This window comes from Xenopus laevis, chromosome 3L, assembly GCF_017654675.1.
Source record: "Xenopus laevis strain J_2021 chromosome 3L, Xenopus_laevis_v10.1, whole genome shotgun sequence".
Taxonomy (NCBI): domain Eukaryota; kingdom Metazoa; phylum Chordata; class Amphibia; order Anura; family Pipidae; genus Xenopus; species Xenopus laevis.
The window spans coordinates 132,287,186-132,540,456 of record NC_054375.1 but is presented as its reverse complement, the minus strand read 5'-3'; the positions used below and the strand labels follow the sequence as shown (position 1 = coordinate 132,540,456).

The following is a 253,271-nucleotide window of genomic DNA, read 5'->3' as shown; positions in this document are numbered from 1 at the left end:
AGAGAGAGAGAGATATACAGTCAGAAGCAGAGCGAGATAAAGGAAAATATAGTCAGAAGCAGAGAGAGAGAGACAGGTACAGTATATACACAGGGTGAGACTGGGGGTCCCAAGGCCCACTGGGGCTGCTGTCTCAGGGCCCCCCAAGCCCCGATCTCACTGCAAATCCTCCTTCTCCTGCAGCCACCTTCAGCATCCTCACCCTCCCGGAGCGCGTACCTGTGTTTGAAGCGATCGGAGACGGAGATTTGGGCAGTAAGGGTAGGGAGCGGGTCTGGGCCAGCAGGGGCCATGCAAACTGGGGCCCAGTCTGACCCTGTGTATAGAGTCAGAATCAGAGATAAAGAAAAATACAGTCAGAAGCAGACAGGGATATACAGTCAGAGGTATAGAGAGCGAGAGAGACAGAGACAGAGATATGTATGGGAAATACAAGGGAAAAGAAAGTACAGTGACCAATTACATCTTTGGTTCAGGAATCTCTAATTCTCAATAACAAAGACAAAGACTGAGCAAAGGCTCACATTTTAACAACAGTTGGAAGGCTGTAACTCGGAACACCCTGGTAACTTTAGAGAGGTGCATCACTTATCTGCGCCAGATTCTTCTGGGAAAAGCAGGTTGTTTGTAAATTACTGCGTTAACGGTTTAAACCCAGCGGAGAATGACATTCAATGCTACCTCTGCATAGTGGCAGCTGTGAAAGAGAGAAGGGAACGTCTGCATTTGTATTGCTTGTTCTGTGCTTCCTATTTTGCCAGGGACCTGCTTGTCCTTAGCAGTATCTAGACTCCATCTGTCCCTGAAGGCAACCTTTTTTTAGGAGCTGGAGAGACAAATTTAGCATCATATCTCTACCTGTATATTATGAGCACAACTGCAAAGTGACTGGTGCCAAAAAAAGCAGATGTCTTCTGCTTGCAACACATATACATTATATTATTTTACAGGTGCCCATTTTAAATCAGTCTTTTAGTAGTCTTCTATAGGAACTGGTTAGAGCCCAAGGGCAATGTGAGGATGGGAGCAAAGGGCAGAGGCAGGAGGATAGGTTTGATAAGGTGGGCCAAGGGTTTAGAGGCTTTTAGGACTTACTCACAAGCATGTGTCATAACTGGTGTTACTAGTCAGTGGGGCACGGGAATGTAAGGCTAGTACACTTTGGCCTGGTGGGGCTCATAAGGACCAGAATTTTTCTCTGTAACTCAGTGGACCATTCTAACCCTGCACATTACCGAGACATTTGGTCTATTGCTTGGGTTGTACAAGCAATTTGGGTTGTATAAATTATCTACCCGTGTCAAAAAAATGTGTCAAAAGCCCAACATTTTGGTGACATTTTCTTTTAGTGATTTTATGCTCATTATGTAACCTGTTGCTCATTTAGAAACCTCTTGCTGTAGGGTTGGTAGCTCTAGAACCAAACTGACGATTTAATTGAACTCCTGTTCCTGGCTGTCAGTAGCGCCATATCAGCTCCTTGCTACTTCCAAATCCAATACCCAGCCCCAGATTTGCTCCATGCTGATCCAGTTATTAAAAAGCCAAACCTTATGCCTGTGATAATGTCCATTTTAGTTAATTGCAGTATTATACAAGTTATTGATTCAATTGTATTAATTGCATTTCAACAGGACGAGTGTTTTTTAAATAAAAATGAAGAAGAGCAGTTTCATAATCCCAGCTCCATTTTAGATGCCCTGCTCCATTCTGCTTTCAGCTCCATTCCAGTGTCACTATACCAGATTCAATCAGGAGGATAGTCACTGAAATAAAGTTCCCTGGTCTGGCTTCAGGCCTTGCATCTTGTACCTAGCTTATGCAGCATTTGGGCAGAGCAATGCAACTTCAATAGGGTAGGCTGCAAATTAGGAAATCTGAACAAGGCTGTAAAAGGAATGGTGCTGTGAACAGCCAGTCGGTGACTGCCATGTCATAACCTCACCACTGATGACATGGACACACCCCGGACCAGCACCTGCTCTGCCCTCTGATGTCATATGGCTGTTCCCTACATCACCAAGATCACCCCAGATGTCATCAGGCCTGTCCCCCCCACCCACCCAGTCTTCCACTTGGACGAAAGTGGAAATCCTAGTGTGGATAGTGCATAGCAGTGACACCTTTCTTGCTATATGTATTACATTTATACATGCCTTATTACTACAAAATAGTATATAGAAAATACAAAACCAAAAACACACTTAAAAGTGTTTAATATTTTATTATAAATTATAATTATAATTATATGTCAGTATAAAAATATAAAATTCATATAAAAATACAATATTCGTTGAGCACATTCAAGGCAGTTCTCCACATGTTCTCCACTGGTGACGTACAACTGTTACATAATACAATCTTCACAGGCAATACTCAGTCTCCCTGCAATTCTGTTTATGTCTATAATTCCTGAACATTCTTTTCAGCGCAGAATTGAGGCCTTGGTCTGCGTTATGGATTGATGGCTATTTTCTCCTCTGCCATTTCCTGTTTCTTTTTTATGTAATGTGCCGTAATAAAGAAAAATGCTCCTCAAATCACTGCCACTACTGGTAAAAATGCCAGAGCAAACTGCATCCTGCTCAGGTGAGTTGCATCAGGACTGATCTCCAGTATTTCTTCAGAGACCTGTCAGACATAGAAAAAGAGGCAGAAATAAGATTTCACTGCAGGTTATGTGGGAACATTATTTAAGCAAAGAAACTGCTGCTAATTCCATTTAAAAGGCATACTACCATATGTATTAAAAGTCACTAAGTTGCCCAGGAGAAGTAACCCATAGCAATCAATAAGATATTTGCTTTTAAACAGGTGAGCAGTAAATGCTACCTGCTGATTGGTTGCTATGGGTTACTGCTCCTGGGCAAACTTAGTGTCTTTTATTACATAACCACCTAAGACTAAACCTAATAACAGAATTTAAAAATGCCCTATTCACTAGACCTTACAATAGAAGGGATAAAAGATACTACTTACCAATCGAACAAAGAATACATGCACAACACTTCCTAACAGCTTAGAGAAGAACTGATGGATAATGTTGGCTGTCCCACGTAATTTTGGGCTCACTATGTTCTGGAGAGAGAGAAGACAAAGCGTTAGGATCATATTCCACTGATTATTTTCAAAGGTACTTAATGCCAAAAAGACATAGGAGCTACAGAGTCCTTAATTAATTTCTATAGGAAGTAAGGAACAAAGAAAAATGACTGTAGGGGGTAAAATAGTTTGGGGGTAAAATATAGAACAGTAAAGTTTACATTACCAGTTTAATGTTAAGCATCGGCACTTGGCATATAGCTTGAAATACTCCAGAGATGGCAATGAAAACCTCAAAAAATGAAAAATGGAAGAGTAAGAAAAATTTACAATTAATATATAAATATATATATATATATATATATATATATATATATATATATATATATATATATATATATAAAATCAATTTTTTATAAATGGCAGGTTGTACATAAGAGAAATCCATGTGCATTATTATATATAAATGCCACTAAATCTACAGCCATAAAGAGCAGATTGATAATACTCACATAGGCAATGGGAATGTTGATCTCCGGGAATAATATAAACAGCATAAGCATGGGGGCACAGACGATGAGCCCTATTCCACACAATACTGCATCTATATCATAATTCCACTTCTTGTAACGCTTGCTGAATTCCATGCCAATAAGAAGTCCAATTAGATCCGTTACACATTTGATGATTCCATAGAAGAGGCTAGAAAAATAAATTACATATAAGCAAGGGACCAGAAAGAAAAGAGAACAGAAAACAGAGCAAATTTTTGGCAAATCAGCAAGAACCAAATGCAAAAAACTGGAAGGTTTGTCTTTGTTTAACTATCATTTCAACATCAGTTACCAGTTTTTAATGTGTATAAAATATGTTACTAAAGCTTTGTATCTACTTTGACCTAACGCACTGGTCTTCACTAAGTTATTTTGCCTGTTTAGACAATCTGCATTGTACTACTGATAAAGGTATCATACGGAGTGGAGGATTTTTACAAATTATTGGTCAGTAATCTAGTACAAATCTCCTGGTTTTCTAAGGTAAAGGTAAGAATTGAACCAGAGGCAGACATATTTACACAAGGCCCCTTTAACTTTACTATACGCCTGATAGGTGACTTCCCCGGGACAGTGAGGGGCCCCTGTGTTGCCGCATAGGCTGCAAATGCTATGTCTGTACTAGAGTTGGACATAATTCTCTGTATGTGATGGAATACACATTAAGACATCCATCTCTACTTAATAAATCTAGAACTTACTTGTCATCATAGCTGCAGCCTGTGGTCAAACATGGCGTATCGAAAAGGTGGCTCTTGCCGGGTTTGTTTAACTAATTTGCGGACCCAGCTATTCTTTGCACCATACACAAAAGCATAGCATAATGCGCCAGCTGTGGAGGTGAGAAAGCTACAACTGAAAGACAAGAGTTAAAGTTAGTGACCAACATTTTTTTAACATTTCTCTGGTTATTTATCTCACATTAAAGGACCAATAAGAATAAAAACAAAGTTCGTTCTATCAAGTTTTTATTCTTATTTAACATGAAGAGACACTCACTTTGTCAGCAATTGCTTTAGGTCCAAAAAACAGGAACATATTAATTCAGGATCTTCACTGTTATCCTCCTCTTCATCCATTCCTTCTGGTTGAGGATCCTCCATTATAATTATTGCCAGCAGCAGACCCAACAGGCCAAGCCCTGGGGTTGTCTGTATTAAAATGAATATGCTAGTTATTAGTGATAATACTAGGATAACATAATTATTATCCTTGGTCATGTTATATACATGACTGCACAGAGAGTTACTCTCTCAGCTTATATTTAACAATTTATTGCCATCAAATGTGACAGTCCTAAAGAGGTGGAATGTGCTGGTTTGTTAAACTTTAATTCTTAGGTTGAGAAACAATTTTCCACTTAGTTGTGCTATAAACTTTGATTTTTATATCATATATTTCAATAAACTACAGAGCTGAAACCCATTATATAATATTTATGCTATAAAATATTAATACACCTTAGTTTGAATATTTGAATCTATGGGACCCAATAAAAACAGCTTATTGTTCATAAAGAGGTGTTTTACTTACCCATAGTGCATAATGCCAGTGTAAAGATGCCAATTCAACTACTGGTGTTCCAAACAGGCAAGCAAGTATACTGTAATAAACAGATTAAAAAAAAGACATAAGTATGAGTACATATTACATTTATTTGTATTAAAGGAGAAGGAAAGCTACGGAGGCATTTTATTGCCAATAGATTAGCTGCAATAGTGCAAGCTAGAATGCTATATTTATTCTGTAGAATGCTTTACCATACCTGAGTAAAAAGCTCTAGAAACTCTCTGTTTGTTTGGGATAGGAGCTGCAGTATTTACATGGTGTGACATCACTTCCTGCCTGAGTCTCTCCCTGCTCTGGGCTCAGATTACAGTAGAGAAGGGAGGTGGGTGGAAGAGGAGCAAACTGAGCATGCTCTTGCCCAGGGCAATGAGGTTTAAGCTGAAGGCAGGAAGTCTGATACAGAAGCCCATGTGTACACAATAGAAGGTAAGAAATGCAGTGTTTATTTTGACAGAGCAGCATTACTTTGGGGGTTTACTGGTATATTTAGATGGACCTTTCTGTTAAGGCTTATTTAGTTTTAACCTTTCCTTCTCCTTTAATGGGCTGAGTTATGGCCTAAACATGCATGAGCAATGCAACATTCATGAGAGGAGTCTCTGGGAATTCAGTGTTAAATTGAGTTTACAAGATAAAAACACCCATGAACAGGCATGATCTAGAACTTACCAGCAAACTGATTTAGTACAGGTGTAAAAACCTAGCACACGTGTTCTCTGGTCTGGACAAAATAGATCGGCAATCATCGAAGGAACCGTACTTAAGCAGCTTTCCGCCATTGAAGCCACAAATAGTCGTGCGAACATGAAGAGCCAAAACCCCTAGAGTTAGGAAAGGCACAAACAAATGCAACACTTTATTAAGATTGAGACTGAATGCCAAAAAGGAATCTTTATCTTAAGTCAAGTAGAGTTAACAGACCCATAAAGGGGAGCTTCTGGCCCTCCTCATGCTTAAGGCAGAAGACCTTGTGTTTTTCCTCCCAAAACTGATTGCGAAGAAAGTGCGATTGCACTCCCTGAACTAAATAAGCGGAATCCAGTGGTAAGGGGAAGGGGAGGATTTGTCAAAATAATATTACAAGGGGAGAAAACAATTGTAAAGTTTTCAGAAGGTAAAATAGGTTGAAGGAATAATAAATAAGCACACGGTTACCTGCTGGGGAATAAATGTGCATCCGAAGGATAAAAAGGAATAGAAGAATAGTCCGATGCATGTCACCATCTTACGATCATAGCGAGATGTGGCAAAGCTTATAAATGGTGAAAGGATCATTCTAATACACAGATGCACTGTTGGGAAAAAAAACATTATGAGAGAAGAGACTAACACAGATATTGTCAAAACCCACATGTAACAGCTGGCTGAGTTAACAGATCCATAAATATAGGTTAAATAACAGCTGCCCCCCCAAAGAGTTTTGCATTAGTATATTATAGGGGTTATGTAATATAAGTGCAAAGTTTGCACTTAAAAGGAAAAAACCTGGTGGGCCCCACAGACTATAAGGTACTCACGGGGGAGGTGGGGGTTGCGGCTGGGGCAGGGGGTCCAGGGGTTGGGGGGGGACATGTGGCTCCCTGAGATTGCAGCCCCAGTAGGCCATGGACCTCCCCCCAGTTTGACGCTGGCTGCAGTTATAATGGCCTATAGCAACCAATCAGCAAGTAGTATTTACTGGTCACATGGGGAAAAAAATGTATTTAATTACATATGGTGGTGTGTGTTAAAAGAGAAAAAAAAATACAGAGAGAGTGGCCTTATATACAGACATACAGAATAAAATGAAAAATTTCGTCATACCTAAAGCTATAAATTGCGATGTATATCCGACGACTTGATAGTCTTGTTTTATAACTGGTAGAATTGCTATAAAATGAGAAAAAAATACAGATTTTAATTTTACACATTTTTATACAGATTTGACATTTACAGATGCTCGGGACCACCTTGTGTCATTATGTAGCCTCTCCATTACCTACACTTCCACTCAACCTTCAGAAGGGAGATTTCTCTAGTGTAGATAGTCTTATTGTGCTCTAATAAATTTAATATTAGTGTAAAGAAAATGAGAAGTTCATCTATAAAATGACTTGACCTCCATGGGAGCAAAGCTAACTCTTCCTGCAGGCAGCCTTTTGCTACCCTTGGGAAATGTCACCCTTATGGCCTTGTCTTATGGGAGAAATACCCCTAAATATGCTTTGTTAATTAAAACCTTTGTCTTACAAACTAAAGCTATTGTAGTCATTGATGACAGATAAATGTAGCCTATAAATGATAACCTTACACACTCAGTGATTATGGAGCTATTTCATGGCTTATGATATCCTTAGATATTACAGTGGGGGCAACACAATACTGCTAGTATACATACACTAACTGGATAATGAGGAAGAAACCTAATTGAGACAAAACATGTCCTAATACAGTTACACAGCACACACTGAGCACAAATTTGGTTGAATCGCTTACCCACAAATATATACTGGTCCATGTATGTACTGGGTTAACAACTTGATATAGTCGAGTTGTCTGCAGGAAAAACTAGAATCACTCAAATTGATCAAGATTTCAAGCAAAACCCACAGAAAACCCCCCAAACATTAGATGGTGTATTTCCAGATTTGAATTATTTCCAGGGCTGGGGTATAAAGGCAGGGAGGGGGGGCAATGGGGACTTAACATTGAAGGGGGTTTAGTTCTCCTTTAAAGCAAAGTCAGGCAGTTGCTTATTAAATCCCAACTACAGGCCAGTTTTACCCAACTGGAGAGTTGGAGAGCAGGGTTAGAAGTGGGGACTTAACGTCATAGGGGGTTTAGTTCTTCTTTAAATCCAAGCGGGTGACCTTTAGACTCCAGGGCAGTGATCCCTGACCAGTGTCCTGTGAGCACAATGTTGCTCATCACCCCTTTCAGTGTTGCTGTTCCTGACTTAGGGGAACTTTTGTCACGGCAATGAGGCTCTTCAGCACTATTAAGCTTTAAATGTGGGTAAAAAAGATTGGGGACAACTGCACTAAGGTATCCCATGAAAATGGAAATGTTGGCGCAGAACCCATTTTCTTTCCCAGGATTCCTTCTGTGTTGCATAAAGATGAAGAGATTGTCTCCATTCACTGAAGCATAAAAGCATACACCAGACGTTGAGTTCAGTGCATTTTTGTTCTTTATTAATAAAATATACAGTGACTGACCATCAAGTGCTGAAACCCAGACACATCTGTAGCAGTGAGGTGTGTGCATATTGGAGAAATGTGTCTCCTTACAACATGCATCCATTCCTATACATACTCCTCAATGGGGTCTAGTGCAAATTTCCAGCTGCTCCAGTGTATGGAACTTACACTGGAGCTTGTAATGGAAAAATCCCTCCAATATGAGATGCAGGAGGTGAGGACTTCTTGCTGTTGGTAGAACCAATGAAATAATGGGAAATAATTTAGATTTATACATAGGAGCAACTGCACCAGAGCTAGAAACATCCATGGAAAAAGTAATTTATTCGGGAAGAGAAACTGGCGGAGAGAAATGCAAGAACATGACGTTTGATTGAACAGATTATAAAATTATTTTTTATTATTTATCAGAATGGAACGTGGAAAGGAATGGATCAATAGAAATTGGTAGCTGAGAGCCACAAACAGCGCATGCTTTCCTTAGCAGTGCATGATCAGTCAGTCAATAGATGGATAATTCTGATTGAACCTTCTGCATGGACACCTAGAATGCATGCACTGTTGGTGGGTCGCAGGTTTGGTGGACAGTAACGGGGTTATAGTGAGAATCTAGGAGGGGCTTGTAGACAAAAGGCTAAACAGTCAAAATAACCGTGTATCATACCACTAAGAAACTCAGGGGGGAGGCAATGAGACACCAGCAAAAGAGATTTCTTGTACATTAAATGCCATTAAATGAATATAAAAATAGATTCCCTGCCATGTAATTGCATATAAGGAATAATAGAAGAAGCGAATAAGAAATAGAGCAACTGCTTATTTTGTTCAGAGAGGAAATGAGCAATTGTTAATGTTCCTGTTGTTGTGTGGAGTCTGGCACAATGTACTAAATGAAGTGATTTCCCAGATTGTCACTACAGTGAGCAGCAAGGCCTGTGTCCCCGGTATTGAGCTAGGAAGGCAGATGCAACAAACGTGATGATGATGTGGAACACGGATTAAACAGAAATTGGTGATTCTTTTCCTAGAGAATTCACAATCAGTGATTATTCATGCTGTGCTTGTTGGGTGGGATGCGCAAGAACTTCCCTCAAGTACACGGCTTGACTGAATATACAGGTATGGGATCTGTTATGCAGAATGTTTGGGACATGGGTCTTTCTAGATAACAGATCTTTCTGTAATTTGGATATCCATACCTTAAGAATACTAGAAAATCCTTTAAACATTCAATAAACCCAATAGGCTGTTTTTGCCTTCAATAAAGATTAATTATGTCTTAGCTTGGATCAAGTACAAGCTACTATGGGAGTTGGCCTTCCCCTAATTTGGACAACAAGTTTCCAGCTAAAGGATCCCATACTTATACATACATATACTGTATATGTTCATGATATATTTTACAACATTCTTTACATTGTGGTTAAATTCTAGGATTACACTCACACAGTTTATTGTGGTTTCAGATTGTATAAGAGCACTAACAAAAATATATGAACATGGCACTATCCATTAGACACAGCTAATCTTGCCGATCACTATTATGGTTAATATTAAGTATAGCCCTGCATTTTCTACTGGTTGGAACCTGATTAAACATACGTTAAAAGGGCAAAGCTCCCGTTTCCTCCTGTATCTGAGAATACTTACATATTATCTACAGATATTTATTTAAGGGACTTGTGGCTGATATGGCAAGCTGTACTTAAAATAATTCATTTTTTTTGTCCAATATTGGCCTTTTTAATGAGAGGAAGGGCTCTGGACATTCATAGTTCTTAGACGTATAACACATTGGAAAACAGTATTAAAGAGCTTTGCATGTCCCTTGCATGTCTCTGTTTAATTTCTACGAATACTGTGTTATATATATGGGTATGGAATCCATTATCCAGAAAACTTGGAATCTCCCATAGACTCCATTATAAGTAAATAATTCAAATATTTAAAACAAATTTCCTTTTTTTTCTGTAATAATAAAACAGTAGCTTTGTACTCGATCCCAACTAAAATATAATTAATCCTCATTGGAAGCAAAACAATACTATTGGGTTTAATTAGGGGCAGATGTATCAAGGGTCGAATATCGAGGGTTAATTAACCCTCGATATTCGACTGGGGAATTAAAATCCTTCGACTTCGAAGATCGAACGATCGAAGGAATAATCGTTCAATCGAACGATTAAATCCTTCGAAACGAACGATTCGAAGGATTTTAATCCATCGATTGAAGGATTATTCCTTCGATCGTTACATCGAACTGGTGCCAGTTCCAACTTTAGTGTTCACTACAGGTGAACACTAAAGATGGAGCTGGCATCAGTTCAGTTATCATGCATGGAGAGTAGACAATGTACCTCAAGAAGCAGAATATCCCATAGTTTTTGTGAGTCATCCATATTTTACCCTTTGGTTGTGGCAAGGGGTGTAGTTGTGATATAATGGGGCCTATCCAAAAAATAAATCATGGCCAGGACCAAATTTTTTTGAATCTACCTTTTAAGGGCAAGAATATTTTTGGAAAAATGTTCTATAGCAAATAAAGTCTAACAAAATATAATGGAAAGCGTTTTCAGTCATGGGTGTCCTGTGCAGGACACCCATGACTGAACTAAATATGTCGTAAGACACGCCCCCTCTTTTTTTTCTTTTGTATTCTGATTCTAGTCTCCATAGATAGTCAAATATCTCATATTTGTACCCAAGGACACATTCCTAATCCTTTATACCCCTGTATTAGACACAGTAAAGTTATGGTGACTAATGATAACAATGCAAAATTCCTCTCTGATCATAAGATGACGTCTATCCCCAAAACATTAACATATACCAAAATATCCAGATCCACTGTTTCCATGCATCCAACCTGGGGACTCCATATTTGTTTCTGGTCCAGAAAATGCAAATCTCATAAAACTTTGCCATAGAGTCACTAATGGAATAAAACCAAATATTAGGAGACTTCATAACTCAAAATGATCCCATCAGTGATGTCATGACTCATGATGACCTAGCAACTTTCTGTTGGTCATGGATACTAGAAATTGAAGCTCTCTGAACTAGATATTCTTGGATTGCTAAGATTAAGACTGATAGCGCATAGAGAATTGTGTGGAGAAAATATGACAGTAAATTCAAAGTATGGCCGCCATGGTATCCGGTAATAATTGGCTAAAAACAAACAACACTATAGCTGAGAAATTAAAGTCAGTTCTTCACCATTTCTTAACCATTCTCCTAAAGGTGCATTTTATTATTTATGTACAAATTTTGGGGAAATTTGGCAGGTTTTCAGGAAAAACAGACCATAAACTCCCTCTCTCTACGTTTTACCCTTTGATGCAGCTACTGGGGTGGACCAGAGTCCCCTCCCAACTTTGTAAGGGTAAAGGTGCTCAGGCAAGAGAAGCTTCGTGTAAAAATCCCTGATTGAGAATCCTGGCTCTTGCAAAGACAAATGTGCTTTTTTTTATTTTAGTTAATCTATATATTTTTTGTTAAAAAAAAACAGTCTTTATAAAGGTGAGTTTGTTGTTGTGAAGAGTAGGGATCAGTGCAAACAGGCAGGCAGTAAGTATGATCCTCTGTTCCCTGGGAGAACAATAACACCATCAATCAACTGCTTGTGACAGAAGGAAAGAGTGTTGGCTGTGATTCACGTGGGGACACGGGTTTGAATGGGTCCCGTCTAGTGCTGGCATGGACAAAAAGTCACGTCCTCTGCTATATGACATTCTCAAAAAGCTGCATGGACCTCATGATGTTTTCATCCTATAATTAAAAGAAGCACACATTCTTAATGGCAACGTAAACCCTAGAAACATATTACTGTAACATTGTTCAGAATGCTACTCAGAGCACTTTTGCCATTTATTATGCATTTCTCGTTCTCAATATATTGGCAGTTTTTTTTGCAGCTGACTCGATACAGTCGGTATAAAATACAGTTAGTGAGAAAAGGAACGTCTTGTGATGTTGCTCTGTTTAGAAAAGTTAGTGAGCAGAGAAGAGTCATCCAATGTTTCTTTGGCCAGTTTCAAGCAGAGCAACATCACAAGACTTTCCTTTATTTTCCAGAAAGCTTTATTTTCCAGAAAGCTCCAAATTACAGAAAGGCTGTGTCCCATAGACTCTATTTTATCCAAATAATCCACATTTTTAAAAATTATTTCCTTGTACTTGATCCTAACTAATCCAAACTAAGATATAATTAATGCTTGGAAGCAAAACCAACCTATTGGGTTAAATTAATGTTTATATGATTTTCAACCAGACTTAAAGTATGAAGATCTGTTATCTTGGAAATCCCGGGCCCTGAGCATTCTGCATAACAGGTCCCATACCTGTACTAACTTAATTTTCTACCAACTGTAGCCAGTCAGCAAAAACAAACAGCAGGGGCACTGTTGTTTGCAGTTGATTAAAAATGAATACAAAATTGAAAATAACGGTATATAATATTTAGGTCTGGTGCTGCTCTATGCACCGAATCTCAGCCTGCCCCCTTCCTTTCATGCTCAGATGGTGCTGCTGTACTGTGCACACTCTGATCACAGAAGAACCAGATTCCCACCTTCCCATCAGCTTTGCTACTGAATTTCATAATTGGCAACAAGCTGGGGGATTGTTTTGCCTTATTTTGGTTCATTTACCATGTAGGCTTCCTCTTATAGCTGCCTCCCTAGTCATTGACCCTCAGATGCCATTGTTGTGTTGTAAAACAACTACAGCTAGTGAAGTGAGTGCAAGTTATAGGAGATCTATTTTTTATAAAATCGGACCAGAGGCCACCCCTTTAGACTATAGTATAACTTTTATTTGAAGCAACATAAGTGGTTTTCACAGTGAGGACAGTGACGTTGTGTAATGAACTGCCGGATGATGTTGCGATGGCTCATCCAATTAATGAGTTTAAGAGGGGCTTGGATGTTTTTTTTGCACAAGAATAATAGCCAAGGCTATAGTGATATTAAAATCTACAATTAATATAGATATTGGTATATACAGTATAGTTTCAGTGGGTGTGTGTTAGCATCTGCGCTGGGTTTCATTTGGAGGGATTGAACTTGATGGACTTTTATCATCCCAAGTTAACTATGTAACTATGTACGTTGCAGCCCTGCCTTTCCACCTCAAATTAAGCCTTGGATTTACTTGATGGTAATTCCATGGCTCCCTTGATTTAATGCATTTACTTGTGTGCAGTTAATCAGGATGAAAAGGTACATTGTCATGTGGCTTTAGTAGCAAGACAGCTTATACTTCGGCCAGAAAACTGCTCAAACTTGCAGTTGTGCTCTTTAATGACATCTATATTATCTATGAGTATAGATAATATAGAGGAGAAGGAACTCATTATAGAAATCAAATAGTTGAGGAGAAGACAAGAACATGTTGATTGGCTTTATTTACCTTTTGACACGTTTCTAAAAATTCATCGATGGTCACAACACCATCATGATTCCGATCCATCTTCTGCAAGAGAGAGCACTTTGCAGTGAGAACGCAAATAAGCAAATCAGGTGGTTGACATGTGCAAGGCCTTCACTGAAACTCACCTGAAAGAATCTCTCCACATGCTCTACGGGGGAGTCATCTCTGAGCAAAGGATAGGTGTAACGACCCATCATGTCATAGATGGACTTCATTATGGCCAGCATCTCCTGGAACATATTGGGAAAGATCCGAATACGGCTGACATGTTTCTTATTCCGTATTGTGAGAACCAACATTGACTTATATCTAAATATATGACTTCTCCCAACCATGAGACTGAACTTAATCAATACCTTTCTATTTATAGCAGTAGCTGACTCAAACTACTATTATTGTGCGTCATGGATGATCTTTCTTTAGTTACAGCATGTGATTGTTTGGCCAATATAACTTAAAGGTAGAGTAGTTAAACAAAAAGATATATAAGTAGATACATATTTCTATAAATTCTTTGAAGGGGAAATAAAGAAAGTCCAGGGATTCTAGGGGGTTAATTTCACAATAAAATTTACTTTTTTTGATATAGACCATGGTATTCTGAGATATTTTCAAGCTGATTTTTATGTGTAATTCCGAATGTTTAAAACTCATTTGATTTCCTCTCTAGTTAGAAGTTTAAGCTGCAATCTCTTTGCTTGGTTCCCATTTACCTTAGGAACTGAGAACTATTATGTGTCTAATATAAATATTTCCAACATTAGACTCAAGGAACTTTTTTTTTTACAATAGAATTCCTTCCAACTCTTGACTAAAGTAAGGGTCAAACATGATGTTCATGTGTCCCAATCATCCTTAATAACCATGAACTAAGGGAAAGCTAAGAGATGGGATTTCCCTGTCCTGCTAATGCACAAATACATGTACAAAAAAGGAGGGCACATAGACTTTTTTTCATGGCTATTCACCCTACAATATTGTAACATACCCTGGTGGTCTAGGGGGCTGGCGGGGACACCCGCCGCATGCTTCCTCCTCTGTTGGTCCCAGAGGTTACTAGGGTGCGCATTTCAAGGTTTTGCGCGCCGTGTGTGTGATGTGGTCACGTTCATGGCACAAAATTCAAACTATTTAAAGGGGCTTTGGGCTTGTGATCATTGCCAGTTGTTAGGTCTAATCTGATTAGTTTCCTGGATGTGATTTTGTCTGTGAAATATCCCGGTTTTGACCCTTGCCTGTCTGACTATCCTGAACTCTGCCAATTCTGACCCTTGCCTGCTTGAACACTGCCTGTACCGACCCCGGCCTGTCTGACCACGCTTTTTTCTACCCCTTGAACTGTTGCCTTCCGTCCAACCTAGTTAACATACGTGCCCCTTTGCCAGTTCAGAACATCTACTTGGCTCTTCTCAAGTTTAAGACCTGGCGGTATCTGAGTAGCTTCGGCTCCTCCCGAGGCCAAGGTGGCTGCTACAGGCAGAAGATTAAGCCCTGACCTGGGAGCCTAGCACTTGTTCTGAATTTAGGGAGCCGTACATGACAAATATCTATTGATTTTAGAAACTGATGGATTTTAGTGCAGCCCCCTTCATCAGGTGTCATTAATTTCTACTATATATAAATGGTTTAGGATGATAGACAACAAAGAAAAGTCCATGTCATGTGCCCTTCCCATTTTGGTATACTGTACTATGATTTGGATAGAACATCTAAGTAAGCCTTGTGTCACAGGGAGAATCAGCCCTTCGGGTGGCATCAGCCTTCTCCTGTCACTGCACTCAGAGTCACGGCATCAGCCTGGGTCATTCAGATGACCACTAAATTCCTACCAATGTTAACTTTCTCTAAATGGGCCTTTTCCCATACCTCCTTGGTGATGTATCCGTCCTTGTTTATGTCGTACAGGTTGAAAGCCCATTTCAACTTTTCATGGACAGTCCCTCGCAGGAGGATAGACAATCCGATAACAAAGTCCTGAGATGGAAATGAGGACAGAAGAAGAGACCATGAAGCTTACTCTACCGCAGTTTTTCAGGAACCCCCAGGTGACCACTATGTATTAGATGGGCCGAATGGTCTCTTGCAGAAGGTGTTCATATTATATTATACATTTTTCTTACATGGGATCAGAGGAGAGCTCCATTTTCCCTGTGACTCTAGTTCCATGAATGGCAAGTAGTGGACTGGCAAGCACCCTATATTTAAAGTCCTGTATAGACACTAACAATCCACCATTCTACATCTGTATTGTATTGTTACACTACACCCTGCCTCCACACCATTTGCGAGGGCTTACTCCCTAAGAATTAAGGTCTCATCCGGAGCACAATATTGGGAGTTGAACTTGCAGATAGAGAATGGTGCACTCAATTTACTATAGCGTTACATAAATATTAATACATTTAAAAAACATTTAAAGGTGTTTTTCACCTTTGAGTTAAGTTTTAGTATGATGTAGAGAGTGATATTCTTGAGAAAATTTGCAATAGCTTTTCATTTTTCTGTGGTTTTTTAGTTATTTTGCTTTTTATTCAGCAGCTCTCCAGTTTCTCAATGAACCAAGCAACCATGAATCGATTTGATTAAAAGACTGGAATATGAATAGGAGAAGCCTGAATAGAAATAAGAGTAATAAAAGGTAGCAATAACAATACATTTGTAACCACAGAGAGCATTTGTCTATTAGTTGGGGTCTGTGCCCCCCATTTGACAGCTGGAAAGAGTCAGAAGAATACAAGTAGTGAAAATAGAAGACAAATAATGAAAAAATAGATAATGCAGATAATGAAGACCAATGGAAAAGAATTGGCCATTCTTTTTTTGAGCCAGTCCACCGCTCACCTTCTGTAATGTTTGAGCCAAAGCAAAAAGGAGCAATTTTATGGAAAAATACAATAAAATCCATTTAGAATAACCTCAAATTTGATTGCTCCAGTCCTGTCCATGTCAAAGGCGTTAAACAGAAAGTGTGCATACGTTGTGGCATCTGAAAGTATAAAGAAATATTTAAAAAAAATCTATGAATGAATGCAAGCTTCATTCATTTAATAATCAGTGTCCTTCCGTTAAATACGGATGGTAAAATACAGCACAACATGGGTACGGTGTATTTAATTAGGACAAGAGACAATCAATGTTCAAGATAATGTTAATTACCCAACAACTCAGCCTATAGAAGGTTTAATCCTCTGTGTGCTGGGTCACTTTGATCTTACCTGCCATGTTGTGTATTGTCTGGTTTGGATCAAAGAGAAACAATCTCTGATCTAGTGAAGTGCTGTCATTCTGGTGTCAGCGTCATAGACCATATGCAGAGACTAATAAAGAATCAAGGTGGACTAGGTTTTCCCCAAATAGCCCAACTGCTTTATATTCATCTGTTGTGATAGGTTCTCCCTCTGTTCTGCTGTAGACTCTAGGTTCCCTGGCACATAAGGGTTAAAAAAATAGTGCCCTGGGTCATAGGCAGCAGTACCTGATTTCACAGTTAATGGTGGTTCAGTGTTGCAAGCTATGAGTGTGTGAAAATGTTAGTGCATTTGATGCTTGGAATAACAGTGCCCATTGATACATGGAGTCATTGTACCATTTGGTGGCATAGGTCACTGTGACCCAATTAATTATTTGGGTCACTGTGCCAACTGATGCTGGGAGTCACTGTGTCATTTAATGCTGGGAGTCACTGTGTCATTTAATGCTGGGAGTCACTGTGTCATTTAATGCTGGGAGTCACTGTGTCATTTAATGCTGGGAATCACTGTGCCATTTAATGTTGGGAATCACACTGTGCCATTTAATGCTGGGAGTCACTGTGCCATTGAATGCCGGCGGTCACTGTGCAATTTAATGCTGGGAATCACTGTGCCATTTAATGTTGGGAATCACACTGTGCCATTTAATGCTGGGAGTCAATGTGCCATTGAATGCTGGCGGTCACTGTGCAATTTAATGCTGGGAGCCACTGTGCCATTTAATGCTGGGAGCCACTGTTTCATTTAATGCTGGGAGTCACTGTGCAATTTGCTGGGAATCACAGTTTTATTTTATGGTGCAGACTGTACAGAGAAAAGTAAGTCAAGTGTAGCTACAAATGTGGGAATGACATATGCAAATAAAATGGATGGACTGTTTAGATACTGTATGGGCATAGCCAAAAAATATTCTCACCTCTCAGAACTTAGTAACCCCCTCTGCACCATAGTAAAAGTTAATTTGGTTAACTGTGAAATCTTGCAGGGAGCTAGACTTTCCAAAACCCAAAATGTTTTATGGCCAAACTAACACCCTATGATAAATAATAGTGTTTGGGTGTCTGCAACCCATCTATGCATCTAGAGAAACATTTCTGCTGATAAATAGTACATCTAGCACCTTGCGGTGGTCTAAAACAGCTTTCCCCAACCACCAGGCCCCAGACCAGTTGCAGGTAGGGTTGCCACCTTTTCTGGAAAAAAATACCAGCCTTCCTATATATTTATCTTTTACCTATTAATAACATTGGGATCAGCCATCGTTTTTACTGGCCAGGCCGGTAAAATACTGGCCAGGTGGCAACCCTAGTTGCAGGCAGTGGGCTGTGCCAAACTGGGCCACTTTTGGTCCCAGGTGCAGTCTATAATAGCAGCAAAAACAATGAAAAAGGCCCTAATTACCTGCAATCCCAGCTCCCAGATGTGCAATTACCATGACAACAGCTGTGCAAAGTCCAGGAAGCTTTCTACTGATCACTATAAGGTCCAAAATACAGTTTGGACCATTTTTTGGTAAGCCTGAAATGTACCCATTCATCTACATGACACACTCGGCCCTCGTAAAAATTGTCTTGCATGAAACTTGTCCATAAAGGTTGGGGACCGCTAGTCTAAAGTCATGGCACAAGACTTATGTATTCACAAGCTGACCACATTCTAATTTGTAAATCGCCTCCCAGTGACAGTGGTTAAAATATTTGGTAGGGTATGGTTTTCATAGGCAACTTCAACTTGCATAAATTTGTTTTCATACACAAATGAAACGTATATCTGAAAAACTAATAAAAGTCTATTTGTTAAACAGATTTAATAGACATCAACTATAGTTTATTACGCAATGAACTTTTCCTTTTAAGATGAAGCATTGTGTCATTACCCATTGTTAAGTACATCACTGTAACTTTTACTGAGCAGAATTAAACTTGACAGGACAGAAAGAGTCTACTGACCTCCTTGAGGGAAAAACTGTGAGTAGATCAACTTGAACGTTTCCTCGTCCACCAAACCACTAGGACATTCCTAGAAAGCAAATTGCAAGGTTACAGCAATTCTGCAAATGATGAGCGGAATGGATTCTTGTTTCACTTCATGAAAAAGATGTGCCATTATCTCAATGAAAGAATCTAGTTTATAGCAAATAGCTGGTGGTGTTTCATAGATCTAGAACCATGTAATCGTATGGCTCCTCAATACATATTTGACCGACCAGACAGATATATGACCCTTCAGACGAGACATCACATAGGATGGCAACATAGGAAATCAAGTATGGAGGTTTCATTTGAGCTGGGGATAACAATGCAAAATAGGGTAGGCTGTAATGCCATTGCACAAACATCAGTAGCCCTAGTAAAAGATGGTGAAACTGGGCATACATGGCAAGATTTGATTGTTTGGTGAGACATTAGTCAAGTGGAGCTTTGCCAGGTTTGGCCACCTACCAAATTAGGCGGATCTGACCATATGACATCTTGCCCAATAGGATTTCATATTACATTTATATAAAAAAAAATTAATTACAATATACAGTATTTGGCTGATTTTCAGCTAGATATTGGTCAGTCAGAGAGGCTTTTGGACAGGTCCCATACATGGACTGATTAGCTGCCTATTTGGTCTTGGGAAGCTGAGTCAGCAGCTTATATTGTGCAAAATATGGCTAGCTTGGGTGATACTCCCAACAGACAGTGGGGCATTGGTCACAGCATTGACAAACATGGCATGACAAATAGGAGAAGAATGTACCTGTAGACATCACAGAAATAATAACAGTAGAAATATACAGTATTTCAGAAAACATTCTTTAGGAACATTAGCAAATATAAGAAAGAAAACATGGTTTAATAGTAAAGGTGGGGTTTAGAAAATACACTGTAGGAAGAAACACTGTACAACTATAGGCAAAAAGACATGCAAAAACTAGATTAAAAGCAAACACATCTATGGGTCTACATAAGCTAAAAAATAAAGGTGTACCACCAATGAATGACCTTTGTAACTGGTCAGTGATGGAAAGAGAGATTAGTAATGAGTGGAGAAATGCTAACTTAGTAAAACATCCCTAGATACAGGGGCATAACTATAGATGAAGCAGACCCTGCGGTTGCATGGGGAGCTCAGGAGTGTAGTGGGCCCAGTAATTGATGATATATTTCAATATACATTGGAAGAATAGATCAGCTCACCAATGTTCCCAGGCCCTAAATTCAATCTGTTGTTGGACCCAGTAACATCAACTTACAACATTGCCTGGATGAGCAGCTGATAGGATCACATTAGTTATAGAAATTACTGTATAATGTAAATCAATTACAGCAAATAAAGCAGCTGATATTGCATATTTAGGCTTTAGCAAAAAATTTGATGTTGTCCCACAAAATGATTGTCTCACAACACGTTCTGCACAGAAATTCAAAATACAAGACGGGTAATTGAAATGATTATAAGAAATTCAAGGAACAGACATGAGTCTGGGGTCTCAGGTTTAACTAAACAAAATGGAAGGGAAATCCTGTTACAGACAAAGTGAACATTTAGGGGCAAATTCAGTAAAGGACGAAGCGCCTAATGCTAGCGTAGCGCATTTTCGTTAATTCGCCGATTCACTAACGGACACTGGCGTAAATTCGCTAGTGTTACTTCGCACCCTTACGCCTGGCGAATTTGCGCAACGGATGTAACTACGAAAATTCACTGACGCGCGCATTTTTGTGAACGCTTCCTTTTACTCCAGACTTCCTTCGCCACCTCAGACCAGGCGAAGTGCAATAGAGTAGATAGGGATTGCTGGCGTTTTTTCTTTTTTTTTGGTGATAGGCTGAAGAAGATCGAAAATTTTTTTGGGGCTACCCTCCTTCCCCCCTACATTTTCTAACTCATGGCACCTTATCTATACAGTGGGCACATGTGTAGGGCAAAATAAAAATGTTATTTGCTGTTTTGAAGGTTTCCCAGGCTTGTGTAGTGATGCTACATATACCTCCATTGTAACTTCAATTTGGCGCCGTATGCAAATTAAGCCTCGCTAGCGTAACTTTGCTTTGCTTGGCGAATTAACTCTAGTGCAACTTCGCAACCTTACGCTTCCCCTGAGCGCAACTTCGGATTTTAGTGAATTTGCGTAGCGCTGGCGGGAAGCTGACGCTGGCGCAACTACGAATCTTAGTGAATTTGCCCCTTAGTGTCAGCAACAAATGAAGAGGGGGATCTAGGAATTATTCATTTCATGTGGCCTAAAAGTAAGAAAGTAATACAGTGAAGCAGGTGGGAAAGCAAATTGAATACTAGGCTTTAGGAGAGACAATCGCAAAACTAGAGTTACTGAGTCCCAAAGGAAAACTAATTTTGGGACCCCCCTTATATATGGGAATAAGATATTTTCCTTATTGAATCATGCAAAAAGTGCTAAGCAACTTCTGGGTGGCAAAAAGTGGGAGGTTGCACTGCACCATATGTTAGTAGTGAGAATTTGCCTTGAATATTGCATTCAATTTTGGAGACCCTATCTAAATAAATAGAATAGGAACTGTGCAGAAAAAAAAGAATTTTTTAAATAACAAAGAATATAAGGAAAGTGTATTGGGCCATTAAGAACTGCAGTTTATAAGGGAGAACCTGCACTGTGTAAGATACAATTAGGCCCTAGCATTTCAAGTACACAAATTCTTTAACAAGCCCAGTATATTAAGCAAATACACACACACATTTATCCACAAGATACCAGTGAGGCCTTGCTAATAGAGTATGTGGCTGAGGATGGTAGTTTTGTTCGCAGGATGGTCTGTTCTTGAGAATAGCAGAGAAATCGGATGGCCTACGGCAGAGGAGGTTGTGTCACTGTGTTTTTGGGAATGTAATTTACATAACAACTGCCTTGACATGTAATTATTTTGCTGCACATTCAATATAAGGGCAGTGCCATTTATTGGAAATAGACCCTGAGAGCAAAACAGAGAAACCTTTGAAACAACATCACCTGTCAATTAGTGATGGGCGAATTTGCACCGTTTCGCTTCGCCTGAAAATTTGTGAATTTCCCGCTTTTGACGCTGGTGCCCGTTTCTGACGCCGGCGAATTTTTGCGGGCGTTTTTTTATTGGCTAGCGGCAAATCGCGCAAATTCGCCGCAAATTCGCGCCTGGCGAATAAATTCACCCATTACTACTGTCAATCCTAAAACAGGAGCAGACATCAATCAGCATTACTCTATACAAGTAAACCCTGTCCAGTGCATGTAAATCTGTGTCGTGGATAGACTGTCATAGCATCTGGCACAACATCTACGGGTTTTCTTGGGATAGGCAAATTTCACCTTTTTGTAAGGAGTAAGAACATGTAAAGAATATGTAACACTAATCTGACTAGGCAGACCAAAAAGGGGTTAATGTCCAACTAGTTGTTAGAGCATGCGACTCAAAACACTTCAGGCTTCGCTACATGGAAGATTCCCCAGGTGGAGTAGATTAACTACAACTCTCACGCTACTTTGCTACACCAACTAGAAGTAATGGGCGCCAGGAGATTCTTGTGAAAAACCAAACGAATAACAGTTTATTTGTACAAAACAAATGAGCCCAGGGTTTACTTACAGAGGTACAAGGCATACACAATGCCACACAGCAGGCTGAAACTGGTTACATGAACACAGCAGAGACAGTGACTCCCATCAGGCAAGGTAGTCAGGTAGTACATCCATTTTCTTCTGCAATTTAACTCAGAGTGGTCTGGCTCCCCCCCCAGTGGAGTGGTCAGGGAGAACACCTTTCTAATTCCGACACCCTGTCCACTGTGGCCCCTTCACTCTAGGCAATTCAAAAGCATTGGGAAGCTACTCCCTGCTACAATCCTCGGTGGAGCTCCAGCTGCTCTTACTATCTGTCCTCTCTACCGTACGCTCCTAGTTAACTCTATTTTCCCTACAAATACATCATGTAATGCATGTGGCAGCCATTTTGTGCTATAGGGCAGTTTCAGAGGGGTTGGAAATTTTATGCAGTCTATCGATAGCCAGTGCCACCGGGGATGGAAATAGAGTGTATTCTACAGTAAGGCACAAAGGCTGAAACTCTAGTGTGTTCTGCAGTAAGACTTTGATACAGAGGCAAAAATGCTATATAATGTGGAGCAAGAAAGCACCACAAAGGGTCTAAACCAATGGCTTTCTCAAAGAGGGTGGATATTTAGTGTAATCTAAAGCAAGGCTGTACCACAGTGACATAATACCACTAAGATGGCAGTGGATGTGATCCTTTTAGTGCTAAAGCATTTGATACAGTGCCACACAGAAGGTTACTGTTTAAATTAAGAAAAAATTGTCCTGGACCATAATATTTGTACTTGGATAGAGAACTGGCTGAAGGATTGATTACTTATTAATTGCCTGGAGGTGGGCAGGATGCTGCCACTTTGCAGAACAATTTGACTAAATTGAAGAACTGTCCAGCAAATTGGCAGATGAGGTTCAAATGCAAGGTTTTGCACTTTGGTACAATTAATATAAGTGCAAGTTACAATGAGTGTTGGGGTATCCTTTAGAAGTATTTGGGGATTTGTGTGGATAACAAACTATAGGCATTCACTTTGAATGCCCATAGTTTGTTATCCACACAAATCCCCAAATATAATAATTATGTTTTCATCACTTAAGTCTTAAGGGATGAAGACATAATTATGCACCTTTATAGGTCCCTGGTGAGGCCTCATCTGGAGTATGCAGTGCAGTTTTGGACTCCAGTCCTTAAGAGGGATATAAATGAGCTGGAGGGAGTGCAGAGACTAAGTGCAACTAAACTGGTTAGAGGGACGGAAGACTTAAATTATGAGGGTAGACTGTCAAGGTTGGGGTTGTTTTCTCTGGAAAAAAGGCGCTTGCGAGGGGACATGATTACACTTTACAAGTACATTAGAGGACATTATAGACAAATAGCAGGGGACCTTTTTACCCATAAAGTGGATCACCGTACCAGAGGCCTCCCCTTTAGACTAGAAGAAAAGAACTTTCATCTGAAGCAACGTAGGTGGTTCTTCACAGTCAGGACAGTGAGGTTGTGGAATGCACTGCCGGGTGATGTGATGCTGATTCTGTTAATGCCTTTAAGAAAGGCTTGAGTGTTTATTTTGTACAAGTATGATATACAAGGTTATTGTGATCTCAAGATCTAGAGTTAGTTTAGTATAGGTATGTGCATATATATATATATATATTAGCGTGTATCAATAGGTCTGTATATGTACTGTATGTGTGTGTATATATCTATATATTTATATCTATATCTATCTATATATATATATATATATATATATATATATATTATATATATGCTGGAGTTCAATTGAAATTGCTGAGTTACTGGTAGGAACAGGACAAATAACACATTGCTGGGAGCCCCCATTTCCCAACAAATGTTTGGCAGCACTACCATTACAATACTTAACACACATACACTGCGAATAAAAACTCTGATTAAATGGAATTTCCTAATTTCCTTTCATAAACAATACTATTTTTAGCTCCATTTCTTTTTTATTACTATTCAAATTTCCTCCCCAGATCCCCAACTCCCAAGGGCCCTTCCTATGTAGGTATATTTTGATCTATATAGCGCTATTTGTGTACAATACAGTAATACAAGGGGCCAATGCAATAACAGACTATATGTAAGTAGAAAAATAAATTTACCGTCAAGATTAAGTTCTAAGTGTTACAAGACAAGATGGAGGAGGTCCCTACCCTGTAGCGCTTACAATGTAATAATAATATTGATCTATCCATATAATATCATCTGTGCATTTGGCAGGACTGAGAAAATATTAACTCTATTTGACTCTCAGACACTTGATGCTCAGGGGGGAATAAGACAGGAGTTCAGTTCAGTCAAAGCATCCTGCTTACAGTTTGTGCTACATGGCTTGTAGGGGTATACTGTGTTATGAACACAATTGTGCACTCCATTTTCATGCAATATGCAGGGCTGATGTTGTCCTGATTGACCCTGGAAATTTGCCATTATAATGTCCACTTATTAAAGCAGGTGAGGTCTTGGGTGGAAATCAACTGTAATTCTAGAGCAAAGTGGGAAGAAGAAAGTTAAAGTTAGAAAGTTAAAGGGGCACACTCACATTTTTGAAGCCTCTATACAAGGACTGCAGTTCTTTCTTAGTGAACTTGGTGACAGCCTGAAGTTGTTCCAGCCCCTCCGGCTGGTGTCGTACTGTCGATAGTTCCATGTCGGTTTCACTGCTATCTGCTTCGAAGGAAAAGAGAGTGACACTCAGCCTAGAATACCTAAAACACCAAGTCTCCAATCTTTGTTTGTAAGGTCTACAACTGTCCATTGTTAATGGTCTAACCACTCCCATGTCCTTACATGACTCCGGCTTCTCACAGCTCCTCTGACTGCTTCATATAGCCTGTGCTATATAAAGATGGCTTTGGGTCAATAACTATTTCCATCCACATTGTCGGGAGGGAAGGACATGGCCACAAACTTCATGCAGGTATTGCTGAATGTACATTTAAAGAAAGTGTGTGGATGCTGAGAATCATAGTACCAACAAGGTTACCTTGTATTCTCTTAAATTAGCAATTATTACTTTTGGAGCATTAAAACCTTTCTAAACGTCTTATAAACCTGCAACCAGAGGAAACATGCATTCAAGATTTTGTGGAACTATCCCCAGCATTTCAACAAACAAATAGTTCATATGTGAATACTCCTGGCAGAAATGTGCAATATTATGGCTTAATCCCCTTCCCTGACTCTTAAACCCCCTTGTTCTTAGTTTCTTTCCTCGATGTTTTGATATGTGAGACCTGATTTATGGCTGTCACGTGGATATTAGATAGGGGGATATATACCTAATGGGCAGTTTGAATGACACTCTATAATGTATAAATTATTTAACTTTTCAGCATATCGTCTACATGGGCTTTTGCACTGATACATTAGTATCAGTATTAGTTTGCTTATATTGCACATGATTACTGCAGCCATAAACATCATTCTTGCTGCCATTTTAATAACCAGCAAGGATGCCATGGGATTCTTGGTTATGTCATACTTAGGTATACCCTACTCAAAACACTGTCTTTTCTCCAACTGTTCTTCAGTAGCAGGGAAATTATAATACTGGACAAGATTGCTTTCACCTCACTATAGGGCAATGTCCTGCACTATAAATATATTAACATGGTAAATTCTAATGAGAGAGTTCAAAGTAAACTGGTGGAAGTAAGGGGGACTATGCTGAAAAAAATCCAATGAAGAGCCCAATATTCACATTTTTAGTCCTAGTAGGGCAGTAAAGATCGTAAGCTAGCAAAAGTTGCCCCTATCAGCTTGGGAACCTACTTCAAGACAGAGGAAAGCTGCAAAAAATCAATGAGTGTTTTAGCTGGACTTGTGCTTTAATCCCTTAGTGTGTCTTCATATTTTCCCCAATACGTATTTTCACTATAGTAAGTCCCTGCTTTTTTTGTTTAAGGTTTATACAGCTTTTGCTGTACAGGAATGTGTGTGTGTGTGTGTATATATATATATATATATATATATATATATATATATATATATATATATAAAACAAACGTTTCGGCTGTGACCCCAGCCTTTCTCTAAGTTATATGTTTTATGAAATTGCAATATAGTGAGCACCCAGGTAACAGTGAACCGATAAACGTTGGTTACACGAGTGATGACTCAATAAACACATTTGTTTGAAGATTATTGGAGTGCTGGTCCATTTTTTGAATTATATATAATACACAAAAGCCATGAATATCCTGTAAATTATATCCTTATAAACGGTGAGTTCTGATGTCATCAGTTATAAACGCTGAGTTCTGATGTCATTTCTGTCACATGGTTCATTGAAATTTGTGTATTATAATAAATTAAGTAACCCCAGTTGTAAAATATGAGGATATTAGAAGTTACCTCGGAATTCCATGAACTGTATAAAAACACTCGGCCTTCGGCCTCCTGTTTTTATATGCTCATTAAACTCCTCGGTAACTTATAATATCCTTATATTTTACAAAAGGGGGTACTTTATTCACTATATATAGTCCATAGGGTGGCACCCCGCTTGTCTATTTACTACCCAAGTGCACGGTAAAAAAACATGTAGCATTCAAAAAGACCAGCAACACTGGGATTTTAGTGAAACAAATAAAATATTGTATTCATGAGTGCAAATACAGCCAACGTGACGTTTCGGTCCTCTCCGGGACCTTTCTCAAGGCAACCACACCCTATACTTCATCAAGTTTACATAGCCAATGATACTAAATCTTTAGGATATTTGAATGTATTTGGTTACAACATACAATGCACAAGTCACTTTATTTAGGTGATGTTACTTCCCTAATTGATTTAGTATCATTAGATATGTAAACTTGATGGTGGTTGCCTGGAGAAAGGTCCCGGAGAGGACCGAAACGTCACGTTGGCTGTATTTGCACTCATGAATACAATATTTTATTTGTTTCACTAAAATATCGGTGTTGCAGGTCTTTTTGAATGCTATATATAAATATATACTGTATAGATATATAATCATTTTACTGCTGTTTGTCTAATTATAGATGCAACGTAGAATGTAAACAAAGGTAGTTAAGGAATATAATTCAATTCTTAGTTGCACTAAAGGGACTCAGAAAACATAGGGAATGGATGCCTCAGATACAGAAAATATTTTATAGTATTTGTTGTATCGATGACTTGTAAACTTTCCATTGTCTCACCTTATACTCTTAGGCTCCCAACATTTGGTAGGGAACATTGGCAGGGTTTTCAACATTATTTCCCCATGGCCAAACCTGGTCCTCCAAATTAACGCCCAGGCCTCACCCATCATAAAATACCATTTCCAAAAATACAATTTACATTACTGGTGTCTGTAAGCATGTATACACATCAGTACATAATGCAGTACAATATAAAATCTCCGGAACGCTTATTTCAGCCGAGAAGAACGGGCGAATAGCATTTCTATAAAGACAAGTAACTCTTTATAAATTGATAAGGCAAATTGAGAGCAAGAAATCTCCTCGTAATTTTTAATCACACTTGTGAAATCGAATTGTTCATTGTTTGCTATGATTTGAAGGAATGTGTTCTTGGTGTCCATTAACTTAGCTGGTGACTTGTTCCACTCAAAAAAAGTTCTAGGTTGCTGATGGATTATTGAATGCTGAAAACATGGCATGATGTGTAAACATTACTGAACCCTGATAAAACGTGGCAAACTGTGTGAAAATTCAGTGTGAATTTTGTTTAAAAGGGACTCAAACAAATGTCCACCCATGTGTTTTGTTGGGTTGTGGTTCTTTAGCTTTCCATGGTCTTCCTACCTATAACTGCTGCTGAGTGTTCCTAGTTATGTGTAGGACCAGAAGTAGCAAGCCATGCTTGGATACCCATAAATATGAAGTGCTCAGAGCAGAAGAACCTGAATTTTAGGTTACTATAGGGACTTTAGCACAACACATTCTTCAAATTTAGGCCCATGGATCTACATGTAATGATAAAGAACATATGCGCTTAAGTTAATGTATGTGCCAAACAAGGCAGAGTGCATCAATTCGGAGGCATCAAGAAGTCCATGGACATGTTTTTATCCCGTAAACAGCCAGGATAGCCCCTATGCCCCATCTTCTCCCAAAATTTGGAATCTCTCCTGATATTCCAGCGTTCACTGCAGCGTATCATCTTTCAGCCTGCGCTCCCCCACTCCCCAGGATCTCCACCTTACTGCGAAAATGCAACCCCTTTCCTAAAAATAAACTCTCCTACAGACACGGAATAAGAATATGCATCACACACACAGGTCCCAGATAGAGTTTCCTGAGAGAAGTGATGCATCGTCAAGGGAGGCAACATTAGAATGGGAAACCCTTTGGGTTTTAACTCCTTCCTCACTGAATATCATTTTGCCTGACTCGGGTCCAATAAGGAAAAGCATCCCATTCATCAATTCCCTTTGGTATATACGCTGTTATTCTGTATAGTCTGCACCAAGCTGGGACAGAATAAATCATAGTCATCTCTCTGAGCTCTGAGTTTGCAGCACTAGGATCAAATGTACAGTAACATCATCCTTAAATGTACAGTAATGTCATCAGCTTATTATGTATCAGTGCCGAGATATGAAATTAGAATTTGCCTTCTCTTTATTTTGAATGCCCTGTTAGCGTTTCTTAAACTCTAAGTGACAGAGCGGAAACTTGCGGGGTTAGGAGGTCACCATATAAATGTGGAGGTTGGCAGCTTCTGAAGAATCTTGAGGGAATATCGATTTTCAGAAGGCGTTATAGTAAATTCATTGAACTGCATTTCGGCAGAGGAAGAATTTATTGGTCCAGAAATTTCTACTGTACTGGAAACAACTGATATGGAAAACCTGCAGGGTAAGCCACGTAGATGGTGTAGAATATGAGAGTTTAGCCTTGGTCATGGTTAATAGCCATACACTATACCCACATTGGTTCCTTTTATCCTATTCCATTATACTGATATAAATATGAGGAATTATCCCTTGGTCAGGCCTATGTCGAGTTACATAGGCCTCTCTCAAGCCTTTCTAGAAGTAAATTGTCTGATAAATATTATAAACCCTATTAAGTAACTATGCTTTTTGGATTATAGCACATTAATTTGACTAACTGAAATATAAACCCCTAAGATTGTTTATGTCTACAGCTATAAATATGCATTGGAAAATTATATGATTGTTTGTTTAGCAGCTGGTGCAGCAAACCCTTGGCACAAAGTGGGTTAAAACCAAAGGGGGGATGGTTTATCAGTTCAGCATCAGGCAGCAAACGTTCAATGTTACATAGAGATAAATGGTCAGTAGGTGTATGTGCCAGAGCAAGTCTAGAGGTCATACTTACCGAAGTGCTAGCTACTTTTTATTTGCTGTATAGTCAGTTTGGATGCAAACTGTGCCTGGCGCAATAAGTATAGCATTTCTATGTCACAAAAGCTTGCAATCTATTGTGGGGAAGCCAGGCAATGATTTCAAACACAACATTAATCTGAACTTTTGGGGTGAGTTTTACAGCAGAATTACTTAAGCACCACCTCTGCATTGTCATTGTTAGAGGTGACACTGGATTGTGCAAGTCAACAAAGACTATGTCAAAAGTTTTGTGAGCACCCCAAGCTTGTTGTCTCAAAGAACATTGAAAGGTACAGTGTTGGACTGGCCCACCAGGATACCAGGAAAACTCCCGGTAGGTCCAGGTGTCAGTGGGCCCTCTTGCTTCTAACCATTTAGCATATTTCATGTTCCTTACCTATTCCTCTATGTGGAAAAACGATGATTAATAATGGAAAAATATAATAAATAAAAAGGTTGAGAGGAGAGGAGGAATAATAGTTTGGAAAGTGGGCCCACAGTCTAAGGTTTTCTGGTGGCCCCTGGCATCCCAGTCCGACACTGGAAACGTTTGGCTCCTGCACTATTTGTTCAGAATCAGCTGTAGTATAATGGGAAGTATGTGTCACCTTGCTAAAGAATGCTTCTACCTGATTTAACTGTACCGCTTCTGATATACTAATTCTCATTGATTGTCTACAGAGTAGTTATCGTCTTTATTTTGGAATCCCTAAAACCCTTCAACCTGTGGTGGTGAATGAACTGTGTAGGTGCTTTCATTCGGGGGGGTCTCTCCCTGGGGAGTGAAGTTAAAGAGCAATATATAGTCAAGACTATAGGTTGACCCTGATGGAGTATCAGGCTCCAGTTCATATACAGCATGCAGAGAGCAAATATTGACTAGTTAATCAGTAGCACTGATAAAGTTACAACCTTCACCTTCACAACTGCCCCCCCCCCCCCGCGTTAAGTAAACAAACGGCTAAAACAGATTATAGGGGTCATCTGAAGAATAAAGCAGGGATTACCTTCCATGGACATGGGTTCCAAAATTCCAAACTGCTTGAGCACAGCTACAAAGAGTGCAATAACCACTGCAATTGCACATAGTTCCATGCCGTGGATTCCCATGGCAGGCCAGCTTTCCCCAGCAAGGGGTCCTGAGGTCTGGGCATAAAAATCACCCTGGACGCCAGCTCTTCTTTTCCCAAGCCAAAGTCTTCAGAAAACTCAATGCCCCATCCCTACCAAAGACACCCACAAAATCCTTGGAGAAGAAAGGTTTAGGATGGACTCAGAGACCCCCCCCCAGTTCCCATGCCTCGTAGAAGACGCTTCCAGGCGTAATTCAAGAGCTTGGCAAACTTCAAAGATGTTTTTTGATTAATGTCATTGTGAAAGGAGACACTTTGGTAAATTGCGGCCAGCTCCTGAAGTGACCACAAATGGTCACTTCTGCTGGGTCACAGAGAGGCAATGAGGCATATCTAGCTACGGTGTTGTGCAGTCCTTGTATTCCCGCCCAACATCCTCCCATTGGATGCTGAAAAACTATCTAGCTGTATGCAACTTCACCCCCTTCAGCATCCCTCCCTCCCTCTCTTTTCCTGTGTGGGACAGGGAGGAGCGTCGGAGAAGTACCACTCTCTCCTTACATCAATTGATTGAGATAAAGGTTTCTATAGAGACAGTGGCGGAGCGATGATCTTAAGGAAGAAAAAGTCTTACCTCAGCAAGCCCCGTGGTTTTGAAAAGTGAGCTGGAGGGATTTTGAACTGTACACGTGAAAGTATTGTATTGTGCTTGGGTGACACAGGAGAAATAGAAGGAAACAAGGGAGGGAGTGATAAAGGAAAGAAAAGGATAGCAGCTTCATATTCTACAGTAAGGTCAAGGGAATGCTGCAAGAGCACATTATTAACTATTGTTAAATCTACACTTAAGCTGTGTTTTCCTTACATTTTAGAGTTGAAGTGCAATTCCTTCATGAGATTCCAAAAGAAACCCCTATCTGCCCACGCCAACCACTTGGAGATTCCCTTTCATTATGTTATGTGCACTATACGGATAAATGATAAGTCATGACAGGTTGCTGTCACTACATTGGGGCAAAGTCCATGAACCATTTTTAACCATCTGAGGGAAGAGTTTTTCCATTGTTCTCTCCAGTTGGCACTCATAAGACAAGCAGCTATCTCTCAAAGGAATTATAGCCTGACTTGCAACTGGAATTTGACAAAGCATTTGATGTATCTGCCACTCACGCATTATATAGTCTCCCCTTAAACTTAGTTCCAACAAGCAATTGCCACTTTCTCCATAAACCACCATTCCCCATTCCATATTGGCATTTAGCAGTCTCTTTGAGGAGCACCTAATCAGCCTCTCATGCAGACTCTCATGTAAGAACAATGATGAACTACTGAATTTTTAAGTCTAATAAATAATATTCCTGAAGTGCCATGGAGATAAAAAAAAAAGTCATAATTTGGCCATGTAGATACAGAACTCATAATTTGGCAAGATACAGTATCTGGCATGTGTTGCTGTGGTTGAGTGCAGACTGAATCAGTATTACTTACTCTAAAGGGGGTTATTTACTAAACTCAGAATGCAAAAATCATGAAAAATGTGTGATTTTTTTTTCTTCACAATTTATTAAACCCGAGGGTGGAAAAGTCAGAATCTGAAAATCTGGCATCACAGACCTGTTGAGGTTGCATATAAGTCAATGGGAGAAGTCCCATTGATTTTTTGATGTGCACTGGGTTTTGTGCAACACCCCGAAGTTTTCTAGGCAAAAAGCTTAAGAAATCTTACGTTTCAGGTGAAAAAGTTGTGAAAATCGGATGAAAAATCCAAAAAAACCCAATAAAAAACAGATTTTTCCCGCAAAGCAAATTTGCGTGAAAATGTAATAATAAATAACTGTAAAAAACCTGACCTGAGATACATTCGGACTTTGATAAATAACCCCCTAAGTCTCACTTAAATATTTCTCACTCTTGCAGTCTATGCAGTCTTCCAATTTCTAGGGCAATTTTAAGGCAGAATATGGATGGCATGGGACTCGAGTTTGAGCCACACTCAGTTGGGCATCAATGTTCAGATATCTACAATTAACATCATCCCACCAATAACATTCAATAAGGGGGTAGAGCTCCCCAGAAAGAAGGAGATGATGAGCTAGGTGACTGTTAGTGGATAATGAGACAGGGTCAAATAATTGTGGTGCTAATAGGGCAGAGTTGAGTGGAATGGAGCCAACCAGCAGTCTCCTTACCACAAGGGTTATTTATATGCCCCTGGAGACATGGTATTTGCTCAGCCCATTTCTTGACTTCTAGGCAAACATTAGCGGAACTTTAGATGTTTCAGTTTGTTTGTACACCAAGTTAAAAAGGTTTACATGTGATTTGAGATGTGCCTGTCAATCATTTATTGCAGCCCAGTCCTAATTCTAAAGCAGCCCTGGGCACCCGCTCTCCATCGATCTGCTAGTTTGGTTTAAAAAGACCATACTGGGCAACTTGATTGCCTTGAGTGTGGTGGTGGTGAGTGTTAGCTTTGATTAGTAATGTGTACTTTAGACTGCTCTCATTTTAATAGAAGTCTCTCCCTCTCACCATATATCTTCTCCATGTAATCTCAGGGCAACCTTTGGCACTGCAGATGCTAATGAGCACCTTCCTGAAGAAAGGGTTCTTGAGTGTTGTAGCTTGAAAAACACAGAGTTCTGTAATGGATCATTTTAGTTCCAACTTGTTCTGTATTGCAGAAAGTCCACACCATTTGCAGTGAGTATATGTAACCAGTTCCATCAGTCCACAATATTGTCACTGTGCAATGGTAGGAGATCATGCAGTCTTTTCTATATTCCAGAGACTCAGCAAAATACGTCTGCAGTTTTTTTTTTAGTATTCACCAACTGCATTTGAACAACAACTTCTGAAGGCTGTCAGGGAGTGCTGGGAGTTAGGGTTTAAAAAGTTAAACAGCTTCTAGAATGAGCTAGAGATTGCCACCGCTGTGCTTCTCCCTGGGCATTCTATACTAATACTGTATCTAATTGTCTTCCCTTCTGGCTCCAAGTCACTCTTACCCTGGATTTTTTCTTCCCCCACCCTCAGTCCGATTACATAGTTTGCTTACTCGGATTCTCTCTCTCAGCATTTTTGCCAGAGCTGTTATTTGAGCCCCAGAATGAGAGCACAGATAAAGCAGAGATTGATTCCCCTTTCTTTCACTGTAAAATATTAAAGATGTTTAAATGGATAAAAGCTCTAGACTGTGGAATCTATTCTGCATTATCCAAATAGGATCCCCGCTCCATTAAAAGCAGGACCTGAAGACGTAATGCTGAGACAGGAAAATAGTTTGTGGGGGAAACACACCTTCTTACACATTACACAGCATGAAAACTTTCCGATTAATTATGTGGCAAAAGAGCTAACAGGCTGGAGCGAGACAGACGGAAAAATGAGACTGACAGTAAGGGAGGTGAATGGAAGAAGAGAGATTTAAAAGCAAATATTATATTGCAAACATTGAATGCAAGAAGGGTTGTAGAATTCAGGGGGATGTAAAGAGGTGGGGATAAATAAAGGGGAAGAATACTTTTAGGGGAGACTTTGGGAGAGAGGTAGATGTGAGGATATTAAAGAGGGTGTTAATATGCTTTCTTGATGTTTATACACTTCTCCTTAGTGCAGTTATGTGCCATCAATATCCAGTTTTCATTAAAAATAATATCTATATTACTTTTGCCTGAAGATGATCCGACTGGCGCTCATACGCCATGCACTGGAGTCTTGTGCGTGTCCATTTTTTGGAACCCGTAACTGACCCGTACCCGCAACCTGGACCTGCAATCTGCATTCTTACCCGCTTGGACCCGCTAACCTGACCTGAAATTACTTTATCCGCAACCAGGACCCGCAACCCACTGACCATCAAGAATCAGGAAGTGCTGTCATTGTAACCCGTAAGTGACATCATGTGAAGTAGACGTGAATATCGCTATTGAGAAGACCAGCGGGCCGGCCCACGACCCGCAGAACAATGACCTGCGTCTATACCCGCTCCCAGAACTTCTACCCGCAACCCACAGGATACCGCAGGGTTTTGCGGGTAACCCGCGGGTACCCGACTCGCGCAGGACTCTAGCATGCACCTCTTTTATGGCCATAGAAGTTGAGCATCTAAAGGATTTGCCCTGATTGACTCTAACTGCTGCCACCTTGCCCTAACCCCAACTCTTCCTACCTAAAACCGCTTCTCTGCTAGACCCCACTCATTGCAGACTGTACGGCATTTATCCCCACTTTTCATCCCCAAGAGTCAGTTTTGGATATACAGTAAAAGGGAAACGACACCAGAAAGCTAATGCTTCATTGGATCTAAGATGGGGTTCTAGAATGAAACAAGTAGCATTTCCCACCATATACTCATATATTCCTAGTACAGGTTTGGGGGAAAAGTTGGCTAGAGGGTTGGAGGAGATTTTAAACTAGGCTTGGGGGGGGGGGTGCATGTAAAGTCTTCCGTAGAAGACAGGTTAGATGAGGTAGTGGACCAAAGGAAGGTAAAATGGACGTTTATATGCTAATATATACATCAGGGCTGTCCAACTGACCCCCCCCCTTCTGTGGCCCCCCACATCCTGTGTCTGCGTACAATATGTAATCTTTAAAAGGTATCACTACAGAGATTAACTGGACCCTGCATTGTTTAAACCTCAAATTCAGACTAATCCCCTGTATTGTTCACACCTGTGATCCCCCTGCATTGTTCACCCTTGTGACACCTCTATTGTTCACACCCCTACAGCCCTGTACTGTTCACACCTGAGACCCAGACTGAAACTGCCCACATTGTTCACCTATTCACACCTTATTCAAAATGCTAATTCTCTGCTTGCCCAGTGCTGCTTGTGTGTGCCATTCTCTGCTTGTCCAGTGCTGCTTGTGTGTGCCATTCTCTGCTTGTCCAGTGCTGCTTGTGTGTGCCATTCTCTGCTTGTCCAGTGCTGCTTGTGTGTGCCATTCTCTGCTTACTCAGTGCTGCTTGTGTGTGCCATTCTCTGCTTGCCCAGTGCTGCTTGTGTGTGCCATTCTTTGCTTGCCCAGTGCTGTTTGTGTGTGCCATTCTTTGCTTGCCCAGTGCTGCTTGTGTGTGCCATTCTTTGCTTGCCCAGTGCTGCTTGTGTGTGCCATTCTTTGCTTGCCCAGTGCTGCTTGTGTGTGCCATTCTTTGCTTGCCCAGTGCTGCTTGTGTGTGCCATTCTTTGCTTGCCCAGTGCTGCCTGTGTGTGCCATTCTCTGCTTGCCCTACGCTACCTGTGGAATGTTCCTGGGGTTTGTTAGCATTTGGAAATTGTTGTTAAGGGCCCCTAAGGTGTTTAAACATGTGTTGGGGGGTTGTTGTATTATCCACAGGGGAGGATGAGGCATATGGATTTAAGGGTATGTTTAACATGACTTAAAATTTTCACATATGAGTGGTGAGGGATTTCCCTGCAGTGAGCACCAACCATTTGGTTTTTTGGTGTGCTACTACCGTTAATGTGGATATGATCTTAAAAGTTCTTTTGGTAACATGGGTGTGGTTTACAGTGGGTGTGGTTTAAAAGGGGGAGTGGCCAACACTGACTTCTATTATTGGCCCTCCACCACACCAAAATTTTTGCCCTCAGTACCACAGAAGTTGGACAGCACTGATATACATAATCGAAGGCACTGGGTTCGAAGGCAGTAGGTTGAGATCATAAAAGAAAAACCCCTTTTGATTATTATATTCTGCTAAGTGGTGAACTTCCCTTTAGAATATATTGCAGATTCAGTGGGAAGATACCGTGGCCTTAGATTAGCCAGCAGAATGTACCACAGATCAATGAGAATGGATGGAGAAAAGTGTTGGTGAATGAGTTACAGGCTAACGCCTATTAATAAGGTTATAGACTCTGGTGTGAGGGTCTGTCATGGATGGGATATCCTGGAAGAGAGAAAGAGAGGATGAATGAGGAGAGGAGAGAATCCCAAATATTAAAGGAAATCTTAGTACAGGAGTAGGTTCCGTTATCTGGAACCTGTTATCCAGAAATCTCCAAATTATGGGAAGTTGATGTTTTCATTTTTCTCTGTAATAATAAAACAGAGCCTTGTACTTGTTCACAACTAAAATAGAATTTATCCTTATTGGAGGCAAAACAATCCTATTGGGTTTAAATAACGTTTAAATAATTCTTTAGTAGACTTAAGGTATGGAGATCCAAATTACGGAAAGATTCCTTATCCGAGAAACACCCGGCCCGAGAATTCTGGATAACAGGTCAGATACTTGTACAGGTATAGCATCTATTATCCGAAATGCTTGGGACCTGGGGTCCAAGGGTCTACAGGATTTGCAGTTGTGTATACTAGGGGTTCTCACTGCTGTCACTATAAACAATGATACGTTTATGAGCCTGACACCTATGAATAATACTCAAATTAAAGAGGTTGTTCATCCCATTTTATTTTATTATTTGTGGGGCAGGAATATAAATAGGAGGGGCCTAAATAGAAAGATGAATAAAACTGGAAAAAAATCGGAAAAAAATGCAACTAATACAAAAACTATAAAAAAAATCAACAATGAAGACCAATTGAAACGAACTTGAACGCTTAGAATTGGCCATTCTGTAACATTCTAAAAGTTAACTCATGAAGGACCTAAGTGCAAAAAGCTAAAAACTCACACCCTCCCGATGCAATGAACTACGACTCCCAGCATACTTAGCCAACTGCTACTAATAACAGTAGCAGCAGGAAAATCTGCTGTTAATCTTAATAATGTAGGCTTCTCGCTTTCAGGAATTTGACACAGAACATGATTTGCTCCGCGGCATGGCTTTACAAGATTCGTTTTACACCTAATGCTTATTTTAAACAGCAGGATGTCGACTCGGGGCAGAAGGGGAAGGAGAGAGGAGCGGATATGAAGCCGGAGGGGTGGGAAGGACAAACTGCCAGCTTTGCCATTTCAAACTCAGTATTTTAAGACAATTATCGCCGTGAATTATTAAAGACAAAAGAGGACTGCCTGTTATAAAGTATGAGTAAGCAAGTGCCTTATCGCTGTGGTAAGCAGGAACCCAATCAATACATCCACCTGATTTAGGCCCCATTTTAATGGCTGTAAATATTTTCATTTTATTGTTGTGTATTTTTCTTTATCACTGGGCTCAGGCCAGCCATGTACTTAGCTATGGGATCGATAATCATGGCAGCACAGGAATGGAGGCTCCTGAACAGCTTCATGTAAACACAGACCCTTGCCGGTCACAGAGCTAGCCATCAACTGTACGCATATATTAGCATGATCCCTCCAACTGACTTATCTAATCAGGGACACTAATTTGGATGTATTATAAGGTATAACTATTGATGTGTCTGGTTGGTGAGGCATATGCATTGGCCATAGGAGGTATGTGTACCGGCCTGTACGATGTATTTGTATATACATAGGGCTATAGGAGGTATATACATTGGGCCATAGGAGGTATATATTCTGAGCAGTAGGAGGTATATGTATATACACAGGGCCATAAGGGGCAACAGGAGTTACTGTATATAAACCAGGCCATAAGAAGTATATACACAAGGTCATAGGAGTTATATACACCAGGCCATAAGAGGTATATACACAAGGCCATAGGAGTTATATACACCGGGTCATAGGAGTGATATACAACAGGTCATAGAGTTATATACACCGGGTCATAGGAGTTATATACACCAGGTCATATGAGTTATATACACCGGGTCATAGGAGTTATATACACCGGGTCATAGGAGTTATATACACCGGGTCATAGGAGTTATATACACCGGGTCATAGGAGTTATATACACCAGGTCATAGGAGTTATATACACCAGGTCATAGGAGTTATATACAACGGGTCATAGAAGTTATATACACCGGGTCATATGAGTTATATACACCAGGTCATATGAGTTATATACACCGGGTCATAGGAGTTATATACACCAGGTCATAGGAGTTATATACACCAGGTCATAGGAGTTATATACACCAGGTCATAGGAGTTATATACACCGGGTCATAGGAGTTATATACACCGGGTCATAGGAGTGATATACAACAGGTCATAGAGTTATATACACCGGGTCATAGGAGTTATATACACCAGGTCATATGAGTTATATACACCGGGTCATAGGAGTTATATACACCGGGTCATAGGAGTTATATACACCGGGTCATAGGAGTTATATACACCGGGTCATAGGAGTTATATACACCGGGTCATAGGAGTTATATACACCAGGTCATAGGAGTTATATACACCGGGTCATAGGAGTTATATACACCAGGTCATAGGAGTTATATACACCAGGTCATAGGAGTTATATACAACGGGTCATAGGAGTTATATACACCAGGTCATAAGAGTTATATACACCAGGTCATAGGCGTTATATACACCGGGTCATAGGATTTATATACACCAGGTCATTACAGTTATATACACCGGGTCATAGGAGTTATATACACCAGGTCATAGGAGTTATATACACCCGTCATAGGAGTTATATACACCAGGTCATAGGAGTTATATACACCAGGTCATTAGAGTTATATACACCAGGTCATAGGAGTTATATACAACAGGTCATTAGAGTTATATACACCAGGTCATAGGCGTTATATACACCAGGTCATATGAGTTATATACAACGGGTCATAGAAGTTATATACACCTGGTCATAGGAGTTATATACACCAGGTCATAGGAGTTATATACACCAGGTCATATGAGTTATATACACCAGGTCATAGGCGTTATATACACCGGGTCATAGGATTTATATACACCAGGTCATTACAGTTATATACACCGGGTCATAGGAGTTATATACACCAGGTCATAGGAGTTATATACACCAGGTCATATGAGTTATATACACCAGGTCATAGGCGTTATATACACCGGGTCATAGGATTTATATACACCAGGTCATTACAGTTATATACACCGGGTCATAGGAGTTATATACACCGGCTCATAGGAGTTATATACACCAGGTCATAGGAGTTATATACACCCGTCATAGGAGTTATATACACCAGGTCATAGGAGTTATATACACCAGGTCATTAGAGTTATATACACCAGGTCATAGGAGTTATATACAACAGGTCATTACAGTTATATACACCGGGTCATAGGAGTTATATACACCTGCTCATAGGAGTTATATACACCAGGTCATAGGAGTTATATACACCCGTCATAGGAGTTATATACACCAGGTCATAGGAGTTATATACACCAGGTCATTAGAGTTATATACACCAGGTCATAGGAGTTATATACAACAGGTCATTAGAGTTATATACACCAGGTCATAGGCGTTATATACACCAGGTCATATGAGTTATATACAACGGGTCATAGAAGTTATATACACCTGGTCATAGGAGTTATATACACCAGGTCATAGGAGTTATATACACCAGGTCATATGAGTTATATACACCAGGTCATAGGCGTTATATACACCGGGTCATAGGATTTATATACACCAGGTCATAGGAGTTATATACACCAGGTCATATGAGTTATATACACCAGGTCATAGGCGTTATATACACCGGGTCATAGGATTTATATACACCAGGTCATTACAGTTATATACACCGGGTCATAGGAGTTATATACACCGGCTCATAGGAGTTATATACACCAGGTCATAGGAGTTATATACACCCGTCATAGGAGTTATATACACCAGGTCATAGGAGTTATATACACCAGGTCATTAGAGTTATATACACCAGGTCATAGGAGTTATATACAACAGGTCATTAGAGTTATATACACCAGGTCATAGGCGTTATATACACCAGGTCATAGGAGTTATATACACCAGGTCATATGAGTTATATACAACGGGTCATAGAAGTTATATACACCTGGTCATAGGAGTTATATACACCAGGTCATAGGTGGTATATACACAAGGCCATGGGGGTTATATACACCGGGTCATAGGAGGTATATACACAAGGCCATAGGAGTTATATACACAAGGCCATAGGAGTTATATACACCAGGCCACAGGAGGTATATACAAAGGGGGCATATGATATATGTACGCAGGAGGTATATATACCAGGCAATAGGAGGTATATATCTACAGGGCTGTAGGAGGTATATGTATATACACAGGGTCATAATATATACCTGGCCCTAAGAGATGTATATACACCATATACACTTTCTCATTCACCTTTTGTGACAACTTTCTTGTACCTAAATAAGAAGAAATGATTCAGTAAAGTGGTTCCATTTCCTTTTTCAAGTTAAACAGATGTTTACTTAGGGATAGTACGGTAATAAACTCTGTGAGCACTTATCACTTTCTAATAAGCTGCTGAAATGAGTCGTCCTGACCTAATGTTGGAAGGCGATTGTAAACTGCTGCAAGTAGGCAGCTCACTGGCTACTGGTGCCTTGCAATGCTGGGGTCTTTGGCTTGTTTCCTGGCAAGGAATAATCTGTCTGTGTATATTTCCCCCACAATCCAAAAATATATTGGTCCAGTAATTGCCTCATGATGTAACTGAGTCTGAGAGTAGTTTGTGTGTATGTGGTGGGGAACTTAGATTGTGAGCTCTACTGGGGCAGGGAATGATGATGATAAACAATCTCTATATGCTAAAACTTGTTTGAGGTGCCTTCTTTTCGGGGCTGGTCTACTGGGAGAAAAAAAAGTGTGGCAAATCAGGGTTTGACATCTTATATGCTGCCTCGATATTTATACTATTTAAACTAAATCGTTGACATTGATAGTTGACGCCATGCTTATACTGTATATAATAATGTCACAACCACATTTTCATATTTTGTTTGTCTTGTTCTAAGAGAAGTATGGCTTGATCAAATGCTGAAGTGCTTCAACCCATGTAATTCTCAGTTTGATGTGTATGTTTGGGCGCCTCAATTTTGACAAGAGTCAGCATAGAGAGAATGTTCATCATATCATTCCCTGCTGCAGATATCAGGAGAACTATATGTGAGACAGAGTCACGTGCATTGCATAAAGCATTGTGTGCAGATTGTATAGATCTGTTTTGCCATTGTAAAACTGTTTATATACGGCTTAATATAGGCAGTAATATTGCTCCCTCCAGACCAAGTCAGCAGCTCATTGGTCTGTGTATGGGGCCTGTCCAGTCCACGTCTAGCTAAAATCAGCAAGATATTCATCAGACAGGTTTGAAAATACCATCAAATGATGGGATGATGGACTACATCAGTACATTGACAGAGTCTTCTCCCAAAAGCTCTGAGGCCAACGATTAGATCAGGACATGGGTTGTCAAATTGGACGGAGATCCCCTTGTTTGATGACATCACCAAATGAGTGGCTTTCAATGTCTAAGGTCAGTTTTAGTGTCTTGCCTGGGTTATGCTTTGATCATACATAGGGTTTGCTTGGCACAGGCACAGGAACTCTTTATCTATGAAGAAAGAATATTGGTAACTCATTGGAGTTGATGGTATATTGTGTTGGGCTTATTCAGGATCATCTGTACAGGTGCTACACCTGTGGGAACATTCCCAAAGCTTTAGGCTGGAACTACACGTTGCGACGAAGCGGATGCGATGATATGGATGCATGAAAATAAGGTAAGTAATAGAAATGTTGGACCTGGTCACTTCATGCATCCGACACTACATGACTGTCGGATGCGATGCGAATGCTGCACATTGCGTCTTCATCCGACAGTCGTGTCGGACGCATGCAGTGACAAGGTTCAACATTTCTATTACATACCTTTTTACCGTTTCCTCTCATCGCGATGGATCTGATGATGACGCAACGTGTTATTCCAGCCTTATCGGGCAAATTTAATAAAATAAAAGTTTGCTACTTAATCAAACATCTTATTGGTCGCTATGGGTTACTGCTCCTGGGCAAACTTAGTGCATTTTATAACATATGGTGACATGTATTTTGTGAGCTGGGCAGTGTTTCCAGCAATCCCTGTGCCTACTGTGTGTTACATACAGATACACAGCACAAACTTTCCAGGATTCTCATCAACTTTTGGCAATGGGCTGTAGCTAAATCCCTGTTCAGTCATTACAACCGTGGGATTATCAGTTCTTCGATAATTTCCTCAAAAATGAATGTCCTGCAGTCTTTAATGGGCTCAATTAAGCGAATGTTATTTTCAGTTGAGGCTGCACTACCATCTCGACAGTGGTTAGATCAGCTTTTGGCACCGGCCCCAGGAGGGACATTGTGGCTAAGCATGTCCTTGTCAGGCAGTACAGGTCATGGGAAGGCTCTGCTTGCTCTTAGATTTCGCAGATATATGTGCCCCCGTGCAATATGATTTAACAGGTGCTGCCTTCAAATAGAATTTGTTGCTTGCCGTGCGGGCGGCCATATTTCCCTGCTGCAACCAACCAATATTGCTTTATTTGTTTGAAATCAGTAGTACTGTAAATCATCCTACTTAGGTCCTTCAGATGGAAGCTCAATGTTCAAATTAAGCATTTATGCAGTTGTATATCCCTGCTCCATTGAACTCGTGAAATATGTAATTCATACAAGTTCCACCATTTACGATCCTGGGGCTCATTTATAAATAGGGAGAGGTGTGAAAGGCTAAAAAGGGTGCAATGTGCCATGTTTATGCCCACTATGTCCCTTGCTTCTACTCTGTGGTGCCTTCTACTGGGAAGTGCACCTGACTATAAATTGCATAAAGGCAGACACAGCTTTTGGCCTCCATATATGAGTCTGAGCATGAGCATGGGCTTGGACATCCCTTACTTGCATGTCATTCACTAGACTATCTTTTGGACTGCCTCTGAATGCAAGGTGCATCTGGAGCACAGTATTTATTGTCTACCTTAAGAACAGGGGTTTCTAGCACACAGAGCAATGTGTCCTTTGTCTGGGACCAAAAATACTGTCATAGTTGCAACTGGCACAAGGACATACAACAGAATGGTGAGCACTTAATCCTTGTAGAAATTGGTTTGATTCCAAGATGTGTACTGTATAAGAAGTCTGGGTGTGTTTTCCCCGTATATTCCTATCTCCTCCGGCAGGAATACTTGAGAAACAAACAGGTTAATTGGCTCCCGATGACATTGACCTTGGTGTGTTACGGTACAAGCGTTTGGCACCTTAGAATATAAACTCCACTAGAGAAATGAATGATAAATAATCTCTGTAAAAGAGTCGTTGCTATATATGATAAAATAATAATGACACATGCATGGGATAGTAATATAACAGCGCTTCGAAATATGCTGGCGCTATATGAATAAATGTTAATAATAATAATGCTCCCTGTACACAAACTACCTGCTGCCCTGGCTTCTTGTTATACGCATTGTAGATTAATCACTTGCAAATACAAGTTCTTGTTTAATGTCTACTCTATCCATGCAATTGACAAGGGAAGGATAAAAACATCTTCTAAAAAAAAAAAAAGAAACACGGAAATGTTTTGGACATGAAAAGACAATGCAGCTGAGGCTACTTTCACTCTATACATGCAGCGATATTGCACATATGTACTAATCTTTGCCTTTATAGGGATAAATAAAAGCAACCTAGACAAAACTGATTAGGTATGCTTTCCCTTTGAAAGGATATGAAATAGTACATGTATCATTATCACATACCATCTACATGCGCCAACATGATAGAAGCAAATGTAAAGAATGTTACTGCCTAATGGAGGATTATCACCTGTTGCACGATGGCCGCCCCTTCTCCTGGTCTGGGACCCATTCTGCCCTCTTTGGCTGATCCTCTTCTGTATCTTAATATAGCTCATGACTGAACCCATTGCAATGGGTATCCCAATGCTGCAGCGTAAGGGTGGATAAACTGGCTGCTGTCACTGGGCTGTTACATGAGACGGGGGTGGCTGCATTTATAGGTCCCTTCAACACATTCATTCTCCTCCTTTAAATACAGAGATCTGACATCACTTTGTGTCTCGGTTCATCCTCTTAGAACTTCAAAGCGAGGTAAACTTCAAACACAGCCGGCACAACATCACATGGACTGACTGCCGTACAGTGCCTTTTATAATTACAAAGGAGGTGGGGGGGGGCATAGGTTTTGGTTTTGTGAAACTTATTGCCAGGTTTAGTCTTCATTAAAAAGAAAACATAACCCTGTTAAAGGGGTTGTTCACCTTTGAGGGGTAGATTCCTAAAGGACGAAGTTGTTAATGCTAGCGACAATTCACCAGAGTAACCATCCGTAGGGACATCGCCTATTCACTAACAGGCGCCAATTCACTAGTGAAAGAGACCGTCGCTAGCGTTAGTTTGCACTCTATCGCCAGGTGACTTTTCGCTCTGGCGAAAGGTCATTACTCCGCAAATTCAGTAAAGTGCGGATTTTACTGAATGTGACCTCTTTCGCCAGAGTTGACTTCGCTACCTCAGACCAGACGAAGTGCTAAAAAGAAACTGGATCTTCCTCAATCTTCTGTCACTTACATCATATCCTGTGTCCCGAAAATGCATTGAAGTTCAAAAAACGCTGGCGACTTTTCCTTTTTTACGTGGGATTGCCAGCAAAAGTCCTAATAAACTTTTTTTGGGTAACTGGTTTTCTCCAGACATTTTATAACATATGGAACATTCATTTTACAGTGGGCTCATGTGTAGGGCATTAGATTAACGCTCGTGTCTTTATTTGGGTTGCCTGGACATGTGTAATAAAAAGTGGTAACTTCAAGCATTTGCACCAACATTTATAATAAAGACCTCCATACGCGTTCGGCGCCCAGGACGAAACTCCGTATATTAGTGTACTGTCGTAGTCGTATCGCATTTGCACCTGGCTAACTGGTGTGTGTGTGAAGTTGATGCTGGCGAGTCTACCCCTTAGTATGATGTAGAGATGGATATTCTGAGACGCTTTGCAATTGGTTTTTGTTTTTTTTATTTTTTGTAGTTTTAGCTTTTTATTCAGCGGCTTGCCAGTTTGCAATTTCAGCCATCTGGTTGCTAGGTCTCAAATGACCTTAGCAACCATGCATTGATTTGAATAAGAGACTGGAATATGAATAGGAGAGGACCTGACTAGAAATATGAGTAATAAAAAGCAGCAATAACAATACATTTGTAGCCTTATGGAGCATTTGTTTTTAGATGGGGTCAGTGACCCCCATTTGAAGAATCAGAAGTAAAAGGCAAATAATTTAAAAACAATAATATATATATAATGTAGAATAATTGAAAAGTTGCTTATAATTGGCCGTTCTATAACTTAAAGGTGAACCACCCCTTTAAGTTTAGTAAAACCTGTTGGCATAGCCTTTTGTGCACAGGGGGCTCTATTTATCTGCATATCATTGGTTATTCATACCCAGAACTAAAATTTAGGCATTCAACACTTTGGGTGGGGTCCCTCTGCTGAATAGAGCCCTGATCATTCACTGTCCAGTAATTTCATTTCAGCACCATGGGCAGCACCCCCTCTGCTGTAGTATAGAGTCCTGCTCATCCAGTATGCAGAATCCTTGCAGCAGGATCTTGACAAACTGGCAGTTTGGGCGGCTACATGGCAGACAAGATTCAATGTTGATAAATGTACCTGGTATGTAAAAATATGCAAGCCACTTATACCCTAAATAGGACTTCACTATGGCACTAATCCATAATGGAAAATGACCTTGGAGTCCTTGTAGATAATTAACTGTAGCAAACAATGCCAGTAAGAAGCTTCAAGGGCAAATAAGGTCTTGAGCTGTATTAAACAGGGCATAGATTTGCAGGAGGAGGGGGTTATTCTTCTACTTTACAGAGTTCTAATAAGTCCCCATTTAGAATATGCCGTGCAGTTTTGGTCCTGCAGTGCTCAAATGGGATATTATTGAATTAATGAGGGTCCAAAGAAGGGCAACTAAGCTGGTAAAAGTGTCATCTATGTGGAAAGACTGGCCAAGTTGGGGTTGTTCACACTGGAGAAGAGGCGCTTAAGGGGAGATATGATAACTATGTATAAATATATAAGGGGATAATATAATAATCTCTCTAATGCTTTATTTACTAGTAGACCCTTTCAGCTGACACAAGGTCAACCATTCACATTAGAAGAAAGGAGGTTCTGGCTAAATATTTGGAAGGGGTTTTTACAGTGAGAGCTGTGAAGATGTGGAATTCTCTCTCTGAATCAGTTGTACTGGCTGATACATTAGATAGCTTTAAGAAAGGGTAGGATGGCTTTTTTTTATTGAAAATAGCTCTTAGTAAAAAAGTCGATTCAATTGCCATCTTGGAGTCAGGAAGGAGTATTTACCCCCTCTGAGGCAAAATGTAGAGGTTTCAGAGTTTTTTTTTTTACCTTCCTTTGGATCACTGCCGTTGTGGAGGAGATCAAGAGGCCACTAACTAACTAGGATAGATCCCTCCCCTGTTGTAGGTGCCAGACTGTTTTACTCCCCTTTTCTAGAGAATTGATGGCAACCCTAAAGAAGTAAGTGGTAATCAAAGCATCATGTTCTATACCCTGGCCTAAAATATAATCAGGTAGAATTCTCACCTCAGACACAAACAATTAGCATGGCCTTGGGTTTTCCAACAGTGCTGACACCAGGAAAAGCAATATAACACAGCTTGATGGATCTCTCTAGCCATCCATGCTCAAAACTGCTTATTAAAAGCAGCACTCAATAAACTGCTTTATATCCATAGGCAGATAAAGGAACAGGCAGTGTCATACCAGGTAAACAATATCTCGCACACACTGTTGTGCCTTATATAGTGAATAAAGTACCCCCTCTTGTGAAATATAAGGATATTATAAGTTACTGAGGAGTTTTATGACCATATAAAAACACAAGGCCGAGTATTTTTATACAGGTCATGGAACTCCAAAGTAACTTCTAATATCCTCATATTTTGCAACTGGGGGTACTTTATTTATTATAATACACAAGTTTCAGTGAGTCATGTGACACAAATTACATCAGAACTCACCGTTTATAACTGATGACATCAGAACTCACCGTTTATAAGGATATAATTTACAAGATATTCATGGCTTTTGTGTATTATATATATCTATTTTTACCTATTCTTTAAATACATTTAAATCCCCATAGAAAGATTTTCAGATCTTAGGTTTAAGCTCCCCATTTATGGTCCAACATTAAGCCAGGGCTCCCTTAAGTTCACACAAAAAAAAAAAAAAAATATTATTGCTAAATTACAAATTTTCACCATCAACAAAAATACAGATACATATTAACAAAAATCAGGTGTTAGTACCAGGGCCGGATTTACATAGTGGAAGCCCCTAGGCCCACTGCAGTTTGTCGCCCCTGTCCCCTCCCCTTTTATTATCTGGACCGGAGCAATGGGGATTGGTGCACGGGAAATTTAAAAAAATTATTGTATCTCCAGCGCATCCCCCACTGTTTTTGAACCAATGTGGGTGTGGTTAGGCAGCATGCCGTCCCCCTAAAATCCTGCCGCCCTAGGCCCGGGCCTAGGTGGCCTTTCCACAAATCCGGGCCTGGTTAGTACCAAACCTGGCAAATATAAAATTATAAGACAGGTCCTGCCACATCAAGACCCATTCTTGTCTGCACTAAGTGTCTGACTGGCCAAACAGGGTACCCGAAAAACTCCTGATGGGCCCAGTTGTCATTGGATCCTCCTGCAAAGCCAACCATGTGACCTTTATGCCTATACTATGGCCATTGCCTGTTTCTGTATGAGAGAAAGGGAAGGAGAAATGGAGGGAATGATATAGACAAGTCGTTTGTAAAATGACTGAAGAAGCCTTCCAAATAAAAAGGTAGGCATCGAGGGGACTATAATGTATAGTGATACATTCACATTGAGCAAAATCTGATCTATTCCTAGTACTAGGGTTGCAGCGAGTGGTGGCAGTTTTTCTACAGGTTTTATTGAGTTTTCACGAGAAATCCCACAGGATAAGCCTTTGCAGATGAGTTGAATCAGGCCCATTGTGTTTATGGGGGTTTATATATATATATATATGCTGTTATAATGATCTATTTTCCTATAATGCACAATTCATGTTTCTGCAGAATGATGTGGGCAAGGTGCCCCTGTCCTGTCGAGCTTACAATGTATTTTTCTGTCCGGACAAATGGAAATCACTTGCTCAAGGTCACTAGGCTGACAAAAAGGAAATCAAGCCAGATATCCCTGCCTCGGAGTTCACTGTCTCAGCAGAGTTTTTAGCACTTGTCATTCCATCACTCTATATATCTCTCCATCTCTCCGGCTCACATGTGAGAGAAAGGAAAGAACTGACCCATAGAACTGCACCTCCCCATCCCACAATCCGATCACTCAGTGAACAAACTTTAAAACATAACTTTTACTAAGTAGGTTTACAAAAAGGGATCCAGGAACAACATAACAATTAGGGAAAGAAACAGGGAGACGGAAAGACTAAAGGTAAGAGGTTGGTGGTCTATATCTATGATCGTCAGAATGGGTCTTACTGGCTTACACCAGTGCAAACAGCATGTGAACTGGCTGTTGAAGTCATGACAGTTGTCTTCATGCTTATTTATAGATGTGAGCTTCTGGCGGTTTCGTGCCTTTGACAAAGCTCGACTACTGCGGGCGAAACATGCGTCATGCGCATTTTAGGAACGGTTAGGCAGGGTGGCGAGATGAGACCTTCATAATAGGTTATGCTTTACCCATGAAACCGGAAGGGGTGCTATGTGGGTGAAGGGGTTGTCAATCAGCGGAGAATTAATGGGTAGACCTCAACAACGTAATCTTAACTGATTGATTGTGCCTTTGATGTGGAAGCGCATTTCAGCCAGGCAGGCTAAATACTTGTTCTTATCTATATTGCCCCTAGTAACCTAGTCTTATCCACGTATCTGGGAGGGGTGCAATTCAAGGGGTATCCTTAGGTGATTTCAGGAGCCGGTTTATGCACTGGTGTAAGCCGACTAGACTGGTCTGATACCCATTCTGACGATCATAGTTATAGACCACCAACCTCTCTTTAGTCTTTCCATCTCCCTGTTTCTTTCCCTTATTTTAATGTTTTTCCTAGATTCCTTTTTTTAAAACTACTTAGTAAAAGAAGTGACTAAAAGTGTGACTAATATATCAGACCCTGCACACCACTGTCTCTCCAATTGATGGATGGTGCTCCCTACTCTAAACTTTTTACACTGCGCTATATTAGTAGGCGCTTAAAGCTCTACAGTGCCACCAAGTGGTTATTTCATTTACTGTATAAGCATTTCAGTTTGTTTGTACATGCTTCTGCCACCTAACCAATTACCAGTTACAGGTATGGTATGGGATCTATTATCAGGAAACCCATTATCCAGAAAACTCCTGATTATGGGAAGGCCATCTCGCATAGACTCCATTATAAGCAAATAGTTTTATTTATTTTTTTAAATTATTTCCTTTTTCGCTGTAATAATAAAACAGTAACTTGTACTGGATCCAAAGTAAGATATAATGAACCCTTATTGAGTTATTTAATGTTTGCTGTAAGGTGCTATGTACAGTCATTATTTATTAGGCCTGTGGGAGCTGTTTGGGCCTCTGTGTACTTGAAATACCAGGGCCTATCTTGAACCCCTGTCCAAACTTGGTTCTTCTGTTATTTTGAATGCAGCAGTGTTTCCCTTTAGCCTACACCTTGAGTAATGAGCCTGAACCACTGTGTAAATGGTCTGTACAGTATTGAGAGCCTTGTGCAGATATGGCTAATAAGGAAAGCAGTAGGGTAAGGTTTAGAAGACAATTTCTGTTCAGGCACCTGTTTCCATTCCAGACTTCATCTGCCTCCCCCTTTAGCCTATTACACGGATACCTGTCTATGACAAAATGCTCAGAACAGTCATAGAGTTATAGTTCTGGAAATATCCAAGACAGTAAAATAATGGACCACCTTAGAAGGGCAATAACAAGAGAGAATATCAGTCTTAAAGGGGTGGTTCTGTTTTAAAGTTAACTTTTACTATGTTTTAGAATGGTCAAGTCTAAGCAACTTTTCGATTGGTCTTCATTATGTCTTTTCTATTGTTTTTGAATTATTTGCCTTCATCCTCTGACCCTTCCCAGCTTTCAAATGGGGGTCACTGACACCATCTAAAAACAAATGCTCTGTAAGGCTACAAATGTGTTGTTATTGTTACTTTTTATTACTCATCTTTCTATTCATGCCCTTTCCTATTCATATTCCAGTCTCTTATTCAAAGTGTCCTGCTAGTTGCTCACACATAGCTAGGACCTAACAGGGAACTGACATAACTACACTCAAACTGCAGTGGATTCAGCCAAATTGTAGTGAATGGAAATGTAAACCCTTTAAAACAGATTCATGTGAAATTTGTTTTTCGGGGGTTCCCTTTGGTATTTGAAAGAAATATTGGACAACTAATGTTTTATTTGATGTTCCTGCAGCAGATTAAAGGAAAAGGATAAAAGGGATGTAAAATCGCTCGGCGTGCTCTTCTAAGCCCTTCTGCAATTCATATCACTTACATATTTTTTTTTTTTTTACTTTTCAAGATAGTGACAGTTTTTACACGGCTAATATATTTGATTTGTAACAAAAGCACCATCTGCTGTTCATTTTGACCCACTTGCTCACAAAATGAATTTTCAGCTGTAGACTGTAGCAAGTTGGACGCAATGATCAGCAGGTGGCACTGCTATTTCAGTTCATTATATCGGCAGTGTGAAACGGACACTATCTTGAAAACTAGAAAAGAAAAACAATGCAAATTGCAAAAGGGATCAAAACAATGCACTGAGCAATATCTATGACCCTAAATGATTTCACTTGCTCATCACAGGTGGATGCTGCATCTACAGTAACAAGGTGGGAATAAATTCAGAATCCTGGCAGAAAAAAATTAAAGGGGAGAATAATAAAAACAAGTCCAAAGTTTCCTTTGCTAGCGGTACTACTTACTGATCTACTGCTCCTGATTTAGACAGAAGAATAACACATTTTGGACTGACCTGTACCAGAGGATCTCCTGGTCCCCATCCAATCAGCCCGTACTTATCTATGGTACCACCTATAGGGCATAAGTCTATATGACACTAACTGCCAGCTTTGGGAATGGGCCCTCAATGTTAGATTCTCTGGCCCTAGGAGGCCTGTCAAACGTTTGTTCTCAATCATTGGTTTGGACCCGTTAGTTAATAACACAAATACTGATACAGTTATGGGATCCGTTATCCAGAAACCTGTTATCCAGAAACCCCTGAATTACAGAAAGTCGTGTCTCATAAACTCCATTTTATTCAAATAATCCAAATTTTAAAAAACGATTTCCTTTTTCTCTGTAATAATAAAACAGTGCCTTGTACTTGATCCCAACTAAAATATAATTAATCCCTATTGGAAGCAAAACCAGCCTATTGGGTTTATCTAATGTTTACATGATTTTCTGGTTGACTTAAAGGATAAGTAAACCTTTCAAAAAAGTGAGTGTAAAATTGATGAGGGTGCTATTCGAAGCACTTTTGCAGTGTACGTCCATTATTTATTTATTTTTAGAGGCTGTTCTGATGTTCTTCTGCTTAGGATAAAAAGATTAGAAACCTTTATCAAATCTTTCCTTTCTTGGAGTAAAAACAAAATAAATAATGAATGATTCTTGGAATAACACTCTTATTAATTTTACATTCACTTGTTTGAAAGGTTTACTTATCCTTTAAGGTATGAAAACCCCAGGTCCCAAGCATTCTGGATAACAGGTCCCATGTATAGAAATAAGATGATTATAATAAACCTGACATGGATGTAGGGGTACTCAGAACAGTGCAGCTCTTCAGGCTAGACTCCATCCAATACTTTGCACCCTTCTATTGGTCCAGACCCACAGTTTAGGAACTTCAGCCTTGTCTCCATCGATTTCACGTTTGAAAACCATTACACATATTAACACATTTGTTTCACTAGTAGAAGAAGCACTGTCTTTAAAAAATACATTTATAGAGAAGCAAATGAAGCGGCTTCTGTCCCGGCATCTTCCGTTTATGTGCCTGACAGCCTGTGTAAATTGATTTTGCTTCTTGCGATTTAAACACGGACGCACGTCCCTCTAGAATTGTTAATGGATGCATAAACGCTGCTGTACCTGCCTGAGGCATCACATTGCTGTGCCTTTTATACAAAGAACCCCCCACAGTGGGAAACAATGGAGATAGCAAAGCATGATGGGACACTGGGGTCACCTCTCCGCTCCCACGAGGCTTTAATGGATCCTCATGCAAATGTACACAGTTAGCTTGTCTGTAACCGTTAATGAGATATAAGAGGGGAGAAAGTTGAGAAAGCAGCTCCGGCACACTGAGTCAAGTACAGTCATCTATCTAATCTATCATCTCTCTGTAATATATCTGTCTGTCTATATCTGTCTATCTAATCTATCCATCATCTCTCCATCTCTGTAATATATCTGTCTGTCTATATCTGTCTATCTATCTGTCTATCATCTCTCTCTCTACTTATCCATGTTACCTATATGTCTGTCTGTCTATCTATCTACAGTATCTATCTAATCTATCATCTTTCTCTCTACTCATCTATATCTATATTACCTTTCTGTCATTCTGTCTGTCTATCTAATCTAATCTATCATCTCTCTAATCTGTCTATCTATCTATCTATCTATCTATCTATCTATCTATCTATCTATCTATCTATCTATCTATCTATCTATCTATCTATCTATCTATCATCTCTCTAATCTGTCTATCTATCTATCTATCTATCTATCTATCTATCTATCTATCTATCTATCTATCTATCTATCGCTATCATCTCTCTAATCTGGCCGTCTGTCTATATCTATCTCTATCTAATCTATCATCACTATATAAATAAATGATGATGATCTCTATCTAATCTATCATCTCTCTAATCTATCTATCTATCTATCTATCTATCTATCTATCTATCTATCTATCTATCTATCTCTATCTATCTATCTATCCATATGATATGGAGCAGTTTTCTATGGAGCTATAGGAAGGGGCTGTTTGAGACAGCTAATCTAATCAATCATCTCTCTAATCTGTCCATCTGTCTATATCTCTATCTATCTCTCTCTCTAATCTGGCTGTCTGTCTATATCTATCTCTATCTAATCTATCATCTCTCTATTCTGTCCGTCTATCTATCTATCTATCTATCTATCTATCTATCTATCTATCTATCTATCATCTTTCTCTCTCTGTCTAATCTATCATCTCTTTCTCTCTACTTATCTATGTCTATGTTACCTTTCTGTCTGTCTATCTATCTAATCTATCATCTCTCTAATCTGTCCATCTCTATCTATCTATCTATCTATCTATCTATCTATCTATCTATCGCTATCATCTCTCTAATCTGTCCATTTGTCTATATCTATCTATCTATCTATCTATCTATCTATCAATCATCATCTATCATACCATATGATATGTAGCAGTTTTCTATGGAGCCATAGGAAGGGGCTGTTTGAGAAGAACTCTCACTTGCCAAATGATTACATCCTTGTGCCAACATGCACATCTGGACTTGGCACTGTTAGTATCAATTTAAAGTCAGATATAATACTTAACAATGCAGAGAAGAAGCTTACACACACTCCCTTTCCTTGGCTCTAGAGCTGCTGGCAGTTATTTAACTGGAAAATACACTTTTATTTCTAACCCACTGTTACTTTGCAATCAGCCAGATGCACAAGTGCATTTGCCCTTTCTGGTCTTCAGGTTGATCAGCTCCACTGGCAAGTAATCATGTCCCAGGGAGAATGCTAAATAATAGATGGAGACTGCAGAATATTCTGCACGCTGTGCCTTGCTGTAGCACTGCTCACTGACCCAGGGGCATTCGACCTGCAGCCAATTCACAGTTCACGGGAAAATCTGCCCTTTTAGCATAGACTTGTTACAGATGCATATTATATGAATGCTTTGCATGAGGAACAAATGTCTTTCTCGGAAACAGAAGAGCTGGGAAGTGGGCACTTGTTCCATTTCCTCAAGTGCAGTGAAGTATGTGACTTATTTATACTTGAGATCAGAGTTCAAGCTTCCCTGATTAACACCTTCAGCTTTCAATAGTGAGCAATTGTGTCTCCTTGTGTGCTAAGCAGCAAAAGAGATGACGATCATATTCAAGGCTTCCCAACTCAGGGGCCAAAGGCCAGGTACATTGGTGCTAGCAATGCCTAATTTACACTGGCAGCTCCTATTTTTCATTCTGCGTTTATGATAACATTGTATTTCATTATTTGCTGTGGCCACTAGAGGGAGCCTTTGCTCAATCAAATGGTATTGCATGGAGTTCCTTTCTTCATAGAAAGCAAAGCAGTGGGAAATCCAACATTTTCTGTTTACCTGCCCCCACCCCATAATTGATTGAGGGATTGATGGATAGATAGATGATAGATATAGAGAGACAGACAGATAGATAGATAGATAGATAGATAGATAGATAGATAGATAGATAGATAGATAGATGAGGGAGAGAGAGAGATGATAGATATAGAGAGACAGACATATAGATAGATAGATGATAGAGAGAGAGAGAGAGAGAGAGAGAGAGAGAGAGAGAGAGAGAGAGAGAGAGAGAGAGAGATAGTGAGATAGATAGATAGATAGATAGATAGATAGATAGATAGATAGATAGATAGATAGATAGATAGATAGAGAGTGAGAGAGATATAGATGATAGAGTGACAGATAGATAGATGGATTGATAGAGAGTGAGAGGAGATAGATAGATGAAGATAGATAGATGAATATATAGAAAAGAATAACATTAAAGGAGTGGGTCATCTTTAAGTTAACGTTTGGTATGTTATAGAACGGCTTATTCTAAGCAACCTTTCAATTGCACTTGATTTTTTATTTTTTATAGTTTTTAAATTATTCGCCACCTTCTTCTGTCTCTTTCCAACTTTCACATGGGGTCATTGTGCAAATTGTCTCAGAATATTGACTCTCTACATCATACTAAGAGTTTATTTCAAGGTGAACAACCCCTTTAATAAAGAATGGAAGATTTCCATTAACTGCTGTACACAGGCAAGAGTAGCGCAGCCCCATGCATTGATATAAGTTGCTAAAGGTTCTTATTTGGCAGGAAGACACCTGATTGGCTCTTGCAAGTACACTGAAAAAAATCAATGTGCAATGAGTACACCAAAATATAAATGGCAATACCTGGGCCTTGTGGGGAAGTGCTGGACAGTATCCATTTCACCAGGCAGCATTTCATCAGTGTCCTACGGGACAGACGAGGCTTCTGCCATTTCACACCATCTTTTTTTTCAGGGGAAGTCTGACCGGGGTCTCCCAACAAACTGCCATCATTCTCCTTAATGTCATCCTGAAAGAGATAAACAGTTCCATAAACCCATAAATCACACATATTTGATATGTACATGGATATAGAGTGTTTGGCTGTGTGTGTATGGGGGTGTCTACGAGGCCTGATGCTGCTTTTTTTAAATAGTTCCCCTTTGAACAACTGCTGCTCTGTCAAAGGGCAGGGCCCATTTAACTTTTAGTATGCAATTGGTTTTGATTTTTTTATTATTTGTATTTTTTGATTTATTTTGCTTTTTGTTTAGCAGCTCTCCAGTTTGCAATTTCAGCAATCTGGTCGCTAGGGTCCAAATTCCCCTAGCAACCATGCATTGATTTGAACAAGAGACTGGAATATGAATAGGAGGAGGCCTGAATAGAAAGATGAGTAATCAAGAACAATAAATGTGTACTCTTACAGAGTCAAAATAAGAAGGCAAATAATTCAAAAGCGATAAAAAAAGAAAAAATGATGGCCAATTGAAATGTTGCTTAGAATTAGCCATTCTATAACATACTAAAAGGTGAACCACCTCTTTAAAACAAGGCCCAGAGTAAGAAAACAGGTAAGAGAGATGAGAAGAACAAGGGAAATTGCAAGAGAAGAGCAGGTACAACCCAAAGACACTTATGGAATGTAGAACAGCAGCCCACCATATAAACAGATCATTATCCCATTGTTCCTGTTGAAATTAACACTGACATATGATATGCAACAATGTACAGTTAATGGTGTGAAGCTCCATTCGAATATTCATGGCATGGAATATGGGAAAATGAAACAGGGCCACATCCATGGGCGTAACTATAGAGGAAGCAGACCTTGCAGTTGCCCAGGAGGTATAGGGGCCCCATGAGTCCCAAATAATGAGCAAATTCAATATCTACTGGTAGAACAGGACAACCTCTGGATATGTTTGGGGCCCTAAAATTAATTTGCTGTGGTGCCCAGTAACATCTAGTTACGCCACTGGCCACATCCTTTGGTTTTTGGGACGTAAGAGCTGATGGGCCGTACATTGTTGAACAAAGATTTAAAACAGTAACTGTTGCAAGGTGGTCCTCAGTTCTAGTAACCCATAGCAACCAATCATCACCACTCCTCCACCCTGGATGCACAGGGTTGGAGATAGAGAAGGCAGCAGAAATATGTGCTTTGGGTCCTAGCATTCCTCCTCCACCGTTGCACCCTACCCTTATGCTGCCCACCCCTTGTTCTGGCCCTCAGCAAGGGTTTGCATTTGGAAACCATTAGTTTGGTTGCTATAGGTTACTAGACTTCTCTTTTAAAAAGATGATCCCAGATGTGTTGGTGTCTCCGCCTAGCCCTACTGTGACGAACATCCTATAATCTTCCTTATCAGCAACTGCTCTAGAGGGCTATAAATAATAGCACTAACTGAACAGGAGTCAGCCCTGAGCCATTGCACCTTCTTGCCCCTCATTCATTGCCAGTTTTAAATCTGAAATAGTGGGGAGAAAAGTGCATTGTGTGAGCTTTACATCTGATTTATGCCCCCCATTGGTAAATGAGCCTTGTGCCATTTTTAATCATGTGCTCCATATATCATCTGCATATATCATCTGCCATAGACATCAGGCCACAAACAGTCTGTGCTGAGTGCAAGCAGTAATTACACGCTATATGTGACACCAGGGAACATATGTACCAACATATTTCAGGGCAATGCTGCATTTATATAGATCTCTCTCATGTACACACACACACACACAAGCCTCTTCTCATGCAGTATGTCAGTATATCATGTGATGGACTGATGCACATTTTTCTATAGTTTCCCTGATTTATCACGTTTAATGTTATTGATTGCTAAGTTTTTCTACAGTACTGATTTTATTGATTATTACTAATTACTGAATAGCAATAGGTTCATTTAGAGTCAGTATAATGCGGCTTATATATACCCCTCCATTATCCCTCCGTTACACTCCTCTGTTATAGCCCCCATTATACCCCCTCTTTTAAACCACCTCTGTTATACCTCCTTTTTCATACCCCTTTATCATATCTCATGCGTTGTACTCCTTTGCCATACCTCATCTGTATTACCCTCTCTGTTATAGCTCCTTTGTCATACCTCCTCTGTTATACTTGCAACACTCTCTTGGTGACCCCTCTGGAGCCAAGGTTGTACCGTCTTACCAATTCAGGTCCCGAGTCCCCTTTGCAAGGTGAGAGGGTACTGGGAAGTTCCTCTATAATAACGATTTAAAGGCAAAGTAAACATTCAGTTTAATCATATGCATTCACATTGCATGACCCAATACCCCGAGGAGCCTGTGACAGTCTCATCCTGCCACCTCCCTGTCAGGCAAAGTCCTGCACTACTCCTTTGTATATCCCTGCTTGTACCAGCCTTCTAGTGCCAGTGAAATCCTTTCTTCTACGTAATATTGGGAGGGTGCTGATCCCTCCTTCACCGTGCACCAGGTGTCTAGGTTTGAAGGCCAGGGTGTGCGAGCGGTGCCTCCTTTCCTGCTCTTCTTTACCCCATATCTGGACAGTTGGATGCAGTGTCGGAGTGGAGACCCAACCAGAAGACCCCCCACAGGACCTTCCCACTGCCTGGGTCTCAGTGGGCCAGTCTGACAGAGGTTATACCCTGTATTTAATTTTCCCCAAATTCTTTTCCTTGCTCCATGTGTTTCCCCCACCAGCAATGCATTATGTTTCTGCCAGTATCAAGTACATACATCAGAAGTTGAATTATACTCTCAAATGCTCTTTTCAGCCAATTGGGTTTGGTACTAGGGAATATCTATTCTGGCATGGACTTGTGGTAGAGCTCTTTACGGACCATGAGAATACTAGGGATAATATAATACATTTGCATAGCTTCCAATCAACAGGTAGCATTTCCTGGTCAGTAGTGATCGGCAAATCTCTCCCGTTTCGCTTTACCAAAAGATTTGCGAAGCTCCGAAAAATTTGCAAAACTCAGAAAAAATTAGCGAAACTGTGAAAAATTTGCAAAATGCATTGAAGTCAATGGGGACGTCAAAATTTTTACATTAGCAGCAGTTTTGCGAAACAATTCGCAGGTGTCGAAATGCAGAAATTTGCCGCGAATACATGCCTGGCGAATAAACTCACCCATCACTACTGGTCAGCTTTTTGAAAACAAACACCTGATTGGTTGCAATGGCTTACTAGAACTGGGTAAACCTTGCCCCTTTTATTATATAACCCTGCAAGACAGCTGTTTCTCCAATGGACTTGCCAATTTGCAGCTTTGCTATTTCGTAATCTAAATGACGTCCTCTACCAAATAAGAGGATAAAATAATTTATCAATGAACGGCTGGAGCAGCAGGCTGGACATCTCGGAGCTGCACTGAACAGCTTATTGTGGCTGCTCTTTGCTCTGTTTAAGGGAGGAACTCCACGATGCGTCTGGTGCCGACACGCAATGCAACGTGACGGATGTTCTAAAGAAACAAGACGTAAAGGAGAATCGCATGTAAGAACTACATTTATCCGACTGTCGGATGAAAACACATCGCTGTGTTTTCATCCGACAGTCGGATAAATGTAGTTCTTACATGCGATTCTCCTTCACTTCCTGTTTCTTCACAACATCCGACACGTCCCATGCGTTTCGTCACATGGAGATGTGTCGGCACCAGAGGCATTATGGAGTTCCTCCCTAATACATAGGGCTTATCTTCAGGTTGGCCCCAGGCAAGGGATTTTGGTGGGTTCCAAGCTAAACTTAAAGGAGCCCCCCCTGTTGGTGATGCCCCGGCTCACCTCCAGGGACATCCCCAAGTCAACCCCTTTCCCATTTGTGATATCCCTGAAAGGGTTCAGAAGGACTTCAGGAGTGAAATGGGCATGAGACGGCAAACAGAGGGTTAGGGTTGGGTGTGGGATGGGAATTTTCAAGAATATAACCTGATCACAAGAAGTACTCCTTTGTCTAGAGAAAAAGCCCCTGCAGTTGCAAGCAGTATGGAAGCCCCCACTCCTATATATATATTAAAGCCAATATCCAGAGAATGAATGTTCCATGCACATAGTAACAGATGAGCTGATAAGAAAAGATAAAGAGAAGACAAGCCACAGGCAGCCTCAGGGAATCCATGTAACAGCTGATCGATAGGTCTGTAACTGACCCTTTGCATCTGTCTATTAGCCACTGGTGCCACGTGACTGACACAGGCAGACATTTGACTCGTCCCCATAGAGCTCAGTGAACATTATCAGACCTGACACTATTGCCCTAAATGTGAGGAAGCACAAGCTGAGGCAGCACTCTGCTGTAGTCACAGCCTTTCCGGACCCCTCCTTGAACCATCTGGGTGGGTCATTATGACTGTCTCTTGCAGTTCTTCACTATTAACACTGCCTTTTTCCCCCCGAAAAGCAGATGTCTAATAAGGAGGGCAGGGGGGGATAAGAGTTTCTTTCCATTGCCACATTATATAATTGTTCTGAAATTGCATAAAAAAAAAAAAGAAACATAAAAATACAATTACAAGCACCAGCGAGAAATTACCCGAGCGGAAATGGTAAATTTTTCATTAAGCTCATGGAATGAATATTTTAGGTAGTGCTGCTATAGACAAGCTCGACAGAGTCCCAAAGCTACAGAGGCAACATATTAACATGGGAAGAAAATGCTCAGAATGCCCTGGACGGCTCTTTTGTGAGAGTTGGGCAAAGAACATGGATACAAGTCCTGTAGCAACACAAAGGGCACGCATTTATTCTGTTTTTGTTTTAAACGGTCATTTTCAAGGTGCTGCCAACTTATATCAAGATAAGCAAGGATGCAGGGAGTTACAGAGTGACAGCAGCAAAAAGCCACAGACACTTTTCCTACATTATCACAGCTCTTTAGTGACAAAAAGCTCAAAACTCAACTTAAACTGACAGTGACAGACCAAGTGCTTATCAGGTACCATTGACTTGAATGGAGAGCACCTGAAAGCACCAGCAGTGGTACAAGACTTTCAGGATTGGAAAGTCCCAGTAATGATTGACTCATTGCTTCATTTAAAGTTGTATAAATCCTCCCTTCCCAGTCACTCTCTTACCTGAGAGCTGGCGGGGAGGGGGAGATGTGAATAGGCAGTAAGGCAGCTGGGGGGATTGGTTTATGGTTGTGCATGCTAGGCCCCCTCCAAAGATTTTTTGGAAGAGGGCCAACGCCATGAAGTTACACCATTGGTTGCCATGATTTGATGCCCATGTGTCTTACTGTTTATGGACCCAGAAATATTAGAGGAATGATTGGCATGTAGTAATTTTTATTGGTATGAGCCTTCTAATTACGTAGCAACCCAACAATTGACACAGTTCTCACCAGGCACAATGTCTTTTGTCTATGATTATAATAGAGGGTGCTCCTCCATTTATCTGTAACACCTCATGATTTAATTAACAATACCCAATACCCACAGTCACCATAGTACTGCAAAGGGCACAAGTTATTTTTGCCTGGAGGTATCACCTACCATGTTGTTTAGCCATCAGTTACCCTAAGGTAACTCTTACAAAGAGAAGGGCAGTCTTTGTGGAGTAGATGAGAAGAAAGGTTATTCTTGCTCAGCCAAGACAGTGCCCTGCAATACTAGCAAATGGAAAGAATACAAATTGCCTCAATATGATCCTCCTTACTATAATTTTGTTTAGGATTTGGCTCTTGAGATTAGCTGTGAGATTAGTGGTTCAAAAAAAAAAAAAATTCTAAAACATGCCGAGAATTCTGTTCTTTTATCGTTAGTGACGTGTGGCTGGTTTTCATATAATAACAGGAAAAATGAAGCTTCATGCATGACTGTAGTTACAATAAATTAGTCAAAGGGGTGGTTCACCTTTCAATTAACTTTTAGTGTGATGTCGCAAGTGATATTCTGAGATAATTTGTAATTGGTTTGTATTTCTTATTATTTGTATTTCGCTTTTTATTCAGTAGCTCTACGGTTTGCAAGTTCAGCAATCTGGTTGCTAGGCTCCACATTCCCTATGGACCCGAAGGATTAATTTCCTCTTCGGTCTGAGACCTCATGTTCTGGAAATCCCCTGTATGGCTGAGAGTGGGGTTTCCTAGAGTTTCCAGGGGCACAGCTCTTGGATTGGTGCAGCATGGCTGATCCCAAAGGAACCACAAGGTGTCGCTGTGCACCAATATAAAAGGAGATTGCCATGTGCTCACACATCCATCTTGATTTGGATCTTGATTTGGATGCAGGATGGAGTGATCATCCGCTGGGGTGCTTCAGTGGCTGACCTCAGACTTTGGAGACACACCATATGGCTCCTATGCCCTGAGTGGGCTCAGAGATAACTAGACCCTGATGTTCCAGAAGATTGATGCCAGACATTGGACTTTAAAGGCTCGTGCTATAGAGAGTACTGGGAGCTAAAGTTCAGCAAATGGATCAAGCAAGTGATGTGCTCGACTGGGAGAGTCTAGAGCCTATAAAGTGTGTGTCTCCTTTGGGGTGAGTGTTACCTGAGGGAAGGGGTAGGAAAGTATGAGGATCCAGCGATCTCCTGTTTGGAGAAACAGGCTGTTTGTGTGCCTGCCATGTGGGATCAAGTACTTTCCAGCAGGAAAGGTATTTGGGCAGGTAGCGCTACCCAGGACTGGTACTCTTTTGGGGACAAGGGATTGAGACTCTTGGGCTGCCAAAATGGAGTAGTGCGGGACTTTTCCTGGCAGGGAATTACCAGGACTGGACTGCTACAGGTTCCTAGGGTAGTGGGCAATTTTATTAATGACGATGTAAAGTTTTACTTCCCCTTTAAATTTGCATAAAAGTTATATTTGTTATATAATAAAGTGTGTGATTGATTTGATGTCCTAATGGGGCCACCGCAGGTGTATTCCCATTAGGTGGAGGCACTGCCAGAGAAGCATTCCCAGTACCTTTCACCTTTCAGGACCCGAGTTGGTAGGCAGGTACGACCTTGGCACCAGGGGGGTGCATTACCTTGAACAAGAGACTGGAATATGAGTACGAGAGACCATACTAGAAAGTTAAGTAATAAAAAGAAGCAATAAATACATGTGTAGCCTTACAAGGCGACTGTTTTTAGATGGGGTCAGAAGACTGAAATAAATCAAAAGTTATAAAAAAAAGAGAAAATGAAGGCCAGTAGAAACATTTTTTTAGAATTAGCCATTCTGTAAAATGCTAAATGTTAACTTAAAAGTGAACAACCCCTTAAACACTAGAAGGTGTCTTGTAACTGAACCATGGCCATGCCCTGAAGCAATAAATGCTAAACTGCTAGGCTAAATAAAGAGGTGCCTAGGAAGCAATTAATTACATATAAACCCTTTTGTGTCCCATTAGTCCTTAGTGTGTCCAGGATGACTGCTCTAGATGTTGCTGGGAGAAACCAGAGGTGTAGCAACATGACATCATCTTCTCCTGAGTCTGGTCCAGGACCATAGATGCAAATGTTCTATAACATCTAAGTGGTGCACAAACAAGCCAGCTAATGATGGGGCATCTTTTTTTTTTATTATTCTTGTCATTCTCTTATGCAGATAAACAATCCCTCAGCCCATGGACCTAGATATCACTTGAAAGTCCATGAGTGACCAGCATCATTCACTGCTTATTGTCAATGACTGGTATCCAATAGTCATTAAGTTTTATGCATGCCAAAAAAAAAAATCAATATACTTTGGATTTATGAAAGCAGCATGTCAATAAACCATGGCAGCTATAAGGGTTTCCCTGAATACTGGGAAATAAATATAATCTAAATAAAATGGATTTATCTCTTTCTGATCATGTCTCTCTTTATATTGTGTACTCACTCATACTGTATATTTCAAGTGTAAAGCAAGATATAATGACATGCCTCTTAATTAGAGTTGTTTTACTCCATTGGAGTAAAAGAAGGAATCATTCCCCTGTACATTATACTGTATTCTATTAGCCCATCTCAGTTCTGACTGCCGCTTCCCACCACCTTCCTCTGCCCCTATGAATAATAGAGATGAGCTTTTGTTTTCTTTTTTTTATGCAATCATTCATTATTTAGAGTGGAAGGCTAATTAAAACAGACAAGTGCACCTCGTTTTTCCCTTATCCATCATGATTACCAAGCTGGTTAATCTCAAATCAGGGAGAAGGAGGAGTGCGGAGCTCATTATACAGCAGGAGCCGTTAATGAAGCAGTAAAAGACCAATGGCATGGGGGTGTTTATAGGCATGCCCAAACTGCAGTCCTCCCAGAAAGCAATGGTTCAGTGACAGCTAGATCTCTGCAGGCTCCATATCAATGAGTTATACCGTTTAGAGATTGCAGCAAGGACATTAGAGAAGATGCTTAATAACAGTAATGCACAAGGAATATAGGCCCAGATTCAATTCAGTGAGAAAAAGGTTTATCACGTGAAAAATCATGGATAAGATTTAATTTGACATACAATTCAATTTGGAAAATGTATCTCATAATTCATCCCATGAACGACCAGATTCAATTAAATTACTAAAGAGTTTATCATGTGAAAAGTTATGGATGAGATTCAATTTGAGATGCAGTTCAATTCAGAAAAACTTATCTCACAGCCCTTCGGGCCAGATTCATTTCAGAGAGAAAAGGTTATCTCATGGTTTATCCCGCACAAAGTCATAGACGAGATTCAATTCGAAGAGAAAAAAAACTTTTTCTTCTAATTCAGTTCCAGCTTTTTGGAGATAAACAGTGAGATACGTTTTTCTGAAATGAATTGCAACTCAGATTAAGTCTCGTCCTTGGGTTTTCACATGATAAACCCTTTTCTCTTTTCTTTCTGAACTGAATCTGACCCAAAACCTCTGTTGAAGTCTATGGGGAAAGAACTGGAACTGAATTAGGAGAAAAGTTTTTTTCTCCTCCAATTGAATCTCGGCCATGAGTTTTCACGTGATAAACCATGAGATAATTTTTTCTTGTTAATTGTGACTCATGAAAGAGTTGAATTGCACACAACGGGGCAGATTTACATATGGTCGAATACTGAGGGTTAATTAACCCTCTATATTCGACAGCCGAAGGTAAATCCCTCGAATTCGATATTCGAAATTGAAGGATTTACCGCAATTCGTTCAATTCGTTTGGATATTCGACCAAAAAAAGCTTGCAAAGCCTATGGGGACCTTCCTAACATTAGGCTAACATTGACTTCGGTAGGTTTTAGATGGCGAACTAGGGGGTCGAAGTTTTTTTTAAAGAGACAGTACTTCGACTATAGAATGGTCGAATAGTGGAACGATTTTTAGTTCGAATCGTTCGATTCGAAGTTGAAGGTCAAGGTAGCCAATTCGATAGTCGAAGTAGCCAAAAAAAACATTTGAAATTCAAGTTTTTTTTATTCTATTCCTATGCCCCAACATGTTTCCTATCAATGTTTTCTGCAGCCCAATTCTCTCTGAGTTCTAGACTCTATCTTGGTAACATGTTCCAAGGCTGAAAGGGGGACTCTAGACACCAGTTCTTCATAATTATCCCTATCACTATAAAGGAAAATAAATTGCAGCTCAGAAACAGACGCAAAGCCCTGGTTTATATAGATTATAGCAACAATTAAGTTTGCTCTTTTATTCATTATATACATTATTTCTATTAGGTGTGTAACATTATTGTCCATGAAACACATAGTACACAGACACAGCTTTTCCCATAGGACATTCCTTCTCCTTTTATTTGCATACATTACTGGTTATTTAAAGCATTGTGCCAGAGGGATACATCACGGACAGCCCTGGAATAACAAGACTGGGGCAGGGGAAATGTAGAAAGAGAGAATGAAGAAACATACAAAGGAGTGGGACCTGTTATCCAGAATGCTCAGGACCTGGAGTTTTCTGGATAATGTATCTTTCTGTAACTTCATACCTTAAGTCTACTAGAAAATCATGTAAACATTAAATGAAACCAATAGGCTGGTTTTGCTTTCGATAAGGATTAATTATATCTTAGTTTGGATCGAGTAAAAGGTACTGTTTCATTATTACAGAGAAAAAGGAAATCATTTTGAAAAAGTTTAATTATTTGAATAAAATAAAGTCTATGGGAGACGGCCTTCCTGTAATTCTGAGCTTTCTGGATAACTGGTTTCCGGATAACGGATCCTATACCTGTATTAACATCTTGTATAGTATGTGCTTGGGACCCTGAAGGAATAACTGAATTGCATAGAAATTTTTTATTTAAAAGATCAATTTACATTAATCAATTCAATTCAATCAATTCATAAACAGTTCACAAAAAAACCCAAAAATAACCAAAAATCCCACAAACCCAACCATACACCCTCCAGCCCGCAGAGTCCATCCCTCTGTCCACTGGCAACTTTTCCATCAAACACACCAAGTCAAAGGCCAGTTTGAAAAGTCTTGGATTGTCCATATGGCCTTCCTTCCCCCCCCCCACCAAACCAAATGAGCATTCCAGAAAAGTCTTTAACTGAATTGCATAGAGAGTGGAACAGGAAGCAGGAAGAATAAAACACTATGGGGGGGAGTGTAATTAAAGTTGCAAAGAGAAAAACAATTCGCACCAATAAGAATAAAAATCCACATTGCGCAATGTAATATTGTTCTTTAAACTGTTATTGCATTGCAAATTTTAATCGCACTTTGCGAATTTTAATTGCACTCTCTTCAGAAGTGCTTGAAGGTGTTGTAATCTTTTGGAGCAAACAGAACGTTTTTTTGAGTAAGAAATTTTATTACATTTACTGCGCATTGCCGCAAACTATAAAATTCTCAAACAGTCTTCCACTGTCGGAAGTGGTCGCTAAACAGTTTCTGGGTATGCAAAAGCTAAATTAAATTTGCGCAAAGCAAAATTTGTTCGCGCAAAGCAAAATTTGTTCGCGCAAAGCAAAATTTGTTAGCACAAAAGCATAACTTCTCACTTTGTGAATAGTTTTTCCGTTACCGACTTTTATTACATTCCCCAGGTTTATAAAAGGCACTAAGTTTGCGCAGGAGCACTAGCCCATAGCAACCTATCAGCAGGCAGCATTTACTGGTCACCAGTTTAAAAGCAAACATCTTATTGGTTGCTATGGCTTACTGATCCTGGGCAAACATAGTGCCTTTTGTTACATTTGGGGGAACGTAATGGAACATGAAACCCAAATATGAAACTAACTGGGAAAATGAGAAGCCCCGGAGTTAGGGTTGCCACCTTTTCTTGAAAAGAATACCGGCCTTTCTATATTTTTATGCATTTTCCCTATTAATAACATTGGGATCAAGCTTAATTTTTACTGGCCAGGCCGGTAAAATACAAGACAACCCTACCCAGAGTCCGAAAAAAGGAACATAGAGGTGGAGAGACATGGCTCCCACCCCCCTGCCTCTGCCACAACCCCCCTACAGACTCCCAGCCTCACTCGCAAGCCCCCTCTGGGCCCCGCGCATACCTGTCCTGTAGTTGTGACACAATCAGGGCCGGAGTGTGTGTGTGTGGGGGAAGATATCAGGAGGCAGTGTGTGGGTCTGGGCTGGTGGGGCCCATGAGGGTCAGGTAGGGTTGCTAATCTGACTAGGCCGACCAAAAAGGGGTTAATGTCCAGCTAGTTGTTAGAGCATGGGTCACATGCGACTCAAAACACTTCAGGCTAGGGCCTTCGTTACATGGAAGATTTCCCAGGTGTAGTAGTTTAACTACAACTCTCACGTTACCAAATAGAAATAAGAGATTCTTGTGATGAACCAAATGAATAACAGTTTATTTGTATAAGACAAATGAGCCCAGGGTTTACTTACAGAGGTACAAGGCATACACAATGCCACACAGCAGGCTGAAACTGGTTACATGAACACAGCAGAGACAGTGACTCCCATCAGGCGAGGTAGTCAGGTAGTACATCCATTTTCTTCTGCAATTTAACTCACAGTGGTCCGGCTTCCCCCCAGTGGAGTGGTCAGGGAGAACACCTTTCTAATCCCGACACCCTATCCACTGCGCCACTTCACTCTAGGCAATTCAATAGCCTTGGGAAGCTACTCACTACTACAATCCTCGGTGGAGCTCCAGCTGCTCTTACTATCTGTCCTCTCTACCTTACTCTCCTAGAGAGTCTTTGACAGAACTAACCCTGTTTAGCTAACCTCATTCACGCGGTTCCCTGCTCCCCGACTTATACACTGGAGGACCCAGTCCCTCTAGGCACATGGCTTTTCTGGGCCTTGCTGTACTGAGACTCCCCTGGGCACACCCAGCCGGATCAGCATCCAGCAGCCAAGAAGGAAGATCCAACCCTTCTCTCTCACTATACCAGAGTGTGACAGGATGTGGTCACAGCTCCTCCTGGCCCATAGCATTGGATATGCAAATACTTAAACTAGAAATTAGATACATGAGCTTTTCCCCAGTAACTAGGGAAAAGGAATAGGGAACTAAAGCCCTAGGGCAGGCCTGTCCAAAGTCAATTGCAGCCTGCCTCCATCGTGAAATGAATAATAACGTGGACCCTCAGCACAGTGCGATCAGGAACCGCGCAGCCGTAGCAGTAATATTTGGGCACATGATTAGTGAAATGATCTGCCACTTGGTCTATACTGCTGCCTGTGAGCTGAAGGTGTTAGTAATAGATACGTACTGGCACGTAGTGACAGCTATGTGATTTCTTGTTTAAATGAGGCGCGGAGAATAAGTGTTGTGTTTAGTGTTTTCAGTGGGGGTGATTTGCGGTATTCTGATGCCGTGTGTAGAACAGGGCCAGCAGGGCACCGGGAAAAAACCCGGTGGGCCCCGGATCTTGTGGGCCCCGCCAGCCAAGACCCACTCCCTACTTGAAGCAAGGCAGCTCTCCCTACCTCCCTCCCTGAGGGGCCAGAGGGGTTTTGCAGCTGGGGGGGGGGTCATAGAGTGCTTTGTGGTTGGGGGGCCCTGGTGTAATATGGGGCCCCTAAGACACCAGGCCCTGTGGACCCTGGGCCCCCAGTCCGACACTGGCCCCTACAAACAATATGCAGTATTTACTTAGATCCAGAACTGGTCATTTCATGTCACATTTTCGATAAAATCATTTAAAACACAGACACTTCTTTGTAGCATTTTGTGTTGCTCCCTTTCCCTATTTATATGGATGCGCACACAGTGGCTGCGTCAGCTAATCAATGTTCTCAATTTTTAGTTTAATTGATCCGCTTAATTTAGTTTAATGCTCCTGTAACTGTACCATTAAGCATGTAATATTAATCCTTCTTTTAACCCCCCCCCTTCCCATGCTAACCCCCCTATATATATATATATATATATATATATATATATATATATATATATATATATATATATATATATATATATATATATATATATATATATATATATATATATATATAGAGCAACGGATGAAGCTTGCACTCACAGGTCTTAAAAGAAATTACCAAGTGTTTATTGGATCAAAAAACAACTAACATTTCAGCTAGCACTCTAGCCTTTCTCAAGTGCAAGATTTGTCCGTTGCTATATCTCTACTTATTGGGCTTTTTGCACCCAGGCAAAATTGACCATGTAACAAGCTGTGCTGGCTTCCAGAACCTTATATATATATATATATATATATATATATATATATATATATATATATATATATATATATATATATATATATATATATATATATATATATATATATATATATATATATATATATAGACAAATACAAGATTCCTCTGCACTCAACCCATTATCAATATATTTAAGACAGCGACAATTTGTGCATACTGCTACTGAAAAATGCCTTACCCTTTAAACAAAACAGGGATTGTTTGTCCATATATTGCAATATATTTAAGCTGGCCAACTACGTCAAAGTCATCCCATATCTGGCCAGTCCTATGCTCAATCCCCATCTGATTCATTAAGAATTCTATGGTTTAATTATACATTTTATAAAAGGGACGAATACGTTTTACCTGCAACTTACTAGCTGCTTTCAAAGTAAAACTCCCAAACTTGGCTGCCCTTTTATTAGACACCAGTGGGATCACCTGACTATAGTTGGAGGGGGTGGGAGCTACAACATGGAGCTGGTCACTGCTTCTGTATAACTATAACAAACAAGGGAAAGTTGTGCTCACCACTAGTTTTTAAAATCATTAGGCGGGGGTGCAATGAGGGTGTGACCACAAAAAACATATAGATAAATACAAGATTCCTCTGCACTCAACCCATTATCAATATATTTAAGACAGAGACATTTTGTGCATACTGCTACTGAAAAATGCCTTACCCTTTAAACAAAACAGGGATTGTTTGTCCATATATTGCAATATATTTAAGCTGGCCAACTACGTCAAAGTCATCCCATATCTGGCCAGTCCTACGCTCAATCCCCATCTGATTCATTAAGAATTCTATGGTTTAATTATACATTTTATAAAAAATGTATAATGAAGCAATAGAATTCTTAATGAATCAGATAAAATTGAGCATAGGACTGGCCAGATGTGGGATGACTTTGACGTAGTTGGCCAGCTTAAATATATTGCAATATATGGACAAACAATCCCTGTTTTGTTTAAAGGGTAAGGCATTTTTCAGTAGCAGTATGCACAAAATGTCTCTGTCTTAAATATATTGATAATGGGTTGAGTGCAGAGGAATCTTGTATTTGTCTATATGTTTTTTGTGGTCACACCCTCATTGCACCCCCGCCTAATGATTTTAAAAACTAGTGGTGAGCACAACTTTCCCTTGTTTGTTATAGTTATACAGAAGCAGTGACCAGCTCCATGTTGTAGCTCCCACCCCCTCCAACTATAGTCAGGTGATCCCACTGGTGTCTAATAAAAGGGCAGCCAAGTTTGGGAGCTTTACTTTGAAAGCAGCTAGTAAGTTGCAGGTAAAACGTATTCGTCCCTTTTATAAAATGTATAATTAAACCATAGAATTCTTAATGAATCAGATGAAAATTGAGCATAGGACTGGCCAGATATGGGATGACTTTGACGTAGTTGGCCAGCTTAAATATATTGCAATATATGGACAAACAATCCCTGTTTTGTTTAAAGGGTAAGGCATTTTTCAGTAGCAGTATGCACAAAATGTCTCTGTCTTAAATATATTGATAATGGGTTGAGTGCAGAGGAATCTTGTATTTGTCTATATGTATTTTGTGGTCACACCCTCATTGCACCCCCGCCTAATGTTTTTAAAAACTAGTGGTGAGCACAACTTTCCCTTGTTTGTTATATATATATATATATATATATATATATTTATATATATATATATATTTATACTTTCATATTTTTTGGCAAATTCACATTATTTTAAAAGAAATGGGAACTTGCTGGAGGGACTGTCTGTTCTATGCACTTTTTCTGTATTGGACTTGTTTTTCCAGCAGAGGGATAGAGGGGAGTATTACTGCACTGAGCTACTGAGCTTCTGAACTGAAGAATAAAATCAGGGACGTCAAACTTGACCCTCTGCCTGTTGTTGGTCTATTCTTTGTTTTGCATTGTGTGGGCTAGTGTAACTACAACTCCCACAGGCTACTGTGCAATAAAACAGGAAAAGAATGGGCGCCGTGAGGTTCTTGCAGTCAAACAGAATAAAACTTGTCAGAGACAAACGATCCACAGGGTTGTACTTACAAAGCCACAGAGGCCCAGCAGACAATCATGACGTGGTTACAACATGTCCCTCAGAGACATCACATTGGAACTCCCTGAGGCGATGGCGTCACACCAGGATAGATACACCCTCAGGATCTCAGCACCATGACCTGGATTCCACACGTTGGATCAGGGAACTCACTAGCCCTAATTGCTTATTAGACTGTGTCTCTATACTACAGGTCAGTCTTGCCTGAAGGGAGAGCTATCTCCCTGCTATCCCTCCTAGTTGGAGCCAAGCTGCTCTTGCTACTTAACCTGCCTATCTTACTCTCCTAGAGAGTACTATTACAGGTAGCATCCTATCTCTAGCTGGCCTCATTCACGGGGTCCCTGCTCCCCAACTTATCTCTCTAGAGGTACTGGTCCCTCTAGAGCACGTGGCTTTACTGGGTCTTGTTGCACCCAGGCTCACCGTAACATCCAGCTGGGTCAGCAACCAGAAGCCAAAAAGAAAGATCCACCCCTTCTCTCTCACTATACCAAAGTGTTACAGGATGTGGTCACAGCGCCTCCTGGCCAATAACTTGGGTATGCAAATTACAACTAGCTACATGGGCCTCTGCCCAGCAACTAGGGAGATCAGGAAGTGTATGGAATTAAAGCCATATGGGCATATTAACCCTATGGGTCCCTATAAACTTTTTTTGATTACAGGGATTATAGTTCTGATATTTAGGTATAGGATTTATTATTCAGAAACCCTATATCCAGAAAGTTCTGAATTTACATAGCATCCTGATTTACTTTTTCTCTGTAATAATAAAACGTTCTACTTAAAGGGGTTCACCTTTGAGATGACTTTTGGTATGCTGTAGAGAGTGATATTCTGAGACAATTTGCAATTGGTTTTCATTTTTTATTATGTGTTTTTTGAGTTATTTAGCTTTTTATTAAGCAATCTGGTTGCTAGGATCCAAATTACCCTAGCAACCATGCACTGATTTGAATAAGAGACTGAAATATTAATAGGGGAGGGTCTGAATAGAAAGATGAGTAATACAAAGTAGCAATAACAATACATTTGTAGCCTTACAGAACATTTGTTTTTTGGAGGGGGTCAGCGACGCCCATTTGAAAGCTGGAAAGAGTCAGATGAAAAAGGCAAATAATGATAAAACTATTAAAAATAAATAATAAAGACCAATTGAAAAGTTGCTTAGAATTGGCTTTTCTATATTATATTAAAAGTTACCTTAAAGGTGAACCACCCCTTTAAAGGAGAACTAAAGCTTAACTAATGAAGTAGGCTAGAAATGTTGTACATTATGTTTTGGGCGTCTGTACCAGTCCAAGGCAACCACAGCCTTTTAACAGTAAAGATCTGTGTGTCCAAAGATGCCCCAGTAGCTCCCCATGTTCTTTTCTGCTGATTCACTGCACATGCTCTGTGCTGCTGTCACTTACTGAGCTTAGGGACCCACTCACAATATACAGTACACATACAATAGAAATCTCGCAATATAAGGCTGATTAGTAATTAATACAGATAATTACTACATGGCAGCACAGACACCAGTGCAACTAGCATTAGAATTTAATAATCAACCTTGTAGCATCAGCTTATATTACAGACCAACCTTATTTTCTGCTTGGTAATTTGTGACGACCCCTAAGCTTAGCTTCTCAACAGCAAGAGTGTCGCAGACACTTTCCAAGATGGTGACCCCCTGTGACAAGTTTGAAGTCCTGGATCATTGCTGCTATTGACAAGCTGAAACTTTAGGCTGGTGCAATAAGTTCAGTATTAAAAACATGGAATTTTTAGTCATATTCATTAGTAGGGTTTAGTTCTCCTTTAATGGTAATTAAACTGCATAAATGCATATTGGTGGCAAAACCATCTTGATGGGTTTATTTAATGTTTATAGCATGGTTGTGCCTATAACAGAATTACTATAATCTGTAAAAAAAATCAGGTCCTAAGCATTCTGGATCATGGATCCTGTACAACATAAACACACCTACCCTGCCCAGCCTTTTACAGTTCTTACAGTAATGAAAGCCAAGACCCAGTCTGACCAGACATCTTCTAGGAACTTCTCCAGACTATAAAACCTCAGTCTGACCAAACGGCGTCCAAGAACCTGTCCTGTTCAACTCTTATGGCGGAATGTAATAAAGTTGTTAATCTTTGTACATATGTCAATACAAGTATGGAACCCCAGGGACCGTGGGACCTGCTGTTTTCCAGATAAGGGGTCTTCTTGACCTATCTGCTTTAACTACTCTACATAGTCAAATGAACCATACACATGCAGGCTGATACTGGCTCACACCTTGTACAATCTTGAACAAATTCACAGTTTTCTAACCCCATCTTTCTGATTGGTAGCTGATCCAGGATAGATACAAGGCTACAAAATCCCATTGGATGGGATGCGTTCTACTCCCCCAAGCTCTCATGGGGCAGGAATGCCCATATGATCTGATCATTAACCTATAACCCGCCATTTGTTTGAAAATAGCACTTTGTTAGACAAATATGTCTATATTTGTTGAGCTTAGCTGCTAATAACAGCAACAGGCAGCGGCATAACTAGAAGGTATAGGGGAAGGTATTCATTGAAACTATAGGAATAAGACATTTTCATAAACATATATTTAAACTGTTTTTAGTTAGATCCCCTGGCCCCCCCACAGCAGTTGGAGAATCTGCTTCCTCTACCCCTGGCAACAGGAGAAACCTTTTTTTTTTTTTACTATGAAAGTACCATTCAACATCAGAATATTCTGAGAAGTTCAAAAATATTAATTTTCAAACAAATCTTTGGGATTCATGGAGGGAAGGAGCAATATTTCTGTTGCATTTGTAAATAAACACATTAATAAGGATGTCAAATTCCTTAAATACTGAACTGCGCAAAAGTCTGCCATGAGAACCTGTCCCTGAAAGCTCAGCTCTGACAGCATTTGCCTGTGTTTTCAAAGTTTTTCATAAATTATCAAAACTCACTATATACAGTTCAGTAAAAGAGGACTGGCTCAATATGGTGCCAAGTGGAATGTTTCAAAATCCTAAATAGTGATGCATGGTAGGGAATTTCATTTTAAACCGTAATTTACCGGAATGGTCGTTATTGTGTCTCCGATAGGGCGAGTTTGCCTGGGAAGGTTGAGTGTGCATTGCTCATTAGTAGGACAGTAGGGACAGAGGAGTGGGACGGCTGAGTGCAGCAGCTGCTTCTGAAGACAATCTGCATTCCTGTGATCTTCATTTAATGGAGTCAGTGGGATACATGAAAATATATTCAGCTCAGAGAATAGGATGAGAGGAGTGAGCCAGGGAAACAAGGAGCAGAAAGTGAAATGGATCCTCAGATACAAATATGCAAGATAAAAGTCTAGATAGGAGGAAAGAACAGGTGCAAGCAACTGTCAGAAGGAAAAAAGTAGCAAACAAAGTAAAGGAAAGAATGGATCTAAAAAGGACAGAAGGTTAAAGGAATATGGCTTAGAAGAAGAGGATGGGAGGCAAATATCAGGACAGAGGGAAATGACTGGAGGACAGGTGAGCATTAAATAGGAAGCAGAGGGAAAAGGAGAGATAGGGACGTGAGTAGTGGGTGGAAGGAAATGAAACATAAAAAGGAAGGCAAGAGAACAAACAGAATGACAGGAAAGGAAAAGGGGTTGATGCTGTGGGTAGAGTCTTTTTGGGACGGAGGTGCAGGTAGTGACTCCCGCCAGCCCTAGGGTATCCCCCTTACCTGCATGGTGACTGGCTGTACAGCTGAGCAGGGGGTGCTGCTGACTTGCTGAGACTGGAAATGTGTGTGACAATGGGAACTCACAGCAGCATCTCTTCTCCTCCCAACCTCTTATCTCAGTCTCCAGAAGGAAAAAAAATCCTCTTGTTCATTAACTGTTTCCTGCCTGTCTCTTTCATCATGGCCAACCCTTCATCTCCTTGCTCTCACTTGCAGCTACACAGGTCAATATTTGCTAATGGACTAATTTTAACAGCTTGCTTTGGCAATATGCTAAGCCCCATTAACCCCCTCTTGAGCTTCACCAGGGAATGGGGTGCTATAAACCCCCATAGAAGCACTAGCCTTTTCCATTTACACTGCACAAATGTATGGGGCATTTGGCACCTACTAAAGCAGCGGGTGCCCAATTCCATTAAAAAATTCCATTGATCTGTTTGATTATAAAATTAGAATTTTAAAATGAAAAAAAAAAATGCTTTAATTAATATTAACTAAAAAATAAACCGTGACCTTGTTGGTGCAAATAATCCACCATCATGGTAAAGTGCTCTGTACTGTGATATAACATTTTATTTTGGAAAAAAAATTAATAAATTAAAAAAATAATAAATCCCTGTACCAGTTGATACAGGGGAACTCTTCCCCCCCCCCCCAAAAAAGGGGAATTTATTTTAGGCAGCCAACAGACTATCACAATAGAAAATTAACAGATAATCTGCAGCATCCTACACCCACCCCCACATCTCCATGGTAACAGAACCCATGTATCGAGGCCCACACATATAGAGAGGGGGCCATAATGTGCAAAATACTTTATTAACCCAAACCCAACCATGTACGCACAGGGAGCACCCGGCGCAGGCAGTGCTTCATAGCGAGCTATTTTTATTGCTGTAAAAGAGGCAAAAATAGATAAAGTTCTGAAAGCAGAGTAACACAATTCACACTAACACATACACATAGAGAGTGGAGGAGTGCTTTACTCTCCATAGTCCCTACAGAGCATAGAGGAGAAAGTAGATGGGATGATAGGAACTTTGCACATTAAGCACATGAATACCGGAGGAAAAGCTGATGCAGACAGAAAGGCGTGACCCTAAATCCCCAGGGGGCAGACATTGTGGAGGAGGATTGAGAAAAACTGGTATAGATTCATGGAAAAGCAACACAGCAGAGATGGCTGGGAGAAGAAGAAAGCATGTTGAGCTGCGTAGGTTTGATACAATGCTTTGCTGAGTATAGTGTTGGGTATAGTTTATTATGTGCAGAGCTTTTCATTCTTTATTAGAGCTATTATGGCATTTTATGGGGGACTATTCCTACAAGGGACCTATTCCTGTCTAGGTGTCTAAGCAATATGATAAAGTTCTCCATCTGACTGACTGAGGGATATGGATTTCATAACTAACTAAATGAATAACTATGTATATCAGCATCAACTTGAAATATAAAATAGAATGACACACAAAGGGTCATTTACAACAACGGGTTTGCCGTTGCTTCTGACCAGTCTGCCCTGATGAATCATGTGCAAGTGCGTCTACTGATGCTGGGGAACCCTGGAACTGCTGCCACCCTAAATCTGATGGTCGTTTTAGGGTTCGCAGAGCATTTTGCATCAATAGGTGCACCAGACTTGTGCCAAAAGAATCACACACTAATGGTGTTTTAGAACTTCACAGCGGAAATGACATAATCCCCTCCATTGAGAACGCTTGGATCACAAGAATTTACAATTTATTACAGGAATTTCTACTGCAGAAGGATGTTTGGAGGTTGAGTGCATTGGCTTCTTGATATTGAGTTTGCAAATGAGCCAATATAGCTGTGATTTCTAGGATTTCTAGTAGGGTTCCTGCAGCCTGTACCAAATCAGGCATATGATTGCTGCATGAGCCAAAGAACTCCAGCATGGAGTAATTTCCAAGGCAGAAGATAAGCAATCAAACATAATCTACCCTTAACTCAAAGATTTAGGTGCAAGCTCTCATGTTGGTCCTTAACTTGCTGCAAAGATATCAATGGTATCCTAACTGTGCAACAGTGCAATCTTCCAGACTCTTTGAGACCAAAGATCTGGCATTATTAGTAGGTTTGTTAAAGGATACCTCACACCTAGGAATGTCAGATGGAGGTGTATTAGTAATAGGGCCTTTGCAACACACTTTTCCACCCAGATTTTGCACTTTGCATGTTACCTGTAACTTCTTAAACGAGGCTTATTATCATCACAAGCTCTATGCACTGAATGAATATACTATGAAATAATATTAATTATAATAGTTTACAAAGACAGTGCAGTTTCTAAACACAGAGGTGCAGTAATCAAACTGCAAATTTGCAGCAGACCTAGTAACCCATGGAAATTAATAGGTAACATTTACTGGTTGAAAGCAAATAATGGGGTTTATATATGTACAACACCCTGAGGGTTAGGCATTTCCAGATTGTCTGCCTTGTTCAATAAAGAAGTGATTTGTTTTTGAGAAACATAAATCAAGCCAGGATCCACTTGAGAGTAAGGTGCTTAAAGGGATACTGTCATGGGAAAAACATTTTTTTACAAAATGAATCAGTTAATAGTGCTGCTCCAGCAGAATTCTGCACTGGAACCCATTTCTCAAAAGAGCAAACAGATTTTTTTATATTCAATTTTGAAATCTGACATGGGGCTAGACATATTGTCAGTTTCCCAGCTGCCCCAAGTCATGTGACTTGTGCTCTGATAAACTTCAATCACTCTTTACTGCTGTACTGCAAGTTGGACTGATATCACCCCCCTCCCTTTTCCCCCCCAGCAGCCAAACAAAAGAACAATGGGAAGGTAACCAGATAAACAGCTCCCTAACACAAGATAACAGCTGCCTGGTAGATCTAAGAACAACACTCAATAGTAAAATCCCATGTCTCACTGAGACACATTCCGTTACATTGAGAAGGAAAAACAGCAGCCTGCCAGAAAGCATTTCTCACCTAAAGTGCAGGCACAAGTCACATGACCAGGGCAGCTGGGAAATTGACAAAATGTCTAGCCCCATGTCAGATTTCAAAATTGAATATAAAATAATCTGTTTGCTCTTTTGAGAAATGGATTTCATTGCAGAATTCTGCTGGAGCAGCACTATTAACTGATGCGTTTTGAAAAAAACATGTTTTTCGATGACAGGATCCCTTTAAAGGGCCATTGCACACTGCTGGGAGTTGCAGGGAGTTGCACACAGACTAAGAGTATCTGGGGTACACTGGCAGCAAGTCACACTACTTAAATATATACCTTATTTCAGGTCCACCTACGGGTGTGCTATTTGTCTACTAACCCACATCAACCAATGAGCAGGTAGTATTTGAGCATTACCGGTTTGATAAATGAAATCTGATGGGTTGCTATGGTTTACCAGATGTTGGCAAACTTAAGACCTTTTATTACATCACCCCAAATATGTTTTGCGTATTCATATTTAGGTTGTCTAATAACTTTCCTGTGTAAAACCTCACCCTCCCATGGCACACAATTCATTGTTACATGGCTCCCCTAAATGGCACTCACTAGAAGCTGCTCTTTCTAGTTTGCTGTTTAAACGGCCTGTTAAATAATTGGAGTTAAAAACCCCAGGATTTTGAAACAGCAGGGGCTTAGACAGCTCTGCAATTATGTTAGCATATTGTTATATATTTAAAGGTTTTCTTCTAAAACTGGCATAATGAATGATAAGAGGATTCATGGTCTCACTTAGTGCATATGGTGCCATCTGTCTGCTCATTTGGAACAGGAGTCCAGAAGGCATACCCCTGTGGCACATGTGAGCAAACGGGTCACCTGGAAGCTCAAATTCAAAATCCAGAATTGCAGAGATTTGCAACCCAGGCAGGCGGACAATCACAAGAGCAGCTTGCTGTTAAACTGGTAAAGCTTAGATATGCTGGGGAGGTCGCCAATTGAGTGGCCCATCTATGGGCAGGACCAAATCAAGATGATCTGGTCAGCGGCCTGGAAGTCAAGGATTGGATCAAAATGGCTTGTGCAGGGGACAGCATCAACAGGATTTTTAAAACTGCTCAATGGATATCTGGATAACCTCCAGTCACATATTGTTGGACAGGCCATTGGAAGGGTCCCATATACTACATGTAACAATGGATAGAAATCTTGCCCATAGCAACTAATCAGACCTTTGCTTTTATTTTCTAACTTGTAGGTGTTTATATCTAATTGTTATGGGCAACATCTCCAGATATTTATCTCCAGTGTTAGCAAATATGCCCCTTGGTCTAAAGGGGCCAGTCCTTGTTTGGCCAGCTCTAGACAGGGTTGGTAGAACTGAGTATTGTGATGCATTGCAGTATAATTAAGGAGCTGGCTGGTTTTAGCTAGATTGACTACTGTGGGGCGATTTGCCAGATGGAGGGAAGATGTTGAAAGTACAATACCAAGAAGACTTGTGGTTCTAAATGGGACAATTGGTAGAACATCCCAACTGCTGGTGGCTGGAGTAAAACCAGAGCAGGCTTAGGCAGAGACCTCTATTAGGAAGAGGGAATATGAAAACTAAGAATGTTTGTAGGACTGAATAATTTGTGTCTTCCTGAATGCAGGATTTTGTATGTGAAGTATAGAGTAAAAAAATATGTTAGATGGGGCTGGGTCATGGCCGATAGAAGACTTGTTCCTGGTTACTCATACAATATTAGGCAGGCATTGAGAAACAAGCAAGCATAACGTGTGGCTAATACCTTTTATGAAGACTAAAGAATTCACATAGCACCGAGCTATGTGAATTTAATTTAATTTACAGAACAATCTCTATGGTCGCAGTGGATTGCACCTCAAGGGTATGGTGCACCCATGCAGGGCTGACAGCACTATTCCTTTTTCCAAACAGAGCACTTCATTATTTTCTTTTAGTTTTTGGAAGGCAATTGAATGTTAAACAGCTTTGAAGAATACTTATAACATCAACTCTGCCTTTGTGGTAGGTGAAAGCCCAGTGAAGAGTCCAGAGTGGCACTTAATGTGGGGTTGGCAAGTTCACAGATTGAGAAGTGACTATGGGTACATGTGTATGAAGGTGGTTGGAGAGAAAATAGGCAGCAAAGTGTCGTTTCTATGACTATAACAATGCTTAATAAGCTCAAACTGAGCTATTCATTGTTCATACCCTTTCTTTGAAAGTTGCAATTAAAAGAAGCATTATACACTTTTTAGAAGTCAAAGAGTTTGTCAGGCAAAATGGGGGACTGGAATTGTGATTTGGGAAAGTGAACTAGTGCTACTTGTCTCCGATCCCTTTACATCAATTGAAATGGAAAATATTTTGAGTTGCCAAACACAGGGGTTCATGAATGCATGTTAGGACATTTCAAGCACTTGCAGTGGGTGCGGTGTACAACCTGAGGCACTGGGAAGTCAACTGAATGGGTAACAATGTAGATCAAACAGTGGTACTTCTGAATTAAACAAGTTACTTAAGTTAGACTGGTAAGTTAGGGAGCACTGGCAGGCCACAACTGATTCCTATAAAGACAAGAATGTCTTGTATTTACCAGTAATGTACCCTCCCTATACCTAGTGCTGGATGCTCAATCTGGTGCCAGCCAAAACCAGGGGGCAAGTGCTATTTAAGTCAGAACTAATGCTTTTGCACCCATGAGTGCTCCAGGGTACAAGTAAATAATCCCTGAAGGCTTCCAGACTCACCACAAAAGCACTTCTAGGAGGGTGGTAGAAGCATACAAACAGTACAGAACTTTAACAAGAACAACAAATGAACAAAAAGAAAATAAGCGCTCCTCCAGATCACAGCAGTAACATTTTTAATTTAATTTAAATTATTTTAAATCTTCTTTAAAAAGATGGATCAGATACCTTATGGGAAAACATTACCATGATGTATACGATCAGCTGACGCGTTTCATGTCTCTCTTTGGCACTTCATCAGAGGTCAGAGGTTATCAAGCAGAACAAGGTAATTAGTTCAAACAGCATTAAAAGCTTTCCCAAAACCGACCTTCTCCTAATACATAATCAATAAGGGGCTATGGCTCAGGGAAACTGAGAGCCTCATCCTGTTAACCATTTAAAGCTCAAAGGTGCCAAACAGTGTCAAACTGGGGCAATGGTGACCTACCAGGCTGCGACTTGAAGGGCCTTCTCCTCACAATCCCCAGGCCCCCGCCTCCAGATATAAGCACCCCACGCCGTTAAAGTTTCGGCTCCGTACTTTAATGTTTGATGCAACAGTTCAGGCAGGGCAGTGGGTCTGGGTCAGGGAGGCCCATGAGGTCCAGCGCCCACTGGGTTTTCTCCCAGTATCCCACTGGCCCAGTCCAACCCTGGTGCCAAATTATTTAAACACAGTACTGGTTCTGTCCTGGGCCAATTGTTAAAAAAATTTGTGCAGCAATGCAAAACAAGTTGCAAGGTTTATGCTAATGTATACATTTATTGTTAGTAGTGCCATCAAAACACTATGTATGCCTTGGCCCCTTTGCCGTAGAGAGGTAAGCATGTAGAAACTTACATAGTACCATATTAAGTTAGGTTGAAAAAAGACACACATCCATCAGGTTCAACCTTAAGTCTGTATATTACCTACCTAACTGCTAGATGATCCAGAGGAAGGCAAGAAATCCAATTTAAAGTCTTTCCAATTTGCCTCAGAGGGGGAAAAAAATCCCTTCCTGACTCCAAGATGGCCCTGGATCAACTTATACTATGAGCTATCTTCCATAACCCTGTATTCCCTCACTTGCTAAAAAGCCACCCAACCCCTTCTTAAAGCTATCTAATGTATCAGCCTGTACCACTGATTCAGGGAGAGAATTCCACAGCTCTCCCTGTAACAAACCCCTTCCCAATATTTAGACGGAACCTCTTTTCTTCTAATCGCAATGGGTGCCCTCTTGTCACAGAATCTTTGTAGAAGTTAAGCCAATAGAAAATAAATGTCCATTAAGGAAAACCCTATTAGAATAAAGGTATACTGGTCCTTTAACTGACATTTTTGTCTTGGCTAGTTTATGCACCGACTAGGGAAAAAAATATTTTCCAGCTCATGTAATCATGCATAATGCAAAACTCGCCACTCATGTGGATGAGCATATGGCAGTAGCTATGAAAAAGGGCCTCCTTTGGGGTTTATGGCATAAAATCAAATTTATATGAGAGACAAAAAATTCTGTAATGTGCAAAGTAGAGCAAGATTTCCGTTTGGGCTCTCCCCCCTCAAAGAACTGCATAAGCAACAAAGTCCTCACCGTTAGGGATACACTGGTCAAACATTTTACTCCTTCAGTACAGGTATTGCCATACCTCCCAACTGTCCCTTTTCGGAGGGACAGTCCCTCTTTTGACAGCTCAACCCGCAGTCCCTCATTTGTACTGAAAAGTCCCTCTTTTCTCTGCACCGAACAGCCAGAAAAAGAAAGTTTCTCACTTAATTGGCTTTTAGCAGAGAGCCCAGAACAGCTAACAGGTACAAATAAGATACTTTGTAACAATTTTGAGACACAAAAACACAGATTAGATTAGGAGAAATATTTTCAAACTTTCATAACCTGCCAAATTTTGTAAAACAAAGATGGTAATTAGGGGGTGTGGCCACATAAAGGGGTGTGCGGGAAAAAATTTTTTGTCCCTCTTTTTACTTCCAAAATGTTGGGAGGTATGGTATTGCATCAGAAATGCGTTATCCAGAAACCTCCAAATTGTTGGAAGGCCATCTCCCACAGATGAAATAATTGAGATTTTACATGTCTCTGTAATAAAGAAACAGCACCTTGTACAGGTATCGGACCTGTTATCCAGAATGCTCGGGACCTGGGTTATACCGAATAATGATCTTCATACCTTAAGTCTACTAGAAAATCATGTAGACATGAAATAAACCCAATAGGCTGATTTTGCTTCCAATAAGGATTAATTATATCTTAGTTGGGATCAAGTGCAAGGTTCTATTTATTTTTAAAGAGAAAAAGAAAATTATTTTTTAAAAAGTTGGATTATTTGATTAGAAATGGAGTCAATTATTAGCTTTCTGGTTAACAGGTTCCCGGAAAACGGATACCTGTACAATAAAATTAAGAAAAAGGCAAATAAAGCAAAAGCTATAAAAAATGAAGGCCAATTGAAAAGTTGCTTAAAATTAACCATTGTGTAACATACTAAAAGTTAGCTTGAAGGTGAACCCCCCCTTTAATGACCATAAATTATTTTTACTGTCCATTACACCAACGCAAGAGCAGAGCACATGAGCAAATTTTTTCGCCAGCCATGGATTTTGCAGTGAAATTCCACATTTCGCCATCTGACAATTTTTTCACAAAACTGCGGGAAAAATTTGCCGCAACAAAAAACTTGCCAAGACAAATATTTTGCAGAAAAAAAGCCGCCATAAGAAAAAAACTCCCATTGACTTAAATGCATTTGGGCAAAAAAGTAATTGAGACAAAAAAAAGTCACCAAAAGAAAAAACGCCCATTAAAGGAAAACTATACCTCAAAAAAACTTAGATTTTTCAAATTCCACCAATTGTCTCCAAACATGTTTTAGGAGGTCCCCCATAGGCTAAAACATCAATTTGGCAGGTTTTAAATGGCGAATAGTCGAAGTCGAATTTTTAAAGAGACACTACATGATAAATTTCGATATTTGAATTTTGATTTTTTTTCAAATTCGAATCCAATTTGGACTATTCCCTAGTTGAAGTACACAAAAAAAAGCTTGAAACTCAAACTTTTTTCATTCGAAAATTCACCTCGACCTTTGATAAATCTGCCCCTAACTGTAACAGGAAGAATTGTGGAAGCAAAAGACAGAACTCTGTCTGTTAATTGGCTCATGTGACCTATCAAGTATAGTTTGTTTGGTATGTATGTTTGCACAGTGAATCATACAATCCCAGGGGGCGGCCCTTGTTTTTTAAAATGGCAATTTTCTATTTATGATTACCCAATGGCACAAACTACTAAAAAAGTATATTATTATGAAAATGGTTTATTTACATGAAGCAGGGTTTTACATATGAGCTGTTTAAAGCCATATATCTTTATAGAGATCTACATTGTTTGAGGGGTATAGTTTTCCTTTAACTTTAATGCATTTGGAGCGAGAAAAATTCTTGCGTGCGTAACTTTGGACGCCTATTGTGTTTCACGAATTTTTCGCCGTTTCACTAACTGTTTTGCAGTTTCGAGAATTTTTGGACGAAATGGGACAGATTTGCTCATCACTAGTTGGCACATTAAGGCAGCACTTAAGGGGGTGGCCTAGGGACCGAGCACCAAGCATAAACAGGCTCGGTCTTATTGTTATGGAGAAAAGCAAGGCAGTTAAACATGAAGACTTGGATGATTAAATAGGACACAATGGGAAATAACTGGATTCTGAATCATAGATCCCACACCTCATTAACAATGGAAATATTTCATAATGGAAACATTAGTATATACATATGGCTGTGCTAGACTATTGCAAAACAATCAAAGAATTCATCTAAATTGCAGCAGCAGGTCATTTATTTTGGTACAGTATTCAAATACATTTTTTGGGGGGTAAAGAAAAAGTCTTATTGTTGAACTCCTCCCTTAATTGTTTGGAGCAATGCTAATCAGCCATTGGAATTTAATGTGGAATTAATAACAGGAGACGCCAAGAGAGTAATTAGCAAAGTCTTTAATAGTGTGTCTGAAAGCTCAGATTTATCATCAGACCATTGTGTGCAGTTTTACACAACTGTATTAACTTCAGACCCTTTCTGTATTTTAGTTCCATTAATATTATGATTTGCCATCGGGGTGTACAATGGTTATGGCATCCTAAGGGTTTCTTTGTATTCTGTATGTATTCTGTATGTATTTAGCGAATAAATGTGCGAAACTCACGTGAAAATTTACCGGTGTAGTCGCTTGCGTCAAAGTCGCTGTGTGTTAACAGTATTCGGAAGCCCATTGACTTTAATGCTGGCGTCAAAATTGACCCTGGCATCAATTTTTGTGTTTTACTTTATTTTTGCTATTTTTTGTCGTTTCGTGAATTTAGTGGCAAATTCGCAATTTTCTGCGAATCAGGAGAAATTCGCCCATCACTACATGTATTCTATATGTATTCTGTACAATCTGTACATGGATTTTAGCAAACTTTCCCTTTCCTGCTGAATATCTATAATATATTTTTGTGGTGTTGTGAAGTATCTGGAACCTGGTTGCAGAGGGATTTTTGTTCTTTCTCTTCTTGGCTTGGTTTTTATGCATAACGGTGGATTTGGGCTTTCTGTAGAACCTACTACTGGCCTTCTAGAACTTAAGGTAGCCATAAACAATTTCAATCTTTCTTGGAAAAGATCTTTCTAAGAAAGATCCTTCATTTCAATACACACGAGTAGAGCTGAATCGTCAGATATTCAGGTAGAAACAATAGAGTTCTACCTGTATCTGATGATTCAGCACTTACAGTGGGCGATGTTTGGGTGCCCTCAAAGATGCCCGATAAAAATTTTCCGCCTGGGCCACCGAGGAGCCAAACGATATCCGTTACCGGTCGGCTTGTCTCCCGCCATACACTCAACGAATATCGTACAAAAGTTTCCTGCGATGATATCTGTGCGTCTATAGCCACAGGGTTGTCTTGGCAGTTCCCCCAAACCTGAAGGCTCAGCTGGAATAAACAGAGACCAGAATTTGTGTAGTTTTAGAGGTTTATGAATGCCATATAAATGATAAAAAGATCCGAATAAAAAAAACAAGAACTAAAAAAAAAACGCTGAATAATCTACAAAAGATACAAATAAAAACCCTAAAAATGTTAGTTTTTTGAGCAATAACTAGCAAAAAAAATATCCAAATACCTCTAAAAGTCTGAATTGATTTAAAATGGTACAATTGGATCAGCCATTGACTATACTCAACTGCTTTGACTTGACAAAGTTTTGTATTAGAGTTCTTTTTTTAATGGATTTTACACTTTATAAATCTCAAACTCATTAGAGAAATGAAAAAGAAGCATTAATTAACAATGAAAAACTTGTATGTTAATAAATAGTCTCCTTAGTGAACTTCTGGCCAGTTTGACTTAAAATGTGGTAACTGGTGGAGAACGAAGGTTTAGAGAGGCTTCTAATATCCTTATAATTAACAATAAGGGGTTATATTTGGAGGGAGAACATTAATAAAATGAATCCATAGAAATGCAAATACAGGTATGGGATCCGTTATCTGAAAACTCGCTATCCCGAAAGGTCCGAATTACAGAATACCCGACTCCCATAGACTGCGTCATCCAAATATTCAAAATTTTTAAAAATGATTTCCTTTTTGTAATAATAAAACAGTACCTTGCACTTGATCCAAACTGAGATATAATGAATCCTTATTGGATACAAAACCAGCCTATTGGGTTTATTTAATGTTTACATGATTTTCTAGTAGACTTAAGGTACAGAATGATCCATTATCTGGAATATCCCAGGTCCTGAGCATTCTGGATAACAGGTCTCATACCTATATAAACAAATATATACAGTAATTATAAATGTACTTTTGCTTAAGATATTCCCTATTGGGTCCCTTTGCAATGGATGCAGGACACACAAATGACATTTCATAAAACCGGGGTAAATTTGACGGGTGTAGCAACCAATCAGAATTTCGGTCATTGCAGTTGGCTCACTAAAACCCACCATGTTGGTATGGGTTATAACTCTGGACTAAAATTACTTTTCCCCATGATAGAAAAGAATGATTGGTTTGAGCTCAATAAAATGCGGATTTCATTCACTAGTTAGTACAGTTATGGGACCTGTTATCCAGAATGCTCGGGACCTGGGGTTTTCCAGATAATGGATCCCATACTTGTACTTCTTATAGGCTCACAGCCAACCCAGGTTTTTATTTCTGTGCTGGGATAGAGATACACCACATTTATACAACAAGGCAACACTTAGCTTCCCTTGCACATTATTTGTATCTCGCACAATGCACCAGCAATAAATAAGTTAACGATGAAACAGAGAGCTTTCTGGAACCTCATAGTTTTACCATAGTAACGCCAATTAAATGGAAATCTAAAGACAGTTGACCATGTAGGTCAGTGACAAGCCATAGCAGAGGAATGATTTTTTTTTTTTAGTTACGTATGTGTCACTGGGAAGCTAAATTGGGAAGATGTCAATGATTTAATTATGAGGCAAGGAAATATATTACTGTATATACATATATATTTCATAAATGTGTAACAAAATCTAACGGAATGTATTTAAAACCAGTGCCTTGTGCGTGTGATGTTTGATCATAGAGTTAGAACACCAGGGGGTTTATTTAAAGAGAGACTCTACCTGAAATTTTAATTTTGTTCATTTGTGTCAGACAGTAATAGGATAGAAAATGATGGGGGCAGGATTGATTATTTCATGGCTTTGTCACTACAAGAGAAGGGCTAGTGCCTATATCTGCTGAGATGTGTTCCATGGACCTCAAAGCAGGACAGCCCCTACTGAACATAAATAGACAAATGTATTGGCGTTGTCACCTGTGTTCAGACAAGCAGGCATTGGCCAAGAGTAAAATATAGAGAAAAAGAATGTTCTTTGTCATGTAAATTTTTTGTTTTATTTAATCAGTGCTGCCAACTTCTGTGGTCTTGAGGGCTGGAATTTTTTTCTGTGGTGGAGGGCCAATAATGGAAGTCAGTGTTAGCCACTCCCCATTTTAAACCACACCCACTTTAAACCACACCCACATTATCACAAGAACATTTAAGACCATGTCCACTTTAATGATGGTAGCACACACAAAAAAACAAATGGTTGGTGCTCACTGCAGGGATATCACTCATCATTGATATGGGAAAACAGTTTATTGAGTCATATTAAAACATAAGCTTAAAGGAACAATAACACCAAAAAATGAAAGTGTTTTAAAGTAAAGAAAATATAATGTACTGTTGCACTGCACTGGTATAGCGGGTGTATTTTCTTCAGAAACATGTCTATAGTTCATATAAACAAGCTGCTGTGTAGCCATGGCAGTAACCAGGTCCGACTGGCAATCTGTGGGTTCTAGCAAATGCCAGAGGGGCTGCTGTAAGTTGCCATAGACACTCACTATTTAGTGGGCTGGTGGGGGGCTGTTTGGGCCTTTGTGAACTGAAAATGCCAGGGCCTACTTTGAATTCCGGTCCAGAACTGGGGCAACCATTCAAGCTGTAAAAAAGGACAGGATACACTGCAGATAACAGATAAGCTTTATAGTATACAATGGGATTCCTCAGAACTTATCTGTTATCTCATGTGCTTAAATGTCTGTCCCCATGGCTACACAGCAGCTTGTTTATATAAACTATAGTTGTGTTTCTGAAGCAAACAGATCAGTTTTACCAGTGCAGGGGATCATACTATCATTCCTTTAAGACACTTTCATTTTTTGGTGTTACTGTTCCTTTAAAGCCATATGGATCCTCTTCCCCTGTGGGTAACACAGCAAAGGAGTAATTTCCTAGTCAGGCATCTAAGTGTTATCTTGGGTCGGATCCCTTGAAGCATTGAATGTTGTGGTGAAACAGCACCTGGTGCTATTCATAAAAAAGCTTGAAGAATTCGTATTTGTGTGAATTGAGCAGTTATTAGTTGAACCAAATACAATTTACAGGCACATTTACAATATTCTATCAACCTGACCAATATTCTACCATCTCAGACAGTACAAATGAGACTCCTGTCCATGTTGTTACTAATAAGGAAGAAAAGAATAACAGAAAGATGTATGTGATAATTTGGCTGCTCTTGCCCATGTGCAGAAGAATGTCTGCCCAGAAGGTTGTTTGTTTGGGACACAAGATGTGTCTCTTCTTGTGCCATGTTTTTCAAAAAATTCTGCAGAAGAACAGAGACCATATGGATGGGCATGTAAAGAAGCATATAAATTCTTCATCCTGTTTTGTTATCACAGGATACGCTAATTTATATACACGGTTCATACTGTTCCTCCTTGATTAGACATGTTTAGATTAATTATAGGAAGGAGGAAACTAGCTGCAATTTTCTTTCAATTGTTTCCTTACCATAAAAACACACACACAAAGGTATTTAGCAAGTTCTGTCTTTCCAGCTACTCCTCTGTATTTGTCATTTGGGCCTGGGGAGCTCCCATCATATTAAGTCACGGGTGGTATGATTGCCCATGGGTACATCAGTGACATTCACATGCCAATTGCACAATTCCTCCTGGCGTGTCAAATGTCATTTTCCTCCAACACAGGACCCAATACATAATATTGCACTGACACGCGATGACAGGGAAATTTCCTAATATGCAACATGATTCCTGTGATTTGTTCTTCTGCACACAGTAATGTCTGAGCATGCGTTTGAGAATGAAATTTAATTACGTAAGGCTCTAGCAAAACGAGCAGCACCATTACTCGAACTATGAGCTTTACCCCAATAATTGCTCCGGATGAGACCTATACTTCTCAGTGAGTGAGGCAGGGTATAATACACTGTAAGAAAATAAGCACCAGTGGTTCTTTGAACAATAACCAGAATTGATTTATTTAGAACAAACCTACAATGGAGAATATACCAATGGTACAGAACACAGACATTGATTAGTCAGTACAACTTACAATAAAGATTGTCATCAGAATAATCCCGCTATAAAGCTTGAGAGAGGGGTAACATGCAGTTCTCCCAGAGTGTCTCCTGTTTCCTCGAGGGACAAATTCTATGTGGACCCCAGGTGGGAGTCTATCTAATCTCTATAACCTGTCTCTGGTTCTCTGACTAGGCAACAATGCCCTTGGGAATCAAATTCCTTCTATACTGTTATGAGCTTCTCATATAGGTAGCCCTATCTAGCTCTCCTAGAGACACCTGTAACAGGAGCTGACTAATACTCACTGCAACCTATGCTCAGCTGGGGTTCCACTTCTCTCCCTTCCCTTGGGGAAGCTGCCGGCAAAAAGCCCCAAGACAGCATGGCTCATTCAATATATATTATTGCACAGTGCCAGTGGCCAAACTCAGGATGGCTAGTTGTCATGCTTTGACCCAGATATGGAAGACTTACTCCCTACCTCCCTGTAGTGGCCAAACCTTAGGCATATGCACAGTAAACAAGGACATATTTATCAGTCCCTACATTTAAATAATGTAAATATATGTCTCTGCTGACCAGTCAAGCTCCCCCACTTCCAACTCAGCAAAATGATTTGGTATGGACCATACATTGACCATGGGGGCACTGTCGGGTGGAAAAAGGAAAAATTCTTCCCAAAACTCTTCCCACAATCTCGGAATTGTCAGGAATATCATTGTACGGTCACGTGGCACCTATGCTGCCAATGATGGATGATGCCTTAAAGAGATACTGACACCAGAAATTAAACCTTTTTTACATCTCTCATAATATTGCCATAAAAGAATTTACAGATGCTTTTACATTACCCATCTGATCCCCATGTTCCTCTATGAGGGGGGCTGCCATATTTGAGCTTCAGTAGTCTGTTTAGGAACTTCAAGTTACTTACAAACACAGCCTGTATGAGTCAAAAACTATCAACATGAGCTATAGGTAACTTTTGATGTACATTAATATTTTGATTAAAAAATTTTTGTGTCATTATCACTTTAAATAGGCAATTCTAATAATAATAAGGGGTGTCCAAAGTTATGCACTTTGGCAAAAATAATATAAATGCAAGTTATACACTAAATGGCAATGTGTTGGGAGTTTCCTTAAATGAAAAGGATCTAGGGGTCTTTGTAGATAACACGTTGTCTAATTCTGGGCAGTGTCATTCTGTTACTACTAAAGCAAATAAAGTTCTGTCTTGCATAAAAAAGGGCATTAACTCAAGGGATGAAAATCATAATTATGCCTCTTTATAGGTCCCTGGTAAGGCCTCATCTGGAGTATGCAGTGCAGTTTTGGACTCCAGACCTTAAGAGGGATATAAATGAGCTGGAGAGAGTGCAGAGACATGCAACTAAATTGGTTAGAGGGACGGAAGACTTAAATTATGAGGGTAGACTGTCAAGGTTGGGGTTGTTTTCTCTGGAAAAAAGGCGCTTGCGAGGGGACATGATTACACTTTACAAGTACATTAGAGGACATTATAGACAAATAGCAGGGGACCTTTTTACCCATAAAGTGGATCACCGTACCAGAGACCACCCCTTTAGACTAGAAGAAAAGAACTTTCATTTGAAGCAACGTAGGGGGTTCTTCACAGTCAGGACAGTGAGGTTGTGGAATGCACTGCCGGGTGATGTTGTGATGCTGATTCAGTTAATGCCTTTAAGAATGGCTTGGATGACTTTTTGGACAGACATAATATCAAAGGCTATTCTGATACTAAACTCTATAGTTAGTATAGGTATGGGTATATAGAATTTTAATTAAAAGTAGGGAGGGGTGTGTGTATGGATGCTGGGTTTTCATTTGGAGGGGTTGAACTTGATGGACTTTGTCTTTTTTCAACCCAATTTAACTATGTAACTATGTAACTTATGGCCATATAATATAAATGTTTATATTGCTCGGCCCAGTGAAACAAATACTGTAAAAAATATATTTTTTTCCTTTTATAATCACAACACACAGGGATTCAAGTATCCTCAGGGTCCAGCAGGCATGTCATTTTTATATGCCATCAATTGTGCTTTATACACACACATCTGTCAGGGAGATCCAGGGATGTTCTGTATGAGTCACACATAGGCCTTAAGGTTCTTACATGCTGGAGAGTTTTCAGATAGTTTGTAAAAAACCCTTTCATGGGCCTAGATACTATTAAAGCTATAGTCCTACAGTAGGACATTTGTAAACTAGAATAGCTTATTTGTTAACACGATTGCTAATGTACTGAGCCACTAACAAATCAAAAGAGTGAAATACAAAATTCTATTATGGTGGAAATGATGTACATTATGATAAGCCCCTGGGCATAGTTTCAGTTTTAGGATTAAAGGGTCAGGAATAGAAAAAACTGATAATGCCCTGTATGCATTTACACATAGCATGTTTACTTTGTGTGCAGTTCCAAGAATTCTGAAACATTTAATAATTCAGTATGAGACAGAACTAAACAGGGATTTAGTACATAACTATTTCTGTAAAGTATCCAATAATGGTCTGAAATAATGGTCCTATACAAACAATACCAATAGTTGTTTCAGTGTGTTTTTATTACAAATTTTCCAGAACATTACAGAACAAAAACATCTTATACTAAATTATATCTATATAAAAGTGTGGAAATTTTGGGTCAGAGAATAGTTAGGCAGAAAAATAAATAATTAATGGATAGACAAGAATGTACAAAGTAAAGTATTGGGTTCACTGTGGATCACTGCTTGGGGCCCTTACTCAGTGGGTCCCAATTCCCCAAAAGAGCAACAGTGTTTGTAAGAAAATTTGCTGGAAAACTCAATAATGAACTACAGGTATGGGACTTGTAATCCAGAATGCTCTGGACCTGGGGTTTTCCAGATAAAGGATCTTTACGTAATCTGGATCTTCATCTTCATACCTCAAGTCTACTAGAAAATCATGTAAACATTAAGAGGGTTATTTATCAAGTTGATTTTTACCTGAAAAATTTGAGTTTTTTAGGAGTTTATATTATACCCCAAAGCTGGAAATAGCTCAAATTCAAAAATACTCCAGCTAGTCAATAACAGAGGCCCTTCAACCATGTGAAGATGTTTGTAGCCTTCACGATGTTTGTTTTTTTTTTTGGTGGGTTTCACTTGAAAACTCTATTAATTTGAGCGATTCGAGTTTTTTTATTGTCGAAAACTTGTTTCATTTGAGTTTTCGGGTTCTACATAAATAAGAGGTTAGTCTGGGATGCACTAATACAACCCAATGGTAATAGTATAACCATTTCAATGCTACCGTTTTTTTTAAAAAGTCTTCCTTTACAGATTTTTAGAGTCTTTCTAGCTTTTGTCTGGTTCATAAAAAACTTTTATCTTTGCCATTATTTCCAATGAGTCTTGGGATTTTGGGTCCAGTTAGAGAAGAAATCATCTTTAAAAGGTATTAAAATAATGGGATTTTCATAATACTTTGACTAAATTTCCATTCCATCCGCTATACAGAAACCTGTTATCCAAAAAGCTCTGAATTACAGGAAGGCAATCTCCCATAGACTCCACTTTAAGCAAATGATTCTGATTTGTAACATATATTTTATTTTCCTTTGTAATAATAAAACAGCACCTTGGTCTTGATCTCAACTAAGATATAATTAATCCTTATTGGAAGCAAAACAGCCCTATTGGGGTTATCGAATGTTTAAATTAATTTTAAGTACATAATATATAGAGATCCAAATTATGGAAAGATCCCTTATCCAGAAAACTTCAGGTCCTCAGCATTCTGGATAATAGGTCGCATACCTGTACAGCAGTAACACTTTCAAATAATTTTATCTCCAATGAAAAAAATGTGGCAATTCCAACATTGTTCAATGTTTATAAGTAGGATCCAAAAAAATTGTTGTTGTTTTTAATGTCAATCAAGAAAGTCACCCCCTAACAAAGCATCATGTATTTTTGAAGTCATTAAAACATACCCCTGAATTAGAGACAAATCATAAACAAGAACATTTATATTTGCAGTGGATGTCCCTTCACAGAGACATTAAACTCCCGTAGGTCCTTACCAGGTAGTTATTTTTGCAATGACCATCAAAATCCCTTACCACATCCCATTACTCTCTTGCCTTGTTATACCACATCCTATTATGCCCTTACCATGCCCCCAGTCCAGTATATAAATCTGAGAGTCTCCTGAAAAATATGGGTTGACAGCTCCCAGTACAAACAGAACACCCCTATGACATTCCATTGACGTTAGTCTTAACGAGGTCCGTTGTCTTCGGAATGTTAGAGAAGGTCCGACTGCAGCAGTAAAAATCCATTTGGTTGTACAAGTCTTTACAGTATTTCACTGGTCCTGATATTTTGAATAGCAATAGGATGGCTCTTTCCTGGCAATGGGAATGGGTTCTCTTCTTCCAGACAAGAGTTACTGCAGGCAGATGTGAGAAATGGAGAAACAAAAGAGGGTAAGAGCGATGAAGCTAGGGAGACATGCTGTGCAGGAAAGGCAGAAAATCAGTGAAAAGAAGAGAGGGGAAAAAAAGGCAAATAACATGGCAGAATATTAAACAGAAGGGAAAGTGACGAAAATATTTCAGTTGCATTTACCCTGAACCCAGACGATAAATATAACTCTTAATTCCTGAATAGTAAAAAGCACATTACCAATAAGTAATGGGTGAATTTATCAGTCATGCATGGATTCGCGGCAAATTTTTGGATTTCGACTATTGACTTTAATGCATTTGGACAAAAGAGTCGCGCGTGCAAAAATTGTTGCACGCATAAAAATAGTTGTGCGTCAAAATAATTTGGGCGCCCATTGACTTTAATGCATTTTGGCAAAAGAGTCGCGCATATAAAAATTGATGCTCATTTTAAAATTGTTGCGCGTCAAAATAATATTGACGCCTAGTGACTTCAATGCTTTTCGTGAATTTTTGCAAAGCGAAATGGGACAGATCCGCCCATCACTATTGACATTGCATACTTTATAGTCATATACATATTACCCTGTAAAACGAAAGGCCAAATGTATTAATATTACCAACATATATTTATTAAGCATTAACATATTCTGCAGTGAGGGGCAATATTTAAATCACAGGCATGGGACATGTTATCCAGAATGCCAGGGAGCTGGGGTTTACCAGATAAGGGATCTTGGATCTCCATAACTTAAGGCTACTAAAAATACTTTAAACATTAAATAAACCCAATAGGCTGGTCTTGCTTCCAATAAGGGTTCATTAAATACAAGTACAAGGTACTGTTTTATTATTGCAGAGAAAAAGGAAATCTATTTAAAAATGTGAATTATTAGGAGATTTGCCATAATTTAGAGCTTTCTTAATAAAGGGTTTCTGGATAATGCATGCCATACATGTAATATACTGTAAAACTATTTGATAATTCCTAATATCCTTTTTTTTTACAGAAGCAAATATATTATTTATTACTTTGTTCCAGGACATTCATTTCTGTCCTTCCTCCAACTTTGTATCTTCTACTTTACCCATCTTCTACTACAACAAAGCACTGTCAACCTGAATTCTATTAGCCCAATGGAAAGATTTGAATAATATATCCATACATGTTTGTAGAAATAACTGTGCTCACCTTGATGTGGGTTTGAGTTTAGTGATATGCTCCACAGATTTTATACTCAAAAGTATATTGGGGATCAGGAAGAATGTGCACCAGGCAAGACAGAACCAGAAACCATTCTAAAGAAACAAAAAATTAGCCAAAAGATAATAATCAGCTCTACCTTTCAAGGGCAACAAGGATAAGAATGATCTATGGAAAAGATAGAGTATATGATGTAATGACCAAGAGGGCATTTGTCTTTCTTTTTTGTCATTTACAACATGGAGGAGATTTATGGAACAATTCATTGATTGGGGATAAAAAAAGCAAAATGGATCAATGGAAGGTAATAGTGCAGGGATTACCCATCCGTTATCCTTCTACTGCTAATGAACTGCAATTTCCAAGTTGTGTTTACTACAATGAACAGAAGATATGAAACATGTAAAATATTCTATAGGCTTTTGGGCATTAATGCAGGTTTAGGACTGTTTGATAAGGAGCAATAGGAGTGGTTATAGGATGAACAATGATTATAGGTATTTTAGGGAAAGTCAAATTGATGAAGGGAGAATGTGGAGAAACGGATCTTTAGGTGTTGCTGGTTGGCAGCATCTCCTAGATCAGCTAAAATGGGGAGCCCCGACTTTTTATAACTCTGAGCCAATGCAAATGTAAAAAAAAAGTGTTGTGATTGACTATTTGGTGGCCCCTAATGGACAGGCAGCCTACAGGAGACTCTGTTGGACAGTACACCTTGTTTTTATGCAACCAAAACTTGCCTCCAAGCCAGGAATTAAATAAAAAGCACCTGCTTTGAGGCCACTGGGAGCAACATCGAAGGGGTTGGGGAGCATCATGTTGCTTTGATATAGGTATAAGCTTCCCACAAAGGTAGCACGTTGAGCAAGTTAGTAGAAACCAAAGAATCCAGGAATACAACCATAGTAAAAAAGTGCAGGGTGAAAGGTAAACCCTTTGTCAAACAAATCCTGAGATTTGTGTTGATCCTTAGGAGGTGAAACAATCCCTATCAGAATCTCCATAATGCCACTGGTATGAAAAAAAAAAAATCTAACTGTCAGGCCATTCATTGGTTGAGCATTATAATATGTTTATTAAAACCAGCCTCCTTGTGCTAAACCTTTTCTTAAAACTATTCTTAATGCCAGGAGATAATTTATAATTTTTACTAGCTCTCAATGTACAGGATCATTTTGGCATCTTAAGATGAAACCTCTTCTAATTTTCAACAGCTGCCATTGTGTCCTCTAGAGATGTCTACTGGTAAGTAAGCCACCACATAGTTCATTGTATGGACCCTTTGTATATTTAAACATTATGATCATATCTCCCATACTTAAATCCCTCTTCACACATATAAACCATTCCAACTTATAACTGAGATGTTCCATTTCCAATGCATTCATAAAGTAATGCAATTGATATGCTCTACTGCTCTCTGACAGGAGCTACTCGGCACCATGGCAGTTTGCATTGCAATGTAAGGATGAAACTGATAAGCTGGAGTCATAGGGGAATTGATAGGGAGTGGTCATGTGGATAACTTGTAAAAGTGAGGGAGATTTATATGGAAGTAATGATAGATGAGTGAGAAAAATCAGCTCTGTTATTGATTAACTGAGGCAAAATTGCTGTATGGAATAAATGGAAGGGCTACAGGGACATGGGAGGGCTGGGCTTACTATTAAAACATATAGGAATGGGATGGAAATATAAATTATACACAAATGGGATTTTCAGTGTCTGTTCTCACCCAGGGATTAGTTATATTGTCACACACTACGGTGCGTATGTTATCGAGAGTCCGAGGCACCGACTGGCAGGAGGAGATATCTTCTGTTATCTGAAACAACAAGAACTATCAGCTTTGCAAGAAGTGATGATCTCTGCATAGAAATATAAGGGACAGCTGATAGACTGGTATGTTCAATACAGCCTGACAGTTCCCTACCTTCCTTGATACCAAAGATCCTGTCTTATCTCGCACATTATTCTCTTGACATTTTATACTCAACTAGCCCTGGAGATCATGCTAACAAGCAGAAAATCACTGAGCATGAAAAATATCATGGGCAGAATTCATACTTTCTAGCAGGGATGCCTAGATAACAAAGGCCTTTAGTAGCCTTCAACATGAGCTCAACATGAGTCATTCAATCTAGATTGAGGGTCGCAGCTTTTTAAGGACTCAATTAATACATGGGGAGGCCCAGTTATCAAAGTCTGAATTTATGTCAATACAATATTATCTGAAAAAAACTCCGACCAAACCAATACAGGTTTTTCTGGCTTATTTATTAATATATAAATTTTGTTTGCGGGAAAAAAAAAACCTCCTGTTTTTTTTGAATTCCGATTTTATACTAAAAAACCCCACAAATTTTCCAGATTTTCAGCATTCGGAGTTAAATAAGTAAATAACCCCCATAATGTGATAGGCAAATCTGGTACCTAGGTTCAAGTTTAACCACCTGTATTGTATAGAGCTGTAGGGGAACATTTATAGGTGCTTCTGCCCATGTAACAGTGGAACAACTCTGGGTTGTTAAACACAACCTGACTTTATTGATCAGTTTTCCAAAAAATAGCACAATTGCACTCCTGAACTTGCTTACACTCCATGGTGGCCGGACCTTGGAGTTTGGCCTCACTCGGCCAAAAACCTCTCCTTGAACCACTGCCATAATGGCCTGAACTTCTCATCTTGCCTACCCTTATATAACAATAATAACATTTTAAGTGCACAGAAATAGTATCAGTGGCATATTAAAGTTTTTAATAATTCAAGGTGACCATTTATAACATACCAATTTTGTTACCCATTCCAGGTACTGAGTGAAGTATTCTTTGGCTTTATTGAGAAGGCAGAGACTTTCCTGGAAATAGATACACAACACACAATATATTAAATGTCTTAAACTCCTGCCCTCCTTAAATTGTCCCCTCTTAACTTCATTAGGTTTCTTGGCACATGAGAGTGATTATTGACTTCCATTGGGGAGAGATCTCTAGGAGCATTCCTCACTATAAAAATCATTAGTCCACTTTAGGAGACAGATTTTTTTTTCTATCATGCCAATGTATGATGTGTGTTCCTACAGCGTGAATTCTATCAAAATTCTAAAGACTTAAAAGCCTAATGGAAGGCAATTGGAGCACGTTTTTCCATTTAGTCCATGTTTGCTTGTAAACCCTGTTCATATAACTTTAATCCACATATTCATAGATCTTCTGGATTCTGGACATTTGTGCTCCCATTAAACACTTGTAATGTCTCAGATATTCTTCATCAAAACTGTGGTTTTAATTTACGATTTAAAATCTCCTCTCCCCAAGAGAGAGAAATAATCTTTATTTAACTAAGATCAGTTTCAAAATTTCATTTTTCTGATAATGACATTTCTTAGGCCTTTTGGTACTAGAACTTGTGAAATACACAAATGGTATATGTTTTCTCTGTTTAGAAGGGTCTGCCTTAAACAAGTTCCCCATGGTTCCTACTAAATCTGATGATCTGATATTGCTGCCAATGTTGTTTATAGATGAGATTATTTCTTTTTTGTGCTATCGTAACCAGATTGTCCGAATATTGGAGAAAATGAACCCCTCTGCTAAAAACTTCACCAAATTTTTCCAAAATTTTTGGAAATATTGTGGTAGACTTGGGAAAACCAAAAAGGAGAACTATAATTTAGAAATGGAGATGCAAAATAAGACATATCAAGAACCACTCTGATCTTGAACTACTTTGATACTATGATAGTAGGCATTATTCACTTCTGTTGGCAGCACCCAGACTCATCCTATATTCTTTCAAATTGAAATTAGAATCTTATTAAAATGAAATTCTGTAATAGAAACCTGCATCATAACTTGCCTATTCTTGCTGGGAACTGTCTGAGAACAAATACAGGTATGAGACCTATTATCCAAAAAGCTTGGGTCCTGGGGTTTTCCAGATAAGGGATCTTTCCGTAATTTGGATCTCCATACCTTAAATCTACTATAATAACATTTAAACATGAATTAAACCCTCCAATAAGGAATATTTTTTCTTACTTAGATGGCCTTCCCGTAATTCAGAATTTTCTGGATAACCGGTTTCCAGATAATGGATCCCATACCTGTACGAAGTTATAGGTAGGGATGGGCGAATTGTATGGTGTCATGTGTCAAAATAAAAAGACGCGCTTCAAATTTTTTTTTGCCGCGCAACAAAATTTTTTTGACGTCCATAGACTTTAATGGGCGTCAGCGAAATTTTGCTGGTGGCGAATATTTGGCGAAACAGGTCAAATTCGCCAATCCCTAGTTATAGGCCATTGACCTAGAAGCCTTGATTTTCCACCTCCTTCTGAATCATGGGCTTTGGATCTTAGAACGCCTCTTTTGACCACAGATAAAACACCACATAAGCTTTTCTGGGTTGAAGAGGTGGTTCACAATATAAATAGTACATCATAAATAATAACTTTTAGAAAATGAAAATATTGAGGGGTTTATTTACTAAAATCTCTTGGTTTAATTAAAAAGCTCGACCTAACTCCCATCCACGATTTTACCTTATTTATCAGTAAAATAACTCAAATAAATCAGATTGGGAAAAAACTTGATAATCTCATAATCATACGATTTTCGCCTAAAAACATTTCGAATTATCGGGCTAAACCTATAACAGACCACGATATCTTAAAATTGGTTAAAGGACATCTCCCATTGACTTGTACATGACTTAGACAGGTTTGATATGTCAGGTTTTCGGAATCAGGCTTTTTGCAGCATCGGGGAGATCGGGAAATCTCAAAAAGATTTTGCATCAAATAGCCCAATAGAGAAAATAAATAGTTTTAGTAAATAACCCCCTATGTGTATTACTTATGTAGCCTTCATATATACTTATATACAGATATTGGTCCCTGTTATTCAGAATGCTTGGGACCTGTTTTTTTTTCCTGGAGATAAGATTTTGCTGTTATTTGGATTATTTTACCTTAAATTTACTATAAAAAAAAATGTAAACATGAATTTAATACAATCAGATTGTTTTGCCTCCAATAAACATTAATTATATCATAGTTAGGACAAGGTACTGTTTTATTATTACTAAAAAATCATTTTTAAAAATGTGAATAATTTGATTAAAATGAAGTCTATGGGAGACGGCCTTCTCATAACTCAGAGATAACAGATCCCATTATTACTATTAATTATTTCAGTCCTGACCAACACCATTTTTGCCCAGTCTCACAATACAATCTGACTACTGGATTATGCCTTACATTTTTCAGCAGCTGGATGATATCGTTAATCAGTGTTTCTTTTAGGGACTGGACATTCTTTATGGTATTGTTGATATTTGCCTAAAGAGACAAAAATAATAAAGCATATACACATTTAACTATACAGATAATGCAAATGAGACCATATTTCATTCATGCCAGATGATGTTGTGATGGCTGATTCTCTTAATGATTTTACGAGTGGCTTGGATGATTTCTTGGACAGACAGAATATCAAAGGTTATTGTGATACTAAACTCTACAATTAGTATAGGTATTGGTATATAGAATTTATGTGAATATATGGAAGGGTCGGTGTGTGTGTATGGATGCTGGATTTGATTTGGAGGGGTACTTGATGGACTTTGGTCTTTTTTCAACCCGATTTAACTATGTAACTATGTAACTGCTAGGGGGCTGCATCCTGGCAAGAGCTGCAGGACAGCAGATTGGACGTTTTTGATGGAGATAATCGGTTTGATACAATATAATGTAATACAATAGGCACACAGAATGGAAGACCCACCTGCAGATTAGGGACCAGTTCAGCCAAGGAGTTCAGACTGTCATTTAGTTTACTCTGCAAGACAAAACAGAAGGTGGAATGTCTGTGAGATTCTCTGTGTTTTAAAAGGATCATAAATAGGGCAAAAGGGAAAACATCTCTTGTCTTGGAGCAAAACATCTTCCACAGTTATGTAATATACTGCATAAGAGAGATAAGCACAATTTCTCACGCAAGGTGATAACCTAAAAAAAGCCCCTTAATGAGAATGCAAAGGCAAAAAAATAAAATCCCATTTTTGCTTTCTTTAATGAAAAAGAAACCTATCTCCAATATACTTTAATTAAAACATGCGTACTGTTTTTATAAGAAACCTGACTGTATGCAGTGAAATTCTCCCTATATTTACTGCTGTGGATAGGAATTGTCAGATGGTCCCTAACTGCTGAGCAGGGAAACAATCATACTTATGAATAGCGGGGGAGCCCGCCTTACTTCCCAGCCATGCAGAACTCAAGCAGCTTTGTTTGTTTCCCTGTAGAGCAGTCGGCGACTGCGTAGAGATTTGTATTGGATTTTATTTTTGCCTTTACATCCCCTTTACTGTTTCCAACTCCAGCTGCAGGGACAAAGATCATGGAGCCAGATTTAAACAGATAAACTGGGATTCTATTTGGAGGATTATTTTGCTAAATTGGAGAAAGTTTGTATTTAACAATACAAAAACTATAAAATCCACATTAGATTATATGACAACACAGGACCCTGTGGAGTCTGTATATTCTGATTGTTAATCAGTCTTGCTGTATCAGTTTATGGCAGATATTATTTGACTTGTGCTGTTTTAATAATTTATGATGATCCCTAAGCAGCCCAGACCACACTGAGCATGTGCACAGTCTTGGTCTTGCAAAGATGTTTAACAAAGTTACAAGATGGTGACCCCCTGTAGCAAAGTTTGAAAGCACAAATCATTTGTTTGATTAGGCTTGTGGTGCAGTAAGTTCATGTTTATGTTTAGTATACAAAGGTTATGGCTGAGGTTATGACCTCAAATACAAAATGCAGAGTGCAGTGCTCTAGGGTACAAGGAAACACTGCACATAAAGGAATGGTTCATCTTTAAACTTCATTTTTTCTTTTTCATAGTTTTTGAATTATTTGCCTTCTTCTTCTGACTCTTTCCAGCTTTCAAATAGGTTTCGCTGACCCCATCTAAATACAAATGCTCTGTAAGGCTACAATTGTTACTGCTACTTTTTATTACTCATCTTTCTATTCAGGCCTCTCCTATTTATATTCCAGTCTCTTAATCAAATCAGTGCATTGTTGCTAGGGTAATTCGGACCCTAGCAAACAGACTACTGAAATTGCAAACTGGACAGCTGCTGAATAAAAAGATAAATAACTAAAAAACCACAAATGATAAAAAATGAAAACCAAGTGCAACTTGTCTCATAATATCACTCTCTACAAATACATCATTGTTAACTCAAAGGTAAACAACCCCTTTATAAGCACATTGCAATTAAAGAAATATGACAAAATACACCAGCTTTTTCTGCTCTTATTACCTTGTCCAGATTAGTAAATAAGACATAGAGTCTCTATTTATATTAACAACCTGATCCTGTCTAATGCATGCAGTAACAAGCCTGACCCTACTGGCTCTATGTAAACCATAAACAACATTCTTTAAAAACTCCACCTCTGAGCAGAACTAATTACATCCTTTGTAGAGAAACTGCTGGCTGCTCATGCTCTTGTAACAGGTAAAACCTGATCTGTAAACTTCCAGTTGCATTAAAAGGAAAGTTTAAATATTTTAAAATATGTGTAAACTATAGTGTAAACTATAGTAACCCCAATCACCCATTCGGCATTTTGCTTTCACTGTCTATTGCAATCACCAGCTGTCAGTGGGACCTACAAACATTGTTGGGAATGTCAGAACTGCATAGCATGGCTTCTTATTAAGTGCCCCCCTCACTGACCTGGGTATTCCAGATGTCTGGGCAATGCTAACAGCCTTTTTAATGCTGCCAACATTTGGTGGAGGAGACATAATGGAGTGGGTTGCTTTGCATGGTGTGGGCTGTGGGCTTCTGGATCCACTGAAAGCACATCGTATTGCTACATTTATACAATCCCATGTTTCGTTCTGTGTTGCAGCAGTTGGGGAAGGTTCTTTCTAGCTTCAGAACCATAATAATGTCCCCATGCACAAACCAAGCTCTGTACAGAATGAGTTTGCAGAGATGGGAGTGGAAGAACTTGCCTGGATCTGCACAGGGTCCTCAACCCAATTGAACACTGCATTGCACTGCACTGAACACTGCATAAATTGCAAGAATGAGTGTGGGCCAGGCCTACTTGACAACACTGGTGCCCAACCTTTCTAAATTTCTTGATGCTGAATGGAAGCAAATCCCACCAACAATGTATCTGCGTCTATTGGAAAGCCTCCTCTGAAAGTAGAGGCTGCTTATATAATATATATTATTAATTGCTTACCTGCTGCAGATCATAGCATCTATCATGTTGGATGTCAAGGTCCTGACTCCCCCGGCAGGTTAAGGCAGCTATAAATACTATTGTACCCTGGTGCATAGTGCGTAGCACAATACATGCATTTCTCATGAGCAGCCTTAAGGCCTAAACTCGTTAAATACATAATTTCAGTACTTTTGCACAACAACTGCAGCAATGTACGCCTGCCAGCTGAATTAAAAACCTGTTTTGGGTTTTGATTATGGATGTATCACCTCTCCATGCCAGTCAATACAGTAAAACACCTTGATTTTGAATAGAGAGCTATACATTCAGCAGGTATGTATTTCAATCATGCATGACTATAGCTAAATAACATTGTGCTTGTGATATTTATTACCAAAATATTTCTAAATACAGCATTTAGATTAATAATAGCCAACACATAATGGCATAAGGAATCATAATTACATTTACTTATGTATCAGAGCTATATGGATCCTATTAGTGGTCTTAGCTGGACTTCATTTTGCTTTTAGATTTTATGATGGTATCCAATAAGATTTAATAGATAGAGTGGATAAATGGCCCCTATAATTTTCTAATGGCAAAACTGTAAATTAATACATCTAAATAGTTTTAAAAAGAATAAAAGCCCTTTGATATCAGACTTTATAGAAATAACTTCTGGTTATCCAGCTAAACTATATAAATTACATGGTGCAGTATTTAATATACTTGATATAAACGCAATAAGTTTCCTAGCAAAGATATTATAGGCTCTGGAAAATGGTACATGCCAGGGCAGTCCAACTGGAAGTCCAGGGGCCATGTGTACAATGGATTTGTATTTCCTCCAGAATATATTATGTTCCTATGTCTATGAAGGTTTTCATTCATCCAGGTCATGGTATATCTAGTAGAAGTCTAGAGGAGCTGGACTTTCTAATTAATCACTGAAGACGTTTCACTACTCATCCAAGCAGCTTCTTAAGTTCAATGATTATTCAACAAGTCCAGTTGCTCTAGATTTACTTCTACTAGATATTATGGTCCTATTGTCTTCTTTGTAGCACACTGTTCCTTTATTTAAAGGGTAAAACAAGTTTCTGATGCATTTTGGAGGGCAGATTTGTCCTTAATTATAGACACTTATAGGTTCTGGTTCACTAAAGTGAAATACTGGTATAGACTATTTAGGAAAATAGTGGACTAGATCTGCAATCTGGCTCTACAGTTGTTGCTGATTATCATCAACCTGGTTATTTCTGAGTGTTGTGTAAAAACCACAGTGAAAGCACTTGTCAATATATCCATCTATGGTGGGATCTAACAAGAGGTAATAAACAGGTTCAGCATGTGGTCAAAATATAAACTGCAAATGCCCCCAAATGAGGGACAGGTCCCCAACGCCAAGATAAGGAGATATGGCAACCGCCTCCATAATGTGCTTGTATTGGACCAAATACAGTAAGTTGCCTTCTCCTGATGATGGACACATTGCATTGGACCAAATAAGTTGCCTTCTCCTGATTGCACATTGCACAGAGCTCTATCTACTATATCAGAAACAAATGACTCACCAACTGAACCTTTTGTTCTTGCACAGTGGAATTCTGTGTCTCTCTCAAGGCATTGGCTTCACTCTGTAGCTGTTTCCTTATAGTATCGTTGTGCTAGGGTGAAAGAAAAACAAGTTCTACACTTACTGCTTTAGAAAAGAATGCTGAAAACACCCATGATGTCAAAAACACCCATGATGTCAGTTGGGCATCACAAATAAAGCATCTGACTCTTATTCATTTACCGTCACCCATTCAGTGGCAAAAAACTAGCATTGGCTTAATAGTAATTTACAGTAGTCAATTAAGGTGACTAGACATTCACTTTAAAGGGGTTGTTCACCTTCAAATTAACTTTTGGTGTGATTCAGTGATATTCTGAGATAATTTGCAATTGTTTTGATTTTTTTATTATTTGTGTTTTTTGAGTTATTTAGCTTTTTTATTCAACAGATCTCTTGTTTGAAATTTCAGCAATCTGGTTGCTAAGGTCAAAATTACCATAGCAACCATGCACTGATTTGAATAAGAGACTGGACTATGAATAGGTGAGAGCCACAATATAAAGATGAGTAATAAAAAGTAGCAATAACAAGGGGGGGCAGATTTATCAAGGATCGAATTTTGAGGGTAAAAAAGCCCTCAAATTCGACCCTCGAAGTAAAATGCTTCTAATTCGAATATCGAATTTGAAGGATTTTAACGCAAATGCTTCAATCGAATGATTCTAATGATTTTAAGCGAAGGATTTTTAATCGACCAAAAAAAGCTTAGAAAACTGTTGGGGAAGGTCCCCATAGGCTAAAATTGGACTTCGGAAGGTTTAAAGTGTCGAAGTATGAAGTTAAAAGATTTTTTTAAAGAGACAGTACTTCGATTATGGAATGGTCGAATAGTCGAACGATTTTTTCTTCGAATCGTTCGAATCAATTTGACCAATTCGATGGTTGAAGTATCCAAAAAATTACTTCGAAATTCGAGTATTTTTTTATTCAAATTATTCACTCGAGCTTAGTAAATCTGCCCCTAAATGTGTAGTCTTACAGAGCATTTGTTTTTCAGATGGGGTCAGTGACCACCCAGTTGAAAGCTGAAAAAAGTCAGAGGAAGGAGGCAAAAAATTCAAAAACTATAGCAAAGAAAAAATAAAAGCCAATTGAAAAGTTACTTTTAGCTATTCTATAACATATTTAAAGTTAACTTAAAGATGAACCACCCATTTAATGCAGAAAGCATGAGGTACACCTTTAATCAACATTGAAGGAGAGGTCTGTTCACAGTATCTTTAAATCACATGCAAGATTAACAATGGGAGTGGGTAAACTCCTTCCCTCTCTTATGCCAATACCAGTTTCAAACTGGAAAATCTTGGTCTAAACTAGTAATAAGTTAAGTGTTGGGATTTTAGTAAAGGGCCAAGTTATAGTTTTACACCAACAGGACTACCCAACTATACTTAGTGCAGACTATTTGTGCAACTTCCAGATGGTTTAAGTGGAGCGCAAGCATCTTGAGGGGGAGGTAGATAATACTTGGGACTCTATATGGTAAAATATATATATTTAGAGGGGTTGTAAGCTTGCCAGATCTAAATCCCATACAATTGATTAACTGATTTTTAGATGTTCTTTATAATATGCAGAAGGGTCTTTGATTTGCCTGCCTACAGGTCCCTCATAACTAGTATTGATGGTCTACTGTGACCCAGCTTGTTTGAACTATGGGAAGGTAAGGGCAATTACAGCCTCAATGTATCACTGAGCTTAACTTTCATATTTTGGGCCCAGCCAAACAATTACCTGCACGGTTGCCAGGTTTTCCAACATTGAAGCAAGAAGGCCAAGATCCAACATCACGAGAGTATGCTGGGTCTAAAAAAGTAGAGGAAAGGTGTACCTTAGTAATACCAAGAACATTTTTTTTACCATCATATAAAAGAAAGAATGAGGATTTTTCCATTTCTTTGGCTTTTAAGATAAATGTATAATTATTTACACAATAGGGGGTTATATAGTAAATCTATTTTGGATTATATAGTAAATCTATTTTGGATTCGGCTGAAACCCCGAATCCTTTGTGGAATATTCGCCCAAATACCGAACCATTTGGTTCGGTATTTGGACGAATCTTCCATGAAGGATTCGGGATTTGGCCGAATCCAAAATAGATTTACTATATAATCTAAAATACATTTACTAAGACCGGGCAGGATTTCCTATGATTGATGCAGCAACCTGCCAATTGCCACAGCATAGCCTCGCCCCCGATGCCACTGCCCTGCCCCCTTTGCCTCATGGCCCTGCCCCCGTTGCGTCACGGCCCGCCACCTGCCCGGATTGCACCGGGCGAAAAGGTGGCAAACCTAATGCTAATTAGGGGGGAGGAAAGGAAAAAGTGGAAACAATTTTTTAACTGCCCCCAATCTGCATATGGAAATTAGGATTTGGTTTGGCCAGGCACAAGGATTCCTGGCCGAAATCCAAACCGAATCCTGGATTCGGTGCATCCCTACCATATACTAATCCTACATGTATCAGCTAGTCATTATTGTTCTAGTGCAAACACTCTATTGGTTGTTATGGGGTTAGCTTTATTATTGCATAATAACTGGGGTGATAGCTATGCGTAGACCTCATGGGTACACATACAAGTATGGGACCTGTTATCCAAAATGCGCGGGCCTGTGGTTTTCTCGATAATGGATCTTTCTGTATTTTGGACCTTCATACTTTAAGTCTACTAGATAATCATGTAAACATTAAATAAACCCGATAGGCTGGTTTTGCTTCCAATAAGGGCTAATTATATCTTAGTTGGGATCAAGTACAAGCTACTGTTTTATTTATTATTAAAAGAAAAAAAAGGAAATATGATTGAAATGGAGTCTATGGGAGACAGCCTTCCCATTATTCAGAGCTTTCTGGATAACATGTTTTTGGATAAGGGATCCCATAACGGTAATTGCCAAAAAATGCACTGTAGTACATGACCCACATGACTAGGGAAATTGATTGTTTAAGGGACACATCATAGGATCATGGGAGATAAGGAGCTGACCATGCAGTATATGTTGTTCTGTGGCCCATGGGCTTCTAGCTATACCCCTGAATAACATATTAAAAATTACTAGTACCTGTATATCACTACTTTAAAAGGCCATTGTATCAGGCATGTACACCCTGTATTTTTCTAATTATTGCCTAGATGCCTGTACCATTAACCTGTTAAGATATGTATACGAATAAGAAAAGATTTATCTGTGGGGGGGGGGGGATTTCCCTTTATTTCTTCAAGGAATTATAACTTATTATTATGTTTTAGTAGCCCGGTGTTTATCATTGTCCAGCAGCAGAATTTGACTCCCCCCCCCCTCATCGACCGAGTCGTCTCTCCTTGGGATAAGCTGGAATATTCACCTGTGCAAGAATGGTGTTATAAGGTACTTTCCCTATCCCGATGTTGCTATACTCAGACAGCGTCCTTATTGCAATGGTTGTTATTATTGTCAGTCCGGAGAGATCCACTGTGGAGTTGTTGATCTTGCTCTGGATTTCGTCTGTGTACTGCCAGGGAGAATAAAGGAAAAAAAAAAAACAGGTTTAGTGCTTTGCAATTCAGGCAAGGGACACACGTGAGTCATAAACATCGGCACAACTCCTGCGTACACAAAGAAGAATTAATGAAACACCTACCAGTCTGAAGCAACATCTATTAATTACCTTGGATTATATTACATAGTTGTAACAGTTGGCATTAACAATGGCAACAGCCGCCACTGTAGCATCTGCAAAAATATGCAGCGTTACCCAATTTCTTCTTAAAGGGCATGTAAAGGCAAAAAAATAAAATCCCATTTTTACTGTCTTTAATGAAAACGAAACCTATCTCCAATATACTGTAATTAAAAAATGTGTACTGTTTTTATAAGAAACCTGACTGTATGCAGTGAAATTCCCTTCATTTACTGCTGTGGATAGGAATTGTCAGATGGTCCCTAACTGCTGAGCAGGGAAACAATCATACTTATGAACAGCAGGGGGAGCCCCCGCCTTACTTCCCAGCCATGCAGAACTCAAGCAGCTTTGTTTATGACGATCCCTAAGCAGCCCAGACCACACTGAGCATGTGCACAGTCTCAGTCTTGCAAAGATGTATAACAAAGTTACAAGATGGTGACCCCCTGTAGCCAACTTTGAAAGCATAAATGATTTGTTTGATTAGGCTTGTGGTGCAGTAAGTTCATGTTTATATTTAGTATACAAAATACAGCATTTCTAGCCTTATTCTATTTTAGACTTTACATGCCCTTTAAACTTTGACTATGTTACTGATAGCACAGACTCAGGTTCTTAAATGGGTGGTTCACCTTTCAGTATGTGATAACCAAAATCTAATTGGCCTTCTCTTTTTTCTCTTTTTATTATTTATGTTTCTATTTAGGCCTGCTCCTATTCATATTTAAGTCATATTTAAGTCTATGGTAATTTGGACCCTGCAAACTAGATTGTTGAAATTGCAACTGGAGAGCTTCGGTATAAAAAGCTAAATAACTCAAAAACCACAAATAATAGAAAATTAAAACCAGTTGCAAATTGTCTGTCTGCCAGCCTGAAGGCAAATACCTTGTATGCCTTGAGACTTTTAGCCTGTTATAGCGATGGCTAGTGATGAGCAAATGGATTAGCCATAGATTCGTGGCGTAATTCCACATTTTGGCATAGGCAAATTTTTTCGCAAAACTGCGACAAAATTCACTGTCGAAAAATCAGCTGCGACAAAAAAGTCGCAGAGTCAAAAAAGTCGCCATAAGAATAAACTTCCATTTACTTTAACGCATTTGGACAAAAAAAGTCGCAGAGACAAAAAAAGTTGCCACAAGAAAAACCTCCCATTGACTTTAATGCATTTGGAGCGAGAAAAACTGTCATCTGCGTAAAAAACTGATGCTCGTTGAAAATGTTTTATGCCCATTGACTTCAATGTGGTTTGCAAATTTTTTTCTGGGACAGTTTTGCTCATCACTAGCGATAACAGTTGTTAAATGCAGAATTGCAAATGCAAATGCTGCTGAATGATACCTCAGGACAAGTCATTTTGGATATAGAGCAGTGCAATCTTGGTGTTGGTAAGATAGAGCTCTAGGTCTATGACTGTTTTATCGTTTGGGATGGGTAACTATGGTAAATAAAAAGTGACCCACAGATAATTAGTAGGCTTTCCATGCTGGGTTGTTACTTTTTTACTGTTGTTTTCTTTGCTGCATCTACTGCTGCTGTTTATAAGATTGCCCCTTAGCTTAATAGAAATAGTTGATCTCATTAATATGATTTTCATGTGCAGACAGACCCCATGCAGTAAGGAGAGTCTGCATCAAACCTTGGGTCTAATCTGAAATTCAGCACACAAGCTCAGCCACTTGAGGATCCCACTTGGTTTATGTAAATCCGACTCCATATCCATTGTTTATGCAGTTTGAAGCATGAATCACTGATTTTTCTAACATGGAACTACACAGCAGGATGCCCTCATGTCTAATGTCTAATTACAGTGTATTATTGGGAAGGAAAAATTGGCACGGTAATCTTTGTTTTGTAGATAACAGTAAGATGACTGGTATGCTGCTTGTAAGCAGGATTTTTTACTGATCACTCCTGGTGTAGGCCATCAACTCCTGAAAGCTAGGAGGCACAACGGGAAGGATTTAGGCTAGGGGCAGACAGAGTAGAAATCAGCCTGCCGAAATCTGCACGCTGATTTCAGCCCCCAACTGCTTGCCAAATATTCTTGTCTGCTCGTGTCCGGAAGCCTTGTGTTGGCTCCAGTGCAAACAGACTCAGTGGATTTTGACTCAAAGCACAAAGTTTTGCGCTTATTTGACGAAATATGCCAAGTCTGTTTGCATCAAAGCCGACACAGCTAGTGTTCAGGGGGCTAGCGGATTTCGGAAAGCTGATTTCTGCCCTTTCTGGCCCTAGCCTTAAGGAGGGTGTACCCTTCCAAACAAGGGCATCCTGTCAGGCCAACTGGAGGAGCATAATGGTAGGGGAGTATACAGTGGAACAGAGGTAGAGGCAAAACCTGCTAATAAATTGCTTTGCTGAATGCATATGATGGAACCATTTTAAGTCAGAGTAGTAAGTAAAAGCAAGAAATTAATCTTTACAGCCTCAGAACTTGATATAATGCTCAAAATCGCTCCACATTCACTTTATGGAAATATCTTGTGCATTGGTTTGATCTGAGCTGTTGGTCGCCATGGGTGACAATACCCAGAAACCTAGCAACACCCCTGCCAGTGAGTCTCTTGTGGAAACATGAAGAATTTTAAACTTACCCATTGCATGAAAAGTATAAACCCCTACGGGTTATACCATCATAGCACTTCTGGATAGAAACCTAATTTTTACAGCCCAAAAATATATAAATGCAGAGAAGCCTGAATGCATAGTAAAGGCTGCAGTAGTGTTTAATACATGTATTAAATAATGCTATTTAAAAACAAGACATTATACATGGTAGTGGTTTTGGCAGAGATACTGTAGCTGGACTAACCTTAGTGATATTGATAGACTGTATCATGCCAGTGGGGTCATCCATTTGAAGCACATCCCAAAATGGAGCTCCTTCTTTGCACAGCCTGAAGAGCAGAAGGACATGAGTAAAATGATCAGAATGGTCAGGGTTGCAAATCAACCTCATCTAGAGCAGGAATGTCAAACTTTCTAGCAACTAGATAATGTTCATCTTGAACTCCCCAAATCTTACCAAAGAATGTTGTTGTGCAACAAAAATCTTGGAGCCACGAGTCCCAAGTACTGGGTTTGGATGTTGGTGACCTGCAGCCCTTAATATTTTCACAGACTGAAGAGCCAATACCTTGCAAGGCCAATAGCAATAACACCATAGGCAGATACTTACTGATACATACTGCTGATGTTAACATCTTCTCTGAGTCCAAGTGTATTCCTCAAACTTACATTAGGAGGCAGATTATGAGGCTCGTCTAAAAACTGAAAAGAATGAAACGGTATTAAAAACAAAGTTGATGAACACAGGCTGATGCTGTATCTAGCTCTGTCCTATCACTCACACTATATATGTCGCCATTGGCCCAGGGTTCACACACAAGTGTTTGGACATTTCCTCCAACCAGAAAAGTGACATATACAAGGAGTATGAGCAGCCAGGAGAAGCAGAACGACACATAGACTTCCCTATGGGAGAAAGACACAGGTTAGAAAGGTTGAGGGACTCTGGTAGATAGAACTTGACATTAGTGGCTTGCTGGCCATCCCTTTCAGAAAAAACACCTTACCCTTTAAGCAGCAAAGACCCAGTCTGCCTAAGATTGGAACTAACACCGTCCTTCTGGATATAGAGGTACCAAACTCCAAGCAGCAGGCCAAGGAAAGTACAAATGGTAATTAGTAGGAGCACACAGCATAGAGTAATTCCGATTACCCACCTGCAATGGGACAAATGTTACACAAGTGCTCTGTAGCAATACAACAACAATTCAGAGCAACACACATTACAATAGATATATTTAACAGGACTACGCAGTAAAGAAGATATGCTTTAACTGAAGCACAAGACTTGGGGGAACTAAGAGTAGATAAATGGAATCGTTCTTTTAAAACAAGGAAAACAAACGTCAGAAGGATAATTTCGGGGACATTTGTTTGTTTATTATGAACTATAAATTTGAGGCACAATGGTTAGGCAAGGACACTTATATATGTGAGAGGTGGTACTTTTTTAAAAAAAAATCCTTGTGAGGATTCTATCACCTTTCAATACAATCTGGCACTTTCTTACCACTTTTTCAATGAAGTCTTTGAATGAGATACAGCCTGTTGCGTTGATAAGGAACAGTGAAGCTGATTTCTGACATATGAACTGTAAGGATCTTGTAAAGTGGGATGCCTATGAGTGATGCCTCCAGTACTGGATGGCCCTACAGAGGCACAGAGAATATGGAGTTCTGGGGTAGCAAAGTGGAAGAGCTGTGGGTACTCTCAGATGTAAAATCTGGTGTCAGAAGATCCACACAGTGTATAAAAGGTAAGGGAGTCTTTTCTGTCTCTGTTTTGGATCTCCTTTTAAAAGGAGGTGATGTAGCAAATACACAATACAAATTGGAATAGTGACTGAACACCAGAACAGGAACCCAGGTGTTGATTTCAGGGATTGACATTATTACTCTTGTGAACCAAAGCATTGCTCAGTGTTACTGCTTATACTGGTAATTCCCAGACTGGGGGACTGGCCTCCATAGGAGGACAAAGGGACTTAGTGGGATGCGGGCAGACTGAATTGGAGAGTTTAGGTAGCATACCTATGTTCTCCATTAGACTGTTAGCTGTGCTTGAAGGTAAATTAGAATGAGATTGGGGGTAACCTCTAGATATTTTTTGGAAGGGGCTAAATGACTTAATACAGTGCTAGTGTCATATCACTTAAACTGTGTTATGGGCTAACGAAGGCTCCAGGCACATGCTGGCTCTCAAAGTGGAGCTTGACCCCAAAAGAAAGCCTGGAGACCACTAGATTATACAGACACTTAATATTGAATATTATTAGAAATAGTAATTCACCTTGAAAAGCAACAGTTTTTTAAGAATCACTGGGCTCCGGCAGCTATACACCAGCCCCATGGGCATTGTTCAGAATAGATATATGCCTCCAGTTTAACCCTTGAAGGCATTGGCCTTCAATCACTGCATAAATGCAACAAAAAAAATGCCTTATGGGCAGCATTGTTGTGATGTTTTTTACTGAACCGAATTTACCTTTTATGGATGAATTATTTTACATATGGAAGATGACAGATTTGCTATAATAAATATTTTTAACCAATCCATCCCAGGAAAGCTGTTGTGTCCTATGGGTATACTTCTCTAGATGCTAGAAATCCATATTCTTTCTACTACCAACAGATGTTAATATATTGTGTGTTGTCACATGTGCCCCCCAGCTCTTCTGTTCTGCAGACTAAATATACCAGGACAGTCTAAAGAAGGAGCAAATATTTTATACCTGTAATACTCATAACGTTCTGCCTCCTTGCCATACACAGAACTCTTTTCTTCGGCTTCCAGCAAGACCTTGTGTATTGGCTCAGTGTATTGTTTGATGGGGACACTGCTTATCATGGAGTTAACTTTTCTCTCAATTGTATCCAATGCTTGTGTTGTTTCTGAAATGAGAGACAAGAGGAACCCGCACATCAGAATATTCTCCATCACGTCACTCTCTTCATATCTGTAGCCTTTGGGAGTCTTAGAACTCACCGCTAATACTTTTGGAAGCCTGCGTGATCACCAGTTTTGGCATTTCATTGAAAAGTCGAATTCCCTAATCGGATGAGAAAGATTCCATAAACCACAGGGTAAAGCTGCACTAAGGAAGAACAGACACAAACACACACAAGTCTAAAGGAAAGCAGGACAGATGGAGAGAGAAAATGAGAGAGAGAGAGAGAGAGAGAGAGAGAGAGAGAGAGAGAGAGAGAGAGAGAGAGAGAATATATTAGGTGCAGAATAATAAGATTGAAAGAAAATGAAAAAAGGTGAAATTACTAAAGGTGAGGAATAATTCTTGCTTTCCACACTACAGGTTATAATACCTGAAACCATATAGAAGCCAGCTGAATAACATACCTGGGGTGGAACTGACTACTGCTACATTGTATCAAGAGTCAGAACCAGAGAACAGTATAAACAAATATTGCTTTTAATTGTATGCCAAACTCTTTGGGGCAAAGTCACTAACGAGCGGAGTTGCGCTAGCGCAGGCTTCGCCACACTATGCCACTCTTCGCCAGGTGAAGTTTCGCCAGGGCAAATTTCAACTTTTTTTGAAGCAATCCTTATCTACTCTATGGCACTTCGCCTGGTCTGAGGTGGTGAAGGCAAGTCTGGCGCAAGAGGTAAAGTTCAGTAAAATGCGCAAGTTAGGGAATTAGCGTAGTTACGTCCCTTCGCCATAGCGCAACTTCGCCTGGCGTAAGGGTGCGAAATAGCGCTAGAGTAGGTCCACTTCGCTAGCGAATTTACGCCAGCACCCGTTAGTAAATCGGCAAAGTAACGAAATTACGTCACGCTGGCGATTTTGTGCTAGCGTTAGGCGCTTCGCCCTTGATGTTTGGATGTAGTAAAATGGCTACAGCACATTTTAGCGTGGGTACCTATTGAATTTCCTGACCATTATGTTATTGTCTTTAGAAGAAGTGGATATTTGGAGGAAGAAGAAGCCTACGAGGGAGCTGAGAGTAAGGGAGGAGAGGCTCCATGGCATGTCACTGGGATACTCAATGAGTTTGTCACAGACCTTTGGAAGTTCTGGGAACAATAAAAAAAAACATGTTCATTCAGTTACCTGCTGAAATATTCCAGTCAGGTTGATTTTCCTCACTTGTGTTAATTTATTCACATAATCATCCAAAGATGGGATCTAAAAAAAGAATAACAAGTACATATTATGCTTCTCATTTCTCACACCCTCTTTCCTGCCCATATGTTTCACATTCAATCCACGTATGCCCTTTATGTTCCTTTCCTGTGGGCCCTTTCCACTAAATGATGAGAAATCTTTCCAGTCATTATCATTATTTCCCCTGTGTGACCAGTGTTATCCTACAGACATTTTTTTCTAGGTGGGCTCAGTGCAGCATGTTGAGTCTCCCATGCTTGCACATAGAGGATATTAGTTCCTAATTTAAATAAGGTTTTTCAGAGGCACCTAATGCTGGGAATGAGATGCTTTCTGTTAAATGTATTTCTAGGCACCAGTAGGAGATACAGCAGCAACATCAGATGTCTTTATTCTAATCCCATGTAGGAACACAAAATGACTCAAAGGATGTGGACACCTACTGTACATAGTAACATAGTAAGTTAGTTTGGAAAAAACATCCATCCATCAAGCTCAATCTTTTATGTCTATATATAACCTGCTTAACTGCTAGTTGATACAGAGGAAGGCAAAAACAAAATCCTCTGGAGTCTCTAATATGCCCCAGAGGGGAAAAAAATTTCTTCCTGACTGCAATATAACAATTCAGACCAGTCCCTGAATCAACTTGTACTATGAGCTATCTTCCATATAAAGCCATCCAACCCCTTCTCAAAGCTATCTTCTGCTTGTCTTACATTTATTTCCAAACCAATGGTATTAATGTGAAATTGGTCTTCTCTTTGTTGCTAAAATAGCCTCTACTCTACTCTTCTTGGAAGGTTTTTAGATTTGTTTCCATTCATGTGTAACAGGTTTGGTATTAGTGTTGGGTGATCAACATAGTTCCAATTCATCCCACAGGAGTTCAGTTGGGTTGAGGTCAGGGCTCTGCGCAGGCCAGTCAGGTTCTTCCACACCCATCACTGCAAACTCATTTTTTATGGACCTCACTTTGTACATGGGGCATTATTGAGCTGAAACAAGAAATAGCCTTTCCTAAATTGGCCACAAAGTTAGAATTTGGCCATATATTGTAAATCTGTCTCTCCTTTACCAGCCCATAATATGCGTCAGTGGGGCAGCAGTGCAGCACAGAATGTAAAGGGCTGCTATAGATGTGCCGGCTGGTAAGACAGGGAACCATATAGACAACTTCAGAGAAGGTGATCCTCATTGTCATAGGCCCACTAAGCCTTAGTCCAAACAATCATCTCTATACAGTATACGTATTTCTAATAATATCTGCCCTTTTGGACCATTGTGGATGAAATCTCAAGTTCCTCACCCAATATTCATGAATTTACCATGGCAAACAATACAAATTGCATCCATATTTAAAATTTGCCTACAGATCCATACACATTTTATAAAGTCAATTTTATAGACATTTTAGCACACATGTAAATGCCCTTTACTTATTTCTTCATATACTAGGGTACACACCTGGCTATAATTCGCAATCTGTTGCAGTTGTGGCATGAGGGCAGCCACTCTGTTGCATGTTTCACATTGGGTGTCAGATAAAGTCCTCTCTAAGTTCTGCCTATGGCGGCTCAGTTCAGCCACCAGTTTGCTCTGTTTCTGCTGCAGGCTCTTCACGGCCACATTTGCATCGACTACAGCCTGCGCCGCTTCTCTCAGTTCTAGGAAAGAATCATTAGAGGGATGTGAAAGGGGAAATGCCGGCACGTGCTCCCAGGCAATAAGCAAAACAATGAGCTACAGCTGTAAAAGAGCCATAAATTACAGCAAAGGACTTAGGGACCAGGAGAATCAATGCAATAATCATTACTGTTATTGGCTGTGGCCATCACATTTATTGAAATAGGCGTTAAACTAATTGAAGAGATCACATTGTTTAATGAAAGTTTGCGAGTGTTGGTCAAAGCCTCGGGAGGTGCCGTAAAAATCACAGACATTATTGAGAGAGCCAATAATTGACATAAATATTGACTCTAAATATTAAACCAGATCTAAAGGGAAACTATAATGTTGAACATTGGAGGTCTCTGTAAAAATATATCATATAAAACAGCCCAGAAACAGCCCAGTCTATGAAAATAGTAGGCCTTGTAAGTATTACAGTCCATCCCCTTCACTCCCACTCAAACCAAGGACTCAAAAACATGATAGGTTACATCAGCCAATGAATGAACAGAGGCGCTATCAGTTAATGTGCGGAGGCAGCATAGAACATAACAAAATTCCTGCCCAGGGTAAAAGATTTAAAATGGCAATATTTATTCATTTCTATAAGCCAATTTGATAAGATTCTTTGATTGGATATCATTTATCTGTTGCTCTCATTTTCCTTTCAGAACATTTAAATATCTTTTTATGAAGAAGAAAGGCAGTCGTTGCAGATATTGCTACTGCAGAGAGGAGGATAAATGAAATGTCAATTAGAGATCAGAACTTGGACTTCAAGAATCATCAAATGAGATGTTGTGAGGGTGATGAACAGATGAAACAAGATTAATTAGTGTCGCGCACCCACATTGGCAAATGCGCATCAGTGACTGGGTGACTCATGCCCGATGCTCTGTTTAAGCTTGTTCCTTATATTGGTACAGTCATAGGGTGAAGGTCTGAATTGTAATAAAAAGAGAATGGACTATTTAACTCTAACAGGGGTTCTTAACGGAAATGCACAGCAGCATAAAATACATGAATACTAAATATTAACCACATTTTATTAATACCCACCATGGAGTGTTGTTCTCCATTATTCCTGTATAACTCTGGCCACAATTATGGAGTTGCACCTGCTGCAGTTGTGCCCAATGTGTCAAAATAAATGCAGTTGCAAAACAGATGCTAGATGCGGCCAGTTTTGCGGGGGATTATATCACTTTGTTGAAATGACATTAGCATGTAATTCTTTTGGCACAAGTCTGCTGTTCCTATTGACACAACCTGCTGTAGAAACCCTGGAAATACCACCATATTCAGGGCGGCAGTAGGTCCAGGGTTACTCAGCATCAATAGGGGCACTTGCAGAACACTTTTGGGACACATTGATTGCTATAGAGGTGCTAGACAATACTTAATTGTATTGACTGTTTGGCTATCCATGTAAATGAACAAAAGTCTAAATTATCCCATTCTTTGAGAAAGTATGGACATACTTCCAGAGACCCAACACATTTCTTTGAAGTACTTACGTTTTGCTGTCTGATAAGAATCTTGCAAGAGAGGGTAAACTTCTTGATTAAGTTTGGCACTCAGAGTTCTGTTAATATCTGGACTAAAGCCTGACAGAGAAGAGCAGGTTATCAGAAAAAAAGTCATTTTTGGAACATACTGTGGATTTCTGGGATATGTCTAATGTATAAAAGCAAAAACAATTACAGACAATTAAGTAAAAACAACTTGAAGATGGTTTGACATCATTTCTAGCCAAAGTCACAAAAGCTTGTTGGTTCCATCATCAATATCATATCCCATCATCAGCTGGCCCTGAGCCAATTCCAGTATCTCCGCTGCGTAAACCAATTGGCAATTCTCCCCATCTTATATGGGGAGAATATTCTTCCATAACACAGAAGCTCTTCTTTCTATATACCGTATGTATATCTTTTACAACCACAAAGTAAACCCAGGGAAAGAAGACTAGAGAGGCTCTTTATTGAAAAGGCTCTTAAAAATGCTAAATGTTACAAAAATGTACAAACATTTTTTAGGAAATTAACTAAAAAATCTTGAAAACATTTTATCGCACCATGATAGCAACAGAAATGGTCTGGAGACTAAAACTCTGAAGTTTGCAGCACTGTCTTACATTAAATCATGGGAGATATTTACTTACGCTGTAATTCATCTAAAACCTTCTGCTTAGGGACGGAGAAAGAAGATACAATCTTTTCAAGCACCTGAGGAAGAAAGACATTACTCATTATTCTAACTATAACTGCCAAGAAACCTGTTGCTGTTTTACGATGCCAAGAGTTGTAGCTCAGTCCCAGTTTGAATGCACAGGCTACAATCTTAATTGTGTTCTCTGTCTGTCTCAGTCTCTCCCTCTTTCTGAAATCCACAGCTTACATTGTATATGAGCACACCCACCACAAACTATATGAGGGACAGTGCAGAAATATGTTGGTTGTGCTAAAGCCCCTGATTGAAGAATTATCCAGGCACTGGGGCTTGTTGTTAGAATCCATGGGGCTTATTAATGGCAACTCAGTTCCAGTCCAAAGTTTCCTTGTCACTCTTGCATTGTGCCTTGGATGCCCAAGCTGGCCAACATAGGTTAGTACAAGGTTGTATGAAATGTAATGGTAGCTATGGTTTATAATAATGATACCCAGTACATGTATGGCAAGAGCTACTACCAGCTGCACTTATTCATAGAAATGATGGCAACTTTGCCAACATGTCATCATCACTACAAAAAACAGTACATTTAGGGGCCGATTCACTAACTTCGAGTGAAGGATTCGAAGTTAAAAAACTTCGAATTTCGAAGTTTTTTTGGGGCTACTTCGACCATCGAATGGGCTACTTCGACCTTCGACTACGACTTCGAATCGAAGGATTCAAAGTAAAAATCGTTCGACTATTCGACCATTTGATAGTCGAAGTACTGTCTCTTTAAAAAAAACTTCGACCCCCTACTTCGGCAGCTAAAAGCTACCGAAGTCAATGTTAGCCTATGGGGAAGGTCCCCATAGGCTTTCCTAAGTTTTTTTGATCGAAGGATATTCCTTCGATGGTTGGATTAAAATCCTTTGAATCGTTCGATTCGAAGGATTTAATCGTTCGATCGAAGGAATAATCCTTCGATCGTACGATCGCAGTATTTGCGCTAAATCCTTCGACTTCGATCCGAATCCGAATCCTGCTGAAAAAGGCCGAATCCTGGCCGAATCCCGAACCGAATCCTGGATTTGGTGCATCCCTACTTAGCTCTTAGTTACTTCCTGTTCCTCCCACTATATGATGACAAAGTTCCATAAGAAATTAGTGCAAAACTCCCATTGAGCTTGATTATCATACTTATTTTGGAAGCTTCTGGGAATGATGGGAATGATGGTTTCCCATATCTTCATTGTCTGTATTGAAAAGCATTGCTGAAGGTAATTTTATTTGTTGATTCTGGATAGGAAAAACCTACAATTTACTTTTGCTATGACCAACCCCCATGTTTGCAATGAGCTTCTCTTGCTTCTTCATGGTTCTGTGACTTTCCAGCCATTTCACTTTGTTTGGGACTCTTGTAAGAGACTGGCTGTGACCTCTTTTCCCCTCAACATGCTTTAAGGATGACTGTGCTTCTCTCCCTGTCTCTGTCCTTATTGCTTTCAGTGTGTCCCATGTTTTGATTTGTTACCTTGTTCCCAGGAGGATTCTTCTGTCTCTGTTCATTAGAACCAGAGCGTATGAAGCAGAGAACAGCACAGCAAAGTCCTTCACTTATAACATAGTTTTTCTCTACAAGTTTTCAAGCATTAACTCCTTTCTAATAGCTTTACTGCTTCCAATGCTTCGTCTAAATTAAACTCCAAAATTGACCCTATAGGTTGGACATTTGGAAAACTCGAACTGGCCTACACTCATAATGTAGGGTACCTAATGATATTGAATTTTTATATAGATCCAAACTTCTCTCTGCCTTCTAGTGTCCTTATCTTTATACCAGGAGACATATTATCCCCTATAGACCATATTTGTAGGTATAATATCCCTTATATTATTAAATCAAATATCACATTCCTAAAGCCTTCAACTCTCCTCATTGGAATGACACTCACCAGGGGAAGGCTGTCTATGGATTTGCGGAACCTCTGCAGACTGTCAGTGACTTCATTGACCCCTGGAGCAAACTCCTCTTGGACCTTCTGGTTTAGAGAGAATGTACAGATAAGTCCAGCACTAGGAAAGAAAAAAAATAGAAAGATAGCCTGTTAGATTTTCAGCCACCAAACACGTGACAATAGAGGGGCTTCAAACACTGCCGGGAAACAAAATTACCTTTGACTGGTAGTGAGATAACTAAAGGGCAACAACAGATTCAGCATCTTTAATGTATACACCAAATATATCTGCCACTATATGGTAAACATGCTTCCTTGTCTTTTCATACACTTTTTTTCTCAAGTGCCCCTTTGATTGGCATTGACCCCCTTGTGGATTTTGACTTGGCCCACACACAGAACAATGGGGGTCAATTTAACCAGAGAGCCTGTATATGGTTTTATACACTGAATGTGAATATGCTGCTTACAAACAACACATGGCAGGTGGTATTACAGAACGTTAACATTGGCTTATGTTGCGCCATCCATTTCTATTGTTCTGCTACAATGGAATTCTGATCCTTATTCTGTTATGTCAGACAATAGCATGATACATGATGCCAATTCTCTATCATGAGCCATTTCTTACAGCCCTGCCCCTGCTATAAATAAATATAATCAGCTATTGTTTCTGATCAGATTCCCTATATGGTGACATGTATTTACAACAAACAACAAGACAATTACAATGTCCTGCTTCCTCTCTTCTCTTACATGCCCCCTCATTATATTACAACACACATAATATAGCTCCAGTTTACAGAGAAAAGAACAAAGCCATTCAACCCAGTGGGCCATTTAGTCTAGGAGAATCTTTATGTGTATTCCCTTGATTATGGGCCTGACTGCCTGTATTACTGAAGTACTATGCTCAGCCATGGATAATAAGACCCAACATCAGTAATTCATGTGTGTTCCTGCCTTTCTGTCACACTACAAGAACATCCAATTAAGCCTCTTCCCAATCAAGCCCTTTATAGTGTTACCCTATGATCTGGTAGTCTGGCTGAGATCTCTAATGTAGCCGGATAAGTAGGAAGACTCATAGTAGTAGACAGAACATGTATTTTTCTTTTTCTTTACAAAGGAATGAGGGTTTGTCTATGTCAACAATCTATCAGTCTATGTCTACTGTGTATAGCTGACGCTGCTGCATCTAGGCATAATGTATATACATTAAACTTGCATAGGATAAGCAGAAAGCATCTGATAAATGTTTATACAGTTTAACGTTGTAAAAATGTAATGGTGTAAAGTCCGGGAAAATGTAAAATCAGGGAAATGTATTATGCTTAATATATAGGTGGGACCACAAAACAACAATGTAAACTGAGGGAAAACTTCAATTCAGGGGATGTAAAATTGAGGTTTCACAGTATATGCTTTATCAGGGTGTGAGAGCCTACAGCAATGGATTTTTTTGCCCTATTTATTCATGTAACCATCTTTGAACTTTATTATTTCATCTTTGGAAAGATGAAATAATATAGTGAATAAAGTACCCCCTCTTGTAAAATATAAGGATATTATTATTTACCGAGGAGTTTCATAACCATATAAAAACACGAGGCCGAAGGCCGAGTGTTTTTATACAGGTCATGGAACTCCGAGGTAACTTCTAATATCCTCATATTTTACAACTGGGGGTACTTTATTTATTATAATACACAAATTTTAGTGAGTCGTGTGACAGAAATGACATCACTACTCACCGTTTATAACTGATGAGATCACTACTCACCGTTTATAAGGATATAATTTACAGGATATTCATGGCTTTTGTGTATTATAAAGTTATATTCAAAGCATTGTTTATAGCCCTGTGTTCTGTACAGGCATGTTGAGTCTAAGTATTAGAGATCTTTCAATTTAATTTGGTTATGGGATTTACTCAAGGTCTCAAGCAACCCAGATGGCAGACAGAGCTTCCCAGATCAATATCCTGTGTATTATCAGTTCCACCCCAAATCAATACTTCCTAATCAGGCAGGCTTCTTCCTAACCCATGTCTTCTGTAATAGTATCTAGTGACACCTCCTAGATTATTAATCATCTTGCCATCCGATTAATTCATTTCAATACCATCTGAGCAATCACATCGCACATAGATTAGCTCTGGGTGATTTATCTGATTCAATGCTATATACCCATCCCCTTTCATACCCGCATATCAATAAAATCAATAGGTTGTATAGTGGTGTCCACTTTTGATCAAGACCAGTTGAGGCTCATTTACTAGCACTTATTGCCCCAGTACACTTACACAAAGAAATCAATAATCAATTATCTTCGATTCGTCTGCTGCTGGTTGAATAGTGCAACACAATAATAATTTGTTGTGTTTTTTGACAGTAAGGCTAATTCTAATGTAAAAGCTCCATTTAGTCATTAATTACAACCCTGTCTATATTTCTGAACAACCACGAGCAGTGGTGCTTCCCTTTGTAGTCAATGGAAATGACTAGAGTTGTTTAAGCAGCATTTTTATGCTACTGTAGCTGAGTTGTAACACTCTGTGTATTGTGGTCCATGGGAAGGCTTGGGTTCAATTGCCACCATGACTTTATGACTACTCTGTCTATTACAGTAACCAAGTGCTTTTTATTTTATAACCTCAGATGTTTAAAATAGATATCTTCCAAATGGCTTTGGGAAAAGACAAAAAAGAGTTTGTTGTGTGCGCTTAAACCTCTACTTACACCAGAGGGTAAAAGTACTGTTGTGCCAGAAAAATTCTAAGCAACTCTTGCTGAGTATATCACTATTGTTTATTGTATATCATTAATTCATTTGGCATCAATGAAACTTTTATTACATTCTAAATGCCATTATGAGTCAAGGCAGGTACTGACTCAGCTTAAGCTCCTCTGATGAAGTGCCCAATGGAGCGAAATGCGTCAGGGAGGAGTGGCTAACAAGGGGTATGCAGGTAGAAGGAATGTTCTGCCATGCGGTATGCTACATTTTAATCTCTATGTGTGATTTGCTGAGTTTTTTTGCACTAATAAAATGCTATATATATATATTATTACATTTATGGGATCTGTTAGCAGGAAACCTGTTTTCCAGAATGCTTCAAATTAAGGGAAGGCTGTCTCTCATAGACTCCATTTTATCCAAATAATCCAAATATTTAAAAATGATTTATTTTTCTCTGTACTCTTGTACTTGATCCAAACTAAGATATAATAAATACTATATAATAAATACTTATTGGAAGGAAAACCAGCCTATTGGGTTTATTTAATATTTACATGATTTTCTAGTAGATTTAAAGGAGAAGGAAAGGCATCCTGCACTTGGGGGCAGTTCTGGACTGGGTTTCAAAATAAGCCCTGGCATTCCAAGTACATAGAGGCCCAAATTGTCCTCCACCAGCCCACTAAATAGTGACTGTCTATGGGACCTTACAGCAGCCCCCATTTTCTAGAACCCTCTGATTGCCAGTCCAGGCCTGGGGGGGGGCGCGGCTGCACATGCACGGTAGAACGGAACCAAAACTTTAACTAAAAAGTCGTCTATTTCCGGAAAAACCCAGGTCCCAAGCATTTTGGATAACAGGTCCCATACCCGTAGTTAAATTGATTCTGAGTCTTTTAGGTTTTTATGAGATAACAAGCTCTCCAAATGGCTTTGAGGCTCTTTAGAGGTAAAACGACATGACAGTGGTTTCAAAATGGGGTCAAATGGCTGCAGAGAGGCACCTTGGAATTCCATGCTGACAGAATCAATTAAACTAAGCTAAATGTGAGTTATCAGAGATGCCAGGGAAACTCACTCTGCTCTATGTGATATATTGCATTATAAAGAAGTGAGCATAAAGATAATCCATATTTACAAGGATATTCTTTATTATTAGAAGGTTTCCTTTCCTGTAGTAAGTGAAGTACTATATAACTGTTGTAGCCCGCCCCTAACCCTCAATATGTCTTAAAATCTCCAGCTCAGTGCCATTAATCTAAATTCGAATCTAAGGTTTGTAGAAGTTCTGCCTACTTGCAGTGATTTACCTGCTGCTCCATGATTTTGGCATACTTAACTCTATGGCTATTAGAGGTCTATCTACAGTCTGTCTGTGGTTAGGATCATACCTGGACCCTGTGCACAAGTATTTGGATTTTAGCTGCTTTATAATAACATATGTTGGGGATGTGGGTGGAGATTGAGACTCGGGTGTTTGGGTATAAAATAAAGTGGGCTCTAAACCAAATTTTATCCATGGGCTTCTACCCATGGCTGCTCCTGATGTATTACAGTTATCTCTTATTATAAGGACCATAAATCAATAGTATGCATATTTTGTTGACTTACAATAAAACAGTGCAGGTCAGGAACAGAAGCAGAAACACTGGAATTCTCTGACAACACATTCCCTCACACCTATTGAAGATTCTCTCCCCACGGGACTGGAATACGCAGTAAATGATCCCAAACACCAGCATGAATATGAGGAACAGAAGGGCAATCACAGCACAGGCCACGTATCCCCCTTGATACCTCACCACCTGGAGGGAAAAGACAAGAAATCTTAGCGTAGGTGGGCACAGAGAAGAAGCGGAATGAATTGGACAAATATTGGGCCATTGGTAGAAACCAAGAATGGTTAAGGCTTTGGAGAATGGAAGTGGTTTCAATGCTACCCCTGAAAACTGTGGCACATTCCCTAGATCTCATGTCCAATGAACTGCACCTACATTACTCTCTGGAACTCAGTTTCTTTATGTCCTTCAGTGGACTTCAATGTCCACCATCTTTAACCTCATGAAATGTATAGGCTAACCAGGCTGGTTCCATTTTGAATGTTGGCCAGTGCCTCTGGTCTTTACAGAATCTGGCATTTTTGTGTTAAGACATCATGGAAATGAAATTTTATGTAGGGTTACCACCTTTTCTGGAAAAAAATACTGGCCTTCTGATATATTTATCTTTTTTCCCTATTAATACCATTGAGATCAACCATCATTTTTACCGGCCAGGCCAGTAAAATACCGGCCGTTTTATGGTATGGCAATGCTGCGCACGGAAATATAATACAGGTATTGGATCCCTTATCCGGAAACCCGATATCCAGAAAGCTCCGAATTACGGAATGGCTGTCTCCCATAGACTCCATTTTATCCAAATAATCCAAATTTTTAAAAATGATTTCCTTTTTCTCTGCAATAATAAAACAATACCTTGTACTTGATCCAAACTAAGATATTATTAATCCTTATTGGAAGCAAAACCAGCCTATTGGGTTTATTTTATGTTTAAATTAATTTCTAGTAGACTTAAGGCATGAAGACCCAAATTACGGAAAGATCCGTTATCCGGAAACCCCCAGGTCCCGAGCATTCTGGATAACAGGTCCCATATCTGTACTGTATATAATACTAAGATGCCTTTGTTTTATAGTATAATTTAGGGTTGTCTCGTCTGGAATGTACAGTAGTACATCTTTCAGAACAGAAGAGGCAAAGCATTTAATGGAACGAGAGTAAGAGGAAATAAATATTGCATGAAATGAGTATCATGCATTGGAGGAGCAAAGCTGGTCAGTGCAGAACAGGAACACATCCAGAACCACCAAGCACCGTGCTGAAATGATACATGAAATGATACATACTGTATAAAGGTATGAGACCTGTTATCCAGAATGCTTGGGTTTTGGGATTTTCCAGATAAGGGGTCTGTCTGTAATTTGCATCTCCATACTTTAAGTCTACTAAAGAACCATTTAAACATTAAATAAACCAAATAGGATTGTTTTTCTTCCAAAAAGGATTAAGTAGAACTTAGTTTGGATCAAGAACAAAGTACTTTCTTATTATTACAGAGTAAAAGGAAATCATTTTTAAAAATGTGAATTATTTGAGCAAAGTGGAGTCTATGGGAGATGGCCTTCCAGTACTTCCGAGCTTTCTGGATAATGGGTTTCCAAATAATGGATCCTATACAGGGGAGGTGCGCCAATAAGATGGAAAAAATGCCACTGCTGGTAACTTTAACTTTTCAAACCGGAAATGAGTCTCTATTGGAGCACCCTTATTTCCCTGGACCTCCCTGGACCCCATGGGAGCCAAAAAAGGTGAGCTCAGAAGGGAGGGGGGTTGGCAGCTGCAAGCCGCCTCAGATGGCAAAGGGACTGGAATCACCCCTTATCCTACACCTGTATTGAGCTTCAGGAGGGAATGGAAAATGCTTGGCTTACCTCTTCAGTCTGTATGGCGGAAGCATTGTTGAATAAAGAACGTAGTAAATCTGGGAGAAAGGATGAAAATCAGGCAATAAATAAACACAGTATTTAGCATCCCTGTTAATCACCACAGCTAACCAAGTAGTGGGTAATGACATGTCATCTTAACTTTTACTAAAGGCACATAAACCCATCTAAATGGGGGCACAATTAATATCACCTGCTGGTGGTTAAAGAAAGAAACTTGAAGACATCATTGCTGTCCCGTGTAAGGGGTGATTTTGGCACATTTTTCCCGCTCGGCTGTTTCCACGTTGAAAACATTGGTACTCCCATAATTAAAATTCCAGCACGGGTTATTCTGACATGATGAATGCCTGAAATATGACTGTCCTTCTGGGACTAGAACATTCATTTACGTTTCCCTGGCCAGGGTATGTCGTTTACATATTCATAGCATTCTATAAATCTGTAACATATTTTATACTGTAGTTATGCAAGATACAGTATATTAACTATTGCTAAACTGTAACTTTCAGCAATACGCATGGCTCTAGGATGTCCGATATACCGCTGGCACGACATTTACCGACATTACAAGCGTTTCTCACCTATCATGTAACCCCTTTGTCACGTGGAGGTGAAAGAGCAAAGGGTTCTGTTAATAAGAGGCCAAGTGGATGCGGATTCTGGATACAGTAGCCCCAAAGGAATTAATGAAATGTACTCTTTATCATGCTTCCTGTGAAGTGAATTGTTCCCTTTATTATTGATTCATTTTTTCTTTATTTTTGATCTTTATATATTTTTTTGGTTTCTTTTTGGGTTATTTGTGGGTTATAAGTTTATATTCAAGTGAAATATTGGTAGTTTACTCTATACTCCATAATGGTAGCACTTTAGGGTTTATAATTCTTTTATATGAAGACTTGCTGTGGGATAAGGCCACTCCATACATACAATAAAATATAAGATTAAGTTGTGGTGTATTATGAGAATCATAATTGATGGTTGTTACTAATGTTGCATAGGTGGGTCACTGATATTTTAAAATATTTAAAAGTGCTATTATGATGATGATACACAGAGGAGTAAAATATTTATAGTGTCATTATGGGTTTGACTACTGAGCCCATAAGATGGTTAATTATCATACTGACTGCACTGATTGGCTGTTTTAAATATTTAAGCATGGCAACTACTTCCTGTCACTATCCTGACGAAGATCCCTAGTGGATCGAAACATGTTGATATGAGCATGGTGCGATAAAGACTGGTGCATATATATATAAATATCAGAAAACCGGCACATGCATGTACAAAAAATGTTCACCTCTTTATTTTTATCATATCATAGTCCAACGTTTCGGTCCTCATTAGGACCTTTTTCAAGGATCGAAACGTTGGACTATGATATGATAAAAATAAATAGGTGAACATTTTTTGTACATGGGTGTGCCGGTTTTCTGATATTCGTGGATATATACATATTTTAACCGTGCACCCGATTACATATTCTGGCCTTAGAGTGCGGATACACATTGGACATCTATATATATATATATACCAACTTATGTATATATATATATATGAATAGGGTTCATAACAAATGTCCATTTTCCTACCTTTGGGGAAAGAGTTTCGTTGCACTGCGCCAAGGAAATGCTTCACCATTTGGAACATTGATTGCAGTCCCCTCCATGCTCGTGGCTGTGTAGGAATAACACGGCTGGTGCCCAAAGCATCAAACGTAAGTCCCACAGAGTTCAAGTCTGAGGAGCATTGCTGAGAGGTCACCTGTCCTGTCTTACACAGAAGGACCCAAAGTAGGCAGCAGATGAGAAGAAGAACTGAAGATCTCTTGGCATCCCGAGACTGTGACATTATCATTGTCAATCAATCAATTAGCGGCACATTCTACTATAGCACCTAGAAAATTCAGTTCCTACATATACTGCTCCGTCCCAGGATGTAGTAGAAAATGGGTCAGGAGTCGAATGAGCAGTGACACTCCTGTCTCTTCTGAGAGTTCAGGCATTATGTGTAACTTGATGGACCTGTTTATTTATATAGGGCCAGGCCCTAAATCCTGCATATATATAAGTATTCTGTAATATCCTCCATTGAGTCACACCAACCTTGGGAAAAAACAGAACTTCTGGATAATGGTGCCCTAGTTCCATTGTATCTGTTGGAGAATAATCCATTTATAACACACACACACACACAACAATATTCTCACATATGGCTGCAAATTATAATGGATATATAATAATTGTGTAAGTGTGTGTGAATTTATAAATGCATGTGTCCTGTATGCATGGAATCTATAATCCAGAAATGCCTTATCCAAAATACAGCATTGGCATTTCCCACAATGCCCTCCTGCCCCTTGAATTGTATTTATTTATTAATACAGAGCCACAAATGTGAAGAGAGCTTTACAAGACGTACACCCAAACATGGGTACATTTAATAAACATTAAGTGGTAAGAGTAAGTACATAAGTGCTAGGAGTTTCAGTACACAGTTGGAATGAGTTCCTTGTTCCTAGGAGCTTACAATCTATGGGTCTACGCAGACAGTGCTGAATACATTAGTGTAGGAGCACATGAGGTAATAACAATCAGGGAAAGCAGACCCTGCTACTATGGGCGCAGGGGCTCAGGGCCAGTGGGGCCCAGACCTGCGGGGTCTACTGAATTGTAGTCTTCTTCCTCAGTCTGCTTAGGCTCACTATAACTAAGTGAGTGGTAAGCAGGTGACCAGGGTTGGGGGGATGTGCATGAGACTGATGCATGCTGGGCCCTTCTATTGGGTTGGAGGGCCAATCCATTTGTAGTTACACCACCAAAAATCACTACTAATTGCTCACATGTGATTCTGTAATCTTGTATCAGGCAAACAGGCACCGCCATTGGTCGGGTAATTAATTTACTCTTACTCAGTCTAAAGAGCTGGACACGCCCCAGTAATTGTACGTTGGTTGGCTGTTGGACTACAATGGGGCCATTATAACACATTATATTCATTCTGAGGAATTTGTGACCTCTACTTTTAATAGAGCTGCTGACTAAAAATAAGCATCCTATTATCCAGTTCCTACAATGTTTACATTAAGGGTCAATGTACCTTTAGATTTCCCAGCAGAGTTGCATTAGTCTTATAATATGGGCAATTATCTAAGCTAGTAGAAATAAGAAAACCCAGGGAGTTGATTCTAGAATGAAGAGGGACATTTATGAACCTGTTCAGATGGCCAGTGTCGGACTGGGATGCCAGGGGCCCATCAGAAAACCTTAGACCATGGGCCCACTTTCCAAACTTTTATTCCTCCTCTAATCACTTAACCTCTTTATTCTCCAAGGTTTTTTATATCTACTTACTATACTCTGTTGTTCCATTATTAAGCCTCTTTCCTAAAAAGAAATAGGGAATGACCATCATAAATGCCAAAAGGTTAGAAGCAAGAGGGCCCACTGACACCGGGGCCCACCGGGAGTTTTCCTGGAATCCCTGTGGGCCAGTTCGACACTGACCAGGCTTCCAGTGCCATCACACCATACCACTAGCCATCATCACATGTCCATCCTATCTTAGTTTACTGGATTATAATGTCATCCCTGTGGGAGGTTGCAAGTTGACATTTTCATGGCACATAAATGATATATAACAGACCAGGATGTATGAGCTGTGCCTTATGGCAACTATGCAGAGGCTGAATGACAAGTCGAGTTATTCAATTACTTACAGGTCAGTGATATTAGTATTGATAGTGTTCCTTTTACATTTCCCTATCACATGGTAGGTCACACTTTCTCTTGGTTTGTGGATTTTCCTTACAGATCCGAGACACGCATTACATTATCTGATTAAATACTATATATATATATGTAACGCTAATCTGGGCTATCCAGACCACAAATGGTTAAAGTGATGATTGCTATTAATGTTGGATAGGTGGGTCACTGATATTTTATAATATTTAAAAGTGCTATTATGATGATGATACACAGAGGGGTAAAATATTTAAAGTGTCATTTATTTTTATCATATCATAGTCCAACGTTTCGGTCCTCATTAGGACCTTTTTCAGGGATCTAAACATTGGACTATGATATGATAAAAATAAAGAGGTGAACATTTTTTGTACATGGGTGTGCCGGTTTTCTGATATTCGTGGATATACAGTATACATATTTTAACCTCCATTGAGTCACACCAACCTTGGGAAAAAACAGGACTTCTGGATAATGGTGCCCTAGTTCCATTGTATCTGTTGGAGAAGAATGCATTTATAACTCTGCCCACACACACAACAATATTCTCACATATGGCTGCAAATTATAATGGATATATAATAATTGTGTAAGTGTATGTGTGTGTGTATTTATAAATGCATGTGTCCTGTATGCATGGAATCTATAATCCAGAAATGCATTATCCAAAATACAGCATTGGAATTCCCACAATGCCCTCCTGCCCCTTGAATTGTATTTATTTATTAATACAGAGCCACAAATGTGAAGAGAGCTTTACAAGACGTACACCCAAACATGGGTACAGTTAATGAACATTAAGTGGTAAGAGTAAGTACATAAGTGCTAGGAGTTTCAGGACACAATTGGAATGAGTTCCTTGTTCTTAGGAGCTTACAATCTATGGGTCTACGCAGACAGGGCTGAATACATTAGTGTAGGAGTAGTAACAATCAGGGAAAGCAGACCCTGCTACTATGGGGGCAGGGGCTCAGGGACAGGGGGGCCCAGACCTGCAGGGTCTACTGAATTGTAGTCTTCTTCCTCAGTCTGCTTAGGCTCACTATAACTAAGTGAGTGGTGGGCAGGTGACCAGGGTTGGGAGGGATGTGCATGAGACTGATGCATGCTGGGCCCTTCGTAAGATTCTATTGGGTTGGAGGGCCAATCCATTTGTAGTTACACCACCAAAAATCACTACTAATTGCTCACATGTGATTCTGTAATCTTGTATCAGGCAAACAGGCACCACCATTGGTCGGGTTATTAATTTGCTCTTACTCAGTCTAAGAGCTGGACACGCCCCAGTAATTGTACGTTGGTTGGCTGTTGGACTACAATGGGGCCATTATAACACATTATATTCATTCTGAGGAATTTGTGACCTCTACTTTTAATAGAGCTGCTGACTAAAAATAAGCATCCTATTATCCAGTTCCTACAATGTTTACATTAAGGGTCAATATACCTTTAGATTTCCCAGCAGAGTTGCATTAGTCTTATAATATGGGCAATTATCTAAGCTAGTATAAATAAGAAAACCCAGGGAGTTGATGCTAGAATGAAGAGGGACATTTAAGACCCTCTTCAGATGGCCAGGCTCAGTGTTGGACTTGGATGCCAGGGGCCCATCAGAAAACCTTAGACCACTTAACCTCTTTATTCTCCTAGTTTTTTTTATCTACTTACTATACTCTGTTGTTCCATTATTAAGCCTCTTTCCTAAAAAGAAATAGGGAATGACCATCATATAGGCCAAATGGTTAGAAGCAAGAAGGCCCACTGACACCTGTTTTTTTTCCTGGAATCCCCAGGCCAGTTCGACACTGACCAGGCTTCCAGTGCCATCACACCATACCACTAGCCATCATCACATGTCCTTCCTATCTTAGTTTACTGGATTATAATGTCATCCCTGTGGGAGGTAAAAAGGAGCTTGTGGCGAGCCAGTAATGAGACAAACGATATGCTGACCAAGTAATTCTTGGAGAATCCTTGGAGCAAATGGAAAATAAACATATATCAATATTTGAAAATGTCCATTAGACAGTTCTATCAGCAGAAAAAAGTATACTGGCCCTTTAAGAAGGTTGCAAGTTGACATTTTCATGGCACATAAATGATATATAACAGACCAGGATGTATGAGCTGTGCCTTATGGCAACTATGCAGAGGCTGAATGACAAGTCGAGTTATTCAATTACTTACAGGTCAGTGATATTAGTATTGATAGTGTTCCTTTTACATTTCCCTATCACATGGTAGGTCACACTTTCTCTTGGTTTGTGGATTTTCCTTACAGATCCGAGACACGCATTACATTATCTGATTAAATACTATATATTTTTAACGCTAATCTGGGCTATCCAGACCCCAAATGGTTAAAGTGTCCAGCTATTGGTATGAGCATGGGTTACATTGGACTCACACATCAGGATCAGGGCCTTGGCTAAGTGGAAGCTATCCCTTTAAGGTGTAGTATAACTACAACACACAGGCTACTGCAATAAAAATAGATTGATTGGATGCCAGGAGGTTCTTGATGTGAGATTGTGGATTGTGGTTTAATGTACAATGCAAAATGCAAGTGACCACAGGTTTACTCACGCAGGAGTTGATGCAGGTATATCATATCACAGAGGAGGGAGGATAGCAGAAGATGAAGACTAACACTCCCATAAGGCATAGTAGTCAAGTGTACATCAATTCCCAGAAGACAGAAATACCTTTGTGGGGATCTGAATCACCAGTGGAGTAGTTAGGGAGATAAAGTCTAAAGCCTAACACCCTATCCATTGAGTCCCTGCACTAAAGGCAAACAAAGAAACCTTTGGGAAGCTACTCCCTGCTACTATCCTTGATGGAGCACACAGCTGCTCATGCTACATAAAGCTGACTATCTCACTCTCCTAGAGAGTCTATTAAAGATCTGCCCCAATGATAGCTAACCTTGTTCACAGGGTTTCCTGGTCCCTGACTTAATCACCAAAGGTACAAGTCCCTTTGGGGCGAATGGGTTTAGTGGGGCCTTGGTGATCACAGGCTCAATGGGAAACACCTAGCTGCAAGGACACCACGAGCCAAAGAGGAAGAAGCCACTGCCTACACAACACTGTATAGCAGTGTGGCAGGAAGTGGTATTACACCCTTTGACCAATAACTAGTGGTGTACTAAATGACAACTTACAGATACCCAATAACAAAGGAGTACAGAAAGAAGGTAGGGATTTAACTCTATAGGGACATAGCAATCCTATAGGTCGCTATATATATATAGGTTAGTCAGGTTATGTTCCCCTGTATCGGTACACAGGGCGGAATGAATCGCCTCACAGACCTCGAAATGAGCATTATAATACTTGTACTGTCCAATGACTTTTCCCATGTCTTTCCTGAGCACAGCAACATCAGAAGAGTTCTCTGTTTTTCCTCTGACATTCTCCCAACAGTTTCCGGTTGAAAAACTTTCCAGCAAGTGGTATGGGTGTTCCAAAATTAATTAAATTAGTCTAAAAACAGCTTTATATCTTGGCAATGGAAAAAAATATAATGTACAGTAAATTGCAAAAGTGCTTAAAAGGGAAGAGAAAGATTTTATTCAGTTAGCCACTGAATTTTGGGGATACCATGCAAATGGGATAGGGGAGGATGTAGGTGACTTTGTGGGGCCTGCTAGTTGTAGTTTAACTTTATTTTTAGAGACACAATTTGCCCACCAGGTCTGGAAGGCCGGCATTTAATTGTGGATCCTCTCACATCTAGCAGGCCACTCTGATGTTTAAGGCACCTTTAGAATTACCTACAGTAATGACCAGTCTAAGGCACCTAAATGTCTTGGGTTTTGCAGATGGTTTATGTCAGACAGAATACAATCAGCCAGCAGAGAGATGCTAGAAATTGTGAATAAACTATAGCTTATACTGTGTCACCACCTTGTGGGCAATAAGTAGAAGACAAAAAAAAACTTACCATTATAGCAACAAAAACAATACACTCCATACTTGACTACTGCTACATGTTAGCATGACAACAGAATAACTGCCAGCACACACACTGCTTCTATTCTATTTCTATAAAGGAAACCCTATGGGTGTTCACTGGACCTATGTCATATATAATGGACATTTCTGCTGATCAAATCTAATTCTTTAGTCATCCCAACATTTTGCCAGTTGGTGTCGCTATGTTTCTGGCTTTTCTCTCCAAAATTTCCTCGGGTGACTATGCAGAAACAAAAGACCTACAGAGAATTGTTATACCAGAATAAACACCTAGGGGTAAGACCTCAGGGGAATCTCTTGTCTCTTAAGTTTGGCCGTAGATGTGCAGATTTTATTCTTTGTGCGTTGAACGCTCGTTTGTTTCAGTCTAACAATCTACCATTAACCATTCAGGATAAAATAAGTTGTAAAAATAACAAATCAGGCGATGCTGGGGCTATTAATTAACAGGCAGCAATTATGAAAGCTATGTCTGAAAAATAATAGTGACAGTTTCCCATTGATATCGTCAGGTAGGCAATAAATGCAGAGATGTTATCGCTAGCTGAAATAAATCTCTTACCGTCTGATCGACTGATTGACCATGGTACGACAAATGTCGGGACACTCCATACATAGTAGGAAAATCGCACAAGCCTTAGTTTCGTATGAAGGTGTCTTTGCTTCGATGTCCATGACTAAGCACCCTGAAGGGTGTGAAACGCGTAGGGAGGATGGAGATGAAGCTACATTTTTAATTTTTCTACCAATAAATATATTATTTTTTAACTGAATATCTCTGGTCTTGTGGATCCATTTGAGTGCCGGTCAGCCCTGCTTCCTTATCTTCTTCTTTGCGTCTATGGCCAGCTGTAGTCTACAACTAGAATTAGCCAAATTATGTTATTCAAGGGATACGTTTTATTTCCTGAATGCAGAACTGTCAACTCTCCCTATTTTTTTGGGTGTTACCCAAATTTGGCACCCTCCCCTGGTCTCCCATCATTCTATGGCATTCTCCTGATTTTGTTTTGAATCTGCCCATGTGCGGGTAGCATTCAGCAGCTTCAGGAGAGCAAATGTGCATGTGCATGACATTCCTTCCTGGGGTGCATGCAGGCATGTGACATCACATCCGGTTTTCAGCAAAAAAATTCAGGGCTTGCCACTCAGATCCCCCAGATGCCTTTTGTCTAAGGTTGACACCTAATGGTTTCATTAATGCTAGCCATAATACTGTGCCGGTTATATTGAATAGATGGGATTGTAGGTTTACCGTGCCGGCATATATGCAGGGTCGGACCGGAGCTTCGGGGCCCCCTCACATATCCGCACATTTTTTTTGGGGGGGGGCAGCAGATCAGGCAGTGGGTCTGGGCCGTGAAGGGCCCATGAGAGCTGGGGCCCAAAGGGTTTTTTCCCGGTGTCCTGCTGGCCCAGGCCGACTCTCTCTCTCTCTCTCTCTCTCTCTCTCTCTCTCTCTCTCTCTCTCTATATATATATATATATATATATATATATATATATATATATATATATATATATATATATATATATATATATAGGGCTGTGCATTTGCACTGGTTCCATGAGTATTTGGCTTTTATTTCCCTGAAAAAGAGAAAGTACCTACTCCTGACACTGTCTTTGTGCATCTCCCTGGGAAAACAGGATGCCATTTATTAAGCAAATTGCACCTGAAAAGTCATTTCTTATTTAAAGGAAGTAGAGCACATTATTTGCTAACCAATTTAGTTGATAATTAGTTTCTTTCTGTTAATGGAGTTGTAACTACTTTGTCAGCAGTATTCCAGCAATCCTGCCTTTATTACCAGACTGGTGGGTGATTTACCTTTCATGTTTATTAGGGAGGAGGGGGTGGGTGGTCATGGGCGATCCTGCTCCCTCTGCCGCCTAAGGCAGCAGCAGTTGTTGCTGCCCCCCTCCCCTGGAAATTCGCTCTTAAAGTACCAGGAGTACCATTTCTGCTGTCCCTGGTACCTAGTGGGGCGCTGCCACCTGAGGCGACAGCCTCAACTCGCCTCATTGGCGAAGCACCCCTGTGGGTGGTGCCTTGGCATTCTATAACATTAGTTCAGATATCATGCTGGGTGGCACTGACATGCTCTGGAATAAATTTCTTGCACATCTTATCTTCTGCTTGTCACCAAGAAGCAGGACATGTTATGATCCCAGGCCAGAATTTACATAACAGGCGCCCCTAGGCCCGCTGTTGTTCGTCACCCCCATCGACTCCCTTAAATTCGCTCCAATTTTCATCATAGGGACCAGAACAATGGGGATTGGTGCACAGGAAATGTAAAAAAATTATTGTATCTCCTGCGCATCCCCAGTGTTTTTGAACCAATGTGGGTCAGGTTGGGTAGCATGCCGCCCCCTAAAATCCTACCGCCCTAGGCCAGGACCTAGGTGGCCTCTCCACAAATCTATAGCTCTCTCTGTTACTAACGTAAAACAATTGGCTACTGGCCTTGGGATACTGTAGGCAGGTACTACATGAATAGATTTAATGTAAGGTTCGTACATTGTTACGCAGTGGTTTTACACATGTATAGGTATGGAACACGTTATTCGGAAACCCATTATCCAGAAAGCAGCAAATTACGGAAAGACCATCTCCCATAGACTTAATTTTATCCAAATATTCCAAAATTTTTAAGTATATTTAATTTTTCTCTGTAATAATAAAACAGTACCTTGTACTTGATCCCAACTGAGATATAATTAATCCTTATTGGAGGAAAAACCAGCCTATTGAGTTTATTTAATGTTTACATCATTTTCTAGTAGACTTGAAGGGCATGTAAAGTCTAAAATAGAATAAGGCTAGAAATGCTGTATTTTGTATACTAAATATAAACATGAACTTACTGCACCACAAGCCTAATCAAACAAATAATTTATGCTTTCAAAGTTGGCTACAGAGGGTCACCATCGTGTAACTTTATTAAACATCTTTGCAAGACTAAGACTGTGCACATGCTCAGTGTGGTCTGGGCTGCTTAGGGATCGTCATAAACAAAGCTGCTTGAGTTCTGCATGGCTGGGAAGTAAGGCTGGGGCTCCCCCTGCTGTTCATAAGTATGATTGTTTCCCTGCTCAGCAGTTAGGGACCATCTGACAATTCCTATCCACAGCAGTAAATGAAGGGAGAATTTCACTGCATACAGTCAGGTTTCTTATAAAAATGGTACACATTTTTTAATTAAAGTATATTGGAGATAGGTTTCTTTTTCATTAAAGAAAGTAAAAATTGGATTTTATTTTTTTGGCTTTACATGCCCTTTAAGGCAGTGATCCCAAAACGGGGCTCATGGGCAACATGTTGCTCTCCAACCCATTGGATGTTCCTCTCAGGGTCCTCAAAGCAGGTGATTATTTTTCAATTCCAAGCTTGAAAGCAAGTTCTATTTGCATAAAAACTAAGTATAGTGCCAAGTAGAGCCTCTTGTAGGCTGCCACTCCACATAGCTGCTACCATATAGCCAATCACGGCCCTTATTTGGCACCCCAAGGTGCTTGTGTTGTTCCCCAACTCCTTTTACATTTGAATGTGGCTCATGGTTTAAAAAGGTTGGGTATGCAAGGTATGAAGATCCAAATTATAGAAAGGTCTGTTATTCTGAAAACCATATGTCCTGAGCATTCTGGATATTAAAATCCATGGGCAGTTGCAGGTTTGTCTAGGGGCATTAATCTAAACTTTGAGAAATAAATATTAATATATTTTTTACTGCCATACCTTATTCCACAGATTAAAAGGAATAACTCGTAGGAACCATTTCCCAACTCACCTAATGCATTATTATTATGCGAATCAGAGGCAAATATTGTCCCAGAACCCATCACTTCACAATGGAAAATGTTTAGGGAGGGGTTTAATGACATTGTGAGCCTAAGGAGGGTTGGGAAATGGTTCCTACAAGTCAGAGACAGACTATTATAGCTTCCTTTCATGGAATCAGGAATGTTTGTGAAAAAATATGTTCACATTTAGTTCAGATAGTGTTTCTGCATCTTTTCTACATAAAACCAAGTGAATAAATAAAAAGAGGACATCAAGGGGGTTACTTACTAAACCTTGATTTTTCTGATTGAGGTTTTTTGGGAAAAAGCTTGAAATTTTAGAAAAAAAACTTGACATTTTTTGAGATTTATTATACCCCTAAGCTGCAAAAAGTCAGAATCCGAGATCATGTAGAAGTCATGGCAGATATCCCTTTTACAATTTGAAGATATCGTGATCTGCGATGTGTTTTGTCTGATAATCCAGGAAATTAAGGGTTTTCAAGTGATAACCCAAAAAATCTGGAGATCTGAGAGTCAAATCTGAAAAATTTGTATGATTCGAGTTTTTTTGGTCAATTTTATCGAGTGTTTTTCCAACTCAACTTTTTTGAGTTATTTGATTGACAAATAAGATAAAATTGTGAATGGGATTTGGTTGAGCTTGGTTTAATAAAAAGATTAGATACATTTGAGTTGAAATCTTAGTAAATAACCCCCAGAGTGACATTAGACTGACACTTCAGGGAAATGGAAATGTGGGGGCAGATTTACATAGGGTCAAATATCGAGGGTTAATTAACCGTTGATATTCGACTGTCGAATGTAAATCCTTCGACTTTGAATATCGAAGTCGAAGAATTTAGCGCAAATAGTTCGATCGAACTATTAAATCCTTCGAATCTTTTGATTCAAAGGATTTTAATCCATCGATAAAACGATTTTTCATCAACCTAAAAATTGATAGAAAGCCTATGGGGACCTTCTTCATAGGCTAACATGGCACCTCAGTAGGTTTTAGGTGGTGAAGTAGGGGGTCAAAGTTTTTTTTAAAGAGACAGTACTTCGACTATCGAATGGTCAAATAGTCAAACGATTTTTAGTTCGAATCGTTCCATTCGAAGTCAAAGTCGTAGTCAAAGGTCGAAGTAGCCAATAAAAACATTCGAAATTAGAAGTTTTTTTTATTCTATTCCTTCACTCGAACTAAGTAAATGGGCCCCGTGGTGTGCTCAGCTATTCACAGAATCTCATTTATATACAACTATTTTACAAGTCCAAATTTATCTCAGTATTTTCTGAAAAAAACTCAGACCAAATCTGCACAGGTTTTTTGTGCTTATTTATTAATACACTTTCCCGAAAATTTTGTTTGTGGAAAAATTCGTGAAAAATCAGATTTTCACATTTTTTCGATTTTTCGTCCGTTTTTAGCGATTTTTCGGATTTATCAATCGAAGACCCTGAAAACTTTGGGGTATTGCCAAAACTCTTGACTTATATGCAACCTCGACAGGTCTGAGATGCCGCATTTTCAGATTCAGACTTTTCCCATCCTCTGGGTCTAATAAATTCTGAATTTTTTTTTTTAAAAGTCCGATTTTATAAAAAGAAATTTTTCGTGATTTTTCCATTCAGAGTTTAGTAAATAACCCCCTAAATGTAAACATGAAATGTGATATTGAATGTCATATTGAAAATGAACTTCCATTTAATAACATTTGCCTCAGGGGAAAAGTCACAGAGGAGTCACAGGGTTTCTATTGTTTACATCAGACCTGCAATCTGGAGGAACTTTAATAGAAATCAATATGGGAGTGGGAAGGATAATTCACACGGAATCAATGAATTTGATTATATTTAAGTTTACAAGACGTGGGCCTGATATCTGCCTAGCTACAGCATCGACTGAGTAGGAAATATGAAGTGGGTTAAATCCGGTCTGCTGTGAGTAAATGGAGATACCCCCCTTGGTTTGGCGGCACTTGCTCTCAGGCGCGGCTCTGCGTGTTTGTATAGTCGCATTGCGCAAACGCAGCCCCTTCATGTGTTATTTTATTTATTTACTTTTTCCTTCTCAGATTTGATCCTAGTTAATGTGCCGCAATGATGCTTCTAGCAGCGTGAAATTAGTTTTTCTTAAATGAAGAGCTCTGCGTTATCCCATGTAACGTTCATTTTTAAATTCCAAATGAGAACATTTTGTGATCATTATTTATGCCACATGTTAAAATGCTTAAAGGGGAACTACTGGCCCACAACAAAGGTTTCACTGTATTAAAGTTATTCTTATGTCATTCTTCTTCCATGGTCGGATTGGGCCAGCGGGACACCTAAAACCCTGTGGGCTCTAGTCTTCATGGTCCCCGCCAACCTAGGCTAGCTCCCTCAACGAGCTGAGGTTACGTGAAGCTGCACATGCTTGAGGGGGGTGCGTTTGTCGGGTAGGGGAACCCTGGAGATTGTGAAGGGGGCCCTTCATATCCCAGCCTTGGTGGGCCACCACTGCCCTGGTTTGACTCTTTCTCCATGGCACAGTGAAGGCATAGTAATATGGTTATTAGATACTAAAATGTAATTTTTCTGTCTTTAACATTTAAGGGATAATTTGTAAATGAATTCACAGCTGCTGGTGCTCTAAACTGAATTAAATGGAGAAAGCATAATGTGCCCAAACACACTACTAGCTACTGTGGTAGCTCCAGAGTTTCCTCAGTGTGGTTCATCAATAGTTGCACCTTACTTGGATCCAGTAAATCTGATGCAAACGCCATTTTGAATGTGCAGTCCAGAAATGACGCAAACCCCCTACTCTGAAAATGCTAGACAAAATATACATTTGTTTTGACATATCGCCCATAAGTATGGCAGGTACAGTTTGTACAGCAAACGCAATTACACCAGAATTATCGGTAAAAAAAACACGGAGAGTGTAACCCCATCTAGACTAGACTTGTCTAAGTGGGACTAAGAAACACTTAGCCTGTCTGTTACGTTTGACCCTCTCTCCACAGGATAGGAAAGAATTGGAAGCCAGAAGGTTCTTGAACAAAACAAACAGGCCCTGATTTGTGGAGAGGCCACCAAGGCCCGGGCCTAGGGCAGCAGGATTTTAGGGGGCGGCATGCTGTCTAACCACACCCACATTGGTTCAGAAACACTGGGGATTAGCAGGAGATACAATTTTTTTTAAAATTTCCCATGCGCCAATCCCCATTGCTCTGGTCCCAATGATCAAAATTTGAGCGAATAAATGGGAGGGGACGGTGGGCAAAGAATGACAGCAGGCCTAGGGGTGCCCACTATGTAAATCCGGTCCTGAAAACAAATAGTAACAGGCTTTATTCTATTAAAGCACCACAGCGTTGCCATACAAAACCTTGAGCTAATCATATACATGTCAGGCACAAACACAGAAATTCAAGAGACAGCACCACCTGATGTCTCTATGGAGAGAGCTTGGCATACTTACAGATGCACCCCCAGAGCGCCTATGCAATGACCTGGATCTTCACACATTGGATCAGGGAATACACATGACTTAAATCCTTTTTTGTCTGTGATCCCAGACTACACGGCAGTCCCTCCTTACTATCCCTCTTAGTCAGAGCACAGGTTACTCTTGCTAATTAGTTCAATCTGCCTCACTTTCCTAGAAAGTACTTTTATAGAGAACTACCCTGTCCTGACTACAGGGTCCCTGTGTCCCCGACTTCACCAAGGGCCACACCTCCTTTGGAGCCTCTCCTTTACTGGGGCTTAAGTCCCAGGCTTCCCAGCACTATCCATTCCCAACCGAAATGAAAGTCCGAAGAGGAAGAACATGTGGTGCCTCTCCCTTTTAAGGATAAGGTAAGGATTCTGAATAATGTATAGCTTTCCATTTCCATAAGTGCTGGAATTTGGCCTAAACTGATTCCCATTTTTAGTTCCAAGCAATGATTTTATACCAGTATTCCCTGGGCAATATGTTCATATAACATGACAATGAAATACCAGTATCACATTAAAATACTGTAGCACCGTACTAGGTATGAAATCTGCAAGGTAGGATGTATAAAGATTCCAGTCCGCTGACCCACAATCCTTATCTTTGTAATTAGACAGAAGCCCATACTCTGTTGTTAGAATAAAAAAGAAACCATCGGATTCACATTCTCCCACATGAAATCATTTAAAAACAAAATGTTATTTCAATAAATAGATTTGCTTTTAAATCCTGGGTTAATACTGTGGGTGAATATGAAAACTGGCCACTAGGTGGTACTCATGCTCCACAATGGAGTTGACTATTAAAACCCTTTTGAAAAAAATGTTTTTGGAATTCTAAAATACCATTAGAATTTAATGTAAATATCTCTAAAGTTTTCCATGAGTGATGACATCACATATTTAGAAAAGACAACAACAACAACAACATTCTTTATTCTGTGTACTCACAGACTGGCCTATACACTTAATTATTTTGAATACCCAAATCCGAGATGTCTTTAAAGGGGTGACAGCCCCATGGCCTAACAAATATTGAGGCTATGGCGATCAGCAGTTGTGGGTATAAAGTCAGACCCTTGAACAGCAAAAAATACTTGTCAGAAATCATGCCCAGTGGGCCTTAGAATAGACTGGAATGTCAAATGATCACGTGTGTTTGTTTGATGATCCTTTTTTATGGTGGTGTTGGTTAGAATTACCAGTTTATGTTCATTTACCTGAATCTGAGTATTACAAAAATGAAAATTGGTCCTTTCTTATGTAATCTATGCCTGGGGTAGCTTCTCTCCAATATGACTATGACAGAAGGACCCAGGGTCGGACTGGAGCCTGGGGGGCTCACCGGGGCTGCAAAATGAAGGGCCCTCCTTGCAGTCCTTGCAGTCCTGGGGGTCCCCTTCCGACCTCCAAATTCTCACCCAGCGTGTGCATGCGCGACCTACGCATCTGTGCAGGAACCGGTATTTCTGAGGCAGCTGGGGGAGCAGGTCTGGGCCAGAAGGGGCCCATGAGGTCTGGGGCCCACCAGGTTTTCCCCCTGTGTCCCACCAGCCCAGTCCGACCTTGGAAGGACCCACACCAACGTTTTTAAAGACTTTTCTTTACTTTCTAAAGTCCAGGGGTCCCCAAACTTTTTTTTAAGTATGAGCCACATTCAAGTGTAAAATATTGCTGAGAGCAACCTAAGCATGCAAACAGTTCCTGGGGCTTCCAAATAAGGGTTGTGATTGGGTATTGGTAGCTCCTATGTGCTACAACAGGAGGCTCTGTTTGGCAGTCCACATTTTTATGCAATGAATGTTTGTCTTTAAACCAGGAATGCAAAAAGTAGCAACTTGTTGGAGGCCACTGAGAGCAACATCCAAGGGGTCGGAGAGCAAAATATGACTCACAAGCCACTGGTTGGGGATGACTGTTCTAGACTTACAGGGACATAGGGAGCGTGCTGACTTGAAAAGTGCCATGGAAAGGAAAATAATGTCAATGCCGGACAGGGGACCCTGATGCACCTGTGCCACTGAGTACTTTGCCTTTATAACCAGGACATTTCCATGCCAGCTATGAATGGGAAGTGTCTAAGCTTTACATCTAATAAAAGTTGGTGGAATCATGGGCCACCACGTCTCCTGGTACAAGGTAACAAAAATGTAAAAACCTGGTAAAACCCCAGCCCAAAGCATTCCCATACACCCCATCAAACAAAGGTTTTGAGTCATTTTCAGTTCATAGAGGGGAGGGCCTAACCCAGGTGTAGCTAACATGGAGGCCAAGGTGTTCATCTTTTCATTCCTCTGCCTAAATTCTATTTCAACAACATTGCAGTCTTTTTCAAATACAATGGTTGAAAAGCACTCCAAATGAAATTGGGGTTCATTCTAGGAGGTCATAACAGGGACAAGGCATTGCAAAAAGAAACACACATCATAATTGAATGGTAAACAGTCACAATTGTCAGCCTCATTAGGGTAAGGTCACACTGGGCGATTTGGGGAGATTTAGTCACCTGGCGACTAAACGCCTCGTCTTTGCGGCGACCAATCTCCCCAAATGCCTTACCTCTGTCTTGCGCCGGCTAAAATGAAAAATCGCCTGCGCATGGCACCGTGTCGCTTTGTATTCTAAAGTCGCCCAAAGTTTCCTCGGGAGGTGCAAGACAGAGGTAAGGCATTGGTCGCCGCTAAGACGAGGCGATTAGTCGCCAGGAGACTAAATCTCCCCAAATCGCCCAGTGTGACCTTACCCGTAACACTAAACCAAATAATCAGTACTTCTGATATGTGTGAGTTTGTGGCATGGCAATGGGGGAGGAGGGGGGACTAAGTGAGATCTAGACCAGCTTAGGTTAATGTATGGGGGGGGGACCAGTGCTTTGCTGTAATCTTCCATGAATTGTGCTTTTGGGGATATCTGCCAAATATTTCTCCTGGATAAGTAAGAGTGGGGTATTCACTGTCCATCGTGTGTGTGTGTGTGTATATATATATATATATATATATATATATATATATATATATATATATATATATATATATATATATATATATATATATATATATATATATATATATATACTGTATATATATAATGTTCAAAGTGGACCAGCACACCAAATTTTCAATCAAAGAAAGGTTTATTTCAACATCACTCACGTGTCCAACGTTTCAACCCACATTAGGGCCTTTATCATATATACACGCATATATAAAAACCCAGGTTTCAAGACTGAGTGGTTATGTGTCAGTTTGGGATTGACTAAATTGGGCACATAAAGCATGTTTTAAGTATTCAACATGTCATTTAAGCTGTCTAGTCAATGGGTCCTTTCAGCTAAATGGGTTTCCTCTTTGTAGAACTGTAAGAACCAGGGAACCACAACTATGACCAGAAAAAAAAAGTGTGATCAAGTACAGTATATAGGCAGAGCTATAGATAAATGAGATACTGTAAATGAACCCAAAAATTTAGTTCAAGCTTTGTAACTGGTCTAAACAATGTTTGGTTTAGACCACAGGTATCTAAAGATTCAGAGCGGAGATGGTGTGTCCCTTGTAGCATATAGAACTTTAAAAAGTTCTAGCTGTTTTTCCCTGGTGCAGTGGAAGGAATTAATGCAGTGTACATCAGTTTTCAGCTCAGAAAAGTTGAATTAATATGCCTATATTGATAAATGGCCATTATAACATTCTACTGTCGTTCCATTTATATAGACATAATAAAGAACTGAAAATTGTGAACGATAATTCAGAGAAACAGAAAGCCATCCACCATGTGACACAGGTGAATATTTAAAAGTGCTTATATAATAACCATGGGTGATATTTTTGCAGCACCTCTGGGTGCCTATAAATCAGTCAATTAGCATTCTGGGATGACAGCTTCTAGTGTCAATCTCAACCCTCCGAAGTGGCCAGAATCACTGAAAAATGTATAACAATGTGACACTTTGGCAACCTTTCCTAGTGAAAAATAAATGACAATACCAATAAATATTAAAACTGAAATAACCCGATATGAGCTTCATTGAGACGGGAGAGTGACAGTTCAGTTTCTCTGAGCCATAAACATAACAGGTTTATAACGGACAATCATTATTTAATAGAACTGAACTCTTTCAGGAAGGCTTCAAGAAATTAAATGAAAAAAAAAACCTGAGATATTCAGAAATCTGGAAAAAAAGGAGACAGACAGCAAGTACTGAGGACTGCATAGTTATTGTAACTTACGAGATATTTCTAATTATCTTGGGGTACAGTATGTTAACCTTAGTTTTCTTCTTTGCAGCCTCAGGGACCATTGCTATTCATTTTAGAGCTGTGCATAACAAATAATAATGAGAAATTCTGGGCTGAGTTCTCTTAAACTAGAGAATGTTTTATGGGTACCCGTGAGAATACATGAAGCAATAGCAAAAATCATCATAATTCACCGCAAACTTTCCATATTATCCCTCTCTTTGAAGTTCTACACCTCCTGACACTGCTCTTCATGTGCCAAATTGACAGCTGCAGTCACTTAATTCATAGTTCTCTCTCTCTGAATTTCCATATTAAACCAATGTACAGACATCACATTTTATAAAAAGTTTGGTCCAGGTCTAGTAACATATTTCAGCCACTCAGATATGGGCTTTGAGAGAGCCGACCCCCCTAGCTGCTTTCTGCTGATTGGATGTGTTATGGAAATGATACCCCTGTTCCAACATTACCCCAAAACAATGTAGCTCCTGCCATACCACCCCTTTTTCTCCCTCTCTCTCTCTGTCTCTTATTTTTGATTACTTTTTATTAGCGGCTACCCAATCTAACTGCATGTTGCGCAATGGAAAAAAGACTTGTTACATTATGTGGACCTCCCTTCTAATTATTTCTAATTGGTGATTTACACCATTTCCAAGTGCCACTACATAATTTTTGACAATTGTGGTGGCATCAGTTTCTTGTTTCAGTGGATCATAACCCTTTATACAAAGTACAGTCCATAGAAAGTTAATTTGAAGAGATGGGATTGGAGGAGCCTGACTGGACTGCACAGAGCCCTGACCTCAACTCAACTGAACTCCTGTGGGATAAATATGAAAGCCAGGCCCGCGAGTCTAACATCATTGGCTGAAAGGAGAAGAAAAGACAACATCACTGTAAATGAGAAAAAGGTGGATTGTGCACTTACCTTATATGCTGTCCAATGATGGCCTCTCCAAAAGTTCATTGAACAAGTTCAACATACTGGCTGTTATATATACAATATATGATCAGAAGTACTGTATGAGAATGCCTGCCTTTCCAGTATCCCTTATTCCCAAACCAAGTATATCAATGAAGTTGCCCCTCAATGCTCTGAACACCTCTACTTTGCTGGGAAGGCTTTCCACTAGATGTTGGAACATCATTGGTAGGATTGTCTTTTGTTCATACTTCAAGAAGGACTGTCACCCCCAACTGATTGTATTTACTTAGCTGATATCCTGGGCTAATGCACCAATCAGCAGAAATCTGACACGGCCCAGGGTTCTTCCAGCAAGCCCAACAGAGTGATCCTTTTCCTTCTTCTTCTTTCTTCATGTGGGTGCTCATGGACAGAAGAGCGAAAAACCAATTCAAACAACTCTACTGTGCAACTCTACTGTGCAACTCTACTGTACATGTTTTGGCCCCAGGATCTTGAAGAGGAACCCTCTTTGGTGCTCGCTGAGAAGGATACCAGGCTGGGACAGTTTTCTGCAACAGGAGCACCAGCCCAGGGTATCAGGTAAATGATTACAATCACTTGAGGGTGCCTAACTTTTGGCTCCTCCAAGTGATTGTGACTTTCCCCTTCCTTTAAGTATGAACATAAGCAAATCCTACCAACAATGTTCCAACATCTAGTGGAAAGCCTTCCCAGTAAAGGCTCTCATAGCAGAAAAAAGCAACTTCATATTAATATCCATGGTTTTGGAAAAGGATACTGCAAAGACAGGCGTTCACATACAGTACTTCTGGTCATATACCGTATTTACAGTATAACATCCAGAATGCTGAATTTCTTCAATTGACTTTCGGAGAGGCCATGACAACTCCCATCACTGGAAACATCTCAGATAAGGGCACAATCCACCCTTTTCTCATTTACATGATCAAATTCCTAGTAATTTATTAATCGTGACATACTGTTATTATTTTGCCACCAGAGGCACTAGAAATAAATTATATTTCCTCTCATTTATCTCTCTTTCTGTACCTTCACTTACTCTTCCCCATTGCATGGAATGTCTCATCTCCGCACCCAAGCACTTGCCTCCTCCTGCATCAAACCTTTATGTCTTGCTGCTCCTTATGTGTGAGATCCCCTCCCACCCTGCATATGCCAGGCTTCATTGCTCCTCTATATTAAAAGCAGAGAATTAAAGCTAAATATAGCACTACAGTAACAAGCTGGATGGTGAATGGAAGTGCACTTTCTAAGCCAGAAATGCTGTGAACTACAATTGCCCTTTCCTAGATATTCCCTTTTATTTCCCCAAGCCCTGATTCCATTACAAACCGACAGTCTCTTTTAACATTAATATAACAATTTCTCAGAGTGCTGGCAGTGACACAAATATTGTACATATAATAAAATCCCCAGAAATTCTAAACCCCGGGTACCAGTCTTCAACCCCCATCAACAGATCTGAAGAACATTGAAACCTCCTAATGTTTAATTCGTTCTTTTTAGGAATATTCAAGTACTTATCATTATAATCTCGTACAGAAACCCAATATCCAGAAAACTCCAAATATTGGAAGAACCATGCTTCATAAAATATAACAATATGGCCCAAAAATCTTTTCTTAATGATTTCCCTTTTCTCTGTAATAATAAAACATTTAACATAATAATTTATGCTTTCAAAGATGGCTATAGGGGGTCACCATCTTGTAACTTTGCTAAACATCTTTGCAAGACTAAGACTGTGCACATGCTCAGTGTGGTCTGGGCTGCTTAGGGATTGTCAACAAAGCCACTTGAGTTCTGCATGGCTGGGAAGTAAGGCGGGGGCTCCCCCTGCTGTTCATAAGTATGATTGTTTCCCTGCTCAGCAGTTAGGGACCATCTGACAATTCCTATCCACTGCAGTAAATGAAGGGAGAATTTCACTGCATACAGTCAGCTTTCTTATAAACACAGAACACATTTTTTTAATTAAAGTATATTGGAGATAGGTTTCTTTTTCATTAAAGAAAGTTAAAATGGGATTTTAACACCTGTGCGAGGGGAACAAGGAAGGAGGGCTTTGGAGGGTAGTTTGGGGTTTATTTCTTCTTTAAGAAAATTAGGAAAATATGCAATAATCCATAGCAGCCAATCATTCATTTGCCATCATTATTATTTCTGAATCTGGCTGATGAAACCTAATTGCTAATTGGTTTAAGGCCAGTTGCAAATTTGCCAGAAGCAAATTTTTTCACCAGTGCACTGGCGAATGGTTTGAGAAGCTGCTTGTAGTTAGAAACTGCAGTGCACTAAACATGGAAACGAATGCAACACTCTTCCAAGAAACTGACACTTGTAACTAGAAATAAAAGGTTGAAGATTGGCAGGTTTAAGAATTGTTACAAAAAGCAGTTTTACTGGAATTTTACAAAAATGCCTCAGAATGTAGGATATTGCTATTCATTACTGGTCTTGGATTTTAATACATACAGTATATATATTTATACAATTGAATATAATAGCGCAGGAACCGTGAATATCCTATAAAATATTTCCTTTTAAAGGGTGCTTAATGTCATATATTCACTACTGTTATATTGAGTATATTTGTATAACCATGGCAACTCCCCTCCTTTGTCCTGAATTGCTATTTATTTTCATCCTATACATGTAAAAATCCCTTCTCTGAGAGATTGATATCCGCCAATTCCTGTATCAGCTCTGATGTTTTCCGCCATCTTTTTTCTTTGTACTGTATTTTAGTAAAACCCTGCCTGATCTATTGCTTAATTTCTTTTTTTTTATAGTTTCTTCATGTTCTAATGCATTTTAATGGGAGCATTTCTTGGATTTTATGTTTTCCCATATTTTACTTCATAATTTTGACCCATTTTCATTAATACCCCCATTTTATCCCCTGTGAATTTTGGTTTGCAGCATTTGAAGTCTTTTTTATTTTTTACAGTTTGACTCTATGTTCGCATAAATTTCCTAAAATTATGCCAAATTTTTAAAACTGAACATTTTATGTAAATACTTTCATTTGCTTGTTTTACTGGATGTTCAATGGGAGGTGTTTGCCGTCAATGAAGCCGATTGAGGTGGTTCACCTTTGGTATGTTATAGAATGACTAATTCTAAGCAACTATAGTTGTAAGTAAGAATTATTTGCCTTCTTTTTCTGATTCTTTTCAGCTTTAAAATGAGGGTCACTGACCCCATCTAAAAACAAATGTTCTCTAAAGCTGAAAATGTATTGTTAATGGCACTTTTTATTACTCATCTTTCTATTCAGGCCTCTCCTATTCATATTCCAGTCTCTTATCCATATCAAGGCATGGTTGCCAGGGTAATTTGGACCCTAGCAACTGGATTGCTGAATTTGCAAATTGGAGAGATGCTGACTAAAAAGCAAAAAAAAAAAACCAATTAATAAAAAATGAAAACCAATTGGAAATTATTTCAGAATATCACTCTCTACATCATACTAAAGGTTAATTTAAAGGTAAACAACCCCTTTAATGACAGAGGTAGGGTAGCCCTCGGCTAGGAGCAGATCTCCATAGTATCATTTAAAATACCAATAATTATATCTGATAGTGATGAACAAATCTGGGCCGGTTTGGCAAAAACTTTTTCGAAACAGCGAAAATTTGCAAAACGCATTGAATTGAATGGGTGTCAAAGTGATTTTGACGATCGACAATTTTTGACGTGAGCGTCAATTTTTAGACACACGACTATTTTGTCCAAATCCATTAAAGTCAACGGGACGCAACAATTTTTTCTGTTGTGGCGGATTTTTTGCTGGCGAATTTTCGATGCAGTTTTGCGAAAACATTCATGGGCGGCGAAACACAAAAATTTGCAGCGAATCCATACCTGCCGAGTTTATTCACCTATCACTAATATATGAGTATATGCTGTAACATGGCAGAGAAGATTCTCTAATAAAGAACCTCGGGGGAGGGACCTATTTGGTATCTCTGGAACACGGTTCTTCTATAAAGCTCTGACATTTTGTGCCTGTGTTTGTTCGGTCATGTTATAATCATATTTTCTTATTGCTTCATATTGCAGCAATAGAAACAACAGAGCCAGTGCCTGCAGAGGTCCCAAGGGAATAGAAAGCCAATATAATTTTGCAACTATTGCATAAAATACGTAGAATCTTCCTGTAACAATTCTGACGTTTTGCCCTTAAGCTTGCAGTTATGCTGCTGATTTATTACCTGTTATTTAGGTTAGGTTTTAGACCTGTGTGCTCTACAATGATGAGTCTGCCCATTTAAACTAGTCTTCTAATACATTGTTATGCAGTGGCTAATTGGCAGATAAACAGAGAACTGGAGACTCGGCATGCAGCGCAACCGGGGTGCTTCCAGGCAGTGAAGGGGTTAAGCCCATTAGGCAAGGGATGGTGAACACAATGTAGGGCCCGCTGGGATAGTTAGAAGTTTACCATTACCCCACTGAGCACTAATTGCTAGCAATGTAACAAAAATAATTCTCTTTGTAAAATTAGAAGTAGCACGCGGCTAGGTAATAAATCATTTTTTCGCCTTTTCTTACTCACAGCAATACTGGATGTCTGAAATTCCTGCGATCCCCAGGGGAAATCCCGGGATTATATTTACAGTGTTTGGGTCTGGAGATATTAGGCAATGTGTGCGTTAATGCTTGTATTGTATCCTATAATTAGATTGTCCATGGTTTGCCATTGCACCGTGTTTGCAATGAATAACATTATTGTGCCTAGTGAGGTCTAAGAAAGGAGTTATACTCGAAACAGGTGTCGCCATTGTGTTGCCGTTGCTGCGTTGTAATGATCTGTTAAGTAACAACAATGCTCTGTTTGTATCCATGTGTCTGTTCATTAGAGGGGACATATTCAACTACTTTATATAAATACAGGTATGGGACCAGAATGCTCGGGACCTGGGGTTTTCTGGTTAATGGATCTTTACGTAATTTGGATTACTTTACGCAATTTGGATACGTAATCAGAATATGCAGATTGCACTGGGTCCTGCGTTGTCATGTAATCTAATGTGGATTTTATAGTTTTTGTATTGTTTAATACAAACTTCCTCCAACTCTGCAGAACCAGTGGCTGCAGTAAAATAAATCTATTCCACATTAATACCGGCACTCACAATAAAGTCATTAATATGCCTGGGTGCAGAATCATCAAATAATCTCCAAACCAATAGAAAGATCCGCACACACAGGACTTAAAATTCAGACATTACTTTATTGTAGAGCAAAAGAGTGACGTTTTGGCCAAACCCAAGGCCTTTCTCAAAGTGAGTGAGAGAAATGGCCAAAACGTCAGTCCTGTGAGTGCTGATCTTTTTATTGGTATATATAGCTGCGGCCTGTGGTGTGTTAAATAGTAATACTGATTATCTAGAAGTGTGAGCACCCCTAAAATTGGAAATATGTAATTTATCATACTTTTGAGAACAGTGACAGTGATGCTATAGAGCAGTTGTCCAGCATTTTCTATGGGCAACATAGGAAACACCATATCCATGGGCTGGTGTATATTAAAAAAGTGGTTCACCTTCAAATCATATGACGTAGAGCATTTGCAATCGGTCTTCATTTTTTATGTTTTTTCAGTTATTAAGCTTTTTGTTCAGTAGTTCTGCATTTGGTATTTTAGCAGCTATCTGGTTGCTAGGGTCCTATTTGCCCTAGCAACCAGGCACTGGTTTTAATGAGAGATGTAAATATGAATAATAGAGGGTCTACAGAGAGACAAGTCATAACAAGTAGCAATAGAAATAAAATTTTAGTTGTAATTGTAGCCTCCCAGAGCAATATCTTTTGGCTGCCGGGGTCAGTGACCCATTTGAAAGCTGGAAAGAGACAGAAGAGAAGAAGGCAAGAATAGGCCATTCTATAACATACTAATCGTTAACTAAAGATGATCCACTCCTTAAAATGTTGCTAGCCTGCAAAAATGTTTGTGAAGCCCACTGGCAGCTGTTGGTCAGTCTTCCCTAACCTTTTTTACCCGTGAGCCACATTCAAATGTAAAAATAGTTGGGAAGCAACACAAGCATGAAAAAGTCCCTGGGGTGCCAAATATGGGCCATGATTGGCTATATGGTAGCCCCTATGTGGACTGGCAGCCTACAGGAGACTCTGTTTGGCAGTACAACTGGTTTTATGCAACCAAAACTTGTCTCCAAGCCTGGAATTCAAAAATAAACACCTGCTTTGAGGCCACTGGGAGCAACATCCAAGGGGTTGGTGAACAACATGTTGCTCAATGGCCAATGGTTGGGAATGACTGCTGCAGGTCACCAGCAGGACAACCTTGTAGTTGGGGATGTTCAGTGCCTAGACTATTTTGGTATTTTCAGTTTGTGCTGCAAGAGCCAAGGTTGGCTAGTTGTGGCAGTTGTGACCCGAACACCCCTAAGAAAACCCAAACTGTTTGGGTTAAAACTGAACAGGAGGCAACCCTACGTATATATTGCAATAAACCATTTTCTAGTTCTCCACAACCCTTGTCCATATAATTAATGAAGAATTAGAATTTATTAAAGCATTTAATGAGTTAGACTTGTTAAGACTTTAGCTGGCCAGCTATCGCCAGATGAAAGCTGTAATTTAGAGTGAGTAGAATGATTTTGCCACACTGTCAAAATTGCCAGAATGCTCAGCTTTTAGCATTTTATAGACGATCCAACTAAGTCCCCCTACATATCCAGGTAAATAAATGGCTTTCATCAGCCCTGTCAGAAACAGGAGGAGATTTGTAGGGCTGCAATTAGGCCCCATTTTGGTATTTTGCAACTGTCAGCGGTCATTTTCTAATGGAAGCATAAAAATATATTTCTGTAGTTACCGAGACCAAATATAAAGTGAGAAAGGGGGACGCTATTCACCTTTCTGCAAATCAGATGGGGACCAAAAGGATTAAAGGTTTAGGATTGCATTCAAATAGAGAAAAAATATATATTAATTTGTAGTACCTCTGCTATGGAGTCTAGTAAATCCATACAATGCCATTGTCACACTTAAACTCTTGTCTCCCACTTCAGAATGACCTGTCATGTGTCTCATTGGAAATGGTACGATGTTCTTCATGAGTCGGGCTTGACATTGCATGTCCTTCAGGTGGTTGAAGGATGATATGCACCTGACTGGCTCTGTATTATAAAACTCGTTAAATCCCCATATGTAATGCAATGAGGTATCTGGCGGCACCTGTAAACCCAGAACCAGCAACAGGGAGATACAAGGAGCAAATGCCCTTCACAGAGGCAAGGGACAGAAAATCTATCATATATGCAGTATGTATCCATTTAGGAACAAAAAGCATGATCTGCATTATACCACGTATCTGTTTAATGAACACCATACTCTCAGTCATCGCCTTGTATTTATTTACATATTTTAAGCATGCAGTTAGAACAGAGAATATTGATGTTTCCTATTAAGGGCTCTGCATTTTTAGTTGTGGTTCAATAAATGTGGTAGAGGGACATATTAGAAAGTAAAGATAATGCGCCATCTATCACTGTGCCCTTCACTGGTTTTGTAGAGAGGGCAGAAACCACACAATATCATGAATATTCTATTTTACTTAATTAGCTCAGCATGGCTATATCTGTCTCTCTTTGGCCTTCTATCGAATGAGCCATTATCTATCTATCTATCTATCTATCTATCTATCTATCTATCTATCTATCTATCTATCTATCATCTATCTATCTATCTATCATCTATCTATCTATCTATCTATCTATCTATCTATCTATCTATCTATCTATCTATCTATCTATCTATCATCTATCTATCTATGATCTATCTATCTATCTATCTATCTATCTATCTATCTATCTATCTATCTATCTATCTATCTATCTATCTATCTTCTATCTATCTTTCATCTATCTATCTATCTATCTATCTATCTATCTATCTATCTATCTATCTATCTATCTATCTATCTATCTATCTATCTATCTATCTATCTATCTATCATCTATCTATCTATCTAACTATCTATCTATCTATCCTCATCTATCTATCTATCTATCCTATCTATCTTCATCTATCTATCTATCTACTATCTATCTATCTATTCTATCTATCTATCTATCCTATCTATCATCATCTATCTATCTATCTATCTATCTATCATCTTATCTATCTATGTATCTACATCTATCTATCTATCTTATCTTTATCTATCTATCTATCTATCTATCTATCTATCTTCATCTATCTATCTATCTATCTATCTATCTATGCATCATTCATCATATATCACTGAGAATTTATCCTATAAAAAAAAAACAATATATTCTGGGATAATTAGTACATTAACGCTGACAGCTGCATTTATCCTTCCATGCTTCTTATATACTATATATATAATATTATAGATTGGAACTGGCACTATATTTATCGTGTCATATATTATAGGGACATTATACATTAAATTGCCATTGCATTTAACATATCATGGGCTCTAGGTCATTATATACAAAATCTCTCTCTCTCTCTCTCTCTCTCTCGCTCTCTCTCTCTCTCTCTCTCTCTCTCTCTCTCTCTCTCTCTCCTTCTCTCTCTACTGTATATATATATATGGTAAAGTTGCTGTACAGTGTTAGCCAGTAGATATGTTACAGGGCACGCCTTTTGAAATAAAAAAAATAACAAAAGTGTTATAAAGGTGATACCTTTATTGGCTAACTAATATAATCATAGCTTTCAGAAGATTTTAGTTTCTTTGTCAAGCTTGAAAAAGGAACTACAATGTTCTGAAAGCTTGTGTAACCCTTTCGATACCCCTTTGTCTGCGTTACACTCCACCTGTGAGTTGGTCTCAGTTGGGGTGGGAAGAGTGTGACTGGAGGGGTGAGCCCTTGAGGTGGGAAGAGTGTGACCGGAGGGGTGGGCCCCTGGGGTGGGAAGAGTGTGATGGGAGGGGTGGGTCCTTGGTGTGGGCCGAGTGTGACCGGAGGGGTGGGCCCTTGGGTTGGGAAGAGTGTGACCGGAGGGGTGAGCCCTTGGTGTGGGAAGAGTGTGACCGGAGGGGTGGGCCCTTGGGGTGGGAAGAGTGTGACCGGAGTGGTGGGCCCTTGGGGTGGGAAGAGTGTGACCGGAGTGGTGGGCCCGTGGGGTGGGAAGAGTGTGATAGGAGGGGTGGGTCCTTGGTGTGGGAAGAGTGTGACTGGAGGGGTGGGCCCTTGGGGTGGAAAGAGTGAGATTGGAGAGTTGGGCCCTTGGGGTGGGAAGAGTATGACCAGAGAGTTTGGAGTACGACTGTAGTGGTGGGCTATCTGCCCAGGTTTTTCGATGGACCCGCCTCCCCCAGTCTGCCACTGGTTACTAGAGGAATAATTGATATATCAATAAAATGAGACATTTTACCTTTTGTTCCTGCTGGTCCATCAGCGTGCTGCCGTTTGTTTGTACAAACCAAAATGAAACCTTTAAAAATTCATCTAACTCACAGCCACAGCAAGATTTACAGTAAAGGTTAAAGGGCAATACACAACTGTCCGAATTTTATGTTTTTATTATTATTTAATAAATAATACTCCAATGCGAAGGATCTGTTCTTTTGTACTTCTTTTTCCCTGAAGATCAGATGATGCGCCCTGCATTAAACTGGCTGTGAAACATTATTACTGGAGAAAGTGGAAAATATTATTTGTTAAAATATATTTTCTAAATAACAATGAATCTTATACAAGACGTGCCATACTACATTATATCTAAATTGCAAATATTGCTTTCCAATTCTGTGAGTACTGTGATATGTTGTCATATATTATAAGTGTTGAATGGGCAAATTACTTGCTTTTTGCTTCAGAATTGCATATATTTACCTTGAATTCCCTCTCATGCATCAAAATCAGTCTTGTCTTTGAAGATTCTCAATATTTGATGCTCGCATTTCTGATTCTAAATATTAGATGTTATTTGGCTTTGCTTGTCCTTTTATGGTTTATTGGGAGAAAAATTGCTTTCTGATGATGAACCAAGTGAGTGGTGGCAATAATATAACTCAAAGTTACTGGATCTTACAGCAAAATCATTTAAGGCCCCATCTCACTAGCCTTGAACCCGTGTGCATTTATAACAATACTTAACATCTGCTAATCTTCACTAGACTTCCTACACTCCTGTCCCACCAGCATCTGATGGGTGGAGGCAATAGAATATTTCCTTTACTGTATTAGCTCTTTAAAGGGCGGGTTAACTTTTCAATTACCCTTTATTATGTTATAAAATGGCCAATTCTACTTTTCAATTAGTCTTCATTATTTATTTGTTTTAGTTTTTTTTCAGTTATTTGCCTTCTTCTTCTGATTCTTCCCTGCTTTGAAATGGGGGTCACTGACCCCATCAAAAAATGCTCTGTAAGGCAAGAACTTTCTAGTTATTGCAACTTTTTATTACTCATCTTCTATTTCGACTCTCCCCTATTCATATTTATTCAAATCAATACATGGTTGCTAGGGTAATTTGGAACTACAAAAACAAATGGTGCACAAAGCCAGAATGAGTACTACCAAAATAAATACGTTTTCAAAAGTTGAAAAAAAGAAAATTCATTTTGGCAGGAGGGCATACACACAGTTCACCCCAGTTTAAGGGTGCATACACACAGTAACATAACGATAAATGTAACATAACAATAAATAGCCTATGAGTAAGTGCCTCAACAGGCACGAAACGCGTTAGGCCTCTGCCAATATGTCCTAAAAAATATTTTGTATTTTTTTACTTGCTGTCCTATTTTTTGGAGGAACTCACATTTTTTCGTTATGTTACAGGGTAACAGTTGAGCTGTGAAGGTGGCTGGGAGGCATGCCACCCTTAATATTTTGCCACCCTTGGCCCTGGCCTTTGTGTCCTCACCACAAATACAGGCCTGCACGCCAGAGGCTTTCCATTCACAGCACACGTTACACACATTGTCATTTTTCTTCAAACACATCAGGGGTACAAAGCTCACTTGGGACTAGTTTCTCTTGGGTAGGCACACATTTTTCCTGTTCCTTTAGAACTTGGCCCCACCTAACTGTCTAGTGGTCCGGTATATGCTACACCCGTATCCCTCCACTCTCCAATAGTGGTCCAATACCTTCAGTGTGATATCCCTCCACTCTTCCAGGTTATACCTTTTTTTCCAAATCCTGGCCAGAAGCCCTGGTGTCCTTTCTACCTAGCCTTACACTTCCACTGGTTCCCTAACTAACGGAGTGTCTGTTGGAAACAAATTCCTCTTCCTCCTCGTCAGGGCCATAACTGCCCTTACTAAATACCCTCACTAACTCACGCACGTAGTGCTTGCTCACTTGGGATTTTTCCTGGCCTGACTTCTTTCCTATTCTAAGCAGTTAGGTCTTCACTTATTCCGGTCATGCCCAACCGTCAAGAGACTTAACTTGGGCTGTGCACCTCCTTTTATACCCCTCTGTCCCACATGGCCGGGGTAGAAACTACACTTAAAATTCTATTAAATAACTCTGCTGCCCTTGATTCACACAAATTACAACCAACATACTTAAACATTTATACATTTCACATACATAAATACAAGCATCCATGCTTACATCACTCTTCATCATTCTGCACCCCCTTACACGCTAAGGCTTACTTTCACCCAGTTATTGTGAAACGAGTTCTTGCTAGGGTTGAGTGAAATATTTTGCTGAGAAAAACCCCCATAGACTATAATGGATAGTAAAAAAATGCACAGTTTGAAAAATTGTCTCGCAAAAAAAAAAATATTGATTTTAATGCTTTTGGTGAATTTGTTTGCCATTTCACTAATTTTGGGAGCACTAAAATGTGTCAGATTTGCACTACCTGCTTTGAGGTGGCTGGAAACAACATCTTAGAGCAGGGATGCCCAAAAGGTAGATCGGAATTTACCAGTAGTCCTTTAGCTGGTGATCAGTAGATCTCAAGACACTGTCAACAAATAGCTTGACTAAGTCACCTTCCTATTGCATGCTTTTCATTCAGATATTTATAATGTTAAGGTGACATAAGAAAGAGTTGTTTGTTAAATAGAGCTATATACATTTTCTCTTAAATCAGTTTTAAATAAAATTTTGCATGGAACAAAATGCTAACAATGCTTTTATGGATGTAGATAATAATAAGACAACCTCACTAAAAGTAGACCTCCCATTAGTAAAGTATGGGCACTCCTGTCTTAGAGGATATATTTGCTTGTGAGCCTCTGGTTGGGAATCATCAGTATTTAAAGTCTAATAACTTGGAATTGTGACATGTGTTGTCTTCTTATCCTTTTAATGTAAGTAACATATAATATCTCCATTCTGCAGAACTGACAGTTGATACACTTTCCTAGTACATGGCTGCATTGACATCTGTGCAATCTGCAGCATTCATTTGTAATCCGCCATTCAGTGCATGGATTCCATGTGTTGCAACCCTCTGTGTGGTTAGAGATCCTGGAAGGTGCGACCTTCAAGAGTAAGGATAATCTTTGACATAGATATACCTTCTGTTGTGTAAGAAATTTGGCCTGGATTTACCATGGTGTTAGCAGTGTGAGTTAAGGCCAAGCCATCATGCTTAGTTAGGCCCAGACACTGCTGATTCACTGGAAACTCTACTTAATTTTTGGCAACTGCCCTGCCTACACTATAAGAACTGAAATTTTGTTTACAAAAAAGTCAGTGAAGGGGCTTCTATTTAGCCAAATCCCCCCAACAGGTTTCATGTGAAGCTGCACATTTAATCATGCATTTGTCCTAACGTCTGTGCTCATGTGGTTTTTGTACTAACATGGTGATCAAAAGCCCCTTTTCTACACTCATCTGGGGTGATGGCTTCTATACTCAGTGATATCTGCACAGCAAGTTTGAGGAAGGGCACAGAGATCCCACAACGGTACCAAGGCAGCCTTTATTTTTAAATGTTGTCCTATAATAAAAATGTCACTATTCAACATGCACCTTGCTTGAAGTTTCTGCGAGTGTAAGGGGTCTGTATATAATTCATTAGCCTGGAAAAGTGAACAGAAATAATAGACAGCAGTGTTACCTATATATAAAATATACATTTCTTTCTGTTTTCTCAAAGTGACAGTAGGGGGTTTTACAGTATTTATTACCTTATGTATTTGTATACCCTATAACTCCAGAAACAGTTCTGAGTAGAACAAATGAGCCAAAGTCGGATGTGTCTTAGCTTATCAGAAAATAAATGTGTGTTCGCAGAATTGTCTACCTTGCTTCTTTTGCTGCTAAACTGAGCAACATAAACCATTCTGGCACTAAGAACAACGAGAGGTGATGGATGGGTCTGATGAAATGGACGTCATTTCTTGATTAAATCAAACTTTATTGATGCTCTTCTTTTCATTGTTTATGGCTTTAAAAGGCTGTTTCAGCAGCTTCCGAGGAAGCAAAAGACTGAGAGCAGGATACATATTCAAGACGGAGAGCATGAAAATGGCTTTCTGATTTTTGGGTTTGACCTGCTGAGGCAGTGGAAGATGCTAATGTAATAGACTAAACAGAAATAAAGAATAATATATGGATTATGCATCAATTAGGAACTTAAAAAGACAACTCATAAAAGTGATGGCAGTCGAATCATGTTAAAACTATAGCATTACCTACAAAGGGGAGCACAGTGTGTAGCCTGCAATACTCGATTAAATGCACAGATGTCAACTAAGCCCATGTCACTAGGGTCATAATGATCTAGTTCCTGACATTAAAATTTGGATTCTGCATCACTTTATATCAATGATGCTCACACTGTGGGGCTACTGCCCCTGGGGGCAGGGATTGGTGCAGTGGCAGAGGGGCACAGGCTGAAAGCCAGTTAGGGTGAGATTTGAAGAAATTGCCTATTTGCTTTCCTATGTAGCTGAAAGCACAGATTGAAGGTCAATAAGGATGGGATTTGGAGTGACAACATATTTTTTTCTCCTAGATATTCTTAGAACTATGTCTGAATGAGCAATATTTATCCTATCTCTGTACTTGGTATGAGTTAAGGTGAGCCTTGAGTAGAGGTTTGACCTCCAAGAACGTCTGACAACCACTGCTCTTAATGGAAAGTATCATCATATAAGGTTTCAAAATGTCAAATGGTTTTAGTTGAGTCTTACTTGATGGCTGAGCTATAATCTCCTGAAAATGAAACTCCCTTGGTGGAGAGGGGTTTGGTTAGATACATTAGTAGGGCCACTGGTTAAATATCACTGATTTTTTTTGTTGATAATGAAACTTCTCTTGAAACTTTTAGCAAAATATACAGTATACCCAACTGTATATATTTTATTTATCATTTATTGTAGTGTTTCCCTTGTACTGTGCTTTATATTCAATTACTGGTAGGGGAATAAAATTATAACTTTACAATAGGCCACCTTCCTATTTATAACGGTAGTTTTGAAAGGGGCATAATAAAAACCAGTGACAGATTATGACAACAGTCTGTGTATATGGCTTTCCTTTCCAAGTAAAAAAAAAAAGTCCCATGTCTAAGAGATTGCTTATTCAATAATTTATTGCATGTCTTCTCAGCATTATTCAGCGCTTTATGATCATTTCGGTCAGAGATCAACTGAATTATTAATCCCCCGAGACTGTTGATCAACAGAACCTTGATCTGCCTTCCAGAACCTTGACATGAAGAGCTTTCACTGGAGTCTTCCAAAACAGGTGGCACTGGAATAAACTCGCAAGTTGTAGGAGCAAGCTTAACCATGCTTAACTAGGAGGAATAATGGAATGAGAATTTGGGTAAATGAACAAGAGTCAATATACTTACTGCCTTTTAGTAGTACACAATATGAGGAGGTTAATGTAATATAAGGTACAAAGCCTTTTCCAAAAACCTGTTGGACCCAATAAGCAAGTGGCATTTATAGGATCGCAACATGATAGCCTGTGGTGCAGCCAATCCCATCTGCAATAATATTGTAGGGTCACCATAGATGCAGTCTGCTCGTACCTCATAGTAGACCTCATAGTAGACTTTAGATTATCAATCTCATACTGTTGTTTGTGAATTAAGTTATGTAGTTCCTGCAGCACTCATAGGAAGTAGAATTTGCAAACAGTGCAGTCCCAGTCACTGAAGTTTTTCCATTCCCTCCACGGCACTTGATAAATCTATACATAAACATACAGCCATGAATCACAGGGTGCCATTTTTCATACAGCAGAAGCAAAGTCCTCGCAGGACTTCAATTAATCAAATGCCGTAATGAACCACAGTTTCTTTTCAAGCCCTTGTAATTGATAAATAATTTTATCTAACCTTGAGGTAGGAGCGCCATTAATTACAACTCGCTTGTGCTGGGAAGGGAGGCGTTAGCTCGCGTGGTCTGTTTAAAACTGGTTAAAGTTATGGTTGAAACTGAGTAGTACAGTATTACTGGGAACACTAACATGATATTAGGGAATTAAGTTGGTGTTAACTATGTTATCAAGTGAAACTGGGAAATAAACTGGGCTGTAGGAAACAGTGTGTTTATACATTGTCCTTTCTTTTAGAGTGCCTCTTATTTAAAGGAGAAGGAAAGGCCTATTTACTTGGGGGTGCCAAAAGTTAGGCACCCCCAAGTGATTGTATATACTTACCTGAAACTCTGGGAGAACTGCATTGGTCCCGGGTTTCTTCCAACAAGCACCACAGAGCGATTGGCTTCCTTCTTCAAATTTCCAAGGACAGATGCATGCATGGTAGAATTAAATATCCGACTTCTAAGTTAAAGTTCGGCCTTTCGCATTACTGCGCATGCGCACCTGCGTAAAGAAAGAAGAAGCCGGAAGCCAATTGTTCTGTGGTGCTCGCTGGAATAACCCCTGGACCAGTGCAGTTTTCTTCTGATAGGAGCACAAGCCGGGGTTTCAGGTACATATATATACAATCACTTGGGGGTGCCTAACTTTTGGCACCCCCAATTAAATACAACCTTTCCTTCTTAAACACATTATACAACTGGCAATTGTTTTCAAAAAACTTCTGCTGTGTAAAAACACTTTCTAATAATTGTATATTTGAATTTTTTTTATTTGTATTTATTTACCATTGTTTTGCTTCATGCTATGCCTGGTGCTTGGGGGACTAAAACTATGAAGTAGTGATGTGCAGGTCAAGAAAATCTCGATGCGCACCCTACCTGAACCTGTGCCTGTCCGACCTGCGCCTCTAAAACCGGAAGCCAGCAGTCTAAGATCGCGATGGGGCCTGTGACCCGCAACTGGCGCAGGGAGGTCGGCCTGAACTCGTCCAACCCACGAGAGAGATAGAGAGCTAGCTCTCTAACTAGAGTTACTTACATGCACTTATTACAGAGATCTGGATGATGAAAAGTGACAGGGCTGTGAATTTAGATAGTTATAGGGATTAAAAAAGGTGGATGAGCTTGACTTTATCAAGCCAGAATAAAACCAAATAAATTACCAAGTATAGAACTGGGAGGGGGTGTGTGCAAAAAAATCAACCAGGCAAGCTAAAATAGATAAGAAAAGGGTAACTGATATACAGTATAAACAGTAAAGAAAATAAAGCAAAAAGGTGTGGGACTCAGATGGAGATAAATTGGTTGATGAAAGCAGGGAAAAAGCAGAGAGCCTGAACTTATTATTTAGACCCAATTCTAATAATTTAATGACTAATGGTTAGTTGTCTCGGGAGGAAATTCAAAAGAGACTAGAACGTAAAAAATGGCCCAGAGCTGGATTGTTTTCTTCCCAGGATATTAAAATAACTCAGCTCTGTGATTGCCAAACCCTTTTTTAGGCTTCTTTGAAATCTGGCATGGTGCTGAGAGATTGGCAAATTGCTACTGTGGTGGTATTATTTAAAAAGGAATCCCACCCTCAGACAGGAAACTATCGGCGCTGTTGGAGGGGTAATAAAGGATGCAACACTTGACTACACCTTAAATGCTTGCCTGCTTGATTTAATGTGCAATAGATCTTGCCAAATTTAATTGTCTTCTATGAGGAGGTGAGCAGAAGCTCAGACATTGGGGATGGGGGCACAAAGCCATTGTAATGATGCAACTAAATAATCACCAGCATAATATCAGGAAGGGGACACCCACTTCTTGAGAGCAACTGATCTCCTTTTAGCAGGTGATTGAGAAAGGGAATAACAGCGTACCCTCTTTTTCTGCAAGATATCTACAATCTATCAGTAATGTATGCCCCCATGCCTGCCTTTCTTTCTACCAGTGGCAATGCAATACCCATGGAGTCCCAGTGGATGGCATTTGAAGGGTGACTTGTAGTGTTTTGAAGAGGTGACGGTGCAAGGTGTTTTCTTACAAATGTGTCTTGTCAAAAAAAGAAGCACTGAAACCTCATAGTGAGTTTTATCCTGTTAAATACAACACCCCTGACCTAGCACAACTTGGACATCTTAAGTAGAAAAAAAAATGCTTGGTTGTTGTAAAGCGATATTATTTATCATTCCATTTTATCAGCTTGAACCGCTTGTTTTAGAATAACTCATTTGCGGCTAATAAAGTGAATTAATAAAACTGCGGGCAGCCGTTAACTGGTGCCGTTTCCTGAAATATGCTCATCAGAAATAACGGGCTCAATAGCTTCCAGATACCTTGTCCAAGTGACAACTTTAAGTACAAGAGGAAACGAGCAATTTATGTTGGTTGCGAGGTACATTATTAGCGAGATTGATGCCCTTCTGTAACATAATAGAAGAAGAAGACGTAGCCTTGTTAGTAAAGAAATCACATGTAACAGTGAAAGCTACGCGTGCACAGTTGGGCTTTAGGGTAGACAGCCTATCTATTTGTATGGTGCATTCCTTCCAATGGATTGATGGGCCACTTCAACTGAAATAGAACTATAAAATACATTCTTTTTAAACACTTCTTTAAACAATAAATAAACCACACAGGGTTGTTTTTCCTCCAATGAGGATTAATTACATCCTAGTCAGGATCAAGTACAATGGTCTGTTTTATTATTACAGAGAAAAAGGAAATCATTCTTAAAAATTAGAATTATTTGATTAAAATGGAGTCTATGGGAGATGGCCTTCTCATAATTCAGAGCTTTCTGGATAACGGGTTTCCGGGATTCCTGTGGCTGTAATTGTAAAATATCAGGATATTAGAAGCCATTGAGAAGTCCCATTACAATATAAAGGCCCTATATAAATATGAGAGCTTTTAGACAGGCCATGGTACTCTAAGTTGACTTCTGCTATCCTCATATTCTACAACAGAAGGTTCTGGGGATTTCAACAATATAACCAAGGTACCATGGTTTATTGGGTAATCCAGAGGTAATGCAAAACATCCAACAGATCCTGTTATTTTAAGCAGAAGGTGGCAATTGATTTGGCAACATGATTTTCATAAATAGTATGGACCCTAAGAACATTTTTATGGGAAAATTGATTAATTCTGGATAGTGGATAGTGTCAAGGCAGTATTAAAAGATAAAGGAGTAATTTAGGAAACAACGCAGATTATATAAATTGATGAAAGTTTAGGCAGGCAGAATCAATCAGTAGGAAAGAGTTCAATCTGGGATTGACAGCTCAGAACATTGGCTGGTTCTTGGCCCCTGCAGACATTCTAATGTTTAATGGCCTAATATTAAGTATACTTTATTTTCCTCTTCTGTGTTTTCTCTTTCTGGGATTCATCTGCCATTCTTAATCAATGCAGACATTTTCATTATTCATTCGTTTTAAAAATTAATCAGCCTTTTTTTTAATTAGAAGCAAAATACCATCTGCATTGCTAACGCAATCGGAAGGAATAATGCTGCCCACTACAGGGGCACTTAGGTACCGAAGCGAGAACTTTTTGGAATCTTATAATGGAAGAATATAATGAGAGTGGCTAAAAGGCAGATCATGATCTACTAATAAGTCTTCAATTGGTGAGAGCCTACTTCATTACAGTACTTTCCTCCTTGCTTTTTCTTATCTGTAACATAGACATAAGAATACCAATTCATTACACAGTGCTTCCTGGCTGGAGTAAAGCATGCATGCCGGTCAGCACATTATCTCAATGGTTTTTCATTAGACTGACTGCTTGCCTCTTCTTGTCCGTCACATTTCCACTAACTCTGTCAGATAGGAGGTAATGGTGTGGTGGGACTGGAGGAGGACAGGGTGCAGATTTCTGCCCTTCCCTTGAGTGCTGAAGCTTCTTGTGCGTCTGTGCATCTGGAACACACATAACAGCATTGATTTCAAGTACAGGTATGGGACCTATTAAAAATCGAAGAAAGAACAGGACTGTCCGGTACTCAAGACGGATCCATATGATAGCCCATGATTAAGTGCCCTGTTGGGTACGAAACGCGTAGGGTGGATGGAGATGCAAGTATACATTTTTAACTTTGTAAAATAAAGATATATTTTTTAACTTAAAACTTTTCTGGTCCTGTGGATCTATTTGAGTGCCGGACAGTTCTGTTCTTTCTTTGATTTCTCTGGCGTGCCGCTCCCTAAAGCTGGGGGTCTGGGGCTGGTGTACCAGGACCACATCTACTACTCGGTGAGATATTTGCAATATATTCTGGGGCAACTCTATGGGACCTATTATCCAGAATGATCTGGATCTGGGTTTTATTGGATGGAGGATCTGTCTGTAATTTGGATCTCCATAGCTTAAGTCTGCTAAAACATTAATTAACCCCAATAGAATTGTTTTGCCTCCAATAAGAATCTTAGTTTGGATCAAGTACAGGGTACTGTTTTATTACTACAGGGAAAAAAAAATAAATTTGAATTATTGAATTCACAATAGCTCAAAATATGACTATGAACTAACTGTTTCTCTCTTTCTTTTCTTTTTTAAATTCAGTGTTGAAATCCAGCTGTTGGAAAGGTTTTTCCCAAAAGAGACAAATATGTTGTGTAACGGAATAACAGGTTTCTTAACCTTGGGATCATTGTAAGAAAACCAATATAACTTGAACTCACCTTTTCCTGGGTTTCAGGCTTGAATGCAGTTTGTTTCATGATTATAGAATTTGATTATCACCTGCCATGACTTTATTAGTGTGTGGTGCATTGAACTGTTCCGGTGACTGCTAGACCTGTACAGCAGAAGGAGAATTAATGAGCAGTGTGAGCATTTTCTGAACATTTTGACTAATGTCCTTTTTAATCTCAATATTATTCCAAGAAACATGTTTGTCAGTATGAGAAATATATACTGATTAGACACATGGATAATATGTTCTCCAATAAAACACCATGAGTGAACGATATCATGCATTCTTCTTCCTTTCCTGTAACCCTTCCAAAAAGTTTCAATACAATCATTATACTCCTTAATCATGTACTTCATGTCCCTTTATTTCTTTGTTACTCTTTTAGTATGATACTTTTGTTCCTGGAGCCCTACATTGTGCCTCAGTGTACGGGATTGTAAGGGATACTATAGAGGATGAGCTCTTCAGGCGAGGACTAGAATTGTGCACACAGGAGACAAGAAGGGGAGATGAAGGAACAGGGTGACAAAGGAAGACGAATCAAGATCTGGCAGAATAGGGATGGAGATGAGATAAGAAGGGAAGATGAATGAACAGGAACAAGAATAGGGTGAGAGGAAGGATGATGAATCAAGGCCTGACTGAATAGGGATGGAGAGGAGACAGGAGACAATAAGGGGAGAGAAAGGAACAGGTGCAAGAACAGGGTGACTAAGGATGAAGTCTAAAGGTAAAATAGGGTTGGAGAGGGTGAAGAGTACAGGACTGGAACAGAGCAGGTGGAAAACTGGTGACTGGACAGAGTGGGCGTATAGACAAGACTGAAACATGACGTTGTGAGTGAAGAGTGACTGGAAGGAGTGGGACAGAGGGGTAAAAAGACATTTGAAACAGGATTGGAACAGGACAGGGGTAAGAACAAGGGAAGGACAAGAGCAGGAGCCAGAGCAAGGAACAATGGCAAGGAACCAGAGCAATCATAGGGCAGGGCCAGCCCTGATTGGCTCACCCTATCCAACTAGTAAGGTGGCTGGGACAAAATAGGAAAGACCAGGTGATATACTGTATAAAGAACACATATTTTGGCCTTAGAAATAGGTACAAACCTGGAAACCGGGAGGCTCCTAGATCAAATCCCAGCAAAGCCTTACACTCAGGAGGCATGGACTGTACACACCACAGAGGCATTATGAAGCAGAATTTCCAGGCTTTTGTTGCAAGAGGCATCATCAAGCTGTTGTTTTTAGCCAATGTGGTTTTGTCACTAGAACCCTAATACCATTTTGATTAGCTGGAGGCAAAGGCTAACAAATATGATTTCTGCACTGGCTACACTTATGCCTACACTGCATGCATACCCTACTATATTTCAGTTAAGAAAAACCATAAATACACTGTTCTTGAATTAGTAGTACAGGTATAGGTTCCCTTATCCGGAAACCCGATAGACTCCATTTTATCCAGATAATCCAATTTTTTAAAAATGATTTCCTTTTTCTCTGTAATAATAAAACAGTAGCTTGTACTTGATCCCAACTAAGATATAATTTATCCTTATTGGAAGCAAAACTAGCCTATTGGGTTTATTTAATATTTAAATTCATTTCTAGTACACTTAAGGCATGAAGACCCAAATTACAGAAAGATCCTCCATCCAGAAAACCCCAGGTCCCGAGCATTCTCAATAACAGGTCCCATACCTGTACATTCAAAAGCCTGTTAAGTTAGCAAATCCATTAGAAAATCTGTTTGTTTTCCTTATGACGTGGCGCAGTCTCTATACTTGTCTACAGAGACGTAACCTGCTGTTTGATCCGAGCACTAAACCGACAGAATTTGCTGTGAACAGAACAAACTGTCTGGGATCTGCAGTTCATTGTTTAATCAGCCTTGCACCCGGGAGAATATTAGCCAACATTTTAGACTTGATTAATATTGATATTGCATTAGGACGGTATTGTTTGAGAAGCTCGAAAACTGCTTTCGTTTTCCTTCATTGTTTTTTTTCCCCCTTTCACTGGCAACCTTGTATCTGTAACGTTCTACAAAAATATCTCCAGCTCTAGAGATTTCTGCCATGTAACCATTATAATGGTATTCTAAAGATTTTGTTTATTATTTATAAGAAATTGTCTCTCTGCATTCTTGGGAAGTTTATTAATTTGGATGCAGGTCTCTCGTACAGTAGGTCCTATTCTATACTAAGAACACTTACAGAAGAATGTTAATGCAGCTCTGTACACTGGATTTAAACATGGGCTTCAATCTCAAAAAAAAAAATTGTGATTCTCCACTGCAATTAAATGGGATGAAAAGACAATAGGCCAGTTTAGGAATTATTTAAGAATCCCTCACAATAACCTATTTTGTAGGGGACCTAAAATGATTAGTTTTCCTACTGATACAAACTAGCCCTTGTGGAAATTGGAAATTCCAGCAATTGTACTACAACATTGTAAGTACAGCTATTATTACATTTTACATGTCGGGAGCATGCTGCTTTCTTCTCGTTTAAGATATCAAGGTGGCGATGCTACGTATGGAAACTCTTTGGATACTTTCTTAAAATACTGTACTATCAATTTCTATACGGATCTTTTGGACATGCTTTTATACTATATACTGTATATACCCATTTGATAGCACTGCTAATATATGATTTATTTTTTATATGTTATATATTTCTTCTTTGTTTTCCTTTTAGCCCTCTGAATAGTGATGGCCCCTTTTATTTCAGTTAGTTTTCCTACTACTCAGGAAATCTCTGGTCTGTATTGTAGGCCCTGTAGGAAGGAGGCTTCCCAAATGGCCCGGAGCAGTGTGACCAGTTTCTGTCTCTAGTTTATATACTGGGGGGAGCACATGGCTCTGCCTCTTTGGATTCCACCTAAAAGCAGGGGTGGATGTGCTGGGGAGCCTGGAGCAGAAGGTCCCAGTATTAAGCTTTGAGCCCATAGGTGGCCAAGACTCTCCAAAGGCTGAGAATCTGCTGCCCTGCTGCTCTCCTTCTTTTCTTCAGGCAGGGAGGATTTCAGCATGAAATGCAAACTGAAATCCGCCACGTCTTCCTGCACCAGAGTGAAGACAATATTCCCGGGTGCAGGCAGAGCAGGTGCAATGGGGGAGCAATCTTCTGCAATTCTCTGGCCCTAGCCTTAAGGTGGCCATACACAGGGAGACCCGCTCATTTGTCGATGTCGCCAAATGAGTGGATCTTTCCCCGATATGCCCACATTGAGGTGGGCCATATCGGGCTGATCCGATCGTTGGGCCCTAGGGATCAGAATGGAGGCCATACGGTCGGTTGGATGCAGGACTGCATCAATGAATAGATGCCACCGCGATACGATGGGATTTTGTTACCCTGCCTGATCGACATCTGTCTGACTTTCGGCCAGATATCGATCGGGGAAGCCCATGTATGGGGGCCTTTAGAGAAGATCCTATGAACAAGGTGAAGCTCTGGTATAGCACACTGCTAGGATATTTTGAAGTGTGGAGATAATACCCCTAAGGAATGTGTCACAGTTGGAAAGGGATTGTCTTTCATCCATGCGAGTCTTCCATTGGAGGGGATCGACTTCACTGAGGTGTTCCTGAGTGATAAAACTGTTTCTTTATATATTATGTCTGCTATGGGTAGGGTTGCCACCTTTTTAAAAAACATTTACGGGCCAGTGGTGAGGATGGTAACTAAAGGGGTGGGCCGTGATGCAAAAAGGTGGGGAGCCGTGGGGGCCGTGCCGCAAAAGGGGGCGGGGCCACATCACCAGAAGCCAAAGAAATTTAAGTTTCCACTGGAGGGGAAAGGGGTTTTGTTAAGGGTATTAAAAGTTACTGGCAGCTATATTGGCGGTAAATTTGTAGTACCGCCCCGGTCAGGCCTGTAAAATACCGGCCGGGTGGCAATCCTACCTATTGGTGATGTGAGTCCTTGTGAAACTGATTGACCTTTGCAATACCATAGCAAGACTAAATTTCCTCACATATATGTGTACTCAATGAAGTGCCTTATTTTGTATCTGTTATTGAATACAATACCTATATGGTTAAGTTTTTATTTTATGTTAAGGTCAGCTCACAAAACCTTGACTTACCACACCTGTAAAAAAAAAAAAGTGTCATATGCTAAGCATTAAGGAATAATGTAATAGCAGGTGCTAGGTTTTCTTCAGGTCTAGTAACCCAGAGCAACCAATCATCAGAAAGTCCTTCATAGCCAAAAGTGTGAAAATACCGATTGTTATAGGTTGCCAGACCTAATGTTTTACTATAGCCCATGGTTTACAGACGTGCATCCCTACATTTATGGTATATCATAAAATAAAGATGGAAAATTCAGCTAGGCAGCTGAGATACTGGATATGTGCATAGAAAATTCTGTTCTGTTAAATGGGAAGCAATGTTTGAGATGTTATAATACCAGCTCATCCATTCGAAAGCCAAAAACAAAAATAAGACCAACTGCATATTGTATAACAAGGACATTGTGGTATCAAAAACAGCTTGCGGTCGTAAATGATATTAGTTAGTTAGTATGACATTCTTTCTTGACGCAGAATACAATTTTTTTTCGGCAGAGGACTCTGACTATATATTTTTGTTAAATAATAGAAATATCTTTCAGCACTATGCAAGTATGGGATCCATTATCCGGAAACCCATTATCCAGAAAGTTCCAAATTACAGGAAGGCTAAATCCCATAGACTACATTTTATCTAAATAATGACATTTTTAAAAATGATTTACTTTCTCTCTAATGATAAAACAGTAGCTTGTATTTGATCCAAACTAAGATATAATTAATCACTATTGGAGGCAAAACCAGCAAATTGTGTTTATTTTAAATAATTTTCTAGTGGATTTAATGTATGAAGATCCAAATTACCCAGAAAACCCCAGGTCCAGAGCATTCTGGATAACAAGTCCTATATCTGCACCTTGTTTTCAGATGTAAATATTCTTTTGCTTTGAAGGAGAGTATCTGTTTTTATCCTAAAAAATACAGATTACAAAAAGAGTAAGCATTTTGCAAGCTCCCACTTTTGTTGCCCCATTGCTAGGATTGGGTAATAGTAACATACATTTTATGGTGGGGGTCTGTGTACCAGCTCTTTTCATTAACGATTCACTGTCTGGAGACTTGGACATGAATAGGAGACCGAGGACTGAAGAGCTTATTGTTTAGTTTTGTAATAGGTTAGCCTGCGCCCGGCAGCTTACAGTCAATTGGTGTAATGGGATAATGTACCCTAAGGAGTTTACAATCTAGTGGTTTAATAGAAGACTCACATGGAATAGTAAAAGAAGAACGTTGATTAAGAAGCACGAGGCAGAGAGGTCAAGTGCACGTCGAGATGGCTGTGGAGGCGTAGGAAATTTAAATATAGAATTCTTTAAGGAGTTGAATTTTCAACAGGGATTTAAAGTGGTGTTTGGAGAATGCTAAGTAGCAACGCTGTAAAGATTTATTTCATAAAAAGCCCATAATTCTGCTGATGTTAAACTGCATGTGATGGCGACTGTCAACAAAGTGCCATAAAGCTTTACCCCTCACTGCAGATCCATTCAGCACTCCATGCGCACGGTGTCAATAAGGACTTTAAATACAGAAGCCGTGTATCTCTTTAGAAACATAATTATGCAGCCTCGCTGGTGGATTTGAAGAAAGCTTATACAGATTTTTGCCATCAATGAACCCATTTTTCATTGAACACAGACAAACAAAGAGATTTATTTTTTTGGGGGGAGGGAAGTTTGCCACTCACAGTATCCAATTAAATGGTTGCTGAAGTTCATTTATGATGGGAGGGTAGACCATGTTCTGGTTGCTGGAGAATACATATAAAGCAAGCTGCATGGACATGCTTGTGTATGACCAAAATGGTAAATGGCTAGAATTAGAATTGGAAAGTTTGTGTTTTTGGTGGTTGCACATAGAAGTGACTTGGTGAAGGGGATTGGTGAAGGGGATAACAAGCCTTTTATGAACTGAAGCAATCTGAATTGTACAGTGGGATTTACTCCAGCAACGGCCTTGGAAGATGATTGCAGGTGGCGAGTTGTTTTTGTCTGACAGGTGAAATGTTACTTTCCTCCCCTGCTTCCCACTTACCCACCCACATAAACTTCTGGAAATGGGAGGGGGAATTCTATAGGGGGGGCATAGCTCCCTTGGCCTCCCTGGTTCCAGTGCACATGCCGATACAAACTGATTTCCCCCTATTAAAATCTTTATCATGGCTTCTGCCAAGCAAAGCAAAGAAAACTAAATCCTTCTGCTAACCCTCTATGGACCAGTGCTGTGTAAGCTTTAAAAGGTATCACTACCGGTATATGCTCCCTGGATGTGCCATACTCTGCCTGCTCTACGCTCCCTGTGTGTGCCATACTCTGCCTGTGGAACAAAAGCCTGGTAGGGGTTTGTTCTGGGGATTTGTTAGCATTTGAAAACTGTTGTTAGGGACTTCTAAGGTGTTTAATTATGTGCTGGGGGTGCTTAATATGACAACGTTTTGCATAAATGAGTGATAAGTAATATCCCTGCAGTGAGCACCAACCATTTGTTTTTTTGGTGTGCACAATTAAAGGAAAACTATACCCCCAAAATGAATACTTAAGCAACAGATAGTTTATATCAAATTGAATGACATATTAAAGAATCTTACCAAACTGGAATATATATCTACATAAATATTGCCCTTTTACATCTCTTGCCTTGAGCCACCATTTCGTGACTGTATCTGTGCTGCCTCAGAGATCACCTGACCAGAAATACTACAACACTAACTGTAACAGGAAGAAGTGAGGAAGCAAAAGGCAGAACTCTGTCTGTTAATTGGCTCATGTGACCTTACATGTGGTTTGTATGTGTACACAGTGAATCTTACGATCTCACGGGGCGGCCCTTATTTTTTAAAATGGCAATTTTCTATTTATGATTACCCAATGGCACATACTACTAAAAAAGTATATTATTATGATAATGGTTCATTTACATGAAGCAGGGTTTTACACATGAGCTGTTTTACTCAGTATCTTTTAATAGAGACCTACATTGTTTGGGGGGTATAGTTTTCCTTTAATGTGGACATGGTCTTGTGGTAACATGGGTATGGTTTAAAGTGGGTGTGGTTTAAAAATAGGGAGTGGCTAACACTGACTTCCATTATCGACCTTCCACTATTTAGGCCAGAAAAATTCCAGCTCTCGGTACCACAGAAGTTGGACAGCACTATGAACTGTTTATATTTGTGTATATGTGTGCATGCTAAATGTTTACAAAGAAAAAATCAGACAGCCTGATATGATATATGTTATACGTTTACCAAATATTTATTATTGTATTTTCAATAACATTTATACCATGGTTATACACCCCAATCATCATCCTGTTTTAATATAAACTATTTCTTTATTTGTGTACTCATATCTTCTATATTTCTGTTTCTTTGTAGATAACACCACCTTTACTTACTTTCTTCTATTCTTGGCTGAATCTTTTTGACTGGCACATGGGCATGTTTGTTTAAAAATCTACCAGACAGATTAAACATCTGAATACTCAATTGCTGTACAATGGCTACACATGAGAACTATATCAGTGGTGAAGTACACAGACAAAAGCATTCATTACACCAACTCTGCCATGGACTTTCATCGTCATTGCATTGACTAAAATTAACATCTTGGACATTTCTACATTGCCATTCTACGATACACCATATCATTACAGGCTAGGGGACTAGTCCGAAGTGGTGCTGGATCATCTGGACATTGAATGGACTATGCATCTTCTCTGGATTTCTCTATCTTCATCATTGAAATGCCTTTATATATACTGTATATGCATATTACTGTGTTGATAAGTCCACTGGGTTTGGAGCATTTTCTATTTGTCTGGTAGAACCATTTTTTCCCCCCTTTTTATATGCATTTTTTGTTTTCAGCCCGCAGTGCTAGCTTAAGGATTTTGCTTATATTAGAAGAATAAAAGTGGGGGAATCTAGATATCAGGGTTTTAGATTTAAGCCATAAGTGGTTATTATCAATGGACAAAAATGATAGAACATGACACTAGTACAGAATTGCTGTGTTGTAGAAGAAGCTTAAGGTTAAAGGCCATTCTGTTATCATCGTGGCCGAGAATCTTATATCCCTGGAGGACTATAGGAGGATAAATGTGACACACCTCACTACATCCCCATCCTTGAGTCCCCACTTTCCAGATCATCATTCTTCTCAAAGCTACTTTCTCTTCACACCATATTAACCTTACATTCATGCTGCGCTTTACCACTAAATTCTAGTGATCCATGGGTAAAAGATTTTTTGACGTGCCATAACATTAACCTGCCTTAACCTAATCCAAGACCTACTTGGCCTGCTGTGATTTATATACCCATGCATGACCTGCCCTTCTCTGATGTCTCTGGAGGGGATGGTAAGGCCCCATCTAGAAAATGCCGTACATTTTGCGGGACATTATTGAATTAGAGAGGGTCGAGAGAAGGGCAACTAAGCTGGTAAAAGGTATGGGAAATCTTAGCTATGAGGAAAGACTGGCCAAATTGGGGTTGTTCTAATGCTTTATTTACCAGTAGGTCTTTTCAGTTCACCCATTTCGATAAGAAGAAAGGAGGCTCCGCCTAAATATTCAGAAGGTTTTTTTTTTCCAGTGAGAGCTGTGAAGATGTGGAATTCTCTCCCTGAATCAGTTGTAGTGGCTGATAAATTAGATGGCTTTAAGAAGGGGTTGGATAGGGAATACAGGGTTATGGAAGAAGTCCGGTCAGTCAAAAAGGAATTTTTTACCCTCTGAGGCAAATTGGAGAGGTTTCAAAAGTTTTTTTTTTGCCTTCCTCTGGATCAACTAGCAGTTAGGCAGGTTATATACAGACTTAAGGGCAAACTTGAAGGATATGTCTTTTTTTCCACCAAACTTACTATGTTACTATGTATGGTGGCTTATCAACTTTATGATCATAACTTTGTAACTAAAAAAACCCCTGTCTTTGTGAGCACATGCACTTGCACATATACTGAATTATTCGGACAGGGGCCCAGGGAATGTGCACTGACCAATTTGGCCATGTCGGTAGCACTTTCCTTATATTTTAATACATTTTTACTTAGCATTAGGTAGAGCTCCCACAACCCCATTTTGTATTTGTAACAGTTAGGCAGTTTATATACAGACTTAAGTTTGAACTTGAAGGATGTGTCTTTTTTCCACCAAACTTACTATGTTACTGTATATGATGTTGGGGGTGTATGTGAGTGAAAACATAAAAGCTTGTTTCTGACATCAGTAGTGGGTATGGGACAGAACTGGGAGACCAGGGATTGACTGGACTGACAGTGAACTCATCCCCCATCTGTCTCTGACCCCCTTCCGGGACTAATTGGTTGACCTAAAACCCCTTCCCCGTGGGTAGATCTTTATGTCCTACACGTTTGGGCCCATCTGCACATCATTACTAACTTCTTTTTTAAGGAAAGTATTCTAAGCTTAAATTCAGTTCTTCCCTCACTAGCATTGTATTAGGTCCAGTCATTAACCTGTTGTTTTGTGTCTATGGGTAACCCACCCACTTAGATTGTAAGCTCTAAAGCTCAGGGACCACCTTCTTCCTGTCTCTCTTAAGATGTGCCATCTGATCTTTGTTACTGTGCATATTTATTTTTATTTGTTACGTTTGTCCTCCTCTTTGTACTATTACTGTACTGTAAAAATGTACAGAGCTGCATACACAGAGGAGCAATTTTAATAGGGATATGCCTACATACATACATACATAAAGCCCACCCATTGAACGTGTAAGGGTGTATATGTGTGACATCAGCTAGTGTGTCCCTGTTTTGCAGTCCATAGCAATCAGTCAGTAGGAAACTTTTACTAGCATTGATAGCACCATGGGAAAATTAATAATAACAACATCACTGATTCGTTGCTTGGTTATGGAGCTAGGGCTAAGTTTGCCCATGTTACAGCTTAATCCTGGTATCCTGGCATGGATATGTAAATAGTTATCATGATGACACTGCTGATTGGCCAGCAGGAGCCAAGCAATATATAAAATGTGCCCTTACAATGAATTGTCTATCCTTAATGTAACAATGCACTGTTGTGCACAGCCCCAATGTGCAGCATTCATAGTTAACCTGAATTAAATGTCTCTTTTCCTTGGCTGGCTGAGGAATCTGGGAGCTTTAGTTCAGCGACAGGAGAGTCACTGGAGGCTTTTAGCAGCGTAATAGATTTCTGACACTTCCAGGCACCATATGCCAACAAGGTACTCTGCGTGATTGTTTCTGTGGTTGAAACTATCTGAAGCTGAAGCCTCATTTGAATGCTGTTAACATACTTCATCGATTTTTATGACATGATCTTACTTAGCGGAGTTTGATTGAAAAAGTGTAACCCTCTCTGAAATAAATGTGTATGGGAACAGCAGGGAAAATGGAATCCAGTATGAGGGATCCATATATACACAATGGCAGCCCTGGAGATCACTGGGAGCACTTTATTGCATTTGTATAGACTGCTCTTTTTGTACTGGACTTTAATACATGTTAGTGCTTTATTATTAATAATAATACATATTCTACATAAAAAAGAACTGTCAAAGAACTTGAAATCAAAATAGTGATGCCTAAAACATTGCTTTATTTTTAAATAGGGGGATGGAACAGTTCAGTTATGCCCTCTACAACAAGGATGATATTCCTGTGCCAGTCCCTTTCAGCATTTCAGACAAACTACTTAAAGGAAAACTATACTCCCAAAATGAATACTTGAGCAACAGACTGGACAAACTGGAATATATATTTAAGTAAATATTGCCCTCTTACATCTCTTGCCTTGACTCGATGTCAGGAATGGTGCATACAACTCCATATTAATCCCAAGACGTCTCCCACTAAATATACAGCAACTCAGCAGGTTTAAGGTGGCAAATAGTCTAAATCGAGTTCTTAAAAAAAATAACTTTGAATTCAAAATTGAAATTTTTCATTTGACCCTTAATAAATCTGCCCCATAATGTCCTAATGTTCTTACTAGCTGCATGTTAGTTTACTGTATCTCTATGTACCATTCAATGTTTTGATTGATTATGATTACTAGTGATGGGCGAATTTGCGCCGTTTCGCTTCGCCGAAAAATGTGCGAATTTCCAGTTTTTTGACGCCGGCGCCCGTTTTTGACGCCGGCGCCCGTTTTTTCGGAAAAAGTTTTTTTTTGACGCCGAATCGCGCAAATTCGCCGCGAATTTGCGCCTGCCGAATAAATTCGCCCATCACTAATGATTACCAGTTAGTTATCGATCTACAATAACTAAAGACACAAAAACCTTAAACGCCGATGGTAGTAGCTTAAGTCACTGATGGTACTTTTTCAGTTAAAGCTCTTTCTTGGAGGTTTAGTTTTGGTTGGGGCCTGCTGTAGCTCATAGCAAGGTAACAGATCTTGGAAAACATTGATTTCATAGGCATCAAGCCATAGTTCCAAGAATATTAAGGACATGGGAGAAATATTTATCCTCAAAAGTCAACATAATGGATCTTTTGTTCTATCTAGCAGAGCAAATGGGTGTTCTTGCCTTCAAGCTGGACCTTTTTCAATGTAGACTTTCTGGTGTATCAAGTAGAGCAACTATGGATTCTTGCCATCAAGGTGGACTTTCTAGTGTATCCAGGAGAGCAAATATGATTTTCCACCTTCAAGCTGAACATTCTAGTGTATCTAGGAGCACAAAAAGGTATTCTTGTCTTCAAGTTGGACTTTCTGATGTATCTTGGAGAGCAAACAGGCACTATTGGCTTCAGCTTGACTTTCTGATGTATCTAGGAGAGCAATCAGACACTCTTGTCTTCAACCTGCATTTTCTGATGTATCTAGGAGAGCAAACAGACACTCTTGCTTTAAAGCTGGACTTTTTGGTGTATCTAGGAGAGCAAACAGACACTCTTGCCTTCAAGCTGGACTTTCTGATGTATCTAGGAGAGCAAACAGACACTCTTGCCTTCAGCTGGACTTTCTGATGTATTTAGGAGAGCAAGCAAACACTCCTGTCTTCAACCTGCACTTTCTGATGTATCTAGGAGAGCAAACAGACACTCTTGCTTTAAAGCTGGACTTTCTGATGTATCTAGGAGAGCAAACAGGCACTCTTGCCTTCAAGCTGGATTTTCTGATATATCTAGGACAGCAAACAGACACTCTTGCCTTCAAGTTGGACTTTCTGATGTATCTAGGAGAGCAAGCAGATACTCTTGAATTCATTTGGAGTTTCTGATGTATCTAGGAGAGAAAACAGACACTCTTGATTCAAGTTAGGCTTTCTGATGTATCTAGGAGAGCAACCAGATACTCTTGCCTTCAAGCTGGACTTTCTGCTGTATCTAGCAGAGCAAACAGACACTCTTGTCTTCAAGCTGGACTTTCTGATGTATCTAGCAAAGCAAACAGACACTCTTGCCTTCAAGCTGGACTTCCTAGGGTATCTATGAGAGCAAACAGACACTCTTGCCTTCAAGCTGGACTGTCTGATGTATCTAGGAGAGCAAACAGACACTCTTGCCTTCAAGCTGGACTTTCTGATTTATCTAGGAGAGCAAACAGACACTCTTGCCTTCAAGCTGGACTTTCTGGTGTATCTATGAGAGCAAACAGACACTCTTGCCTTCAAGCTGGACTTTCTGATGTATCTAGGAGAGCAAACATACATTCTTGCCTTCAAACTGGCTATCTATCTATCTATCTATCTATCTATCTATAATCGTAGCCGGCATGCTCGTATAAAGGTCACAGTTGCCTGGGTGCAATAATGAAAATGTGTTTATCAGCAAACAAAATCGACTAACGTTTTGACAAACACTCAAAGTGCAAATACATGTGTTTGTGTGTATGTGTATATATATAAATATATAAATATATATATATATATATATATATATATATATATATATATATATATATATATATATATATATATAAAAATAATTAACTTATGTCTCTCTGGGTTCAGCAGAAAATGACTATGGCCTACAAAACCATTTCATGCATATAAAAGCATATTTTACATATGTTGATGCTGAACGTAAAATGTATATAATCCAATTCTGCTGCTATTTTCTTCGGCAGGGTTAACCAGACTTGGAAAACATGACAGAATCATCTGTTGATATCTTCTAGTAATCTCTGCCTGATTGCATATAATGCAGGGCACAGCATGTCACAAATTGGAAGCAGGATCAGCTGTAGGGGACTTTATATAAGGAAAGCAGAAAGCCATAATTATACTGGTCAGTCCCCACCATGGATTCCTGAGCCAGCTGGGAAAAACTGCGCTGGCAGAAACTCATCCTGATCCTCTTAGCACAAAACAATTTGGTTTCCACTAATAAGAAAAGATGGAAGGAAATGGATTGATAACTGGAACAATTTGCAGATGATTATGTAGTACCTCCTAATCCATAAATGCTGCAGAAAAAAATACCAGCCTCACAACAAACAGAGAATTCGACTACATTTGGGATGCTGTTTATTCGGCTCCATTGGAAAAGCTTTGACCATATTTATTGCAGTAGATAAGAGATCAGGTAAACTGCTGGCATGGCATTAGCAGCAGATAAGAGATTGGAGGAGAGATTAATTTGCTCATTTTCTTTCCACAAGAGTGCGGAACTGGCCCGAGCTTAATATGACACTTCCAGGAGAGTTCTGCCTGTGGTTAAAGGTCTCTGCATTTATTTTTGAAGGTCATGTCATTAGATACATTTTTTAAAAAACTGGTATTATGGTATTATATTACAGGTGTGGGACCTGTAATCCAGAATTCGGATCTTCATACCATAAATCTACAAAAAAATTATTGAAACATTAAATAAACCCAATAGGATTGTTTGCCTTTAAAGGGCATGTAAAGGCTAAAAAACTAAATTCCCATTTTTACATTCTTTAATGAAAAAGAAACCTATCTCCAATATACTTTAATTAAAAAATATGTACCGTTTTTATAAGAAACCTGACTGTATACAGTGAAATTCTCCCTTCATTTACTGCTGTGGATAGGAATTGTCAGATGGTCCCTAACTGCTGAGCAGGGAAACAATCATACTTATGAACAGCAGGGGGAGCCCCCGCCTTACTTCCCAGCCATGCAGAACTCAAGCAGCTTTGTTTATGACGATCCCTAAGCAGCCCAGACCACACTGAGCATGTGCACAGTCTTAGTCTTGCAAAGATGTTTAACAAAGTTACAAGATGGTGACCCCCTGTAGCCAACTCTGAAAGCATAAATTATTTGTTTGATTAGGCTTGTGGTGCAGTAAGTTCATGTTTATATTTAGTATACAAAATACAGCATTTCTAGCCTTATTCTATTTTAGACTTTCCATGCCCTTTAATAAGCATTAATTATATCTTTTTTTAGATCAAGTACAAGGTACGGTATTACTATTACTAGGGATGCACTTGAATCCAGGATTCGGTTCGGTATTCGAACAGGATTCTGCCTTTTTCAGCAGGATTCAGCCAAATCCTTGTGCCTAACCGAACTGAATCCGAATCCTTAAAATCATGTGACTTTTCTTCACAAAACAAGTAAGTGGAATTTTTTTTAGCCACGAGGCTCTCTTTCCCCTCCCCCATGCTAATTTGCATGTACTAATTATGGTTCGTATTTGGTTCGGTATTCGGCCGAAACTTTCATGAAGGATTCAGGGATTCAGTGCATCCCTAATTATTACAGAGAAAAGGAAATCATTAGAAAAATTAGAAGAATTATTTGATTAAAGTGAAGTCTATGGGAGAGCTTTTCGGATAAAGGATCTCACACCTTTATTACAAATATAGTTGGACAAGCACACTATGCCACTGGTCAACTCTAAATTCTAAATTGACAGTGTACTCCAATGACCGTCAACCCCCTAAGCTGCTGTTGTAACTGCTGAACAATTCATAGCCAACAACACAATAGCTAGAAAGCCATGGGAGGAAAAATGGCCGACCCAGGATAGGATTGCAAGATCTAATGCAGAAATGCATGGGATTAGAGTGTATTGACATCTTCTCCATCAGTGTTTTTCTCCCAGTGCAGAAAACACCATGCCCAAGTCCAAACCACTCCATACTCATTAGTTGCAGACCCAATAGATATCCATTACAAATTAAAATCTTGATGGAGGCGATTACAGTAGAGTTCTGGGTAAAACACTGTAATGTGAGAAAAAAAAAACATGGCGGATTGAGCCAATAATTTGTACTATGATCCATTGGCAAATGAAGCCCAAAAACTGAACTTCATGACTACTACCATGCAGAAATTCATCTTCTAAATGTCCTTGCCATCTTGGCTCCTTGGAGAACAATGGGAGCGTGCTATTCACTAGCAATGTACTGTGACTGTGCTTTCATATTTCATATTCTCAGCTCAGAAAAGTTCTCTTCTGTTTTCTGTGACTGAATAGTTGTTTCAGAAATGAGAAAGCAGAAGGAATATATGATTATTCTACAGTAGAGAAAATCCAGAAAATACTGGGAATGATTGCACGATGCTCTCATATCGGCAGCTGAGAAGACTTCAAGGGGGGGGGGTTGAGTTGTCACTTATTTTGCTAAAGATAGGAAAATGGGGACTGTGACAAAATGCTACTGGTGGTACATTAAAGAACCTGGTCATGGCAAGGCAGCCGGCCCAGAGAAATCCTACGTTTCTCAGCCAACTAGAGGGCAGATATCTTAGAGCTTGGTACAAGACGTATAGGGGTACATTAAAAAGTGCTCAGCTACTTGAATCCACCTGTATAGGCACCAAAATGAATACTGTAGGTAAGTGCCAAAATAACAGCCATGAGTAAGTGCTGGTTGTGTTGTGTTTAGATAGCGGGACATCAGAAGAATACCCAGTGGGCCCAGCAGGCCCAGACACCTGAACCCCATGACGCTCCAGTCCTCCAGGCCACTGATCTTCCTTCCCTGACGCGCTAAAGATATGGAGGGGGAGGACGGGTGGTCGTGGTCCCTATAGGGGGTGTGGAGGCGGCAACCCCAGTGGGCTCTGCACCACCAGTCCAACCCTGTACCAATGCTTCTAAACAGGTTTGCTTCTTGTATAGATTACAGGTATGAGACCTGTTATCCAGACCAGAATGCTTGGGACCTGGAGTTTTCTGGAAATGTAATCTTTTCATAATTTGGATCTAGAATGCTTACTGTGAGGCCCAGTAACAACTAGTTACACCACTGAACGGATCTTTCCATAATTTGGATCTTCATACCTTAAGTCTAATAAATAAATAATTTAAACATTAAATAAACCCAATAGGATGATTTTGCTTCCAATAAGGATTAATTATATCTTAGTTAGGATCAAGTACAAGGTAGTGTTTTATTATTACAAAGAAAAGAGAAATCATTTTTAAAAATTTGGATTATTTCATTATAATGGAGTCTATGGGAGCCGGCCTTCCCATAATTCAGAGCTTTCTGGAAAACAGGTTTCCGGATAATGCATCCCATCTTGCTTGGTCTTATGTAAAGACTTAAAGGATAATGAAACCCAAATTTACCGTGTGGGTGGCAATTTGTTAGGTAACCCCTAGTGAATGTAATTACTAACCTGTGACCTGGGCTGGCACTCCTCTACCAGCCCAATATATTCTGCATGGTTTCTCCTTCCTGGGTCGCTTCTGGTTGTATTCCTAAAGTATATACATCTTTTTCTATTAGTTTGGGCCCTGTTTCTAACACTGGCTCAGAAAGATTGCTAGTTCTGCTGCACATTCGTCTCTGTTCTTTTAATGCTTTGAAAAAATATAATGCACTATTGCCCAGAAAAATAATAAGCAAAGGTGTCTTTTGCTATGGAAAACAGCCATAAGGTCACATAGCAGGGGAGAAAATACACAGATGGTGATCAAGGTCTGCTCCCTCCCCTGCTGCTCATAGGAAGAGTTGTGAATGGCACAGAGTGAACATGAGGATTCTACATGGTAATTGTGGCTGATGTTTCTAAAGGAATTCTATCTGTGATCCAACATTTTAATCCCATCTCATGACGTCATTGAGAAATATTACTGTTCTTTTTAGGGATGCACCGAATACACTTTTTTGGATTCGGCCGAACCCCCGAAGTCTTTGTGAAAGATTTGGATGAATTCCGAACTGAATCCGAACCCTAATTTGCATATGCAAATTAGGGATGGGAAGGGGAGAATTTTTTTACTTCCTTGTTTTGTGACAAAAAATCACGAGATTTCCCTCCCCACTCCTAATTTGAATATGCAAATTAGGATTCCGATTCGGTTCGGCTGGGCAAAAGGATTCGGCCGAATCCTGCTGAAAAAGGCAGAATCCTGGCCGAATCCCGAACCGAATCCTGGATTCGGTGCATCCCTAGTTTTTTTCTTAGTGTTTCTAAAATAAAATGCTTTTGGGCATATCTGTGTTATTTAGTCTGTCTTGCAAGATGTCCAGGCTCACTTTCCATCAGTCCATGTAATATCACCTGGTGTGGATATTAAGGGCAAGTCCTCTCAGATTAGATCTCTTACCCAGAAACCCATTGTTCAGAAAGTTGCAATTTATGGAAAGGCTATCTCCTATTCAGTGTAAATAATTCTAATTTTTGAAAAGTCTTTTCTCTGTAATAATAAACTCTAGCTTGTACTTGATGGTAACTAGGCTTCATCAATCACTTTTGGTGACAAAACAATCCTGTTGGCTTTATTTAATGCTTAAATGATTTTTAAGAGACAGTAGCGCCCATTTACTTAGTTCGAGTGAAGGAATAGAGGAAAAATAGTTTGAATTTTGAATGGTCGAATATGGCTACTTCGACCATCGAATGGGCTACTTCGACCTCCGACTACTACCTTCGAATTGAATGATTTGAACTAAAAATCGTTAGACTTTTTGACCATTCGATAGTCGAAGTACTGTCTCTTTAAAAATTTCTTCAACCCCCTAGTTCGCCACCTAAAACCTACCAAGGCCAATGTTAGACTATGGGGAAGGTCCCCATAGGCTTCCTAACAATTTCCTGATCGAAGGAATATCCTTCGATCGATGGATTAAAATCCTTCGAAAAGGATTTAATCGTTCGATCGAATGATTATTCCTTCGATCGTTCGATCGTAGGAATAGCGTAAAATACTTCGACTTCGATATTCGAAGTCGAAGGATTTTACTTCGACGGTCGTATATCGAGGGTTAATTAACCCTCGATATTCGACCCTAGGTAAATGTGCCCCTTAAGGTATTGAGTTACAAATTACATAAAGATCCCTTATTTGGCAAACCCCAGTCCTTAGAATAACAAATCCTATACCTGTACTTCTATTTTAAAGAAACAATAAGGGCACCCTCCCATTTGCTCAGCCCTGAATCACCAGCAATAAATCTGACCAATTAATGTAGCCTTAAGAAAAAATGGCAAGGGAATATAGTAGAGCTTTTTCTGGGGCTACTGCAACAATGTCACCTTGACCCCTTATATCATTCATGCTCAGCTCAGGAAAGGTCAATGTGGTGGGTCAGTGCACAAAAATAGACGAATTTCCAGTAATAAAAACTGGAAACTTGGCTTGTAAAGTTACCTTTTATCCAGTATTTCATACTCAATTTCAAGTCTGCATTCCTCCTAATGCAGTGTAGGGGCTCCCAGAATGGTGAGCTGGCAGGTGGAATATTATTATTAATGGGTATTTATAAAACACTCAGGGCGGTATTTATAAAGCACCCGAGGGCAGCAAATTTAAAGGAGCGGCCCTCTGGTGCCTATATAAGAAATTCTCATTTTTTAGAAAAAAAAAAATCTCCCCAGCCACTGCCGCCTGCAGACTTGTGGGCAAATTATGTGGAATCTGGAATCCAGACGACGACTATCGGGTAGTGTCTAAAGCAGGAGGAATAGGAAGCAAGCAGTGTTAGTGCAGGTTACATGTAGAGCAGCATCCCACTCGCCCTCCCTTTGTGCAGTTTATTGTCACTAACAGGGGAGAAGGTTTGTTTTAATGGGCTGCTCTTTGCCACACTTGCAGGGTAATGGGGGTAGTAATGAAAGGTTATCTAGGTATACTTTGGATACAGTTTTGCTTTAGGATTAAAGGGGGACCATATGGCACAACAAAATAGTTCAGGGTGCTCTTCTGCAATGTACATTAGTAATTTTTCTCCTGTTTACTGTTTATGATATTACCAAACATTGTCAACATCATGAATGTGGAACAGGAGAGCTCTCTGCTGGTCTATCTGGACACAACAGCAAAAGCCAGAGCACTTGATGGAGGGTCCCGTGCATATTAATCACTAGCATTTCTGAGAGATAATAGTCTGACCCATGAGTGCATCATTAGGGTCTACTCAAGACAACTACCACTGAAATGGGAGGGGGCCAACCTGGCAAGCTGGAAAATGCATGGGCAGAAAAACGCTCACAAATGCCCCCCGTGTGTTATTTCTATAAGGCTGCTTCTGTGAAAAGTAGTACAGCCATCTACCTATTAAAATGAATAAAATAAGCAGCATTGCGAGCTTGCAGTCGGTTAATGGCAAAATGCATTGTAAATAATATGATAAAAAATAGCAATTTCTCCTGTAAAATGTAGGTGTTGGTAAGGTACTGCAGGGTGCATCTTATTGCTTTGCCCTCCTAGCTGTTTTTGTCTAGAATTGGCCCAAGATGAATTAAACATTTCTTCCCCACTGCAAGCTTTCTTATAACGGCACCTAATCACATAACTTCAGCCTGCCAGCTCTTAATAAAAGATAACTGCCTCTTATTAATATATCTGCGAATAACAAACGGCTCTCTAAATCAGCCCCCAAAAATGCAATAGCTGCATTATTGATTACGTCAGCAAAATACGGTAGAAGCCATTTGCTTATTTATCATGCTAATTGAGTGTTGGCGCGGTAAAGATTCTATTACTACCGGAAATGGGGTGAAACTTGTCACACACTTGAAAGCTTTCCTGGGGGATGTGCTGAAAACTCACTTTTGAAATTTGCTTAATGAAAAGTGAGATTGTCTTTTTTTTTTTAAATCGCGGCATGGCAGAATCAACAAAGGGAATATTTCAAACCAATGCAACACAGAAATGTGGCTGTGCTCCAGAAGATGTGACCTACAATGATGTGAGGGTGGCCTCATGCAAGGAGATAGCAAAGCTTTCCAATTTAGCAAGACAATTATTTTTAAGGATAACAATATATTTAGTTGTTTTTTCTAATCTAACTTTTCTTGATTCTCTAGAGAGCAGTCACACCCGCTATAAATTAATTTGCCCTATACACAGAACATGGCACGGAGTGATCACCAGCTTCAAGGCACTGAATGCAAATGACACCGCAGTGATTTCATCCCATCAGAATGATGCCAGGTGACATCATGCCATAGTGTTCTTGTTCAAAACGGCCTTTATCTGCTTACCAGCTACAGAATATGCCAGTGCTATTCTAATAAATGGTCAAAAGGGTCCTTTGTTCAGGTCCAGGTTGAGGGGCACCATAAGACTTTCATCTACTATAATTTGAAACATCCACCAGGAATGGCAGACCCATTATTTAAATCAAGAGGAAGAGCTCTGCATAACCATTTTAACTTTATAAAACAAGCTGCTAACTTTAGTTGACTTTTGTTGGCTCTTGTGATGTCCTATGCAGACGTTCTACTTGCTTGTTCTCCAGCAATGATCATTGATGATATCTCTAGGTTGATTCATTATTGGCATCATTATTATATTACAGTTTACCTGCTTGAGGGTAGTTCTGCCAGATAGTTCTTGTTTTGGCTTCAGGGGCTCACCAATGAAATTAGCTTTGGGCCCAAGCTCACAATCAACCTGATGAAGGGAATGTTTGTCACAGAAAAATGTTGCTACACTGATCACTCTGTGGCACAATAAATTGGCAAAGTCCCTCATAATCCAAGTGACTAGAGCTCTTGGGCCATAGGTTTGGTCCTGTATTTACAGCTACCAAAGGCAAAAAGAATAGCCTTCCAATTTGCCCCAAAATTGCCACTTGATTGAAGATCTATTTAGATAGCAGCCCCATATATCATTCTGCTGCAAATGTGAAATACAGTGATAAAAATCACCAAGAATACATGGCCTAAGCTACAGGAAGAATGAGAAGCAAAAAGTGCACTGGCATAGACTTAGGGAAGGAATATCAAGCACAACCCATTTTTTTTTATGATATGTACAAAGAGATACCCTAATATTATATTTAGCAAAAGTATTCCCCTGCATTAATGGAAATTTATAGGATTGGTGAAAAGCAACCTAATATGTAGGCAATAATGAACCATATATGGCACTGGTATTACTTTGGGCTAAAATAAATATTTTCTTTAAAAATGGCCACATTATTGGAGCTCCCTATAGATCTGCTACAGTCCCTGTCCATGTTTCAAATGAGGGGTGGGCGTGTCCTAACAGTCCCTGCAAAAAGTACAGTAGGAGGGGGATAGCCAATCACAGCCTGGCAATCATACAAGCAAAGACAGGCTTCAGTTCCCTATTAGGGCAGCCTAGCTGCTGATTGGTTCCTATTCTACAGTGCAGCGTGGAGTACTGCTGGCATCCCTGCACGGCCTGGGAGGAAGGAGGAAGCAGAAAGTGGAACAGAAGGGTGGGACTAGTATGGGTTTTGCAGAAATTTTCAATAAATCAACCCAAAATACATATTTTTAAGTGCATTCCTTCTGTATTTTAAAGAGTATAATGCACTGGTGGCATTCTTGTTCTTACAATTTATATTTCTCCTTTAAGCACAATTCAGTGAGAAAGTGGCTGTTTAATATGACCTACAGTTCCTAAGATCTTGTCGAACACACAGACAATCTCCTTATACCAGGAAGTGGGAAATTTTAATTTTCTGTATTTGTTCCAAAATTACATTTAGTCTTAGGAAGGTGGGTCATCAAAAAGCAATTTGTAAGAGCAAATGCATTCTGTATCCTAACATCACTCCCACTCTCCAGCTGGGTGTATAAAGGAAAAGATTCATAATTACCTCTAATTTACTTCCTATAAAAATAAAGGGAGTAAACAGTGTTTAATTATATATCTTTCACTTTAGGCTGTTGTAATTAATGAGATGAACATTCCAGTTTTCTGCCTACCCCGTCCCTCTCATTATTGTGGAGGTGCTTGGAGAGCAAAAGTGGTGAAGATCCAGTCATTTCCTATCAGTAAGAGATCTTGAACTTTCCACCTTGCACATTAATTATGTAACGGTAGAATTTATGAGCCACTAAGGAAATGAAGGGTGAGCCTTGTATTTAGAGCTCTCAACAGCCTTGACAAAGTAATCTAATTTGAGTATTGTATTAAAAGCTCAGAAAGAGAGATATTAAAATTATTTGTATATTACAGTTTTTTTTCATTCTATTATGACTTTATGTACCTGCTTATTTTGACTTGCACAGTTCTTCCTGCACAAAAACAGAGTACTAACCTCACAAACTTCGTGCTGGACTGCTGCCTATCATCACTAGTACTAAATAAATCCTGCCCTAACTGTTTAATACAATCTGACTACCACTAACTAGGTATCTAGGAAAATCCAGTCAGTCCTCAGGTACAGAATGTAGATGACCTCCATTAGCTTCTTCTAGGGGTCTCTCTAATCCACAATGCAGGGGGAACTTGGACCCAACTGGCTAAAAGAATTTTTCAGAATTGTACTGATCTATATGGGACAATGGAAGAAGGTGAATTATCCCCCTTGTGTCCCCATGTATAGCTCCTTCAAGCTACTGCGTATAGAAACCAGTGTCAAACCCTGCTCTCTGGGGATGAGCTGAAAAACATCAAGTAAAGGCCATCAGAGGTATCATATGTACCAATAAAGGTTAACAGGGGTCAGTTTGCACAAATTACTTATTCGTAAAGTCTTGTTCATAAACTCATAATATTAATTTTCCAACTTCCAGAAGGTAGCATATGTAGACATACAGTATTTGCCCACTATTTAGTGCTTCCAAAGGGAGATGGAGCCTACCTTCAAGATGGGTATTACACAGTGAGTTGCTTTGGGCAGTGGCTCCTTGACTGTGAGGTTGTGCTACCAAAGAGAAGTCCCTGAAGCTTGAGTTAAAATGGATTTATTATGAAATTTGGAGGTAATTTCTATTTGCCTTCATGGACACTCTTGAAACTATGGCCAGGTCTGGACTGAGAATCAAAAGAGGCCCTGGGATTTCAAGAACACAGAGGCCCAAACAGCCCACATAGCGGCTCAAGAAGCCCCCCACCAGTCCAATAAGTAGTGACTTTCTATGGCATCTTACAGCGGCCCCTCTGGCATTTGCCAGAATCCATAGATTGCCAGTCCAGCCTGACTATGGCTGTTTGATTCATTGCTCTTGGTTTAAAAGGCTACATTTCCAAACAGTCCTAAGATGTTTAATGGTGATGTTAGTAAATCTAGTGACAAAGCCAAAATAAGGCTGGCACCATACTGGACCAAATAGTTGATAATCAGGAGCCGTAAATTATCAAATACAAACGTATTTTTCATTATGAATAAAAGAAAAAAAGAAAAAGAAGCCTTGCATGTTTTGTGTCACCAAGTGACTCTTAGCCATAGCCTATGATGAACTAGTTGGCCCTGTATGGTGCCAATGATGTATCTCTATGCAAACACCCCCTGCTGAAGGTCTGGGGCATGTACACCTAAACCCACCATGGTCAGCCGTAAGTATAAACTGTAATCCACAAAACTGTTTATTTATCCTTATTATTCTAGAAAATTTAGACAATATAGGCTGTTGATAATACAACACAAATGCGAGTCTCATCTTCTGTTGGGCAAAAATGACATGCCACTCTGTACTGTACTGTAATCCATAACAACAGAATCTGCAAATCTCCCATCAGCATTCTGTATTGTAGTTTATGATGCTCTTCACTGAAAGTCTGGAAAGCCTGTATTTTATGGATGGTACAACTGAACATTCGGAATCTTACAAGACATGAAGTATTGTTTATTGTTTATCCTGCAAAACATCTAACACTGGTTGATCCATATTGGTACAAAAGTATGTTTAAGTTTGATCCTAAAATTACTAGAGGGGGAAAAACATACTTTTCAGGGTCGGACTGGCCCAGATGGGACACTGGGAAAAAAACCCGGTGGGCCCCGGCCCTCATGGGCCCCTCCAAGCCAGACCCCCTCTCCGGATCTCCTGGGCCTGAAAAAAAAAAACAATTTGCAGCGCTGTGCGGCTCCGTGCACGCATACGCACCGTGTGGCTCCGATGCGCGCCTTCTTGTGCACCATTGAGTATGGAGGCCAGGGGGTCCCGGTGGGCCCTGGGTCCCCCAGTCTGACCCTGATACTATTAGATGGATAGTAAAAATTATCTTGCAGGAAACCCTAGAAGCTCAGTAAATACAAGTACAGTAGGTTATGGAAGTTCCCAAAGTTACTTACAGCCTCTTTGAAGAAGAGTAAGTCCTGGGAGTGGGTGGTTTTGGGTTGTGGTACACATGTGTCTTTCAAATTATTTTAAGAGATCATGACAACCTTAAAGGAGAACAAAACCCTAAAGTTAAAAAAACCCTACCCCCTACCCTGCATAGACCCCCCTTCCTCCCCCCCTCGGTGCAGATTCAGGCATCAGAGTTCACAGGCGCCATCTTCAGCCGCTTCTGTAATCTTCGGAATGAGACTGGAGCTTCTGCAATTTTCGTGAATTTCGGAACATGCACAGTTGTCGCAAAACCATGCTGGTCTCACTCCGAAGATTTCCGAAGAGAAGATGATGGTGCCTGTGAACTCCAATGCCTGAATCTGCACTAAGGGGTAAGTAAAACGTTAGGGGCATTTGCTCGGGGTAGCACTAAGGCTGGGGGGAGGAGGGGGGTATATGTAGGGTAGGGGGTAGGGTTGAATTCTCCTTTAAATGGTGAAAATGGCCACAGCATTTATTCACATTTTATCAAATAAATAGGACCTTGCCAGCCTCACCCCAAGGCAATATTCAAAGCCAGAATTCCATAAGAGATTGCTACTATGCTCTGCAGCTCCTCAATTGAAATCAGCACTATGTCATTATATCCACCACTGATTATTAGGCTGCCTCTACCTATAGAGAGGATGGCCCCAAACTCTGCTACGAGCAGGAGCTGCATCTCCTACCATGAGAGAGGTTCTGCAGCCCTGCTGTCGGTCTGGAATCTGCAGTGTGTCAATGATAGGAAATCCAAGCATGCTGTCACGTAGCACAAGCAGTAGTAGCGTCGGTATCAATCAACCCACTGTGCAGTCACAGGAGGGAACCTCCTTTTTCCCCTCTTCTAAATTTACCTGTGCAGTACTCGGGCAAGGTCCTACTGCCACAATAAGCCCTGGAAACCTTCAGTTGGGTTCGTCCCCACCATAACTTTATAATTATTGGTTATTGGTTAATAAAACATAGAAAAAGAATGAAAATTATATATTCACATAATATCTAAGCATTTCCTTTGTATCACACATTCTGTACCCCAGGATGGAATAAAATTAGCCATTAACCTTATGGAATATATGTATTTAAATATTGTAGGTATGCAAAACTTAATTAAATACATTCCTTCATTGAAATAACTTTAACTAATCTATGACCATGTCCGATTGCCGGCATAGCCAGCTACCCCCTGTGGATGTATAATTATTGGACAAGTTATAGCAAGGTGGGCTTCCTACTAGGTTTCCTCACATATCAGCCCAAATAGTTCACTGCTAAAGAACTGGATGAGCACAAAAAGCCAAAACCACTAAAAACATTCCCTTGGCCAGGAGACATGGCCTACAAAATCATGGCATTATTTTACTACAAATTACAATTTACTTTGCCCACGTGGTGGACTATGATGCTAACATGGTAGGCAATTTAATTCCATCCCAGATACCAACTTACCTTTCTTTTAATAACAATGGAGTGCAAGTCAGCCTGCCCATCAGCTCTGGGGGCCCACAGCTGTCCCTGCCCACCTCCAAGGGTAAGGTCAACAACCACTTACCATGCTTCTTTCCATAGCATCCGCTCTGTAAAAGACCCCCCTCCAGCTGATTTTGCCTGACTCAGAGGGTAAGGTCAAGCAACCACTTACCATGCTGGTCCCATAGCTGCCAATCCACAATGTGGAGATCCGCTCAGACTGCCCAACCACGCTGTGGAGACCCACTCCGACAGCCCAACCTCGCTGTGGAGAACCAATGCTCCAACAGTCCAAACAGGTTGTGGAGACCTGTGCTCTGACAGCCCAGACGATGTGGAGCACCTCCACGCTGTGGAGATACGAGCTCCGACTGCCCTTTTACACCATGTGTAGCCCGTGCTCCGACAGCCCCTCCACGCTGTTGAGACCTGTGCTCTGACGTGGAGGGGCTCCAACACACTGTGGAGCCCCTCCACGCTGTGGAGTCCTGAGCTCCGACTGCCCTTCTGCGCTGTGGATCTCCGCGCTGTGGCAGCCTTTCCATGCTGTTTAGCCCTGCGCTCCTGCAGCCCTTCCACGCAGGGCCGGCCTACGGCCTATTGGACCAATTGGGCCCAATAGGGCCCCGCACCTCTGGGGGCCCGCACCACAGGGCAGCACAGATAATATTTCCCTCAGCACATGATGCTGCCTGGCCTGCCCCCAACTTTGAGAGTCCAGCCCATCGCCAAATCATAGGTCCAGCCCACCCCCAACTCTGATAAGCCAGCCTATCCCCCAACTCCATAGGTCTAACCTGCCCCCAACTCTCATAGGCCCAGCTTTCCTCCAACCTTGATAGGCCCTGCCTGCCCCCAATCCAACCAAGCCTGCTCCCAAGCTGAATCGGCCCAGCCTGCCCCAAACTAATTGGCCCAGTCCACTCTCCTATTTCCTCCCTCTCTCTCTTACCCTGTGTGCCCCTATTATGTGCCTCTATTTCATCCCTCTCACTCTCTTACCTTGTCTTCCCCTTTCCTTTCTATTTTGTGCCTGTATGCCCTTATTTTCCTAAATACTTGGTGTGTCAGTAGCCAGCAACACTTTGTCTAGGGGCCCCACCAACATGGTCCCAATTGGGCCCCACATTTGATAGGATCAGCCCTGCTTCCACGCTGTCGAGCCATGCACTCTGACAGCACACACATTCGGCCTCGTGTTTTTATATGGCCATGAAACTCCGAGGTAACTTCTAATATCCTCAAATTTTACAACTAGGCGTACTACACACATTTTAGTGAGTCATACGACAGAAATGACACCACTACTTGCCATTTATAAGGATATAATTTACAAGATATTCATGGCTTTTGTGTATTATAACATTATATTACAGAGAGAGATATGCCTCATGTTTCTACCTGCTCAGAAGATAAGGAAGTAAACAGCTTCTACCCCAGATATCACATCCCTGTCTTTCTCTGCCCCCAGCCTGGCATTTCCCTGCCTTAACTCATTCCTTCTCACCCACTCACAGCTACCTCTGATTTTGCCAGTCTTTAAATATAAACCATTGTAATTTGATTGCTGGTCATTCGGATCCCTTGTCATGCAGCCCCTGCGTTTAAAGCTCCAGGGCTTTCCTATAGTGATGCTTTCCTTATTGAGGAATCGCTACTGCACCTAGTTAGTTCCTCTCGAATAAATCTAATTACCTAGTCAGATCATGCTGAGGTCTCCATAGCACTCATAATTAAATCATACATAAACACACACATGGAAAGAAAGATCAATGAGTCATTATTGAACTCTGCGGGAATTAAAAAGAAAATCTCTGCCACATCGAATAGACACTCTACACTGAGCCATGTGCACTTTGCTCTTCTCACAAACATATAATAAGAGCGCACTTATTAGCAAACGTAGGCACTTACAGCAGTAAAAGAGCTCTAAACAAGTTTGCCATAGGCAAGGTATGTTATTTTCTTCATTATCAAAAGAACAACATGACTTTTCACTAATTTATAGGTCTGCTATACCTAAGTTTGCTTTAGAAGTCATATAATATGCATTATTAGGAGTTTAATTAATGCTCCTTGGTTTGTTTCAGTGAAGACTTGCGGTTTGAAGCCGACATTCTGTGATGAGGCCACTGCCCTCATTATCAGGTACAACAGCCAATCTCCTTTTCCATCAGGAGCTGAAATGGAGTATTGTTCACAAATGGAGTATACACAGCACTGGGACTTTATTTATTAAAAATGGACTAAATAAGCGTCACACGGTGAATGGTGAACCTTTTCATATGAACTTTTGGAGGTGGGGGTTGTACAGGTTGCTTCCGGTTCCAAATAGTTTATTGTTAATTGTGAAATACTTGTTCACTTGTAATTTAGTGCACACTTAACAAGCCCTGTGCAGGGTCGAACTCAGTGGACTGCACACTGGGAAAAAACTCAGTCTCATCAGCCCAGACCCACTCCCCCCTCTAGCCTGAAACAATGTGCTCCCTGACCTGGTGGGGGGGGGAGAGTTGAGTCTGCATACAGGGCGCCTGTGGAGTTGGTGGGGGGAGAGTGGCAGGTAGCGGTAGCCCCAGTACCCCCCCAGTCCAACACTGGCCATGTGTGGGTGAAACACTTTGTTCCAATAAAGGAACACCTGTAGCAGGTTCTTCGCCTACAGCCAATTTTTTGTTAACCCAATATTAAAGTATTACATTTGCACCACAGGCAGATGTGCCTATAAGATTAAGGCTGGTACATACCTCTGTGCAAGGACCAAGCATTATGCCCAAATGTAATAAAAGTCACTAAGTTTGCCCAGGAGTAATAAACCATAGCGACCAATAAGATGTTTGCTTTTAAACATGTGACCAGTAAATGCTTTCTGTTGATTGGCTCCTATGTGTTACTTCTCCTGGGCAAACTTAAGGTGGCCATACACGGAGAGCTCTGCTAGTTTGGTGATGTCGCCAAACGATCAGATCTTTCCCCGATATGTCCTCCCTAGGGCCCAACGATCGGATCTTAACGAATAGTAATGGGCGGTCGGATCGCGGGACCGCATCAACAAATAGATGCGGCATCGATCCGATGGGATTTTATGTCCCATCCGATCGAGATCTGGCCGACCTCGATCAGGGAAGCCCGTCGGGGGGCCCCATACACGGGCCAATAAGCTGCCGACACGGTCTGTCGGCAGCTTTTATCGGCCCATGTATGGCCACCTTAAGTGTCTTTTAATACATAACCCCCTATTTCTCACAACAACAACCTATAGTGTCCCAATACTCACATAGAAAACATGGCCTAGTGATAAGGGGGTGTGATCTGACATTGGAAACAACCAAAAGGAACCTGAAAACTTTTATCAAAGTGTTCCTCTACCAATGCTCCTCATGTGTCAGTGTCTAGTTAACTGGCTGGTGAGGAAGTAAAAAGTAGTTGCAGCTCCTCCTATTTCCTAAAATTAATTTTGACTGTTCGCCCAAACAACCAGACCAATAGAAAAGTGGCTATATGGTGAGTGGTATCTGTACTTTCAGCCCATTTATAGGGTTGCTTAATTTTAGTTGTTACTACAGTCACTGTGTATCTAATGAATGTTTTGGGTTGGAATCAGGAAAAACGTGGATGTAACAGACAAACGGAAGGCTATATTTATAGCACATGATTCAGACAAACAAAGGTAGGCTGCATTTGAAATCAAGGTCCTGCAGGAAGAGCTTGATTTATCCCAAATCTTGCAATTTGCTTAATGCTAGGCACATTCTGGAAAGCCCCGGTTCTCAGAGGCCATTTAATAATGATAACCAGACAGAGTTATAATACAAATAATTTTATAGTCTGTATAAAAATAATTTAACCAGAGTCCTAAATTGAAAATGTGTATTACTTCAAGGCATAGATCATATATATGTTCCAGATGAAGGGCAACGTAAGTGCACAAATAAAATTCATCACCAGGCTTGGTGCTTAGTGCTTAGGGCTGCTGGCCAATTTCCCATTTCCAGCAGTGCTGTACAACATCTGACCCCCCACCATTTCCCATTCTTTTAGCATCAAAGTGATTTACATGGTACAGGTACCAACTTCTGGGTTCACTTATAGAAATGAGCTATGAAATGATCTGTGGGCAGCTTCAAGCATATGGGCAAAGAGTCATGGCAGTAGTAAAAAGACTAAATTAAGAACGTGATACATGCCACAATGTTTGGATGCAAATTGCATTGCTTTTTACCCATAACATGACTTATTTTCCCAGAATTCCAGCGACTTGCATCTGATACGCCAATATGGATGCACAAGTTACATTTGTGGATAATAACTCCCAAGTTGTAATGCCCCTGTATTTGTTCTAGAATGTCAACTTTTAACACGGGGAGGCCCATTTATCACCATTCATTTTAGTGGTTTTAGAAACCACAAATAAACTCTCTAATGCTGTGTAATTTAATAAACGGCTGGAGAAAAAGCCCACTGAACAACTCACAAAAAAATATGAAAACCTCCATAACCTCTAAAAATTACTAGCGAAAAATAAATCCGAAAACCTTTCAAAGTCTGAATAGCTAAAAATAAAGGTCCGGTAGGATCAGTGAAGCTCCCATTGACTTCTATGGGACCTCGACTTCTTTTACTTTTTAGACTTAATAAATCTCGAGAATTTAATGTTAGAGATATAAAAAAAAAATAACTAATTTTTAGAGAAAAAAATTTGATTTGTGAAAAAAATAATAATTTTAATGTTAGGAAATGGGCCCATTGAGTTAATGATGTCCAATTAATTTGGTGTAAGTCAGTAGTGTCAATTGACATAACTTTCTGGTGGAACCCTGGAACTACTACTACTACGTCCAGACTGGTGGGTATTTCCCAGATTCTTGTACTTCTTGTACTTGTGCAGGCTGGATTGGTTCTTTGGTACTGTACTTCTTGCAAATACTCACCAAAGCAGGAGTGTGTATTGGTCTGTAGTGAATGGCATCAATAAAAGCTGGTTTCATGTCCATTTTAGCACTTTGCACTTGCAGTTGTAAGTAATTCTTAGTACATTGCAAGTCTGATCTTTGGAGAACACTCTGAATCTAGATGTGATTGGGGATTATTACCACATGTGACAACTCCCTGGTGGTCTAGTGGGGGTGTGACCTTGGGGTTTGTTCTGGGTTTGGGATACCGATCGTAACACCCAATCAGTCCATGTATGAGGTCATTTTCCACCTAGAATAGGATTGGACCCACATCTGTAGTATCATCATCATCATCATCATCATCATTTATTTATATAGCGCCGACAAGAAACACAGTGCTTTACCTTAGTTATAACAAACAAGGAATAAATGGAGGATAACAAACAAAGGTTACAGAGTACAATAGGATTAGAGGGCCCTACAAAGTAAAGGTTAGGGTACAATTGAGACATTAGGATTTTAGAAACAATTTTGTGATTTATGATACAGCAATGATTGATTAATTAAGGTACATTGAATAAGCTTCTTTAAACAAGTGGGTCTTTAAGGAACGCTTGAAAGTTTGGAAAGAAGGAGAAAGTCTGACAGCTCAAGGCAGAGAATTCCAGAGAAAAGCAGAAGCCAGAGAGAAGTCTTGTAGACGAGAATGGACAGAAGTGATGAGAGGAGAAGCGAGGCGAAGATCAGAAGTAGATCGAAGGTTGCGTGAAGGAGAGTATTTGGAGATCAGAGATGAAATATAGGGAGGGACTTCATTATTAAGGGCCTTGAATGTGAGTGTTAGTAATTTGAATTTGGTTCTAGAGGAGATTGGGAGCCAGTGAAGGGACATGCATATGGGAGCAGTTGATGTTGAGCAGGGAGATAAATGAGTCTAGCAGCCGCATTTAGAACAGATTGGAGTTGTGAAAGGCGACTTGTTGGAATACCTGTGAGGAGTAAGTTGCAGTAATCAAGGAGGAAGATGATGAGAGACTGAATCAGTTGATTCTGAACTGAGATATGGTCGTATTCAGGCAATGTTGTGCAGTTGAATACGGCAAGATTTTGTCGTTTGAAGTGTTTGAATGTGTGGTGTAAAAGACAGATGTGAGTCTAAGATAACTCCTAGGCAGCGTGTCTGTGTGGTGGAATGAAAGGTGATGTTGTTTACTGTGAGTGATATCTGAGGGACAGGGAAAGATTTTGGAGGAAATATAATGAGTTCTGTTTTAGAAAGGTTCAGTTTCAGGTGGCGCTGTGACATCCAGGAGGAGACAGCAGAGAGACAGTCTGTAACTTGGGAAAGGACAGAATTAGAAAGATCAGGAGTAGACAAGTAGAGTTGGGTGTCATCAGCATAAAGGTGATACTAATATGACTAAATAAGTTTTCCTAGGGAAGTTGTATAGAGCAAGAACAGCAGAGGGCCTTGACGAACTCCGACAGAGAGAGAGGGAACATAGTAGAAGTAGAGTTAGAGAACGCAACTTTAAAGGAACGGTCAGACAGATAAGATGTAAACCATAAAAGAGCAGTGTCACGAATGCCAGCTGAGTATAGAATGTCTAGGAGGAGTGTGTGGCCAACTGTGTCAAAGGCTGCGGAGAGATCTAGAAGGATTAGTATGGAATAGTGACCTTTAGACTTTGCCAGTAGAAGATCATTGATTACTTTGGTGATTGTAGTTTCAGTTGAGTGTGATGGGCAGAAGCCAGATTGCAGGGGGTCAAGAAGGGAATTGTGAGTGAGATGCTGGATCAGGCATTTGTAAACAAGCCTTTCTAGTAATTTGGATGCGAATGGAAGAGGGGAAACTGGACGATAGAGAGACGGAGAGCTGGGATCAAGGGAAGGTTTTTTGAGGATAGGAGTGATTAGTGCTTGTTTGTATAAGAATGGAAAAGTACCAGTAGAGAGTGAAAGATTAAATAGGTGGGTAAGTGTAGGAGAGAGTGTATCAAAGATTGGATAGAGGAGGCGCGAGGGTATGGGGTCAAGGGAACAGGTTGTGGGTTTTGAGCAGGCTAGAAGTTTGCTAACTTCATCTAGTGTTACAGGGGTGAAGGAGTGCAAAGTGGATGTGAGTGGACTGCACTGTAGTATCCTGATTGCTGGTAGTAACTTGCATCAACTCACCTTGGCCATCCTTGAGAGTAGCAACATTAGAAAATAACTAAATAACTTATCTAGAGCAACTGGACTTGCTAATGAATCATTGAAGACTTTTCACTACTCCGATTCTTCGGTTCTGAGTGTGTTGAAAGAGAAGTAACTGAAGAAGCTGCTCGGATGAGTAGTGAAACATATTCAATGATTGATACCATGACCTGGATGAATGAACACGTATATAGACATAAAACTAAATAACTTCTTAAACAAGAGCTGAAAATTAACACAACACTTCTCTGCTCTGATCCCATAGTTTTAGTTACATTTCTATCTGAAACAACAACAACAAAGTCCATATATTAAGTTGGTTATACTGAATGTAGAATCAACCATTGCCGACCAAAGTACTAGATACATGACCTTATCAAGAAACCCTTTTATTTGCTGCTGTTGGAATCTCTTGTAGAATTAGTATGGTTCTCAACATCAAGAGTCCCACAGTGAATACTGACCTTGGGTGATTTTACAATAATTTAATATCAGATTATCTCCAAGGTGCCTTTCCTTTCTAATGAAACTTGTGTTTATAATTTAATTCACCCAACCTCTTAATTGGTTTAGTTGCCCTTCTGTAACCTTTCATGTTTAGCAATAATCAGTAAGACCATTTTCTTCTTTATACAAGCACCCAAAGGGAAACAAATTCAGGTTAGTGTCTAAGTTAGGCAAAATTACATCTAGGGGCACATTTACTTAGCTCGAGTGAAGGAATAGAATAAAAAATACTTCGAATTTTGAAGTATTTTTTTGGCTACTTCGACCATCGAATTGGCTACTTCGACCTTCGACTACGACTTCGAATCGAACTAAAAATCGTTCGACTATTCGACCATTTGATAGTTGAAGTACTGTCTCTTTAAAAAAAACTTCGACCACCTACTTCGCCAAGTAAAACCTACTGAACCTCAATGTTAGCCTATGGGGAAGGTCCCAATAGGCTTTCTAAGCTTCGAAGTCGAAGTCGTAGTCGAAGGTCGAAGTAGCCAATTCGATGGTCGAAGTAGCCCAAAAAATCATTCGAAATTCGAAGTTTTTTTTATTCTATTCCTTCACTCGATCTAAGTAAATGTGCCCCTAAGAGTCCAAACATTTCCCACTTGCAACTTGTGCCCATGGTTAGTGTCACAAGACTTTGCACCTTGCATGTTATTTATAAACTTCCTTCCAAACAGCGACAATATAATAACCCCATGAAGATTTTCTATCTAAATGATAGAGATGTCATGAGAAATGGCTGTTATTTACTGTGCCTCAAGCTGCATTTTACTTTCCTCTGAAAGTTGTGAGTTTGGGAAGTTTTCCAAGAAATTATACAAATTGGCAGTGTTGATGTTTCTCATGATTCTGACAGCACAGACCGACTGTTTCTTCATGGGATGAGCTGGGATATTATCCATTACAACTGCCACATTACTAGGTGGGATCTCCAAAGAATATGATTTCCAGAACTATTTCCCTAGCCAAGATAGTTAAAGGTTAACTAAAGTATAAAATAGAATAATGCTAGAAATGCTGTATTTTGTATACTTAATATAAACATTAACTTACTGCACCAGAAGTCTAATTAAACAAATGATTTATGCTTTCCAAGTTGGATGCAGGGGTCACCATCTTGTAACTTTGTTAAACATCTTTGCAAGACCAAGACCATGCACATGCTCAGTGTGGTCTGGGCTTCAGTTGGGAGGTTAAGATTAGGGATTGTCATAAATTATCAAAACAGCACAAGTCAAAAAATATCTGCCATAGAAGCTGATACAGGAAGACTGATTAATAATCAGAATATACAGACTGCACCATGTCTGCGGATGCAAATCTCTACTGCTCTACAGGGAAACAAACAAAGCTGTTTGAGGTCAGGGAAGTAAGGTGGGAGCCCCCCCCCCATTTGAAAGTATGATCTTTTCCCTGCAGAGCAGTTAGGGACCGTCTGAAGTTTCCTATCTGTAACAGTCAGAGCAAGTAAAAATAGGGGGAATATCACTGCATACAGTCAGGTTTCTTATAAAGAAAGGTAGACATTTTTTAATCTAAGTATATTGGAGATATCTAATATAAGTAAATCTAAAAACAACTGGACTTGCTGAGTAATCATTGAAGACGTTTCACTACTCATCCGAGCAGCTTCTTCAGTTCAACTGACTGGTGTGGGAAGTTCTCGGCATATAAACTCTTCCACTAATCCAATCACAATGGCAGAAGCTGCTCGGATGAGTAGTGAAACGTCTTCAATAAAGTTGGCAAAATCGATGTAGAAACGTATGTAACTTATGTATCAAGCTTGATGGGGCAGGTGTGTAAGGTTTAAACTTAGGGCAAACCCCATTGACCCACAATGACCTGACCCAGCTGAATGATATGAGCTATCTCCTACATGAACTTTTGAGCAGTGGAATGACTAGTTATATAGCAAAATTATTGGGCCCCTGAAAACAAAGACCCCCCACACAAGTGCAGAAATCATTTGTGTTAGGGATCTAGTTGTGCTTTGTACCCAACACCACATTGGATGTCCACCAAGGGTACAAGGCAGTCCCTTCTCTCATGCAAGTTAGGGATGGGTATGGAGCAGTAGGGTCAAAATGAGCCCCCCCCCAGTTAGGTAGTCATCTCTGCTCTGTTCTAAAATCAGAATTGCTTTGATTCCGTACCTTACACTAAGGGGCCGATTCACCAAGGGTAGAATATCGAGGGTTAATTAACCCTCGATATTCGACTATGAATTAAAATCCTCCGACTTCAAATATCGCAAATAGTTAGATCGTTCAGAATAATCGAACGATTCGAAGGATTTTAATCCAACGATCGAAAGATTATCCTTCGACCAAAAAAACTTAGGCAAGAGTATGGGGACCTTCCCCATAGGCTAACATTGAGTTCGGTAGGTTTTAGATGGCGAACTAGGGGGTCGAAGTTTTTTCTTAAAGAGACAGTACTTCGCTTATCGAATAGTCCAACGATTTTTAGTTTGAATCCTTCGATTCGAAGTCGTAGTCGAAGGTCGAAGTAGCCCATTCGATGGTCGAAGTAGCCCAAAAAACACTTAGAAATTCGAAGTTTTTTTACTTCGAATCCTTCACTCGAAGTTAGTGAATCGGCCCCTAGATGTCATTGCTCCTGTTTACTCAAATGGGATACGCTGGGAGTGTGGCACTCCAATTAGATGAGTTTTTGTAAACAGCTGACTGGTACAGTAAATGTTTCCTGCTGAAAATGCTATGTGTCACTGGACTAGTAGCAAACTTTACACCGTTTATTACATTACCCCCAGTGTTCTAGACGACTGCATATTTTTTACACCTCGCTAAATCCCAGAAATATATAAGCAATGCCACCCTCCCCGTTTCCAGGCTAATCTGATGATATGCTACTCAGACAAAGACACTTTTTTTTATTGTTCGATAATATTTTCATATTTTAGTGCTGATAATTATGGTTTCAGTAGCTCAACATCTCCAGGTTAATTATGTTGTCAAGGGGAGATCAGTATTCTGCCTGTGAAATTATGGTTCTCATTATAAAAAAAAAAAATCTAATCAATATCTTCTGTTATCCCTGATCCAAGCTGCTGTAGGGTGATAATTTACAGTGTGTGCATGTGTGTGTGCTTCCCAGCCAGCACCTTCAGGACAAGATGGATTTGCCCCATTCTGTCTCTCCAATTAACCCCATAAGCTTCAGCAAATGCTCAGCTAGTGACAGTGGGGGTTAAAGATTCCATAGCGGAACTTTTCATACATTTTTTAGCTGTTTCTCTCCAGGTAACTAAAATCCGTGACTAAATATTTCATTGTCATCAAAGAGAATCGTTAATGCGTTTTTTATTTTTTCTGTGTGTGCATCATCTTTAGAAGAGACTTTGCCGCTCTAGTGGAAAAATATTTTCAATTATGCATCGCTAGTAAATTATGTTGCTTTTTAACTTGAAACTTGCTTTTATAAATACCTGCCAAACCTGATAAATGGAGAAAAGCTCTCGGAGAGGTGGGTGAGGAATGTGTGCGGCTCGGTGTGTGAATCATCGCCTGTGTCTGCTAGGAGTGAAAAGAAGAAGAATACAAATATTTGCCCACATCTAAGAAAAGAAGTGTTGTTATGTCCAATCGGTGAGCCCGATGTATATGTCATAGCTATTATCGTCTTCTTTATGTTGCAATGGCTCCATGGCACTAACGGTGACAGTATTTAGAATGACCGACTGCTTTAGAGTCATTGACTTGCTGTGTACTTTCTCTCTGAAATGTTTTTATGGATTGTGGATATGGGTTGGTTTAGGCAAAGCAACCATTATTTGCTGAATGTAAGTCCCCCAATAACAAGAGGTTAAGGCAGGACCTATAGAGGAAGCAGACCCTGTAGTCATGGAGGGGATCCCGGACCTCAGGGTCTGCATCATCTAAAAGTTTAAGAAAGCCTTCCCCTTCCCAGCCCCTCTCTTACCTATTATGTGTGCATGGGCAGGTGAGAGGTGCAGGCAGGCCTGGGTAGGAGTGCGTTGGGTCCTTCTGAAGATTTTTTTGCAGGAGGGCCTGGCACACCGTTGTTATGCCGCTGGGTTAAGGCAAGGAAGATTTGACCAGGTTAGGAAGTATAAAAACCATATGGTTATCTTTTATGATTTCTGGGTGGAAGTGTGGGCAAAGTTTAGGAAAAAGGATTATCAGGAAGTGCATATCCCTGCCCGTCCAACTGCTAGCAGAGCAAAGTGTAAGCACCCCATGTAAAAGATTACTTGTGCCCCCGTATAAACTTTATTCTAAGAGTTAAAGGAGAAGGAAAGTCTTCGTGCACATGGGGGGTGTCAAATGGAAGGCACCCCAAGTGATTGCATTTACTTACCTGAAACCCCGGGCCAGTGCTCCATGAATCAATCCTCTTCCATCTTCCTCTTGGTTTGCACGGCTGTGAATGCGCAGTAGAATGAAAAGCCAAAAAAGTCGGCAATTTCATTCTACTGCGTATACAAATTTGAAGTATGAAGTAGCTGGAAGAGGATTGCTCCGTGGTGCTCGCTGGAATAACCACCGGCCCGGTGTAGTTTTCTGCTGATAGGAGCACCGGCCCAGGGTTTCAGGTAAGTCAATACAATCACTTGGGGGTGCCTAACATTTGGCACCCCCAAGTGCAAGATGACTTTCCTTCTACTTTAATATCAGTTAATAAGAGCATTTTCGTCCTTGCAAAAAAGGCTTGTAACTGATATTTATATACTGTAATACACCTGCCAGTGCAACCACTTCAGGATGAGAGTTCCACAACTTCATAGTTCTCACTGTAAAAAAGATAAGAGATGAACCCTCCTTTCTTCTGTTCTCAAAGGATGCGCTTGTTTCCTCTGGAAGGTTTTACTAATATTAAAGGAAAACTATACCCCCAAAATGAACACTTAAGCAACAGATAGTTCATATAATATTAAGTGGCATATTAAAGAATCTTACCAAACTGGAATATATATTTAAGTAAATATTGCCCTTTTACATCTCTTGCCTTGAGCCACCATTTTGTGATGGTCTGTGTGCTGCCTCAGAGATCACCTGACCAGAAATACTTCAACTCTAACTGTAACAGGAAGAAGTGTGGAAGCAAAAGACACAACTCTGTCTGTTAATTGGCTCATGTGACCTAACATGTATGGTTTGTTGGTATGTTTGTGAGTACAGTGAATCCTACGACCCCAGGGGGCGGCCCTTATTTTTAAAATGGCAATTTTCTATTTATGATTACCCAATGGCACATACTACTAGAAAAGTATTTTATTATGAAAATGGTTTATTTACATGATGCAGGATTTTACATATGAACTGTTTTATGCAATGTCTTTTTATAGAGACCTACATTGTTTGGGGGGTATAGTTTTCCTTTAAATGATCAGTGAGTTTATTGTACAGTCCCCTTGTTTTTAATGTGTAGTTGTAAACCTATCTACACATTTCTGGTCCTTCTGACAGTGTTACACTCCATGTGTGGTGCTTACCTATTGGCACGGGACAAACCTGAACCACTCAACAGTAGTTTTTGGAGAAAGTGGGTACCAGGTTCTCCTTAGAGCATTGCTTTCACCTAATGGGGAAGGGACCTACAGGTGATCTTACTAGGAACAATAATACCACTGACACTGTCTTTAAAAACAAAATAACACTTTATCTAAAATAAATGGGAGAACTAATGCAGAAAACACTTCTAAGAAAATGGCAACAAGAGCTTCACTATCTGCCTTTGCCATCGCAAGCTGTCTTATTAACCAAAAGTCCTTTCACTCAGTCCAAAAATACAATCTCTGGAAAAAAGTGCTCTTTAGAAGGCGTTAAATGTATGAGATGTTACATAGTTAAATTGGGTTGAAAAAAGACAAAGTCCATCAAGTTCAACCCCTCCAAATGAAACCCAGCATCCATACATACACCCCTCCCTACTTTTAATTAAATTAAATTGTGCATTCCACAACCTCACTGTCCTGACTGTGAAGAACCCCCTACGTTGCTTCAAATAAAAGTTCTTTTCTTCTAGTCTAAAGGGGTGGCCTCTGGTACGGTGATCCACTTTATGGGTAAAAAGGTCCCCTGCTATTTGTCTATAATGTCCTCTAATGTACTTGTAAAGTGTAATCATGTCCCCTCGCAAGCGCCTTTTTTTCCAGAGAAAACAACCCCAACCTTGACAGTCTCCCTTCATTATTTAAGTCTTCCGTCCCTCTAACCAATTTAGTTGCACTTAGTCTCTGCACTCTCTCCAGCTCATTTATATCCCTCTTAAGGACTGGAGTCCAAAACTGCACTGCATACTCCAGATGAGGCCTCACCAGGGACCTATAAAGAGACATAATTATGTTTTCATCCCTTGAGTTAATGCCCTTTTTATGCAAGACAGAACTTTATTTGCTTTAGTAGCCACAGAATGACACTGCCCAGAATTAGACAACGTGTTATCTACAAAGACCCCTAGATCCTTTTCATTTAAGGAAACTCCCAACACACTGCCATTTAGTGTATAACTTGCATTTATATTATTTTTGCCAAAGTGCATAACCTGCATTTATCAACATTGAACCTCATTTTCCAGTTTGCTGCCCAGTTTTCCAGTTTAGACAAATCACTTTGCAAAGTGGCAGCATCCTGCATGGAACCTATAGTTCTGCACAATTTAGTATCATCTGCAAAAATAGAAACAGTACTTTCAATGCCCACCTCCAGGTCATTAATAAACAAGTTGAAAAGCAAGGGACCTAGTACAGAGCCCTGCGGTACTCCACTAACAATACTGGTCCAATTAGAAAATGTTCCATTTACCACCACTCTTTGAAGTCTATCTTTTAGCCAGTTCTCTATCCAGGTACAAATACTATGTTCCAGGCCAACATTCCTTAATTTAACCAGTAACCTTTTGTGTGGCACTGTATCAAATGCTTTAGCAAAGTCTAAGTAAATCACATCCACTGCCATCCCAGAATCGAGGTCTCTACTTACATTCTCATAAAAAGAAATTAAGTTAGTCTGGCAAGATCTATTACGCATAAAACCATGCTGGCACAAACTCATAGTATTATGATTTGCTATGAAGTCCAGTATCTTATCCTTTATTAACCCTTCAAAAAGCTTTCCTACCACTGACGTCAGACTAACTGGCCTATAGTTTTGAGGCTGAGAACAGGATCCTTTTTGAGTAGAGGCACCACATTAGCAATTCGCCAGTCTCTCGGCACTATGCCAGATCTCAATGAATACTGAAAAATTAAGAGGTTTGGCAATCACAGAGCTAAGCTCGCTAATTACCCTGGGATGAATACCATCTGGCCCTGGACCTTTGTTAATCTTAACATGTTCTAGTCTCTTTTGAATTTCTTCATGTGTGAACCATACATCATTAGTTGTATTACTAGAATTGGGACTGTTAAGAAGGAAACCTTCACTTACTGGTTCCTCATTTGTGTAGACAGATGAAAAATATGAGTTCAGAATCTGTGCTTTTATTTTGTTTTCATCAACCAGCTGATAGTAAGGGTCCCACCCCTTCCTGCTTAATTTTTTACTATTAACATATTTAAAAAATAATTTTGGATTTTTTTTACTGCTTGCTGCAATATCCTTTTCTATATCAATTTTAGCTTGCCTTATAGCTTCTTTGCATGATTTATTGGCCTCCTTGTACCTTATAAATGTTTCGGCTATACCAGCTAACTTGAAAGCCTTAAAAGCACGTCTTTTCTTACCCACCTCAACACCAACGCTTCTATTGAACCAAAAAGGTTTTGCTTTGCAACGACGTTCCTTGCTTACAAGTGGAATATACTGACAAGTATATTTATTAAGCAGCATTTTAAAGACTTCCCATTTTTGTTCTGTGTTTAACCCTGTGAAAAGCATTTCCCACTTAATATGTTGCAGAGATGCCCTTATACTGTCAAAGTTTGCACGTCTGAAATTTAGTGTTTTAGTTACTCCCTTATAGAATTGCTTCTGCAACAGAATCTCAAAGGAGACCATGTTATGATCACTATTCCCTAAATGCTCGCCCACACAAATGTTAGAGATGAGTTCAGTATTGTTAGTTATTACAAGGTCCAAAAGAGAGTTATTCCTAGTAGGTTCTTGAACGAGCTGGAATAAAAAGTTGTCATTCAGCATATTTACAAACCTACTAGCTTTTTCTGTCTTAGCAACCCCATTACCCCAGTCAATGTCTGGATAATTGAAGTCACCCATAGCAACAACTTGACCCAGCTGTGAAGCCGCTTGTATCTGCAAGAGTAGCTGGGCTTCATACTCGACACTTATACGAGGTGGTTTATAGCATACACCAATGATAATTCTTTTTGTTACCTTTTGCCCAGTCAAAATCTCTAGCCAGAGTGATTCTACACCCTCACCAGTGCCAGCTATTTTTATTTCTTTAGCGCATGGCTTTAATTCAGGCTTTACATACAAACACACTCCTCCACCCTTTTTAATCCCTCTGTCCCTCCTAAAAAGGGTGTAACCATTTAAATTCACAATCCAGTCACATGCTTCATCCCTAAAGGTCTTTTTAGAGCATGCAATTAATTCTAGGTCTCCCATTTTACCTGACAAACTCCGTGCATTTGCCAGCATACAGCGGAGGTTACTACTTTTACTTTTGAAATTTGCATTACTTAGTGAAGAATTATACGTTAAGTTAGTATTATTCTGTTTTCCTTGTAACAGAGGGACCTCCTTAGCTGGTAAACTGTGTCATGGTAGAGGCCGGGTTTCTCCATCTGATTAAGGAAGGCCCAAGGATAGCAACATCTTGGACAAACGTTATTCACTATATCAATGAATGTTTATGCCTCCGTGGGATAAGATCCATAATTACTTGCCTTGTAGATGCAATAGATGAGATGTTGCCCTTACAAAAGTCTAAAATGTTGTTACGATCTATTATGTCCGATGCAAAAAAAGTTAATAATTATCAATTGATAAGTCCCAGTTCTCCTAAGCGCCAACAATTGTTCGCGTTAATAAACGCCATGTTTTCACTAGTAAAAATAACATACAATGCCTGGGGGGGGCACCATGATTATCCCTACCAGATGACTGAGTTTCTTTGTATAATTTCTTGTGTATATCTTGATATCGTATTGACATTGTCACTGGCTGAATATATCCAACTATCATGTAATGGCCATGTTTCTTTGTTTTTGCAATATTTAGGGCTATTCGAGCACTTACAGTCATGCAGTGCAACTACCAACTCCTTTAGACATTCCAATGATCCCTGCAGATAGTTGAAAGCTGCAAAGAGTCAGAAGAAAAAGGTAAATAACTGTACAACTATAAAAATAAATAAATGATGAAAACCAATTGAAAGGTTGCTTAGAATTGGCCTTTCCATAACATAATAAAAGTTACCTTAAAGGTGAACCACCCTTTAATTCCATCCGTGTATTAGAAGAGAATCGTCTCATTTTATTACCAGTGTTATGTGTAGGGCAGGGACGTCTTTTTGTGGAAAATTTAATACCATTTTGTATTTATTTTTGTAACATATTTTTTCATACAAGTTCTCTTTTCTGTCTAATGGCCGTGTCATTTTCAAAGTACAAGCAAAATCTATTCCGAGAGATTTTCCCATTAAACTTGTTCTGAAAGAAAATATGATCATTTATGATTATTTATTGAACGACTGTGGTTTTTACACATACAAATAGCACCTTTCATATTTTCTGTCATTTTCCTTTGAATCTGAGTGCTAACGGCCTCGTCTGCAAATATTCATTTCTTGTTCTCATTTCCTGTGTTTCTATCAGTCACACTCAGATTTTCACCAAAACCCTTCATCTATCAAAACAGGCAAAAATAGGGGTGGAAAGTGATTCTGTCTTAAAATGTAAAACTAATATTTAACATATAATACTAATTTGGTTACTGTCTCTTTAAATAGCAATTTACCCTTGACAATCCAGGGGCCCTGAGTCCCTTTTGCATATGAAAAGTACCAGGAGCTGGGAATTACAGCGCAGTCCCTCAACCTAGTGAACACCGAGGAACACACCTCAGAGGATTCCACTAGGAATAATAAAACACACAGTTGGCAAATGAACAAATATAAACTTTATATAAACAGTTTAACACTGGGGCAACTAATACAGACTTCACTCCTACACTGGGGACACATGGGACACTACCTAAACGACTATTAGGTGCTTAACTGTTGCTTTTACACAGTCCTTGGTAAATATCACAGTCCCAATCCTCCGGAAGGGGTTAATAACCACACAGTTCAAATGATTGTCCCTTCCCCAGAGCTCTTATTCCCCAGGCAGCGCTACCTTATTCCCCAAAAGTACCTCTCCCTTTTGAAGTTGGCAGCAGCTCCCTTGTAGCAGGTAAAGGGTTAAGACCCCATCTTCAGTATGGGGCCCCACGCTTGTATCTGTGCCAAGATCCTTCCTTGGGTGGCTCACTCACCGGGTGCTCTCAGAGGAATTCTCACTGGAGATCACACGCAGCTCTGCAGCAGGATCAAACTCACTAGTGGCACCTTTCTCCTTCTGAGTTTGCAGCAGCTTGGCAGGGGACAGGCTGGGCTCAGTCTCCCCAGATTCAACAGCTTCTTCTCTGTTAAAATAAACTTCGACCCCCTACTTCGCCACCTAAAAGCCTTTCTAACAATTTTTTGGCTGAAGAAAAATTGTTTGATCAATGGATTTAAACCCTTCGAATCGAACCCATTTGCGGTATATCCTTCGATATTCGAAGTCGAAGGATTTACATTTGGCAGTCGAATATCGAGGGTTTATTAACCCTCGATATTCGACCATATGTAAATCTGCCCCTTCATGTTAACTAAAAAAATGCAACACTGATAGTATATAGGACAAATCAAGCATGTGCCAAATCCATAATTTGTGGATCTAGACAAGTACCAAATATTCCAAAAATGTTTTGGTTTTAAATGATAAAATTACATCATCTGTCACATTCAGTAACCTACAACTAAATCACATGACTCCAAGGGTTTAGTTGAATCCAGATAAAATGTTGGAATTGGACTGAATCCTGAACCAAATCTTGGCTTCTGTGGAAATTCATTGACCATGTTTTATCAATGACTGTTCTAAATAATTTCTGTGACTCACTTATACAAACCAATTACTAGAAACGGCCAGCACAATTTTCTTTAATTTTGACCCTATTTGCTTTGGCGGTCTTTAAAAACACAGATTGAAAAGTAAAACATTTATAACTATTCATACAATCCATTAGTTGTACTTTGGGATATTCAGTTTTCCTTCCTGGAGACTAAACCCACTTGGTCCAGGCAGAATGGAGGTTTAGTCAGCAACAATGGCCAGGGGGACCTTTTAAGACGGGAGAAAAAGAAGTTCAATCATTGCAAGAAGGGTTTCTTTACTGTACTGACCTAACACTCAGATTATGGAATTCCTTATTAATAAAAGTAGAAATAGGTATTTTTTTAGTTCAACGGGTTAAACTCACCAGAACTTGCTCACTTTTACCTAGTTATAACTTTTGACGAATGTATCTTTGAAATATAGTATCTATGGTTTCATTGTTTTTATACGATATTTAGGGTCAGTCTTGGTGCTATCTGATTGTACGCACAAATGTTACCTGATTGTACCCACCAAAACTATCAAATGCCGTGGGTGAGCTATAGGCTGTAGGGTAATCAATGAAATTGAAAGTTTTAGGAATGATACGGGGTTTCCATCCCAAAATTGTTTCAGTCTTTCCTGCCGATGAGGAGGCGTTCTCCTCGCCCTGAATGTTTTTCTTGTCTACCCACTAAACCGTGATTATTCAGAATGATTGTGCAGGGGCCCCTGAATAGACTGGTGGTATTCCAACATGACTGCCACATATATGGCCAGTTTTTAGCTTATGGCAGAAGCAGCTACTCCTTAAATTTTCTGGAGAAAATATTAATGTGTGGGTAAACCCGAAACCAACGGGATCCCGCCAGTCAAGCTGGTTTGGGCTGACAGAGCTCAATAGATGTGGATCAGGAGTAGGTGATGGGTCTAAGAGGTCTTACTAGTCATCCTTTGGTGATGTATCCAGTCTATGCTGCCCCCCCATTACCATGCTTACAGTATCTCAACCCCCTACCTTTGGCATCACTATAAATAATACTAACTGTCAAGTTGGGTGCAGGGTTGTGGGTTAAAGAATTTCTGACCCACCCATCACTATGGGAAAAGTCAAACACTCACACATGTGACATGGAGATACTACACACCTTCTCCTATCTTAATCAATGGGACATAGTTATACTCCCAAAATGTTCTAGCAGTCTTTCATGATCGTTCCTATAGACTATAACGAAAGGCAGTCCTTTGCAATTCCCTGCATAAAAACGCCATAACAACAAATGCTTCCAGTTGTCAGAATAGAACAGACTTATGTTGTGAGCCATAACCTCAATAACCTAAAATAGGACTGAAGCAGAGCAAAAACAACCAATTAACTTTCAAAAACAAAAGTATGAATAGCAGACGTATTATGACTATGAGTGTTAGTTATGTGTACATGTGAAATAGGATTACTAATGAACTGACGATGGTTTGCTTTGCATATGTATCTCAAATCAGTTGAATCAGGGCAAAAATTCAATAAAGTTCAGCCAATTTGCTTCTCTCTAATGGATTTACTGTATTCATATCATTCTGGAATGCTGAATTTTAAACAAATATATAAATGTAAGTTAATGGATTAACTCTTTAATGGCTGCAAATTAGTTATGGCGATAGCTTCTAAGCAGGATTTAATAGTGCTTCTTGTTTCCCACATCAGTTTTCCATTTTATACCCAGTGCAAATATAGAATCAGCATATCCATGTAAATATATATATATATATATATATATATATATATATATATATATATATATATATATATATATATACACATACATGGAATGATTCCAAATTTACCCTTAAAAACGAAGTTAAAAGGAAAAAAAGAACACATTAAAATTCATTACAAGCCCTAAGTCCCGAACAAAATGAATTACATTTCTTATCTGGCCGGTGCCCACCAGAAAAATCTATAATTCTCTCTTGTGCTCTTCAACCTTTTCTGTGTGTTGCATGGGAGTCAGGGGAGCTGCCCGGAAGCTATTACATAAAAGAACCAGTCAGACACCCACACCCAATTTTTACTGAAAGCATTAATATACAAGCCTGTTGCAGACTTTAAATCAAACAGCTTATTGGTCTGCAGCTCCAGGTTGGGACCACATTTACTTGCTCTGAAGGCTCGTATACCCACCGTTGTAATCCCTTCGTTTGGCCCTAGGACCAACGATCAGATTAAAGCCCAATATCCTCTGCTTTAGGTAGGCATATCGTAGAAAGATCTACTTACTTGGCGACCTCGCCAAACAAACAGATCGTATAGTCAGGGCTGGGCAGGGCTGGGCAGGGCCGCCCGACTGGCAAGCAAAAGAAAGTGAAGAGACGGACAAGGAGAAAGGAGTGAGTGACGGAGGTAGGGGACAGAAACAGAGGGGAGGGGAGGGAGGAAGAGCGACAAAAGAGAGGAGGGTGTCAAGAGGGAAAAATTATGACTGAGAGATGCAGATTAGGGGTAGGCTGAAGACAGGTTAGCTGCCCTGTGCCCCCCCTGTTATTGCACCCTAGGCAGCTGCCTCTTCTGCCTACACCTAGTTCCAGTGCTGCTTATATTGTATGGCCACCATAAACGTTTACAGCACCTTACTTATCTGTATTACCTCCTCCTTGTGTTCTGTCTTCCTGATAATCAGACAGGGGTGTTGGTTTGGGTTTAAAAGAGCCAAGAGAAGCTTGAAAATGTTGTTCCCTTTGCTTTAAAGGGCTGTTCACTTTATGTATGTACTTCTAGTATATTATGAAATGGCAACTTTTTAATTGGCCTTAATTTTTCCTTGTTTTTCTTTTTTTTTTTTTTTTTTACAGTTTTTGAAGTATTTTCCTTCTTCTTCTGACTCTTTCCAGCTATTAAATGGGGGTCACTGACCCCCCCATCTTAACTCGATTTAATCGGATCGGTAAAAAACGTGAAAAAATCAAGCAAAAACCCAAATCATTTTCTCCTGAAAAGCTTGTTTTTTTGACTTCTTGCCCGAAAACCCAGAAAAAGTCAGATTTTGGGGCTAAACCCAGCGCAGATCCTGATAACTTTAAATTGAGATAGGTGCCTCAACCATTGACTTATACGGGACCTCGACAGGTCTGAATTGGTGGATTTTCGCATTCGGGCTTTTTGCAGCATTAGAGTATAATGATTCTTGAAAAATGTGGGGTTTCTTTTCCACGAAAATTCGAGATTTTGCCCTAAAAAGCCTGAATAGATAAATTTGAGATTTAGTAAATAATCCTTTTATTGTTATTACTACTTTTTATTTCTGTTCAGGTCCTTTCCTATTCATATTCCAATCTCTTATTCAAATCAATGCATGGTTGTTAGGTTAATTAAAGAGCTGCTGAATAAAAAGCTAAATAACTAAAAAAACACAATTAATAAAAAATGAAAATAAATAGCAAATATCACTCTCTAGATCATAGTAAATGTACATTTAAAGGTGAACAAACCCTTTCATCTCTAATGGACTAGGGGAAGGAAAGGAAACACCTTTTAAAAGCAGCATTCAACCATTCTGGTTTAAAATAATGTAAGGAGCAAGCAGTCACAAATGTTTTACACTCCCGTGGTTTTGGTGGTCTCTGCCACAGGATACCCCACTTGCCAGTTTTTAGGGCTCATAGTTAGTGATGGGCGAATTTATTCGCCAGGCGTGAATTCGCGGCGAATTTGCGCGATTCGCCGCCAGCGAATAAATTCGCGAAACTCCCGCGAAAATTCTCGGAAAAAATTTGCCGGCGTCAAATTTTTTTTTTTCGAAAAACGGACGCCGTTTTGCGACTTTTTCGCCGTTTCGCGAAATTCGCGAATTTTTCGGCGAAGCGAAACGGCGCAAATTCGCCCATCACTACTCATAGTCAAATCAATCAGGTGCACCATACACTGCTTTCCTAAATATCATATTAACAATGTTAAATATTTACATTTAAATACATATAAGTCTCAGAGTGTCTACTTTTTCCCCAAATGGTTTTACAATGAAAGACTGAAGCCCCAGCCTGTTTTATTTTAGGTCATCCCCTCTTTTCTGTCTTCCAAGCGCATCGCTAGGAATCTGCACATCAGAAGGAAGAATTGAATGTTATGAAATTCAAGCACAATTTAATGGATAGCTCCCTGCAGCTCAGTGATCTGGCCCATAACAAAGATTTACTGCTCCTTTGGGAGAGGGGTTATTGCTATGCACTCAGATACCAGGAGGTATTCTATGTAAATGTAAACAAAAGCAGATTTATGTTACTGATAACTCCTTCCAGCTTATTTTTATGCTTGGTGCTGTGTGGTCATACAATGAATAGCCCCGCAAAGAACAGATTAAATTGTGTTTCTTATGTAGTTTTATTTCTTCTCTTTTTTTAAATTAGTTTTGTGAACAGTATGAATATAACATAGCCTCGTGCAAAGTTTGTCCCTTGTAACTGGCCGTTTCGTGTTGCCTGAGGCAAGATTCTCACCATGCCTCATGGCCATAGCGGCCCTTCCTATAACAACCAATTAGCAGCCTTTTGTCAAGTGCACATTTAATAATAAAAGTCAAGATCTCATTGGTGAATCAGGTCATATCCAGTTCCATGGTTCCTACATAACCTTTTAAATGGGTAAGATATTTAGCTTTGGATACACAGATGGACCTCTATTCAATAATAGTTGGAGATTCACCATAAAATAAATGTTCTTGTAATGTAAAATAGGTTATTTGATTTATCTGTATACGTTTTTGTTTTTAAGCTCTTCTAACCATAGCCTGGCCTTCCACTCAAAATGACAGAGCAAAAAATCACTATAAGTATAAAATTTGTTATCTGGAATGAATGGGACCTGGTGTTTTCCAGATGAGGGATCCTTCCGTAATTTGGATCTTCATACCTTATATCTGCTAAAAATCGTTAAAAAAAATCTGGCTGGACTTCCTGTAATTTGGAGCATTCTGGATACAGGTTTTACATACAAGCCTCTCCTTGTACTTGCACTTGTACTTACCTTGTACTTGCCTTGTACTTACATTCTTGTACTTGCACTCAGTACCACCTCCATTTGTATTGAATTTCGCACAAGTGTCTCTATGGAGGGAATCGTGAAGGTAACGCGACCTTCTAAGGTGGCGGTTAGCTTAGGGGTTAAGGCAGATATTATATATAGATATACATTATCATTAATAATATTTTGTAATGTTATAATTGTATTAATATATATATTATATATGTGCTGTATGCATTATATGATAAAAATATATAAACAAAATAGCATATAGAAAATATAAACAAAAACACACAAAAGTATATTATATATTTATTTATATTTATACAACTGTATAAAAATATAATAATCTATATACTCGAGTATAAGCCGACCCGAGTATAAGCTGAGGTACCTAACTTTGCCTAAGAAAACTGGGAAAACTTATTGACTAGAGTATAAGCCTAGACACAACTACAGCCCTGTCTCCCAGCAGCGCACATTCCGCCAAAGTGACTCCCCCAGCGATCAACCGGACTTCTTTGCAAAGTTGATGGTGACAGAGAATTGCCAAACGGATTACTGTGTGCATTGTCCCACTGTCCCACTACCATGTGCAGAGGGTGCTGTGTGATATTGCCATCACTGTTAATCTTTCCTATAACCAACAGAGGGCGATGTGTGATATTGCCGTCACTGTTATTCTTTGATATAACCAACAGAGGGTGCTGTGTGATATTGCAGCCACTTTTATTCTTTGATATAACCAACAGAGGGAGCTGTGTGATATTGCAGTCACTGCTAATCTTTCATATAACCAACAGAGGGCGCTGTCTGATATTGCAGTCACTGTAAATCTTTCATATAACCAACAGAGGGCGCTGTGCGATATTGCAGTCACTGTTATTCTTTGATATACTCAACAGAGGGCGCTGTGTAATATTGCAGTCACTGTTATTCTTTGATATAACCAACAGAGGGAGCTGTGTGATATTGCAGTCACTGTTAATCTTTCATATAACCAACAGAGAGCACTGTGTGATATTGCAGTCACTGTTAATCTTTTATATAACCAACAGAGGGTGCTGTGTGATATTGCAGTCTCTCCCCAAGCATCCTCTGTTGGTATAGGAATGATTAGCAGTGACTGCAATCTCAGCTAGCGCCCATTGACTCGAGTATAAGCCGAGGTAGACTTTTTCAGCACATTTTGGATGCTGAAAAACTCGGCTTATACTCGAGTTTATACGGTATACAAAATTTCATAAATATTAAAAAACCTAAAATACAAAATATATGCATATATATATATATATATATATATATATATATATATATATATATATATATATATATATATATATATATATATATATATATATATATTTGTTGAACACATTCAAGGCAGTGCTGAGCATGTGCTACACTGGTGACATACACAAATGTCACATTATTTGTCTCCCCCAATTCCATGCACGTACGTAATTCCCAAACTGTCTCTTCTACACAGAATCAAGGCCTTGGTCTAAGTTATATACTGAAGAATTATGGGAATTATAGAGGGGTTTTGATTGCTTCTGCAAATTACGAAGCTCAGATGTCTTAGACTGGTGTTCTCTGTTCAGTATGCCTGTAGGAAAAAGAAAATCTGTATTACTTTAACAGCAAAATAAACAGGCACATAGTACATTTACAGAAATATATAACAGTGGCACTGCTATGCAGAAATCCCATGCAGAAACCAAAATTATATGAACTAAAGTATCATTTAATTGTTCTAGATCTCCACACAGCACTCCTATGTTCCACTACACCCCAGGGTACCAGGGTATTTCTGACTTATAACATCTATAGGGACTGGCTTCTCTGCCATTTTCTATTTTTTGTTTATGTGTAGGGATGTGTAAAATAGCCACCCCCAGTATCATTTAGCAGGCAGTCCCCTAGTGTTATAGACACCTAACTGGGTCCTAAAATACAGTTAGGAGGGGTACTGTTTCCTATTCCTGCTTTAAGATATGCCCCTTGCTGTTTCTCACAGTGACCAGTAGATGGCACTGTGCTAAAATATAAAAGCCTCTGAAGCCATGCTTTCAGTATCCATTTTGTGTTGGCTCTTGCCTGAGAAAACAGGCTGAGTTTTTGTGGAACCTGGTTAAGGTAGGATTAGCAAGGATAGGCTATTCACCTTCACAGGTCACTATAGGAGTGACAGACAGTCAGGATATTTATCTGAGCAGCTTGAGGCTCCTCCGAGGATTGTGAGTGGGATTAAGATCCCGGGTACTAATTGCCCAGAAGTAGGGACTAAGTGTATAGAGTTTCCCCTCAGGTTCCACTTAGGGAAAAGCCTGAAAACTGGGTGTACCTCCTCAAAGCTGCATACATTGTTCCAGTTATCATCATCATTTATTTATAGAGCACTGTCAAGATACGCAGTGCTTAAGTTCGTGTAGGAACTTGTATTAACAAAGGTGCTGTGAGTATTGCCTATCCAATGTTATTGTATGATCCTACATGTTTTCCTTATAGTATACTCAAATGATGATTGTATATGTCCAATAAATCTGTTTAATGGTTAAGTTATAAGAACCACTGGCAACCAATTGTTATACCCTATATCCAGTCACAGTTGCACTACACCCTGCCTCCACAACCCTGTGAGGGCTTACTCTCTAAGACTATAGATCTCATCCGGAGCACAATATTGGGAGTTGAGCCCAATAGTAATGTAACATAACACACAATTTACTATAGCGCTACATTATGGTGCCCAACGTGGTGCCTGTACAGGGTAAAACTGTAATAACGCACCACAGTCTAGTGTGACAGGCGCTGTGGATGTGATAGGAAAAAGGCCAGGAGAAGCTAGCGGGACCTTTCTGTGGTTCTTGAGGCCCGTGTAGCTCTGGCACTTGGAGGTACATTAAAGGAAAACTATACCCCCCAAACAATGTAGGTCTCTATTAAAAGATACTGAGTAAAACCGCTCATGTGTAAAACCCTGCTTCATGTAAATGAACCATTATCATAATAATATACTTTTTTAGTAGTATATGCTATTGGGTAATCATAAATAGAAAATTGCCATTTTAAAAAATAAGGGCCGCCCCCTGAGATCGTAAGATTCACTGTGCACACATACAAACCACATGTAAGGTCACATGAGCCAATTAACAGACAGAGTTGTGCCTTTTGCTTCCTCACTTCTTCCTGTTACAGTTAGTGTTGTAGTATTTCTGGTCAGGTGATCTCTGAGGCAGCACAGATAGAGTCACGAAATGGTGGTTCAAGGCAAGAGATGTAAAAGGGCAATATTTATGTAAATATATATTCCAGTTTGGTAAGATTCTTTAATATGTCATTCAATTTGATATAAACTATCTGTTGCTTAAGTATTCATTTTGGGGGTATAGTTTTCCTTTAAGCAACATGCCGATAATCCAGCCTAAAGAAGTGTCTGCGTGAGCTGCAGAGAAGGGTGTAGATGCTGTGGGCATTTTCGCGATAGATAGCGTAGGCCCAGTGGTCATGCTTGAAGGCCTTCAGCTGGTGATGGAGGAAGTACTGTGAGTATTGCCTATCCAATGTTATTGTATGATCCTGCATGTTCTCCTTATGATACACTCAAATGATGATTGTATATGTCCAATAAATCTATTGAATAGATTTATTGGACCTTATATTTATATAAGAACCACTGGCGCCCAATTATTATACCCTGTATCCAGTTACAGTTGCACTACACCCTGCCTCCACACTGCTGCGAGGGCTTACTCCCTAAGATTATAGGTCTCATCCAGAGCACAATATTGGGAGTTGAGCTCAATAGTAGTGTAACATAGCACACAATTTACTATAGCGCTACATGTGCAATGTGCCTAATAATGAAAAATACATCTCTGATCACTGCCATTACTGTAAAATATACCAGCGCAAAATCCATACTTACTGCTAAGCTTAGTGGCATCAGGATTGTTTTTCAGCATTTCTTCAGAGACCTGTCAGACACAAAGAAGGCAAATTTAATTGCAGATTCTATGGAAGCATTATTTGAGCAAAGAAACTGTTCATAATTCATATTAAAAGACTAAGAATAAAAGGATAAAAGTCCTATTTACTAGATCTTACAAAAGAAAGGACATACTACTTACCAATAGGGATGTAGCGAACTGTTCGCGCGAACTTCGACCGTTCGCGTCCGCCGAATGTTCGCGAACGTCGCGCGACGTTCGCATTTTGAGTTCGCGTTCGATTCGAATACAAATCGTTCGACCATTCGACCATTCGAATTCCTTCGACCGCTAAAAATCTAACGATTTCCATTCGTTCGAACGATTGTAAGCATTCGATCGAATGATTAAAATCCTTCGATCGTTCGAATCGAACGATTTTAGCGGGTGTTCGAAGTTCGCGACCTGTTCGCGAACGTTCGCATTTTTTGCCGGTGTTCGCGAACGGCGTTCGCGAACACCAAATTGGCAGTTCGCTACATCCCTACTTACCAACTTAATAAAGAATATGTGCCGTATCCATCTTAACAGCTTGGAGAAAAATATCTGAATAATGTTGGCTGTTCCGCATAGTTTTGGTCTGACTAGGGAGAAAGCAAAGGGTTATAAGGCAATGAGCCCTAAATGTTCTATTCTGTTATCTGTTGTCACTGCAACACCAATATTTACATCTGTGATCAGATGTCACAGCTTTGGTGGAGTCCCCTCCACCAAATGTGGCCCAGTTGACATGCAATTTTTTGCATCTACCAAGGAGGAGCCCAGAGCCCTTTGCCTTGCTCTCCCTGGTTTCTCGTAGCACACTCCATGATGATCCATACCACAGGTTTCTGTGCAAGCCTAACATTCGATCATAGGCTGGGCATAGCCCCTACCCTCTGGCATTTCTCTGTCCTGAGCATCGAACAAGAATGAGCCCAGAGCACTTTGCCCTGCTCTCCCTGGTTGGTCTTTTCTCAGTGCTCCTCTTGGTGAGGGTTCCCATGCAAGCCTCACGGTATGATCACAGCCTAAGAGCCTGGTATAGCCCCCATTCTCTGGTGCTTTCTCTGTTGTGCCACATGAGTATCCATCAAAGAAGAGACCAGAGCCCACTGCCCTGCTCTCCCTGATTGCTCTTTCTCAGTGCGCCCCTTGGTGGTCCATCTCCCAGGTTTCCACACAAGTCTGACTGTATGATCACAGCCTGAGAGCCTGGCATAGCCGAATGCTAGAAGCTGGATGCTACAGCTTTTACAGCCTCTACAGGCCAAATAATACTATCTGACCTGGGGAAATTTTAGACAAGATACCTCATAGCCTGCTCCCCTTTGAAGGATCTTGTTAGAAACCCAATCCACTTGAGGATTGTATTTCTGTATCCAGGGGAGGCCTAGAATCACCAGAGTATGAGGACAATTAATAATTAGAAAGTGAATCTGTTCAAAATGATTAGTACCCATAGATTTTCCGATTGAGCAGACAATAACCCCCATCCTAAGGAACTACCACTGCCAATAGTTTATGCTGGTAGAACAAGGGGCTGTGTGGGTATGCTGTGTCTTTCTACATAATTAACAGCTAAGAAGTTCCCTGCTGTCCTGAAATCTAAGAAAGCAGAACTTTTTACGCAACCCGTATCCCAATCTAAGAGGACTGAAAGGAATACTTTCCAGAAAATTGCTGAAATGCCCTTTATGCTCGGTAGGACGCCTACAACTGTTTTCTTCAGAGCACAAATGAGTACTACCCAATTACATGGGTTCCTCTGTAGGCCCAGCCTCAGTTAAAAGACGACTCACTAACAATGCAGCTAAAGGCCCCCATACACGGGCCGATAAAAGCTGGTGAAAGACCTACTCGGCAGCTTATTTACCCATGGGTGGGGCCATCCGACGGGCTTCCCTGATCGATAAGTGGCTGAAAGTTGGGCAGATCTCGATCAGGCAGGTTAAAAAATCCATTTGGATAGCGGCCGAATCGGTGCATTTATGTGGTCCCATGATCCGACTGCCTGTATCAGATGGATTATGATCCGATTGTTGGGCCCTAGTGCCCATGATCGGATCAGCCCGATATCGCCCACCTCAATGTGGGCATATCGGGGAGAGATCCGCTTGATTGGCGACATCGCCTCAAGACATTATATTTATTTATAATGCTAAGACCATTACTACCACCCCCATGTACTGAGCTGCTAACTAGTCAGGGGCTGGATTAGCCTCCCTCTGTAAATTTTAACAAGCGCTAACGATTGGCACCTTTAGCAGTTTTTATAATGTGTATGTGTTGATTAGTTTAAAGTTTCCTAAATATCAGAAAATGGATCAAAAATGGAAAATTTTTAATAAATCCAAAACCAGATGAAACTGCTGGAAATTTTTTTGTTCTCATAGAGAATAACCTACATTCTACTGTAAAACATATAAAGGCTGCAGGCTAATTGCTTTCATACAGGCCATGGAGCTCTTATATTGAATAACTCTTATGATGCACATGTTTCTATGAGTTGTGTGACAAAAACGAACACCATTACGCTCTGTTGATAACCAATGAAAACACTAAGTACTGCTTATATAGCTTGCCATTTATAAATGGCTTTTGTGTATTATATTAAAGTGAACTTGCCCTTAAAAAGGTACATAATAAACTGGAGAGAGAATTGATTGCTTGTCTTTGCCCTAAGGGGAAAAAGATTTTGCCAATGGAGAGCAACTGCCCAGACTTTAATCTATTTAATGAGGTACATTTTTGTAGCAAAATTGCGTTTGCTATGGCCCTTAAACAAATTAGTATGTAAGAACTGAACAAATACACACATTACATAGCTCTTAGTACAGTTTATGGGGAACCTAAACAATGTTAAATGGTCTCCACTGCTTCTTGTTTTTATTTTCTCTTCGTACAGGTATTGATCCGTTATCTGAAATCCATTATCCAGAAATGAATGGCCATCTCCCATGGGGGCAAATTCACTAAGATTCGAAGTTGCGCCAGGCGCAACTTCGCCGCGCTTCGCCGCACTTCGCCGCACTTCGCCCACTTCGCCAGGCGTAGTTTCGCCACCGCTCCGCAAATTCACTAAAATCCGAAGTTGCGCTCAGGAGTAGCGTAAGGTTGCGAAGTTTCGCTAGCGTTGATTTGCTATGTAAAGCGAAGTTACGCTAGCGAAGGCTAATTTGCATACGGCGCCAAATTCAAATTTCAATGGAGGAATACGTATCAGTACTACAAAAAATGCCAAGAAAACCTTCAAATCATCAAATAAAATTTTATTTTGCCCTACACATGTGCCCACTGTCTAGGTAAGTTGCCATGAGTCAGGAAATGTAGGGGGGAAGGAGGGGAGCCCCAAAAAAATGTTCGCTCTTTTTCAGCCTATCACCCATAATGTAGAAAACACGCCAGCGTTTTTTGGGACTTAGAAAAAATTTTGACTTTTCTTGAAACAATCCCTATCTACTCTATTGTGCTTCGCCAGGTCTGAGGTGGCGAAGGAAGTCTAGCGTAAAAGGTAGCGTTCAGTACACTGCGCAAGTTAGTGAATTTGCGTAGTTACGTCGCTAGCAAAAATTCGCCTGGCGTAAGGGTGCGAAGTAACACTAGCGAAACTACGCCAGCGTTCGTTAGTGAATTTGCGCAGTAACGAAAATGCCAAACGCTAGCGAATTAACGCTAGCGTTCGGCGCTTCGGCGCTTAGTGAATTTGCCCCATAGAGTCTATTTTATCCAAATAATCCACATTTTTCCTTTTCTCTGTAATAATAAAACAGTACCTTGTACTTGATCGCACCTAAGATATACTGTAATTAATCTTTTCTCCCAATTTTTGCTCCCAATAAATTAATTATTGGGAGCAAAACCAGCCTATTGGGTTTATTGACTGTTTACGTAATTTTCTAGTAGATATAAGATAGGAGTATCTAAATTATGGAAAGATCCATCATTCAAAAAACTCAAAGTCCTGAGCATTCTTGATAACAGGTCCCGTACCTGTATTTAGATGGATTATTATTCTGTCTGTTTCTCCCCCCACAGAATGACTTAGGCTTCCATCATCCCCCTATGCTGGCTGGCCACAAGTGTCCTCATCACCTCCCATAGACCTTTTACTGTGTTACCATCTCCGTACATGAAACTAGTATGGGGCCATAGATGGACTTCTTCGTAGCAGGAAATATTTTTGTTTCTCATTCTCGTACACAGAAGCAGGAAAAATGCTTTTGTTTCTCATTCTTGTACACAGAGACACCAATAATACACCAATAATACATGGAATAATACACCAATAATACATGGAATAATACACCAATAACACATGGAATAATACACCAATAAAACATGGAATAATACACCAATAATAAATGTAACCATGGGTCTTCTTAGGCACAATTCTGCAGAAACACTGGAGGGCACAATGACTCTTTTCATTAGAATGTTTGGTTTACTGAGTGTATTTGAAATGATACAACTTCTGTCCCCTAAATACGACTATATCACTTCTGTCTCCATAGTAAAGAGCTGGACTGTGCCTTGTTTAGAAAAATAATATAAAAGGATAACTTGATATTGAATCAGTTACCCCATAAACACCCTCTTTTATGCTTCACTCGCCTAAATACAACAGCACAGCCTTTGTCCCCTAATTACACCTCTGTCCCTGACAGATTTTTGCTTCTTCGCCCTAGTTAATTCTAGTGTATTAGACTAGATTAGAAAGATCAAAACACCCTTATTTGTTTCTTTATAGGACGTTTGTATATTTTATTTTTTCACCTGCTCATCTTCTTACTCTTATTTTCCCGGCCGCCGGCTTTGCATGACTGCGGATGAAAAAGACGAAATGCGCAAGTTGATTTATGAACTTTTAATGGAAAATCCCCATGGGCTATGTATAAATCTTATTTATAGCTAGGGAAGGATGTAATAGACTTGCTATATATTTTCAAACCTTGTGACTACAGAGACACTGCACTGGTTAATCCATTAAAAACACAAAGCAGTTTAGAGCTCCTAAACAGAAATGGTTTAACACCTTTATTGCAGTGGAGTAGCAGAGGCATACAGTCATTCTGTCATTTTAGGAAATTGCTGCCAGCAAAAGCTGAACTATTTGCCCAGTCTCAGGTATACCATTGACTGTGTTTGAAAGAAAGTATAAATAGGGAACATGTAACTAGAATTGTGGCTGGAGAATAAGCATATTGAGTATAGTGCTGTTTTACTTCTGGGATGGGAAACAGCAGTAAAATGAATATGGGATAATTGAGCACATATTGTGAGTATGGAGATAACTGTAAGGGACATAGTTCTTGCTGTAGACCTAAAGATATTCAATTTAAAGGGGTGGGTCACCTTTAAATTAAAAATGTAGTATGATAAAGAATGGCTAATTCTAAGTAACTGTTCAATTGGCCTTCATTTTTTGTATTTTTTAAAATTATTCTTATGACTCTTTCCAGCTTTCAAATGGGGGTCAGGGACCCCATCTGAAAACAAATGCTCTGTAAGGCTACACATTTTATTGTTATTGCTTCTTTTTATAATCTTTCTATTCAGGCCCTCTCCTATTTATATTCCAGTCACTTATTCATATCAATGCATGGTTGCTAGGGTAACTTGGATCCTAGCAACCAGATTAACAAAACTGGAGAGCTGCAGAATAAGAAGCGAAATAACTCAAAAACCACACATAATAAAAAATGAAAACCAATTGCAAATTGTCTCAGAATATCACACTTTAAATCATACTAAGCTATTTTAAAGGTAAACAACCCTTTTTTTTTTTTTTACAATTCTTTTATTGTGCAATCATAGCAATACAGAAATACAGTTATATAATAGCATTGCATCTCAGTGTTCCTGCACATTAACCAAATAAACAATCTTTACAAACAGTAACCAGCTTGATGCCATCCTTCACTTTCAGGTTATTATACACAGGTTCATTCCAATTACTTATACATAGAAAAATAAAAAAAAACAGTGTAACATACAGATATGTTCATCTACTGCAGTTAGCCCAGACTCTCATCCTCCTCTGACCAAGGTGCCCAAATTTTATTGAATTTCTCCAGACAGCCCCTCCTCATATATGTGAGTTTATGCAGGGGGAGCGCACTGTTGATGAGTTGCTCCCAGCCCTGTACCGTTGGACCCCCTCTAGATTTCCATTTCAAAGCTATAGCTTTTTTTGCGTACATACATAAAGTGATTAGAAGCGTCCTCTGCGCCCTGTTGTGGGAGATCTCCCCCAGCAGATTCAATATCAACACCTTAGGATGCAGTGGCAGTGGGATACCAGTTTTAACACTAATGATTCGACTGACCTCTCCCCAAAACGTCTGCATAACCGGGCAGTTCCAAATCATGTGCATAAAGTTTGCTGGCGAGTTAGAACATCTGGGGCATTCATCTCTCAAATCATGGTTCATTTTATTCAGCCTGTAGGGAGTAAGATATATTCTATGCAGGTAATTCAATTGGGTCATTCTATCCCTACTGCAGATAATCCCATCCAAACTCAATTCCAGAATCTCCTCCCATTCCTCCGAAGTAAGCCCAGGGATATCCTGCTGCCACCTAGTTAGCAGTTTGGTGAGTGAGGGACTACCAACCCTGACCAGTTGGGCATAAAAGTATGAAAGAGGTTTCCTAATAGCCTCTGAGCGAATGTCTAATTCTACTTTCCTGGGGGTAGTGTCCGGTGGGCCAGACTTAAATTGAATTGCTATAGCATGCCTCAGTTGCAAATACCTAAAGAGCATTGGATTAGGGAGAGAGAATTTCTGCTTCAAGTCCTGAAAGGAACTGAGGTTACCATCAGGCATAACGTCGGAGAGGTACTTAATGCCATATCGTGCCCATAGCTGCGGGTCTGGGATATTGCGGAGATGCTGGAGTCTGGGATTACACCACAGTGGGGAGAATCCCGAACAGTGCGGCTGACATTTGGGGTAAAATTGCAAAACAGTGCGCCACACTGCGATTGTGGTAGACATTAAGGGTGACAAATTCTGAGAAAGGGAGGTACCCCTATACAGCAGATTCTTTAAACCTTCCCAAGAACCCACTATTTGTGCTTCCAGGAGCGTTGCCGTGTTAGTGGGAGAAGGAGTGACCCAGCTTTTCGCCACCACCAATTGTGACGCCAAGTAGTACCAGAAGAGGTTAGGAGCCGCTAAACCGCACTGAGTAATAGGGAGCTGCAGAGTGCTCAAGGCTAACCTGGGTGGAGCATTGTTCCAAAATAGGGACAACATCATACTCTTTAGTTTGGTAAAAATAGCTTTGTGTATGCCAAGCGGGGCCTGTCGAAATACATATGTGAGTTTTGGAAGGATTATCATCTTAAACAAGTTAATTCTACCTAGTAGGGTAAGGGGGAGATGCACCCAAGCTTCCCTTCTTTCCAGTATATATTTGAGGATGGGTTGTACGTTCAAATCAACATATTTCTGGAGATCCAAATGTACCCATATGCCCAAGTATTTAAAGGTTTCCGCCCACTGAAGACCATGGACATTCTGAGGTAGGTTCGGCGGGAGGGGGTCAATGGGGAAAAGCACTGATTTAGACCAGTTGATCTTCAGCCCTGAATACCTTGTGTGTGAGTTTATTATGGCCAGTGCCCCAGTGAGAGCATAATTCGGATTAGGAAGATAAAGGAGAGTGTCATCTGCATACATGGAGATAATTTCCCTACACGAACCCAGGTGTAACCCCTTCACCTCCTGCGAAAGTTTGATGCGACAGGCCATTGGTTCCATGGCAAGAGGGAAGAGAAGAGGGGACAGGGGGCAACCTTGTCTAGTGCCCCTTCCAATTGCCAAGGCCTTTGACACTTTGGTGTTGGTTCTAATCTTGCCCACCGGGAAGTGGTAAAGTGCCTGCACCCATTTGATGTATTCTATGGGCACACCCACCCTCCTCATTGTGGCCCATAAATAGTTCCATTCCACCGAATCAAACGCCTTCTCATTATCCAATGACGCTACCACCCTCTCACCTCGGGTATCATGCACTACTGAAATATTAGTAAACAGCCGTCGGATATTAATGTCAGTAGTGCGACCCGGCATGAAGCCCGTTTGATCCGGTGAAATAACCGTGGCCAGGTGCGGTGCCAGGGAGAGAGAATTTCTGCTTCACGATCTACATATCAGAACAGAGACCCCCCTAGAATAGCTTGAATACACTGAGTGATACATCGTAGCTATCCAAGGCTTTTTCATGGACAGCGTTTTCCCGCCCACCAAGTGAGTTTCCTGTAAGAATATCAATTGGGGTCTATGTCTACTTATAAAATCAAAGACCAATCTTCTTTTTATGGCGTCCCCCATACCCCTCACATTTCACGATAAGATTTTAACTGATGCCATGTTTCTCAATTTTCCTATCCGTTATCGTACTAGATATCATGGGCAGTTGTCTGCCAAACCGCAGTTGTAGAACCCTACATAACCTTCCGTTACATGTGACACCAAGCAACAAAACATTCATAACCAAAAACCCTTTTCCCCACCCACTTCATAAACATACTGCAAGTGAGTTTACTGCCCGTAACTTAAACAAGCCTTAACTTTGTCGTGGGGTTAGTACCCGCACAGAGTCCAGTCCAGGAGGTGCCCACCAACAGTCCACACCGGTGCCCTCCAACCTGGGGCAAGATAGATATACTGATAATGTGTCCCGTTAGGCAGTAATATAAAAACCATTACCTGTCCTGCGAGAAGTCACAGATGTAACCAAGTAGAAATCTGGATAAGCGAATGTGTCCAGGACAATAAAGAAAAAGGTGAGCTGGAGCCACAATGCCAATCACAACCGCCCATACACTAGGTATGGCACCTCCATATTCCAAGCTGCATGTAAATCCTCATCATTCCCTGCGTGGGGAGTCGCGTGGTCTCTCCTCCATCCATTGTATGACCTCCTCCGGCTTGGTGAAGAAATAGGCTTTACCACTGAGATTGACCCTCAGTCTCGCCGGGAACAACATGGCATATGATAGCTGTTTCTGCCGCAGGAGCCTCTTTGCCTCTGTGAACCTTGCTCTCTGTTTTCTTACCTCTGTAGAGAAGTCGGGGTATATGGAGATTCTTTGATTTTCATAAAGAATCTCTCCTGCTTGTCTAGCCGCTGCCAGAGCCGCAGCCCTATCCCTATAGTTTAGCAAACGTGCTATTAGGGGTCGCGGGGGGGCACCTGGCGGGGGTGGCTTCCCTGGAACTCTATGAGCTCTCTCCACTGTAAAAGCCGATGAGAATGACGATTGGCCAAAGGTGCTAGTAAGCCACTGTTCAATGAATCTTTCTGTTGCAGCTCCTTCTGCCCTCTCAGGTAGCCCCAGGACCCTGATGTTATTCCTTCGGAGCCTATTCTCCAAATCATCCGCCTTAGTCACCAATAAAGCAATATGCGATTCTGCAGCAGTTAGGCGGCCCGGAATGGGGCGAGTAAGGTCTTCCAGATCACTGATCCGCCTCTCAGCTTCCCCCGTTCTCTCTCTTAGCTTTTGTGTGTCATGTTTTAGAATCGCAAAGTCAGTTTTAAGCTCATCAATTTTCCCCATGAGCACAGCGTGATTAGATGTAATTGCACACAGAACCTCATTTAACGTGGGTTCTGCTGGCTCAGGGCTTAGTGAGGCCTGGGGTACTGGATCAGGCATTGTGGCCTTCCCTGGAGTTTCAAACCGCTGGGAATCAGTTCCCTGTGGACAACTAGTCTCACCTTTAGCTGGTCGCTGAGCCTGTGGGTCTCTTACAAACTGCGCAAGCCTTTGTGCAGCCGCATCCCGAGCGCCCAGTGTGTGTTCAGGCGTCATGCTGCGTGCAGACGGTTCGGCGCCATTTTGATTTGACATGGTGCGCCTTGATGATTTCGCTTGTGCTGCGCTTTTGCTCCGACCTCTCCGCACCATCGGGAGTAGCTGCCACCCTGGTAAGGTACTTGCCTCTTGGCAGGATTACGAATTTCACGGGTATCAACAGGATAATAGCAGTATTATTGCGCCCCAGGTCGGAGCTCACACGGCACACGTCCTAGCCTTTCCCCATGCAGGCCACGCCCCCTCTTAAACAACCCTTTTGATGGTACTCCAAATGACACAGGGGTTACCTCAATGGTACATTTGTATGGGCACAAATTAAAGGAGGACATTGTGACCAAGGGCTTGTAAATCAGAAATAAGTTATAGTTACCTCAAGGAGATGGCTAAGGCTAAAGCTGGATGTACACGGGCTGATAAAAGCTGCCGACAGACCAACTCATCAGCTTATCGGCCTGTGTGTAGGGCCCTTCGACTGGCTTTCTCAATCGATATCTGGCCGAAAGTCAACTAGATGTTGATCAGGCAGGGTTAAAAATCATGTCGGATATCAGCCGCATGATTCGTTGATGTGGTCCTGCAATGCGTCTGCCGTATTGGCTGCATTATGATTCAATCGTTGGGCCCTAGGTCCCACGATCGGATCAGCCTATCGCCCACCTCATTGTGGGCATATCGAAGGCAAAATCGCCAGACGAGCAGATCTCTACGTGTATAGCCAACTTAAAGCGATTCTGACACGTTCCTATAAAAATCATAGGAACGTGTCAGCATGAAGAAAATGCTGCAAGGAATATTTCCCCCGCAAAGGTCCCCCTCAAAGCCGCCCCAAGCCCTGCGCACCTTTCGCAGCCGACTCGCTCACACTACTGACTGATCTTCCGGGTTGCTTCACTGACGCAGGGCTGGGGCGGAGCGATCCTTCCATAGGCTGAAGTCCTGTTTTGATTCGTAAGGGAAGGATTGCGCCACCCCCAGTCCTGCGTCAGTGAAGCAACCCGGAAGATGTACGAAATAGTTGAGGAGATCTTTTAGGGCGGTCAGAGGGTCGGTGAGTGTGGCTTTGCGGGGGCTTTGAGGGGAAATATTTCTTGTGCAGTATTTACTTCATACTGACAGGTTCCTATGATTTTTAAAGGAACGTGTCAGTATCACTTTGAGAGAACATGTTGGAAGGCTTATCCTTGCTTGCTCAGCTTTGATGTAAATTGAAGAATGATTATTGGTATTAGTTATTAAAGGAGAGATAGCTGTGCGGCAAACAGGCGCTGGCCAGTCTGGGGGCTTGGACTCAAGCTATTGTGGCTTTTTAGTGCCCCAAACTGACCCCTACTCCCTAACAACAGCACTGTCCCCCAGAACTGACCCCTACCAAGAGCAACCTCTTGTTACCTCCCAAACTGACCCCTACTAACAGCACCCCCTTATTACCCCCAAACTGACCCCTACTCCCTAACAACAGCACCGCCCCCCAAAACTGAACCTCTACCAACAGCAACCCCTTATTACCCCCAAACTGACCCCTACTAACATCACCCCTTATTACCCCCAAACTGACCCCTACTCCCTAACAACAGTACTGCCCCCCAAAACTGAACCTCTACCAACAGCAACCCCTTGTTACCCCCAAACTGACCCCTACTAACAGCACCCCCTTATTACCCCCAAACTGATCCCTACTCCCTAACAACAGCACCACCCCCCAAAACTGAACCCCTTCCACCCCCTTATAACCCCCCAAAAGGACCCCTCCTAACTCCACCTTCCAAAACTGAACCCTACTCCCTAACAAGACCACCCCCAAAACTGCCCCCTACTCCCTACCAACAGAACCCCCAAAACTACTACCCCTTCCACCCCCTTATAACCCCCCAAAAGGACCCCTCCTAATTCCACCTTCCAAAACTGAACCCTACTCCCTAACAAGACCACCCCCAAAACTGCCCCTCCCCCCTAACAACCCCCCCACCTTCACCTTAGTATGATGTAGGTGTCAATATTCTGATTTGCAGTTGGTCTTCATTTTTATTTTTTTGTGTTTCTTTAAGTTATTTCAGCTTTTTCTTCAGGAGCACTCCTGTTTGGTATTTCATCAGCAGTTTGGTTGTGAAGTTCTTATTTACCTTAGCAATCCTTTATCGAGGGACCTATAAAATACATCATAAGGTCCTTCCACATCCTCCTCTCATTCATTATCTATTGAGGAGATGTGTCTAATGCCAGGATGTCCAGTCTGAATCCCTCCACCAGTTGTTGAATTAAAGTTTGGCTCTTAGAAATTAGTGGAAGTTATAGGTCAACAGCATCAGTTGGTGCTTTCTGACAATTGCAGAAGGCAGTAGGCATTAGGGTTGTAATCTATGGGCATTTATATACACATGCACAGTGCCGACATACAGTTGTTTATTCTGTCTTTGATTCTGTGGATATCTAGCTTGCTGGCTAATTCAAATACGTGATAAATACTTCCTTTTTGGTTTATTGTTTTCCTGCTATCTATCATATTGTGTAGTATGAGGAGCCATCAATGGATGTTGTTGACTTTTGCTATTTGGTATAGGACCAATTACAGAGCAGGAACACTTGTAATACTGGCATCGGTTAAGGGTAAAAGAGTTGTCTGCGATCTTTCTCTTTTTGTTCAGCTTAAAAAAATACATATGGAGCCACCTTGAATTATAAACCGTAGACGCACAGACACACAGTTTGCCCCTTTGAAATGAATGAGCATTGGTATTTGATATTGGATTTGAAACAACGGGGTCAAGAGGTTTTATCTTTGCATCAGCCTTTCTTTGCTCTGAATAAAACAGTTTTGTTTTAGAATTGTTGAGATTACATTTTAGACATTTGCTGATTCTATTTTCTTATTTTGTTTGTATTCAGGGCAGATTGTTAAATAATGTATGAACATGGATTAAGAAGTGTGTTTGCCCAAGCCCAATAGAAGACCTGATTGTAATCATAAAGCAGAAATCAAGAGAAGAAGCTCAGCATGAAATATAATCAAATCTCAAGTCACGTAACAACGGGAGTCTAATTAAAACCCCTTTGCTTCACTTATTTGGAGAATCACCAGTATCCCCCATTACCTGGAACATGGCACTAGGGTGAACAGAGAGGCTACTATCTGCTGGTCATTTAGTACATCAAAACATCAAAGCAGCTCAGTGTAGAAATTCTACGACTGATTTAATATCCTGTAAATGTATTTCTTTGAGATTGGTCTAATAACTGAGTGAATTATGGCTATACATCAAAAAGTGTACTGTTTGCTCCACAGGATATCGGTTGAAGTATCAGAACTCAAGTCTAAATCTAGCCATTGTTTTTTCCCTAACGGAGCATGGCACCACATGGAATGTTCTCGTTCTAAAGGTAAATGGAACATAATTTACCATTGGTGCTTACTTCTCACCGAGATCTTATTGTTTAACCTGCTGGATATCACTTACTGTTTGATCTACTTAATATCACTTGTTATTTGACTTGTCTGATATGAGTTTTTGCATGCTTTTAAATTTGATATATGGAGCTTTTATTATTTTTCTTAATAGTTTACATTCCATGGTTTGGAGGTTTTATTTGAGAGTGGTTTCTATTGCCATTTCTTGTACTGCGTAAAGAAGGATCTCTAAGCCTTTTAAAATAGTCAGTTTGGACAATTTACCACCCAAAACAAGAACCACGCTAGCTCAAAATGCAAGAAAAAAAAAACATGGTGTATATATATAAGAAAGGTTGGAAGCCGGCACAGCTCGTCAAAAAGTCATCGCTGCCTGGGTGCAAAACGCCCAAAAGATTAAATAACAGAGTAATAAAGCTCACACTCACAGGTCTTATCAAAGCAAAAAAATGGTGTTTATTTAATAAAAAACAACTAACGTTTCGGCTTGCACTCAAGCCTTTCTCACTTTGAGAAAGGCTTGAGTGCAAGCCGAAACGTTAGTTGTTTTTTATTAAATAAACACCATTTTTTTGCTTTGATAAGACCTGTGAGTGCGAGCTTTACTACTCTGTTATATATATATAGATATATATATTCCAGAGACATTGTACAATAATAATAATAATAATACATAATTTACACTTTTTAAAATGATTTCCTTTTTCTGTAATAGTAAAGCCGTATCGACTATCAAGTCCTTGATCCAATCTAAGATATAATGAAACCTTATTGGAGGCAAAACAAGCCTATTGGGTTTATTTAATGTTTATTTTTTTTAATATAGAGATCCAAAATATGGAAAGATCCTTAATCTGTGCAATGATTGGAGAAGCTGAATGCCATTGCGCTTATAAAGAGACATATAGCATAAATGAAACCCCCTAAAAGTGTAAGCGATAATGAATAATATATGTGTCAGCTTTGGGCAAAAAAAATTGACCAGTATCTTTAAAGGGCATGTAAAGGCAAAAAAATTAAATCCTATTTTTACTTTCTTTAATGAAAAAGATAAATATCTCCAATATACTTTAATTAAAAAATGTGTACCGTTTTTATAAGAAACCTGACTGTATGCAGTGAAATTCTCCCTTCATTTACTGCTGTGGATAGGAATTGTCAGATGGTCCCTAACTGCTGAGCAGGGAAACAATCATACTTATGAACAGCAGGGGGAGCCCCCGCCTTACTTCCCAGCCATGCAGAACTCAAGCAGCTTTGTTTATGACGATCCCTAAGCAGCCCAGACCACACTGAGCATGTGCACAGTTACAAGATGGTGACCCCGCTTTGAAAGCATAAATTATTTGTTTGATTAGGCTTGTGGTGCAGTAAGTTCATGTTTATATTTAGTATACAAAATACAGCATTTCTAGCCTTATTCTATTTTAGACTTTATATGCCCTTTAAAAATGGTTCCTTTATTGGAGTTCCCAAGAGACCTGCTACTGTCCCTTTTTCAAAAGAGGTGTGTCCTACCATTTCCTGCCAGAAGCACAGTAGGAGGGCAACAGCCAATCACAGCCCTGCAGTCACACAAGCAAAGACATGCTTTAGTTCCCTATTAGGTCCACCAAGCTGCTGATTGGTTCCTATCCTACAGTGCTGTGGTACAGATGGGTGAGACCAGTAGGGTTTTTGGAGAAATGGTCAATAAATCACCCTGATAAATTTTTTTCAGCACATTCCTTATATATTTAAAGGAGTATAATGCACTAGCATATTCTTGATTTCTACACAATTTAAACTATGTTTACAGGCATGCACATAATTTAGCAGGTATAAAGAATTTATGTTCCTTTTACTGTGTGAGTTATGTCATGATTTTCATGATGTAGTTTTTATTTCTCAATGACACTGTTTACACTGCAAATAATTCACTCTACAATATAAAATTTCATTCCTGAACCAGCAAGTACATTTTTTTAGTTGTAATATTGGAGTGTAGGCGCCATCTCAGGTCATTTTGCCTGGTCATGTGCTTTCAGAAAGAGCCAGTGCTGCATTATGGAACTGCTTTCTGGCAGGCTGTTGTTTCTCCTACTCAATGTAACTGAATGTGTCACAGTGGGACCTGGATTTTACTATTGAGTGCTGTGCTTGTGTTAGGGAGCTGCTATCTGGTTACCTTTCCATTGTTCTGTTGTTAGGTGGCTGGGGGGAGGGGAAGGGAGGGGTGATATCACTCCATCTTGCAGTACAGCAGTAAAGAGTGACTGAAGTTTATCAGAGCACAAGTCACATGACTGGGGTCATCTGGGAAACTGATAATATGTCTAGCCCCATGTCAGATTTCAAAATTAAATATAAAAAAAATCTCTTTGCTCTTTTGAGAAACAGATTTCAGTGCAGATTTCTGCTGGAGCAACACTAATAACTGATGCGTTTTGAATTTTTTTTTCCTATGACAGTATCCCTTGTCATGCATTAGTGGGAATGATTAAATTGAACTCTTCATATGCAGCTGCAATGGCAATGTAATCCAATCTAAGAGGCTAAACATATGCATTAGTTGCTTTCTGTTTGGAGTAGAGGAATGCTAGGCGGAGTAGAGGGACCCTAGGCATTGTGTAGTAGGTCAACAAATGAAGGGAGACACATGTTGGCCAACCCTGAAATAGACCATACTTTCATCTCTACCATTACCATGGAAACATATGCTGCTATTACTGAAAAATGTATGTGGATTTGTTAAAACCGGGACTGAGGCTTAATCTGTACAAGTTGATCACTGCACAGGAGTTAAATGGCTGAGCTGAAAGGGCTGCATTGTCAAGGCAATGTTTAAATTGGGCTTACTACCCATACATTTTTGTCCTTTTCAATTATAGCTATTTTACTCCGACTGAGCCAACGTCGCATTCCCTTCTATGCTGTCTGTAACAGAAAAAAAGAAAATTGAGGGAAAAAGATTAGTGATATTTCCGGCAATTTAACCAGTTAGCCCCATCCCACTGACACTGTTGGTGGTTTAGGATGAGTAGAAGAAGTCAGCGAGACATCGTATTTATCTGTCTGATTGGACTGAGAGCAGTTTTTTTTTGTGATATTTTTTCCCACAGGGAGCAGATGAAACATACACAGGGGCATGTCCCGCGGTAAAATCAGTCCCCAATACGATTTAATGGCTGGCGACAATAGTCAAGTTTTCAACAGAACTATTGGCATGGGCTGTAAGTGTAAGCTTTCCATTTTTTACCAGTTGTAAAAACTCAGATTCTTCAAAAAGAATATACAGTGCGCCCATTCTCCAAATGTAATATTATTGTTTGAGATGTGCGAAGAAATAGCGCCTAGCTAGTTGAATAGGTTTAGGTTAGGGTTGAGAGCCTACAGTTGATGCCAGTCATTTTGTGGTATATAAGCAACATTCTAACCTTCTTAAAAAGCTCAGCTACTTTCTGAATCATTTCATCTATAACAGTGCTGTCCAACTTCTGTGGTACCGAGGGCCAACATTTTACTGGCCTATGTGGTGGAGGGCCAATAATAATAGTCTAAACCACATCCACATTACCACTAGAACCTTTAAGATCATATCCACATTAACGGTGGTAGCACACCAAATGGTTGGTGCTCACTGCAGGCAAATCCCTAACCACTCATATGTGAAAAATAGAAGTCATGTTAAAACATACCCTTAAATCCATATGCCTCATCCTCCCCTGTGTATAATACTACAACCCCCCAACACATGATTAAACACCTTAGGGGCCCTTAACAACAATTTCCAAATGCTAACAAACCTCAAGAACAAACTCCTAACAGGCTTACATTCCACAGGTAGCGTAGGGCAAGTAGAGAATGGCACACACAAGCAGCACTGGGCAAGCAGAGAATGGCACACACAAGCAGTACTGGGCAAGCAGAGAATGGCACACACAAGCAGCACTGGGCAAGTAGAGAATGGCACACACAAGCAGTACTGGGCAAGCAGAGAATGGCACACACAGACAGCACTGGGCAAGCAGAGAATGGCACAAACAAGCAGCACTGGGCAAGTAGAGAATGGCACACACAAGCAGTACTGGGCAAGCAGAGAATAGCACACACAAGCAGCACTGGGTAAGCAGAGAATGGCACACACAAGCAGTACTGGGCAAGCAGAGAATGGCACAAACAAGCAGCACTGGGCAAGCAGAGAATGGCATACCCAAGCAGCACCGGGCAAGCAGAGGATGGCACACACAGGCAGCACTGGGCAAGCAGAGAATGGCACACACAAGCAGTACTGGGCAAGCAGAGAATGGCACACACAGGCAGTACTGGGCAAGCAGAGAATGGCACACACAAGCAGCACTGGGCAAGTAGAGAATGGCACACACAAGTAGTACTGGGCAAGCAGAGAATGGCACGCACAAGCAGCACTGGGCAAGCAGAGAATGGCACACACAAGCTGCACTGGGCAAGTAGAGAATGGCATACACAAGCAGCACTAAGTAAGCAGAGAATGGCACACACAAGCAGTACTGGGCAAGCAGAGAATGGCACAAACAAGCAGCACTGGGCAAGCAGAGAATGGCATACCCAAGCAGCACCGGGCAAGCAGAGAATGGCACACACAGGCAGCACTGGGCAAGCAGAGAATGGCACACACAAGCAGTACTGGGCAAGCAGAGAATGGCACACACAGGCAGCACTGGGCAAGCAGAGAATGGCACACACAAGCAGCACTGGGCAAGCAGAGAATGGCATACACAAGCAGCACTAAGTAAGCAGAGAATGGCACACACAAGCAGTACTGGGCAAGCAGAGAATGGCACAAACAAGCAGCACGGGGCAAGCAGAGAATGTCATACCCAAGCAGCACCGGGCAAGCAGAGAATAGCACACACAGGCAGCACTGCGCAAGCAGAGAATGGTGGTTTAGGATGAGTAGAAGAAGTCAGCGAGACATCGTATTTATCTGTCTGATTGGACTGAGAGCAGTTTTTTTCTGTGATATTTTTTCCCACAGGGAGCAGATGAAACATACACAGGGGCATGTCCCGCAGTAAAATCAGTCCCCAATACGATTTAATGGCTGGCAAGCAAAGAATGGCACACACAAGCAGTACTGGGCAAGCAGAGAATGGCACACACAAGCAGCACTGGGCAAGCAGAGAATGGCACACACAAGCAGCACTGGGCAAGCAGAGAATGGCACACACAGGGAGGGAAGGCAGAACAGAGCAGGAGACAGGGAAACCTATCAGTCTAATATGTACTACATACAGTGTCACAGTGCTGGTGCCCATTAGCATTTTGTATAAGGTGTGAACAGGTGAACAATGTGGGCAGTTTGAGTCTGGGTCTCAGGTGTGAACAGTGCAGGACTTTAGGATATAAACAATAGAGGTGTCACAAGTGTGAACAATGCAGGGGGATCACAGGTGTGAACAATACAGGGGATTAGTCTGAATCTGAGGTTTAAACAATGCAGGGGCCAGTTAATCTATGTAGTAATACCTTTTAAATCTTACATATTGTAAGCAGACACAGCATGTGGGGGGCCACAGAAGGTCGGGGGGCCGCGGGCTGCCAGTTGGACAGCCCATAACATTGGTTTTATGTTGATAAGATAAGGTGGAATGGCCCAGGCAAAGCCTAAGGTCAAATAGGAAGGGATGATCCTTATTAAATAGGTTTTCAGGACATAGGTATGTGTGTGGCACATATTATGTTCCAGACTTTTATAGAGGGAAAGACAGTTGGTATAACAGAGCAAGAATTTCAGTTGACATAAGTAATTCTCATCTTTTTTGTAGTGTTGTGTGGTTGGCTTTGTATATTGGGGGTAGCTAAATATTCAGATTATTCCCAGTTCAAGAGGGGATTTGGTGTGATTACAAGTCATACTATTAAACACAATGTTTTAAATTAAATAGGGAACTTTATATAACATAACTATTCTGTTAAATAAATATCAGTATTTTCATTCCATTTATATAAACTGTATCTATATGTATAATAAACTATTACCAGTGTAGCACTATAGTAAACTGCTTTATTCTTTTAGCGGTTTAGCTACTTTCCTTGATGGGCTCTTACCACCTATGAGCTCTCTTCCCCAGGGGCAAGCCCTCGCACAAGGTGGAGGCAGGGTGTAGTGCAACTGTAACTTGGTGCAGTAACACAATGATGGGCGCCAGTGGTTTTGTTTTGCTTAAACAAGGAACTAGATTTATTGAACAGTATAGCAACATTCACAATGGAATATATAACCTAGATTAACACAGCAGCACAAAGGAGACATATACTCACAGCAAAGAGTAAATTAACAGCAGGTATGGATCAATTAGTCGATAGAAACTCTTGGTGCTCTTAGGGGGGGAACCTATTATCCCTAATCTCAACACTTAAGTCCCTCTCTGGGTTAGTAATACCCGGGGATCTTAATCCCACTAATCTCCTCGGTGGAGCCTTGAGCTGCTCAACTATTTAACCTTTCTGTCACTCCTAGAGTGATCTATAACAGAGTATAACTAACACTTACTAAGTACTAAGATGAGTTCCACCGCTCCCAACCTCTGCTGCAGACAGAGGGAGGATTTAGCAGCAAATGGACTCCAGACCGCATGGCTCCTAACCCTTTTATACTCTGGCACAGCACCACTCAGGTCACTGTGTGAATTGCAGGGATTACATAAGCACAGGAACACAGTACCCCTCCCAACTGTGTTTTAGGACCCATTTAGGTCTCCAAATAGCTAGAGATGTGCCTGTCAATAAAGTGTAAGGGTGTCTAAGATTTTCACATCCCTACATTCTCCCCCTGGTGAATTCCTTCCGTCCCGGCAAGGCACCTTCAAAGAATCAATATAGCAGTTAAGGCACATCATGCAAGACCTTTTCAAAAAAAAACAAGTTAGAAATACTGCAGTTCAAACACAATCAGTATTCTAGTCCATCAAATAGTCGAACCCACAGTCCTCTTTCAAATGCACTTAGGAGGAAGAAAAAAAAAATGAACCTACCCAATGGGCAGGTATTACTAAGACAGTCCATAGGTCTAACTCCAACTGGAGTAAATTGAAGAAAAATCCTTTTATAGTTCCATCTCTAACAACATACAGGCATCATATGTACCAATCTGGCATGAGCATCAATCAGACTCATCACAGCTGAGGAAGGACCAAAATATCCAGGTACCCCATAAGTGGGCCTACCCACAGTGTCATAAGTAAATAGGGAAGGAGGCCTCCTAACCCGATCACCTCTTCTCAATGGTTCAGGGTTAGACCCCCTGCACTCCACTGGGTCAGGGGCTGGATATCCTGGAGAATGCGGCTGGAAGGGAGGGGCATCAATATCTAACTCACCTCCGTGAAGTATATCATCACTTCCTTCACCAAGTGCAAGCATTTCTCCACTTTCAGTAGTAGATGGAACTTCTTCTTCTCTTACACCATCATTTGGAACCAAACCATCGTCCTCCACCACTTCGGAATTAGTATTCATCTGAGGAACCTGAGGAACAGGCAGCAAATGGTTTCGGTGCCAAGCTTTGACTCTTCCATCCGTACCCTGAATCCGATACACCGGAACACTGGGTAGCTTGGCTACTACCTCAAATAACTCCTTCCTCCATCGATCTGCCAGCTTATGCTTTGCACTGGGACCTAAGTTACGTAAAAGCACTTTATCTCCAGGCTTCAATTCACGGTACCGTACTTTAGCATCAAACCGACGTTTATTCCCAGCATTGACCTTTGCAGCATTTTCCTCAGCCAGGCAATAAGCTTCCTTCAAGCTATTCCGAAGGCGATTCACATATTGATAGTGCTCCTTACATCCAATTCCATCAGTAGAAACCCCCAGCTGTACATCTATGGGCAGTCGTGCTTCCCTTCCGAACATAAGGAAATAGGGCGAAAACCCAGTGGACTCATGCCGGGTACAATTATAGGCATGAACCAGGGCACTTACATGACGACTCCAAGAGGGTTTTTCTGTGACCGAAAGAGTACCCAACATGTCCAACAGGGTTCGATTGAACCTCTCAGGAAGAGCATCTCCTTCAGGATGATAAGGAGTCGTGCGACTCTTAGCCACATTTAACAGATCTAGTAGTTCCTTTATCAACCGACTCTCAAAATCTCTTCCCTGATCAGAGTGAAGTCGATTGGGTAAACCATAATGGACAAAGAACTTCTCCCATAACACCTTAGCCACAGTAGCGGCCTTCTGATCTTTTGTGGGATAGGCTTGGGCATATCTAGTATAATGATCAGTCACAACTAATATGTTTCCAATCCCACTAGAGTCTTTGTCAATACACAGGAAATCCATACAGACTAAATCCAACGGCCCAGTGCTCTTTAAGTGTTCCATAGGAGCAGCCCGAGTGGGTAAAGACTTTCTTTGCAAACAAGGGACACAACGCCTGCAGTACTCGACCACCATCTCTCTCATTCGGGGCCAGAAGAACCGATCACGAATCAGTCCAAAAGTCTTTTCCACCCCTAGATGACCATGTTGATCATGTAAGCTCCTCAATACCATTCGCCGATAAACTTGAGGTAACACCAACTGCCTCCTCTCCGGGTGATCATGAAACAACTGAATCCGATAGAGACTCCCATCAATAAACTTCAGCTTGTCCCATTCTTTCAAGAATATCCGACTATCTTTAGGTATAGTCTTTCTCATAAGCTCGGGATCCTTTCTGGCGACAGCCTCTCGGACATACCGAACCACTGGGTCTCTCTTTTGTCCCCGAATCATATCACCATTACTTAGTTGAAGACTCTGGGATACTCCTAACGTCGTAGGATATGCGTACATAGAAGGAATGCAATCTTCTTTTCCTCCCAAGGAATCCACCAACCGCAATTCAGAAAAAGCCACTTGACCATTCTTCATAGCTGCAGTAGCACAGTGAGCAGCTACTGACAAACTAGGTAATTCCTCCCATTCATCCTCTTCCAGACAAGGAGGTAGACCAGGACGTCTGGATAAGGCATCAGCACCTACATTTTTAGGACCAGGCTTGTACTTCAGAGAGAACTGATAATTGGATAAAGCGGCCAACCACCGATGCCCAGCAGCATCCAACTTAGCAGTGGTTAAGATATAAGTCAATGGGTTATTGTCTGTCCTTACCTCAAACTTAACCCCATAGAGATAATCATGCAGTTTGTCGGTAATTACCCATTTCAACGCCAAAAACTCCAATTTGTGCACTGGGTAATTCTTTTCGGCTGGATTAAGACTTCGGCTAACATAGGCAACAGGCTTCAGACCCTCCGGGTATTCTTGATGAAGAATGCCGCCCAGTCCTTCATAACTGGCATCAACATGCAAAACATACGGTTTCTGAGGATCAGCATAAGCTAGGACAGGAGCCTCCGTGAGTCTTTTCTTTAGAGTTAAGAAAGCTTCCTCACAATCGGTGGACCACCGATCTTTAAGGGGGGGCTGGACAGAATGGGTCTGCTTGGAAGCACTCCCTGCCAGCAAGCCATTCAAGGGATGAGCAAGTCTGGAATATCCCTCTACAAATCTCCGATAATATCCACAGAATCCCAAGAAGGATCTAAGTTCAGTCAAATTGGTTGGCCTCGGCCAATCTCGGACAGCTGCCACTTTCTCGGGGTCAGTAGCAATGCCTTCTGCAGACACAATATGTCCCACAAACTTCACCGCCTTACGAGCGAACTTGCATTTATCAACAGAAAGCTTCAAACCCTCCTGCCGCAAGCGATCCAAAACATTAAACAACCTGGTATCGTGTTCTTCCAAAGTAGAGCCAAACACAATTATATCATCCAAGTAGACTATGCAATGCCTGGGAGTCAGATCACCCAACACCTTCTCCATGAGACGCTGAAAGGTGGCAGGGGCCCCACTTATACCTTGAGGCATGCGGGTGAACTCATAGAACCCCAAAGGACAGATAAAAGCAGTCTTCTCTTGGTCATCCCTACTCATGGGAATTTGATAATACCCCGAGCGTAAGTCCATCACAGAGAACCATGCACTACCATGTAATGCATCCAGTGCTTCATCAATACGGGGTAGCGTATACTGATCTGGGACAGTGCGTCTATTTAATGTTCGGTAATCCACACATAGGCGAACACTACCATTTTTCTTTCGTACGATCACAATTGGTGAGGCATATGGACTGCGTGATTCAACGATTATTCGTTGATCCTTCATCTTGTCCAAATACTTCCGAACATCTTCCAGATCACGAGGAGGTATGCGCCTGGACCTCTCTCGGAAAGGGGTATCATCACTCAATCTGATACTATGTTCAGCACGTTTAGCGCAACCCACATCCATCTCATCTACGGAGAAAACATCCCGGTACAGCAATAACTTCTGCTCAAGCATATGACGGTGTTCCATCGGATCATCAGCCTCCTCCAACTTGAAATTAAGTTTAATGTCCTCTTTCCCCTCAGGAACTGAGCAGGGATTAACACTCTCCACCGGGTAGCAATGTCCAACCGTATACCAGGCAGGGATGGTAACAGTATAAGAGGTAATGTTTTTAACTGTGACCACATCGGTACGAGGACATTTACGCCGGTAATCTTTCCTCTCAGGAACTATCTCCCAACCATTTCGGACAGCTTCGTGCGGGTCAGTCTCCAACAAAAAGTAACTGCCAGGGGTAGTAGACACAATTTCCACATACACTCGTAGGTTCCGTACTCCCCCTGGTGGAATTTCCACCGGATACCAAGGGTTTCCTATACAACCCCCAGGTGACTCGGGAGCGAAAGTTTGGCAAATTGCTTGCAACTCTGGAGATACGGGCAACACGGTTAATGGGGTTCCCTCCCGGGGTTGAAGGAATCGTAGAAACGCCTCCTCAACAGCTTTCACATTGGAGCCAACAATGACTGGAGCCGCTTCCTTACCTCCTGGTGGGGGACTCACATAAGCAACCACAGTGATGGGGGGATCGTTGTCTCCTACAAGTCCGGGGATGTGCAGTTGTACTTCCACACAGCCATCCATGTATGTAGGGCCCGTCCCCACACCAAACACCGGTACAGGACCCACTGTTTGCAAGGGAAGGTGACTGAGGTGTTGAAGGTAAAACGGACGATGTATAATGGTCAATTGGGAACCCGTATCAAATAGTGCGGTGGTCGGGACACCATTCACAAGCAGGCTGAAAGTACACCGTCGTCCCACCCCAGGGAGGTTCAGAGGTTTCCAACCCTTCTGCGTGCCCTTTCGCTTCGAAGGTAACTGACCCCCTTTACTGTGGAATTCACCCGAGCCAACTGACGGGTAACACTGGTACACTCTATGGCCCTGATGTCCACATCGAAAGCAGTCTAGCTGGGCAGTAGCACTAAAAGTCTTGGCTAGTGAAGCCATCCTAGGCCGGAGGGACGAATCTGGGGTCTTCCTAAGGGCTCCCTTTAGATCCTTCTGAGCAGAGGGAAGACTCCCAGTTGTCACCTTCTTACTGTGAGCGGACACTCTCTCAAGTTCAGCTTCCCTTTCTTTTACTACACCCATGATGGCACCCATTTCGGGCGGGGTACCCTGCCGATACATAATACGCAGCTCCATGGCTATGGGATGGCTTGCCTGCAGTCCCTGTAGAAGTTGGGTGCGTCGCATCTCATCAACCTCAGCAACAGGGATAACTTCCTTGTGAACTAATGTCCATAGCTTGCTTTGTAACCTACGCACAAAGGTGGACACAAGCTCTCCCTCCTCTTGATACAAGCTTCTGAACATATGGAGCAAATTATGCGGATTGTCACAAGCCCCATATACTTCCTCGAGTGCTTTCAGACAATCTCTAACAGAAGCTTTTAAGTGAGCCTTGCAAAATAACTTAACCACCTGACTGGCAGGAGGGCGCAGATTTTCGGTTAACCGGATCCGTTTATCCCCCTCAGGGCATGGACATTCTTCTATCATCTGCACTGCAGCCTCCTGCCACTCTTCAAAACCCTGCTCTCCTTCAGGGACAGGGAGAGTTCCCGAAAAAACCTTCAGCTTCGGGTATTTTGTCCCAGCAATGACAAGAGTAGGCAGCATCGTCCCGGCCCTTGAGCTAAGGGCCTCTACTTTTCCCGGGGAATCCAGTCCACTAACCACTGTGGCGGAATCGAGAGGTTCCGTCTTTACCTCCAGCGCAAGTGGCAGGGAGGTTGCAGACCCAGCATATACAACAGGGCAGCCAAGGGGATAAGTTCCCACCGGGTAAACAGTATACGGTCCTTCATCGTCCCCTAGCTCCCGGGGGCCACAGTACAGTCTCGCCCGGTACCCCAGGACTCTCGACTCCATTTCCATCACGAGTCGGATGCCCTTTAACCTCACATGGTAAATGAGGGTAGGATGCATGAGCTTTACGCTGCAGCCGGTGGGAACTCGATCCACTGCAAAGGCACAGCGGGGGTTAACTTGCTCTGCTTCCGCCCACGCGTACACCTCTTGGGGACGAAGTAGCGGCATGATGACCTACAATGTTCCCTCTTGGAAGAGTAGGCCCAGTTCCAACAACTTATCAGCGAAGGTAAAAACCACAAAATCCTCCTTTTGCCTCTTGGGTCCGCACTCGCAGCGCCTGTCACACTAGGCTGCGGTGCGGAATTACAGTTAACCCCTTCAGAGCCCCACGTTGGGCGCCAAAATGTAGCACTATAGTAAACTGCTTTATTCTTTTAGCGGTTTAGCTACTTTCCTTGATGGGCTCTTACCACCTATGAGCTCTCTTCCCCAGGGGCAAGCCCTCGCACAAGGTGGAGGCAGGGTGTAGTGCAACTGTAACTTGGTGCAGTAACACAATGATGGGCGCCAGTGGTTTTGTTTTGCTTAAACAAGGAACTAGATTTATTGAACAGTATAGCAACATTCACAATGGAATATATAACCTAGATTAACACAGCAGCACAAAGGAGACATATACTCACAGCAAAGAGTAAATTAACAGCAGGTATGGATCAATTAGTCGATAGAAACTCTTGGTGCTCTTAGGGGGGGAACCTATTATCCCTAATCTCAACACTTAAGTCCCTCTCTGGGTTAGTAATACCCGGGGATCTTAATCCCACTAATCTCCTCGGTGGAGCCTTGAGCTGCTCAACTATTTAACCTTTCTGTCACTCCTAGAGTGATCTATAACAGAGTATAACTAACACTTACTAAGTACTAAGATGAGTTCCACCGCTCCCAACCTCTGCTGCAGACAGAGGGAGGATTTAGCAGCAAATGGACTCCAGACCGCATGGCTCCTAACCCTTTTATACTCTGGCACAGCACCACTCAGGTCACTGTGTGAATTGCAGGGATTACATAAGCACAGGAACACAGTACCCCTCCCAACTGTGTTTTAGGACCCATTTAGGTCTCCAAATAGCTAGAGATGTGCCTGTCAATAAAGTGTAAGGGTGTCTAAGATTTTCACATCCCTACACCAGTAACCAAAGAATAACCCAAACGCAACACAGTATAAACAAGACTGACCAGCCAGGAGATGTATTCCATCCAAGGCTTTCCCAGGTGAATTATGTCTATGGTTTATACCAAGTACAATAAGAAAAGATGAAATGAAGATCGGCATAGCAATTATTAAAGAGACAATAATGGAAAAAAAGAGCAATCAGGGATTATCGATTTCCCATATATATTATGTTGCTACTGGAATTGTGAAGCTGCTCAAGGTTGGGGCTGATTAGTGACTAATTTATTTACTTTAACAGCACAGATGCACAAGTCAGTGAGTGCTTAAATTTAGCTCATTATTATAGTAGAGACATTTCTCTTTAACTCCTACAAGGGTGACCAAAGGCATCCCCACTAACATGCAAATGCTTATACCAGGGGTGTCCAACCCGCGGCCCGCGGGCCGCATGCGGCCCGGAATGGAGATCCGTGCGGCCCAGCAGGAAGCGCGCGTCAGAGGAAAGGCACGCCTCCTCTCCCCACAGCTTTGCTGGCTGCAGCCTCTCTGTGCTGTGCGTGTGACGTCAGCGCCGGCGCTCTGCGTGTGACGTCAGCGCCGGCGCTCTGCGTATGACGTCACCGCCTGTGTTCTCCAGTCTCCCCAACGGCTGCTAGCTGCTGCTAGCTAGCAGCGCGTGTTTTTGGCGCCAATTTCCTGGCTTTGCTGGGCCCTGCCCCCTCTTCTCTGGCATCGTGATAAAAGGCACAGAGAGAGAGCAACTCCCAAAACTACGTGGCGAGCAACTCCCAAAACTACGTGGCTCTTCTCCTGCCTAATGAAAGGCTAGCTTCAGCCTGCAGCTTACTGGCAAGTCTGGTAATCTTGCACTCCACAGCAACCAATTATTATTACCTCAGCTCCCCTGGTTCAGCACAATACACCTGCACAGTATTTTTACAGGTACAGAATTTTTTACTGTTTTAGTCTGGCTTAGTGCTTTGCATTTGACATGATAAATTTGGAAGTAGGGATTTGTGTAATAACACCCCTGGGCCATATACCTATTCCACAATTTTCTGGAATTATTATTTTCACTAAATTCAATGTGTGTAGGTCTGTAGGCTAATTAAAGAGCAGTGCAATAAATTAGAATTAATACAAAAATTAATTAAAAAGAAATTAATTCCCAAGCCCCCTGTGATTCCCAATAATCAATTGATTTGTTTTTTAAGATAATTAATTATGAGGTTAATGTACTTAATAGCTTATAAGTGCATTGCAATGAATTATCACTTCTTAATTAAATTCACAGTTCATAGTATCAAAAATAGAGAATTAATTTTGTAACTGAAAAATGAATTATAAATAAATTGTTTATTCAACTTCAAAAGTAGCCCAAACATAGCACAATATGTGCAGTGAAATAAATATTTTTTTATGAAAATACGCCAGTTACAAATTGGGCCTCTTTTAGTTACGCCCCTGGTGATGGTCAAGTCTGTACCTACCTTTATTGGAAAATTAGCAAAACAGTGAAAATTTAAAAAAGGCATATTTTCACATACATTCATTTATTTTTTAGACTTTTTTTTCCTGCAAATATTGAGCTATTTTTGGGCTACCTTTGAATGCCACTTGGCTAGTTTTGGGCTGGTTTTGAAAATTAGACCTGGCAACCCTGTTTGTATGCGATGTGTGCCATCCATGAACGGGCATTTTACATAGCATTCCCTTTTTTAAACAGTTATTTGTTCCTGTGAGGTGTACACAGCTTCCTATAGCAGAAACACTGAGCTGTTGTTGGGTAACACAAGATATGCAATGATCACAGTGGTTATTAAAAAGTAAAAGCATAAGTGTCAAATGATACTGTATATTTAGTGTGGATAGGCTACTATGGATCCAGTGGAATCACAGAATAGTCATTACCATGGTTCTAAGTGCTCCAGAGGGCAACACATTTGGGACCCTTGCTCCAGAGTCATGAACTATTGTAAATTACCTTATTTAGCAAAATGCTGCCTCTCAGTTGTTTTTGAATTTCAACTCCCAACAATAACCAATAGTTGAAGGCCCATTCTGGTAGATGGACATTACTTGGGATTTCTGACGCATTTAACACTGAGCCTTCTCATTTCCATTTCTCCTTTTTGTTTCTTACCCCACCCTCTCCTCCTTGTATGAGAATATTTATTTTAATGGAACCAGGGTTCTGAGCCATCTGCCTTCCTTACAAGCTTGTCCCACCTTAAAGGGATACTGTCATGGGAAAAAAACATTTTTTCAAAATGAATTAGTTAATAGTGCTGCTCCAGCAGAATTCTGCACTGAAATCCATTTCTCAAAAGAGCAAACAGATTTTTTTTAATTCAATTTTGAAATCTGACATGGGGCTAGAAATATTGTCGATTTCCCAGCTGCCCCAAGTCATGTGACTTGTGCTCTGATAAACTTCAATCACTCTTTACTGCTGTACTGCAAGTTGGAGTGATATCAACCCCCTCCCTTCCCCCCCCAGCAGCAAAACAAAAGAACAATGGGAAGGTAACCAGATAACAGCTCCCTAACAAAAGATAGCAGCTGCCTGGTAGATCTAAGAACAGCACTCAATAGTAAAAACCCATGTCCCACTGAGACAAATTCAGTTACATTGAGAAGGAAAAACAGCAGCCTGCCAGAAAGCATTTCTCTCCTAAAGTGCAGGCACAAGTCACATGACCAGGGGCAGCTGGGAAATTGACAAAATGTCTAGCCCCATGCCAGATTTCAAAATTGAATATAAAAAAATCTGTTTGCTCTTTTGAGAAATGGGGTTCAGTGCAGAATTCTGCTGGAGCAGCACTATTAACTGATTCATTTTGAAAAAATGTTTTTTTCCCATGACAGTATCCCTTTAACTAGAGGAGTACTACTAAGAAATGCTAAGGATATGAGGAAGAGCTCATAAGTCAGAACCGTAGACCCAGGATGATTACATTATTGATTTCTGGGAAATACTTTGTACAGAGTTGATTCCTCAATGGAATATCTGCAGCCTACATTCTTGTTGAGTATGAATTTGGAGCAACCAATTGAACAATATGACTATTTGATGGTACCTAATAAGCAACTAGAAATGTTTAAAGATATGGTGATATAGTGAGATAAACCCTACAACATATCTGTTTCAAGGGAAAATTGATGATAACATTTCAAGTGGTGACATTTCAGTGGTTTCAGAAGATAAACTAGGGCAGACTTTGGCCAACAAGATCACTGGTAGGTATATTTTCTGGATCCCATATCATTTGAAATCCCTGCTGGTGCTGGGTAATGGGTAATAATGTTATTTTAAAAATCTCACATTCTGGAAGAGTGTGAAAGCTGCTCCATTTTTGTTTTGTTAAGAGGAATAACATGGAAATAACTTTGACAAAAGCATTTTTTTTGTTCCGAAGTAGCGAAAAATGTGATAAAAAGCAGCTTTGTTTTTCACAAGTGTGCTTGAAAACTTTTCATCCTTTTCATCCTTCAGCCGGGGAAGGACCTTGCCAGTCAGAACATGAAATAACATCGCTTGATCTAGTGGACGATTGTTTTTCTGTCACAATGAAATACTATTCACAGTTGTCACTCAAATCTCGGAGACATCAGATCACAGACTGGGGCCAGGTTTTGCAAATCACTGCTGCTATTTTACCAGCATAATAGTGCAGCAGATCCAGAATGAGATTAAATTCCAGCACTTTGGTAGATAAATTGCCAACAATGCAATAATTAAATCAACCAACCACCCAAAATAATTACATCAGTAATTTGCCTTTAAAAAATAAAAAAACATAAATGTTTTTTCAGTTGTTTTCAGTTTCTTTTATGAATTCTCTAGTTTTACAATTCTCTTATTTAATTTTTCCCACTCATGGGCTTCCAGTCAGCCAGACTGCAACTCTCTCAAGTTTTAGAGTTCATGACACTCTTTAAAGAGAACTCTTATGCCAAATCTGGCCAGCAGTATAAAACGGTCTGAAACTACTAATTTCAGAAATCACAGAAACAGAAAATGAATGGAAAGTGTGAAAAACAAGTTTCTACCAGTTCATAGTTTGGGGTTTAGATCCCCTTCAATGATATGGGATTTAGTTGCTCTACAGCTTAATCAATAGCATATGAAGGTGGACATACTCAAGTCCAAATTTTTAATGTACATGAAGTCTTAGGGTATCAATGAAATGTGTTATCTTAGTCTAATATGGGTTATTTTAGATATTTCTGTAGAAATATTTTCAAGGCAATAATAAAGCAATTCATTCTTCTTCTCCATGCTATTTATTGAATCAAACCTTGCCCTTGGAAAAAGTATTTATTTAAAGCCATTCCTATAGTTACATAGTTTAACAAATGATTGTGATGATCGTTTTTCATATTTATTTAATCTGAAGACTTTATATTTATTTTTCTATATCTTTTGCTCGGTCAGTATTTCTGAGTTACTTTATCAGTGATGGCTCTTAGGGACAATTCTTTGACACTGTACCGGCTAATCCATCGGAGGTTTGTCTCCCTATGGCCTGTGGGGCAGGATTATTTGATAACAGGACACATAGCAAGCCAGAAATCCCAAGCATTTATTTTATTTGATGACAGTGAGACCAACTTAGCAAGTTTATGCATTGGAGTTCTACTTCTAGTTCTTATGGAGTTAATCCCTCAAGGCCTAAACTGACCTCTGAAGTCTTGCTGGGACATCTGACACCAGACCGATTAAAGACTACTG

At 40.1% G+C, this 253,271-nt stretch overlaps 2 protein-coding genes across 5 annotated transcripts; both read right to left on the bottom strand.

Annotated features, from left to right (window-relative positions):
• Positions 1–11,792: 11,792 nt before the first annotated feature.
• LOC108711554 (calsenilin) lies at positions 11,793–75,731 on the bottom strand. 3 transcript variants are annotated; one of them, XM_018253426.2, is made up of 9 exons: positions 75,628–75,731; positions 56,160–56,325; positions 25,147–25,274; positions 18,978–19,047; positions 16,693–16,763; positions 15,644–15,751; positions 13,903–14,007; positions 13,757–13,819; positions 11,793–12,115 (listed from the first exon to the last, which is right to left on the bottom strand). In XM_018253426.2, the coding sequence occupies exons 1-9, from the start codon at positions 75,631–75,633 to the stop codon at positions 12,068–12,070; spliced, it is 765 nt and encodes a 254-aa protein (XP_018108915.1). In that variant the 5' UTR covers positions 75,634–75,731; the 3' UTR covers positions 11,793–12,067. The 3 variants fall into 3 exon arrangements, with proteins under 3 accessions (XP_018108915.1, XP_041442907.1, XP_041442906.1); XM_041586973.1 differs by lacking the exon at positions 75,628–75,731 and adding an exon at positions 68,054–68,164 and having other exon boundaries at positions 25,147–25,271; XM_041586972.1 differs by lacking the exon at positions 75,628–75,731 and adding an exon at positions 68,054–68,158.
• Positions 75,732–94,077: 18,346 nt separating this feature from the next.
• prom2.L (prominin 2 L homeolog) lies at positions 94,078–130,524 on the bottom strand. 2 transcript variants are annotated; one of them, NM_001170451.2, is given in 23 exon segments: positions 94,078–94,659; positions 95,850–95,956; positions 97,597–97,686; positions 98,651–98,719; positions 101,123–101,203; positions 101,649–101,702; positions 105,701–105,793; positions 107,479–107,550; positions 109,096–109,242; positions 112,232–112,316; positions 112,598–112,689; positions 112,770–112,893; positions 112,995–113,144; positions 114,719–114,878; positions 114,973–115,036; positions 116,060–116,134; positions 117,581–117,780; positions 119,302–119,391; positions 119,946–120,009; positions 121,891–122,011; positions 126,247–126,440; positions 128,129–128,178; positions 129,739–130,485. In NM_001170451.2, coding segments are annotated over 23 exon segments (2,541 nt in total). In that variant the 5' UTR covers positions 130,004–130,485; the 3' UTR covers positions 94,078–94,565.
• Between the last annotated feature and the right edge of the window lie 122,747 nt (positions 130,525–253,271).

Bases quoted from the DNA above. Each gene is read 5' to 3' on its own strand.
- LOC108711554 (XM_041586972.1), bottom strand. The intron at 25,275-56,159 runs GTATTGCCATTT...TTTCCTTCGAAG, and splicing joins CACTTCCCCACAAGGCCCAG to CAGATAGCAGTGAAACCGAC. The intron at 19,048-25,146 runs GTGAGTGTGCCC...TTTGCTTTCTAG, and splicing joins TGTATAGAGGCTTCAAAAAT to GAATGTCCTAGTGGTTTGGT.
- prom2.L (XM_041584823.1), bottom strand. From the start codon at position 130,003: ATGATAATGTCACAGTCTCGGGATGCCAAGAGATCTTCAGTTCTTCTT. The intron at 114,879-114,972 runs GTGAGTTCTAAG...CTCTCATTTCAG, and splicing joins GGCTTCCAAAAGTATTAGCG to AAACAACACAAGCATTGGAT. The intron at 109,243-112,231 runs GTTAGTCCAGCT...TCTCCCTGGCAG, and splicing joins AGTCTATCAATATCACTAAG to TACACAGACGAAATCCAGAG.